This window comes from Fringilla coelebs, assembly GCF_963513975.1.
Source record: "Fringilla coelebs genome assembly, chromosome: 21".
NCBI classification, from domain to species: Eukaryota; Metazoa; Chordata; class Aves; order Passeriformes; family Fringillidae; genus Fringilla; species Fringilla coelebs.
In genome coordinates, this window is record NC_140047.1 from 6,312,715 (window position 1) to 6,532,157 (window position 219,443).

Genomic DNA, 219,443 nt, shown 5'->3' on the forward strand with positions numbered 1-219,443 from the left:
CCACATTTCTTCTGCACAAATCTTCTTTTCTTCCCAAACTGAAGGAGCTGCCTGGGCAGTGCTGCTCTGGGGCTCCCTGGCTGTGGGCAGGAGCTGGGTGATGTTTTGGGCAGGGGAGGGCTGGGAGTGGAGCTGGGTTTGCTGGGAGCTGTGTCCACCCTGTGGAACCTGGGAAGGACCTTGCCATGTTACACAGCAGCTTTGTGGCTGAGCAAAAATAAATGAGGGACTTATCCCACTGCCAAGGCCCGTCAGTGGGAGGTCAGTGTTTGATATTTCCACACCCAAAAAAGCAGCCCCGAGCTAGAATTACAGTACAAAATCCCCATTCAGACCTCTCCAGCCTCCTGTTTTCATTGACTTCCAACCCTGCTTGTACACACAGAGCCCCTTCCTTTCCAAAAGAAAACAGGATTGCTGATAAGGGACACTTATCTCAGCAAGTCATTACAAAACAAGTGAGCTTTTGTGTTTGCATCTGATTCCTGTCTCAATGTTAACAAACTGCTGCTACAGAAGCTTTATTTCCACTCTGAAGATGGCCCTTAGGGTACTATGTGAGGTGCATTATATGTCTCATAAATACTTCCCACAGCTGTTTGTTCCTTAAAAATAGGGGGAAAAAAGAAAACAAACAGCCTCAAACTTCTTCAAGCTCCAGCCTTTCATTTGTTCTGTAAAGGATTTCTAAACAATAATCCTTGGCTATGCTGCACATGGATATTTACCCTTCCCATACTCTCTGCTGAGATTTTGCTGGCCTTTGTTCCTTTCAAAGAACCAGCCAGTGCTGCAGTTTTCTCTCCCCTCACAGGGGGCTCCTATTAAAACTGAACTCTTGCCCACAGCTGCAGTAGTTCCAATTTAATGTTTCATTTCCAGCTGGAAAGGTTGGGCTACAGCACAGGCAGGTGTGGTGGTCCTGTGATACAGGGGCTCCTCCTGATGGAGTCTCTGCCCCAGGAAGGATTTGAATTCCATGAGGTGCTCAGCTACTTCCAAGGCAGTCCCTAAGACACAGAATTTCATGAAAGAAAAGGTTTTCAGGGCAATTTGCAAATTATTTCCCAGTAATCCTGAGGTTTTCCTATCTGAGAGGGTGCAACTGCCTTCGAGGTGCCAAGAAAACACCTTCTCACCCCACCTGTGAAAAAAGTGTCCCTGAGAGGCAGGAGGAGTGAGGGATGGAGGTGGCTTTGGCAGGATCTCTGGTGAGGTGCAGCTGTGCCCAGAGCTGCAGCATCTGCCTTCCCTGGGCACAGAGGTGTCCTGAGCCCAGCCAGGCTGTGCCCAGCTGGAGCCCTGGGATGGGACAGGGTGGGAGAGAGCTCTCCCAGCCTGGAGTGGAAGCAGCCACCCCATCCCTCCCTCCTGCAGCCAAAATCTGATGCAATTCTGATTTGGATTATTTGTCCCAAACAAACTGGAGTGGGCTGTAACTATCCCTGACAAATCATTAAAAAAGAGCTGCCTGGAAAATATTCTCCTTCCAATAGGAATTCTTTTTTAATGGAAAACTCCAATCCAGAGTATTTCAATTCTTCTGTGACACTTTGTGCTCTCACTGTTCCCCAGCAGAGCTCCTTGTCTGCTCCCAAAGCACTTCCCTGTGTTTGTGCCATGGGAGCCCCCAGCAGTGGTGCTGGGGGGATGCTTGGGGCTGGGATTGCTGCCTCAGGAGGAGCAGAGGGATTTTGAATAACTGATTCAACTTCCTGTGAGATATTTCGTGTTTTGCTCAGAATTTTCTTGTGTTCCTTTGGAAGGGAAGGTCACACAACCTTTAATCAGAAATCTAATTTCCAACTGAAGAAGTTCAAATGGATTTTCTTTCCTATTTTGTTTTCCTTTGCTTGCTGCATTTTAATTTTAAAAGCCCAGTTTAAAACAAGCTGCTTGTTTTAACAAGGACAGCAAGTCCTACTGATACACCCAAAGCATCTCCCCCTTAGTCCTGTTTGAGGGTCAGGTCTGTGCTCCTTTTGCTGATACCTGGCCAGTAGAGCCCTGCTCAAGGATTCCAACATCTGGGCACTTTGTGCCAAAGGAGAGTTTCTAAAGCCACCAGCCAAAGCCTGGCCAGAGGAAATGACACCACCAAGTCCCCTGGAGGTGGAGGAGGTTTGGTGCCCAGTTTGGTGCCCAGTTTGGTCCCCTCCTTGGATTCTGCTGTCCCCAATGCTGTCCACAAGGAGGATTGCTGAGTGTCCCAGGTGTGAGCACCCTTGGCTCCAGCCCCACAGACCGCCTCACACCCAGGGAATGGGGAGCTCTGAAACATTTCCCAGTCCCTCTCCTACCACTGCCTGCCTGAGATCTGTTTGCAAGCATGAATAATTTTAAACATTTAAGTAGTCTTCAGAGGGATTACTTGCATGTCATGGCATGTAGGCTGTAGCTTTTCAAGAAGAGTTACGTGTCTTTTGGCCTTGACTGGGGAAATGGAAATTGAAGATGTGGTGGGGGAGAGAAGTGGGGCTGTCCCAGGTGCCTGTCCTGCTCCTGCCCATCTCTGCCCAGCCTCTTGCCCTTTGTCTGCAGCTAATCCTGCTGCTGCCCAGACTTTGATAGTGCCCCTGGAAGAAGCTGGCTTTTAAAACCAGGAACACCACGAGCTGCTGGATTCCTGTTGCCCTCTGGCTTTGTTTCACTCCAACCTCTGCATCCCAGTTGCTGCCAGCCCTGTTTCAGCCAGGGGTCCTGCACTGACTAAAGTGAGAGCAGGGTTTGTTTAGGGGCACAGTTCCTTGAGGGGATGCTTGGATCTTGATGGATGAAGCAGAATAGTTTGGGGGACTTGGGGGTATTTGTGGTTTGGGTTGTTGTTTTATTTTTAAAGCCACAACCAACCAAAAAAAAAGCCACAAAATAAAATAAAGCCTTTGCTACTTTTGAAACAACTCCTTTACTAATTTTGACTAGTTTGGCAAAAGCAGCTTTAACACCCTTGTACACACTGTACTGCATGAGCTGGAATGACTCTTTACTGACTCTTTAACAGCAAAAATGGGCCAAATTCTGCCCCAGGCAAGGAGCCAGGGCACAGGAGCCCAGAGCCCCAATCTCCCCAGCTTTATGTCCTCCCCTCTCACATCTACTTTTTTCATCTCCAATGAATAGAAGGCTTCATCTTTTTAAACTCCAGCAGGACAAGGCACATGTGGCCTGACTGTGCCACAAACTCCTCAGTAACACTCTCACTGTTTGGGGGAAGTAAATATGCGAATTTCAAAAGTCTTTCTGTGTGGAGAATCTGTTTGGATTTGTGCAGGAAGTGGGGAGCAGGCATATAGGTAGCAATATTAATGAAGTTTTTTATAAAGGCTTCATTCAAGGCTTTCAAAGAAAATATAACTCTTATGGGACCCATAGTTTATCTGCCAAGTCCCAGAATCTGGTTGGAATTTAAAATATATATTTAAAGGTTTCTGAGAAGTAGAGGATTAGAAAGAACAGGCCAGGAAGGGCACTTGGGAAATTACAGCTTGAAGAGGAGATTGGTCCTTGGGGTCTGAGCTCTGCAGTGGGGTGCAGAGACACCAGAGGACAAATCCTCCTCGTGGCTGGGACAAACCCCAACCCTGCCCTGAACTCTTGTGCCATGGAAAAGTGTGAAACTCATCCAGAAGTCCTCCACCTCTTGATGGGCTCAGCCTTCTTGCAAGATCTGGAATTCAAACCCTTTCTCTTTTTGTCCCTCGTGGGAGATGGCTCTGCTGGCTCATTTGCTGCCTTAAAAATGCTGTTTACTAGTTTGGGTTCAAATCCTTCAGTTCCTTGAGCGTCCCAAGATTGCTTGTTGGAAGAAAAGAGCTTGCACCAGGCAGGTGAAGTGCTTGGAAAGAGCACACTTGGGAGGCAGGGGTGTCAAGACAGCCAGGGACAGCAGCTTGGCCTTTTTCACCCCTAAAATCCCTGCTGTGTCTAAAGCCTTGCTCTGGGGAGAGGAGAATCAATCTGAGAAGCTTTTTGCTTCTTTTCAGCAGGAAATGGGTCCCCAGGTGGAAGCACAGAGATGCTCAATCTCCTTGCCCAGGACTTGGTGACATGTTTTGTGATCCAGCAGGATCACAGCTCCAGGGGTTTGTTCCTTCCCAGTCCTGTTTTTCCCTGAGGAAAGGGATCTGCTTCCTAATCTGCTGCAGCAGAGCTGAGGTTCCCCAGGTGCCAAACAGGTGTAACACTCCTGTCTCCCTTGCATCCTGCACCTCTGCCTTTCCTGGACCCTCCACAAGCCTCTTCAAGGCTTTGGGGCTTGTCTGTGTGCTCACCTTACATAACAAGAGATTTATTCTTTCATTCTTTGGGGACAGATCTTCTTATCTTGGACAAGAAGAAGACAAGTGCAGGCCTGTGGGGAAAAAAAAACAAAAAACCAAAACTTTTAGACTTGTCTGCTCATAATCAAAGCACACCCAGCAGGATGCTCCCTGCCCAGAAAGCTCTCACAGATGATGTGCAAATCCCCTGTTGATGAGGATTCTGCTCCTACCTGGCCCTGCTCCCTCCCTGTTCCCCCTGTGCTTTGCACTCCCCATGCAGGCACAGTCCTGCTTTCAAAGGCAAGAGCAGGAGCACAAAGCTGTGCCTTGGCCAGGATCCTCTCTCAGGGTGAAAATCTGGCCCTGTCCCCAGTGAGAGGCTAAAAACCAGCACAGAATTTCCCTACATATTTGGGTTTTTTTCCAGTGACATCAGTCTAGGTTTGTGTTTTGTGTTTTTTTTTTTTTTTTTGTGATGGTCCCTTTCTCATTTAACACCCATGGCCAGATTTTTCCCATTGCTTTCCAAACTCTCAATGGGTTGCACAGTTTAACTGGGGCTGCTCCCTGCTCCCCCTGGCTGCATTTTGCCTGGGATACATCTGATTTTCACCCCTGTGTTGATGCTATCAGGCTCTGGTCAGTCTGTGCTCTGGATCTGGCACTTCAGTTGCATCAATAGCAGTTTAATGTGGTGGAAAGGATCCTGTGAATGTTACCTGCAGTGAGCTCACAGCATTTCTTTCACATATTCACTCCATTCTACCTATTCTGCCACCTTTTCACCTTTGCTGGGTCCTGGCCAGGTGTCACAGTTTAATGCAGTGGCTTTGTTGACATGTTACTGATAATCCTCTTTTCTTCCACCAGCTCAAGCCTCACTGTTAGCAGAACAAATCTGTATTTCTGCTACTGAGGGATTTGCAGGAAAATTCTGGCTCTGACAACAAAACTCTTGGGGAGGGTTGAGTGAGACCTCTGTGCCATATTTCCATGAAATCACAACACTCAGTGGCAGCAGGAGTAAGAGCCAGGAGAACAGGATCAGGTTTACACAAAGAGTTTGACAGGCTTTAAATAAAACAACAAAATGAGGCTCCTGCTCTGCTGGGTTGGGTGAGGAGGTCTTAGCACAAGCTGAAGTCTATCTCAAGTTCCCACCTTTCCTTTTCACTGAAGAGCATCCTTACTCTTTAGGTCACTGCAAGAGCAAATATTGGTGTTTACAGAATAAAAATAACCCAAGGATTTTTGCTTCAGCATCAAATGAACAGAAAAGACTTCCAAAGGAGCAGAACTTGGAAATGAATAATAAAATTAGTGTGAGGAGGCTGCTCTCAGGAGCAAGCTGACAGGGAGAAGTCAGGATTATTTTCTTTCAGGGCTAAAATAAACTTTGAAAACACCCACCCTGTTGAAGGAGAAGGTTTTTTTGGTGGCTCTGGTGGCTGACATGCCCAGAAAAGGGTGGATATTTTGGCATGTGGGACAAACAGTGGCTAACAGGAGCAGCAACTTGTGACTCTCTCCATGTATAAACTGGAGGTGATTCATCCTGGTTTTTATTTTAACAGCAAGGCCACCAAGCCAGCTGAAATCCATCTGAGGGAGTGCCATGGAATGAAAGGATCAGCTCAGGACAGCAGAGCTGCAGGAGGGTGACAGGAGCCTGTGGTGGCACCAGGAGCAGGGGAAGAACAGGCAACACAAACCAGCACAAACCCTGCAGCCCTTTGCACTTCCATCACTTGGGTCTGTGCGTTCTCTTAAGTTTCCACAGACCTAAAATCTGGAAAAAAATCCTTTTCTCCTCCAGATCCCCAAACTGCTTTCATTGTCTGGCTGGGCAGAAGAGGTTTTTCAGTAGGAAATGGTTGTTTGGCTACAATCTGGAGAAGGTGATGGCTTTTAGCCAAATTAATAACAAAATGCAGCTGAAGTGGTGCTGCTCCTGTCCTGCCTGCAGTGGTTTGGGGGCTCTGCTCTGAGTGGAACTTGCTCCCTGCTCTGCTCCATCCCTCCTGCTCCTGGAGCAGAGTTTTTGTTTCTCCATTGCCTTTAATTCCAGCAAACACAAGTGGATTTGTGTTTGAAGGGGTAACTCGAGGCTTTGGAGCTGCTGAAAAACAGCAGCTCCCCCCCTGGAAAACTGAGTGTGACCGAGAGTCCCAGGCAGAGAAAATAATTCCTGATTTCTTAAAAAGAATAGTTTAAAAATGGTTTTTATTTTAGTGGACACATCTGTGCTGCCAACTGCTGCTAGCAATGCCCAGGCCATGTGGCATATGGGGGAAAGAGTGATACCAGGGGCTCAGGCTGGCAGACAAATGAGCTCTGACAGCTGTGCTGATCCAAACTCCAACCAGTTTTTGAGGGATCTCTTTTTCCTACTTTTTTTTTTTTTTATGAAACCAAAACATGCAAGAATTTTAGATAAAATTAATATTAAAGAGTAGATCTTGAAGCCAGGATCTGCCCAACTGTTCTGCCTGGGCTCTGGCTGATTTTTTGCATGTAGCTAAATAAGATTTAAACTGCACTTCACTGGCATTTTTGTTTGCTTTTTTTTAAAATATACATAAATGAAGGTGTTTATGGCTGAAGGAAATGCAGTGAGAAGAGCAGAGTTTTGTTTGGCTTTCTGTCTGGTCTCCACAACAGAGCAACACTGTGAAGAGCACAAACAAATCTTTATTTCTGGACTAACTACTCAAAGCCAGGAGCTTACAAGAAGCAGAGAATAATTTCATGCAAAATGCAGTTCTTTTCACACTCCTCATTGCCCCATACACCTCCATTCCCTCTTTCCTATTACTTCTTCCTGTCCAGGCTATTGAAACCTGGAGGCTCATCCAAAAATCCAAGGAAAGACACAAAGCTTTCCTTTGACTTAATGAGCTTCAGGTACTTAGGGCCTAAACTAACACAGTTCTGCTCCCAGCCCATCTGTGGAAACAAACTGACAGAAATTCAAATGCTGATTTGGCAGCACTTTTGGCCATTTAAAGAATGCTGTGAAATCCTCAGGATTTTGGTTTCATCCTTACTGCTACAGAAAGGTCCTCAGTAATAGAAGAAGATGGTGTGTAACTTGATTTATTTTGGAAATCAACATTTTGCCTGGGTTTTCACAGGCTGGAATTGCAGATGGAGCCTTCAGGTGGGTGCCACCACCACCCCCAAGCTCCTGCTGCTGGTGACACTGGAATGGGGTGAAAAAAAAGTGATTTTCCTCCCTGCCAGAACATTGCCTGCTGTATTTGACCTCTCTTGCTCCAGGCTTCTCCTTCAGCTGAGCACAGCTTTTGCAAATGCTCCCCCAGCCTGACCTATTCCATGAAAGAGACAGGGAATGTCCCTGCTTAACCCAGGGGAAGTGGTGGGATTAATAACCAGTTTGCTGTTAAATGCATCTGGTTTGAGTCATTTGTACATTAAGGCTTTCATCACGAGTTTAACAACAGAGGTGGAGACCCACATAAAATTTCAGATACAGATCAAGGGTGAGGACAGATGGGAATTTTCCAAACAACCCCTATAAATTTTCTTCTTGGATTCGTGGCACAGAAGCAACCTTAAGGAAGGAGGAAAATCCTAATATTGGGTGTTATTTTGGGACACATTCAGGCATCACAGGAGATAACAGAAATCCCCCACTGTGATTCTGTTCCCTGGCCTCTCCCTCCAGCCTCCTCCCAGTCCATCCAGGAGCACTGGAAGCACCAAATGGGAGTTTGGGTTTGAAAATGAGATCTGTGCCTTTTTGTTTTCCCTCTCCCTAAAGTCTGATTCTCTGCCAGACAATATTGATCTCTCTGAGTGCAAAGACTCGAGGCTGGAAATTGCTTTGGTTTAGAACCATTTTTCTAAATGATGCTTGAAGACACTTTTTTTTTTTGGTGGTGGTTTTTCTTTTTTTTTTTTTTTTTCTGCTCTATTAGTTTAATAGATTAATTTGCCACTGAGGAGGTGGAGCCCATAATACCCTGTTCCTGAGGAAGGAGGGCTGGGTAACACTGAGCCACTGTTCCAAGCACAGGCTTATTTACTTTAATTAGAAAGTGCACTTGTTAAGTACTCAATTAATTACGTAGAGCAGCACCTATTGAGAGCAGATGAAAGAGCCACTGTGTGAGGAGGGAGGGGGAGGATGAAGAGGGAAAGATAAAACCAGTGCTGGAACCTAAATGCTGTGAGAGAAGCCAGAGAGAGATCACAGGTACAGCTCTGTTGGGCCCTAAATTATGGTCACTGTTCATGAATTGGCCTCAGGTGTGGTGGCTGGGGCAGATTTTGTGGGATTATTTGGAGTCAGTCTGCAGCTTTAAAGCAGATCATTGACCAGGACTTCATGATTTACTCCAAGGTCCTGCTCAACTTATCACATTCTAGGTCAGTCAGGAATATCTCAACCCAGGGCAAAATAAGTGCAGCAGTTGGTTTTAGAGAGGAAATAGTTCATTCTGCTTTTAAAAATATTTGAATGTTTGCCGCTGTTTCATTTCCCTTTCTCTCCTTTTGCATTTTCCTTTGCATTTAATATATCCAGAATTTCAAAGCAAACAAGTTAAAGTCGGGGTTTTGAAAGAAAATTTTCATGTAATGATTCCAGAAACACCACTATTAATACCAGATGTTTAAATAAAGTCATCAATACGTTTCCCAAAACCGAGGACACTTAAATGATACGTCATGCATCATTCTTTCCTCTGACTTCTGGAGGATAATTCTGGAATTTTCTAGGTCTGCAGGACACTTACATACCAGGAGAGGTTTTGGGGGTTTTAAGCAGAAGTCAGATTTCTTGCACAAGATGCCAAGAGCTGGGGTTTTAAGCAATATGCCAGCATCATGAGACTTTTGATAAAATCAGGCAGGGTTGCCAATTCTAAGCTGAAACCCATCTCCCCATCTAGAGGTTCCTTTGGACTTCAGCCCAAAGCCAGGGGAGGAATTTGGTGAGGTTGGGCTGAGCCTTGGGACTGACCCTTTGCCTGGCAGCCCAGGCTTTGCTCTGAAGGTTTGTGCTTGCTTTGAACAACTCAATTTTTTAATCAAAAATCCATTGAGTGGGTGGCCACAAGGAAGAAGTTGTGTGTTGCCAGCTGCACACTCGGGTGCTGTAGATGGACAAGAGGTTTGTTATGATTCTCTGGCCATATGAGGCTTTTTTAAAGCTTCCCCTGGAATCCATATGCAGGAATGTTTCAGAGGCTTCTGATGAAATTTTATGCTCTAGCGATGACTACACAGCAATTTCCAGGGAATTGTAATAACATAATAAACCAGTCTTTTCAGAGTTTGAAGGAATTTTTCCTCAGCATTTCTGAGGTTCGCTGTAATTCCCTGTTTTTTCCATGTAGGAGTGCAAATGTGGTTCCACCATGGATACAGGCAGTGTTCGTGGTGGGCACAGGAACACTGCAAATGTTGTAAGCCTTTTCCCAAAACCTTGGAATATTCCTAGCAAATACATTTGTGTAATGGTACAAGATTAGGTAATGGCAATCTTTGGAGCCTGACTCTGCTCAGGATTCATTTCACTCTGCTGGGAGCAGGGGCCTGGTGAGAAGCAGAAGCTTTTGGCAACAGAGGCAGAGAAATGATTGCTGTGAAAATATGATCACATGAGGTGGGGGGAGATGGGGCTTGTGTGTGTGTAAAATATGAGGTTAATAGAAATCCTTGGGGATGCTCTGTCTGTGCCTGAGTGGGAGAGAGGCTGGCTGCACCACTCCTGCTGCTGTTTCTTTTCCTTTTTGGCTCTGTGAACTTTAAAACAAAACCTGAGCCCTGGGCTCTGAGGAGTCCCTGCTGCCTCTGCTGTGCTCAGCCCAGCTGGTTTTGTGCTCTTTGCTTTCCTGTTGGTGTCCCAGCCTCTAAAACACTGCACTCCCCTTTAGTGACTCTGTCCATCTGTCTGTCCTGAAGCCTTTCCTTCCTCTTTCCCCCCCTCCCCAATATGTAATTTGACCTTAGATAATAATTGTGACTTGAAATACAACTAACTCTTGTACAACTTTGTAAATCATCCTGAGAGGTTTTCTTTGACAGAGGCAACTTCTGAGCCATAATGAGTGAGGTTTCTGAGGGAGCACTGGCATTTGAATACAAACCTTTCATTAATTTTAATGAGGACCAGAGATCCATGTGTACCTCTCTGAAATTGTTTCAAAGTACTCAGCTGTTAATGGGTGAGCAATCCTCTCACCCCTTTGATGCCCCTGAGCTGATGTTGCTCTTCTGGGGAGCAAGAGCAAATATCAGAAAATGCTTTGCTCCTTTGGGAATTTATTGAGTGGCTTTAATGTCCTCACCAAATGGGAGAGATGCAAATAAATGGGAATTCTGGGTGCTTCAGGTATCAGCTTTGCCTTGGGAGTTGGTTCTAACCTGAGGCCAAAGCACCAGGGACATGATCCTGCTCTGCATGATGCTGGTCCAGTAAATAACCCCCCAGAGGTGCTGCTTGTCCACCTGCACAGTGAGGTTCACCCTGGAGATGTGTCATTTCAGAGCTGGGCATGGAGTCCTGGATGAATTATGGACATGCTAAAAGTTTTTCACTTTAGGTCAACCAAAGGTATTTGTGAGTTGTGCCCAACTCTGAGAGCTTTTCAGCTGGAGAAGGAAAAGCTGAAGCAAACCCAGGACGTTTTCCACACCCTTTGAATACTGAAGCATTACCTTTTCCCATTTCATATTTTTTTTTTGACAGAAACTTTGAAAAATGATCAGAAAGTTTTGGTTCAACATTAAATACTTGGGCCTTTCTGGTAGCCAAAATATTGTCTGTCCTCAGCACTGGTGTTGGCCACAAGAACAGCCTGCCTGTGCCACAAACCACTGGGAAATCTTTGCCATTGGCATCCCCATGTTTCTGAAGGATGGTGGTACTGACTGATAGGATCTTGAAACAGAATCCCAAAACTCCTCATTTCACCTCCTGCACCGAAGCAATGAAGCCTGGTCAGGTTCTGCCAAGTCCTAAAGCACCCAAAGCCAGGTAAACATGCAGTAACTTTGGCAATGAGAGAGAAATAACTGCATTTTAATATCTGTATTCAACAGAGTTAACCTTTGTAGGGGACTCTTCAAAAAATGCTAATTTTTTTAGCAATGGCTTAAAAGAAGCCAGTTTGGTTGATATTGAATAAATTATAAAAACAACCTAAAATTCCCTGACATCTGCACTTCAAACACCAGGAGAATAGTTTTGTGGGGTTTAGAGTGTTTCTATCTTTTTATTTTATTTATTTCTATATTATAGAAATAATTTCTATATTGTTTCTATAATTGATATATTTTTGTATTCATTGAAGTCCCAAAGCCAGACCCTTTGACTTGTGTAATTGCTGACAACTAAATTCAGCTTGGACTTCAAATGTGGAATCTGCACACTAAGGGGGGGGTTCCAGAGACAAAATATCCATTCATCTCCTTAAAGATGAAGAAACTGCCTTGCCTTCCCAAGAAGATAATAATCAAATAGAGAGGCTGGGAGTCATTTCACATCCAGCTTTGCTCAATTCTCGTGTACCAGCCTGGGTTAAGGAGAAGCTAAAATGAGGTTGTGTAGATTCAGCTATAGATTGTAGGCAGAGAAGCCTCACAAAGGTTATCTTGTTCTTCCTGCTTATTTGGGAATGCCAGAGGCAGCATCTGAAGATGTGCTGCTCTAAAGGCATTTTGATCAAAAGCTGGGAAATTAGGCCCATTACAGTATTGATTGAGGCTCAGCAGTGAAGGGGCTGTTGTTGGATCCAGAGTGACCCTGCCCCTCTCTGAGACCCAGAGCAGTGACAGGACTGGCCCTCTGCAGCAGGAACAGCAGGGCAGGGACAAACAGCCCCCAGACACGAGCTGCCAGGCAGTGGGGGTGGAAAAATCCATCTTCAGCTGTGCCAAAACGCCAGAGAGCTGAAGGATGCTGCTGAGAGAGAGGTAGAAAGGCACAGCCCTCGTGTGTTCCTGCCACTGCCTGAGGGTGGGCACGGCTCATCCAGCAGCCAGGGAGCAGCTGGAGCACACAGCTGGGGAGTGGTTTGGGCTGGGAGGACCTCAAAAATCCCCCATGGATGAGGATGCTCATCCTGCTGCCAGGGGCAGGGACACCTTCCACCAGACCAGGGGGCTCCAAGCCCCACCCAACCTGGCCTTGGCACGAAGTCCAACCCCCTGGAAATTCAGTTTTCCTTCTGAAGGGGTTCTTTTCCTTCTTTAGGGTCATTTCTAACCCAAACCACTGCGGGGTTCTGTTTGAGTGCCTCGGCTGTGCTGAATTACTCACAAGGCACAAGGGGGCACCCATGGCTAAAGCTTTCATTGTCCTGGAGGACCCGGGAGCCTTTGTGTCCCTCTGATGTCCCCTTGTCCCCCAGGCTGTCTCTGTCGTGGTGGGGACTGGATGCAGGTGGGAGAAAAGGCAGAAAATCAGATCTTGGCAAAGCGAGAGCATTTCCAGTTTGCTTTCACAGGGAAGAGAGGATTAATCTTAAAACACTTCCCTGTGTCTGAACTCAAGTTTGCTGAAGTAATGAAATATTAAGATAAGACCATCAAATAATCCTTTGGGGCATTATGCCCTTTTTTTCTTTTCTTTTTTTTTTTTTTTCTCCAGACAATGTTTTAATCCTTTCTAGTTCATGGCAAGTTTAGGACCAACTGCTAACCAGAGACAGTCCTTTGTAATTAAAGACAGGTTCATGTTTTTGCAGTTTAAGGATGGAATTTGATTTCTGGCATAAGAGTGAAGCTTTCTAGTGATTTTCTTAAGAAGCTTGCAGGGGAGCCTAGAGCTCCACAGAGTTTTTACAGCTCCCACCTTTGCTAGCAATGGAAGATGGATGCCTGGAAGTTCCCCTCCTTCTCCAACTCTACCTCTCTTCTTTCTGCTCTTGTTCTCACCTGGCTCACAAGAAGCAAAAGCAGAGGTTAATAATTGCCTTCTTTTTTTTTTTTTTTTTAAAGAAACCAGTTCTAATTTCTGCTGAGTGAGCAGAAACTGCCTAATTTGGAGCAGGGAGGGAGGAATGTGCAAAGGGCCAGGAACCATGGATGAGCTCTGTGCTTCTCTCCACAATCAGTGAACCTGTGGTGAAGCCACGAGCTGCATCACAAGGTCCAGGGGGTGCCTGTGGCTTTCTGGCTTTGTGGCATCCCTGCTGTCCCCAGCACCAGAACTTCTGTGATGCTGGGATGAATTCTGTCTTTATATTTTGTTTTCTTCTTTGTTGGTGCTCTTCAAATATTCTGAGGTTTTCCCCAGGAGAGTGGGACACCGATAGAAGCTGATAGTCCTGTCAGGCCCTTTCCAAAAATAAAAAGGCAGATTTGTGGGAGCTTTTCCCCTTCAGCACATGGCTGATGTGTGCAAAGCCTGCCATGCTGATGTGAAAACAGGGGGTGATCCCTGTGATGTGATGGCCTGAAGAGGCTGCAGTGAGTGTTCCTTTTAGTGCACTGAAAACCTGCTGTGCAGGGCTTGCTCAGCTTGTCCAAGGCTTTGGCTCCTAGGTTGCTTCATCCATAAGTGTCTTGGTTTGGAAAGACAGGTGCCTGCTAAAGGAGGCAGGAGCCTCCCCTGAAATGGAGAATGCAAACCCTCCCCACCCCTCCGAATTGCTATGAATTTTAAATTAAGGGGCTCTCAGGCAAAAAATATGGGAGCAGGAAATAACAGTTCTTTAATAGGGAAGGGGGAAAAAAAGGATAAAATCGAGCTGGATTTGCTGTTTGGTGTGAAAGTCTCTCTAATTCCAGAGCCTGGGTTTGTCCCCTGGCTAAAAGGAGGGAGGAAAGGCAGGAGCAGGGATCTTCCAAACCCAGCCAGGGCATTTTCAAGAGAGCTGCTGTTGTCGTGCCCCCTCCCCCTGACTCCAGTCAAACCAGGAGAGCATCCAGTTGTGCTGGGGGTGATTTGTAAGGAGGGAAGAGAGCATCACCTTGGCAACAATCTTAGAAGTGACAGTGACCTCAGCTTGTGCTGAAGCACTGTGCTTTCGTGCCTGGTTCATGGAAGAGAAAAAGGAGGGATCTCGAATTGTAAGATTGATTGAGCATCATTTCATCAATGTTGTAAGTGAGGGATAAATAGAGAAGATGGGCAACATCTTAGTGTATCTAATTATTATTTTTTTGTGTGAATAGGATAATTTCTGGATGCAGATGAGGAGTGCTTTTGGAAACAGGGGGTTTTTCTCTGGGATCACAAGTAGAGTTACAAAAGTGGAAGCACCTTGACCCCATCATTTTTTTAAGTCTTTGACATTTGTGTGTCCCCCTCTGTCTGTGTTTACAAACTGAGATTAAGAGTTTAATTTCCACTCTGTTACTGAAAGCTGGGGTTTAAGAGCCTTACAACTAACCAAGGTCCCCAAATCCCTTTGCCAAATGCAGGTCTGAGTTCAACATGACTTCAGAGTGGGCTGCTGCTCCCCTGTCCCCTCCTGGCTTCCATCCCAAAGCCAAATGGGGGTCTGGTTATCCAATGCCTTGCACCTAATTTTTCTTTCTCATTTTCCTCAATATTTAAAATCAAGTTGGGCAGGGTTTAATGTGTTCCACCCCCTTTGGTTTATTTAAAGCCCATCTTGCTCACGTTTCAGTCAAGCTTAGCAGGAACTCCCCCCTTGGAAATGGGATCCTGACGTGCCAGCCTTGGGGGTTTCAGCTGAGCTTTGCTTGTTTGACTTTTCCCTGGATTTGGTGACCCAGTTCCTCTGTGCTCCCTCCCTGAAGTGAGGAGAGTGAAGGCCACTTGAAAGAGAAAGCTTTGAACCCTGCCTGATTTCCAGAGGGTCCCTCCCAAGCTGTTTGCATTGGCTGCTCCTTGTTTCTCACCTTCCTGTGCTCCTTGTGAGCCCACTCTGAAAATAGCCTGTGCAAACACAAAAATAATCATAACAATTAGTTAATTTTTTTAAAAAGCATCTTTTTATAGTTGAGCTGGAAGGATTAATGGCAAACTCCTGTAGAGTCAGCCCTGTAACAGCTCTGGTTACTGAGCAACAAGCCCTGAGCAGGTCAGGCTCCTTTTCCTTGTCTGCCCTGGACACTGCAAAAGGTTCATCCAAATTCACCCTTCATTTCATGTCACAGGGCAGCCTGTGGTACTCTAGAAGCATAAAAGCCTCTAGGAGCCTAACTTTTACAAATTATTCCCAGGATCCCAATGTAACCTGAAGCATTAAATCATTTTGAAGAAGGTGTTCAAGGCAGTGAGCACAGCAAGGTTCTCAAACTTGACTTTTTTCATTTTTCTTTCTAGAAATAGAAATTATTGCCAACACCTTTTTTCCTCTGAATGAGAAGATGTTACACACCTTCCCAAGTTCTAGGAAACCTCTATCCTTGCACACAGCTAAGAATTGCTAATAGAGAACAGATCCTGCTCCCTGGTTGACAAAATGTAAGGACTAAACCAAGCTATCGATGCTCTGCATCACCAGAGGCTGTTCCCAAACCCTGCATCCTGCTGGCTTTGGCACTTTGGGACAGGTGACACTGGTAGGAATCTCCTTTTTCTTTTGTGCAGCTCCTTGGAGGCTCTCAGGTCCCACCTGCAGCCTTTAGAGACCCGTGGGGACACCAGGACTGTTTCTCAGCAGGATAATTTAACACCTGGGGATCTTTGGCTGGAGCCTCTCTTGGAGCCTCACAGGTACAGGAGACCTCAGTTCTGGGCACATCTGTGTTCAGACAGCTGCAGCAACCACAGCAGGCTGGATGTGCCTTCCCACACTCCTCTTCCTTGCTTTTCTCCTCTGCCTGATGCCTGGAAATCCTGCTGTGCCTCCCTCAGCCTGAGCTGGGAAATCTGAGAGGCAGGGAAGGCGAGCAGAGCTGGCAGAACTGGTTGGTTGTGGTTCCTGCAGCCCCTGCTCTGGGGGGTGTTGCCAGCAGCATGCTCTCCTTGCCATATTATTTACATTTGTGCTCAGCATGTTCTTCCCTGGCTCCAAGAACAAAAGCCTTGCTGGTATGGATGGGTGACAATGCATAGCTTTGTTATTAAAATTGGGACTTGTCCTGCTAGGATTCTTGCATTGGAAATAGCATCCAGTGATTAATCTCCTGCTGGCTTTGTTCTTTTTATGACCAAGGGATTGGCTCGTGGAGGACTTCCTGCTTTTTTGGAGGGGCTTTGCAAGGTTGATTAATCTGTAGTAATGGTGGCTGGAGTGACCAGAGTTTCTATAGTGACCAGCTGGAGATAAGAAAGTAGTGTCAAGTGGTGGTTGCTGAAGATGCTGGATGCCAAAATTGCAAACTGTGTTTTGAAACAGACCAGCCAAGCAAAAGAGATCTGTGGCTCCACAGTCAGCTTGGACCTGAACGTCCTCTTTGTTTGGCTGAACAAAACCCAGATAAACAAAACACTGAAGGCAATTAGCTTTGTTTGCTTGCCTTTGTCTCCTCTTCTTCCAAATCATTGTAAAATTAGGAATAATGCCAGTGAATTCTGTAGCTATTCAATGGACAAAAGCTGGTGCACAGGAGAGGAGAAACAAATAAGTATAATACTGCTGTTTTCAATAACCAGCCTGCTCAATTTTAGCTTTTACCCCATTTACTTTCTCTCTTCTAGACTCAGGGAGATTTATTTGATCACTCTCGTGATCAAATAACGCATTTGCTGTAACCATGGGATCTGTGTTGGTACCACACTTCTCCTGGGAAGGTCTCTGCTTCCCAGTCTCCTTTCCTCAGAAGTTTTCCATCAGCCTCCAGGTTGTCCCTGGGGCTGCAGGTGCCTCCTGTGCCTCAGAGGGGCAGGGAGGGCAGGGGATGGGCACAGGATGGGCACAGGATGGGCACAGGGCCGTGCTGCTGAGTGACAGATCTCACAGATCTCCTGGGTGCACATGCCCTGCCGTTCAGAAAAGGGTTAACTCCGACCTTCCCCTTGTCACAAAAGCTTTTTGTCTACCCTGTGGGGGGCTGGGGAGCTGCTCCCATCCCAGCTGGTGACAGGAGCAGGGATGGAATCCCACCGGCTGCTGGCTGAGGGCAGTGCCCTGAGCTGCAGGTACAGCCCTGCTGCACAGTGCCAGGGCAAAGGCAGCATCTCTTGGTGGAAAAAACACAAGTGGAGGGAATTTAGGCTTTCCTGAGCTGGCTTTCCTCATAGCCATGCCCCACACAGCCCATAGAGTGTACCCAGCCTGGGTCTCTCCATCTTCCCTGGCACTTTCTGATCCCTGCAGCCCCGTGGAGAGGGGCAGGGTCTGAGTGTGGAACAGCTCCCTGCAGTCAGCACTTTGTTCCTACAGCTCCTAAAGCTTCCCTGAGGGCTCTGCAGGGACCCCCTTGCTCTGCTCTGAACGGGGATTGTGGTGGAGCCCTTGGCTGGGAGCAGCAGAGGGGATGGAGAGCAGGGCCCTGGGGCAAAGGCAGCCAGGGGAAACACCTTCCCCACCCTGAGCAAACAGGGCAAACAGCCCTGTGCTTTGGGGGCCAGCAGAGGGACTGCCCTGCTGGGCAGAGGAGAGGGGCTGGGCTGGGCTGGGGGCTCTCTGCTCACAGGGACCCCCAGGTGGGTCACAAAGTCTCTTTTCCCAGCCCAGCAGTCAAAGAAGGAGTCAGAGCTCTTCAGTTCTCGGTCTCAAGGTTGTTTATTTTATCTTAGCTATAACATTCTTCCGCCTGTCCAGCTGAGGTCCATTCAGCAGGACAGACAGACACACTCTGCCTGCCCCAGGGCATTGTTATCTTCTTATACTAAAAGCTACGTGTACATTATTTACCATAACTTCCCAATACCCATCACCTGTGTTAGACAGTGAGCTCCTACTCTAAACCAATCCAAAAGTGCCACCATCACCCAGAAGATGGAGGCCAAGAAGGAGAAAGGCTGGACACACCCAGATCCCTCCATCTTGCCCCCTGAGCCCCCATTCTAAAAACCCCAAAAATCTATTTTTCACCCGGTGATGAATTCACTATCATTCTACTTTAACTTTTGTGGCTTGTAATTCTTCATATAAAGGTTGGTAATTGTTTTTTCCAAGGGCTAAATCAAAGGCACAGGGGTCTTGGGCTCTGTGCCAAGGTCTCTGAGCCCCTGGGCAGGGTCTGGAGTCCTCCAGGGCAGCCAGAGGAATTTCCTGGGTTCTTGCAGGGGCTCTGCTTTGTCTCCCAAGCTCTGCCTCACTCTCTGCCTGTGACAATGCCCCAGGTCCTTGCTGCTGCCTCCCCCGGGCTCCTGCTGCCTTGGCCAGGCTGTCACAAGGTCGTGCTGTGGGTTTGAGGGGCTCTGTGTGAGCAGTGCCCTGGGACAGCCCCAAATCACCTGGGCCCTGCTCTCCGTGGGCTCAGCCTCAGCCAGGGGGGCACACCCAGGAGCCCTGGGAGGGGATGGTGCCCAGGAGGCTCCCTGGGATCACCCAGACGTGCTCCACCTTTTCTGACCCTTTCAGCATCTCTCTGGGGCTCAGCCTTTGATGTGGCTGCAGCTGCTGGGGTGTGGAGTCTGCTGCACCCTTCCTTGGGGAGCTGCCAGCACAGCCTGGGACAGAAGGGATGGGGGACAGCACTCGAGGCATTTGCTAATTCCAAGGAGTTTCTCATTCCACACCTCTCTCTGAACAGCCTTCCCTCCACCCAGCACCTTTGCCACAGCTCCCCAGGAGGATGGGCTGCACCCACGTGCTCTGGGAGCAGCACAAATGCATTAAAAATGCAGAACACGGGGATTGGATCCCTCAGCAGAGACAGGAGCTCCTCCAGGTCCTTCCTTGGAGAAAGGGGCACCTTGTGCAGCCCTGCTTTATGGGGGATAAATCCCCCCAAGGAAACCAGCCCCACCAATGTCCCCTGCAGGAGGGGACCAGGACCTCTCTCTGTGCCCCAGGGCTGTTCAGGTGCTTTGATGTTGCTTTTCTACCTTCACTCTGTGTGGTTATTTCTGGCCAAGGGAAGATTAGGCCTTCAGTGGGTGTTTGGAATGTCAATAACTGTAATTAAGCCTTTGTGGTTCTCTTGCAAACTCTGGAATCTATAATTTTCAGCAGAGTCCCCTCCTAGCATCGCTGAGGGGAAAGGGGGTCTTTGTTGGGGTGGAAAATAGAAATAATTTTTAAAATCAAAGCTGTAAAATAAAATGCTAATCAGTGGTATTTACAAATATTTAAATTTAATGTTATTTCCCCTTTAAAGAAGGAGGGAAATAGAAATCTTGGCATTTCTTGCTGTCTTTCAACCACTTTGGGGGAAGGTTAACCCAGAAGCTAGTTTGTTCCTGTTGTTTAATAATTGCATGTCAGGGAAAAAAAAGCAAAAGCCAGCTGAGGATGAAGGGTGAAGGATACAGAGAAACTTTATTTTCTGCACAAGGTCCCTTTGCTGGGTGTGTGCACAGGACAGGAGAGTTTTGCAGCAGCTCCCAGAGCAGCGGTCGAGGGCAGGGATTCCTGCTTTGCTTCTCACTGGGATGGGAATGGGACCATCACAAACGGTCTGGTTTCCCTTTCTGGAGTTTTGGTGGTGAATGCAGCTCCCAGAGAACGCCCTCGTTCAGAATTAACCCTTTCTGTACCTGCAGCTCGCTGTGCATGGCTGGGAACTGGGGAAAGCTGTTTGGGGGTGGTGATGAATCAAGGGTCATCAACAGCAATGTGAAAAGTGCTTTTAGGATGTGATGAAAGGCACTTTAGGGACATCAGAGTGAGGGGTTTGTTGTGATGGCTGTTTGGGATGTTGTCCTGAGGAAGGCAGAGGGGAGAGCCTCCTTACCCACATCAGTCAATGGCTGTTGGCCTTTTAATAACCAGGGGTCAGGTGCAAATACTGAACCTGCTCCCTGCCTGGGGCACAGCCTTTGGCAAGAAAATCAACAGAACATTGTTGCTTATTCAAGGCTTTTGGAGATGGGAAATATAAATAGTCTCATTTATCCCCTTCTGCTGATTAATGCAAGTTTTGCAGCGAGTTTGTGTGCTAAATGTGGGGTTTGATGGGAAAAGAGTCAGAGCTGTTCAAGGAGCATCTCAAGATGCACTGAGCAGTAGAATGAGATTGAAAGTTGCCCTTTTGAAGCAATAGCTTCATCTTAGCTCAAAATGAAGGAAAGTCAGAGGAAAGCAGTGTGACAGCAGCAGGGCAGGTGTCCAGGCTGGCTCTGAAGGGAGATCACAATGATAAAACACAAACTGTGTTTACCTGTGCTGAGTCTGCCAGTGGAAAGGTTTGCTGATGGCACATAAATGAGGAGTTCCATGTGAAGAGGGATTTGACTGTTTTTTAAGAAACTGGAGAGTAAACAGCATTTTTCCCTTGGTTTTTGGAGTGCAGAGCTTGACCCTGAGTTAACTCTGGTTGGTGACAAGGCCCTTCAATCCCATAGATTCTGGGAGAATGGGAATAAAAACATCCTGGTCTGCTCTATCCAAAGGCTCTTCTACAGTGATGCCACTGGATGCTGCAAATGAGGACTTGGCTCCATTTCTGAAATATCACAGTCATAGAATGGTCTGGGTTGCACCTTTAAGGATCACCTCTCTGCACCCCCTTTTGTTTTTTTTGTTCCTCAGTGACAGGTCCCACTGTGAAGCTGCTCTGATAGGCTCTGTACAGTACAATTGCATTCAAATCACAATTTTTTTTTTTAATCCCAAACTCTGAAAACAAATAAGCAAACAAACTCCCCTTCCATGAAACCCTGATTCAATCACTTCATTTTATTTCCCTCTTCTTGGGGAGGGCAGGATTTATTTCACCAGTGGGTGTATAAATATTGACTTATTGACTTGATTTTTTTAATATTTTTTTTTTTTTTTTAGGGACAGAGACAACCAGGTCTCTTATTAGTTCTTAGCCAAACATCAGTAAATACTGCCTTTCTGCAGTGGGTCCTGTTTGGAGAGCTTTCCCAAATACTATTGCTGTTGAAGTAGAGAGAGTGAGAGTGTGCAGATGTGGAGAAGTGTGTTTGCAGGAAGGAAAAAAAACCCTGTGAGCTTTGAAGCAGATTTGTATACTCTGGGTTAACACACTGAGTGTGTCAGGAGAGACCTTCTCTGTGGGAATGGGCTGTGCTTCTGCTTGATGTGTTAACGATTTGAGTGAAGTATGAAGAAATCCAGCATTGTTCTGCTCTAAGTGGCACAGATTGCATTTCAGTCAGTGCAGATAAAGCACCAGGAACTGTCTGCTCTGCTCCAGGAGATGGATTTGAATTGCATGTTTAATCAGCAGAGCTTTACTTTATTATTATTTTTTTTTACACAGGCCTTTACAGCCAGATGAACCCAAGCATTCTCTAACGAGCTGTGCATCTGGAGGGTGGCAGGTTGTGCTGAATGCAGAACTGCTTGGGAAATGGATTTACCCTTGCTCCTGCATGAGGGGCTGCAGAGCAGCAAGAACAGCAGAGCTGTCTGAAGGTCTGGAACCTCTTCACACATGAGATGATCTGTAGCACAAGATTCACTTTAGAGACAGGAAAATAACGGCACAAAGGCAGTGGTTTGAGTTGCTCCAGGTCACCCTGCAGGTCCCTGGAGCAGTGAGAGCCAAACCTGAGCCCTGCTGGGATCTGGGTTAGTGTGTGAGCCTCAGCAAGCTGCCTGGCCCAGCCCCAGCACCCAGCAGCAAACAGCCTGCAAGGAAGGGACAGACAGACAGACAGACAGACAGACCCCTCTCTGCAGCCTCAGCACCTCTCCTCACAGCAGTGGTGAGCAGCTGCTCACAGAAATAGCTCAGCAGCACTGCAAAGGGAGGTGGTGGTGCAGAGTGCTGTGGCTCAGATTGGGTTCAGCAATTCCTTGATTTGGCTGGGTCATCTCTGAAAACTTGATTGCACAAACCAAACTGCAGTTGCTTTTTGGTGTTGGTACCTCAGGATGTAGCAGAGTACAGACTTTAGCTTAATATAGATGTATGTGCTTGTGCAAGGGCTGCCTCATCCTTGTCACTCTGGAGCTCCTCTGTTGTCATTAGTGAGCCCAGTGCAGGGTGGAGCCCAAGAAATTCTCATCTCAAATCTGTCTGGTCTCACCCTTCCTTCACTTTGCCTGGACTCATCATTTCCATTTCAACTTCTTCCTGCAGGTATGATTTGCCTTTGCACAGTGAACTGCTCCCACAGGACACAGGGTTATCTTCCCACAGCAGTGGGAAACAAAGAATATATCTTGCTTAGACAGTAGAAAAACTACCTTTTGGATTTAAATAGTATTACCCTAACCTTTTGTTATGACCAACATTTGCTTTGATGTTTTCTAAGCTCTTTTCCCTCTCCCTTTCCCACTGAAACTACTCAGAATCTGACTCAGGCTTAGTTTCTGTCTTGCACAAAACCTTTGTCCCAGGCACTTGTGCTGCAGCACACGAGGCCAAGATCTTGTACTGATTTCCATCTCCCTTTGAACTCTGCCTGGAGGCTGCCTGGGTGTGCACATGAGCTCCAGCTGCCACCAGCACTGTGTTCTCACCCTCAGGCTTGTTCCTCATCCTCAGAGCAAACAGCATCCCTGCTCCAGAAGGACCTGGAGTGACTCCACAGCCTGTACCTCCCCACCTTTGCTGCCAAGTTCTTGTCCAGAGTGTTCAGAGCTGGTCAGGTTCATCTCTCCTGCACCAGTTGTGTGTTGTGGGTGCAGGGCTGTGGCACAGACTGAGCCACCCCTGCCCCAGTGTCACTGGGATATCCACAACTCTGTCAGAGCACACTGGGACTGGGCACTGCTGCCTGAAATCAGAAGGGCTGTGTGACCTGCAGAATTCAGGCTGAAACATGACACACTGCTGTGTGCTCCCTGCCATGGTAAATTGCTGTCATAGCAGCAGCAGCCACAGTGGCAGTTGTCCTTTTGTCCTTAATGTGCAGGGAATGATCGAGATCAGCAGGCACTTTAATGTGCTGGTGTGATTCCCCTGCACTCTCAGGGTGGTTCTGTTTCATGAAGAACAGAGAGGCTGTCTCCTTGGAGAGCTCCTGTTACCTGCACTCATCCAGGACAGCTCTCAACATCTCCATGAGCCTGTGACATGAACAAGCTCCTCTGCACACTGGTGGGAAAAGTGCTTTGTGCTTGCTGATGCATTTCTGCACTTAACCAGGCAGGGAGAGCTGCTCCTCCTGTGCAGCAGCCCACAGGGCATTTCATGCTGAATTATTTTTTTTCCCCTCCATGGTAAAAGGGGAAAACAGGTGTTGGTATTCTTCTGCTCAAATGTAGGATCACCACACTGTGCCACGGGCAGCAGAACAGCCTGGGCTGGTGTTTGGACTGGAGAACACAGCTCCAGACTGGCTGGTGTTGATTCTCTTGTGTTTGCCACCAGCACCAGTGACTGAATAGGTCCTAAACCAGAGAGAGAGCACGTGGACAAACAGGGAAATAAAGGGATGTTCACAAAACCAGGCAGTCTTTGCCTGACACCTTACAGGCAGTCAGGGTTTAGGAGCTGTGATATCTTCCTGTCAGAGCCTGGTGATGCATTACCCTGCCGGGGCTGACCTGTCAGCCCAACGCTGCTGCTGCCATCGGCTGAACAATCACCTCAGAGCCATCCTGCGAGACTGCAGCTCCCCAAATACCTCCATGGGAGGGTAGGACAGAGCTGCAATCAGCAGGCAGCCTTTCCGTGGGCAGGGTGGGTTTGGCTGCATTGTGTTCCCTTTCATTCCGGTGGAAAAGTGCTGCATTTAATGATTAACAGCCATTCCCACCTCTCGGCTGGCTGGGCAGCCCCGTGTGATATGGTGCACTTGGAAAGCACAGAAAGATCAGTCTCTGCCACACGTGGCATCCCCACAGCACCGGCCAGGACACAAAAGCCTTTAGTGTTCCCAAAAAGAATTTAAAACATTTTACATCAAAAGGCTGCAGGAGTTCAAACGTGTCACCGGCAGCCGGTGGCACAGGACAGGAATGGCTTTGTCAGGAAGGCTGAGGAGAGGGGGGAATAGCACTGAGCAGCAATTCTGTTACATCCATGATTCTCGAGCTTTCTGTACATCTCCTCTATAATTAATACCTTCCCCAGTGCACTGGGAACAAGAAACACAACCCACAGCAGCTTTTGGATCATGAATAGCTGTCAAACAGCAAACCCTGAAACCAGGAGTGCTGCATGTTCTGCTCCTCTGCAGAAACCTCCTGACTTGCAGGGATGGCTGAGGCCAGAGACCAAATTAGGAGCATCCATTGACCAGATCCCAGCTGGGCCACCTTCTGCCTTCCTTGAGATCTTGACTCTGCCATGGATGGTGAGACTTCTCAGCAGGCAAATGAAGCTCTTCAGCAGGTTTCTGCTCATGGTCAGGTCCCTACAGGGTGGGGAAGACTTTAATCCGGGTCTTGAACTAGTGCCAGTCATTTGAGTAGAGCTCATGGATGTGAAAACTGCCATGTTATCAGAATAAAGTGCCATGTAATCTGAATAGAAAACTCATGTCGGGATTAGGAAATCCTACACAGGGAATTACACACCTGAGAGAGCCAAGTATGGGGGGTAAAAACGGGATAGAAACGGCCTCTTTGTCAGAAACAGCTCCGTGCCAGCCCCGCAGCGGGGATCAGCCCCAGCCCGGGGCTCTGCCTGCCGAGGCTGCTGATGCTCGGGGCGCGGGTGCTGAGTCAGCAGGGCTCGGTCCCGGGCACAGCCCGGCCCTGCTGAGCCCCTGCCAGGGGTGCTGTGCCCGTGTCTGGGCTGGGATCAGCCCTGCTGAGCCTTCCTGGGGTGCTGTGCCCGTGTCTGGGCTGGGATCAGCCCTGCTGTGCCTTCCCAGGGATGCCGTGCCTTCCCAGGGATGCTGTGCCCGGGATGCTGTGCCTTCCCGGGGATGCTGTGCCTTCCCGGGGATGCCGTGCCCGTGTCTGGGCTGGGATCAGCCCTGCTGTGCCTTCCCGGGGATGCTGTGCCCTGCCGGGGTGCTGTGCCCGGGATGCTGTGTCTTCCCGGGGATGCTGTGCCTTCCCGAGGATGCTGTGCCTTCCCAGGGATGCCGTGCCTGTGTGCGGGCTGGGATCAGCCCTGCTGTGCCCCTACCCGGGATGCTGTGCCTTCCCAGGGATGCTGTGCCTTCCCGGGGATGCTGTGCCTTCCCGGGGATGCCGTGCCCGTGTGCGGGCTGGGATCAGCCCCACTCCCGTGCCTGGTGAATGCCCTGTCCCCGTCGGGCTCCCAGGTGTGCCTGCAGCCCCGCTCTCCCTGCAGAGCTCTCCCACCCTGGCTGGCACCGTCACCCCGCTCCCCACAGCCCGGCTGCCTTCTGCCGGGGCTCAGGATCCGAGTTTAGACGCTCCCGCTCCAGGCTGGGTGTGGATCCCCAGCCCAGCAGGGAGTGAAAGGCTCTTTATCCCACCTTTCCTTCGCCTGCTTGTTTGATCCCTCCCACAAGTTTTTCCGGTGCCGTGGTTTTCACTTCTGCCTGGTTATGCCACGGTTGTGAAACCTGAATGGAGTATTTATCTAAATATATCCAAATACATCCCTGTAATTCCTTGTGAGTTCTGGGGGCAGCCAGTGGTCCAGGATACTTTTTGGACTTGGGCAAAGGTGCAAAGGAGCGCAGTGTAATTCAGTTTGTGCTCCAGGCCAAGCCAGAGCGGGCTGGTGGGTCCAGGTGAGGCTGGGATTCCTCTGCCCTGGAGCTCCGTGTGTCACACGGGGCTGGGTGACACCACCCGCCCTGGCCCCACACTGGCTTTTCTGAGAGGAGCAAAGGGACAAAATTGTATTCATGAGAGCCTTGATGCTTAACCAAGCTGCAGCTCCTGAGGAGAGGTGGGTACTGGTTCTTCTGGCAAGTGGCTAAATTGGGGTGAATATTTAAGCTGCTGTATTTATTCAGGCTGTAATGACATGCTGCTTTTTTTGAGACAGTGTGTTTCATCAAAAGTAAGTGTTCTGTTCCCTGTTCCCCATGTTGTGTGGTGGCATTTTTTATTTTTTGGCTAATTAAACTATTCAATTCCAATTCCTTTTTTTTCTTCTTCTTTTTTTTTTTTTTTTCCTTTTTCCCATTTCACTGCTGTGCTGTTTTACTTCAGTTTATTCAGTGTTTTAAAATGGCTTCTATTTAAATTTGGAAGGGAAGAAAAATAAATCTGCTAAATATATTTCTATTCAGATCATATGTTGTGGCTTTTCTCTTTTTGAAGAATGAGGTCTAATTTTTGAACCTGAATTCACTTGGCACAAGTCTTGGCTTCGGCAATGTTGGGTTTCCTTTTGTTTTAAAGTAATTCCCTTTTTCCTACTGCTGGGATACATTTATGTCTTCGTGCTAGCAAAGCTCTCAGGCATGTGTTTGGTTTGAAAATGTTCATGAGAGCAAATGTGGGCAGAGGATTTAAGGATGAGGCTGCCAGTGAGTTTTATGGTGGTCCTTGGTGAGATGTTGTGGGCCTGAAGCATCATCAGTCTTTTCCCACTATCCATGCACATCCACTTTGCATAAATCTTTGCAAAAAGATGCAGCACATCATTTTCCTTTCCTTTTTGTCCCCCTCTTTGAAAAGCCAGGCCTTGTTCCTTTCAAGTAGGGCGGGGTTTGGTTTTGTTTGAGAGAAAGGGAGTTTACTAAATATTTGCTGCATTCAGAAGAGAGAAAAGGTAGAAATAAGCAGGAGAGGGATTAACCAACAATTATGTGAAGTTGGAGGTTTTTTAATTGATTAAAGCTTTATCTTAAACACTTCAGCATGGCCAGAATATGTTTCTCAGCGAGGAATGTGTGACTGAGAAACATGGAAAGAACAGCTGGGGGAAAAAATAGCTAAGAAAAATAGAGATTTTATGGTGTTTCTGACAAGCTGTGTCACTGCCTGTTGTCCCTAAAGTCACAATCCTCAAAGCTGGACTGTTTGGGTCATCTGGGCTTTCAGAGGGGTTTGACACACGTTTTTTGTGAGTAGGAATTTCTGACAAGGATGTGTAACTTAGCTTCACCCTTCTGAGAAGGTGAAGGAGGACAGAGGAACTCTGAGGCTGTTAGTTCACCCCAGTCCCAACACTGCTTGTTTCAAATTGTTTTGTTGTCTCTACTTAAAACTTCATCTGCTACAGCAAGAATGTAGATGCTTCAGAGCAAAGGTATGACTAAAATCTTCTGCCTATAGAAACTGGGAGATGGAAAACCACAGCTCCAGCAAGCAAGCACAACTAACCCAAATATATGCAGTAAGGGAGAGAAGCCCTCAGCATGCATGGTGGCACGTCATATAGGAGATCTGATTTATGGTGGAAACCTCAACTTTTGGCCACGCTCTGAGGTCAGGTTTTTGAGTAAAACCTGCATTGCTGAGTCAGGCCAGTGGCTCCTTGAATTTTCTGCTCTGAACATGATGTAACATCACTCCCCTCTAGCCTCAAGTTCAGATATTTGGTGGGTGGATGTGGGGTCCTGTTTGTGGCCGTGTTTTTTCTATTTTTTGTGTATTTTTCATGGGGAATGGATAAGTTTAGTGCCCATGCCCAGCTGTGAGATGCTTCAGCCCTTCCCCACCTCAGGGGATAGATGATGCAGTAAGACAGAAAACCTTTGTGGAGAGAGCCCCTGGGGGGCTCAGCCTTGATGGCAGAGCCACGCTGGGGTCTGGGGTCTGTGCTGGGTGCTCAGCACCTTGCAGGAGTGCCCTGCAGCCCTGTCCCCTTGCCCTGGGTGTCCTGCAGCCCCTGCAGCCCTGTCCCTTGCCCTGCAGCCCTGTCCCCTTGCCCCTTACCCTGTCCCTTGCCCCTTACCCTGTCCCTAACCCTGCAGCCCTGTCCCCTTGCCCTGGGGGTCCTGCAGCCCCTGCAGCCCTGTCCCCTTGCCCTGGGGGTCCTGCAGCCCCTGCAGCCCTGTCCCTTGCCCCTTACCCTGTCCCTTGCCCCTTACCCTGTCCCCTTGCCCCTGACCCTGTCCCCTGCCCTGCAGCCCTGTCCCTTGCCCCTTACCCTGTCCCCTGCCCTGCAGCCCTGTCCCCTTGCCCTGGGGGTCCTGCAGCCCTGTCCCCTTGCCCTGGGGGTCCTGCAGCCCTGTCCCTTGCCCCTTACCCTGTCCCTTGCCCCTTACCCTGTCCCCTTGCCCCTTACCCTGTCCCTTGTCCCTTACCCTGTCCCTTGCCCCTTACCCTGTCCCCTGCCCTCTCAGCCCTGACCCGCAGCGCTCCCCTCCCCTGCTGCTGGGGTGCCCGGGGTGCCCCCCTGCCCGCCGGCAGCGCTGATCCTGCCCCTCGGAGGCTGGATCTCTGCTCATTAGCTGCTGTTTGCTGAAACCGGATACCTGGGGCACCCCCGCCAGCCCGGAGTCCCCGGGCTGCAGCTATTTAAAAGGACAAGGGCAGCCTCCGAGCTTCCACCTCTCTCACATCCATGTCCCTGCCAGCGCCCGCTCCCCACCGCCCTTCTCTCCCGGATCCCTGCAGCATCCATGAGCCACGAGTGCAGCCACGGCCCGAGGGGGACGCGCCAGCCCCGGGGAAGGATTATCTGCTGAATTTGGGGGGATCCCGGAGAGCCCCGGCTGGCCCCGGGCCCCTCACCCCGGCCGCCTCTCCCGGGCTGGCAGCGCAGGAGACGCCTTGAAGGGGAAGGAGGGAGGAAGGGGCTTTGTTTGAGTTTTCTCTTTTTTTCCTCCTTTTTTAAATTTTTTTTTTAATTAGCTGTTATTATTATTACTATTATTATTAAAGAAGTAGCAATTGCCGTGAGCTGCTGGGATAATGAATGCCCAGGGCCATGGGGTTGCACGGAGATGCTGCTCAGCCTCTCAGCTCGCTGCAGAGTAAGTGCCCGAGGCAGAGGGGCTGGCAGGGGAGGGACAGGGCAGGGGCACCCAGGGGTGCTGGCAGGAGGTGGCACCGCTGCCCTCACCTGCCTCGGGGACCTGCCGGTGGCCCCGGGGCTCCGCGGCTGGCTGGGTGGGACTTGGGATGAGGAGGGGAAGCAGGGATGAAGGTTTTATCCACACGTGGAATCCCCTCTCCTGCCAGAGGTAGCCAGGAGGATTTGGGATCCAGCTTGTTCTGATGGAGCTCACATAGGGAAACTCAGTGCCCGTTCCTGCCCTCCGGGATGCAAATTCCCTCCCTCGTGCTGGGACGAGAGGGGCTCTGGAGATGCCCCGGGGGAGCAGAGCAGCTCAAGGAGGGGAACAGGGGCGTGGGGGACTTTCCTCCTCCACACCTGAATCCCATCCACAGGCTCCCAGCTGCCTGCCCCAAGCGCTGATCCAAGGGAACAGCCGTGTCAGGTACTTTATCAGGTGGGTCCAGGCCAGTTTGGGGCTCCTGGCCTTGGACAGGTGAGTGCAGGGGGCTGCAATTTCCATCAGCAGCCTCCCCAAAGAAGGGCCTGTGCTTCCCTCCCTGGAGCCTGGACAGGGTCTTCAGTTCTTTCCCTGCAGTTCTGGCCAAAAGAGTTTCTTTTTTTCTTTCTTTCTTTCTTTCTTCTTTTTTTTTTTTTCATTTTTTTTCCCAATTATTTATTTATTTTGTATAATTTCTCGTAAATGCTTCGGTATTACAGAGGAGGGCAGCAGAGAGAGGCAGTAAGGACATCCTTAAATAATTTTCATTTCTCAAAATCTGCCTTTTCCTCTTCTCTCTAAGTCCAGAGGAGAGATCCTTGGGGGGTGGGAGGCACATCTGCATTGCAAATAAAAATAATAATTACTACCACCAACCAACCAACAACAAAAAATGTAACAGCTAAGAGAAAACACTTGAAATCACGGACTTTGGGAATCAGAGATCACAGAAATTGCACTATTTATAAGGAGAGGAAAAAAAAAGGCAAGAAATCCAGCGACCATGGGCCAGCCCGGCTTCCTAGAGTGTACTTTGTGTTCTCTCTCCTTTTTCCAAGGTAATTGCAGTCTGCCGAGAGGGAGTTAAATGGGATTAAAAGATCTGTGTAAGCAAAAGGACCCAGAAGAGAAGGAGGAAGGAGTGAGCCGTCCGGGCCAGGGGTGTCTGTGACACAGCCGAACCCCTTAGCGAGGCAGAGAGCCGAGCTCCTGGGAAGGATGTACCCACAAACCGCCTTATCCCCCGATTTCTGATGGATTGCCGCAAAAATTGCCCGAAAGAGACAATGCACTAAACGTGATGGAGCCGGAATCAGAGCCGGTCTCCAGACTCAGAGCTACAGCGGCAGGCAGGGGGTGAGTACAAACTCCGCTATCCCGGCGCTGGGGAAGGGAATCCCGGGCGGGCTGGGGGTGCCGGGGAGCCGCAGGGATTTGGGAAGAACGGGCCGGGGGAAGACATTCCTCTGCCAGGGGATGATGTGAAAACTCCCGCTCTGGAGAGGAGAGCGGGCTGCGAGCGGGGAGGCCACGCTGCGGAGCGGGAGACGGGGAAATGGGGCTGCGCTGAGCGGGGGACGGGCGGGAGGAGCCCCCCAGCCCCCCCAAACCCCGGCACCGGGACAGCGGCTCCCGGCCCCGGGGGCTGCTCCGGGAGGCCGCTGCAGCCCCCCGGCAGATGCGGGAGCGGATCCGCTGCCGCTCGCAGCCTCACCCTGCCCTGCACGGGGGAGGGGGGGTCCCAGGGATGCTGCTGCTGCTCAGCCTGTCCCTCGGGGACACGGGGACCTGGGTGGTGCTGCGGGAGCTGGGAGAGCCCGGGGGGCTGAGGCACGGTGCGCGGTGGCGGCTCTTCATGTGCTCGGCACACACAAAACGCTGCTCCCTCTCCATCCGTGTATGGAAAGATCCCGGCGCACACCCTGCCCGTCCCCCTTCTCCCACAGCCGGGGCCAAATTTTACTGTTTTCATTGTTAAACGCGTTGTCGGTGGCGGTTTTGTTGTTGTTGTTGTTATTTTCCTGGGATCCCGCAAAGGGTTAATCCCGCTGGCTGCGTTGTCGGATGTACTGATGATTTACCGACACTCCCTTGGAAAGGCTGGGATTCTTCTGCCTGGCAGTTTGAAAAAGTTGTGTACAGGATCCCTCTGCCCGGCTGGGCTGGGAGATGGGGGAAAGAGGGGCACCGGGGCCAGGGGGTTTGGGGGCAGCCCCCCTCCACCGCCGGGGTCATCATCCTGCTGCCGCCCCATTCCCGGAGCCGGAGGTGGATGAACGTGCAGCTCCCTTTGGAGGCACAGTCTGTGCGTGGAGAGCCCAGACCCCTTCCCAGGGGCTGCAGCTGCTCTCCTTGACAAGTTTTCCGTGTGTTTATATACTCACAAGGCTGAATCTCAGCGCTTTAGGGTGCTTGCGGTGTGGGGGTTTTTGTTTAGTTGGTTGGTTTTTTTGTTAGTTTTTTTTGTTGTTGTTTTTTTGCGTAGATGTGGCTGTGGCGTGTCTGGAGCCGCCGGTACAGCAGTACCTCGCATTTACACCTTTTAGTGCTGGGCACGGTCTGGGAGAACCGCCTGGGACCGTGCAAGGGTGGCTGGCGTCGGAAAGGGAGCAGCCCCAGGGGGAGCAGACAGAGAAAGGTTCCTTTGAACGAGCAGGAGCAGCGGTCACAGCGAGGGGACGGGCTCCGCTCTGCAGCGGCTCTTGGCACCAGGCACAGCCGCTGACAGGGCACCGGGCATCACGCTACCCATGGGGACAGCGAGATGCTGCCCAGGTGCCAGCCCCTGCCGGGGACACAGCGGCTCGGAGGGACGGAGCCCGGGGCGGGCAGCGCGGCTCCCGGCCGGCCGCGGGGTGTCCCGGCTGGCACAGCCCTGCCCTGGGCTGGGAGCCGTGCAGCGCCCCGGGCAATCTGCCTGTCCCGTGTCCCGGTGCCTCGGAAGGAGCGCCTTTTGTCCGGGGTGCTGCTGGCCTGTCCCCTGCCCTGTGCTGCTCCGGTCCCTCCTCAGCAGAGGTCGCTTGCTGCCCTTCGCATCCTCTCCCGGAGGGAATTTCGGTGCTGGATTTGATTCCCTTGGCAGAGCGCCGTGCATCCCACGGCTCCAGGGTCCCCTTGAGGTCACTGCTCTTGGGGACGGTGTCCTGGGCCCGCGGCTGGCATGTCCCTGGGCTCACCTTGGGCTGTGCTGCTGGGGACAGCTGGTGATGGCACTGATCTGGTGCATCCCCCTGCGGCACCGGGGGTCCCTCTTGTTCCAGCCCTCCTGCAGCTGCTTCTGGAGCAGGGCTGGTGGCCGGGGAGCTGGTGGCCCCACAGGACACCTGCGGGTGACAGTGGCAGGGCTGGCTCCCCCGGGGAGGAGCGGCTCTCGCAAAGTGAGCTGGAAGACTTGAGCTGCCAAAGTTTGTGAGACCAGAACACCAAGTTTTACAGGCCCTTCAAGCTTAGAGTGCCCCTCTTGGTAATTTTTGGTGAGCACACGCCCCCCAAAACACAGGGGAGGGTTTGCATCCCGCTGCACACGGAGCACATGTCCAGGTGCCGCTCCACTGCCTTGTGTGACTTTGGCCCGTTCAGCCCCAGGGCCACTCGCTGGCCATGGAGGAGGCTCAGTGCTCCTGGAGACCTCTGAGAGGTGACAGCCTGCTGTCACAGCCCTGGGCTGGTGGCACAGTGCTGCCCTGGGGCTGCCTGGCCCAGCTGTGTGCTGGATGAGGAGGCTGCACACATGCACACATGGTGCTACAGCATCCACCCAGCACCACCAGGGTGGGTCAGCCCCTGGGAAGGCCTAAAAGGGCTGGAGGGAGGCATGGATCCTTTTTAAGAGGGGAAAAAATATTGCTTACAAGCTGGGCAGGTGGTCTGGGGACAGATCACGGCACTGCTGGGCAAATTCAGCAACAGGGTGGCAAATGATGTGTGTGCTGGGTGCTTGGGGGTAGAGAGGAGGCAATTGCATCTGGAGATGTCTCGTGAGGGACAGACAGCATCACAGTCCAGGACCACCCTCCTGCTATTTCCATGTGTCTCTGTGAGTGTGTGCTCTATTAAAATAAAGCTCCAGTTTCATCCCCTTTCTGCAATGGGTTGAGGGGTTATATCTCAGTTCATGGAGATTCTGTTACTGACTGAAGGCTGCCCAGGTTTGTGGTGAGGTTATTGCTGGAAATCTCTGCCCAGGGACAAACACAGGGTTTGTGGGGCTTTCCCCCCCCCTTCCCTTTCTTTGCCAATTTGTTGGGGACATAAGTAGAAATGATGGACGCTTTTACTGAAGCAAATGGAAACAATGGGGAATTCTATATGGCTCTGCCAAACCCCATTCACAAAATGAAGGAATGCAAAGGCGTTTGTTGGAAGGACAAAAAAGGAGTTAGATGACAGATCAGGCTTAGCACTTCTGTTTGTCAAGGGCTCCAGTTACTGGAGAACACAAAGGCCAGGGCCAGCACTGAGTGTTGTCACTTCACACAGCAGCAAAGCCAATACCCCAGACAGACAGACAGACAGACAGGGATGGGAGCGAAGGGCAGGCAAGTGATGGGCTCCCAGGAAGGATCCCCCACTGTGGAGAGCTGCTGGGAGCTGCATGGAGGGTGTTTGAGTCTTATCAGTCTGGCATCTCTCCTGTGGGGAGGCAGGCTGGCACCAGGAGCAGCTCAGCTCTGGGACAGCTCTGTGCAGCCAATGCACAGGCTCCAGTTCCACTCAGGAGGACAAGGACCAGCAGTTTGGGACCCTTCAGCCCTCTGTCTGCAGGTGCCAACCTGAGAGGACCAGGGCTGAGCTCACCCTGGCCATGCTGGTGCTTCATCCCCACCCTCAGTGCACTGCAGGTCAGGATGGCCCTCCTGGAGAAGTCCTAAGAGGAGCTGTAGGTGCCAGATGAGCAAAGATCAGACCTTGATGGATCTCCTGCTATGGCAGGGACACCTTCCCATAGCTCAGGCTGGTCTAAGTCTTATCCAACCTGGCCTTGAATATTTCCAGGGATAGGGATTTCATTTTTCCTTCCTTAATATTGACATTTTCTAGATCACTCTGTTAAGAATGGATTTCAAGGGGCCACATCTCTTTGCCTGCTCAATACTTTTCCTTTAAAATGTAGCTGCTGAATGAGGATTGAAAACAAACAGTATTTCAGTTGTTTCAGAAGCTTTGCCCTTATCACACTGGGGTTTGCAGCAGTGCCTGTGTACAAAATCATTGCCTGGAGGTGTAAGTCAATACCTCATTTATACTGCAGGAGAGGTGCAGCAAAGGACTGAGCAGGGTCAATATGGGGACATCCACATAGTTGTGTGTTTCCATTGCTCTTGCCAGAAATTGAGGGGGAGTGGAGAAATACCATCATTTCCAGAAGCCCCAGAAGCTCCACAGAGGAGGTTGCTGGTGCAAAAAAAGATTTCTCCCCCAAAAAGCTGGGATGGAATTGATGCACAGTACAGTTTAGAGCCTCAGTTTATAGGTTGTGATTTGCTTCCTGTTTGTCAAAGCTTGCAGAATATCACCTCCAGTCATGTGCAAAGCCACACGTGCATTTTTCTCCTTTTTAAGATACAGTCTGATCTACAGCTAGAAATGCAGGTTTGCTTTTCTTGAAAAGCAATTTTCAGCCTCCAGCTGGCTTTGTGGTCTTTTGAACAGGAAGAGTATACACCTGAGTGGAGAAAAGTGGTGGGAGAATTGTTTTTCCACCTTGCAGTAATGTTTGCAATTTCAAAGCCATTTCCCCACTGTAAATGAGGGAGAAAACAAAATAAAAAATTAAATGCTGCCATGAGCCCTTGAAATATTTCCTTCAGCTTCAACCCATCTAAACCAACAAGATGTCAAAATCATTTGGACTTCTTATTTTAAGGCAGGGCAAACCTTGTATTTTAAAAAAATCTGTAATTGTTCCAAACCAATTCCAGAAATAGTGGGGAATTAGCTGATCACAATTATTTTACAGGTCGCCTCAGCTTTGTCAAATTGTCACTTCCTCAAGGATAATTTGTCACCAAGTTTACCCTGAAGGTTTTTGTGTTCCTGCTGTCCTTAATTCAGAGCAGGGCTTCATTCCAGCCCTTGTCTGGTCAGAAGGGAATGAGGCTGTTTGTGCTTCTCTGTCCCTCTCAGTTGTGCTTTTCCTTGGACTCCTGGCACTGGGCAGTGTCCGTGGACTGATCCCCAGGAGTTTGCCAGGAGGAGGGAAGTAAAATTAAGCTGTAGTCAGTCAGTAACTTCAGTTTGCTATAAAGGGAGTTGTGTCTGCATTGGAAAGCTTTAAAGGCTCACGAGAGCTTGCATTGTGTGCGCTGTGGGGCACCTCTGCACCCAGGGGCTGCAGCAGGGCTTTGGGTTGGGAGGGACCATCAAAATTCATCTCATTCCACCCCCTGCCATGGCAGGGACACCTCCCACTGTCCCAGGCTGCTCCCAGCCCTGTCCTTGGGCACTGCCAGGGATCCAGGGGCAGCCCCAGCTGCTCTGGCCAACCTGGGTCTCACCACCCTCACAGGAAACAATTTCTTCCAAATATTGATGCTAAATCTGCCCATCTTCAGTTGAAAGCCTTCCTCTTTGCCCTGTCCCTCCATGCCCATGTCCAAAGTCACTCTCCATCTCTCTTGGAGCCCCTTTAGGCAGTGGAAGGTGCTCTAAGTTCTCTCTTGAGCATTCTCTTCTCCAGGCAAACAGCCCAGGATCCTCACTGTGGTACTCACAGAGCCTGTGAATAAAAGAAATAAACACCTTCAGCGGTGTTCCTTGATAGAGTGGAAATCACTGCTCATGGGAAGAAGCTGAGATAAAGGCAAGGTGGGTTTGATAGCTCTATATAAGGAGAAAAATCCTCTTTACTCTTGCTACTCGGGCTGCTTGTGCAGCTCTGTTGCTGCAGAGCTGTAACGGAAAAAGAGCCTGCATTAAAAACCCTGGGATAATTAACAGCCCCATCACTCACACAGCTGCCATTTGGAAGCTGCTTTTGCTTTTTCCATTAAGTTGGTGAATTTTGCCAAAGTGTTTTTCTGCAGCGTTTTGGCGCCCGGCCCCGCTCTCAGCTCTGACGGCGTTGGCCATGTGAGGGGTCCAGGAGCAGGGCTGGGGCCAGCTGGATCCCACACTCTGCACTCGTCTCCTTTGCAGCCCAAGAGTGTCACTGGAATGAAATTACGTGCTGGATTTTCCCCCTAGACTTGTTCTCCTCATTGTGTCAATCAAGAGGGAGTTTGGTTTGTGAAGGCACCCCTCAAAAAAACAACCAAAAAGCGGACTTGAGAGTGTTGTACAAATTGATCCTGACCAGATCACAGGTTCTCAACACCTGGGACTGCTGCTGGTGATGGTTCCCTTCCCTGTCCTCTGTGCTCCATCAGGCAGTCAAGCCCAGCTGGTGATACCCAGTCAGGTCTTTGCTCCATGCACACAGGGAATTGTGTCCGCATCTTAAACTCTGTTGGAGATGAGCACAGAAATTCTGGTTGTCTTGTGAAGTGGATTTTAGCCTCTCTCATGCCAAACAAAAATACTGCCAGAGGTGGCCATGGGGAATCATCCTATTCTGTTCCCTCCCTCCTCTCCCTGGAGGTGCTGGGGCAGCATCTCCATCCCACAGCTGTGTCCCAAGGGATGGAGCTGTCAGAAATGAACCAGGGCTCCCCAGATGGAGATCTCTGGAGTGTGGTGAGGGTCTCCTGGTTAGGGTATGGCTGGATGTAGGACATGGCAAAAGAACACCAGGATTGGGCCATTCCTGGCTGTTCTTCCATAAAATGAAGCACTCCCAGAGCTCCTGAAATGTGCAGCCTGGTGCCAGGGTGATGGAAACAGCAAAGGAGGAGGTGGATTGTTTCACCTCATTTCTTTCCCAGTTGATGTGGGACCACTCCAGTATTTTATCTCTTTAAGCCTTAAAATATTAGTTAGTGGCTGGATTCCTGGATGGATTTTTACATTCAAGGCCAGCTTTCCCCACTGATGTAAATCACCGTGGCTTTGTTGTAGCTCTGGGAAAGGGTCTCCTGCACGGGGTGAGGATTGGCCAGGGTAATTCATTGTCTCAGAGAATGATTTCTTGGGCTAAAGCTGAGCCTTGATGGCAGGAGAAGAGTGGTTTGATTCATGACTTGTGCATCAGATGTGGAGAGAGGAGCAAGCTGCACTTTGGCATGGCTTTGCACAGTCCAGGGCTCACACTGGCTGGGCTGAAGTGACAAACAACCTGTGGATGTCCCACACTGCTGCCTCCTGCCTGAGCTCTTTCTGTAGTTGACATTTCTGTCTCTTCTTCCAGCAGCCTCTGCTGATGAAGCTGTTAAGTATCCTCTCTAGAAGATGAGGGAATTCAATCTTCAGACTTTCCACTGACAGCTTTAAGGGCGCCTCACCAAGGAGTTTCCCATGTTCTTTAGTTGGCTACAAATCAAGGAAGCTGCTGGGGGAGAGGGGGGATTTTAGCTACCTTTATGGTGAAAGGTTTTTTTTCCCTGAGCTGCTGTTTTCAATGGCACTTGAAGGCTTAAACTGAGCTAACAGAGAGGTTTGTCAAATTGCCTCTCAGGCATGGAAGGGTCTGTGAGAGCACAGGGCTGGAACTCTGTGCATCTCCCATTTTCCAAGCTTTCCTGCCATACCAGGCTTGTGAGAGGGTTCTCAGTGGCTCAGCACAGGGGGCTGAGTGGGGAGGAGCTGCCCCCATCTTTGCACCTGGGTGTAAAATGAGGAACAGACCCATGCAGGGTTTTGCATGCTTAGGACAGAGTAAAGCAGGAGCACTCAGGATTTGTTTGCTGAGGTGACAGGCACTGAGTGCCAGCCCATTTCCTACCCATGTCCCCACAGCCCTGCTCTCCTGGCAGGGCTCTGGGGCCTCCCAGCTCGGAATGATTTCTGCATTCCCCTGCATTTCTGGTGGTCTGTCCTGGGTGGGCTGAGTGCCAAAGAGCAGCAAAGGCACTGATGGCCCAGCAGGGATGGCCCTGCATCTCAAAACACAGGGCTGCTCCTTGTTCAAGGCTCCTAATTCCCCTGGGAAACCTTTCCACTAAGTTCAGCGGGCTTTGGATGGCTTTGAAACAGAAAAATAAGCTCTCATCCTGAATCTGCTTCCTGGAGTCATGCTGGCACTGTCCCTGCCTTTGCTAGACCTGGGATCAAGGAGAAGACCTTTAACAATGGAATTGGTTTTGTTACTGTTGTTGTAGAAATGCATTATTTCATTTTTTTTTTCTTCTCTTCCATTTTTAGGGGATTCTGCTTTCTCTGGACAATATTGTGTTTTACTTGGTTCCTGGGATTCACACAGGGAAATTCTGAAGGTAAACTACACTTTTTTTTCCCTCTTCTCTTTCAACAAAACTAAAAGCCAAGTGATTTGGTACCAGTGTAGGGTTTTAACCTAACAATCACTGTCTGAGCCCAGTGCACAGTTAGGTGCATTTATTGCTGATGGTTGCAGTTCAGATGATATAGATGGTGCAGTTAAGAACTGGCAAAAGAACCAGGTTTTGTACAGGTGATTACATGTCCCACAGGATTTTCAGGGTCTGTCTGTCTGTCTGTCTGGTAGAACTGATGGGAGTGAAGCACTTTGTGTCTAAAATGTCATTGGCATCTACCTGCACTTGCCAGGACTTAACTGCTCTTAGAAACTGCCCCTTGAGACTGGGGCTTTATGGAATTAAATGTCTCTGGCAGATTTTTCCATGACTTTGGTGCACCCCAGGCACGCCTCTGCCAGCACAGGGGGTGTCACACACAGAAATAATGGGAGCTCTAAAGGTAAGAGCAAATTTAAGAGAGGAAAATCCTACAGGATTGGTTGACAATCAAATGGCTGTACCTGGTTCAATCTCTGTGCTGTTAGGGAATATTCTATAGGAGTGACACCTTCAGCCTGTCCTCACCTCCCTGGTGCTGCCAGGAACAGGACTAGGCTGAGGTACAATGACCAACAACCCTACCTTGAAAGCCAACAAAAACACCAAAAAATATTTCCTCTTTAACAGCTGATAGTGGGTGCTGATCATCTCTGCAATATCTGTTTGACAAGGAGCCTTCTCCTCTCAAAATAGCAACACCTTTCCCACATGGTGCTTTACATGGATATTTGCTGGAAGTGAACAGCTTCCCCTGCTGTCAGCAGGCAACACTAAGTGGACTAGCAGGCTCCAGGGCTCTCCTCTCAGTCTCTAAAACATGAAGGAAAAATAGAAATTTGGTCAACACTCAGCTGTCAGCCAGCCCATGGACCACTTTTTACAGGAGGGAGGGAATAGATCCCTGCCATCAGCAATTTTGAAAAATGTAATATTTTCCAAATTCTGCCTCCATGCAAAGGAGGTGAACATCTGGCTGAATTACTTAGTCAAGCAGTTTTCAGAGCAAGTTTTATGTCAGCTCGTAAAGAGGCAGAACAAATACTGTGTCTTGGCATCTTGCTTTTCAAGTACATTATAATATGCTGTTTAGATTCAGCTCCATCCATCATTTTACTCCTAAGATAATTATGGGATGGGGCCTTTTCTTTTGTTACCATCAACCTAAAGCAAACTCTTTCGTTTCACTCTCATTGTGTTTACCTTGGTGTAGTTGATAGCTCCCCTCTGAGATACTTTGTCTGTGATAAAAGAATTTTGAAAAACTTGCCTGGTTTCCACACAATGAGAGAGAGAATTTCCTTCTGGGTGCCAGAAAACAAAACCTTCCAGGGAAGTAAAAGCTGTAAGAAAACATTGGAGCTGTGCTATCACCCAGGATTTTCAAACATGAGATTCAGCAGCAGTAAGAACTTGTCACAGGGCAGAGTGAGGATGAAATTAAGCCAATGCTGTGGGATTTTGAAAGCACTCTGGCTGTTACTCTAAGGATTAGGAGTCTTCCTGTATGCTGGAAAATCAGGGAACACAGAAGATGATCTTTCCATAAGTGTTACAAATCCAAAAGATTGTGAGGTGAGTTCATTTGTTGTGTGCTGACTAAGGGTCTGGGCAGTAACTTTTGGAACTGCTGCACTTATTCAACCCAGTTTTAGCTGTGGGCATCACATCTTGGCTGTTGGAATCTGGGAAGCTGCAAGTTATTCCTCTCCTTTTGGCTTCTTTGTCATTTGTGTGGTGAAAGGGGGAGGGAAAGAAAGAGAGGGAAGGAGAACAATAAAATATTTTTTCCCCTTTTTCAGAGATGATCATGGGGTTGTTCAGGGATCTCTGTGTATCTCACTTCATGCACAGAGTCTGATAGAAGAGTTTTTCCCAGTTGCTCAAATGCTGCTACAGGAATGTTGCTACTAGCTTTGAAGCACCTGGGCTCAGGCAGCTCTGAGTGAATGTTCTTTTTGAATAATGTGTTTTGATGGAAAAATCCACAGAGGAAAAAGTTTGAAGGGGAAAAAAATCCTCTGCTAAACTTGGAGCTGCTTCAGGAAGTCAGAATTACCTTGCATTTCACATGAGTTGATGACATCCCATACCCCAGGAGATGTGATCCAAGAGCCCAGGACAGTTGGATGGAGAGGAGAGGAGAGGAGAGGAGATGGGCTGGGTGCACAGGAGCCCTGAGCTCTGTGCCTGGACCTGGTGCTGGAAAGTTCCCATGTGTGTCCTGCAGGAGGATGCTTTAATGGGAATTTGCGTGGGCACCCGGACTGTGGCTCCACCTTAGCGGCTTTTGAGGGAGAGCAGTGTTTGGGTTGTGCTTTTTTCCCTTAAGCACTCCTGGATGCTGTTGCTAACGAGGCATTGGGATTGCAAATAGCAGCAGCATCCTCTGAGCATGGAAACATCCTCAGGTCTTTGCAGAGCAGCTACCAAATAAATAACTCCTAGAGCATGCAGCATCTCGAGCAGAGACAGCCCCTGTCTGCCTCTGAGGGAGAACCTAAAAATACACTTAGAAATTGGAAGCTGGAGACTAGCTGCTTGCTTAAGTGGTAAATTTATTTTCTTAGGGATAAATCCTGATGCCTTTGAAGTCTGTGGCAAAGGTCCCACTTCGCTTCACTAAAGCCAGGCTTTGGCCTTTGCTGTTTCATGGGCTCTGGAGATTATCCAGAATGAAGACACTGCCATGATTCCTCTGCTCAGTGCAGAGAGGGAAAGGCTACTGAGAGACAGATCTACAGAGAGACATATTGCTGGACAATATGGAATAGAACCAGTGGGGGACCAGGGATTTCAGAGAATGGGAGAGATGCTGTCATTAACACTTGAAGATGCTGTGCAGTAAATTATCCCTCTGCACAGAGTGGGAACGTTTCCATCCTTTTCTACATCTGACACACCTTCTCCAGGGTAGTGTCTGCTACAAAATGAGTCAAGCTGCTTTAAAAAAGGAAGGTGGGAATAAAGCTAAACCCAGGCAAAGTAAATACTGATTGACTCATTCTTAATATACAAAAATGGCCGAGGTTTTTGCCAAAGTCAAGGAACAGAGGTTTTCTCATCATTCTCCTCCCTTCTTGGCCAGCAGCATTACAGGTCTCAGACTGTTTGAGTCTACAACCCTTCTGGCCAACACCAAGGGGCTCTTTGTGTGCCAGTTCTCCAAATATTGTGTTCTGTGCAGAACATTTAAGGGTGAAAGCAGCTAAATACCAAGGCCCCTTTAGGAAATGAGCTAGGTGGTTTTTTTTCTTTGGAGGACTCTCGATTTACTTTTAATCTAGGAAAGTTGCAATCCCATGGTGTTAGCCATGACTGGCACCACCACCTTTCTGAGTCTTAAATTCTTGCCTTGCAACATTAGCATTTGGGTTGTACAGCCCTGACTGGCTTCCCCAAAGAGCACTGAGATGGGAGAGCTGGCTGGTCCAGGAGTGATGGGGATGGCATTTGGGCAGGAAGAGAGGAGGAGGTGCAGTTATCCTAGCTCACTGTCACAGTGCTGTGTCACAGGAATCATGTACACCTTAACAGGGTCATTTGGTTGGAAAACCCTTACAATCATCCAACCCAACTGTTAACCCAGGGCTGCCAAGCCCACCACTAAACCATTAGCTGTCCCCACGTGCCACATCTGATGTCTTTTGAGCACTTCCATGGATGGTGACCCCACCACTTCACTGGGCAGCTCATTCCAATGCTTTACAAACCTTTTGGTAAAGAAGCCTTTCCTGCTCTTCATTCTAACACCCTCCACCCCCAGCACAACTTGAGGGCTTTCCTTCTCATCCTATTGCTCATCACCTGGGAGCAGACCCTGACTACAGCCTCCTGTCAGGGAGTTGCAGAGAGTGAGAAGCTCTCCCCTGAGCCTCCTTTTCCTCTAGGCTGAGCTCCTTTAGCTGCTCAGCACAGGACCTTTTTCAGGTCTGGGCACATTTGCTTTTGCAGCTTTTCTCACGTAGACCTCGGCATCTTCTCCTAAATAATTCAGCTGAGGCTGCTGCCAGCTGGCCCCAGTTTGTGTTGCTGTTGCTTGCTAATCTGAGCTGTGAATGACTCCTGAAAGACCTCAGGGGCAGAAGGCAGGGGGTTCTGCTTGTCTGTCCATTGCAAATTCTTCCTGGAGTTGGGGAAGAAAGGTCCTCTGGGCATCAGTCCCTCTCCTCCTGGCTTGAGCAAGGCAGCTGGCTCCTAGGTGACATTATACAGGAGGCAAATCTCACCTCCACTACTCAGTGGCAGCCATAACCAATTTCTGAGCTCTTCACAAACCAGTCTGGTTCCAACCTATTAAAATAATTTATTGCTGTAAGATGAACTGCTGGGGGGAAAAAAAAGTACTGTTGAGAACCTTGAGCAGTTCACTGAAATCGAGGTGTAATGTTTCTCATGCTGGGAGGCACCTGCGCTTCCCTAAACTCTCCAGAGATCAAAAGCTGCTGCTTGCTAGCTTGGAGAGACAGATACAAGGCTTTTGCTTCCTCTGGAAGTTTTTTACTTACCCTCTGGGGACACAAAATTTTGCAATCCCAGCTCAATCTGTTGCTCGAATTCCTTTCCAGCCATGTGGTCAGTACTCAGAATTAAATCCCAGGAAGAGGACTAGGGGTGCTCAGTGGGACATTTCCTTGTAGTGAGGTCAGCTCCCTCCAGAACATCTGAGCTGGTCCCTGGTGGGACAGGAGAACTCACCAGATGCTCCATGGAGCTGACACATTTTGGCAGTTGCTGGTAATCACATTGAGCATTCACTTGCTCCTCACACTATGTGAGAAGAGCTGTGAGTTCTCCATGCTGGTTATGGGATTATATGTGTGAGAGGGTGGGATTGGATATGAAAGTTGGGATTAGATATGAAAGTCCTGTTGCCTTTGTGCACAGATTGGTTTCACCTCCCTCTACACCCATCCAGCCCTTGGGCCTCCCAGCACCTCACATAACCTTTGTGCTTCCCTTTCAGATGTGGATGTTCTTCAGAGACTGGGCCTGTCAGGGAAAAGGCCATCGAGTGGATGGTCCTCCTCACGTGCAGCTCCTCCGGGAGTCATTCCTTTCAAATCAGGGGTCATCTTCACTCAGCGAGCCCGCGTGGAAGCCCCGCTCAGCGCCCTGCTCCCCGCAGGCTCCAGCTCTGACCTGCTCCTGGTGCTGAGCCTCTGCTCCCACCGCATCAACAACGCCTTTCTCTTTGCTGTCAGGAGCAAAAAGAAAAAACTGCAGCTGGGTGTCCAGTTTGTGCCCGGCAAGATCATCGTGTATGTGGGCCACAAGCGCTCTGTATATTTCGATTACAATGTCCACGACGGCCGGTGGCACAACATGGCCATCAGCATTGGTGGCAGGACAGTCACTTTATTTACTTCTTGTGGGAAGCGCAGAGTACATGCGGATTTGCATTTTAAAAAGGACGAGGCGTTGGATCCGCACGGATCTTTCCTCTTTGGGAAGATAAGCCAGCACTCCGTGCAGTTCGAAGGAGCCATCTGCCAGTTTGATATTTATCCTTCCGCCAAGGCAGCTCATCATTACTGTAAATACCTGAAAAAACAGTGCAGGCAAGCAGATACCTACCGGCCAAACCTGCCCCCTCTCATCCCCCTCCTGCCCAGGGATCCCAGTGCCTCCCCCAGTACTCCACAGCTTACAGAGTCCTCACTGCAGGGTCTGAAAAACCTGACCACTGCTGCCCCAGACCTGGAGTTTGGCAGGGTCACTGCACCCCTCAAGTCGAGGGGTTCAGGTACGACAACCCCCACATTGCTGTCAACCCCGCCGTCACGGCCAAGACTGACCACCAAAGCCACCAAGGTGACAGTGGCCCCCCCTGTTGTGTCAAGTACCAAATCCCTGGTACCCACCCCGTCCCCTCGGGGCGTGGGGACGACCCTCAGGGTGTCTCAGCCCACCCCCAGCACACGCAGGGAGAAAACTCCCCTTCCCACCGCTAAAAGGGCCCCACCAACGATCCAGAGCCCGGTCACGGCCAGCAGGAAGGAGTCTGAGCGAGAGACCAAAAAGAAGACCCACAAAAAGCCAACCCCAGAGCCCCCTGAAGCGCTCAGTACCGTAAAGCCACTGAGGAGGGTGGCTGATAACACCACGAGCAGCGTCCACCCGGTCACCCTGAAGCCGACCCCGCAGAGCCCGCGCCGCGGGCTCGTCCCAAAGAAGCCGTCCCCCACCAGGAGAGTGGATCCCAGCATCATCCCTCTGCTGTACACCAAGCCACCCCTGGGCTCTGCCCGGCCCAGCTCCAGAGCCAGGGCCTTCAACCTCACAACCCCGGCTGCCACAGATGGCTATCAGATCTTGGACCCCCTGGCACCCACGCCGTTTCCGTTTTTACTGGGATTTCCAGGAGCCAAAGGAGAGAGAGGACCTCAGGTACGTTCAGGCTCTTCGTGGGGGCTGCTCCCAGTCCCAGTTTGGCTCAAGGGCTGGCAGACCACGAGCTCCAAGGGTTTCTGTGGAGCTCGTCCGAGTGTGGCAGTGCTGCATTCCTGATCATCACAATTTTAGCACAAATCTCAGTTTGAACCTGAGCATTCAGTGATGGTGAAACATTTGTGGTTAAAGTTGCTGCTTAATGTTAGATTTTTAAAAAGAAAGGAAAGAAAGAGAGAAATCACACCTTCTTTTCCTTTAAATTGCTGGCTAAAATTTTAATGACCAGGTTGGTGCTATCTTCCACACCATTGGTTTATCTCTGGTCATCTTCCATAGAAAACCCAGATGCCTTAAAAACATGCCTCAAGTTAACTATTTCTTGGCACTTGTTATTAATTTGTTTTGTATCTGATATTCACAAATCTAGAAAAGATTTGTGCCCTCTTCCAGCAAATGCAAGTGCAGAGATGGCTCCAGGATTTATTTTTTTAAACACAGTCTCATTTGTTTTTATGGTATACGTTTTTCTTGGGTGTTTTGTTCTGGTTTTTATTTCTCATGGCCTGCACTTAAAACATGCAAAAAGTTTCCTTTATAAATTTAACTACTGCATTCCACATAAAAAAATAATCCCTTTCAGGTTGTATATATTGGCCATTGTAAAAGCATACACACGTTTTGTAATGCTAAAAGCACTCAGGCCCCACTAATTATCTGCTGGCTGTTCTTCTTTTTTTATTTCCAAATTTGAGAATGCAAACATGATCTTACAACTGGCCAACTTTTAGGGGGATTTGGTGTTCCAACCCAAATTGTCAATAGGAGAGGGGGATTGTACATGTAAAATAAGTTTCTCCCAGACAGAGGCTTTGGTTGCCAAGATCCAGCCTAGAGGGAATTTTTATAGCTGACTTCTTAAAATAGTGAAGGAAGAGTTTACAATGGAAATATTGAGGCTGGTGTAAGGAATGACCAGCACTTGTCTCTGCAGAGCTGCTCCTTGGTGCAAGTCACACCTACAGTGGAATGGTTGGGTCTTCCCGAGTCCTCAGTGGGAGATTAGCAGTTTGTGTTTCCTCCTGTCCCATCTCCAAGCTGGGTTATGATTTTTCTCCCTGTTCTTTGGGTATGGAGTCACCCAGGGTGGTGGGAGAGGTGAAGGTGATCCTGGGCAGGGGTTGAGCGTGGGCTACAGGCACCCATACCTGGTGGAGTCTTGCTGCTTGGAGAAGTTTTGCTAAATCCCTGAGTAGACAGAACAAGCTCCAGCAATTTGATCTTTGGGCTGGCTTCTATGTTTTGTTGAGAGTCATTTCAGGCATATTTCCAAGAGAAGAAATCCAGCAGTTGTGCATTTCCCTTAAAACATCACTTAGCTTTAAGGGGTGAATCTGCATGCCTGCTCCAAGCCCACCACAATCCTGCCCTCTGCCACCTTCTTGCTCTTCAAGTGTCATGAGGGTGACCAAGCTCTAAGCCCCTGCAATGTAAAGAGCTTATTATTGAACTGGAGTGGAAAATCTCTCTCAGGCTTGTGAATCATAGCAAAGAAATGGATTCAGGCTGTGGAGGGCTGAGGGAAGAGATGGCAGGATTTTTCCATCCTGTCTGAGAAAAACTGGAGTCCCGAACCGAGGGAAAGGAGAACTTTCTGAGGCTCTGTCTGGCCTTATTCTCTTTGACTGCTGGAAACAAAATCAGGGCTTGGGGAAGGAAAGGTTATGGCTTGGCTGGAGCTGGCTGCCACACGGTGCTCAGCAGCTCCTGTGAGTCACTCGGAGATCTCTGTACCACGCTTCCTTGGATGTCTCTGACGTGGGAAGGGAAAGAGGAAAAAAAGATCAGAATGGGGATGACATGTTGAGAAATTAATGCAGCATGTCCGTGGCCAGATGAGCATGTTTGAGAGCAAAGTGCTGATAAATGTTCTGTGCCTGAGTAATTACCTGGCGCCATCCTCGTGCTGCCGGGCCGGCGCTGCTGATGAGGTCAGTGATATCCCAGCCTGGCCAGGGCAGGGAATGGGCTGGGAATGTCATCTGCTGTCTGGCACACCGAGGGAAGGAGAAGGTGATTAATTAGTTTTCCCAGTTGCTGCCTGATACAAGGTCTCTTCAAGAAGATTGTCACCCTGAGAAGGGAGGTGTGGTGGGGGGGAACTGCCTCCTGCCTGTTCAGCAAGGATTGGGGCCGCCTTGGCTGTGATTTCTGGGCAGACTGGCAGGCACAGAGCCCTTCCACCTGGAGAGAAAGGACTATTGTTCATCCTGATCATCCCAATGGCAGCCATGGTGTGAGGCAGGGGTGACTCACGCTGTGGGGTGACTGCACTTTGTGAATTCTACTAAAATAACCAAAGAAATATTCTTAGCTGTGCAGAAAAGCCCCATCTAACAATAGAGGAAGGGTTTGATGGTTAGAGGAGAGTGAGCAAAGGAATGAAAGGATTTATTTAGGAATAAAATTCAGCACCCTCCAGGTATTAATCTGTCCTGAAGGACCACGTGGATGCCGTGCAAAAGGAAATGGAGACACTGCAACTCAGGCAGAGCTTTAATTCTTCAGGAGCATTGGGTTTGCTGAGCAGCCAGAGAAGGGAGGGCAATATGTTCTTAAAAAAGAAAAACTTCTTGGGAACCATTAATAACCACAAGCATTTGGGATCTCAGCTCTCTGGGTTTTTTGGAGGGGAGAAATAACAAAAGGAACACCCAGATATCGTGCGAAGTCAGTAACGCAGCACTGACTCAGCAGCTGGCAAAAGTCCCTCTGGATCATCCCCACTGCCCAAAGCATCTCAGCCAGCCTTGCTCCAGAGCTCCAGGCCCTGCAGCATGACCCCAGCACGTGGCTGGAAGTGGCCTAAAACCCCCCTCAAAAGAAAGATGCATACTGAAAAATAGTGTCTGTTGTGAGCATGTCAAACTCCTGAACTGAGGCTGTGATGTGGTGGGTATTTGAATCCTCCAGTGGATGGGGGGTCATTGCCTGTCTAGACCAGCAGCAGGTTTGGCAGGGAGATTTTGGGGCTACTGTAGCCTCTCCCCTGCCAGGTGAAGCTGTGCTAAACCCCTTCCCTGGCATGGCTGGGGTCTAGCACTGCACACCCTAAGTCAGACCTTTCTCCTCCTATACAAAGCTGCAATTCCATCCCTACAGCCAGGCCTCTTGACCAGGCTAGGGGTTATTTTTAGAGCAAGAAAACCACCCCTTCTGCTGAATGTGCAGGCTGGGATCCCTGAGAGGCTGTGGAAGAGCTGAGTACCAGAAGAGGAGCGGGGAGTGCCTTTCAAGGACACCCCAATATCCCAGCCTGAGGACAGGGGGGCTCACACCCCCAGTCCCAGATGCATGGCCAGGAGCCCCAGGCTGGTGGTGCCTGGCAGGCTGCTCCCTCTCCCTCCCTCTCTGTCTCCCTCTCTGCAAGGCACATGTGTTTCCAAGGTCCCCAGTCTAGACTGCTCCAGCTGCCATCCTCTGCACGAGCAGTTTGTCTTGGAGCACAGCTCCTTCCCTAAAGAAACAATCCCAGCCAATTCAATCAGGAGAGAGGTGACTGGAAACACAGATAAAATATATGGAGTGCCTATTTCCAGTCCTCCTCACACCAGAAAATGCTGTTTGAGCTGCCAGCCCATGATAAATTAAGGAACACACAACGTGTTCGAATATCTCTTAATGAATGAGTCATATTAATAATAAAAAAGGAGAGACTGCATGCTTTGTATAATGCATGGGGAAAGTTTTATCCTTGCTCACATAATTGGATCAAATTTTTTTGGTGATTTAACCAGAAATATCCCTGAAGGGAAATCTTGCAGGCAAATGACCAAGCATCAGAGAGGTCTGTTTGTGTAAAATAAAGTTAATTTTGAAGAGAGATAGTTGATAGTGTGTTTGAGATAAATGTGCTGCAAAGTATTTAGGATTGTACAAGTATATACAAGTATTTTTATAAATTTTTAAAAATAGAAAGTGAGTAGTAGAGTAGGTGATCCCTCTGTTCCTTCCCAGCCTTTCAGGCTGCCTTCCAAGGTCTGGGATCGCTCCAGTGCCCTGCAGAGCCTGTTCCTGAAATGTCTCCCTAGAAAAGTGCAGCTTGCATCAAGCTGGAGCACTCATATTTTGTTGTGCATTGTGCTGCTACTCTGTGAGGAGCCCAGTTGTGGACAAGGACCTTTGTGTGATAGGTGCTGCACAGACCCAGAGCAAACATCTGTGCCTGGTGAGGAAATCGTGTTACAAGGCTGGCTCTGCACCAGCAGCTCAGCTCCTGCCAGAATTATGAGGGCTTTTTGTTTTTACACTGGTTGAAACCCAGACATGTCCAAATTTTAACATGATAAGCCTGCCTTGGAGAAGAAAGCAACCAAAGTGTTGGGAGTTTCCCCCCCCCCTAAAATTCTCGCTTTGTTTTGGCAGTTTCTGAAGCCTGGCAATGATGGGGAGGTGAGGAGAAGTTGCCAGGGTGTTGAAGATGAGGGTTTTTTCTCCTCCTTTTCTATTCTCCTAAGCAGGGAATTTTGAATTCCAGTGCTGTCCCTGTAGCTGTTCAGTCCTTCCTTGCTGGTGCTTCCCAGATGTACAAGGCTAAAGGGCAGGTTTGTGGCAGTGGCCATCTTTCCTGTGGGAATATTTCTTTTCTTCTTGGAAGAAAACAGTTCATTCCCCCTTTATCTGCAGGGGAAATGTCACTCCCTGCTCAGAACATGGTGCCAATGTGGGGAGAAGCTTTTGGTGTGTTTTCTGAACTCCTTTTTAAGTTGACTTTTACTACAGGCATTAACACCTGAGGAAGAGGAATGTCCTCTTTCTCTCCTCAGTCCTAGCAGCGTTCTGAACTTCTGAAACTGAATTTTCTGGGACACAGGAGAACTGTGCCACTAGTGGCTGGACAGAAATACATTGGGAATACCCTAAAGTAAATATGTCCATCTGTCAGTGTGCACTGGAATATGAGCTTAATAGTTTCCTGGGAAATCTCAGCTGCCAGGCTGAGTACTCACCCCTGGGGAAACCATTACAGGAATCCTTTGCTATCTGACCAAGTTGATTCAGCAGTCATTTCCCAATTTCCAGCACCAATTCTTGTGCTCAGTGTGGCTTTAATTCAAGCCTTCCACAGCAGGTTTGGCCTTGCTGAGTTTGGAGCTCAGAAGGCACCTTGCTGTGGGCAGAGGAAGCAGTGAGGGGGGGTCACAGTGTGGGAGAGGCAGAGGTATAAATTAGCAGCAAGAGGAAATGGCAAGATTTCCCTTATCCTCAGGGTCCGATGGATTTTCCTTTCAGACAAGTATGTTTAATTTTCCATTTGCAATTTGAAGCTCAGAGAGCTAAGATTAAAAAAAAGCCCCTTTTGCACCAGCAAGTTTCCCAGCAGCAGCTTAGAATAAATCCTGTAATCATTTGGTGGGGTCGGCCATCACTGCTAATGCTACCGTGGGAAACTGAGAAGGGTTAAACTTTATTGTGGCTGCCCTGAGCTGCTCCAGGAGCTGTTCAGGCTGGTTAACAGCTCAGCTGTTTGGCTTGAGAAGAGAGAGAGTATCTGCTGCTGCTGCTGCTGAGTTTCTCCTTGATCTCTGATCTCACTTTGTGTGATAACAGGGTGGGTGTTCTCTGCCATCAGCTTGCAGAAGGAGCAGGCAAGGAGCCAGAGAGACAAGAGCTGCAGTGCCAGGGGCAGGAGCTCACCACAGGAGGCTCCATCCCTGTGATGGGAGGGCAGGGCAGAGCACTGATATCCTCATCCCACTGCCAGCAGCAGGAAATCCATCCCTGTGATGGATCCATCCCTGTGATGGGAGGGCAGGGCAGGGCACTGATATCCTCATCCACTGCCAGCAGCAGGAAATCCTCCTGCCCTTGGAGCTCTGCCCTCTGCTCCCGATGAAACTCCCCAGGGATGCCCTAAAGGGACAGTGCAGAGGTCCCCACAGGCTCTGTGTGACCTGAGCTGGGGGTGAGGCTGGGGGCTGTGTGTGCAGGCTCACTGATAGACATCTCCTGCCCCCCCTGTGGAGCCCTGCACCTGAAGGGGACTGCATCCATCATCTGGGCCTTGATCCAGCCCCTTCTCCTCTGGCTGCCTCTCTGGGTGCACACTTTCCTTGAGTGAATTTCAGCATTGCTCTCCCCAGTTGTGGCATGTGGAGCCCTTGTCCCAGAGCTTGAGCCTCTTGTCTGAGAGCATGGGCTGGGTGCTGGAGAGGGGAAAGGGGTCACCAGGAAGGCACAGCCCATGTCCCATCCAACCCAGCCACCAAGGAACTCAGAAATGTCACAAGTACAAAGTGGCCTCCCAGGGTGTCACTTCTCATCACTGCCTGTGCCCATCCTGCCCCAGTCCTCTTCCACCTTCACTGGCTTCAATTTAAAACTGGTCCCATCCTTTCCTTCTGCAGTTACTGCAGTGCCAGGCACCTTTGAGCCACTCATCCCCCCCTGCCCCTTATCCCTCTGAGTCTGAGGGGATGGCAGATCACAGCACCATGGCAGGGACTCCTGAGTCATGTACTTTTCCAGCTAGAAGCCTTTCTCTCAACTCTGCATTCCCACTCCAGTGCAGGTATTAACTCTCTCCTTGTTTTTGTGCTAGCTTCAGTCTGTTCTGAGCAGCTCACATTTTTGGAGAAGGTTTTTGCTCAAGCAGCCAAGTGCAATTGCAGCTGCTGTTAGCAGGAAGGTGGAAAAGGTCACTCAGCTCTGGTACACGGGGAATGCCGTGCTCAGACAGTTGCATCTCCTCTTTTACCTCCTCTAAGGGTGTAAATGGGGATGGGTTTTGGTGGAAGAGAGATTAAGGACTGATGAACTCTTATTAAACCTGTTGCTGCCTCAGTTGCACTGGATTCATGGTTTGATAGTTATCATCCCAACTAAAAGGGCAGGGGGATATTTTTAATAAAATCTGGGATTCTGGAGCACAATTATACATGAAGCTTTAAAAAAGCCCTACAATTACGTGTCCATTTGCACAGCTGTATAATTGCATTATGCACGGGGCCCTGAGCTGGCACAATGGCAGGTTAAAACACTGGGATATTGCTAAAATGAGGGTCAGCTGGATCAATGAGGGTTGTTAATACAAAGAGCAGTAATACTGTGTCAGCCAGCAGTCAGCAGCTGGCAGAGGGGACATCTCCAGGGCAGGCAGGGCTGGGCAGCAGCAGTGGCTCGTGTGGTGACAGTGAGGGACATTACCTGTGGCTCATGTGGTGACAGAAGTCCATCCTGGGTGTCACAGTGAGGGGCATTACCTGTTCTGTGCTGTGAAGGCTCCTTTAAAACAAACCTTTTCCCATTATCTTCACCACAGGGATAAAAAGTTGCTATTTGTTTGTTGTGCTGATAAATTAATAGCACAGAGGACACTGGGCTTTGCTTATGCCTTCCTTGACTTTTTTTTTTTACTGTGCCAAGTTTGGTTCTTAAAATAGATAGATAAGACTTTAGATAATAGACTTTTATACAAATTAATGTGCTATTTACATGAGGGAGGGTTGGTCATATCAGGGGAATATTTATCCTATATGGTTCAGGCAAGTTTTCTCTTTCCAAAATCTTTTCCTGGGCATGAGATTTAGGGTAGGGATCTCCTGGGTCGATTTTTTTCTTACTGAATCATGCCCTTGATGTCTCCTGGGAGCTGAGAGACCATGAGCTTTTTTGCTCCTGCAGGTGGGCAGAACCAGCCTGAGCAGCTCTGAGCAGCAGGGCCAGCCTGGCAGGGAGGAGATCCCACAGGGATGGCCCAGTGGGAAGGGAGCAAGGCCAGAATGTGGCCACGGGGCTCATCCTGCACCTGCTCCATGCCCTGCACCTTCATCCCTGTGGAATGCTGTTCCTGGGACCTGCCATGCAGGCAGAGAGCTCAGGCTGCCTTCCAAACACCCTTCCCTGGCTGCTCTGGATGTGTCTGCACTTTTTGCAATGGAAACTTGTCTTTTGTAGCAAGCTACCAGAATATAAATCCTCTGGGAGACGCTTTAATTAACAGTTATTCTTGTCAGACATGTTTGGCTTGGAGGAAAAAGAAGTTTGGAGGAGTTACTAGGAGTTGAAGATGGCTCTCCAGAAATCTGAATTCTCCAGCCCATTGAAAAAAAAAAAAAAAAAGAATAAATAGATGAACAAATTCAAAGGCGTTCAAACCTCGTTGGTTAAGTATTTTTCCCTAACCTGTTTCAGATCAGTGCACAGCTGGGCTCCTGATATCTCCACTTTGTTCCTCCCCTCTTACAAGAGCCCCCACTACTCTGACATGTATGACCCAACCTTTCCTTTGCTGCAGAGCCATATTTAAGAATTTCCAACATTGACACCAATTTTATTACATTTTATAACCTGCTGCTCTGAAATATGAAGTGCTGGGGTTACACATAATCACAGATTTCGTTGTAACTCATGCAGGAACCTACAACACCAAGAGCTGCACGTGTCCAGCTGATGGAGATTAGAACACAGAATGTGCTTCCCTTGCCAAGGTGCTAACACAGAGCAGGAAAATCCAAAGCTGGGACACAGTTGTGTTACCCCTGTGACACAGCACAGGTCCAGGAGAGGGGAAGCACGAGGCACAGCTGTGATCCTGGGAATGCAGGCAGGAAGATGGGGATGCTCTATCTCTGCTCTGTGGAAATACGTGCTCCTGCAGATGTTTTTGAGCATGGTTTTTTATCCCTTTATATAAGTTGAAGGGAGGTTTTGGCTGTGATGCTGTAATTGGCCCCTCTCCCCAGGTCTTCTCCACATGACTGTGTCATGGGTCTCTGTGCAGCACTGTCAGGAGCACCATTCTGTTACAGAACCATCACTAATACCTGTTTGTGTTTTCCCAGGGCCCACCAGGTCTGCCAGGCTTACCAGGACCCCCTGGCAAGAGAGGCTCCCGAGTAAGTGCTTTAAAAACTTCCTTCCATTTGCATTTGAATTTGCTGTCCTATTGTTCCAAGGGCTGCTGTAGCTCCTGTGGCTGAGTAATGATTTCTTCAGGACCCTCTCTGTTGAGCTCTGGCCTCCTTCTCTCTCATTCCCTGCTGGAGGTTTTCACACTGGTGATTTGCAGCCTCCCTGAGCTGAGGTTTGGCATCAGCAAAGGCTGGGGATGGATGTTTCCAAATGGCTGTCAGAAGAATGAGATCTGTCTGTCTCATTTTGTTTCCAGTATCTGTTCCTTCTTGCAAACTGAATATTAGCTGGATATTGGCTTTGGCTGCTTTTTGTACTCCCCTTCCCTCTCCCCAGCTTCACAAATCGTTCAGTTCAATGTCCTCCATTGGTGGGACCAAGGTCCAGGACCAAGGACTCAATATCCACAGAGATGAGGGTTTTTTGTTCCCCAGACCTGCTCTGTGACTCCTTTTCAAGCTCTAAAGCAGAATGCCTTATCAGTTCAGGAATTCACCGTGGCTCTCGCAGAATTTCTTCCTCCCCAAATGAAATTCTGCTGCAGATCTTTGAACACTGAGTGCTGTGCTGAGGAAACATCTGGAGCTGAGTGCTGCAGATAGCTGTGAGAAAAGCCTCCTGCTCTGGCCCAGCTCTCCCAGGGCTGGGCAGTGTGCCTGACCTGGATGCAGTGCAGTGCTGGCACTGCTCTCCTGGCAGCTTGGGGCTGTTTTCCTGGGAGCACAGGGCTGTCCACAGGGTACAGCCATGGAGCCCCTTCCCTCAGCACTGCTCTGGGCTGGGAATCCAGAGCTGGGAGTGTCAGGGGCTGGAGGAAGGGAATGTTTGGATCTGTGATCCAGGCAGCATCCCTGGCCTGGCAGCAGAGGGAGATTTCCTCACACATACTTGGCCGAACCTCAAGCCCCGTGTAATGTCTTTAAAGAGAAAGCAAGAGGCTGAGAGCTGGGAGGCTCTCAGGCATTCCCCCAGGACACTTGTTACACTCCTGTGAGATCTCACAGTGACCAGCAAAAACAAACTCATCTCCTTTGTCCAACAGTAAAATGCAGGTCTGCAGGACCCCTGCAGCTTGGGAATCAAAAGCTGATTTGGGCTGTAAGTGGGCAGGGTTAGGCAGCACCAGGCTCATAATCTGTTTTTTAGTGAAGCATCAGCCCTGACAGCTTCTTCACAAGTGCCCAAGCTGCTCCCACCTCAGTAGATGCCCAGAGTTTGCATTTCTTGCCATCCCCATTAAAGCTGGAAGTTGGTTCCCACCCCAGCTCATTGTTTATGAGGGGGGTTTGCTGTTACTTCTGGCAATCCTGTGGTTTGCAAACTAAACTCCAGGCCTGGAGCCCCCAGCTGCATCCCCTGCCTGCTGTATGAGTGACCAAATTTCAGCTCCACATCCCAATTCCACCTGAGTTTCTTCTGAAGGAAATAGCATTGTGGAAGCTGGGTCATAATTGTCTGTTATTCCCCAGCTGTGGCGTGCTCCATCCTATATTTAAGATGATCCTCTGAAAGACAATAAGCAACAGAGGGTGCTGAGAATTGGTCCAGGAAAGAGTTCCCAGTTAGGAAGTGCTCAGCACAGCTGAGCCTGGCTTGGCTCAGACCTCTACAGAGAGGCTGTGCTAATTTTGGGAGGGGGCAGAAGGGTCACTCTATGAATGTCTGGCCTGGAGCACTGGAGACAGGACTGCTCTGTGCCTGAATTGTTTTGACTTTGGGAAGTGTTTCTCCTGGTAATTTTTGCTTCTCTCCCTTTGGGATTTAGGGATTTCATTGGAAAGGGAAGCTGCCAGGAACTAAGATAGGCTTAGGGGAATTCTTGGCATCTTTTGCTTTTGTTGTGCTTGAAAAACTTAAAAATAAACGTGCAACATTGCAGGGGTTATGTTCTACCTCTCCTAACCTGATCCCCCAAAAAAGCAGCTGCAGAGTTCTTGCACCAGCCCATGGATAAGCCATGAGGTGTCCCATCAGGCTGCAGCCCAAGTTTGGAGCTCCAGAGGAGAGGTGAACATTGCAGGCAGCTTTGCAGGGCTGGATGCAGAGGAGAGGAAGGAACTTTTTGTCACCAATGCAATTTTTGGCCTAATGCCTGAGATCAATTGCCCTTGTTGTAACTTGTGTAATTTCTGTGTTATTAATGCTTACACAGCTGCCTGGCAAATTGAAAATCCAGTAGCAGCATTTGGCCTGTGATTTTCTGTAGCTGTGAAGTTGCCTCGTGCTGATGTGTAGTGCACAATTTCCACCCCATATTGTCTCCTGCCTTTGTTCCCCCCATATAGGTCAGGGTAAAATGAAATCTCTGGTCATTCTTTGCCTTGAGAGTGAGACTGTGGTGGGTGAGAGTCTGTAGGAAAATCTGGCTGCTCCCATGGTTCTGTCTCCTGGTTTTCAGCAGATGAGTATCTCCAGACCTGCCTGTGTAGTCTGAGGGTGGCTCTTCCATGTAGGTAATGCCACCTGCTTTACAAAAACACATCCCAGCCTCTGTAACAGCATGGAAGAGATTCTGACTGGGACATATCTCAGCATTCAAGAGCAATCCAAGGCAGGGTAGCAGAGTGTGGCAGTCTTGTTGAATATTACAGTTTCTCCATTTTTAAAAGCCAATCCCCATTTCAGGAGCATGGAATTAATTGTCCACCCTATCACTCCAGCAGCAGGGGCCCACTGAGACAGATTCAGGCTATTCCTGTGCTCTCCTCTCTGCAGCTATGAAAGGAAATTTTCATTTCCATAACAAGTGAAAACTGGGTGTTTCTTCTTCTCATTATTCCCTGAGGGACACCAAGAGAAATGAGTTAAAAATTGCAATGGGAATGGTCAATAACACTATCTCAGGAGCTCTCCAGTCTGTAGAGATATTGCTGTTCTGCATGTGTGCTCTCCAGGAAGGGTTTCTCTGTCTCTATCAGTTGGTTTTCACGATGGTTTTCAGCTTTCTTGTCTGTGTTAAGGAATTTGAGACACAAGGTCTGTCCACACTGTTTATTCTTGGATGAATGCACTGTGTGCCTGATCAGGTGTCTGTGTAAGATCTAAGGGAATAGCAGTGTTAGCAGTGAAGGATTTCCCCAGCTTTCTATGATGGGAAATGCCAGGCAGGTCACAGGACAGCTTTTCCATGGTGGTAAGTGTGAGTGGTGGCACTGGGTGACACCCCAGTTCTGTGCAAGCCATGGGTGTTGAACTTTTTGCATTTCTCCAAAAATCAGGGTCTCCCAGGGAGGCAGAGGCTGGGATTTGCTCTCAGGGATGTGCCAACAAACTCCACAAGGAGCTGTCAACAAAGGGCTCCCACTGGAGCAATCATTCCTTCAGCACTGCAGCTTGTTCCTGCCTCACTGCAGGCTCTGTGAGCTTCACCCAGGGCTGTCTGCACGAGGGGCTTTGCACAGCACATCTGCTTTGCACAGCACATCTGCATCCACCACAAGCTGGGCACCCACAGTTTGAGTGGGTCTGCAGAGAAGAGCTGTGAGAGGGACACTTGGTCTGAAACCCTGCCCTCCAGATGAGGCTGTGGAAATCCCACTGACCTGCTTTGCCTCTGCATGAAGGAAACAGCAAGTCCCAGGCACATGCCAGACTGGAGCCCAGCTCATGGGATGGTTTGGGTTGAAAGGGACCTTAAAGATCATCTTGTTCCAACCTGACACCATGGACAGGGAACATTCCTCTAGACCAGGTTGCTCCAAGCCCTGTCCAACCTGGCCTTGGTTGTTTGCTCAGCCCCCAGGACAGCAAGAAAAGAGCAACAGTCAGACTTTCCAAAACCCTTAAATAATTCAGGAAGCCAGATCCCACTGGTGGTCACTCCCTCTCCAACAGGTGAGCAAACACAGGTACAAGAAGTGTTTCATCCCTGTCCCCACCACAGGTCAGAGACAGAATCAGCACTAAAACACCTGATGTGCTGTAATTGCTCTTGGTTTATAAACTCTGAGACACCACTGGAGAAATCCAAATGGCTTTGGGTGAAGGGAACACACAGGCACTCCCTGATGCTTCAGGATGCATTTGCCATCCTCCTGTGAACCACTTCAAAGATTGGGAGGTCCCAGGGTAACATGTCCCTGTTACATTTGGTCTGTGCTTGGAAAAAATCTCCCTTTCCTTCAAAATGTAGGGCTTCCCTCCTGAAACAAGCAGCTCAGTCAGCTGGGGAGATTCCCCAGTATCCTCATCCCATTAGCAAGATCTTCCAATTTCTGAAAAGTGTTTAAAGAAACAGTTTGCTTGGCTTCACTTCAAATATTTAGCTCTTTTTCAGCAAGCCAGAGGTCACAGTGGGATCTGTAGGTCAGAAGCAGAAAAACTTGCTGTACACAGTGAAACCCCAAGACTTAATGAGCTTCAAATGAGTGGTCATTCCTCTGACTGGAGCTCTCTAGCATTTAGCAGGAGTTGGGAGGAATTTTTTCCCCTTCCTTGTGAATGCTGGAGGGTTTGGGGGGAGCTATGCACAGTTACACTTTTGTTAATTTTTGTGGGCTGGGAACCATGAGGAATAAAAGGGCTTCTGTGAGCAGGGTCCCATCTCCAGGCACCCCCGAGCCCTGCTGGGTGGCTCAGTGTCCTTCTCAAGCAGCATCATTCACACAGAAGGCATTCCAGGGAGATGGGAAACCCCTTCTGGCCTGGGGAACACATTCAGGGATTGTTCTGCTCTCCGTGCCACGGAGCAGCCTGGGGCTGCTGCTGTCCCATGGTCAAATTTTCCATGGAGTTTCTGGTACAAGGCTTGGAAGCTTCCAGATGCAAGTCTGCCTGCTGCTAGGTTGGATTGTTTCAGCAGATATAGGAAGCCAAGTGGGTGGGGAAATGAGCACCCGAGCAAATGTGACACATGCAGTGGGATTTTTTCATTGAGTGGTCTCAGCACTGTCCTACCCTGTGTGCAGATAAGAGGAGCAAAACTGATTTATTGATGATAAATATATTTAGGAGAATCCAAATTTCTAGGTGGGAGTGGTAACTTGAATTAATTAATCCAACAGAGCAATTAACTGTTGCTGACAGCTCCTGAGGCAGCTGCTCTCCTGCACCTTTTGTTACTCAGCCCATCTAACTGTGCCACACAGCATCTTCCTCCTCTGCCAAGAATGTGGGTGGAATCCCAAATTCAGGACTCACCATGTTGGAACACATCACGATCAATTATTTTTTTACACTTTTTAGGACTGCTGGCAGGCTACACCCTTTTCTCTCCACAGTTGCCAGAGCAGTTTCAGATGTCTAACACAAGCCCCAGGACTGGTCACAGCAGTTTCCTTCATGCCAGACTGGATTTCCCACTATCATTTCATCACCAGGACGTGGCCACTTCCACTAGGCTAAAACCACATCAGTCTTTAGGGACAGGATGAGTCTCTGACCTTCCTTTGCCTGGATTACACTGGATGCACTCTGTCAGACTCATTGAACTCGGTGGTGAAGGCTCTGTTTTATCTCAGGAGTCTCTGTTTTCATAATCACACTTTTAATCACTAGAAACTGTGACTGGATTCTTCCTCCCCTCTCCCCTCCTTCTGCTTGAGGCTTTTTAGGATTTTGTATTTGCAGAGTTCCCAGATGAAGTCAGGAATGATGAATCTGACTCCATGTTCATAGAAGGCTAATTTATTATTTTATGATACCATATTATAATGAAGAATACTATACTAAACTATACTAAAGGATACAGAAAGGATACTACAGAAGGCTAAAAAGATACTAAGGAAAACTCATTCCTATTTCCAGAGCCCTGACACAGCTTGGCCCTGGTTGGCCAAAGAGTGAAAACAACTCACAGCAGAATGCAATGGAACAATCTCCAAACACATTCCACATGAGCACAACACAGGAGAAGCAATGAGATAATTCTTGTTTTCCTTTTCTCTGAGGCTTCTCAGCTTCCCAGGAGAAGAATCCTGTGCGAAGGGATTTTTCCAGAAAATATGATGGTGACATTAGGATTTTGTTGCTGTGCTTTAGTTCACTCTGAAAGAACTTGCACCAGAATTTGCTGGGGGTGTGATTAGTCTCTTATCCAGGAGCTCTGGATTGGCAGCTGAGCTTCCCACAATCCAGGTTTCCTCCTGGAATCCATCACTTTCATCTGGGATTCACAGCACACCGAGCTGCTCCCTGCAGCCTGACACTGCTGTCAGCCTGCCCTGGGCTATGCTGGAGCACAAACTTCAAATGATTGCACTGCTGTGGGCTTTGGGCCAAGCTGCCTCACTCCAAAGCTGAATTACAGCTGAATTCCCTCCTCAAATCCAGCAGCAGCCTGGATTTATGAACCCTATTCAGAGCGACCTCGATTATTGCTTGTGTGTAAAAGCTTTTTAGGAACTCATCTTTTATAGAGACTTTGCTGGCCTGATTTCTGTCACTTATTATTCATTATCCTACATATTTGAGACTGGAAAGACTTGGGCTGAAGCATATTTGCCACCACCACAGACTTGTTGAATTACCTTAAGCAGCACATTCAGTCTCTGTTTCAGTGTTCCACCCAATAAAGTGGGCAGGTGATTCCACAGTTTGCTGGGAAGATGAATTTATTTAAGACTCCTCAGTGTCCAGGTACTCTGGCTCCAGAAACTGTGTGAATTTTTTTTAAAGTGAGAAGGTGATACTCAAGCAGCTTAATTTTAATTAAAGCTCTTTCAGTTTCACTGGAAATTCACTGACAGGCTAAACAAGAATTTCAGGTGAAAATTTGGAAGGAAATTAAGAATGGGGCGACCAATATATTTGGGTTCAGGCTGAAAATTTTCAAGGAATTTAAGCATGGGATGTTAATTTGGGTAAAAACTGACATTTGAAAAGTTCAGTCTCAGTCTTTTAATGAAACAGCCTCTTCCAGCAGAGCAGCATGTTGTGAAATAGCACTGAGCATTCAGCAACTGTCTGTTCCACAAGATAAAATTTAAAAAGGCATTATTTTCTATTAAAATGCAGTAAAACTGAAGAGAGATCAGTGCACTGATGTGCTCTCAGAGGACAGCAAGGGCACTGAACTTGGCTGCCAGTGAAATGTTTAACTGCAGTGATTTTCCTTGGAAATCAGACCCTGAAGATTTTGGCCCCAAAATGCCCAATGGAAATCCTACAGCTTGCTGAGAAAGTGCCTGAGTGGTTTTTTATCCCCTTCCTGTGCTTCCCTAACTTGAGGGTACATAAAGACCTCCCCATGGCAGGGTAGAGCTCTCACACGTTCTTGGCAGAATTCTTGGAGCGAATTTTCAGGTTGTTTCATCTCCCAGGAACGTGTTCAGGAGGACTTAGAATTGTTATTACTCCTGCCTGAAAGGTTAGCAGATCTTCTGTGCTGTGTATAGGCATAAACTATTCTTAGCTGCTTATTCCAGATAACTCCTTAAATAGGCCTTGGAAAATATGCAGGGTGATTTTAAAATCTGATGGAAAAGGAGATACTGGTATGTGATTTGAGGTAGATGCTCTGGCAGTGTCACTGGCTTCTGAGAACTAAGGAATAATATAGATTTAACTGTGTGAAATATGGATTTAAAGAGTTTACATGGATGTACTGCTATTCCCACTCTCTTGCTGTCTGATTATCCATTTTCTTTCCAATCTCTAAAGGCAAAAATCTGGTTGGCTTGTACGGAAAATGAGTTCACCCCAAAGAGCTGAACAATTTTCCTTTAGTAATTACTTCTGTTCTCTTCAATCCTGAGCAAAAAAAACCAAGTTGTTAACACCCCCACACACTTCCTCTCCCCTCTGCCTGCTTCCATCCCCCTCTGCTGAGCTCCTCCCAGAGCCTGGACTCCCCTGACCCGTGGAATGTTTGGTTTACCCAAATTATCTCAGTGTCATGACATGTCCTGTGGTGACAGACACACAATCCCTTCCACAGAGCCTGGTGGGAGCCCACAGCTGAGTTTCCCTCTGTGGGTGCCAGGGAGGGTCCCAGTGCCACCATCCCCCTGCCAGGGCACCCCAGGGCTCTCCAAGTCTGGCACAGCACTAGTGCAGATTCCCACCATCTCCTTTTGACTGTTTTGTGTTTGTTGTGTGTTTTAGGGTCCCCCAGGCCCCCATGGAAACCCTGGCTCACCTGGCCCCCCAGGACTGAAAGTAAGTATGAACTGCTGAGAGGAACTTTCACCTTCCCACCCCACAGGACATCCTGGGGCAAGGACAGCTTGCTTCTTTTTCTCCTGCTCTGGACAAAAAGTAGCTGAAGCCATTCCTCCCTCCCTCCTGCTCTCCCAGGGGCTCTCCAGCAGCACAGCTGAGGCTTTTCCTGTGCCCAGGGAGACCCTGCCCTATGCCTCCATCCCTGCTTCTCCTCAGTTTCAAAGACTGCCAAATTAGGATCCTGCTTAAGCTATGCCTGTGCCAGGGCACAAACTGCTGTGTCAGACAAGGGCAGTGGAATCCTTGCTCCAGAGCTCCAGCAGCTCTGAATTCCTTTGCTTTCTCATTTCTCTCCCCTGGATTTTGCAGTTCCTCTGAGTCTGGACAGTGGCAGGAGTGACTGGCAGCACCCAGCATCTTCCTCTCCCTTCCTCCTCCTGAAACTCCTCCCTCTGTCCTTCCCTCTCCAGATTTTCTGGGAACTCCAAACTCCCCCAGCCCTCCCAAACTGATCTCATGGCTTCCTTCTCCATGCCCCCACCTCTCCCAGGAGGGCTCACAGCCTCCTGCAGAGCCCTGTGCTTTGTGCTTTTCTCCTGCACACACGCATTCCCTCCGGGTGGGAGTCACCCCCTGCAGCTGGACCCTCTCCCTTTGCCTGGGATTGAGCACAGATGTGGCTCTGGAGGGGTCAAAACCCTTCCAAAAAGGTGTTTTAAATCCCAGCTCATTCTGTGTATAAGGCTTTGTGTTACCTAAAGACTGAAGTTCCTGGAAAACTGGTTTGGATTGCTTTGGTATGATTGTTTACAAAGAAATAGGTTTATATTTTATAACATCTGTGTTGAACTGAAGAACAATGGAGCTTGGAGAGGCAATACTTAGCAGAGATTTTCAGTACCAGGGAGCTGTAGGACATCTCAGCCAAACAGAGAAAGGTGTGAGCAATAGTTCTGTCTTTTCATGATCTCATCAGTAGGCAGAGATGTTATGAGCGCTATTGATGCTCTGGGAAAAAGATTCTGGAAACTTGGCATGCTGCCTCTATGTGATTAAAAATTAGGCACTGGAGACATGCTGGTGAGCAGCAGCTGGTTTAAATTCCACATACAGCCTGAAAAGTGAGCCTGTAAAAGTTCTACATCTTAGTGTTCTGCATTTATTCTCCATCAATGACTTCCAGATCACACTTGTTGAGTTTTATAAGTCAAATCAAACTTCTTTTATCTAACTTCCAGCCCTGCAAATCCAGCCTGGTCCAAGCTGTGGAGTCAAGCTAAGTTTCTATTCTACAGGATTTTTTTTTGAAACACTTTTAGCCTAATGACTCGTCAGAAATCATCATTTGGCTGTAAAGCTCTCTTCAGTTGGTCACCTAATAGAAATTAAGTCTTACTGTAAGCATTTTTCCTCCATCTCAATGCACAGTCTGGCAGCAGGAAGTCCCAGTGGATGGAGAGCTCTAAGTCTGCAGCACAGATCTGGTCTCATCAGGCTCTGTGATGTATTTTATTTTTGTCCAGCCACCATTTGCAGGATTGTTCTGTTCGTGGTGCTTTGTCAAAAGAAGTATTAGGTTTGCAGGGGGATGTGAGAGCTGGAGCTCAGCCCAGGTGAAGGTTCACCTCTAGCAGGGAGAGCCTGGTGAGCCGTGGTTACATCATCTCTGCCTCAGAAATGCTCTTTGGAAGGTGTGGATCAGATGCCAGAGTTTTGACTCCCCTCTCCTCTGGTATTACAGCAGTCCCAGAAAATGGACTTTGCCCCCAAAAGTGGTTTTTTACCCTGTTATGTTTTAATTGCCTTCACCTGGGACCTGATTTCTTCATCACAAGATCATCGAAGATGGTTTGGATTGGAACCTGAGAACTCATCTCATTATGGGCAGGGACATCCTCCCCTAGACCAGGTCACTCAGAGCTCCATCCAACCTGGCCTTGGACACTTTCAGAGATGGGAATCTTCCTGACAGACCCAGCACATGGCAGAAATTCTGGATTTGTGAAAGCTCAGCCTGCACTGCAGGGCAAAGCAGCTCCAAGTGGAACTTCTCTTGCTGAGAGGCTGCTGGGCTTGGTCTGCCTTAGATAGCAGCTAAACCCACACAAAAAAAACCACCAAGCAATCTAAGAAAGGAAATTGGAGTTTCCCAGATAGATACAGCTAGGAAACCATGACTAACACCAAGTCATTGTCACTTAAGAAGGGACCCAGGAGCAGAATATTTATCAGCTGAATGAGCAGGGTCCTTGCAAGGCCAGGCAGCTCTGTGCAAGGCTGTGCTGTGGCACTGCAGCCTCTGGGTGCTTTTCTGTGTCTCCTGCCTGGCTGTAGGGCTTTGGTTGTGTTTCTGCATTTCACAGTCAACCCTGTGCAGAGCCCAGTTTATCCTCACCCCTGGAGCTGAGCACTTGTAATTCCCTGGGCTTAGGGAGCTGATCTTTTGCACAGAGCTGTTTGTAGCTGTTGAGCCAAAATCCTGCTGATCTGCTTGGGCATGGTTCCACTGACTCCAGTGGCATTACACCTGCTTGTGCCACCTGGGAGTTCAGCCTGTGGTGCTCAGCTCAGCAATTCATGGTGTGAAGCTGCTTAAAGGGGGATTCTTGCCACATCCTGCTTTCTGCTCGTTGTGCTTGGCAGTTGTAAAATTGCTCTTGCATCTTTTTGGCAGAGACTGATTATTGCAGATAACCTCTGCAACAGCTGCAGCCACAGGCTGGGCTGGGGCTGTCACCTGAAAGCTGCTGGGGGACAGGAGGGGTGTTTTTGCTTTGGTTTGTAGCTCTCAGGATGTCCTAAAAGCATGTGGGATTGGGCAGATGGTCAGACAAGGTGTGTTTTCAAAAGCCATTGCAAGAGTTGGGTTTGCATCTCTCACCTGGAGGCTTTTGGCAGCAGGTATTAGGATGATTTGCTGACCTGGATAAATCTCTTCCTAAAGCACTTGAAAAATATTGTATTTTCAGTTTAGTGAATGTTTTTTCTCTCCAAGGTAGCTCATCAGTTTTGCTCACTGATGTTTAAAATAGTATTAGTGGGACTGCAAAACTGAGATGTTTAAATTGCACAACTCTAGACTTCTCCCAGGTAGGAAAAAAATCCCAGAACAATTTCTTCCTTTACAAGAGGAAGATGTGTTCTCAGTAAGTGTAGGATGGGAAAGAGAAACTTGTGGGAAAGATATTGTGGCTTGGCTTGGACAAGATTTAGGTTAATTCCCCCGTTGTTATTGCTGTGTGAGAAGACTCAAGCAATTAATCCACAATTTCAGCCCTCACATCCAGCTGGTGCCATTGCTGATTGATCTTGGGGACATGTGATCCTGCTGCTGGCTGAGCTCTGCACCTGTGTGATGGGGGCTGAACACAGAACCAGTGCAAATCAGAGACCTGGCTGATGTGATCTGGAGCTTCCCAGGGGAAATCACAAGTTCTTTTCCATGTCTCAGAGTCATTGCATGGAGCATATGGGAAGATTTAGGGAACGTGGTGGGTGTCTACCTGCTGCAGTAAATGAATTTTGAAGAGTAGAAAAGAACACCCAGCAATCCCAAGGGCTGCTCTAATCTGTTCCCAGCAGTGGCAGCACCCACTGACTGCTCTGAAGCTCAAGGAGTGGGAGAATTGCCCTGATAACAGCTGCATGCAAAGCAAGATTATCTGCATGACTTCATTCACTGTTTGGAAAGCCAGCAGCCTTCATTGAGAATTTGTGCAGATACATCTGCCTTGAATCAGCAGTGCTCCCTACAGTCCAGAGCCAAGCAGTCTCACTCCTGAGTCTCACTCCTGAGTCTCACAGCCTGTGGTGGATGCTGGAAGAGGAGGAGGATGGGGGGTTCACACTCTGTGCAAGGTGGGAAGTACACCTGGAATGTACTCCCAGTGAGGCTGTGTGGGAAAGCAGCTCAGCTGGCTGTGAGCAGAGCCCTGTGCTGCTCATGAGAAATGCCAGTTATAACCACAATTGCTCCTGTCTGTGTCTCCCCTCCAAGCACTTCCCTTGACAGCCATTAGTTAACCCTCCCAGCTGTCCTGGGCTGATGGGCACACAGAGGTTGTGGCTTGTTTATGATTTGTGGCTGTTAAATAGTGACTGATCCTGGGATACCCATCCTGGCTGTGCCAGAAGAGATGTTCTTTACCTCTCCCCCACCCAAAGAACCTGGCACTCTTCAATCTCTTCTAGATTTTCCTACTTGCATCTCTCCCTGTTAGGTGCTCACATTACCTTTCTACCTCTTGAAAAGTGGGATTTCCAAAGGAATCTGCTGGAATTGGATGATCAAATGCTGCTGAGATTCCAGCCTGTGTTTGTCAGAAGATCACAGCCTCAAACTGTAATTTCCCTCGTCACGGTTGTTAAGGAGGAAAATAAGGAATACTGCCACTTAAGGTCAAGTGCTGCTTTCTGCCAGCCTGGGAGCCTCACAATTGCTCTGCCTGTTGGGGGTGTCTAATTAGTACAACTTTCTCTGCAGTCTCATCTGTCCCTCACAGTTAAAAAAGCAACAGCATCTAGTGTGTTGTCGAGGAGGATGGTTCAGCCCCAGTAATAGGCTTGGTAATTATTTTTGTGATGGTAGTTGTAGACAAGGAAGGAATTGCAGCTGTCTGGTCTAATAAGTATCAAAAGTCCTGACATTGCTTTCTTCCAGTTATCCTTTCTTTAGCCAATTGAATACTGTCAACTACTATTTAAAACTCAACTCTTTAGCAGCAGCAATCACTCACCAAATCCACCCCCAGCACAACAGCTCTTCCAGACCACTTTAATACATTTGGGATGTCAGGGAAGACTGGGATCAAACAAAATATTGTTCTCATTTGGAGGCTTGGTGGAAGCAGAACCACATCTGTGGGCCGGGCCCTTGGATTATGTCACTAATGTAAGTTTTTCATTTCAGGGTCAGAAAGGTGATCCTGGGCTGTCACCTGGAAAAGCTCGCAATGGGCAGAAGGTGAGATGTCACCCCGAGGCCATGGGGGGCTCCCAGAACTGTGCACACTCACAGGGGGGCTGTACTGCAGCCACAGCATCCCAGCTCCTTAGGACTGGGAAATAAGGCTTGGCTCTGGGATTCAGGACTAAAGAGAGTTGGCTCTCAGTGACCACAGTGCACTGAGGTGCCTCCTGGCACAGTGCTGTTGTCTGAGTGTTTATCCAGTTTATCCACAATCTGCAGCCCAGCTGAAGCCCCTGCTTCAGCCACAGGCACGTGGCTGCTCCAGCCTAGTGTTTCAAGCAGCACATCTGAGCTACAGCCACGCTCTGGGCATGCAGCTGCAGCAAGAGGCAGTTCCAGGCTAAGGAATAAAAACCTTGGAGGCCAAGGAAAGGATGTTCTTGCCCTGGAGCTGAGGAACAGGGGTTTGCTTCATGCTGCAGCCCCATCAGGGTAGAGGTTTCTTGGTGGAGGCTTCTAAGGCATGGACCTCCCTGAGGGGTTGCTCAAACCAGCACAAAGCACTCAGCTTTGTGGGAAGGAAAGCTCTTTCTGGGCTTAGCAGTTTCTGAGGATCAGAGTTCTGCTAATGCCTTTCAATAAGTTACAACTCCCATTTTTGCTGTTTCACAGCTGAGTGATTTTTACTGAGGCAACAAGCCCTCACAGAATTCTAGAAATGAACAGTAGGGCAATCAGGGCTCCACATCACCTACCTCAATTACCTCTTTCAGTGATGCCTGCACAATCCTTGGTAATTCATGTCCTGGGCAGAAGCCTGGTTCTCTTCCTCTCACCATAAGTCTTGCTATAAGTGCACAGCTCATAGAAAGAACCAGCCATAAGGAGCTTGAGCTCTTCATTTGATACCAGATTCCCCCATAAAGCACAGTGAGGCCACACAACTGCAGGATGGAAAGCAATGCTAGAAAACATTCAGAAGGCTAAGACTGAAATTATGCCTTTAAATTAACACCATGAGATGTCTTCTGAAATTTCTGGTACACAATATTGGAGTGGCATCACGTGGAAATCATCCATCTGCAGGGTCTGGAACTGTTTTCTTAAAGACAATGCTTGGTGTAAAAAAGGGAGAGATCCAGATGACCTTTAGCTTGTGTTAACGAGGCTTTATCCCTGATAGCAGCAAGAGGAATAAGGAGTTTCCAGCAGGAGTTTGGAGTGCTGCCTAATTTTCAATCTAGATCCTGGAAATCTGTTGAATTTCAGTAAGAAGGCACTCCAGGGCTTTTTGATGCTGATCAGAGGAGGCCAAGTGGGCTCACCCAGCCGGGCTGGGTGTTGGAGAGGTCTCACAGCAAGGCGCTCACCCGTTCTGTGATGCTCAGGGTTTGCCAGCTGGGATGTGATGCAATCCCTTTTCAGAAGCACAGGCCACTGAGCAAAGCCTCCCACCAGCAGCCTGCAAAGGTTCAACCCGTGTCAGACAGACAGGTTAAATAATTACACCAGCAGCACCATCCCAACGGGAGCCATGGGCTGAGCCAGTGCAGTAGCAGAGTGTGAGAGCAAATCACAGGATTTGGCAGGAGGTACCTGTTGTTCTTATTGCATTTAAAATCTAAAATTTCCTTGCCTTGGCGATTTCAATGCCTATTGAAAGGCGAATGAAGCATGTGACTGAATGAGATCATTGAGGGGAAAAAAAGCACATTCATTCTGCTTGCAAAGAGCTGGACTCCAGCAGCAGCTGCCATTAATTAACTAGGGTTATTATTTATATGAGCCAGTTAATAGAGATGTTGTTTAAATCTACTCTTCTTATCCAGTCAGGTTTTGAAGAGTTGTGATTAGAACCAGAAATATCAATAGCTGGGGGCTGGTGTCAGCAAAAGAATTGTGGTAACTGCAGTAGGCATAGGGAAAATGTTGCTGCAAACTAATTGAACTTGCTTGCTTCCTACAGGGAGATGTGGGCTTACCTGGTTTAACTGGGTTCCCTGGACCACCTGGTAGAAAGGTAAGAGTGTTCTTTTCTAGTGAATCAGAACAATAATTTTATTTTAAAATTTTCTTCTATAACTCTGCCTGAAAGATTTAATTAAAACTCCCAGTATCCACCCAAAGAGCCTTATGCCTGTTCAGCAGGTGTATAACCTAGGGAGATAGCCTGAATATTGTGTTAGAGTATGAAATGAAATTCTGGGCACAGAACTGTGTTCCTTCTCTGTATTCCTCATCCCTCTGCATCCTGACACTGGGTGTTCCTCAGCAAGCTCAGTTTAGGCCTGGTGCAGCCAGTGCATCATCTAAAGGGATCTCCAACCAGCAGCAATATTCAAAGGATGGATGCAGAACAGTGCTGGCATTCCAAGGAAACCATGGACTGGTAAAGCACATTTCAAGAGCATATCTGTGTGCCTTCCCTCTTTATTTTGCTTGGAGACTGTCAGCACTGGTCAGGTTTTGCTTTATTTGCTTCCATATTGATGCTTCAATACCATTAACACCACAAACAACACATTTATGCCTAGAAAAGGGTGTGTAGGGATAAAAGACAAGATCCATCCCTGTTTTCTTGAGGCAGCAGGGTGTGTTTCTATCCATGCCTTCAAGCCTGCACAGCAATACCTCAGCCATCCAGACCTGGAGCTCAGATCTTTCATATATCAAGGACTTTTCAGCTGAATTTCCAGCTCCAGGCTGTGTTGGTAGGTTGGTTTCTTTTTTTGGAAGCTAAACCTGTTGCAGGGAGCTGTCTGGGGCTCAGTGGCCATGGCTCCCCCTCCCAGCAAGCCAATATTGCCACAGCTAACCTGAACAGTTAAAATCAGCATCTTGTTTCCATCACTTCATCAGTCAATGGGCCATTGACCATACTCTGTTGCTCAGGTCAATTAGCTGCACACAAACACCTCCTCTGGTACGTTTTAAGACTCCAAGGAGAGAAAGAAGGTGTGGAGGAGGCTGAAAGGAGCCCTCCCTCTCCAGGATTATTTGTTGTATGCTTTATACTAGAACCAAATTGCCAAGAGGAGGGGCTGAGTTTATTTTTCTACTCCAAGGCTGGTCATGCTTGGGGTGCTGTGTGGAGTAGGAGCAATTGAGTGATTAATTACAGATCTTTTGCTGTCACAAACAAGTTCTAACTAATAGGGTGCAAAGAATACCATTTTCCTGGTATAACAGCTCATAAAACAAAACCTTGTGGTTACGATCAGCAAAATGCAATGTCAGGAGTGCAAGCACTCATAGTGGAAAAAGCAGAGAAGGAATAGGAGATTGAACAAACATTCCCAAGTCCAGCACATGGCCTTCACATCTGATCTGAACTCCCACAGGACAGGCTAAAGGCAGGGATATGCTTCTGTTTCTTCAAGTAATGAGCAAGTTGGATGGTGAAATTTTTCCTTTGGTGCAGCTTAAAAACACCTCCCAGTAGCACTAGTCTGGCAGTGGGTTTGGTGTAACCTGGCTTTTATTAGCATCTTGCATGAAGAAAAAAATTACAGCTGTTGGGGAAATGTTTGGAAAAAATCTTTTTTTTTTTTTTTAAATCTGGGTTGCCTGCTGGCATTCTCCCAGTGAAAATACACTGCTGCTTGGCTGAGGGTGGGCAACATATCTTGGCTACTGGAAAACAGCAATGCTTTGGAAATGGACATCCCTCCTCTCACTCCATGGAGGTGCTGCAAAAAGAGCTCTCAGGGCTTTGATCAGAGAACACCACATAGAAACCTTCAAATGGGTAAAATATTTCACCAGGAGAAACAAAACGCATTTCCCACTAAATGAAACCGCTGTCTCAGCAGCAGGAGCTGGAGCCACAACCAGCAGCGTGTGGTTTTGGACAGTGTAGCTCAATCCTCAGTGCCTGCCTTGGGAATGCTGACAGACTTGGATTGGGTTTGTAGGATTGGACAGGCTGATCTCAGAGCACCCCTGAAGTGGTTTTAGCTCCACACATCAACGAGTACATGAAACTGCCTTAGGAGCAGCAGGTGTATTTCCCCTCCTCTCCACACAGAGCAAACGGTGCTTTTGCAGACCAGGATGGGGGGCAGGACTTGGATGTCCCTCTGCCTGTCCCTGTGGTGCCTGTGAGGCATCTGTGGGCTTTGGCTTTTGGTTTGGGGCTGCACACCACAGCTGCCTTGGAGGTAGATCTCAGCAGAGCAGCATCATTGCTCCAGAGGAGAAAACAGCAGCAGTGAGAGAGACAAAGTTTCGTTGGAGTCAGAGAGCAAAGGCAGAGCTGGGAAGTGGTCAGTGCTTCAAAACATCCAGTATGCAGGTCTCATTCCCTGGCCCCTTCATTCTTCACATTTCCTACCAAAGTGCAGGATGATCCCTTTAGCTAGGAGAGAGTGGATTATAAATATCATCACAGATGAGTAAATCCTTCACTGGAGTGCAATTTCCTTTCTAAATCACAGCCCTTTGTGTGGAGTGCCCTGTAATCATCACGAAGTGTTCAGATAAAAGAGCAAATGCAGTTGTTTTCATACCCTCTGCCCTGTCATTTTAGTGCTATTTGAAGAGGATTTTAGCAGGTAAATACTTTCACACAAAGCTTTAACATACACAAGCTTTTCTGCTTTTCCTTCATTGTAATTCACCTGAGGCAGAAATAACTGGGGTATACTGTGAAGAAATGTGTTTGAAACTCTCCAGAGCCCAGAATGTGTAGTGAGGAGGATATTTAATAGAACATAAGAGTGCCTACATATTTAAGAATTTAACATATTTAACCTGATTGTCATTCACTTACCACTGCAGAATTGGTGCAGAATTTAGTTCAGGACATGCTTTGAGCATCTCAAGGGACCATCATGCAGCCAGCTACTTTGGGTGGACATTGCAGGCTCAAAACACCCATCCTGCAGAAATCCAGCTGGAGCAGAATGGTTCAGAGCAGCCAAGCCAGGCACATATTTCTTATCAGTGGAAAAGTAAGATATTGTTAAGTTTGGTGCTCCAGTTGCAGACTGGAAGAACTGGGCAGAGGTCCTGGGAGAAAACCCCATGGAAATCTAAATTTCAGGGAATGACTGGGGATGCTGAACTCAGGGATGTTTCTGTTGGAAGCTCTCACCTTCAGGCCAGACACCCAACCAGGGTGGAGCATCCTCCCTCCTCTCTGTGAGCCTCTGTCAAGGAGCCAGGGAGAGGATGAGCAGGAGAGGATTTCATGGGGCAGATTCCTGGAGAGGGACAGGGAATCCTGTGTGCTGGTCCTACTCCAAGAACTCCCAGTGAGGAATCTCTGACTGAAATGTTCTCCCAGCATTTGGAGGAAGGACCCTCGAGGTGGTTCAACCAAGGGGCTTTCAGGGCAGCCTAGTCAGAAGGTGCAGCTCTGTCCAGAGCCATGGTATTTCAGCAAAGCCAAGCAGGAGAGACCTGGTGAGAAGGGAATCAGCATCACTGCAGGCCAGACTGTCTGAAATAACACAGCAGGAGGAATGCAGAGGGGAGAGGGCAGTGGCCAGCATGGCTGGGAGCGTTGCACACTCTGCCAGCAAAGGCTCAGGCTGCAGGTCTGGAATGGCCTGTGGGAAGGATAAAAAAGCTGTTAGGCAGAGGTGTGGACCTGGGAGCAGAAACAGTCCCGGGTTCGTGTGGAGAGTGGAGCCAAAGGCCAAGTGCTTGGTCACCCCTGTGACTGGTGATGGCTTCCAGAGCAGGGACACTCCCTGTGGGCTTCACAGACAGATGAGGTGTGCTGAGCCCTGGCCAGGACAGGGTGAGTGGCAGGGACTGAGGTACAAGTAGTTGTAACCCACCCTTGAAAGCAATTTGTTATTTCTTTAGTATTTGTGCAAGGATTGTTCCGTGTTTATTTTTTTCTCTCCCATTTGTTTCAAGTTAAATTTTCTGCTCTTTTTTTTTTTTTTTTTTTTTAAATCTTGCTGCTGGCCCAGCTAAGCAGTCATCTCTGTAGCTGAGTTCAATCTCCTGATCTGCTTCTCTTGATGGAAGCTTGTTTTAAACAGCTGAAGCAAGATAATAAAGAAGAGGAAAAAAATCTGAACTGTCCATCACATAAAAAATTCACTCTGTTTGGAGGGAGCTCTAGGTAAATCCAGGATAAAGCAAACTCCCTTAAAGACACACAGTGCTCAGTCTGCAGTCAAACAGGCTGCCCTTGTCCTGCTCCAGTGTCTGCTTCCCCCCCAAAAATGAAATATTGACAAACTGCAGCAGGATTGTGAAAGACCTGTGAGAATGATTTGAAGCCTGGAACACTTGCCAGTAAGCAAGGTGGATTAAGAAACTCATTCTAATTAATTCAGCGAGAGAGCAGGTTGAGAGGCAGCTTGCTCACCAATATTAGTAGTTTCATAATCAAGCACTCTGGATCTTGTAATAATTAGATTAGAAAAACTGGAAGCTGGACAAGTTCAAGGTAGAAAAAATGGAGTTTCCTGTGACAGTAAATGGTTGTTTTGGTGTTTCCTGTGGCATTTCAATCTCTAAAGCAAAAGAGCTCTGAAACACAAGTGGCTCATGTTGCTATAGTCCCCAATGTGCCCAAAGCCAACATTTCATTCTGTGGTTTCCTGAGGATTAAGAGCAGCCTTGCTCAAGGTGTAGATTACAAATAGATCTGAGCATGGAGACCACTCCAAATGTGTTCATGGAGCAATTCCTTCTGGACTATTTACCATCCCAGACCACAGCAGGGCACACCAGCAGGTTTGGGGGGTGCAAGCACAAAGCAGCCTGATAAAAGCTTTCAGGATTGTGTAATGCTCTTTAAAATCCTGCTTCTCCTCAGAACTTTAGTCCCACCTGCAAAGAGAAATAGAAACCAAACCCAGATTATTTTGTGCACTATTTTGTACTATATTTTTGTTTCTTAGTATTCATCTCTTCCATGCTCTTTTGACAGGGATATAAAGGCTACCCTGGACCACCAGGTCACCCTGGAGACCAGGTGAGTTTTCCCACTTGCCAACAGGGGAGCTTTGAGGAGGGATGGATTTGCTGGCTGTGATGCTGGTTTGGCTCTGGTGCAGCCTGCTCAGTGTGGACAGGCAGCTCCTCCCAGGGCAGCTGGGCACACACACCAGGATCTGGGCACACACACCAGGATCTGGGCACACACACAGGCCCAGAATCCATGGCACGGTAGGAGGAGGCTGCATTGGAGTTTCTACATCTAATTTCTAATTTTTACTGCTCAGCCACACTAAATTTACTTGGGGGAAGAAAAGCCAGCTCACCATCCTACCCCTTTATTTGTCTTTTTGCATTAATTTCACCTGGACTTTACTAAGCACACTGTGTTGAGTATATGTGATTCCCTTCCCAAAGCCCATTTCCCCCCTCCCCTTTTCTTCTCCCCCCATCCCCTTTTCTCCCCCCTCTCTATTTGGGTAAGTTTGATGTTTGCAATGCAGTTAAAAAAAAAAAAAAAAGGCAATGAATAGCAGGCCCTGTTAGCAATGATGTTAAAGGATATTATACATGAATCCATTTAGTTTTGAAGAATTTTGGCAGTGCTTTCCCACCAGCAAAACGGTTCCATATGCCAGATATAGATGCAGCCTTACACCTTCTCTTAGTGTCCTTGTTCCAGATTCTGTGCTGCTTTCCCCCAAATGGAGGGAGAAGGAGAAACAGCAGCACTTGCTCAGAGCATGGATCCTGTTGAGTTGGCCTGTGTGTCCCCCCTCGTTAATTAACTTCATGATCTACCCTTCATATTATTTTCCTCTCAATAAATGTGCATCAGGTTAATCCACTCCACAATGATTCAGCTAAAACCACTTCCCAAGTGGGACATTCACCTGATTTTTTGTGCCTTTTCTTTTTTTCTCTCCAAAGGGTGAACGGGGACCAGCTGGAAGTCCAGGTGCCAAAGGTTATCCTGGCAGGCAGGTGCAGTAAATCTCATCGTGCTGTGCACAGAGTAGGGATTTGGGTGTGCAGGTAGCTAAAGACATGCCCCACTAAGGACAGTGCAGTCCTCTAGGAAATGTTGGTATATTTGAATATTTGATCTCTGAATATTTTCCTTCTTCCCTCCTTAAGATGTTGTACCAATAACACAGTCTTTAAACTCTGAAATGTTGTTAGGAAATATTTTGTGCCTATGATAGATAAAACCTGAAGTTCTACAGCAAATTATGGCAGATTTTTCTTCAGTAAAACAACAGGGGAAAAAACAGAAGAGCAGAGCACAGAAAGACACGTGCAAGCTGTTAACCCTTCTTTTCTAGGCATATTTTGCATCTAATGTTGGACAAGTTAGAAACCTAGGATGGAAAAAGGTGTATTTATTATTGGAGGAGGAGATTTTAATGAAGTCCCATAAGTAAAATGCACTGGCATAAACCTATGTATACACACACAATGTTCTACATGAACTGTAAATATATATATAAAAATCAAATTTGCAGCTGCAAAAAAAAAGATAATGAAAGAAAATTAAGTCATTGTTCTCATGCTGAAAAAAATTACACAAGGACAACTTTAGGAATGGAGGAGTGTACATGGGGTAATGGATCAAGATTGGACACTTTGTTGTCCTTCTGATGTAAGATGCTGAGTAGTGTAAAGGAAACAGGAGAATTTGCAAGATCCTAAAAAGTGGAACCTCTTGGAGGACAGAACATCCAGCCCTACAACATTTTGTGGTGAAGTGAGTTTGTCAGGGTTTTCTAAAATGGATACATTTAATATTGGATTCAGTCAGGTTTATCTGTAAGCCAAGAGACCAGGCAGATGTCAAAGATCCCAAATGCTCTGTCCTAAGTCTTTCAGACTTATCATGAGTTTGGATGTGAATTTTTTATGCAGATGTGTAGGTTCTTGGATTAAATGTGAACTAGACCTGCAGAAAAAGTCTGCATCTCTCTGCCTCAGACTGTCAATAAAGCATGACCCATTTTAAATTGAAAATTAAGCTGATACCTTGCTTAGCACACTGGAGAGTGCAGATGGCAGAACTGGATGGGAGCTTTATGCACCTGACTAAATGCTCCATTCATGCTCTGAAAGGCTCTTAGAGCTGAGCATGCCAGAGAGTCTCCTAGGTGTGAATGTGTGTTAGATGGCTAGTAAGAAGAGGTCCAAGAGATTTTGGACATACAAGGTTAATGAATGCTGTCCAGCAATTCAGCCCATCAGATAAGCAGGATGAAATCTGTGCCTTGACATTCAAAGAACAAATCTGCCTTCTTAAAAACGTGGTTTGGGTCAGGAAAGTGACTTTTTCATTTTTTTAAGGCAGCTTTTTTCAGCCTATCTGAATGCTGTGTGTATCCTGCATCAGGGCTGTTTACTTTACAGAGATTTTACTACTTGTTAGTCCTGTCAGCTGTGCTGGCTCTGCAGCCATGGGAGAGAGTGCTTGGCTCAGGTTTGGTTTGTGCATCACAGGCAGGATTGTAACTTCACCCTGATGCTTGAAATCTTTGGCAACGCTGCAGGAGCCAGGAAAGAGCACAACCCAACTTTCACATCCCAGGCTGAGCCTGCAGTGCTGCCAGCTGAACAAAATATGGACTTAGAATTTTTTTTTTTTCTTTCCCCAGAAAAATCCTATCAAAATTTGGAACTTGAAAAAAAAAATTGATCTGTAAACTTGCTAGAAGGCAATAAACATGAAAATTTATTTTGCATTTTTGAACTTTTCTTCTTTGCAGTATTTTGAGTCAGCAGCATTGGGCATAGAATTAGAATGGGGAATTAATTTTTAATTCTTTCTATAGCTGATGCTGCAAAGGGTGAGAGATATCACAGTACCTGCATTGCTAAGTGACTTTCTGGGCTGTAGGGATTTCTCATTGCACCAGTGTTCCCCAAGCAGGTATTAGAATACATTTGCTATGCTTGTGTTTGCTCAGGCAGGAAGATGAGTGGAGAGCTGTTGGGCACAGAGCATCACTGTGCCTCACATCCCAAGTGTAACACAACCTCTGGGCACCCCACTGCATCAGCCCTTGTGGTCTTTATCAGCAGAAATCTCAAATTCAGCCCCAGGGAAAGCTCACTGTGTGCAGCAGTCTCAGGTTCTGCTGAATCCCAGCTCCCCAACAATGGCAGATCTGTTATTTGTATTATTTGGTCTTTTTTTCTCCTTTGTTGATACTCCTTGGATGCTTAAAGCAAAACCTTAGAGCAGAACCATGCAGGGAGGGTGCTTGGGGGGTTGGCACTGCTCGTTATTTTAAGTTAAAGCTTGTCCACATTTGTCTTTGTTTTTTCCCTTCTGTTCTAGGGTTTGCCTGGCCCCATAGGGGAATCTGGCCCAAAAGGCACTCGGGTAAGCAACCTTTCATTTGCCTTTTCTCTGCTCGTTTTTATCACAGACTTCTCAAGAAAATTTAGGCTTGATTTTGCTGTTCTGAAGCTGGTTGCTTTAATTTGTTGTGTTTGGGGGATTTGAACTGTGCACCAATTGTTTATGGAAGCATTGTTAAGTTTTTTTTAATTAAACATGGAATGCACCTTGATCAAAGTCCCCCAATAGCGCTGATGATAAAGTCAGCCCCTTCAGAGCTCACATTGCAGGAGAGGAAAGAATGGCTTACAAATTCCTATCAAAGCCTGCAAGCTCCATGTCCCAGAGGCCTCTTTAGTTTCAATCAGTGTGGTTCAGCAGACTTTAACCACGCTGAGTATGGGCTCATTTGGGTACAGGCCTGGTTTGGGAGTGGTTTATAACATTATGAACAACAGCAAGCCAGCATCTTGAAGCCATGTGCAAATACAAATATCTCCATCCTGTCTGGTTTTGCTCACCAAAAATAATGGCTGGGGTTTTCTTCTCACTGCAAAGGATTCTTTTTTTATTACTACTTAAGGCTCTTGTTAATCACATTTTGTTCTTTTCCTGCAATTATAAATTCACAATGTGATCCTAAGCCAATAAATCCCCATTTCTCTAACACGTGATACTTTCTCTATGTGCAGTAAATTCAAGCAGCTGGCTTTCATCACTAGGAAAACTGCAAGGAATAAACAAATGCTGACCCTGTAGCTAGCAGTATTCCTCAGCTGGGAAGGGAGAGGGCACGTTCAGTTCCTGCAGGAGAGAGGAAAATCTGAGAGCACAGCCTGCCCACCCCACTGCTGCAAGGGCTAAATTTTCCCTGGGGCATCCCTTCACTGCTCTAACCAGGACCTTGCGTAATTATCAGGTGGTAGATGTGCAAAATGTAAAATTTGGAAGTTATTCTCCATTTTGCACCCCTGAGTGATGAGGACTGAAATGTTTATAAGTACTCAAAGAAAGCCCTTTCTTAGTTCAACCACAGCAAATCAGAATTGGGTGCTAAGGTAAGACGTGCATTTCGTGGTTAAGGGTGCCAGCTCTGGACTCTCCTTTGCCCTTCACCTCTACTTTTCCCTTGTCCAGGAAAAGTTTGGGAGTTATGTGGTTTCTTTTAGGATTCAAGAGGCAAAGGCAGGCAGGATCATTTTAATGTAGCATTATTTCCCAGCTAGGTGTTGTCCCTAAAGGAAACACAACCCACAGGGAGCAATGGACCGGTGGCAAGGTTTGGTGGGGCTGGCAGATAGAGATTTAGCAATGATGGAGAAAGAAAGATGAGAGAAAAGCAGTGTTAGCACTTGGCTCCTGTAACAGTGAGGTGCCACGGAGGGGGCTCCCTGCTGAAATTCACTTCCTTTGGATTTGGCATGCTTGGCACCAGTGGGGCCCTTGCAGAGGCCCAGCACATAAGGTGACTTTGTCCAGGCTGCTGAGCAAAGGGATTAAACACAAGGCTGCCATTGTGGCAAGGCAAGGGAAACACTGTGTTTTATGCAGCGTGTCTTGTCTCAGCAGGGCCCCAAGGCCACAGAGAAACCTGGAAACACAAGGTTTCTGACGAGTGGGGAAGCAGCAGGTTTTATGGGAAATGTGCTGGTGCAGAGGTGGTTTCCCAATAGTGTGGGTGTGCAAGGTGAGCCTCACATCCATCCCCCAAGCCTGGAATGTCAGGTTCAGCCTCTCCCAGCCCATGCAGGACCCTCAGTGTTTGGGATGATGCACATGGTCTTGGTGGTGCAGGGACAGGTTTTGGGCAGAGCCAGGACTCACTGCAGCCCTGGTGCCAGGAAAAGGGGGGTTTGCCTCAGGAGGGGCTGCAGTGTGTGACCACCAGCTGACAGAGGAGAGACAGAAAGGGCTCAGTACAACAGGACAGGTGGAAACCAGTGTCAAAAGCAAAGGAAGAGACAAAAGGAGGTGTAGCTCTGTGGATTACTTTTGCTAACCTCGAACCAAGCTCCATTTCCCTCAGGTACACTTAGAGCCAGCCCAGGTAAGGTTCCTTCTGGCTGTCCTCTTGCTGCCTGGAGTCCTCCTGATCCCTGGTGTGAGGGTATGTGCCCTTGGACTACATCGTGGAAGCCAGCACCATGCAGTCCATGGGCATATACACTTGCCTCAAGGTTTATTTCATCACGGCTGCCACTGACCAGCGCTGGAGGTTGCTCTGCTCTTCAGGAAGCACAGACTGACTGTGTGCTGATGGAGAAATGTCTTTGACTGCTTGTTTCCTCTTTTCTTTAGGGGTACATTGGTCTCCCAGGATTGTTCGGGCTACCAGGAGCCGATGGAGAACGAGTGAGTATTTTGTGAAGCAAACCTTGGTTGAATGCAGTTCTTCAGAGCCTGATGTAACCTTCTCTATCCCTGCTCCCTGAGGAAGGAGGCAAGCATGCCTAATGCTTAACTATCCCTTCTTTAGTCTCTTCCTACCCTTGAATGAGGGCCTGTGTCCCTGTATAATGCTGATGTTCAGCTGAGGAGAGCCCAGGCTTCAGGCAGGGCCGTCAGACCTTGCTGTTGACTACAGAGGAGTTTTTCTATATTCTCCTTCACTTAAAAACCTGCCTTCCCTCTCCCCCTTGCCAGCTCATCTCAGTGAGGAGGGGCAGGGTGAGGAGAATGTCCGTGGAGATTCGCTGCTCCCACAGGAATCCCCTCCCAGCCCCGCTGCCTCAGCACTTTGTGTGCCTGACTGGAGATGTTTGGAAAGAGCCTGGCTCTTGGAAGGGACAGTGCTGAGCTGCCTGAAAATGGCTTTATTTCCAGTGCCATTGAGTTGGGCAGTCAAGCTGGGGCTGTGAGTGGGCAGCTGTGGCTGTGCCCTCCCTTCCTCCCATCCTTTCCATCGTGCCTTCCCCCAGCCCAAATTTTCAGCGCCTTACAGCTCATCTCTTGCTTTTCCACTCTCCATCCCCACATCCTCCCACCTGCCCGATCTCTTCCCATCCAAGCCCCCCCTTCTCCCCACTACCAGAGCTCCTTCAAAGATCACTGGAAGATGAACCCAGCTTGGTTCCAGCCTTTCCCCCCTCAAACACAAGCTCCAGAAGCCAGAGAGGCCCGGGGCCCGTGTGGGAGTGTGCCTGCCTGGGCGGGGCCTGCCCCGCGCTCCGGCCACGCTGATTTCATGCTTGTACAACTAAATAAGAAACATAAACACGAGTTCTGCAGCGAGTGCCTCAGCAGTGGCCCTCGTTTGGTTCCAGACCAGTAGCTTAATGACTGCTCCTGCTAAGCCCAGCCCCAGCCGGGGGATGCTGCCCGCGCGTGGCCTCGGGAGGCCGCAGTTAATGGGGGAAGGTTAATTGTCTTCTGCTCTTGCAGCCCACTGCAAGTAGCTGACATTTTGATTCCCAAACAATGCCACAGTCATTAGCCTGTTTTGCATTCTCCTTTCTCTTCTCATTTTGCTTTGTATTGTTGGTTGGCTGTTTGATTTCTCAACCAGAACTTTTTTTTTTTTTTTCTCTCTCTCTCTCTGTGTTTTTTCCTTGCAGGGGATCCCTGGAGTTCCTGGGAAGAGGGGCAAGATGGGTAGGCCGGTAAAGTTTTTCCTCGTCTATTATGCAGACCTTGTTGAATGAAACTGGAAACAAGACATTTGGCTCTTGGCTGGGTCCCTTCATATCTTCAAACAAACCTTTCCATGTCTGTCTTCTCAAGCAGGAAGAAAACCAAAGATAGAGATATTGCTCTCTTCCTTTCTTCCATGCTCTGCTCAATCCACAGGCATTATTGCTCTTTTCCTATGCTCCCTAGGATCTTACACTTCTCAGATTTTCTTCTACAACATCTTCCCTCCTGTCCTGCCTCTGGCCAATTGCTTCCCTAGATGCACTTTTTAATTCCCAGCCATGGTTGCAGTGTCCCAGGTGTCTGTACTGGCTCTGTTCCATCTCCTGCCTTGCCCTCCCACCACTTCTATCACATCTTCTATCATTTCTATCACATCTATCTTCTCTTCTTGCTGTGTTTCTCTCCAACCCCTCTCCCATCCAGGTTTGTGTAATGCAAGTGTGGTTTTGTGTAGAAACCTTTTTGTTCTTGGTGGTGCAACAGATCAGGGAAGATGTGTTTGAGGAGCAAGGAGACGCCAGGTGGATGTGAGAGCTTGGCCAGGAGGAAGAGGTGTTTGCAAGCAGGGCTGAAACCAACTGTGAGAGCTGTGTAGAACAAGGGGGGCTGTGCTGACTCTAGCAAAGAACAAGAGCAAGTGGGAAAACTACTGAAATGAGCAGAGGAAACAGGGAAAGGACAGAAAGAAAAGACTTTACCCCATCATCCTTCTTCCAAACAGTTCTGTATGCCTCCTTTAGGAGGTTGGATAAAGCTTTTTGCTCTGGGAATCAGCAGAGAGCTCAGGCATGTTGGAGCTCTGTTGTGTCTCATTGCCTTTGCACCTTGTCCTTCATCTTAGCTTGAGTTTCCTCTGACCTCTGGACATCATTGCACTCACAGGCTTCTTGCAAAATGTCCACTCACCCACACATGGAAAAATCCAGTGCTTTCCCCTTGTCCCCCTTGCCTGGAGCACATCCTTCCCAGGAGCCCCACGCCCACCACTCGCTGATGCTCTCACTGCAAAAGCCATGCAGACACCTTGGCAATTTTGGGATTTCTGCTGGTCAGAGTGACTTTGAGATATGTACAAGGCTCTTTTTTTCAGCTTGGCAGTCGAAGAAGGAGTCAGGATTCTTCGGCTTGTAGTTTTCAAGGTTGTTTATTATTTTTTATTTATAACATTCTTTCTCTGGCCTGCTGAGGTCTGTTCAGCAGGTCAGACAGAGGAACACAGACTGCCCTCAGAGGCGATGTTGTCTTTTATACTAAAAACTACATGTACATTATTTACAATAACTTCCCAATACCTATCACCTATGTTAGACAGTGAGTTTCTACTTGAAACTAATCTAAAAGTGCTAACATGACTCAGAAGATGGAGGCTAGGAAGAAGAAAGAAGAAGGACAGGGCATGCCCGAATTCCTCCATCTTGGGACCCCAAGCCTCCATTCTAAAACCCCAAAAATTACTTTTCACCCCGTGACAAACTAACTATTATTCTACTCAAACTCTCTTGACTTGTAATTCTTCATATAAAGGTGGTGATTTGCTCCATGGGTCAAAATCAAAGTCACAGGGGTCTTGGGCTCTATGCCAAGGTCTCTGAGCCCCCTGGCAGGGGCTCGAGCCACCCAGGACAGACAGAGGGATGTCCTGGGTTCTGACAGGGCAGTGCAGACACCCCAGCAGTGCCACATCCATCCTGCCTCTCCTTTGCCTGAGATGGGGAGCAGTCAAGCAGATTCTTTTGGAGGGGTACTGTAAATCTATACCAGATCTTTTGCAAGCTGCTGGTTGCACCAGAAACCTCTGTGATGAATAAGTGCAGGGTCCGTGGTGTAACCATGACTCACTGGCCAGGGCAAAACAAACACAGCAACTGTTGTTAGGTGCAGGGGTTCTGCTCTCTGCTCTCTCTGCACAGAGCAAGCTGCAGGCTCAAAGCCTTCCAGCTGTTGGCTGGCCAGGATTTGTAATCTTCCAGGCAAGGGTTTCGGTCTGGCGGTCACTGCTACGAGCAAGGGGCTCCCCTGAGATCAGCAGGGAATCTCTCAGCCGTGGAGGCATTTAGGCTGGGATCTAGGGAAGGGATTAAATGGCTACACGTGAGCACCTTTGTTCTGCTTGGCTCCTTCAGAGAGCTCTGGCTCCATCCCTGGTTTATGATATCAGGTTTAATAGGAAATCTTGAATGGGCCGATGCTGACGATTTGAACTTCCCAGCGTGAACAGAAAGATTAAGTGACATCCACAGTTATTCAGGAAGTCTCTGGGAGAAATGGAAAGCATGAACCAGCTGACCTGATTCTCTTTCCAACACTTATCTCCTGGCCACTGCTGCCTCCCAGCTGCCTTGGGGTTTTTGTGAGCCTTCTGGGATTTCTCTGTTCTCTCCCATCCCTGCTCCCTTAGATTTGCTGGTGTGGCTGCTGTTCCTCTGCTGTCTCCATGTTGTCATTGCAGCAGGGAGCTCTTGGAAGCCCTTCTTAGCTGCCTTCAGAGCTGGTGAATGCTCTGGGAGGAGGAAGGGAGTTGGTATCACACATATTTCAGTACCTGGCTTTGTTTGGGATGAGAGCTGGCACTGGATCCGTGCTCAGCTGAGGAGGGGCTGGGGGAGGTTGCATGTGACACCGTGGGCCTCTGAGAATGATGTAAGAGGGAATGATTAAAATAGAGGAACTGGACATGAGTCAGAGCTTGAAATCTTTCCAGGGAAGTTGAGTTTTGCAGAGCTGTGAGGGACATGGTGAGTCTGTCGTGGAAACAGCTGACTCCACCTCTCCCTGCCCGACATCAGCGATGCAGGAGGCCAGTGCATCCCAAAATATGGGCCCTGGACAGGGAGAGAGATGGGGGTGGTCTGGGGGCAGAGTTATGCTTGGAACCCAGTGCACGAAGGAGGCTGAAATAACAGGATTCTGTACATCTCTGGATCTGCCTCTTTTAGAGGTGGGCTGGAGCTGATGCAGCTGCTTGATTAAACCTTCAGTCTTGCCAGTGCAGTGGCTGAAAAAGATGTCTTTTTATGGTGATTTTTGTGGATTTTTATGGTGTTCAGTTGAGCAGCTGGGAAAAAAAAAAAATCTATAAAAACAAGACCCCATCAGGGGTGCTGGGGGAAGGAGTGAGAGAAGCTGTTGATGGAGTGTCTTGCCATGCAGAGACAATGTGTCAGTCCTGGTTCAGCTCTGGGAAGGAGCTGTGCTGCCACTGTAGGAAATGACTCATAGGAAGAGTAGGAGATGGAACTAGCTCAAGGAACACCAAGCTGTTCTTGTGCTGTGGGAGATGGGTGGCCACAATCAGAAGTGTCTGCACTGCAGATTGTATTAAACTTCAAATGGAGTGGAATATTTTCAGAAGTTCTTAAGCTCTGCTAGAGGAAAAGACTTAAAGGCAAAACTTCAGGAAATATATCCAAAGAGCTTTGAGCTCTTTTTTTGGTTCATCTTTGGTTTTGATGTGTGCTTATATCTCTCTTTTTCACATAGAGTGTTAGGACTGCACCAGCTGTGCTATTTTTTATCTAAGATTTTTTGCTTACAATCTGTTTTGTTAGTAGTATTCTTTTAAAAGAGATAGAAAAGAAGGAGGACAAATTTAATTCAAAGACATACTTAGCAATTTTCAGGTTCATCTGAGGTCTATTCACAAGTCAGTTAAACACAACTTAGGTTTCCTTACATTTTCTTAAGAACCTGGTGGGTCTGCTGGTCCTGTGCTCAGAGCCTCACCAGCAAACACCTTGTGAAAGAAAAGCCCTGGCCCAAAGGGTCCACAGACCAGCACAGGATCAGACCCTCCCCAGGGCTGGAAGGGTTTGGTAACAGCAGCACGAGCAAGCCATTAACACCACGAGCAGATATTTCTGTCTCTGTGCTCATGGTTCTGGTTTCTCCCCATGACACACAGTGTCACACAAGCTGCTTGGCTCTTCCAGCTCTGTGCAAACCAGGGACAGCACTGTCTTTGGAGAGCTCTGCTGTGAGCTCAGCAGCTGAAGCTTAGCATGGAAATGCCAAGGATGACAGCTCATGTCTCAAAGAAGAGGTGCCATAAAAAGGCACATGGATTTGAAGTCACAGGGATCAGCATGGGAGTGAGTCCAGCAGGGTCCCTCCCCTCTGTCACCCCCGGTGTGAGAGGCAGCAGTGAGCTGGCAGCCACTGGAACCAGCCTCAGAGTTTGCTGGGAGCACCAGGGCAGTGCCAGGCTGCTGGAGCTGGCACCCACTTCCCAGGAGCTGGCCTCAGGCAGGATCCCCCTCTCCAGCTCTCACAGAGAGTGGCACCTTCTCACCAAGCTCCTTTCCATGTGCACTCTCTTCTTCTGTGGTGACCTCTCATGCATTAACTCCTGCCTCCAGTGAGCACCAAGGTGCAATATATTGGTTTTCCCTTCATCTGATAAGCTGTCAGAAGGTCATGGGGTACCCCTGCCCTCCCCACCAGCATGAGCAGGCTCTTGCATCATTTGAAAAGGCATCAGTTGTGTCTGGATAGCCAAAAGCAGGGCTGCCTCTGGGTCAGGAAGGTTTCATTTTGTAGCCTCCCCAACCTTTTCACAGAGGGCTGAGCTAGATCCATCCTGAGTGTCAGAGCCTGGGGTTTGCCAAGGCTCACAGTCCCAGCTGCTGTCCATGCAAACACTGGGGAGCCAGGCTCTGCCATGATTCTGCAGGGGCTGGCATGGCCACAGACCACTGACAAAACAAATGTTGCTTCTCTCTTTTGGGACTAAGGTGATAAACATCTCCTCTCTTGCTCCAGTCTTTGCTTTGGATGCAGCTGAGACCCTTCCTTGAGTGAGTGAGCCAAGAGTCTCCTGCACCACATGAGCACTTGGGAGACTGGTAACAGCCTTTCATGGTACTGTCAGGTGTGGCCAGCCAAAGCCAGTAGAGGAATGAGTGGGCTGAAGAGCTGTGTGTTCAGGTAAATCCACAAGATGAGCTGCAGGAGGGAGCACAAATGGTCTGTAGGAGCTGATGGACAGGACTGGGTAGTGCCATCCTGTACCAGTACCCAGCATTGCACCAAAAAGTTTGGTGCTTTGTTCAGGAACTGATTAATTTAAAAACAGAATATGCTTTTAATCATTCTGTTTGCATGAAAAGTCTAGTGGAGGTCCTGAAAACTAGCCATGAACAAGGCTCCTCTTTTAATGAGAGAGTTTTAGTCCATGGATCAGATGTTTCCTGTTAGCCATTTAAGTAAATTCTTTGCTATTTTTTTGCTTTGTTAACCTGAATTTTTAAAATAGATGTGGTTTGAGCAATCAGTGACTTTTTTTAATGCTGAAGTTGGACACTGAAGCTGGGCAGCTGGTCTGGTCTCTCCACCCCTCTTGGCCTGGTTCACCACTCTGAAATGCAGGCGTGAGCCCAGAGCAAATGTCACCATCTCCTTTTGGCCTGAGCTGTGTTCCACATGTCTGGAGTTTCCCAAATCTCTGTGGTGAGGTGCTTGCATGGTTACTTCTCACATGTTCCTATGTCCATGATTACACCATCCAAATAACCTGGAGAGGTGGACAATATCAACAGTATGTATTTCATATTTGTAAGAATGGGCAGAACAAGGTACTGAAAACACAGGGAAAAGGTGCCAAGAGCTATAACTTCCACTGAAAGAAAAGAAACAATCCCAAAGATATTTTTTTTCCAAGAATGCTCCTAAGTGACTTGTCCATCATCATTCAGAAATCTCATGAGGAACTGAACCAAGGTCTTCCAGGCATCTTTAATCCTTCAGGGAAAAGCTCATTCATGAATCAAAGCTCAAAAACTATTCTCCTTAGAAATTATAAGGAAAAATAATGCAGTTGTCACCTATGAGTCTGAAAGCATTTTGACCCCTAAAGCTGCTTGCCTTTCTTGGGTAGGAGGCAGCTTGATTTGGCAATGTTTGCCATAGATAAGGAGGGGCAGTGGCAGGCTCAGTGCTCTCTGGTGTTAGGCCAACGTGTCTGTGCAGTGGTAACTCAGTTAGAGCTCTGCAGAGCAGGAAAAGATCCTGTACCAGGGGAAAAGGAATGGAGCAGGAGTGTGGAGGGGCTGCCATTTCACTTGAGAGAGGTTTGGCTCAAGGGGCTTCAGGAAATTTTTCTTGTGCTGCTCCTGCTGTACTCCCACAGCTGGAGGGATTGTTATATTTAAAAATGCCCTGAAATCTTTGTCCCAAGAGGTGACACGGAGCTGTGAAGTCTCCTGGGGGTGAGAGCAAAGCTTCCTTTCAGGTGGCAGAGGGGCAGAGCTGCAGCAGGACCCCCACTCCATGGCATCTCCCTCTCTGCAGGGATGAGAGCTGCCTGGACCCAGGGGAGGGCAGAGGTCCCCGTGTGGCTGTTGGGGCACAGCAGGAGCACAGGGTCTGCCAGGCTCCCTTTGGGGTGGCTCCTGCTGGGGCTGAGCCACCCTCTGCCCACCTGTGGAGGGGCTCAGTCTGCTCTCCACACCAGGAATTCTCTCAGGGCTCTGGGCTGCCAACATAAGCTACACTTGTTTGTTTTATTCTCCTTCTTTTTTCCAGTGAAGGCTTTCTCTCACCCTCAGCCCCGCTTCTCCACCACCTTTTTTTTTTTCTTTTTCCTTACTTAAATTATTTGACTTGCAAGTTCTGTCCCTGGGGAGGCTCCTGGGCAGTGATTCACCTGGCCAGAGCCAACTGGCAAATAGAGACTTTTGCAGACAAGACAGGAGGGCTGGTTGGTTTGAGCAGCTTCACCTTCAGCCAACAGGAAAATAAAATCCTATTTTTGGAGAACGATTCTGTTGGCATGAAGACCTGCCAGGATTCTTTATAGCAGCAGCTGCCAGACTGCCTCCCTTACTCCTTCAGGGAAAGTGCTTTAAACTGAATCAGATGTGGTACACACACAGCACACCCAACCACACGTGAGCACCTGAGAGGGCTTTGGGGGAGCAAAGGACACCGTGTGTGTCACCAGTCCCTGCTCCTTGGGGACAGCTGCTTCCAGGGACAAGGGAAAGGAGTCTGCTCTGACAGGAGCAGTGCTTTGGCTGACAGCAGAAAGGGCAGGCTGCTCTGTTTGCTTTGAGCAGTGGAAGAAAGGAAGGGGAGGTGGAGGGGGATGTAATCCCCTGATGCAAGAGGAGCTGGTTCCAGTGTCTGTCTAGGTCTGGTTGTTCTCAGCAGGAGTCTCCTGGTGTATGAAAGGATGCCCTTTGCAGGGAGCAGGGATGAAAAGGAATTAAGGCACTATTGGAACATCTCAAAGATAGAGACTCTGTCACTGCTTCAGCTGCAGACTCCTCAGTGTAACCTGGGATAAATCAGTTTGGATCTCTCTGTGTCTCAGCTCACAGAGTGCAGTGAGGACAGATTGTGCAAGCCCTGTCAAACTCTGCTTGGGCTGGGGACAGGGGAGCACAGGAGCACCCAGAGCTTGTTGGTGCAAAGCATCTGCCTGTGTGCTCTCTCCAACTCCTCTTCTTGCTTCTCTCATTGAACTTCTCCTTCAGACAATGTGAAATCCATTCAGCTGGACATTTTCCCCCACCTCCTCTCTGAATTTCCCAGCTGTGAGGTAGAGCCAAAAGTTTTGTCATACCTGACTGGAGTACTGTGGAGGAGCACCCCGCTGGCTCCTGGCCAGCACAACTTGTTAGTCAAGCATTTTCTTCCTACTTCTGCTGCCATTTGCCATTCTGGACCCTGTCCAGAATTTGCCATTCTGGACCCTGTCCTGGTCCTTCTCTGTACATCCTGTCCATCCCACAGAGCAGGCTCTGTATTTTTCACTGGGTTGTTTACCTTTGCTGTCCCAAATCTTAAGCATAATTTCCAGGGACTAGTTTTCCTGAAAAAAAACACCCTGAAAAACGACGGATTTTCTGCACCAAAACCCCTTCTGCACTCACAGGAGACTCTGAATCTGCTGTATTCTTTAATCTCTTTCAAAAGTCTCCTGTAATGGGCTGCCAGTTGTGACCCTCCTGTCTGCCAGCACCATAAAATGAGCTTCCTGCCCCATGTGTTCTCCCTCAGTCTGAGCTCCTCAGGCTGTTGGAGCAGAGCATGGGAGAGCAGAGGTGTCACTGCTTGGGGGAGTGAAATAACAGTGGGATAACAGAGTCTGCTTGTAACTTCTGGGCTGCTTCTTTTAGTTGAATAGTGCTAGTTCTGTTCCTGGGGAACATCTCTCTCCTTTAGGCTCAGGCAGGAGAGGCACCAAAAAAATAGCTTTTACAGACGTGTGAGATCCAATAAATTAAGACACTGTGGTCACTGGAACTGTTATTGTGGTTTAAACTGCTACTGCTTACCCCATGGAAACAAAGTGCTTTCTTTTTCATTAGGGGCTTAAAAGATTGATTGTTTCCTGCTGTGCAAGAGCTGTGCTAGGACAGCTTTCACAGCCTGGTTTGGGTCTTTGCAGACTGTATGAAGGCTGAAAATATCCTTCTCCATGGCACAGCCACCAGCCTTAGCCTCATTTAATGTGCAAAACCTGTGCTAAGCTCGACTTCTGGCCTAGGATGCCTGGGGGTGGTTGAATTGAAGCTGCTCTTTCCATTTGTCTCCTCCTCTGGGTTTGTTTTACAGTTTGGGCCAAAAAGTACCAGGGGAGCACCCAGCACCCCAGCAATGGGTGGGCTGGGCTGGGGGTTGCTTGTTCCAGCAGTGCAGATGGCGTGTTAAGGACAAAAAAGGTGTTGGCAAGGATGGGGCTTTGGTGCTGTGTGCTGTCCTGGGCCTGTTGTGCTGTTCTTCTCAGGTTCCTCCCACTCTGACCCTTTTCCAGGCCATCCTGAGGGCTGGCAGAGCCCTGAGCTCTGTGGGCAGTCACAGCCTGCTGTGAGCAGGTTTCATTGCTGCATCTCTTGGTTGCTGAGTGGTATTGGCCAAGTGACCTCAGGTGTTGAGCTCCACCTTCCAAACACAGGAATAATCTGGTTTTCTAGATACTTGGAGTGCTGGAAAACCTGTGTAAATGTAGACTTCTATTAACTCTATCACCAAGTGCCTCAAATTTCCTGTCTTTAAGCAGCAAGGTTAATGCTGAGAACTGAGGCATAAAAAAAGAGTGAAACACATGTGCAAAACATATGCATTTAAATAGTTCCTTATCTGGGTTCTTTTATTCTGGCACAGGAGCACATTGTTTATGTCACACTGCAACAGCTTCAAACCAAATTCAGACAGTGCTGTTTTAGTCTGGAGCAAGCATTCCTCTAGCTGATATTATGCTGCTGTAGCAATATTGTTTTCATTGTACCATTCAAAGTAGTAAAATCTCCCCATGTTGGCAAGAGCTCAGCTCCATAGCAGACACCTCAGCACTCACAGGGCCAGGCTGCAGCTCAGTGGCACCCATGGGCCATTCCATGGGCCACTCCATGGGCCACTCCATGGGCCACTCCATGGGCCACTCCATGGGCCACTCCATGGGCCATTCCATGCCCAACTCTGCTCCCTGAGGAAGGAAGGAGAGACAGGGAAATGCTGAACCCTGCAGCAGTGTAAGTACCGTATCAGTCTATGCACACTCATATTTTCCTTGGCAAGCCACATGACTGTAAACAGCAAAATATTCTGGTAATCTTCTTTTTTTTTTTCTGTCTTGCCTGAGCAATGAGTTTTCCCTGCACATCTCTCTTCTGATCTGATTGATTCAGCATGTAGCAGAGTTACTTTTCTCCTTTTTTCATTAAAGAAAATTGTAGGCCCCCCTGCCTTCTTGTTATATTTGACATCTTTGTCTCTAGATGGCAGAAGGCTGTTTCCAGTGGTTGCTTACCACAGCTTCTTGGCATGTGCACAGGCCTCAGGGATGTAGTGCCTAGCTGGAGAAAGGCAGACAACTTTCCTATTTGCAGTGATTCCCACAAAATAGAAGTGTTGAATCCAAGCAAGCAATAGCTCATGTCAGTTCAGTCCTTCATGCTGTAGGGGATTGGTACAGAAGAGCTGAAATGCTGGCTCTGAGGTCAGCAGCAGAATTTCTGTTGACTTAAACAGGTCTCCCATCTCTCCCCTTAGATTCTGCCAAGCAACTTTTTACCTTTTCTGTTCACCAGGAGTTGTGAACCCCCAAAGGTCAAGGGAGGTCTTGGATGACAGTTTCCCAGTGTAGTTTTCCTGCTCTGTCTGCTGTGATCATTTCAGTTTTCATTGTTGCTGATGGGTTTCCAGATAAGCATTGTCACCACCGGCTGCTGCATTCAGATTTGCTTTTCCCAGATACCCACTGTTTGTAGCATGCAGGCAAGCAGGCAGGAGAGGACAGCATCCTCTCCCTTTCCTCTTCTTTTCTGCCTCTTAAGCTCTCAGGTGTTCCAGAAGATGCCCATGTTGTCCTTTGTATTCTGGTGAGCCAGAGAAGAGAATAAAGCACTTTTTACTTTGACTCCCAGTTCGAGCTCTTCCTGTGGGAGACCGAGCATGGCAGGACAGGGAAGAGAAAGCTGCTTTGGGATCTGCTTGTAGCAGGGAATTGGGGGGCTTAGAGGAGCACAGGGTCTGTCCAAGAGTGAGAGAGGACGTGTCACAGCACCGTGTTCTGGCTCTGGCTCAGTACCTCCCCTCCCTTCTCTACAATTGTCTGAAGTCTTCCAAACTCGTCTCGGATATAATGAGATGAAGTCGAGTTTTGTGGTGACTTTTTCCTGTAGTAAACATGGCCTTTCACAGGCCTGGGGTGTGGGCTGGAATGAGTTTGGAAGCATTTGCTCCTCTGGCAAGCTGAAAGGGAGTGAATTCACCAGGCATCTCCCATCAGCTCCATTAAGCATCTGCATGGGCTCCAACAGGCTTTGTGCTGTCCAGCTATCCTGAGAGGAGGGGGTGCTGTTCAAAGGGTCCTGTTAGCAGACAGCACTAAATAATCCAAATGGATTGGCAGTCCATTTTTAATACAGTCACTGCAGTGAGTTTGTGAATCAGGGGTTTTGGCCTTGCTGAGCTGTGCTGGTGTGGCAGGAGTGGTTTGGATGAGGACAGGCAGGCTGCTTGTCCCACATGTCCCCGTGTTCTGCTGCTTTCCAAAGTGCTGCACGGGGTGCAAGGGGAGTGGTTTGTAACTGACTGTCCCCACCAGGGAGCCTCAATTACTAACATTCATGTTTGCCTCCTCTTCTCAGGGTTTTCCTGGTAATTTTGGAGAACGAGGACCTCCAGGCATCGATGGGAACCCTGTAAGTTCATAACCTTTTCCTTTCCTTTTTTTCTTTTGCAGTAGGCAGCACACTGTACTGCATCATGCTAGTATTTTTTTAGGCTTGGTGGCAGCTGCTGGCTGGTTTTGTCCCTCCTGAAAAAAAAAAATTACATCCCTGCCCTGCTGAAAATTCCTGTGTTTGGCTCCTGTTACTATCAGCACATTTGCCATCAGCTTTCTGTCTCCATCTCTTGCCTTCCCTGCACCTTAGTCATGACAGATACTTTCTTATCCAGAAGGTGTGGCTAGGAGAAAATAAAGAGAAAAAGGGCAAGGATGTTGCTCTGGCAGTGTTGGACCATGTTGTCCACACCACTGGGCACAGATTCCCTGCTCCAGTGTCTGGGAGCACTGAGGGTCAGACTCCACAGCCCAAGCTGCTGCCTGCCCCATCCCTCAGCCAGCCCTGGGGCTGCATGGGGAATAAGTCTCCAGTCTCCTGAGTTCTTGCCCTTCAGTCTTCATCTGACCCCTGCTGGCTTCCTAGGAGTGGGATGTGTCTCCTGGGAATTGGGTCAGGATGGTCACCGAGGTCATTTCAGCAGCTGGGTGCTGATAAAGTTTAATTTGCTCTGCTCCTGTAGCACTAAACTGTGGGGATGTGCTGTGTTTGCCACTTCTCACAGAACATGTCCTCGTGGTTTGCAACACTTCTCAGATGTATTAATTATCCTAAATTATTTTCTGAATGACTTTGTTGGTTCTCCCCGAATTAGCATGTGAGCAGCACTGATTCATCTTTGAAATTCCTGCTGCCTTGCTTATTCACACATAATCACCGTGCTGCTCTGGGCTTTGAGGGGATGATTTGTGTGAAGTAACCCACTCCACATGTGCCTGCAAGCTCCCATTCGTCATATATGCAGCACAAAAGTTATTTTCACAACAGACTCCAATCACCAAGCCAAGCTCAGCTCCAGCTCCAGCCTTTGTGGGAATTCAGCTCAAGAATCATAAAGCAGTGAACTGAAAGCATGATGTTCCCAAGGAATACTTCTGCAGGACTTTTCCCATCCTTCAGTCAACTTAAGCTATGGGTCAGAGTGGAATCAGTAGTCCCAAAGTACAAAACTTTCTGATTGTACTGCTATTTCCAGCCAGCCCACCAGGAAGAGCAGAAATCCTGGAGGACAGGAAGAATTTTTTTTTTTCCTTTCCCTAAATAACTTATTTTGTTTTCTTTTGAATATGCAAGTTGTCTAAGCCCCATTCAGAAGATGTTCTCAATGCCAGTCAGCTGAATGGCTGTTCCCAGAGCCTGGGAGAGCAGCAAATGTCCCGTTAATTCATCCAGAAGGATTGCTCCTCTTTCATCTTATCAACGGCTCTTAAATATTAATGTGCCTTGGCCATCGCAGAATGAAAACAGACTGTTTGGGCTGACTTAAAGGGAGGTTCACAGGGTCACAAGTGGAGTCACAGACGCAGAAAAATGCCAGAAAGTCTGTTTGTGGAGCGCACAAATATGCTAGGTTTGGTAGGTGGGGTGTGCAGCTGAGCTGTCAGGGGCGGGATGGCCGCAGGCTCGGCTGCCACATCCTCTGTCTGATCCCCTGCTCGCTGGGAAGGCTGAGCCCACAGCCTCTGATCTCCTCTGCATCCCCTCCGGGCACAGCTCCTCCACCCCAGGGGCATTCTTCCCTCCTGCCAGCTGATGAGAACTGTCAGCCATGGCATTCCGGAGCCCACGTTCCCCCGGAGTGCTTCAGCCACTCCAATTAGGCTCTTAATCACAGGAATTAGACGTGGGAAAGGGCTGTTGATTCATCTCCTTCTCTCTTGTCCCAGTGCCCGGTCCATGCGCTGAGAAAAGGAGAATAGAGCCTGATTTCCCTCGCAGGTCAGGGACTGATAGCCAGGAAAGGCCACTTGTAAATCCTCCACTTCCTAGACCAGGGAATGGCTCAAATTAACAACTAGTCCTGTCCACATCTCTCAGGGGAGTCCACCCCCTCCTCTTCCAAGAGGAAATCCTCTTCTGTTAGCTGTGAGGTCATGCATTTCCACAGACAGCCGTTCTCCTGAGGAATAGCAAGGCAGAAATCTGGGAAGCGCCTCTTGGAGCTGGTGGGACCAAGAGATGAGCATCCAGCCAGCCTGCAGCCCAACCACCCTGGGAGCCTGCAGAGCTTCCTGGGGAACCCAGGCCACCGTGTGCTCAGCATTCCTGGGATACTCCCTCTCCTTCCTGAGCCAGTAATGCCAGGCCTTGGCTGAAAGCTTGCAGCCGACCTTATAACAGTAGTTGTGAGGACACAGAAATCCCACCCATGAGGAACAATTGCTCCACAGATGTCCCAAGTATGCAGGAAAGGAACTGGCCATAAAAAAAAAAAAAAAAAAAAAAGGCAATTTTAGGCTGGTTGAGATTATGAAACGCTTTTTTGTGTGTGTGCTTGCCCAATAGTCCTTTACTCCACTTCCCATAAAATAAACACACGTAACCCTTTAGCCAAGGAGTCCTGAGCACATTCAGTCACGTTGTGTCCCCTTCTCTTTCCTAGGCAAATCTTTCCATAAAAGGGGAGCTATATTGCACTGGAGGGGGCTCCACCAGATGTGCACCATAAACTGAGCAGGGCTGTCAGAGGAAGTAGCCAGCATGATCCAGAGCAGGGGCAGGACTGTCTGAGTTAAAGGGAAGTTCAGCATTTCCAGTGCACTTGTTTTGAGAGGCCCTGCTGGAGATGGAGGTGTGTAAGAGCAGGTCCTTGCCCTGGCAAGCAGCTCACTGTCAGCATGGCCAGGGAGGCCACTGAGGGGGACACGGGACAGGCTGAACCCTCCATGGCTGCTGAACTGCTCAGAGATTTGGATAGATGAGTTCTGGGGGTCTGGCAGAGCTGCTCTGCTGTGCTTCACTTGGAGATGCCATCAGGCACCCACCAGTGCTTCTGCATGTCTTCGGAGAGCTCACACAGAGAAAGTTTGTGGTGAAGCTGAAGAGCCAAACCAGCTCCACAAGCCCCATCAGCACTCTGACCCTTAGCATGATGAGCTCCAAGGTGCCACATACACTGCCAGGACCCATTTCCCAGCACCAGAACCTGCCATAAGCTCTCCCCAAACCACCCAGTCTCATTTTCACGCAAGTCTTCCTTTTCCTGTGAGTTTTATTATTACATAACCACTCCCAAAACTCGCCTTTCCCAGTGCTAAAGCAGCAGCTTTCCTCTCCTTCCCACCTTAGCCTTGCTCTCCCCGTGTCTCCTGCTCCCTCTCCCTGCCAGGGGCTGGGTCTCACCTGGGGCAGGCTCCCACCTCTGCTCTGCACAGTGAAATGTTCCTTTCATCCAGCCTGCTCCTGGGAGGGAGGTCAGCCCTTGGAATAACTGCCCAACAACAAGCAGCCTGTGTCTTCCCAGGATGTGCTCTCCTGAAAATGGAAGTTCTGGATTGCTTTGGAGGGGAAAGGGGCTGGGGATGGAAGGGGGAGGGATGGAAGGGGGAGGGATGGAAGGGGGAGGGATGGTCTTTTCCCTTCTTTTCCCTTCCCTCAAACCCCTGAAACACTAAGCTGCCTTTCAGCCTCTGCTTGTCTATAAAGTGTTCTGTAACCGTGTGGGTTTGTCTTTCCTTTTAGGGAGAATTGGGAGCCCCAGGTCCTCCTGGAGTCCTTGGACTCATTGTAAGTACAAAAACAAATGGAGATCTGGCTTGTCGGGCTTTAACCCTTCCAACCTGCCTAACTACACACAGATTTTCTTCTTCCTGTGGGCAGGATGACTGCTTGCATGGGGGAGGTGTGGCATCTGGGGAGAGAGGGGGTTTCCTGGTGGATTGGGAGGTGGAGGAGGGCAAACCCTTTCCAAGCAAAAGGAAACAGTCTGTTGTTAGTGTCTTTTTTTTTCATGATAACTTGCCCTTTTGATAGCATCTGCCAGGGTATTTCTTCAAAGATGCAGCATTCATTCTACACCAGGATCTCTTAACCCTGTAAGCAGTGACCTCAGGGACACACAGTTCTTGTTCACTGGAGAACATGAGGGCAGGAACAGTCTGTCCTCTGGGTAGACAGGAATTTTAAAAGCACTTTCACCCCCATCACTAATCCAGGTAATTTTACTCAGCCAAATTCCAGCCTTCATTACAATTTTCCCTCAGGAGGAGATAAATGGCTGTAAGGATGGGTACCAGCTCCTCCTCTGGAAGTTGTGCTGGGGGTTAATGAATGCCCAGCTGAACATAGTATGATTTATTTTTAGGTCTCAGCACTTGTTTTAGGTTATTTCCTTCCATGCACAAAAATTGGTAGGCTCTGTTACTACTACAGCATTCTTTCATAATGATTCCTCCTCAGCTGTGACAAAGCACGGAAACTTGACTTGTAAGGAAGGATTAAACCCCTTTTGCCTTTCCATAGCTTAAATTACAGGAGTGTGTGTCAGCTTAGATCAAGGCCTCCATTGCACTAGGCATTGCACAAAGCCAGAAATCTCACATTCCTTGAAGGGATGGCAGGGAATCTGGTGGAGCACCCTCTTGGAGATGGGGAATTGGGGCAGAGGTGGATTCACAGGAAGGTTGTCCATGGAACCAGGAATTAGGTCTGCTTCCCCTCATTAGTGGAGACAAATAGCTACTTTAGCCATAGCAGCAGAAAGGATGTGCTCCTGCCAAAAAGCTGAAAGATAAATATTGCTGTTTAAAACAATACCATTGAAGGCATAGTCCAGATTAATTTATATTCCTCCTTGCTTTTGGCAAGATTTTTCTTTTCCTTGTTGCCATTATCACACAGATATGTTGTTTGTTAGAAAGTCTAAGGTCAGAGATGGCAAATGTGATCATGATCCTTCTAGAGATGATGGAGTCAGCAGCTGCCCATCCTCCCCTCCACAGTGGCCCAGCCAAACTTCAAACTGAGATTCAGGTCAAGCTGAGGCAGATCTTGTGTCCCAGGGTAACTCAGGCTGCTGAAGCACCTCTGGTGGGGTAGTGACCTCCTCAGTCCTCCTGAGGAGAAGGGAGCACATCCATCCTGCCTTGTCCTCCCTATGGAGGACAGCTCCAGCTCCTTCCCCAGGGTGTGCACACACTGCAGGGCACGGAGAAGGTGACACATGGCCCCTGCTCAGTCCCTTCCTTGCCACCTGCAGCATCTGGGGACCATCCAGGCTCCGGTGCCTCTCGCGCCCTGCGGAGTTTGGCTCACGGCGTAAGAGAGGCTGAAGAGCAGAATTAGGTGTAACTAAAGCCTCTTGCTCTCCTAATTAACCATGTGGGCAGAGCTCTAAGTAAATGCATTTCCACAAGCAGCCTTTATGCTAGGAGGTATGAAAAGGGCTCTGTTGGGGTGGCTGCAGCCCAGCTCTCTCTGCGTGACCGCGGGCCCGGGGCTCAGCTGGAGAATTGCTCCTTCAGGGAGCCTGCCCTGTTTATTTACACACTGAGGCCAGGCTGCTGCACCCTGTCACTGCCTCTCTTCATGGCAGGGAGCAGCCAGAGCCCATTTCAACACCAGCACTGAAGGGTTTCTGTTGTACATCACACATGGGTGCCCACAGCAGCCAGGGCTCTGCTGTCCTCCTGTGTTACACTAAGTCCCAGCACACAGTGCTGCACTGACTTCTCACTGCAGCAGGATGAGACCCCTCTGTCCCCACCTCCTGCCTCTCCTCTCTTTTCTTTTGAGTGCTGCATTTAGTTAGGGGCTGTCTGCACATTCAAAGAGCCTTGACTCATGCCAGGATGCTGCTTCTGCTGATATCAGTAGTGCATTTCTTCAGGGATACTGAGACTGGATATCAGAGGAATTTCACAGCACATGCAGGGATCTGTTGGGTTTGCACCTAATGATGTGGTCATTTTCTTTCTCTCACTAGGGTGACATGGGCCCTGTTGGACCAATTGGCTATCCAGGACCAAAAGGATTAAAGGTGAGGGAATCTCTGAGCTCTCTGAGCTCTCATCCCTCCATAGCTGGGCTGAAGGGTGTTCTGTTCCTCCTTGGGGCAGAGGTGACTGTCCTGAGAGAAAGGATGGGCAGCAGTGGTGTTGAACACCACATCCCACTGGTGCTCTGCAGTGGGTGTAAGTCAGTGGAGAATTCCAGAAGCATTTTCCCACATGAAGAATGTGTGATGGAGCACACTTTGGGAGCAGTCTGGCATTGGACCTTGAGACTGTGCCAGGCCAGTGCTGTGGGTCTGAGCCACCAGCCCCATCAGCAAACAGCAATGTCACAGACCTGAGCAAGTCTCCACCATGGCTCAACCTCACTCTGAACTTTCTTTTGTTTCAGGGGCTGATGGGAAACCCTGGAGAACATGGACTGAAAGGTGATAAGGTGATCTGAATACTCCCTTATTGCACTGTGTTTTAATTTTGCATGTGAAACCCCCTTTCTAGTTTCTCTTTCTCATTCAGCATCATAGTGCTGGTTCCACCCTGGCCATCTATACCCCATCCTCTCACTCTCCCTCCATTCATGACACTCTAGTTTTGATTTTTCTTTCTTTGATATCTGCCCCATCCCCTTTTCCATGGAGTATAGATTAGTTATGCTCAGATCCTCTTTGGAGCTCCCATCTCCCACTGATGATGACAGTAGCTGTACAATTACCTGGAGCTCCACTGTTTTTATGTTATTTATGTGAAGGGGTGGGGAAGAGATGATCCAGCACTGACAGTGAGATTGCATTAATGCATTTGGGGGAAAGATGTGGTGTGAAAAAGCAGCCCTGTATCAAACAAACCAGGTGGATCCCCTGGAAAAACTGTTGTGTGTTGGATACCTCTGCTCCTGCTCAAGGAGCCTCACCTCAGTTCAGCTTCCTACTGGGAGGAAATTGCCTTGTCCCAAAGTGATATCAATCACTTTAGAAAAAGCAAAATGGAGAGGGGCCTTGATTGCAGTGATTTAGTGGTGCTGGCACAAAACCACAGAGCTTCAGCTAAATCAGCATGAAGCTGTGTGTGTAAATGTCTCACTGTCACGAGAACCCTCCTCCTACAGATATTCAGCTGCAGGATTTATTTAGTCTGAAGGAGTGGGAGGTGCAGTTATTTATTGCTGGCTCTGATTGCTCAGGAGGGCAGTGGAAAATGACCATTAAGTGTATTCTCCTCCTCCTGTCGGATGTTTTATTCTCTTCTTAGATGTTTGCTTTTAGAGAATGATTTAGCAGCCCAAAACTGCACAGGGGGGAAGTAGTGTCAAACCAGTGATTCAACTCTTCTTATACTATAGCAGCTCTTTGCCAGGACTCCTGTGTCTGCAATTTCCATTTCTCCCTTGTGCTGCTTTCCCACTTCTGCTGAGGGCAATGACAAGGCAAGAGAAGGGCTTTTTCTTTAGGACAAGCTTAAGGCATTGTAGCTGGTTTCTGGACTGAACCCCAGATCCTGGAGTCCACAGACTCATTCATCCACTCCTTGGGAGAAATGGTTAAATATCTTAAGAACCACCAAGATCTAAGTCATTGTTTAGCAAAATTAACCTTCCTGGACAGTTCAGTCTCCATCACTTTATAGACACTGCTCTGTTTATGCCCAGTATTTCCCCAGCCACTGCTGTCACAGTAGCCAAATGGTTTGTGGCTCTCTCTGGAGTTATCCTTACAATACTCCCAAGTGTGAATTATCCATATTCCCAACAATCCCACACTCCTGAGGTACAGGAAACCTTTTCCTTCCCCCACAGCTGCCTCCCCCTGCAAGCTCCAGGCTGCAGGTCATCCTGCCTTCCTGGGTTGATGAAGATTTAATTGGATGTCTGCAAGCTCCTATTAATCCCATCTGTCTTGGTCACATCCAAAACACGTGGCCTTGTACAGGTTGGTTTTTTTGTAGCTGAGGAAAACTCCCTTCAGTCAGCAGCAGTCAGATGGATGCTGGTAAAACCTGACAACAGTGACAGGGTGGCTGGATGGTTGTGTAGGCAGCAGGAGTGTCACTGGATCTGCCACCTCAATCCACCTGGGATAATGCCCTCCCATCACATGGCCAGGGGTGAACCAGAATAAGGGACAGCATCTCACTCCTCCAGCAAAAATCCCATCTTCTTATCTAGAAGCTGGGCAGGCAGAGCCAGGTCATCCTTCTGTTCCCATTCCTGTGTTTTCATGGAGGCAAGGAGAGGGGGAAGAGAGGGAGAAGTGGGATTACTGTGTAACTCTGAAATAAAGAGTGGCCTTGAGAAGACCACGTGGGGTGATGAGTGCAGGGGAAAGGTGGAGGAAGCAGAGGAAATCCCAGCTACTTGTTCTCACAAAGGAGTTTTATGAATCAGGACATCTGTAACTTGTGGAGGACATGGCTCAGGCAAATACCTCTGGAGCTGTGTGGCGTTAGCTCCCTTTGCATTGCTAAGCAGGAAGTCTTGGGAACAGAGACTTCAGCTGAGGAAAATTGAGGGGATTTTGCACAACCACCTCCTCTGCATCCCCCAGACAGCAAACACATCCCACAGCTGTGCATTTGGTCCCTTCCCTCGTAGCCCCTCTCTGCTTGTGTTGGGTTACACAAGCCCTGGGGGTGTCTGAAGCTGCATTTCTTTTTATAGGTGAAACATGAAGCACAGGCAACATCCCATGGGCAGAGGCTGTTTGTAATTTCAGATCCTACATTCCTTTTCCTGCCCCATGAACCACGTCCTTGCCAGGCCCATTTCGTCATCTCAGCATCTCAGTTTTTAATAACAAACATGCCTGACCTCTTCCCTCTGTAATTTTCCCCTCATATTAAGGACACAGATCCCAAGTCCCAGTTCCAGGGCAGGTAAAAGGTGATGCCCCAGTGCTCAGTTCTGGTTTAAGAGATTGACAGCCATAGATGGGCTGTTCATGCCATGACACTTTGCTGTGCTGTCACAATAATGTGTGAACATCTGGCGTGAAGTCCAGCTCAGGTTGAGAGATAAATTTTTTTCCCCTGCTTCCTTCTTACCCTCTCTAATGCCCATTTCTCAGAGTTGTTTGAAAACTGGCTTCACTGTCATGCCCCACTTTTCCTAAAGGTTTGTTCCTGCATTTTGCTATGCTCAGGAAACTCTTTTATTTTAGTAGTTCTTACTTAGTGTCCAAGTATTTCTTCTAAAACGGTATTTCAATGGCCACTTGTACTCTCTGGGTAGAAAATTGCTTAATAAAAAATACAATCTTTCTTCTTTGACCCTCAGAATTGATGATAAAGCCAAACCTCAGAGCCAGCCTGTCACTTCCAGAAAAGCTGTTTTCATGCTGCCTTCAGTCAGGAGCCAGAATTAAGTAGCTTTCAGTGTTTTAAGTCTTGGACTACATAAAATAAGTTAAAAATTCAGAGAAGATGAGAGAAATCTGTGAAGGAGCTGGGTCACACAGTAGCTTTTTTTGCCATTTCTGTTCTATCAAATACTTGGGTTTCTTCCGAACTGAAGCTGTGTAAAGAGCTGATTGTTTCCATTTTGCATTGCCAAAGGAAAAAATATGGAAAATAGTTCAGATGAAATAAAATGTTGGTTATTTGACTCAAATTAAAATATTTTAGGTTGAAAACCAAATGAGTAAAATCAATTTAACATTTTTAAGAGCAACATTTTAATTTTGCTACGTAAAAGACTTGTTTTGAAGATGGTTCAGTGAAATGTTCTGGGAACATTTGCCAAAACATTTAAGCAAATTTAGCATGAATCCATGAAGTGTTTCCATCATTGAATCTGCATAGTTCTTAATTTTTTTTCTTCTGAAAAATTGTCTTTGAAAAGTTTTTACTAACTCAAACCTGAACCATCCACAATTTGATTTTCCCCTGCATGTTACTGAAGCAGTTACAATTATTTCAGCTCTCTGATGGGTGAGAGTGGGTGGTTTTTCTGGAGTGAAGTGGACTTTCTCTGACATCTCTCTGTGGACTTTGGCTCTGTTGCAGGACTCCATATGTCTTCCATGTGGGCTGTGTTTAAACATATAGCCCTGGAGTGGCTCATTCCCTTGCTGGGAAGCCAAGTTCATGGGACAGAGTTCCTCCAGCAGTTATTTTTGTTGGGTCTTGTCATTGTACCAAGTTATTGTAGTCATTCCTCCCTTGACTTCCCAAGTAGAATTTTCCTTTCTCTGCCCCTTCCTTGACTCATCCTTTGTTTAAGTAAATCACTAAACACATGAGGCTGGAAGGGGCATCAGGAGGTGATCTGGTCCAGAGCTGCTCACAGCAGGGCTGAGAGCCAATGCAAGGTAGCCCACTGCTCCTTGGAAAACCTTCAGGGATATTTGGCTTCCTCCCAGGGAGTCAGAATCTGTTGTGTTGGTCCAATGAGGGACAGACAGACAGGCAGACAGCTTGATGAGGAAATACTGTCAGGGATGGGCTCCCCATCCCAGTGAACACCAGCCAACCCCTCCCAGGGAATCTCAGCTCAGAGACTGGCAGTGAGGTACTACTAAAGCATTACCAGAAGTTGCTCTTGTTTTCTTATGAAAGAGGATTGATGTTTGATGTCAGGACTAGGATGTGCTCACAGAAACCCTGAGGATTGTTTTCTTTTCTATAGAGCTTTGTGAGAGAAAAGGTCCATTCATTGAAAACTGAACTCTTCTGTTCAGCTGAATTTAACACTTCACCACCATCATGGTCCCTGTTAGCCAGAGGAATGTGCTCTCTCTTCTTGCAGCTTCCATAGACACACAATGCTGGGGAATTCCTGGTTTTTGCTCTCCTGCAGTTTCCTTCCTCACCTTAGAATCAAGCTGGGAAATACACACTTTGTTCAGGGTTGTTGCTGCACTCAGTGTGATCTGCAGCTTGCCAGCAGTTCAGCTCTGAGTGGAGCTGCTGTTGAGCCTTTTGCTGTACAAAGCATCTTTGGAGCATCAACCTGGGCATTTTGGCTGTTGCTGTTGCCTGTTTTAACTCTCTGGTGATGTGTACCCAGGGTGATCAGGGAAGAGCAGGTGTTCCAGGAGATATTGGCTTCCAAGGAGACAAGGTAATTGCTTTTCTTTTCTCTTTTGTTCTTTCCCCCTTACATAGCAGTGGCCACCAGTTATCTCAGTTCCTCCACCAGGAGCTGGAATTAGCTGCATCCTGCTGTCAGGTTCCCCTGCTTGGATAGTTCCCACTTGGGGTGTGCTGTGCCTTTCTAAAATCCACGTCAGAATATGGATTTTTTAGTTACTCACAGTAAAACCAGTTCTGCAGGGTTTTTTGTAGGGACTATGTCTTCTAGCAGGGGTTGGAAGTGATGGGATTGATGGGGATGTGTGTGAATGTGTGTGGTCCAGAGGCTGCAGACTCAGGAGATTTTGTCTGCTCGGTGCAGCAACTTAAACCCTGACCCAGGGAACCACTTAATGCTCTGTATAACTTCTGATCAAATGACTTCTCCCCTGTGATTTAATGTGATACTGGCTGTGGCTGACAATTGCTGCACATAGCCCTGTGCTGGAGCCTGTGTGGCTCTGAGCCACAGCCAACTGCAGCAGCTCGTGTTCTCTGGGGCTAAATTCAGGGCTGTGCTCAGGAACATCTCCCTGACGTTAGTGCAGCTGTCCCAGCTCCATGCAGGGCTGAGCTCAGCCTTTAGGAGATGCTCCTCATTCTCCAGCAAAGCTGGAGCCTGGGGAATTGGAATTTTTTTTTTGATGCCTCATTGTGTTCTGAAAAAATGTGTCTTTCTCAGGGCAGCCAGGGTTTGCCTGGGGTCCCTGGGGCACGAGGGAAGGCAGGCCCCCTGGTAAGTAACCAAGCACCCTCTGCTTCCTCACCTCCCTGGCTAAGCTTCTGTGCCCAGCTGGAAAGACAGCTTGGCAGGGCTGTGCTCTTCTAAACAGGAAACCTGACAGCCAGCAGCCAGCTCACTTCTCCCCATGTTTTTCCAATTTCTGCAGGGAAAAGTCGGTGACAAAGGACCAGTCGGGTTTCCAGGACCACCTGGCCCTGAGGTATGTGCCACCACCTCCTTCTCACATCCTCCCAGCCTCAGGCTTCACTTCTCTGCTGGGATATGAAGGGCATGTGAGTGGTGATGGGGTAGGAAGAATCAAGATGGGTTCATGACCCATTCTACATCTCATGTAGATGAGATCCTGTTTTTTCCTTACCTTTTTTTGTCATAGATAAAATGAAGGCTTTTTTTTCAGTTTCTCCCCCTCAAAACACCATTTAAAGTAGAAAATCCTCTTACTTCCCTTACCAAAAAAAGGTCACAGTGACACCTTAGATGCAGGATGAGCTTCCCCCTGCACATCATCATTTTTCTCCTTCCTAAGTGACCAGACCAGGTCTGTAAGATGCTGGAGAGCCACTTCCAGCACAACTGATGGTCTGTTTTCCCCTCATCAGCGTTCTGGAATTTCACAGGGTCTGGAAGGGCTCTCAGCTGAGTGCTGCCACTTAGCAATCGTTCCTCTTTGTTGCTATTGGAAATAAGCAGGGATTCCTTTGTTTCCTCCTCGATGGGTGGGTGGCTGGCTGGGAAGGAGCCCTGCCAGGCTGACGGCAGCTAACGAGGGTGTCAGCACCTTTCCTAATTCCTCGCCTGCTTCCCTTTGTCGCCGAGGCTGCAGCTCCTTTCTGGGAGCACAGAGGTTATGAGCTGGCTCAGAAAGATTAATTAAAACCCAAATCGCTGCTTTTAGCTGTGTGGTGACAGGGAGGGCCTCGCTGCAATAAATCTTGTCAGAAGATGGACCTAAAGGGAGTTAGGGAAAGGCTGCTCTTCCATCAAACTGATGGTGCTGCTCCTTTGTGACCCCCACATGGACACTGCCATCATGTAACACATCTTGTCCCTTAGCTAAACCTCTGACAGAGGCTGACACTGCCTGCAGAATTCCACCTTTGCACCCTGACTGTTCCTCATTTCCTCCAGGGCTTCCCAGGTGACATTGGCCCACCGGGAGAAAACGGTCCCGAAGGTCTGAAGGTGAGTAGAGCAGAGTCTGCAGCTCTGTGTGGGGTTGGAAGCAGCCAGGGAAAACAAAGTAGTGGGAAGGGGGGAAGAGAGAAAGCCCAGGAGATTCCTAAAGATTGTCCTGGCCAGCATCTCCACTTGGTCTGTTTGGCTTGAGGTGCCTCCAAGAGCAGCGTTTTCTTTTCTTCAGATTTTTTTTCTGTAACAAAATTGACATTGGATAATGTCCCATGGCTGTGAAAGAGACTTTCTCATTTTAATTGCCCTTCTGAGCTTATGTTTCTATTTTCTGAGTATCTTTTGCTTTGGCTCTTTCTCAGGGAAAGCCAGGAGCACGAGGTTTACCTGGGCCAAGAGGACTGCCTGGACAAGAGGTGAGTGTCCTCAGCTCAAAAGGGGTTTGATTTAAAGAGCAATGCTGAATTTTCTAAAGTAATGCATGGTGAAACAGTGTTTGTGGTTTAAAAATGCTCTGGTCCCTGTGAATTTGGAAGCAGATGCTCATACTGAGTGATCAGAGACCTGCAGAAGAGGAGCTTCCTCTGAGCTGTGTGATCTCCAGGGCCTGTGATCTCTGCTTCCAGTCACTGCTGGCATCTGCTGACCCTAAATTCTGCCTTGGCTTTGCTTTTAAAGCCTGTTCCCCCACCCCCAGGTGGGTGTTAGAGCCCTTTTCCCTGCACATCCCCTTGCACAGACATGCCCTGGCCTGGCATCTGCTTTCTGCTCCTTTTAAGTGTGTTCCTTTTCAACCATGAGACCTGCAGATTCTGCTCTCTCACACAGAGAAACATCCCTCTGTAAAAGGAGAAGGAAATGGGAATTGCTGCTCTGCAGAAATTCATTTGCCCAGCACCTGAGAGCTTTCACTCTTCATTTCACCTCGAGACCTGAAGCATCATTCCACTTGCAGTCATTAGGAAGGGAACAACTGTCACTGATTTAATTGTACATTATGGGAGCAGCAGAGAATGTCTGGGTTCCCTGTTTATCCTGTTGTAACTCCAGTGACATTGGTGTAATTTCCTCTCACTCAGGCCAGTGTAAGCTGTTTGCCCAGAGTCACGAGACACTGTGTAAATAATACTGAGCACATGCATGGGCAGGAGCTCGTTTTAATAGCACTAATAATTCTTAACTTTTTCTGGGAACTCTTCTGCTTGTTCTCTAAATGGGATTAATGCAAATTAGCTCATTTATTTGCAGTGAAATAGGGGGGAAAAAAAAAATATTCCAGCCAAAATACAAAGGGAATCGAAGCCCTGCATTCCAGGTTCAGGCAGGCGTGACCAAGCTGCCTTCAATTTGCTCTAGTTAGTGAGTGTAAGAGTGAGCCCAAAGACATGGACATGGAGTTTGGTGTGTGAGCAGGGCTCAGAGTGTGCAGCAGAGCACAGCGCTGTGCTCTCACCACCGCGCTCACCCAGGGCACTGGGTCAGGGCTCTGAATTAAATTACATCCCTCTGGAAATGGGGCATATTGTGGGTGGCTTGTCTGAGCCCTTGGAGCCGGGTTCCTGACCCCCAGTGCCACCCTCAGCCTGCCAGTGCCCCTTCATTACCAGGGCTGACCACCGAAACGAGAGCAGCCAGGCTGGGGCTGCCAAGGGCGCTTTTAATTTCTCTCTTGGCAGTTGGGTTTAGACACTTGAGATAATTTTTGTGAAGCTTAATTGAAGGTCTCTTAGAAACTGTAGATCTGATCCTATCACATTAGGAATTGGTGTGGAGCCAAGGGAGAGGAGCGAGTCCAATTGCTGTGTGAGATTTTGTGATAGCTCCATTCTGCAGCATGTGTAGCCCCAGCTGAAAGCAGAAGGGAAATGTTCATACAGTTGCCAAGTGGTTCTGTGGGAAATTTTGGAACATGATTTTTTGGGGGGAAGAGAGAAAAAGGGAACTCTATAGCATTCACATCCCTGCCAAATCAAATGAAGCGGAGTTATGGCAGCGTGTCCAGGGTACCCTAGTGGCCAAATCCAGCTCATCAGAGACCAAATCAACTGGTGTTCCCTTGGTCAGATTTTGGATGGCTTTTACTGGCAGGACTTGACTTGAGATCTTTTTTCCCTGAGAAACCTCAGAGGCTGTTCTGAGATAGAGAAGGGCTCAGCTGTTAAAAAGTGACAGCTGAACACACAGCCTGTGTTTAACTGCTGCTCATACTGCAGGCATTTCATTCTTGCTGCCTGGTGAGTCCAAATTTTGTCACTACTTTGCCTTTTATTTTAATTTCTTTCCACCTCAGGGAGATGAAGGCCCCTTAGGACCACCAGGAGTCCCTGGTCCAGAGGTAGGTTTCATTCATTTATTCACTCAGTTATTACCAGCTCTGATGACCTTGCAATGGAATTGTAGTTAAATTCTCATAAAGCTTCCACCCTCCTGGTTTGGGAAGTTAATCTGCCTTGCTATGAATTATTGTCTTGTCCAGGGCTTGATTGATTACTTGATCCAGGATGGCTGAAAGTCCAGGAAGTGACTTGCACAGGGTGTTGAGTTTATGACTTTCCTGAAAGTCTCAAACCTTGAAAAACCCTCTAAGGTTTAAACAGTTCATCCTCAAGATAAATGACATTGATTGGAAACCGTCTCCATAACCAGCCCTTGTGTTTCTTTCTTGATTTATAGTATTTTTCAATGAGTAGAGGAAAAAGAGAAAAAAAAAAAAGACTGGACAGTCAGAGAGAGTCCTTTTGACCTCTGTGATGTATCACAGAAACACAGTTAGAAGAAGCAAAAAGAATATTATCATATCTGTGGGCTTGCCAGCTCAGGATTTTGTAATGGATCTGTACATAATTGTCACTTCAGGATAGTAAAATATCCCAAAAATTGGTAATAGGGGGATCAGAAAATGAATGTTTTATCTTTATCTTTTATTTTACAAGCATGTAAGCAGCACCTGTGACCAAAGCAGCTGCAAGCTTTTGATGTTTATGGTTTTTCCATGTATTTCAGGGTCGATCTGGTCGGAAGGGATTTCCAGGAACACCTGGTCCCAATGGTCCAAAGGTAAGAAAAGAGTTTGATCCTGATCAGGAAAGCAGTGGGTAGAAGGGAGGAAAGGGAGAGAGAAATTTCTTTCCTCACCTTTACCACTCTCCCAAGTATTCATTCCAGAGAAAACAAGAGAACTGAGGGTTCCTCAGAATTTTTCTCAGAATTTTGGGGTCTCAGCTTCTGCTTCTTTCTTCAAAAAGAATGATGGTGCATTTTTAAGCTATTATAAACAAATGTGCTCCTCTTTTGATATTAACCAACTTCTCCCTCCATCACCACTTCATTTTCCATTGCTTCTCCATGGTTTTGTTCTAAAACAATGCACATCATTCCTATCTTTGCTGCCTAATTATCAGCAGGAGCCATCCCAGGGCAATGCACTCCACAAACCCACACTCGAAAGGAAAGAGAAAACCCAACAAAAACAACCTCTTCAAACAGTAAATAGCAAAAATGTGGTCTGGCAGCACATCTGGAGTATCTGCCTACTGAGAAAATACAGCTGCTGTCCTGGGGACACTGCTGGTTACTGGTGAGCCTGGATGGCCCATGCAGGGCACTCTGACTGCCTCCACTGCTGCCCTGAGCCCTGCTGGGTGTGCAATCCTTCTCCTTCTGCTTCCTCCTTCACCCCTCATCATTTTCATGCTCTGGACTCCTTCTTCCTGCACTGGGATTCATCTCACATAGGTTCCTGCTGCAGTTTTCCTGTGGATGCTCCATGTGACACTAACGTGTGCCTGCCTGAGGTTTTCTAACAACAGAATCAGGGTGCAGCATTGCCTGGGAATATTTGTGTTGTCTTTTCTTCTTATGCTTTGTTAAACTTTGGGATAAAGTAACCAGGACTAGGCTGGGCCTGTACCTAGATATCTTATGTTTCAGTGTGGTTCTCTGGAGGTTATTTAACTACAGCAGGACCAGCTTTTCACTCCAGAACTGCAAACGTTTGCTCCGTGTTTGTGTCAATAGTGTTTCTTACTTTGGATAAGTAAGAAAGTTCTTTCTTCTTCCAAGTGACAGTTGGTTTTGTAAGATGCTGTTTCTCAGAGATTTTCCCTGATTCACCCTTAGCAGCCCAAATGATGGGTGTACAGAGAGCCAAGCTGTGCCCAGGGTGTGGCTGGCAGTGCCCAGTAACCTGTGTGCTCTTGTCTCCTTGTCCTGCAGGGTGAGCCAGGACACCGTGGCCGACCAGGGAAAGTTGGTGAGCAGGTAAATTCCTCATTTCCCTTGTCTCCTTGATGATCTCCTCTGCACAGCATGTCCTGGGTGCCCAGAGTGCAGGCAGAGAGCAGTGGCCAGGGACTTGTGGCCACCTCAAAGCTGCCCCACAGCCCTGGTGCTCCAGGTTCCAGGCTTTAAGGGTAGGATTCTGTGCTTTTGGTGCTATGTTGCTTTCACTTCCCCTAGATTTTCTGGGGAGTAGAGGAGATAGCAGCTGAAGAAACCAGACCGTGGGGAAGAGAGACACTGAGCTGCATTTTGTTGTAATTCCATGGAGAACATTCTGTTGGCATAACCCAGGACATGCACAATCCCTGTAGGCTTTGGGGGAACCACAGGCATCAAGGAAAAAGCAACAATAGTTCCCACATCTCTGTGATTGAAACCAACGGATTTGTCCACCAACAACCCTGAAAGTGAAGCCACAGAGCCTCCAACAAATTCTGTGTGTTCCTGCACAACCACACCAAAGGGGCTGTGGCAGCTGGCCCTGGAGCTGTGGGTGCTGCTTCTCACCACTGCTGTCCTTCCCAACACTTTCCCTGCTGGATGGTCAGCACGCTTGGCTTGGTTTGGTTTAGATTGTCAGCCTCTCTGGCTCTTCTTTGGGTCACTTCTTTCAAGGGTTTCTGACCAAGCAAGTCTACAAAAGTCAAGGTGGATCCTTTTCAGCACCAGCAGTCTGATACCAGCCTCTGTACATATCAAAGCTGGTTACTTCTGTTTAGAAATTAGAGCCATTTCTGTCTTATGGTTGTTAACTTGCTCCTTGAAGAGCATCTACTGAAGGAGCAAAGTCGTTCCCCACACCTGAGTTCTACTTGCAGCTTTATCAGATTCTGCACAATCTCAGGCAACACTTCCCAGTGCTTTGTGCCTCAGTTTCCCCTTCTGTGGAAGGTGTGAGACAGCCCTGAGCAGAGCTTAGCCCAGTGCCTCCAGTAGCACCTGTGGACACTGTTAAAAATGAATATTTGGAAGTGCTTTGGGATCCTTAACCAGACATTGTCCTTGAAGGGCAAAGCATCATTAGGATTATTATTCTTTAACTTCCCTCAGGACTGACCTTGGATGAGAACTGTAGGCACTGTTCATCGAAAAGAAAACACAGCTGGCCTCTGCTGACACTGAAACCAGCACAGTGGTAGGAAAGCTGCCTGTGTTATTCTTAGTCAATTAGTCTCTGTCTAGAAATATCACCCAGAAACTTTCCGTTTCTGAACCAGTCAAGTAATTAGAGCAAAAATGTCTCACCAGAGTAATGAGAAATAACCTCCTCTCCCCTCACATCTCCACTGAACGATGCTGGAGCTTTGGGGTTTCCTTCCTCCCTCCACTTAAACATCAGCAGTTGGTGTTGGGGCTGGGATGGTTTTTTGCAGAGCCCTGAGAGGATGGGCCCATGCCCTTGGCACTGAAGACACCATCACCTCACCCTGTTTTCTCTTGTGGAGACCCCGATGTTTTCTATTCCACAGTAAGGGTGGTCACACTTCTCAGTCCAGCTGAGACTCTGCCTGACAAATGGTTTCTCTCAGAGTAGAAAATCTCAGCATAACAGCATGAGAAGAGATCAGCCATCCATCTCATTGGAGATTTCTTCCCTTTCTTAGGGACATCTGTTTAGGAAAACACGGGAGTCTCTGTGAGGTTTCCGGTGACACTTGAGCTCTCCTTGAAAAATGAGGTTTTAAGACACAGGGCAGTCCCTGATGTGTTGTTTTTCCATTGCAAGGACACAGACTGGGGAAGATCATTCATGAGATGCTTGTTGTCTCCATGTGCTGGAAGGATTCCAGCTGCCAGGCGCCCCAGTACCCTGGAAATGTGTGGGTTAACCCTTCCTTGCCTGCAGATGGAGTCAGGAGGATATGAAGAGGAACACAAGGTCCCTGGCCAGGGAAGCCACCAGCCTTCCTGTCACCAAAATGTCCACATTGAAGGTCAGAGAGCCCTGTGGGAGAAGCAGCAGCCTGGAGCAGGCAGGAAGGTGCTGCCACCCCAGGGACACCCTGCTTGGCACTAGGAAATCCCAGTGAAGAGTTGTGCCAGCTGAAAGAGGCTTCAATTGCCTTGTGTCCTCAATGGGATTGGGAGGTGCTGTCACAACAGGAGCAGCTGTTTGAGTCCCTTCCCCTGGACAAAAGTGACAGCCCTGCTCACTCATGGGGCTGTGTCGGGGTCAGCCATGTACCCATCACTCTGTGCTGGGAAGGGCAGCCAAGGCCCTTCTCTTGTCCTTTAAGCTATGTTGTCTCAATATCAGTCTTCTAAGATAATTTGTCAAAGGACAATGGATTCTGATCACTGAATCAGTCTCCCCGTCTCTCCCCACCGCCGACACAGTGGCACCATCTCCTTCATGCCTTTCCCCTCCCAAAGGAGAGGGGCTGTGATGTCAGGTTTGCAGATGGGGATGTCCTGATTGTCTTGGCCAAAGTCAAGAGGATCACCAAGAACAGAGCAAGGAACTGCACTGGTGTTTCCCACATGTTAGCACCGCTCCTTTCCAGCCCTTCACCTTCTCCTCCAGAGCGTCTCTGACCTCCAGACATCTCAGTCAGGATTTTCAGGCACTGTGGTGCTTCGACAGCTCATCTCCACCTTCCCTTCCCTCTCTCCCAGGATGATGGAAACCCAACCCAGCACCAGGGCCGGGCTGAGCCCGGTGCACAGAGGGTTAAACCACATGGCTGTTCTTTGCGGGTCAGAGCGTCCTCCTGTCTATAAACCACGATATTTACTGTTTTACTTTCCCTTTCTTTCATCTGAATGGGAGGATTGTACATTTCCTCCCTCCCGTTCCTTCCCTTTGTGCCTGGTTTGTTTTGTTTTGAGTTCTAGCGAACCAGTCAAACAGAGAGGCCGCCATCGGTTCCCGCTGGGAGCGACCAGCGGGCCCGTCCCTGGGAGACCCTGCTCACGCTGGGCTGCTTCTTCCTCTCAAATGGGCTCTGATTTATGCAAGCCTTCAGTGCTGACTTGCTCTCTGTTGGTGGAGCCAAGAGGGGGGGCTTAATTATGACAGGGCTGGACAATAAATGGGGAAAGCGAGACCGGAGTTAGGAATTACAACCCACCAGTCCCCCCTCCTTCCCTTGCCCACCCCCCCTCCACAAGCCCCCAGCAACTTTTTAACAATCTCCATCCCTTTTCAGCCGTGCCCTTGGCTGGGGAGTACAGCAGACTGAATCATGAGCGACATGCTGAACTCCTGTCTAATATAAATGTTTTACATTCTTTCCTGTATAGTGTGGGCCTTTATCCGGGCAGCCACTGCTGCTGGGACTTCACGTGCATCATTACACACACTGCCCAGAGCCCTGTTTGATGCAGGCCCTCTTTTCAACCCTGGGAACCTGAGAAGAATATGTTGTGCCATGGCCATTTTAGTTTAATGACCACAATTCGTGTCTGCTTTGATTAAATATTTGCCATTGGCAGCTCTTCTAGTTCTTAAAACCTAAATCTTTCTGTCTTAAAACCTAAATCTCCTTGCCTTTAGTGTCTATCCTATTTTGGCCAGTGAATAACATCATTACCCAATCTTCCCCTGTTTTTTCTTATACTCCTGATAAATTACTGAGATTTATTTGGCATAGACATATCTATCTCCATTTGTGTCTGCTTGCAGACACAGCAATGTTGGTTAATTTAGCCCAGAGCAGACAGTGCTGGCTGCAAACACTGCAGAGCTACTGTGCTGGAAGCTACAAGGTCCCAGCTCTGCATCTCACGTTCACACCATGGGATGCTCCTCTCTCGTGGGGAGCAGTGACATCTCCCCCTGTGCAGTACCAAGTGCACCAGCACAAGCAGAATTTTCCCTGGGTTTGGGCTGAAATGTTGGCTGTGCTCCCCTTCCATCCCATCTGTGCAGCAGGACCAGTGTTGGCCATGCCAGCAGGTTTCTGCACAAGCTGCCAGAGCAAGCAGCACATCTGTGACAGCAAGGCGAGGTCTCAGGAGGGTGTTGGGGGCTCTTGGTGTGCTCAGATCCCTGCAAGCCCCTCTGCAAAGCACCAGCAGGCCAGCCTGAGAAGCACCACCAGTACACAGAAGCACCACCAGTACACCTGGCTTCAGGACCCAGATTCCTGGGAGGCTTTTTAGGGTGGATGCTGCCATGGACAGTGGGTCTGAAGAGTGGCCTTCAAGCCTGAGCTTGCACATGCAGCACCCCTTGGAAGGGAGCTTGAAGCAGTCTTGTTCTGAATGGGACCAACGCTTTCTGCAGGGCAGGGTTCCCTCTTCTGCAGGGACTGGCCTAAGGAACCAGAAATGTCTTAAAGACCATATTCCCAGGAGAGAGAGAAAGAGTTCTGTGGTTTTCCAAGAAATTGGAAATGAACAAGAGATGAATTCTTTCTTCCTTTATTGTCTATTTTTGCCTAGCAATGCATTTCTCTGTTGCATTTCATTGCTTTGCCATTCTCAGCCATAACATTTGCCTTCTTTGTAGCTTTGGGCTATCGGAAGATTCAGAAACTGGATGCAGTTGTGTACCTGCCCTTGTGTCTTATTGAAAGGACAATTATCCAGCAGCCTTCAGCAATGCCACCCAGTGGCAACCTTGCATAGGCAGATGTTGCAGAGTTTTCTGCTCTCCAGTTGATTCCTGCCCTGGGCAATCTGTGCTGAGTCCAGCTCTGCTTGCCATGGGTGTCTGGTCAGTGCAGCCTGGCCACGATGACAATCTTGTGCTCCAGGACTGCCTCAGCTTCTGACACAAATGCCATTTCAAAGAAAAGACCACTTCAGAAAGGCTGGTGGCACCCCTACAGGATAGTTTCTGTTTGTAGCTGTCATCCCATGGCTAATTGGTATTTCCATCATGGCACAGAGGAGACGTCTGCCTGCAGTGGCAGAGGGGACTGTCCCTTGCATCTCCAGAGCCAGAAACCACTGGAGCTGGTAGGGAGGTTGTTTTATCTTGATTCTCAGGAATCTTCTCTTGAGATTGCATCTGTTTCCATCTTCCTAATTAAAAGCAGTTCTGTTTGCCTCTTCGTTATCCCGAACATTGTTAAACCCTGAGCTTAGACTGGAGGTTTGTTCCAAGATGGTTTCTGAGTAGTGTGCGAGATCCACTGCCCTGCTGGCCTCTCTGGCTGCAGGAACCTTTATTTCCTACTGGCATCCCACCAGCACGACACTATCCAGGGCAAAATTAGTCTGCACAAAGGGCTGAGGCAGCTTGGATTAACCCAGAAGAAATGTACCCAGTCCAGCTGCTAAAATGCTGGTAAGTCTGTCTCTGTGCAACCCAGGTGCTCCTGGGGAAGCTGCTGTGGGGAAAGCTCACAGAACAAAGCCCCACTATGGACTCAGCCTTCCTTCCTTCACTCATCCACTGCTCTTTGTGTTGTGGTTCTTGCAGATCCTCGTGCTGCTGTTCCAGCTGGCCCCTAAAGCAGAACCAGCTGTGGAGTTAGACATTCCCATGGCCGGGAGCAACTCCATCCGCTCTGGTAGCCAGTGGGAATTACTGAGCATTATCTGAGGGATGCTGTGCTATTGCAGCCAGCAAGGTGGACCAAAGGAACTGTTTACTTTCTCAGCAAATAAGAACTGAAAATTAGCTGTGCTCTTCTCTTTCCTCAGGGTCTCATGGGTTTCATTGGTCCGGTGGGGGAGCCTGGAATAGCAGGAGAAAAGGTAAGATTGCTTGCAATGAAATTGTTGAAATTTTTGCAAGATAGGGAGGCTGGGGTGGGAAAAGGGTTGTGGAGATTTAAGTTGTGATGTGAGTGCAACACCCAGCTGGGAATGAAGCATGTCCAGGGTGTCTGAGCTAGGCTAGGACCAGGCCAAAATCATCCACTTCTCATTCAGGAATTAACATGTGCTGCCCTCCAGGGAGATGCTGTCAAATATTCTTTGAAAAATTAACTTTCCTCATTCATAATGTGCCAGGCAGTTTGTATTTAACAGTCAGCTCTGGTTTTTATGGGAATGAGGGATCCATCAGCCCTGTGTTGCTGGTCGTGGGAGGAGTCCATGGGATTGAGGTTACAGATTTCTGCAGAGGTGTCCTCTGGGTTGCTGGAGGGGGGGATTCACACAGAACCAGGGCTGAGCCTGCATGGAACAGGATGTCTCAGCAATTTCTCAGGTGTACAAGAGTGCAGCAACCCATCTGAGCTGGTCCAAATATTTCCCTTTTTGCCTGGTGAGGACCATCCCATCTGGCTGCCCCTGCTTGCTCTGGGCACACTCAGGGCTGGTGCCCTCTTGTGTACACTACAGACACAAACCTCTTCCAGGCGAATAAAAAGGGCTTTATTTCACATAAAAAACGTAAAAGGACGTTAATTTGTTTTCTATTAGAGTGTAAACTTTTATTCAGAGGCAGCTCCCAAAGACAAATCATCTGTGTCACTCATTGTATCTCACTCGCACGCTGCTGGTTTTCACTGCTGCTTTAATTATTCACAGTGCGGCCGTAAAGATAGCGAGGAGCATAAAACGATGCATTCCACACATCAGTGCTCTCTTTCTCACTTTTATTGCTTCAAGCCCTGTCCTCTGGGTAATGATGTAAAGACTCTGTGACAGTTATACTGTGTTTGCTGCAGATCCATTTTATTGTCTGTCCGCAGCAGTCTTTGGAAAGGCCTCTCTGTCCTGTGGGCAGTAGCAGAGTCAGTCTCAGTCCAAGCTGTCAAGGCTCACAAGAACTAAAAAGGGTGACATGATGTGGGCAGTGTTTTAGAGAATGAAAACAGAGGAATAAAGAGTGATGTGTCCAGGGTGGTTACACAGAAAATTGGTGCCTGAGTGAGCTGTCTCATTGGCAGCTGCAGCCCTGAATTGAATGAAGAATAAGGTGTTTGCCATGCAGGAGACGTGGGAAGATCTTTTCCTCCATTCCATTAAGTTCACATTTGTCCCTGTGCCTTCCATGCCAAAGCCTTGACCACATGAAGTCTCCTCAACTTCCAGATCAGCTCTGTAATGTGATGATGTTACATCAGTGTCAAGGCAAACCCAGGCTGTCCTTTGAAAATCTGCCCTTGGAGATCCTCAGCACAGCTGGGATTTCCATCAGGCTTCTCTACCAGGACAAATTTAGGGATGACAGAAATAGCTATCATCAAATCAAAACCTCAACCAGGCCTCCAGTTGGCATAGCATCCTACAGCTTACTATGCTCTTGTGAGCTAAATGAAGTGGGAAATATGCTTTCATTAGACATAGCTGAGTCAGCAATCTCCATCCTGAGAGCTGCAAAAGTTAAGACTGAAGCCAGTAGAATCCAAAGATTATCAAAGAGAACAATACAGTTAATACACACTTAATAAAATCCATCCATTCAGGGAGAAAAAAATCCGTACATTGGTTTACAAGGGCCAACTGGTGACAACACAAACTCTGGGGTTTGTTTTTAATAAGCTCCTTAGAGCCCAGAAAATATTTCCCCTTACACTTTTTGCTGTTGGAAGGTAGGTCAGATTTTGGGCGTAAACTAATTGGCAGCATTTGCTAAATCCTCCTTCCTCATCCCCCTGAGCAGACAAACCTAACACACCTAATTCCCAGTGCACCCCTGGGGCTGCAGGGAGACTGCAGACAGTTGTGTGGGAATTGTGTGGGAATTGCCACCATCTCCCAAAGGAGCTGCTGATGTCCCCCTGCTAAAGCCACACCTTTGTGTTGTACCTCACATCAGCAGGTTCTGGTGGTGCTTGACCCTCTTGTCTCCCACCTTTGGGTCAAGGAAGTGTTCATGGAAAGTGAGATGGTCTGCCTGGGGGGATAAGGAAGACTTTAGCAATGAATAAGTGATGTTTTGGTACATTAAGTTTTTTAACTGGTTTTTTTAAAAGGGATCCTATCTTTTGGGTAGGCTGGGGAGTCATCCAGCCCTGAGCCCCTCATAAATCAGACCTCCAGGTCATTGTTGCTGGCACTGTGGTCTCAGTATGAGCCACAGGACAGGGAGTTCCCCCAAAACACACACAGTCTCCTCTGAAAGCACCAGGCGGTATCTCTGGTTTTTTCCAGCTGGATTCCCTGCTCTCAGCAGGGCCTTGTGACAACAGACTTCAAATCCCACAGTAGGTGTAGGGATTGTGGCACTGCAGAACAGGCACGTCATGCCTTGGATGGGCAGGGCTGGAGATTTCCTTGGGTTCAGCCCTAGCACTGTTTGGAATTGAAGGTGGTGGGCCTGTTTCCTTCATAGCTTGGTGCCTTTGATGGCAAGAGTAAAGTCCCCTCTCTTGGGATGTGCAGGATTAGTTAATTCCTGCAATTCTCCCATTGCTGAGATGGATGGAGAGTTAAGCTGGAAGCGTCTCTGGTAGAAAGCTGATGGCACAGACATGAATTTGTGGATTTTTTGAGTTGTTTCATTGCCCTAGATCATTCTTCCCTACGTGTCTCTCCCAGGGTGACCGTGGCCCAGTGGGACCCCCAGGCCCTCCAGGAGTCAAGGGGTCGATGGTAAGGAGTAAGTCTGCATTCTCTCACTCTTGCTGCCACCTCTCTGTCTGTCCTAGCCAAGGGCCCAGCTTCTCCTGTCTTTTAGTTTCACGGCAACAGCTGCAATTTATTCCCCTGTCTGTGGGAGTGGGAATGGGCGTTTGAGTGAATATTGAGGTGTCTCCCCAGCAGCTGAGTCCAGCAGTTTTCCCTTCCCTGGGGTTTGAGGTGTGTTCTGTGGCTCCATCAGCTAAGGACCTGCTGAGTCGAGTGCAGACAAGCAGGAGCTGAAGGACTGCCTGTTCCCACCCATCCTGGCTCCTGAACAGACAGTGCCCACCAACAAGGATCTGTCCAAACTGACCAGGGCAACTGGAAATGCTTGGGCAGCACACTGTGCTTGCTGTGCTCTGCCTTTCAGGGAGCTACGTTTAGGAATTTAACAGTGGAGACCTCAGCTGGATCTTGTCTTCTCTGACACTTGTTTCCTGTCTACTGTAGTACAAGACCCAAAGATATATTTTTGTATTCATTCAGCCCATTCTCTTCTGGGCTGTTCAGAAAATCTTGCTGCTGATATCGCTGGCTGGGTTGGAGCTGGGCTAGTGACAGCCTGGCCATTTCCTTCTGCCCCTGAGCAATTTTACCCTGACAAATATCAGATCTGCCTGACCTTGCCAGCAGCCAACAATGCCATTTTTCCTGTCTTCCCACTGGGAGGAAGAAGGTCTGTGCAGACTGTGGGCATTCACAGCAGGCATGTTCTTCTGCCTTCCCTTTTAGGGCCACCCTGGCATGCCAGGAGGAGTGGGTTTTCCTGGGATCCCTGGGCCAACAGTAAGTAAAAGCTATCATCAACTTTTAACAACACATCCTGGGCATGCATGGACTAAGTCCAGCAACTGTATTCTAATTTATTTGAGTTTGATACAAACAAGAGATATGGGGAGAGGGAGGGGACGTGGGTGGGAGCAACATGGAAAGAGACACAAAAAACCCACGGTGCTTAATTCAAAATTTTGTACTCCTAAGGAGGGATGCAAAAGTCACAATCCAGCCTCAATCTTTTGGCAGGACACAAGCTCCCTAGTTCAAGGTGTTCTGGGCTGGGAGTGCTTGGCAGTGTGGTGATGTGTGGTATAGTGATGTATCCCAGTGATTTATCACGGTGATTTATCGCAGTGACCATGGCATGCAGCGTGACCGTCCTGCGTGGTCAAAGCCCCTGCTGGCACGAGAGGAGCAGCAGAGCAGCTCCCCCAGACAGACCCTCCATCTGCACAGGCTCATCTGGCACACTGCAGCTGTGGCTGGAGCGTGCAATGGCCATGGAGGCAGATTTTAGCCTGGCTCCAGTTTCCCACAGCTGTTCTTTAGATGTAGTTCGGGCTCTCCCGGCAGCACAAGGGCTGCTGGAGTCAACAAAAAGGCAGCCCTGGGTGGGTGCAGGGAATGGATTTTGCTCAGTGTGTGAATTCCCACAGTGCTGGTAACTGGGAGGAAGATCACAGCAGTGGAATGGCCAGGAAGTGCCAGAGGTGTGGCCTCCAAATCAGGGTCAGCTGTGCCACTGCCAGGAGCTCGAGGATGCTCTGGGTGCACTGACTGCAGGCAGCTGCTGCCTGGGCACTGACTGTGCAGTAACAAGTGAGTGGAGGTGAGGAAAAGAGAAAATCTGAGCTCAAGCAGCTCCAGGGTGACCCATCTCTGCCTGGAGAGCAGCAGTGTGGCACCAGCCAGGTGCTGACAATAAAAGCAGCACGATGCCACCCGCAGCCCCCAGCACTGAGCTGCTCTGTGGCCCCTCGTGGCAGCACCTGCTGTTGACAGGAGCATAGAGGCAGCTGCATATCTGTGGATGTCTCATTTTTAACAATTCCCATCGTGTCAGCTGCTACATTATTTGGGGACAGCTGGAGCACTGGGCTCCCTCCTTCTGCAGGCCTGTGAGCACCCCTGGCCGAGGCAGTTTCTGTGCTGTGGCAGAGAGCTCCAGCCCATGCACCACCAAATGTACCTTCAAGTGAAGCCAAATTTTGTCTGTCTTCACTGGGGCATAACAAGAGAAAGAGCTGAGGCATCAGATGCAGGTGGAGATACCAAAACCTCTCAGCAAAGCTCTGGGAGCTGAGACTGTCCCCAGGTCCTTCTGCTTCCTTCAGTTCCCTCTTCTCCTGCAGGCAAATAACAATTTCGTCCAAGCAAAATGTTTGCTCCACAATTGCATTTTAAAAAGTCATAATTCAATAAGCCAAACTTCCCCACAGAGCCAGTAAATCAAATAATCTCCTAATATCAAATCCCCACTCATTAACTCCAGCTGTTTTTCCACCAAACATTCCTTTATTTGCCTTTCAAGCCAGACCTGAGGCATGCAGTTGTTGTCTGCCCTAAACTGTTAAAATCTTTGAGTTGAATTAATCAGCAGTGATGGCTGATTAATTCAACAGAAGATGACTGGAAATGGGGAGCAAAGTCAATGGAAGGAAACTTTGCCCTTGGTTTCAGCTTCCTGAGGCTTGTGAATTCCTTTTTCCTCTTCTTCCTCACCATTATGGTGCATCTTTTCTGTTTATATACAGTTTTGGAAATAATGTGTATATATAGGAATATGTAAGGTCACTTGTTTTCTCCTGAACAGTTCATTGGAATTCCAGCAGGGTATCTAGCTATTCCCTCAACATTTGCCATTACAATGAATGTTTCTGTCCTTGTACTTTCATAAGCTGTTTGGGATAGGCTGAGACTTCCAGAGGAGATTCCAAATAACCAGCTAAGGATTTCATTTCAGCACATGGTTATCATAAAAATCTCTATAAAACAGGCCTCTGACACATCCACTGCCTGTGCCAGTCACCACTGTCCTCACTACCAGAACTGAGATGTACTGTGATCACAAACACAGTTACAGTCAACTGACTTTTCCATCCTGAGTGAGAACAGCTCAGCATTTGTGTCCTGAACTTACATGCCATGCACAAAAGCAAAATCCTCATAAATGGCAGTTGTAGGAGCAGTAGGAAGATCACAGTCCAGTTCTGTTCTGATCTGGGGTGGAATTTGCAGGGCTGACAGTTGGTAAAAGCTATTAACATGTAAACAGCCAAATTTGATGTGGAATGTTTGAGAGAGCAAGGAGTGAATGTGTCATTTTGAGGTTTTCTTTTCTGACAGCAGAAAGGCACTAACTTTAAATATCAGGTTTAAAAGCTGTGATACAGAACTAAGTACTGTTAAATAAGTATATCCTTTATTTTTTTACTCTGATAAATATTCTAGCAGGGGAAAAAAAATGGCTTTCTGCATTTTCTGTATGCACATTAATGAATCATATGTGTACAAATCCAGATTAAAAGAAAACCTGAAATCCTTCTGTAATTGTAAGAACAGGATCATCCACAACACCAACAGTCCACATTAAATTAGTATCTATCTGCCAGTATCAATATTTATGCAGCATTAACAGGGCAACAGTTACTTAAAGAAAGTCAGTATTTGGCTGAAAAGATCAAACTTGGATACCCAAGATGAGGTGTCTGATTTTGTATTTGGACATCTAAAAACCAGATCCTGGTTATTATTATTTTTGAACAGATGCTGAGAAACAGCTGCTTTTAATAGATTCAGAGAGGATTCTGGATGTTCAACTTCTCTTCTCATCACACCACTGACACAGATAACAGCCTGCAGGTCATTAAGCATACAAACCTCAGCCAGGATCTTTGGCCTAAATGTTCACAAAATCCAAAAACAATCTGTGACTTTAAAAAAAAAAAAAAAAGGCCATTTATAGGCAAGTAAAAATGGCGACGTTTTTAGCAGGTGTTTAATGAACCAATTTCCTGGTCAAGGGTCTGCAGCTGAGGCAGAGGAACACAGAGGAATGAAGAGTCCTACCAAAGCTGCTGCCTTCCTGATTTTGTGTCCTTTTCCCCTTGCAGGGTCCAGCAGGAGCCCAGGGTGCGCCAGGGGTCCGAGGGATGAAAGGTCGCAGGGTAAGCACTGAGCTTCCATCCCTCTCCTCTTCCAAACACTGGAAAAACAATCTGCTGGTTTGGTCTGGGGTGGGAAGATGAGCAGAAGTCGGGCAGCAGCTCCACAGACACGTTTCTGCTGCACATAAAGGTCCTTGGAACAAATCTTGCCAGGGAAGTGGGTGCACAGGATGTGTAAGGGCAGAGGGGTGTCCAGAGTAGAGGTTATCATGGAAGTGCTCCAGACTGTCTTTTCCAGCTGCCTGCCATGTCAAAAAAGTTTATGGATGCTTCTGGTGAGGATGAGGAAGATTTAATTGTCTGAAATTGTGGGGAAAGCTGCAGGTGGAAAACCAGAAAATGTGCCTTTGTTGCTGTGGGCGAAAAAGTAGCTGAGATATGAAGTGTTGTGATATAAGCAGAGGCAGATGAAGGAGGAAATGTTATGTCATGACATAGAATTAAGAGGCAAGTCTGACAGAAATAGAGATGGGCTGTTGTACCCATGTGCTCCCCTCCAGTCCCACAGGACTGACACCTCCCAGCAGGGCTCCACAGGCATGTGAGGAAAGTGTGCCTTGCATTGCCAATGGATCAAATTATAAGCAGCTCCTGTGCCTTTCTAAGGACTTTTCTAACCCTGATTTGATGTGTGCACTCCCCAGCAGTACCATCCTGTGAGCACAGGTGACTCCTCACCCTGCCTGGCAAGAGCCCCCCACGCTGGGTGCCACTGCCTGGCAGTGCTGGGAGTTCACATTTCCCTCCACAAAGAGCTCACAGACACTCAGAGTCACCTCTCCCTGCTCTGCCTGGGTGACAGCTGACAGGACAGTGACCTCCAGACCTGCCAAAGCTGCTTGTTTTCCTGCCTGTGACATCCAGCCCCTATCCCACTGAGCTCTTCCATCTTTCTTCTCCAACGGGATATTTATTGCAGCAGCATCCCTGCTTTGGGTTGTTTTTCCTTGTCCAGCTGCTTTACAAAGTATTAATAGCAAGCACACATGAGTTCTGCTGAAGGCCCCAACAACAACATATTTTGCATTTCTCCCTCCAAGGATCTGTTTCCGTGTTTCATTTCCAAAGGCACACACTGGAGTAAACTATACATTTTACCTACTCCCACTCTCTGCTTCTCCTGCAACTTCTGCTTGAGGGATTCAGGACAGCCAACAATTTTGTGTTTCCCTATGCCAGAGTGAATGTTTTCTTCAAATAGCTGGGACCAGCAAAAGAAAATGGAATAACCAACTAGGAAGCTTTGGAACCGTGGAGTTACGTACCCTGGGACTGCTCTAAACTTTCAGATCACATCTAGAAGGATGCCAGTAAGATCCAAGCTTGGCAGATGTTTATCAGGGTTCATCTTTTAAGAAAAAGCTCCCATTCCTCTGTGCTCCTTGGTGGGAAGGCCCATGGAGTTCCCTCCCCAGGTCCAAAGGGGTCTCTGGGCAGTGTGGTTCCCCTGTGCTGCCCAGCAGGGATCAGCTGGGCTGTCTGGGACATCCCTGGTCATGCTGGATGAGAAACTGGAGGTGTTCCTTCATGGCAGGCTCTGAATGGATGGTGGAAAATACCCCAGGGTAAAACTGCAGCACAGGGCTGAACAGGAAACACTTTCTGATGGATCCAGGCTGTGATTGTGAGGGCTCTGGCACAGGTGGGTCCTCCCAGGGGATCAGGTGCTTTTGCCAGTGCCTTTAATGTTTGCAGTGACAGAGAAGGAGTCCAGGGACTGCCTCCTCCCAGCTGCCAGCCAGGGATCCATCCCCATCCCTGTCCCTGAGCTTCTCCTGTCAGCAGGCAGGCACAGGCAGCTGCAGTGACTGGCTCTTGGGTTGTCCAAGGTTCCCTCACTAAAACCTTCTTCAGCTTCTTACATCCATGCTGGCCTCAAGTCCTCAGCCCACAAGGACAGCTGGATTCAGCTCCCAAGACAGGAGGTTGCCTGGGACATCAGGGATTTGCCTTTGGCTGTAGCTGGATCCAGACAGAGGGTGTCAAACCCTCCAGAGAGATCCTGTGGAACATCAGCTGCCACCAGCACTGTCCCTCCTCAGAATGACACATCAAATAGCAGGGACCTTCAGCTGCATGGCCTGGCCTTACCTGTCCTCTCCAGGTGTCCAGTCCAGCAGGTCCTGTGCCACTCCCTCCCTCTGGACATGCCTCCACAGAGGGAGCCAGACCTCAAAGTGCATCCCAGCCCTGCAAGCAGGAATGCAGCAGGGGCTGTACCCTGACAGGCTGCAGTGCCTGCAAAAAGTCACCTCAGGACGTGCAGAGCATTGAGGCAGAAAGGAGGCAGTGCCTGGGGAAAAGGGAGCATTAAGGAATTGGTCTTGCCCTAAGGACCAGTTTTGGAGAGGAGTAAAAGTCTGCCCAAAGCTCTGCCAGCAAGGACTGAGCCTCTGGATCTGCTGCTGGTGCTCCTGCTCTCAGGTCCCATTGCTGGGCTGTGCTGTGCTGGAGATCTGGTGGTGTTTGAGCACTGCAGTGATTTCATCCATGCAGAGATGCACTTCTAAGATCCCCAGCAGGAAGGACAAACCTTGGCTTTGCTGTGGAATTCTACAGATTTCAGTGGATCTGATGTAGGGAAGTCAGTATTGTAAGAACCAGCAGATCTCCTGCCTGGAGGATTTCTGGTTCAAATCTCTCTCATTCACATTTTCCTTCTCTTCATCCTCTCAGAAGACATTCCAGGCACACAGCATGCTATGTCTGCTTACTTGCTCCTGTGATTCCAGCTCTTGCTTTACTCAGGATGGGGAAATGATCCCCCAGCTGTGATTTCAGCCATTACCCTCTGTCTATCCCAGCTTACAGAAGGGATGTAATTCAATTCAGAGTGGAAACATGAATGCAGCCCCTGCCAGATGTTTGTGGATTCCATGAGCTCCGTTTGTGGATGCTTCATTAAAGTTAATCTGCTTTTGAAAGAAACATAAATAGCAAATATTGTTTTGATTGTAAAGAACAATGGAGACTTTTTGGGGTCTGCATTTATGTTGTGATAGCTTTTATAGTGTCAAGATATGTATATTGTAGAAAGAAAAGCTTTTTAGGAATTGTAACCTTCTTTTTAATCCTGACAGAGCTATTGTTCCTTTAGTCTTTGTTTATTCCCCCAAACTGATACTGAGCATTCATCCTCAAATGTTATTTCCTTTCTAGTCTTCCCTAAGGAGAAGAAACTTGGACATGTGAGCCCAGGCTCATTTCCCTTCATCTGCACTCAGTGTAGCACTTGGACATGTGCTTAACATCCAGCTAGTGACAGCTATGTACATGCTTAAACCTAGTAATTTAACCAAATCAAGGTTTCAATTTGGAGGCAGTTGGTCCAGCAAGCCCCTCGCCTTGTGTCACTTCAATCCTAAAGCAGATTTCTCTGAATCTGCTCCTCACAGCAGGAAAATGTGTGGGGTCCTAAGGATAATGTCATCAGACATACTGGGAGTCTCTATGAAAGGCTGAATATCAACCAGAGCCATGATTTTGTAGCCACATTATAAAGCTGCACCTGAAATCCTGCTGTAAAGTGCCTTTCCTTGCCCTGTTCTCCTGGCCAAGGTGCCTGCCAATATTTCTAGAATTTTATCCTCTCACTGCTGGGCTCTGGCTCAGGTGATACAGGGGAGCTTTCCAAATCCCAAAGCACATTTCTCTTTTCCACTGTGCCCTTCCTTCACCCACTCCTGTAAATCCAAGATAAGGGGAGCACACCTGCACTCCAGTCCCTTTGCTGCTCCTTGCCAGAGGGAAGGAATTGCTGCCTCTGCCACACAGACCCAATGACTTCCAGCATCACCAACTGCAGGAATTTATAAATGCCAGGCATTTGTAAAGTGGTGTTATCTAAGCAAACCTGAAAATATTTGCCTTTCCAAGCCCAGCTGAGTTGTTGTTCATGGAGAAGTAGAGGGTATTGTTCTGCTTCCAGGGATCTTTCTGGTTGACTGAGAAGTGTTTGAGGAAAAGCTCTTTCCAGATCCATGGCCAGGGATGTCTCCCTTTGATTTCACTCAAGGCATCTGCTTGCTTTTTTGTTTGGCCAGGCTGTGATAGCAAAATATCAATATTTGGATAACTGGGTAAGGAAGGAGCTTTGGGTTTCTGGAAAGGAGCTACTGCCTGCTGCTTCATGCTGCTGCTGAGAGGCTGGTCACTGTCAGTCTGAGCTCTGAGTAGGTGTTTAACAGCAGGAAATGCAGCCCTGCTCTGCAGAAACACCTTGCTGAGCACACAGTTCTGCTTCAGCAGCAGGATATATCCCTGTTGCCTCACCTGGACTGGCAAAGCCTGGAGCTGGGTTCCCCTGCCTGCCTTTGTGAGCTGTCACCTCCAGCCACTGTGGGATCCCCTTGTTTAGCCTGGGGTTTCTGAGAGTGCTGCTTGGTGTGGCTCAGCACAGGGAAATGCTGGAATGCTGTCCTGGCCTGCACTGAGGGTCCCAGGGGAGCCCAGGGGCTGTGCTCAGCCCTGCCTGCAGGGCCAGGATGCAGGGGGAAGCACCTTGAGGTCCTTTCAGGAGCCTTGAGGCTCTTGGCTTTGGGATGCTCCCTGGAGAGCTGCCAGGACCTCACTCACTCATCTCTAACCAGTGGTGTCAGTAAAAGAGAGTTTTAAAAATTTAACTAATTGACTAAATGTAGCTTTTCCTGTCAGGGTGGATTAGGGGAAGCCTTCATCCCAGGTTTCAGCCCAGGAGGCTGAAGGAGATGGAGCTTGCCACATGCATTTGAGAATAGAGTGTCAGGTCAGATGTCAGTGGGATGTGCCATGATGGCATTAGGCAGGTGACAGCTGTGGAGTGAGATTGCCCTGGCAGATCCTGCCATGCTGGTGACAGGGCTCTGCTGAAAGAGATGGGGATACTGTGAACACCTCCCCAGCCAGCCAGCCCTGGTGAGAGCCACAGCCATCCCTGAGGGCACCCAACAGCCTCCACCAGGCTCAGAGCAGCCCCTGCACTGGCAAAGGGGCTGGGCAGGGCAGGACAGGCTCCAGAAGATGGGTCTGGAGGGCCCAGGCTCATTCCAGTTTCCTTCCCAACTCTAACCTGGGTCATCGCTGCAATTTCCATGTCCCACTTGCTTCTGATCCCTGTTCCCTCTTCCAGGCCTGAGCTAAGGAATCCCTGCCCTCTGCACATCCTCCCCCTGCTCCACAAGCAGCTCACCACATCCTCTGAGACAGTTAAGATGTAATTGCACAAAATACCCGAGTGGCTGCTCAAAGGAAAGGGGAACAGTGTGCTTCCCAGGGAGGATGAGCATTTGGCTGTTGAGGGTGCTTTGCCAGAGTGCCAACACCATACCCGTGCTGCCACCTCCCTTCCCAGGGCAGGTCTGGGTGTTTGCTGGGTGTCCCAGCCACCCCAGGCAGCCCCCAAGATGCCTCCAGGCCCTGCTCTTCCACCACCCCAGAGTAACTGGGCTGTCTGGCTCCAGCTGTCAGGAGCCCAGCTTTTAAGTGACCTTCTGGTCTTTGTCATTGTGCTTTGAGGTTTACAGGGACGTGGATTAATGAAACTTCTGGTCTTCGCTGCTCTCTGATCTAGGGGCCAGCATGAGCCACAGCACTTGGGGTGTTGGGCTGGTGAGAGGTGCTGTGGCATTTGTGCAGCACAGCCCCAGCTGTGAAACACCCCTTTGGTTGTGGGGATCCCATCTGGGGCACAGCCCTCTGTCTGTCTGTCTCTGTCTGTCTGTCCTGGAGGCCAGGCTGAGCATTCTTCAGAGCTGTGCCATACTGGCAGTGCAGTACAGGCTCTTGGTTTTTCAGTCCCTGCTCCTCTGAGCAGCACAGGGCTTTGCCAAGCTCAGTAGGAGTTTTTGCATTATTTTATATTGACAATGTTTGTCTGCTGTAATAATTTGGCTGGGGTTCCTATACATTTCTGCTGTACACTGCTTTCCTTTGTGAGTCTCTCTCTTTGCCTGTCATCCTGGAGTTGCTTTTCTAACACACTGGCTCCCTAGCCCTGTTATTACTTTTGGCACTGGGTTTGCATCCCGATTAAGCACATTGGCTCCTGTTTTCCCTTTCTGCATTGGCCAGCTCTCAGAATTCCTCTTACCACTACGTTCTAGCACTGCTCTGTGCTTTTATTTATTATTTATACTGCAGTAGTGCCTTAGAGTCCTAGCTGAGCTGGTGAACTGATTATGAACATGATGTCTGTTAATAGAGTCTCTTCATATGCCCTTTTTAAACTCTTTTATTTTCTTTCACTGTGGCTTTTTATTCTCTGTCCATGTGGCACACTGGTCTCTGGGGGTCAAATGGAGCAGAGGGTTGTGTGCTCAGCTTCCCTTGAAAGATAGATGGTCTTTAGAGTCCCTTTCAACCCAAACCATTTTTTCTGTGATTCTCTGATCATAGCCTTACCCTCTTTCCAGGGCTCTCCTCACTTGGAATCCTCTAAAAGAGCAAGGATGCCCCTTCCACAGTGGTGCCCAAACTGTACCATGAACTGTTTGTTTAATTTTAGCTCCTCACACCTGCTCATTTGCAGCAGGGTGTGTGTCCCACACACCTCCTGAGGCCCCTGTGCCCACCTCACACTCACACACCAGGAGCAGAGGCATGGCATGGCACCAGACCCTCCCTAATTCCATATCCACAAGCACCTGGCTGCTCCTTAACAGCAGCCAGATCTTTAAATATCACTCAGCTGTAGCTGAGGGCTTGGAGTTCAGCTGCCAGCAAATACACCTTTTTCTTTGGGAGGAGTTTGGGAGGAATTTTCACACCCAATGTGAAGGTACTGCACAGTGGGGCTGTGCACCTCTATACCACCACTGTGACCATGTGACAGTGTGGTGTGGCAAGGGTTAAGGGCAAAGGTGTTGGAAAAGCAAGGTTTCCAGGAAGGAAAAGGTTTGCTATCAATGAGGCTGGAGCAGCAAGTTTGTCTGTGCACTGCAAAACTGTTGTCATGTAACCATTGTCTGAAAATAAGGCTGTTCCTGGCCTGCTTTTCTCCTCTGGCTTGGGTTAGTGGTTGGTAGTTGGTTTAACAGGAATAAAAAGTGCTGTGTGCTGGTAACAGTGAGAAATGAGGCAACACAACACAGAAAGAATCCTTTTAGTCCTGGGCTCTGAGCTGCTGTGCTCGACCCAAGCAGGTATGAGTTGGCTAAGCCAAGATTGATCTCATGGGCTGTCCTGGTGGCCAAGGCTAAAGTGACAGCTGGATTTTCCAGTGAGCCATATCCTCTGTGTCCTTATTTTTGCCTCTCTTTTGCCTCCTTCTAGGGTGCCAGAGGGCCTGATGGCCCCGTGGGCGAGCCAGGGGCGCGAGGTGTCAAGGTGAGTGCCAAGGCTGCTCTCAGCTCTGCTGTGAAATGCTCTGGGCAGGACCAAGGTCACATCCTCCTCCAGGAACAGGGATGTTCAATTGCTCCATGAGGATCAACCAGCAGGGATGAGTCTGTCTTGCAACCAGAGTAAAATCTATCCAGCATTGGTATCACATTCCCAGCTGGTTGGGTGTTCCTTGGGGCATTGTCCCAGGTATTTGGCCTCTCAAAAGCTGCAGGGAACTGGAGGGGAAATTTGATGCATAAAAATGCAAGAGCAGATGGGCTGGGGCAGAAGAGCATCACCAACAGGCTTGTGCTCCTGCTGGATTTGTCTTTGTCTTTTTGTTCTGCAGGGCCGAGCAGGGGAGCCAGGCAGGGCGGGCCCAGATGGGCTGCAGGTATGTCCTCTGTCAGAGCCACAGCTGCCAGCCCTGGGGACAGCCACGTGTCCTCAGAGCACCACAGGTGTGTCAGCACATCCCCAGCTGATAAATGCTGTAACTGTGTGTTCACAGGGCAAGATGGGGGAGACTGGAGAGACTGGAGCACGTGGCTTCCCAGTAAGTGTCCATCCCTTCTGCTTCCTTTCAAAACCTCAAGTCCTTAAGTTTTGAGTTCTGGTCCAGGTGGAAGAATCTGGACCCCATCTCCCACATGCAGGGCCACCTCTTCCCTCCTGTCACTGGAGCACTTTGGAGGTGCAATTTCTGCTGAGGAATGTGAAGGATTGCTGCTGGGTTGGAGCTGACCCTGGTGTTTTTAATTTTTCTAGGGCATCCAAGGACCTTCTGGACCTCCAGGAGCAAAAGGGGCTCCAGGAGACCCGGCAAGTGCCTTATCACTCTCTCTCCATCTGTCTTTCCTTGCACACAGACACTTCATTTCTTTCTCTGTCTGTCTCTTCCTACCACTTATCCCATTCCCAGCTTCTCTGTCCTTGCCAACTCCAGCGTGGTCAGAGATGGGAGAGACTTGGCTAGAGTCCTAGGAGCCAGAAGGAAAGACAAGGTCAGACCCCTGGAAAGCCAAAGGGAGGCATGGATCTACCAGGGAGAGTGTAGGATACAGCCTGGGGTGGATTTTGGAAGGGAAGGTAGGAAAGAAGAGCAAGGTTGGGTCTGGGACAGGGTCAGATGTAAGGAGGAGATGGATGTAGGTGGAGTGGAAGCAGGAGCAGGAGGGAGGCTAATGGTGTCAGAACTGAGCCCACAGCTTTGGGGGAGTCACTGGGGAGAGACAGACCTCGAGGAGGGCCAGCAGTGCTGGACTGTGGAGGGACAGAGTGAACCAGACACTTGCAGATTGGCCACTGCAGCTGTTTCAGATGGAGCCAGGAAGAGGAAGGTGTTCTGAGCTCTTTGCCTGTTAAGGTGCCTCAGCACACCCACTGCTGGCCTCTCCATCCCACTGGCCAAATCTTGCACAGTGAGAACCCCTCTGAGATGTGGGAAGGAACTGGAGTTTATCTTACAGACCATGGAAGTGATGGCCCTTCAGAAATGAAAACAGTTGTGTGAAAAGAGCCTTGTGTCTCTATTTTGCAGGGTCCCCAAGGACCACAGGGGCCACCCGGGCCTTTGGGAGAAATGGGGCATAAGGTAGGTCTGAGCTTTGCTGCTGTTTGCTTTCCCCTTCCATCAGGAGTGCAGGACTGAGGGAGGAGTGACCCTCCACACCTTGCAGCGTGGAAGGAGCAGGAAGGATTTCCCTGCAATCTGACACTCAGCTTCCAAAACAAACAGTGAAAATCAGGAATTGGAGCACCCTCTCCACCACAGGCCACAGACACCCAGCTGCTGGAAGTGCAGACCCATCTTCTCAAGGGAAGATACATTTCAAAGGTGACCACGGCAGGGACCAACTTATTGCACCCAGTCAGGGAGCCAATACAAGCACAATTCAGGCTGAGTACCAGCCTTTCCCTCTCCCTGGTGCTGCTGCTGACACACAGAGGTTTGCCCAGATGGCCAAGGCAGCCCCAGCAGGAAGCTCAGAGACGCCTTTGCTGCTGACGGTGCTGCTGGGCTCTGGTTGCCATGAAGCAGTGACACAAACACACCAAAACCAACCAGCAGCTGCCAAACACTGCCCCAAAGGAGTGCAGGGGATGCCTCCATGGTTTCCCCCAACTCCTCTGCATTTTTGGTTTTATTTCAGTCCTCTTAAAATAATACAGTCTTGGCTCTTTCTGTCCTGTGTGCCAGTGCCCCTTGCACAGCTCCTTCCTGTAGGTCCTGAGCTGTAGCACAGACGTGGAGGTGGCTTTGAATGCAGTCTATGCAAAGTGTGTGAGTCATGAAAGTTTCCATTCTCATGGCTGCTGGACTGGATGGAGTGAGCTCTCAGCATGGTAAACCACACTGGGCAGCTGGAAAGCTGCTGCTGAGCCACTTTGCATGCTGCCAACCAAGAAAGTACAGACCTTCATTCAAATCTGTAACTCTTCCAGGAGCCTTTCTCTGCACTGGCACCTCTGGAGAAACCAAAGCAGGATTTTTGCTTTCATTGGAGCTTGAGTTTTCTCATTGCGTGACACGAGCGTTTGTTCACAAACCCAGCGCACACCCTGCTCCCTCCTCTGCCTGAATCCACTTCAGCAAGCCAGGAATTGGCTTTATTCCCTGGGTAGCTCCCTTGACTGTGTGCTCTTTTTTCCTTTATTCCCAACTGTAAAGAGAAGGGAGATTGTTGTCTGGAATGCAAATATCATAAGTAAATAAACCACTCAAATCCTTTAAAGAGAAGCTTTACTGTCCCATCTTTGGGCTGGTTTTACAGACTCTCATTCCCCACGCTTCTCAGAGGTAGGAGCAAATGTACAAAGATGAAAGCTCCCAATAAATCTTGGGACTAAAGATAGTGAATGACTGTGACCCCACTGTCAGGGGCTGCACACGGAGCTGGACTGAGTGAGAACAGTTTGCAAGGTCATTCTCACATTTTCCATCTTTCTATCTTAATTCCTATCTTTTTCCATGTCAAGCACTTGTTTTTGGCTCCTTGTGGGATGCCAAACCCCTCTACCAGAGTCTGTGCTCACACAGGAGGGACAAACTTTGTCTCAGCCAGTCCAGCCTGGGCTGTGGATTTCTGGTCTGAGCCTGGGTGTTGGCCTTTGAATATTTGCTGGCCCTCTACAGGCAGAGACAGCTGGCTGATGGATGTCAAGGCTAATCTGGCCAAAATTTGTGCTGGAGGGCTCAGTGTCACCTTGCTGCCCTCGGCTCCCTTTAGCTGGCAGCACCATGGCTCAGCTGGAAGGTATGGGGCAGCAGAGGATGTGCTCACACAGGTGGAAATGGAGAGCAAGGCTGCAGGGAGCGAGAGCAAGAGCACAGCCAAACATTCTGCTACCCCCTGGACCAGCCCAGCCTGCTGGACCCTTGCAAAGAGCTTCCCAGTCCAATTCTGGACCTTTTCCCTTCCATCCCAGCTGGCTCCAGCGCTGCTCCCTGCTGGGGTTGCCAGCCTCAGAGAGCAGAGGGATTGCAGGGAGCAGAGAAAGGTGCTTGGCAGAGAGGCTGGGGAAGGGGAGGTGTGAGAGCTGAGCAGAGCCCTCCCAGGCACCAGGGGCCTCTTTGATGCTGTGGACCCAGGGCCAGCTCCAGGGAGGTAATTGCATTGCAACCAGGGCTTGGCTGTCCCAGGAGAGCTCTGCTAAAGGAGTTATGTCTTTGATCTCGCTTTCTGCTTTGTTACAATAGGTTTTTTCATCGTCTTGTTGGGGTTTTTTTGTTCCCAGGGACCGCCAGGCTCAATGGGACAACCTGGTCTCGCAGGTGAACCTGGCATGAAGGTAAGAAAAGCCCTGAGTGCAGTTTGTCTGTCAGGCTGGGGAGATAAATGGCAATTTGTGTTCCTGAAGAACTGAGTGACCTTGCAGGTTTGCCCTCCAGCAGCCAAAGCAGATAGTGCATTCAATAAAAGATAAAGTTTAAAAAAACCTAAAGCTGGGTTAAATTTTAGCCATTTTTACAAATTCCTGAGCCCCCATCCTGAGGGAGAGGCTGTCAGTGCTGGGGAGAAGCCCCATCCCAGGGATCTTGTGCCTCAAGAGCTGTGATGGGCCTTGGAAATGAAATCAGCTCTTTGCAGATCCAAAATCTCAATAGAGAGAGGAGTCCTTGAGACCCAGAGACCCAGGCAGCTTCTAATTCAAAACCAGAAGGGTCTTAGGAAGGTTTCAGACTTAAAAATACCCTCAGACAAGGTCCTGCCACATTTTCCAAGGCTCAGCTCTCTGGGGACTGAACTCCTCTGATGGTTAAGGGGGAAGGGTGCCCTGCTGCAGACCATGAATGCACCTTCTTGTCCACATGAAAGCCATCTCTTTGTTTGAGTAAAATCCCAATGCTGGGCAGCTCAGAGGGGGTTTTATTTCATCCTAACCCACTTGGTCTGAACATTTGCTCTTGTGAGCAGAGCTTTTGAACAAACTCTATGTGGGGATTAAATGCAATTTCCTCTGTGCTGCTCTTCCCTCTCACCCCCCACCCCATCCTTTGCCATGTTTTCCTTGGCAAATCTTCTGACACTTCACTGGAGCTACCGTGCCTTTGGCACCCTGACACTGCAGGAGTGTTTCAGCTCCAGTGCTCCTGGCTGGCCCTCCTTGGAGCAGGACATGATGATTTGCACAGACACCCCCTGACCTGCTGGCCTGGCTGGGCAGCTGTGCAGTGAGAGTCCTGTCCTGCTCCCTCTCCAAGCTGGAAGGAGCTGGACCAAGACTGGTCTGTGCAGAGCAGTTTGCTGGGGGTTTGTGGAGATCTCAAACCTTTTTCCCTTGAATTTATGGATATTTTGGTTATGGAATTTATGGTTTGTGGATATCTCAAACACTCCCCTGAATGCTCTGCATTTCCTGAGCTCTCTCCCATGCAGACAGGTTGCTTGGATGGGCACACACGGGAGAGAGCTGCCCTATGGCCATCCCACCCCCAGTGCCACGTTGGCAAGATCCATCTGTTTGCCAGCTCCTTCTGTTCACTCATTTAACTGCTATCAAAGATTCAGGGTCTTCTGGAACTGGGTCTAAAAGAGCTGTTGGGGTTTTTTCTCGCTCACTCTGCCACCACAGCACATTGCACCCACCCTGCTGTTTGTCTGTGAGGGGCCATGCCAAGAATGCCCTCTGGATCTGCAGCTTCAGGCAGCTCAGACACTCTGGGACCCCTGTCCTGTCCATCTTTGCATCACTGCAACAGAGCCTGTGAGATGTGTCCTTCTTTGAACCCCCTTTGCAAACTCAGCTGAAGGTGTTTGTGTGGGAGAAGAAAAGAAAGAGGCAAAATCAGGAGTGCAGTGGGAAGCACTCCCCGCTCCCTCAGTGTCAGTAAACAGCTTGTGTCCCTGTCTGTGCTTCCTCCCTTTTAGGGTGATCCTGGCCAGCTAGGAATCCCTGGAGAGCAAGGTCTCGTTGGCCAAAGGGTGAGTATGGCCACCTTCTGTGCCTCACCATTCCCTGGAGGTTCTGTCCTTGCTGTCCCGCAGCCTGGACAGGCTGACCCTGCTCCTTCTGCGGGTGGGGGAAGCCCCTTCCCCACAGAGCCCATCAGCCCGAGCCCCCCAGTGCCTCTGAGCCCCCCAGTGAGTGTGAAAGGGGCAGTGTGGGAGCACGGGGGAACAGACCCCTCCTGTGTGCCGGGGCTGTGCCGTGCGCGCCGGGGCAGAGGCGGCTGGGCGGGGAACACTGCGCACACTGTGCGGGCACGGCAGGGGGATGAATGCAGGGATTGAGGCTGGCAGGGGCTCTGTCCCTTCCCAGGACTGAGCTCAGTTGTTGGAGCAGGACGAGGAAGGCCCAGGTTCCATGGATTCAGCCTGAGCTCCTTTTCCCACAGGGAAGGAGGGCTTCCCACAGCGGGTCCGTGGAGGAGAAAGCGTGGCTCAGGATGGAGCAGGAGGCTGAACTCCTGCTCCTGCTGCTTGTTCAGCACTAGGGTGGGAGAGAGGACGTGTGTTAGTGTTTCCCATCACTGCAGGCTGGCTGGGAAAAGCACATTTAGGCACAGCCTTCTGGTGTTCTGTCCGCAGGGAGAGCCCGGGCTGGAAGGGGACAGCGGGCAGCTGGGGCCCGATGGGATCAAGGTAAGCCTCACTCCACAGAGTTCAGCTCTCAAACACCTCTGTGCACTCAGCTCCCTGTGATTCCCAGAGCCAGGGTGAGGCTGAGGGGTTTTTTGGGTCCTCTGTGGAACAAACCTTTGCCCTGCAATCTCTAAGGACTTTTTTCTGCAAGCACGCATAACAAACCCCTCCTGTTTCACTCCTCTGCCCACGTTTTTTGGCATCTGGTCAGATCTCCAAAAAGGTCAAGTTCTTCAAAATCTGGTTTCCAACAATTTGTCTGTTTTATTTGAGTCTTTACAGATCAAATTTCCAACTAATCAGGAATTCCTGGGCCTGGCAAGGGAAATCAAGGATTGTCCATCACTCTCTCCCCTGCACCACTGACCAGAACAATGTTAGAGAGTAAAGAAACCAGATCCCCTTCCCTTGGCAGAGCCCCAGGATCTCACTCAGGGTTTGCTCTGCCTCTCACTGCTGTGTGTTTGCTACCTTGCCTTTGGAACAGGGCTCTGACTCCTGTCCCTGCACAGCCAGCCCTTCCAAACAGGCCAACAGTTTTGTTCCATGGAAAGAAAGAGCAGCCCATCCCACAACAATGCACTTTATTGCTTCTTTCTAGTTAAACTATTTGCCATGTGTCTCCACTTCTGCTTATCTCTGAATGTTGGACCAAAAATCTCTTCCTTGAGGACAATCAAGGCTTCTGTATTCTCTTGCACTGCTGGCTGTGCCCAGGAGCTCTTGAACCAAACCAGCTCTTTCCACCCCAAATGTGTCTCTGGACACTTCACCAGATGTGTCTGTGCTCTTTAACCAGATGGGATCTTGTTGAGCTCTCCCAACACAGGTGCAAGAGGAAAATGGTTCAGTTCAAGGCTACTTGGCTGCACATGTTGCTCTCAGTATAAAACTGGCCTTTATCATTGTCTCCATATAATGTTGAGTGGTAGGACTGCAAAATACAAAATATTTACAGTATTTTATTTATTTTGATAAAGGAGAAGCAGATATAAATTTACTTCTTACACTTCTATTATTATATTTCTGGTCTGTGTTCCAGTTGGTTGATCTTGCCAAATACTGAAATTTTATTATCTGCCAGATTTTCTCATACATTGCAATGACTGGTTTCACTAGGGGAGCTTTAAATGGATATTGGGAAAATTTCTTCCCTGGAAGGGTGGCCAGGCATTATAACAGGATGTGGTGGAGTCACTATCCCTGCAAGTGGCACTTGGGGACACGGTTCAGTGGTGGGCTTATCAGTGCTGGGTTGAAGTTTGGATTAATTCATCCTTAACATCTTTTCCAACCCGAATGACTCTTTGATTCTGTGATCCTGCAATTGTCAGAGCAGTGATTTGACAGCATAGCCACTGCTCAGGCCGTGGATCCTTTACAGGGCACAGTGACACAGTTTCACAGAGTGTTTATTGGAGCCCTGGGCTGATTTCTGTTTGGCAGCAGGAGCTGAGCAGCTGTTCCAGACAAACCCATCCTATTAAAAGTCTTTCAGTATCCCAAGCTCAGGGCTTCTGGATGAGGCAAGGGAGACTTTCACATCTTGTCTGCCTGCCTCATTCACGTGGGAGGTTCAGGAGAAGCAAAGGGGTTCAGGTTACTCTGTGTAATGGGGGAGTTCTTTCTCCTTCAGCCAAGAGATTTTAAAGAAGAGAAACCTGGGTTTGCTCCTTTTTTTTAAATGTCAAGTGTATTATGACTCATCCTCATTCATCCCTTTTCTTGCAGGCTCTTTTCCTCTCAGACTCCTGAAATATGAATTATGTGGGGGGATTTTCACAAGAGCTTTGCACGGTGACCCACGTGTCTTGTGGGTATGAAAACCTCCCACCCTCCTCTCTTCCACAGGGAGACAAAGGAGAGCAAGGCCCAGAAGGAGAGAAAGGAGAGAAAGGCAGTGAAGGGCTGAAGGGGAAGGAAGGAGCTCCTGGATATCCCGGCATCCCAGGTGTCCGAGTGAGTCTGTGAGCCAGCCCTGGGCACCCCTGGGTCCTGCTGGGATGAGTTTGTGACCCAGGCCCCTGCTCAGGGCAGGAGCTCACCTGAGATGTAACTTGTCCTAAACATTATGGTAAAGTGTGCTGTTTCCATGAAAAACTATGTCCAGGAGATGGTTTGGTCTTTCAGCTAGGACTCACACTCGAGAATGGGAATCTGAGAAATGAGGGATGTGCCTCCCTCCCACACCTCTGTAAGGTGGATCCCATACAGTCAGAGGGGAGGTCCAGAGGCTGATTTTTCCCTGGTTGTCACAGCTGGCTTGGGCCTGGAGCTTGGAATTGGCCACCTTGTGCCTTCTCTGATGGTTACTTGCTTGCTTCTGGTCTTCCCTTCTGGGATTTCCCCATTATGTATAGGAAACAACTGGAAGAAATCAGCAAGATGTGACTCCTGAATGCTCAGTGAATATCCTGGGCATGTCTGGTTCACTTGGAGGTCTGACCTTGGTGCTGTAGAAAGAAAATGTTTGATTCTGGCTCTGAGATGAGAAGGAGCAGGGCAGTGCCAGGTGGAAGCAAGCTCTGCCCAGTGCCCCCGTGGGCTGCTCTGCAAGTCAGGCCTTTCTTCTTGCAATGTGGAGTTTGTCAGGCTGCTGACATGGTTTATTCATTGTGATTGTTGTCTTGGAGCAGAGTTAGCAGCAGTGATGGCTTTGCAAGGCTCATTCAGCAGAGGGGCAGCCCAGCTCAGTGGGATGCCTGCTCCCCTCTGGCACGTGCCTTACCCCTCCTGCAGCTGGGGAACACACCAGCCCCAACCCCACACATCTGGGGAGAAGGAGCAAGGAGCCCAGGTGTAAAGGCAGCTCTGCAATCCCAGCCTGGGCTGGGTGTGAAGCAGCAGGGCCAGCAGGTACTGCCGAGCCCTGGGTGGATGCTCCATGGTGAAACGTTGATTTTCCTTTTGGTGCTGTTGTGGCTGACTAAAAGGAGGGCAGGGAGAAGGGTGTGAGAGGATGGAAGCAGCAAAGGAGATGGATTTATGTTATTTTTGGGCTGAGGTTGGGATCTGAGCACTGACTCAACTAGAAAGTGGAAACATTGGCTTAATGCTGTAGTGCAGCACCATAAATGTGCAGAAGAAGCCTGTGGTCCTGCCCCAAATAAGGCCACCCTTGGCCACAGGCCCCTGTCCCCAACAGGGAGCCCTTTCAGGATCATACCACAGGCAAGGGTGGTCCCCAACAGCCCAGCTCCTTCCCAGCTGCAGGCTGGCACAGCTGGACAGTGGCCCTCCATGTGCTGCACTTCTGGCTGCTTCACGTGTTTATATGGTGTATGTTTTAAGAACCAATAAAAATACTAAAATCATGCAAAAGCCATATTAAGTTATAAAGTATAAAATACAGATTCTGTCAGACTCTGTCCCTGCTGTTTGCCAGCATGTCCCTGGGAACATGATGGTGTTTTCTGTCTTATTTTAAAAAAAAAAAAAGCAGTCAATAGAGCCAAGATTCCTGCTCATAATCACTCCCTTTTGGGTTGGTTTTCTTTTTTTTTTACTGCAAAGTGCTATATTTCCATCTACTATTTTAATATACTTCTTTGTATTTCCTTGTGCCTAAACTCAGGCAGACTTTCAGACCTGCACAGTCTCCAGATAGTGCTGCCTGCCCTGCCAGACACTGTTACCTAATCCACAGGCTGGTGTTCCTGCACTCACTGAGGTTATTTAAATATGGAAATCCTCTGACAGAAGCACAAATTATTTTCCTCTTCCCATTACTGAGAATTTCATTCTACATTCCCATGGGGAGTAGAAATATCAGAGGGAATCTTCCTTAGATTTCTGTCAAGGTAAGGTTTACAGCTCAGATGGAGATAACTGCAAGCCCCTCCTTTCCAGCTGAGGGTTAAAAGCTGGAATTTCCAGCCAAGCCATCCCCTGGAGGACATGCTGCAAAAGCCACCACAAACTGCACAATGCACAGAAGACTTTGAGGCTGCTGGACTAAGATAACAAAAAAAAAAAAAAATCTTGTCATGAAGGTTGTTCACCCAAGAGCCGATATCAAGGTGACAAACTCCTGTCCAGGGTTTGTGTGGTGGCACAGAAATTGTTTGGGGAAGGTGTTGGAGGTGTTTGGATTGCAGGGAGAGGGAGCATGTTGGGTTTGGATGTGCAGGTACTGAGTGATTGCACACCAGCCTGTTGTGAATGGTTCCAACACTTCTGATGTGACAGTGTCCTGCTGTCCAATAATCAGTTTAGATGGTGTTAAGAACTTCATCTTTGGCTGCTGCATCTCCATTTGGCCTCTCCTGGCATGACACCCCCAAGTCCTCACATCTGTGCTTCACCACATTCCTGCCTGGCTCCACTGATGCTTTCCTGGGCTTTTCCTCAGCTCCAGTATTTGTTGGGACATCCTGCTCAGCTACAGAGGGGAGATGTTGATGCTTCTGTGCCCTTAGCAGGAGAGATGCACACACAAGGATCAGTGCAGCTCCCTGTGCCAACAAACTCTGGCTCCATTTGGGGTGTGAAGCTTCTGGAAGAGGCTGGTGTTAGTTAGAGGAAGCTGATGCCCATCTGCAGTTGTGGGCACATAAAAGGTTCTCCTAAACCTTGGCTTGTCCCTCTGTTAATCCATGCCCACCATGGCCAGCAACAACCTCAGGAAAAACCCTTTTCATCACTGGGTTCTGCAGCCACACCAGGTCTTGAAGGTTTATCCTTAATGCCAAGGAAATGTTTAGTCTTAATCTTCATTTTGCTTATGTCTACAGGAATGTGACACTTCACTATCAAGTGTCCTTGTGACAGATGTAGGAAATGAGGTGCCAGATTGCTCTGAAAGGATCTGACCTCACTGCTGGTACATTTTCAGCCTGTTTGGTGTATCCTGGCTGCAGCAGAGGCTGGTGCTGGCAGAGCAGGTAGAGGAGCTGGGGAATTTGGCACCAGCAGCTCACACCTAACGTGGCAACAGCCCAGCATGAAGGATGGTGGGGGATTAGAGGTTCTGCAGTCCTGGAGCTCCCTGGAGATGGCAGATGAAGGGATGTACCCCAGAGCAACTTTGAAAGCTGGAGGAAGCACAGAAGGTCTGTGCTGCCCTTTTGGGTCCTGCAGAAGAGAGGCACTCACCTGGTGATCAGTGGGCTCAGCACAGGCACATCTGGCTTTCCTGAGCAAGGCTTCATTTTCCAGAGGCTCATCCTGATGCTGATAGCACATGACTGCCTGAGCACAACCAAACTTCCCTCTGTGCTCAGGAAAGGCTTTTCAGAGATCTTTTGCTTTCACTTGGCTCAGCCATTTCCAGCATTAACATATCTGAAAACCGGTTTCCACTGTGGTTTTGAGTCTCAAACAAAAAGCAGCAGGGAGGCCCCAGTCAAGTCTCCAGGGGTGGTTTGTTCATGTTTCAAGGCCAGTGGATTTCAGCAAACAAACCTGGCAGCTGAGATGGTCCATGAGCTTCACAGCTGTGGCTGGCAGGGCTCGAGGCAGCTGGAGCTGAGATAAATGAGTATCCTCTATCTTTTGGTCACTTTGTCCAAGTTCACACTGCTCCTTTCAGCCCCAGTTCCTGCTCAGTGGAGGAATGGGCCAGTTGTCCTCCTGGCCATGAGAGAGAAACCAGAGCACCAGTGCAAGATGCAGTTGGAATTTCCAGAGATGTGTACCTTTCCTGAGCTGCTTGCCCACGTATTACCTCCTCCCAGTGGTTTCTGTCTTCTAACACAAACTCATTGCCTTCACTTGACCTTGACTCTCTTCTGAATGTGGCCATTTGCCCTCTGGTTTGAACAGCAGAAGGCTGAAAATCCTTTCCCCTTGCAGAGCCCCAGGGACTGTTTGGGCACCTGCATTCAGAGAGACTGGCTGGAAATCCAGACTTTTTGCATGGGCAAGGCAAAACAAGGATATTCTCCTCACTGGAAAGTACAAGATCCTGGTGAACTCTGGCAAGGCATCCCTCAGCAGTGCAAGTGTCATGGTGTGGTTTGCCAAGATGAAAAGATAATTTCTCTGCTCATCTGTAAGGCTGTGAGGGAATAGTGCCACAGAGCCTGAAACACCCAGAGAACATCCCTGGAGAGTAACCTGCACTCACAAAGGATCTGACTGCCCATCAGAGCTGCTCATGGCATCAGAGGATGGTAAAAGCCAGGGGATGAAGTCACTGGAGTGCCACCAACAACCTGGTCACAGATGAGTGGGCCCTGAGAACAACCTCTTCCCCCAAAAAGTGCTTCCCTCTGCTGCTTCTCCTCTGCAGTGACAGCAAATGTGGCATTCCAGCCCTTCCCTGGGAGGATGACAGATGCAGCAGTGGCTGAGGAAGGCCCAGGAGGAGGGAGGTGATGGGTTTCCAGCTGCTCTCTGTGGCTCTGCACTGTGGTTTGTGTAATGTGCTGGTTGCCATACACGGCAGACATCTGATAGCAAGGGGTTTACAGTTCCAGGAAAGCAATTGGAGAGCCTGGAAGTACTGAAATACAACATGCTCTGAAACAAGAAATTCCCTCATTGTTCAGCAAAACTGGGAGTCGAGTTCTTTCCACTTCAATTTGAACCTGAAATCCTATCTGCAGTGTCATTCGAGCCGTGTCAGGACTCAGAAAGCTTTGAGCCAGACACTCCAGTGCTCTGAATTGCCATAAACAATTACATCAGAGAAGATCTTGCTGCATTTGCCAGCCCTGTTGTGGCATGCAGATGTGCACCATCAGCCCAGAAGAGCTTGAAGGGCTGTAAATCCTTTTGCTCTGGTGCAACAAGATCCAAAGTCCTTTCATTTGCTCTTCAGGAGGGTAGACTGACAGAGCTGGGCTGGGCTGGAGAGCTGAGAAGGTTTTTTGAGGGAACTCACAAGATCAAGCCACTCTCCAGCCCAGTGCAGAGCGTGGAGTGAACTCGTGGCTCTTGGCTCTGCACTGTGGTCGCTCCCCAGAGCAGCAGCAACGCCACACACAGCCCTGGATGGTGTCCTGAGGATCCTTCCCACCACATTTTTGTCCCTCTCTCATCTACAGGCTACAGTGCTGAAGTGGAGGGATGCCTTGCTGGCCAGGATGGACCTTCTGCTCCGAGCTGGCAGAGCTGCTCCTGCCACGCCAGGGCTGCTCTCCGGGCTCTGCAGCGCCAGGGCAGAGCAGGAGCACCTTCTCATCCGACACATTGCTCTTGTACAATGTTGTCCAAACATCACTTACAGCCGAATTTGTCCCAGAGTGCTTTTTGCTCTTTGTTCTTTTCTGTTTCCTGCCGCTGAAAACGCGATTCAAAGGTTTCCTGCGACAAAGCCCCTCGTTCTGCTGCTGCTGAATCCAGCCATTCTCTGCATGCACATGAGCTCAGCCACAGCTGGCAGCACCACAGCCATGGCATCCAGCTCCCTGAAAACACTGAGGTTGCTGAAGGACAATCCTGGAGTCACCCCTGGTTTCAATCTCTGCTCTCCATGCAGAAATTTTATGGGGTTTTTTGATAATGGTCTGAGCTGTTGTTTCCTGGAAAAGCTGGGGTTTGTGCGCTGGACCACGGGCTGCCTGTGGAGTAATTACTTGAATGAAATTTCTTAATTTCAGCTAGAGAGTGTGGGGTCACCCTCTGACTGAGCAGAGGAAGGAATGGAGAGCACCAGGAGAAGGCAGTGTGTCAGTGGTACCAGCAAGGTCCTCACACCTTAGGAAATGACTGGTGTTACTCCAAATCTGCCTTGAATCATGTGTTAGGAGCAGATTCACAGGACAGTAAAGGGGTCCAGGGTGATGCAGGAGGTCAGTCAGTGGCAGAGGGGGCCCAGGAGGTCACAACAGGCCATCCCCCTGCCCTACAGCCTGTCCTTTCCAGTAGCTGCTACATCAGGGGACCAGTTCCTATACTGGAGCCCATCTTCCAGGGCTGAAGGTGTTTGCACTTGCCTTGGTGTGTCCTTGAGTTACAGCCCTGGAGTACCAATGCTCATGCAGACCAACACCCAGGAAAGCCATAAGCAGGTCTTTGTCCTGCATCAAAACCCAAAGGTGAATAAAGTTGCTCAGAAATGCAGTCAGATATGCTGAAAAGCTCTGCTTTGAAGAGTTTGAGACCAAGAGTCAGGGCAGTGCCTCTCAGTGGAGCTGCAGGCCTGGGTCTCTCTGCTTCCCCTCCCAAGGTGAGCATCCCTGGGCACCCCTGCCCACAGCTGCGATCAGCTTCTCCCCTTGCTTTGACAATCAGCTGAATCAATCAGGGCCAGCCTTTCCTGAACATCCCACTTAATGCAGAGGTACAAGCTGGATTTTGGTTTTTGGGTGATATTATTGTGTGGGGCTTTTTCCCCCTTTTTTGCCATTCTGCTCTCTGTGACTCAGCCCACCAAATCCACTGACACCTTTGGAGCAGAGCAGGGTTGCCTGTGAGCCCTGAGCATCCTAGAGGGAATCACAGAGCTTTCCCAATCCCCAGGGAACTGCTGCTTGCAGCAACTGAGGCTGCTCTCCAGCAGCTGAGGGGCCATTTGGCCCTTGCAGGCTCTGCTGCTGGGGAAGGCAGCCTGATCCCAGCTGGTCTTAGTTTAGAGTTAATAGGAGTCAAAATGAGCCAGAATTTGAAATAAATCCCATTGACTTGGCAGGGTTTCTTTCCTGACTCAGACGAAGGAGACACACTTTTTGGACAGTTGCTCCAAGATTCCCCTCCTTATTGCAAGAGAGGATTTCATTCCCCTCCTCTTCCACAACCCCAGGGCATCTGTGTCCTTCAAAAGGAAGATGTTAACCCTTAGTGTTTGGGGGAGTGTCAGTCAGAGCTGTGCTGCCCAGGTGCTCTCTCTATTATTTTCTTTCCCGTTGTCAGATTCCAACACTAATTTTTTTGGAGCATTTTGGTTTCATTGTGTATGAAAGCTTCACAGCTCAGTGGGGATGGGGCCTTGCGCTTTTCCTACGCTTCCCACTTCATCCATCAAGAATTTAGTGGCACCTTGTCTCCCATGCTTTCTTAGAGATGAGGAAGGAGAGGCAAAGAGAGTGGGGGAAAAAAAAGGATTATCCCAGAAACAACGAATTAGTGGCAGTTCAGGGCTATCAGACTGAACCAGAGCAGCTCAGAGCACGCAGCACTGCTCTTTGCTGCCTTAACACTGTGGCTGCTCAGAAAAATCAAGTTAAATAGACCTCCTCCTCCACAAAACCGAAAGCAGCAAGTTTCAGAGCAACAGCTGCGTGCAGATAAGAGTTTGCTCTTAAGCAGAGAGTTCAGGATACACAATTTTGGGTTGGATTCCCATTTTAAGCTGAGGACCTCAGCTGAAAGCAAAGTCGCAGCGACTCTGGCTGTAGCCTTGCCATCCAAGACCTTTTTATAGGATTCCCCCAATTTGCTGTTTCTCTGAGCACAGCCAGCTCTACCTGCAGTCCCCACTCGGGTTTTCCACAAGAGCCCATTGCTTCCCAGTGCTCCCAGTGAAACCCTCTGAACCTCACAGCACAATCAGGTCTTTCTTCTCGAGAACAGTTGAGTCTTTCTTCTTTCCCCATACTCATTCAGGAGCTGCTGCCCTGTCTCCTCCCCTTCCAGACTACTGCTAGGCAGAGTGATTATGAAATGTGTTTCTTATAAATCCAAAACATTTATGTCTTCAAATGCCCGGCCTAAATAATCCCACTAATTTCCTGAGTGCTTGTGAACTGTCCTCCATGGGGGGAGGCTTCTCTCGATCAAAGTTTATTAAGTAGAGGTTCTCATATGGAGACATTGCTGAGCAGTAGGAAATTATATGGGGCTTTTTCATTTCCCTTTAAGTGAGCTCACTGGCTGGGCCTGGACAATATGGGCATGGTCATCCTATGGTTCATGCTTCCTACCTTTATTGGTGCTTTTTGTTTTCCTGCCCTTTTTACATCCAATGCCTCAAACTATCACTTTTTTTTTTTCCCTGTCACCATGTCACTTTTTTCCTTTGCTCAGTAGCTGTAATCTGGTGGTTTTGTTTCTTCCTGCCTTATTTTTGGGAGGGAGGAGTGACCTCAGACCTTCCCTCAATGACAGACCAAAAAAAAGAAATAGTTTGAAAATATGCTCCTGCTCCACAGCAGTCCTGAGCAATCCTGAAGCAACCTGAGGCAAGCTTTGGGAAGCTCTCCCAGCAGTTCTGTGCCCTAAGAGCTTCCTTCCTGTGCTATGCTGTTCTGCAAGGAAGGCAGGAAGACATCTGCCCTCTGGAATGCCAAGAGCCAGAGCAGGATGGTGAGTCACATCTCTGTTACCACTTCCCCAACCCATTGCCTGCAGCAGGAGCATCACTGGGTGTGGGGAAGTTTGGGTCAGGATTTGAGGCCTGTTTGTTGTTTGGCTCTGTTCAGGGCATATCTCTCTGCAGTTCATTTAACTTCCTTGTTTTGTTTTTCTGGATGCTGTTGTCGGAACATAGATTTCAACTGTTGATGTCTGGAGAATTTAAAGCTGAGCTGCTCATCTATTTGCTTCCACTAAACATTGCTGTTGTGCTGGGCAATAGATCTGACTTTTCTGTCAAGGCCATCAGCAGCTGGAAGTCTCTTTTTCTTTTTCTTTAAAAATTAACCAATTTGCATTGGAAAATAAGCCATTCTCGTTTCCCTTAGGGGAATATCTAAGGCTATACTAAAAAAATCCTTGTAAATCTGTGTCCTTACTGAAGATGACAATGAAATTTTAAACATGCTAGACCTAAGACTATAATTTTTTTTGCTTTCCTTGGATATTTTGGCATAGCTGAACGCACGTGACTTAATAAAACTGCTGCTCTCCACTGTCCCTGGTCACAAATACCATCATCATCTGGAGGTACTGATATGCTTCTCTAGTGAAGACTGCAGCATATAAAGAGAAACACCATTTTAAAATAGTCCCACTGATGGAAGAAGCTTGGAAAGAAGAAGATACATTTTCTCAGCAAACCAATGACCCAAGGCATACAACAAAATGTGTACAAACCCCAGGAACAAAAGCACCAAGCCTTGGCACAGTGACCCAACTGTGTGAGTCCAGCTAAGGGAATTTGGATTTAATTATTTTGATGTGCAGGCTTTTGTACACCTTCTGCCCTCACTCCTACCTCTGCTAAAGAGAGAAGAAATCTTAGGAACCTGAGGAACTTCACACTGCAGTAAAAGAGCTACCAAAAGGTGCTACATTCCCAATGTACTTTGAGGAGAGCCTGGATGAAGATACCATCTCACTGAATTTTATTTTTATCCTTTTTTGTTTTCTTCCTTTTCTGGCCCTGTTTATTTTTTTCATCCCTGGACAGATGAGTCAGAAGAATGGAGAGAAAAAGGATGGGACTATTTTTGCAGGCTACCAAAGTTGTTGCTGGCCTTTTCCTTCCCTGTGCAATGCGTGGAGTGGGGCAGTGCAGTGATTTCTGGGAACTGTGCAAACCCCTGCACATGTGCCCTGGGAACATCTGGGATTGCAACAGCAACCACATCTGGATCATCACAAGCAGAGATATCACATATCTGGGAACCCCAGACAAGTGCTGAACTGCCTCTAAATTCATCTGGGCAGGATTCCTGCGCAGTTGGAGAAAGCATATCCAGGAAAATCAGACACATGGTAGGCTTCCCACTCACCAGCAGAGCTTGCTGGCCAAAGTCCTAGAAAGCGTGCTGGGAGAGCAGGGAAATATCCCTGACTGATAGAGCTGGTTCCTCTCGAGGAGGTGACTCAGGAACTCCAAATCTGAGCCACGTCCCTGCCCGTGGTGTCGCCAGCGTGCTTTGACCCATTTTTTCACACCAGCCAAGATTTAACCAGTGGATGAGAGTCAAGAACAGCAAGGGAGGCTTGGAACAAGGTCTCCATGGCTTCCTGTGAGTGACAGCTCTTCTCCCTGGCACTGACAGGAGCTGGTGATGCTGCCAATGTTTTTTTTTTTTTTCCTTCAGTAATGGAGAGAGAGCTGCATCCCAGCTGGAGGACCCAGGAGAACCTTCTGGAGCAGATGAGCATCCCTGCTCCCTGAGGCCCATGTGTCATAAGGGGAAGATGGTACAAGGAGTTTGTTGGAGCCCATATCTCTGTTCACACCCACCACCAAGGGAAAAGACAAGCTGAGGGAGGCCTGAGAAAGTCTGAGAAGCTGTTTGTACACAGCACAGTCTCACTGTGGATTGAGCTCAATTCTGTGAGCAGGACTTGGGCTGTCAAAGTTTGGTTTGGTTTTTGTTGTTTACCCCCTCCCAGGTGACTCTATCTGTGCTCCATGATGGTGAGTGCAAGCAGGAATTGGAATGCTGACAGATTTTAGGAGCAGGGTGGAAATTTTGTTTCTCAGATGGGAAAATTTAAAGCCTAAACTTGTCTTCTCAAAAAACAAAGACGTTTTCCAATGCGGGGTAGAATTCAAGTTTCAGTCATGAAACTTCCATGGGAGATGTATCCTGGTGGAGGGAGCCAGGCTGTACTTCAGACTCTTCTGAGGTAGCTGTGAGATCCTCCTGACCTCCCCATGAACAGGGTCCACCTGCTGTGCCCAATGATAAAGAGTGTGTCTCACCAGTGTGCTGCTGTCTGCATTTTTTACAGACAATATAACACTTTCTCAGCCTGGGAGTGGAACATTTGCATGGAAATCTCAGTTCCACGAGCTGCCACAGCACTGCAGTTCCAGGAGCACATCTGAGTGTGCAAAACTGCACTGCTGGAGAAAACCTTGGCCATCACTGGGTTAGAAACAGCTTAAAATGGCCTTTCTCCCATCTGCAGGAAACTTCCACAAGCTCTCAAAGCACAGTCCAGGGAGACTGATGGAAAAACACCATGCAACTGATTAAAAGCCCCAGTTGTCTCGTTGCTCAGTCACATCTTGTTTTGGCAGTAAAGCTTTGTGAGTGATTCCACTATTCCCTCTCCCAATTTTTAAGCCATAATGTGCCAGGGCACTGCTGCAGGGCAGGGGCTGTGCGAGTTACTGTGCTGCAGGTGCTGAGCACCGGTCCCACAGTGAGCTGCTGTGGAGCTGGAAGGGTCTGGCCATTTCTGATGCTTTCATTGGTGAGGATTCCTCTGTACTGCTGTCAGGAGTGTAAATCTTGTGGGTGATGCTGGAGGCTTGGCACCCACCACCTACCGCGGCTGCTCGGCATCTGTGGGAAAGCAGCTCCAAAAGCGATCTCTTGGAAAGTGGCAGCAAAAAATAGCACACAAAAAAAAAAAAAAATGCCCTAAGTAGCATGGAAGAGGCACAGAACAAGGCTCATGTGCTCCTCTGCAGGGACCTGTGCTTTGTGAAGCCTAATGGTGTTGGCAAGGTGGACTCCTGAAATGTTTGACTTGGGTAAAATGGAGCTGTTCCCTCTGGGGAAGTGAACTGGCACGATCCTTTAGGGTTGGAATAGGTCTGAATTGCTCCTTTGTGTTCAGAGCAGGCACTTCTGAGGCCCATGTTTGAGATCAGAGTGAAAACCCCCCGACATGTCTCACTTTATAAGTTGCTTTTATTCAGCTGAGACTGCAACACCAACCATGGTGAAAATTATACCTTCTTAGCTGGGAGGAGCGGGAGCAGAAGGAGAGATGTGATGCTGGTGTGGAGATGCTGTTGAAAAGTTTGTCACAGCTGCCAGAAAGCATGAGTTATTTTCTTCAGTTATACTTTTTGCTTCTTTCTGTCAAATTCAAAATATTCTGTCTCCCTTGCAGCCAACAGGGTCAAACACTGGAAAAAATGAGCTCCCTGAGGTCCCTAAGGAGAGGCTGCTGTATTTAGCTGCTCATGGTAGCACATGTCTGTGGTGTGGGTGCAAGGAGGGGCAGCAGGTTCTGCACCCACACTGGGTTCTGAAAGCAGTTCAGCATTCCTGTCCCAGCTTGCCATGGCTCCCACCTCAAGTTTTGCATCCCACTGCATTTCTAGAAGCCTGAGCAGTAGATTGTGGTTTCTGTGTGTGGCAGTAATAACACAAATAGAGGGAGGGGGTTTCACTGGGAGCAGGAGGCTGTGTGTGGTAGGTGCATAGAGAATGAAACCATTGCCTTTTTTCACAAGGTGAAAAATAAGGAGAAGTGCTGTGCAATCAATGGTTCTGTTGGTAGGGTCCTAAAACTATATAAAAAGTATTGATACCTAATTTAGTGCCTATCAAAAGTATTGATACCTACTGGTTTGCTACTGGTTCAGGGGTGAACCAGAGGAAAACTTTTGTGGGAATCAGAGTAAATGTGTTTTTCACATTTCTGCCCATTCTGTAGCAGAGGATGGGTAGGTGCACTTCTGGAGATCCTTCTTTTGCATCCTTTGAGAAAGAGGGACACAGTTTTCCATGACCCACCTATCTTCAAGATGTGATTTCAAAGTCATCATCATCATCATCAAAATTGTCAGTGTCACCTTTCAGCTGTGCTGCCCAATAGCCACCTGAGCACAAAGACCTTTCCACCTTAAAGCAGTGAGTTTTCCTCCATGGGTTGGAGCAGCTAAAGACCAAACTCAGGCATAGCCCAGCTGTAGCACCTGTGGATTGTGATCTGACCTGCACAACTTCCTGGCCTCTTTGTTGGCCCCTGTGTGTGGGTGAGGATGCTCTCAGGTTTGTGTGTGCTAGGGAAATGGCTTGGGAGTGGTTGGTTGGGATGCAACTCCTTTGCTTTCCCATTCCAACAGCCTTTATTTTTTTTCCCTTCCAGGGACCAGAAGGAAAACCAGGAAAACAGGGGGAAAAGGGCAAGCTTGGCCAGAAGGTAGGAACATCCCTCCTTGATAACATCACAGCCCGTGGTTCTCCCTTCCGTTCCTCGTCTCTGATGTTCTCCTGCAGAAGGAGTTTTGTCCCACACTGATGTCAGTGCCTTTGCTCTGCAGGGCAGCAAAGGCTACCAGGGGCAGCTTGGAGAGATGGGATCCCCAGGGAAGCAGGGGCCGAAGGGGAACCAAGGCCCCAAAGGATCCCGAGGTACCCTGGGACCGATGGTGAGAACGGCTGAACACAACCCAGAGAAACCTGGCTGGCACGGGTGGGCACGGGCCTGACTGGGGCAGAGAGCCCAGCAGAGCCTGCAAAATGCACTCAAAAACGCTGTTAGATGGGTTTAATTGGTCAAAAACATCCTAACCCTTGTCCCAAGCAGCACAGGAAAGAGTCCATGGGGGTGGTTGGGTTGGTGCCCCGTGAGCCCAGCTCACGTTGCATCGAGGCAGATCTTCACAACTCCCCAGATAGGCTGAAATTGCTGAAATATTGGGGATTTTTCCTCAGCTGAGTGAGCTGATAAGCTATTTTTTGCAAAGATCTTCCCCTTTGAGACTGCACACTCATGGCAAGAGCTGCTTCCAAGTCAAGCTGTGTTGTTATAAGGAACTCTGCCTTGGATTTCTGCCCTGTTTCTACACCCACTCTTGATCTACTTATCTAAAACACTTGGAGCAAGAAGAAATATAGCATGGGAAAGGGTTTGAACTGGGTACTGAAGGTGAGGCTTCCAGAGAGAACAGCCATAGTATGGCAGAGAGGGGAGATATTTAATTTGCTTTAGGCAGAAGAGATAAATGCATCAGGACAGCAGTGGTACATAAAAGTGCCTCTCATGCATTGCAGGCTGGTTAGGAAATTTCTTGCACTCTATTTGATAGAACTTAGTGCAAAACCAGGAATTATTTATGAATTAGGAATAGTGATGATACTTCAGAACAGTAGCAAATGAGTGATGGAGTGATGGTTTTGCTGATAGTGCTTTCCTGCACTAAAAATTGTGGCCTCACCACATATCCTCCCTTAATAGTCTTTGGCAAAGCCTGCATGGATTATTTTACAAGGAAGCAAAGCAATATCTGAGCAACAGTCTATTGGAGTGGACATGTCTTTGTCTTGTGGAAAGGGCTTTATTCCATGCTAAATGGGATTATATGGAAATTGTGTGACTCACTTTAATCTGATGATCTGATTTAAACCCCTTTGTTCACTGTGCTAAGGGTGTGATTCTGGTCTCTGGAAGTCTGGTGGACTTCCTAGCACGACACTAATTTGCATACAGAGGTGTGCAGGAGGGCAGGTGAAGAGCTCACAGATGCAGCCATTTCTGACATGAGGTGGGGAATCTGTTGCTGCAGGCAGGCAAAGGCATGGAGAGGCCTCCTGGCACACCCCTCTCCAGGTGTGAGAGGTTAAAGCCAAGGAGAAGCCATCAGGTGGCTGCAGCAGGAGAAGGACTGGCCACACTCTCACACCTGCAGAGCTTTGCTTGCACAGCCCAGGGCCTCCTCCCCTGTGCCAACACCATGGGCTGCTCTCTCAGTCCCTCTGTCTTTGCCTCTCCAGGGAGCTCCAGGAAGGATGGGTGCTCAAGGGGACCCAGGCTTAAAGGGTTACCAGGTAAGGGTTTAATTTTCACCTCCCAGCTTTTATCTGTTCTTAAACACAACAAAACTGCCACTCCAGGATGAAAATTGTCCTTAAACCATGACCTCGAGTTTAGTTTTCTCTCGAGTCCCCATTGCACCACCTGCATTTGGTTCATCTCTGCCCGTGTGACCCACGTGTCCCTCCAAGGCTGGAGATCCGGCAGGGAACCAGGGAGCACTTTCTGTCCCACAGCTCTTTCCTGCCTCCTCACGTGCTGTCTGCTCTCCACAGGGACATGCAGGACCACCAGGGCCAATAGGACCACCAGGGCCAAAGGGGGAAAAGGTAAGTTTGGGAAGTTTGACCATCTCATTTCCCCTTGAATGAGACAATTGTCCCGCTGCTGTGCCTGCCATGCATCTGCACTCTGCTGTGGCTGAGGCAGAGGTGCCTCCTCGGCCACACAGCCTCTCCCATCACCCCTCAAAGCTGCAGCCTTGCCTGTGCCAGGACCCCCATGTCACCAGCACCCCACGTGCCCTGTGCCAGGGGCTGAGCCAGCCACCAGGACTCTGGGAGTGTGCTTTGCCTGCATCTGCAGGAATTCAGCTCAATCCCCAAGCCAAAAGGAATCAGACTCGTGGCTTCCTGTGATCAGGTCACAATAACTCCCTGCACAAAGGAGCAGATCTCCAGCTGCTGGTGTTTTCCCCTCTCCATGGCCCTTGTTCCCCGTTCCTTGTGCCCCACCTCTCCACATCCCCCTGGCTGCAGCTGCCCTGACTCAGAGCCCTCTTTCCACGGTGGCTTTTCCCGGGAGTTTTCCCCTTTTGCTGAGTCAGCAGAGCCATAACCAGTTCAGGCTGGAGCAGTGACTCACTCCTCAGTGGTTTCCTGTCGGCTCCAGGGCTGCTTGGCTCTCCCAGGGCTGATGGTGTCCTTCACATGCCTTCTGCAGCAGTGCTCCCTCCCTCCCGAGACCTCTCTGCAGAAGGCTCTGGGGAGAGCTCCTTGTGACCTTCCAGTACTTAAAGGGGGCTATCTAAAAGAGGGGAGCAGCTTCCTACAAAAAACAAAAGGGGATTTTGGTTAGATGTCAGGAGGTTCTCTACTCAGAGGGTGGGAAAGCCCTGGCACAGGTCTGGGCTGCCCTGTCCCTGGAAGTGTCCAAGGCCAGGTTGGATTGGAGCACCCTGCTCTGGTGGAAGGTGTCCCTGCCCATGGCAAGGAGTGGAATGAGATGAGTTTTAAGGTCCCTTTCAACCCAAACCATTCTGTGATTCTCCCTTGGTGTGGGAAGGGAAGTGATGGTGATGGAGACTGGTCAGTTGAGAGGTCTCCATGAAAAGGAGAGATGCATGAACCCTTTCTGCTCTTTTTCTGCTCCCCATCACCAAGAGAGCATTCAGCTTTGCCTCTGCACACAGGTGGGAGGGCAGCTGTAGTGCAGACACTTCATTGCCTATAAAATGAGTTTGTAAGGACTTGCCCTTGCTGGGGCTTTGAATGGATCCCTTCAGGCTCCTGGTGTCAGGATACCCAGCTCACACCATGCTCTGCCTGCAGCCAGGTATCACTGGGGCAGGGCAAGCTGTTGTGCTCCACTAAGACATCCACATGTCTGAGAAATCCTTCTCTGGGGGTGAACAATGGCCATTGTGCTTTTTCTCCCATTTCCTGCTGCTGAACCACATCCATGGAGGAACAGCTGCTGATGCTCCTGCTGCTCCCTGTCTCCATTGCTGCCTTGCTGAACTGCCTGGCAAGTTTGAGACAGGCACAGGATGATGTGAGAGCTCATGACCAGGCACACTGTCAGCTCAGAACCTGCCCCAGAGGTTCCTTACAATTCCACTCTCGAATCTTGAGCATCCTGGCAAAAAGCTGTGAGCCATGACTAGCAAAAGCAAGGTCAGCCATTGACCCTGCAACCATTCAGGGGTGCAGATGTGTATTTCTAGTGCTTAAATTGCAGCTGTAGTTTTATTTGAAAACATTTAAACTTGCTATCTTGAAAACTCCCATAATTTCAGTAGCAAATGATCCCCAGATTATTCATCTGAAGTGCTCAGTGGAGCAATTTGCCCTTCATCAACAAGGTGTTGCTCTGAAAAAAGACACTGGAAAAGCACTCCCTGAGTGGATGTGGTGTCAGAAGAGCACAGCAGCGTCATGATAAATTAATTCTACGTGCAAGTATCCAAGCTGAGGCCTGATGGAGCCACCAAAGCGTTCAATGCACCCTGCTAAGAGCAGTCAGCTCTGTTAATGACCACTGGCAGCTGCATCTCCTCACTCATGTTCTCCTGGAAGGCCAATGGGTCTGCTGACACCTTGCTGGGGAGCAGAAGGAGAAGATGCTGAACCAGGAGAGCACAAAATCATGTACTGAGCCTCCAGCAGCCCTCCCTGCAGCGTCCAGGTGCTCCACAAAATCTTGCATCTAAATTTTCCTATCCACCCTCCCTCATCTCCCAAGAGCTGCCTGGATCCCAGCCTAAAGACAGACAGATTCCTTCCCTCCAGACATCTGTAACCTCTCACAAGAGTGTGAACACAAAAATGGAAGCCTGGAAGTGAGAAATAAAGAGAAAATGGCAATGGGACCGTGAGCACTCTGTAAGTGACATGGTGGATGGAGCTGTGCTGTCATGGTGGGGAAGATCTTCCCTTTCTCAGAGAAGAAAGTTTGGTGAGAGGCACTGCTGTGGAATCCTGCTCCCTTGTGCCATCCCAGCCAGCCACTCCACCACATTTCATACATTTGCAGCTCCTCAAAGAGGCCTTGCTCAGAGCAGACGCCTGCTCTTGGCAGCTGCTTAAAGCAGTCCAGATGGGATCCTTTTAAAAATTACAAACTGGTGTATCTCACTTTGGGACAGGAGCCAACAACAACAAGCCTTCCCTTCTTCTCCATGCATTTTCCATTTGTATCCTAACATGTTTACTTTGCTGCCCTTTACTCTAACTTTTTTTCACTGCAACTTTCTGAAGAATTAGCACAGAGCTTTCATCTCTCTCTCAAGCAGTTGAGGCACCAGGAAGCTCTGGAGGAGCTCGGTTTCACAGTCCTAGAGCTGACCAGGATTTTCTCAGGCAGGAGACAGAGAACAACAAGGTGGGGATCAGACTCAAGGGGAAACAAAGCCACAATGGGGAGAAAAACTCTGAGTCTTGATGCTTTTCAAGGGTCCCCAGAATTAGGAGCTTCCTCTGAGTTCATCACACTCATCTCAGGTCCCAAATGGCAAAGGTGTGCACATCCTGCTTGGGAAGAAGCAATCAGAGCCAAGATTTCTGCACAGCAACAGACACACTGGGATGATTTTTTTTTTTTTCCCCCTGAGAGTTGAGAAATGGTGGCTTTGTTTCCCTCCTAGGCAACATTCCTTAGATAGTGGCTGGAAGGCAAACCAGTTGCCAGGTATTTTGCTGCTGGCTTCCAGCAGCAAGCTCAGTAGCACTGGAAATGTTGGCAGAGCCTGTGAGGGTTTGCTTCTCCTCCTCTCCTCTCTGCCACCCAAGTTTCTCTCAGAGGCAGGCAGGCTCACCAAGAAATCTCCTTACTATCAGCTGCTGCAGCTCCAACAGGAGAGCAGCCCAGAGAGAAGGTGAAAGAGAGCTGTAAATACACCAGAAAGGGCTGGTGCAACCACTGAGAATTACACAAGTCTGTGAAAAACTTGGCTCTGTGATGTGCTGAGATTTGGATGTTCAAGGATTCTTGGAGCACCAAGCACCTCCAATACAGCACCTCCACTGTGCCAGAACCTCCCAAACTGCAGCAGAGGAGCTCTGAGACATGTTCATCCTAAGGAGCCAAAGTGCCAGAGACTGCTGTGGAGTAGTCAAAAACTGGAGGAGCTGGAATGTTGCATTCTTCCATGGGGAGCTGAGAAACAGCCATCTCTGAGCTGGGCTCCAGAGAAAACAGGACACTGTGACCCTGAGTGACTTTCACAACAGAATTTAAAAGGATAGTGTCTCTGTTAAGTCTTAAGGGATCTCTCTGTGGATGTTTTGGAGAGACCTCAGTCATTAATAAGCTGGGTGATGTTATCTACCAGCCAAACCATGAGCTCTGAGCTCGTGCTGTGGAGCATCCCAGCAAGGAGAGGGGTGTGTGAGAGCATCCCAGCAAGGAGAGGGGTGTGTGGGAGCATCCCAGCAAGGAGAGGGGTGTGTGGGAGCATCCCAGCAAGGAGAGGGGTGTGTGGGAGCATCCCAGCAAGGAGAGGGGTGTGTGAGAGCATCCCAGTCTCACCTGGCTGATGGTAAAACAAGCCCACAATGGTGGCACACAACCCAGACCACCCAGGACAGCCCAGGCAGCACTCAGCAAGGGCAGGGAAATGCTTGATTAAAGAGTTTGGTTGAACTGTCAGCAATAAAACTCAGAGGCACAGAGCTATTTCCCGTGTTGGCCTAATTACATCCTGCTTGCTTAGTTTTAGGAGTTGTTGAAAATAACTGTTTGCACCTGGTTACTTAAGGAGGGGAGTTAGACCAGGGAAAAACAACCACCAGAAATCAGGAAAGCAATGTGAAGAGCCAGTGAAACAAACAACACAGAAATTTGTTTAGTCTTTCTTTGGATGAAAAGGGAGTAAATTCAACAGTGGCTTTGGCTTCCCAAGATATGGAAGGACTGGGTTGGGTCTGTACTGACACATCTGCTCTAAAATCTGCTGTTTATATTAATACTAACATTTTACTCACAGGGACAACAAGGTGATGACGGGAAGGTAGAAGGCCCACAGGGACCACCTGGAGACAGAGTAAGATGTTAAATCCCTTCTCTAATCAATCCTGGGGGGATTTTGGGGGGTGGATCAGTTGGGTTGCTGCCTTACTTGTAGAGCATGCACCAGGCACTGAGGCAGTGCAGATGACAGCTTGTTTACATCCACCTCAAGTCTCTGTTGTGCTCTTGTAGGGCCCCGTTGGTGACAGAGGTGACCGAGGGGAGCCTGGAGACACTGGTTATCCTGTGAGTTATTCCAAGTGCATGATTCACAAATGTTTGCTTTGGGGAAGTGCTCCCAGTCCACATCAGCCCACAGAACTGCAGTCCCAGCTCATAACCTGCTGCTGTCCCTGGTCAGCTGCTGTGATTCAGACATGGAGCAATTCTTTACCTAAAGCAGGAAAAACATTGCTGAAGGTGAGAATGTCAGCACCTCACCCTGCCCTGCACCTGCTGAGTGAGGCTAAAAAATGAGCAGGACCATTTGGGCACAGGTCTCTGATTATCAAGGAGACACCCTAGGCAAGATATGTGCATGACAGACAAATTTCAAGACTGATGTGCCCATGGCTGTGGATTCTTCCATGGGAAGATCTGTGAACTTTAAGATTTGGAGGGTTCCAAAAACCTTTGCAAGATTTCCCTCAAAAGCAAAACCAGGGCTATGAAATATCCTGCTGTGCTCCTTATTCCCTCTTTGCAGGACATGTTCAGCTGACTGGGGCTGATCTGCAAAGGCTCCATGAATTAAGTGTTACCTCCATTCAAAAGCACCTGGTCAGAGTGACTCTTTATAGTCATTAGATGATTCTGAATTCATCAGAGTAGCAGTGCTGCTGCCTTATTTTCCAGGACTGCTGTCTCCAACTGTTCACTTCCATTAGTGCAGTATTTTGGGATGCATTAGAACACCTTTGCTGCTTAGCTGGTGCTGAGCAGTTCCTCTTTCCAAAGCATATCCACAGGATTTGGGCACTCCCCACAACTTCCCTATTTCTGCATCAGCAGAATGCAGACACATGTGTCTTCTTCTGCCCCTTAAATCACGTTACATTCTTTTTTTTTTTCCTCATTACTACAAAAGAACAAAGGCATGTTCCCTCTCTGTTTTTTATTTAAGGGTCAGGAAGGGCTTGATGGAGAAAGAGGAAAACCTGGGCAGCAAGGCTCCCCGGTAAGAGGTGCTGCTTTCTTGTGAGGTACCCAATGCCCCAGGCACAGGAAAAACAGGGAGGTGGAAGGGCTGCAGTGGGAGTGTGTGGGGAGCTCTGAAATGTGACCATTTCCATCAGCCAGGCCTATGGAATGGGGGCTTTGAGCCACTTTTGAGACTAATAAATGGGTGCAAAACAGGGAGCACTCCCAGTGCCTGTTTCATCCTGAATGGTCCCTGAGGGACTGGAACTCTTAGGAGATGGGTGGTGGGAGATGACAGTGGCAGTGGATCTGCTTGGAAATGATCCATTTGATGTGCTGCTGGTCCAGTGTGAGATGAAACCATATTATTCTACTTGCAAGATGTTTCCTCTCAAACTACTGAAGAACTTTGTGAAAGACTAAATTAAATCCAAACTCCAGGGAAGGACTTTTTATTCCCTTGTTACATACAGTAGCATCTGATCTTTATATGTGGCAGTTGCAACTGTGAGTGCAGCAGCACATTAAATGTAGTTTGTATTGGGAAATAAAGTTGAATCAATTCCCACTCTTTGTAAGGATGTTGGGAAGAACAACAGATTCTATTTTGGGTTTAAAATGGTAGTGCTCTGTTATATGGCCCAGAAAGGAGTAGAGCTGCTGCATTCCCAGTGGATGCAGTTTATTTGGGGGTTGGTGGCCCCTCAGATGGTTCAGATGGGAGCAGGAACTTTGGATTGTCTTTAGTAAAGGTCCATTAGAAACGTGGCTCAAAAACAAGCTGGAAAAGGAGAGCTCTGCAGTCCTTCCTTACCATTTATTTGATGTTAGTCCAGAAATTGCCACTGACACAAATACCAGAAAACCCAGCCTGGCTGGCCAGGAGAAAAGACTGAGATGGGTGTGATGGGGAAGGGAGCAGTGAAATACCCTCTCTGCTTTACTCCACAGGCAGTTTTCTAACACCTGACCCCCAGGTGAAACCAAGGCAAGGGCTGCAGTGCTCAGAAGGGAGGTCACTGTGTAAATTGCTTGTTCTGCACACAGGCTCCTCCCTGCCCACCTCTCAGCACTGCTCTCCAGGCACCATCTGGAATGTGGTGAATGATTTCCACAAATGCAGGCGCCACCCAAGCGAGGAGCAGAGTTGCTTCTCCTCCAGTTGACACCCTGTGAAATGCTCTCTGGAGACAGCTCCTTGCTCCTTTTTCCCCTGGGGCCTGTCTGAGTGCAGGCACTTTCCCTGAATTGGTTCCATACAGTCAGTGTTATTAGGGCACAAAAAATGCTGTTCTTTGTACTTCGTGCAAGATACTGCCAGAAGAGAATTTTAAGCAGATTTTTCTTGTTTATGATTTGTAGGGGGATCCTGGATCACCAGGCAAGCCAGGAGCAAAGGGATCCAAAGGTGATGTGGTAGGTTTCAGCAGGGTGGATTTACAACGTCCCAATTTAAAGATTCAAAGAAAATCTCTGATTAGGAGGACTCTCATGGTTTTTCCCAGCATGGGGGATTTTTGCCTGTGCTCCATGCCTTGAAAGGCTGTGGAGATCCTTGTGGGAGGGCTGTAAACATTTGGGTGTCCAAGCCCAGTGGTTTGTTGGCTTTGTGGAGCTGGAGAAGATCAAGATCAGTGGCAGCCCCAGCATGATGGGTGACTCTTGGGCAGGTCTTCAGTCCCTGCCATGGGCTGTGTCTCTTTCCTGTGCCCTGTCTGTCTCCAGCCACAGCTGGCTCATCCATCCCCAAGGAGGAGGCAAGATCCTGTCCCTTTCACCTCAACCATAAACTTTGCTGGCTTGAAACCTTCAGGGTTTGGAGTCCATTTATCCATGGAGTTGTTTCTTGGAGCAATGCCCCTAACTTCTTGTCCTTATTGAGCAAGAAAACCCAGGACACATGGGTTCTTCAGGGTTCACTGGGGCACTCCACACCTCCTCCTACCTCCACATCTGGCTGTTATGACAGCTTGCTAATTATTCTCACAGACCTGGGACTTTATTTGCTAAAACATCAGTATGTGATCTCAATACTCAGCAAATTCCTGCTCTCTCTTGGCAGATGTCAGAGGTTTTAATCTGACCCTGCTGGGGGTAATGCCAGAAGATAGTTTTAGGTCTTCTTGGCAAGAAGTGTACCAGGTGATAAGACAAATAAATTCTGCCCATCGATGGACAATCTGGAACTGCCTTTGGGTCTAATGAATAGCAGGGGTAGCACCCCCAGGAATATTTCTTTGATGTAGCTGGCCAGCCTGGTACTCTGCAGATGGAGAAACAATGCACAGAAAATGAGTTCTTCAATTTAAAAGTGCTTTAGTACATGACCTCACTAAGAGAGCCCTAGCAAAGGTGATGAGGCTGAGTTTTCCATTCATTCTGCACAAATTAATCCTTTTTACAGCTAATAAACCTCAGGAGTATTTATTTTCTGCCTTTATTCACAAAGCAGCAATGCAAATTTCAGACAGAAGACACCCTTTTGAATTTCCATTAGCTCTCCAACACAGAGCTACTTCTCAGAGAGAACCCCCTCAGAGGACTCTCTGGGTCCTGGGTTTGCTGTCAATGAACTGATGGAGGACTCAGGGTTTTAGCATCTTGTTCTAATGTTTGCCAGTGTACCAAATCCTCCCTTGAGTTCATCCTGCTTTTTTTTCTGTCCTCATCTGCTCTGTATTAGGAAAAATGCAGGTCCTTGCCTTCTAGCTATTCATTCCTGCCCTAGAACTCTCAAGACATACGAAGAATCACTTGTAATAAAAGCAAATAGCGGTTCATTCCCCAGCACTGGAGCAACTGACTTTATAAATGTCCCTTTTATAAAACTCTTTCCAATCATTATCCAAAAGCACACCCTGAAGTCACAGTCCCAAGTGGAGCTGTGCTAGAACTGCTGCAACTTTAGATGTCTCTCTTTTCTTTCCTTGCAGGGTCAAAAAGGAAAGCAAGGAGCACAGGGCAGTGCAGGGAGCAGGGGCTCACCGGTAGGTGAAAATTCACTTTTCTGCCTCAGGAAATGCTGTCTGGGAGCTCCTTCTTTAATACCTTTGTGATTTTAGGGCATCCTTGGGCTACCAGGCCCTCGAGGAGTGGTGGGAAGGCAGGGTCAAGAGGGTGCCCCTGGAGTGGACGGAGTGCCCGGGAAGGACGGCGTGCCTGGGATGCTGGTAAGCTTCAACTGCAGCCTTGGACAGCAAACACAGCCCTGGAGCTGGAAAACTGCAAGGCAGCACAGGACAAATTATGTGATCCAGCTATGGATACTCCAGTTTACATGTGCCCAGAGCAGATCTTCACATATCCCTTGCACACAGAGGCAGCAGCTGCCTTGGCATGACCAGGTCTGTGGATAAAGTGGGGTTTGACAGACACTCACATGGACACAGCTCTGTCCACACTGCAAACCCACCCCCCTCTAGCTGAGGGCAGAATCCCACCGCTCCCCTGTCCCCCCAGAAGCTGTGCAGAAGGGGAAAGAGTTTTGTTTCATAACCTCTTGTGTGTTTCTTTCCTAGGGAGAGCAGGGAGATGATGGGGAAGAAGGCGTGACCGGGATGCCAGGCAAGAGAGGGAACCCCGGCGTGCCAGGACTCCCAGGGGCCCAGGGACCACCAGGATTCAAGGTGAGTTTCTGGCTGCCTCAGGTGCTGCTGTGAGTGATCCAGTCTGTGAGCCTGATGCCTCTGAACTTGAGCTCTCCAAGGTCTAATATCATCTGAGCTCCTGCTGCCATCTCTCACTTAGCTAGAGGCTCTGTAGATCTTTCTTCTCATCCATCCATCCATCCATCCATCCATCCATCCATCCATCCATCCATCCATCCATCCATCCATCCATCCATCCATCCATCCCTCCATCCCTCCATCCATCCATCCCTCCATCCCTCCATCCATCCCTCCATCCCTCCATCCATCCCTCCATCCCTCCATCCATTTTCCTGATGTACACAGCAGCTGAATGTCCCAGAGACCTTTCCTCCCTTACCAAAGGAGCTGAGAGCCTGCAGACACACATATTAACACTACAAACACTTGAGTGTTTCATCATGAGAAACCTGGCTAGAAAAAACATGGAGAAGTTGCAGAGGAACTGCTACAGCCAGCTGTAGGATGTCCAGAATGGACAAATCCATGGCAGATTCAGGTGTTCTACTGCTCTGCAGGACCTGAACAGCTGGGGGGAAATTTTGCTGCTTAGTTTTTAACATATTTACTGGTTAGAATGACTGGAGGCAGTATGGGCTTGGACATCACTGGGTGGAAGCAGGGACAAGCTGCTTTTGTGACCTTGGGGTTTCTTCCTGGTCCTTGCCCTGATCCAGGCTCACCACAGGATCTAAACTGGACCCACAGCAATTCAGTCGTTTGTAGAAAGACTCTGTAAATAGGAAGATTCTGTAAATAAGAAGACTCCAGCTGGGTCTGGAGAGGCTCTGGGATCTGATTTAAATTAGGGCTCCATAGCCCTTGATCTGTCACTTGCTGCCCTCCAGCTGCCTTGGGCAGTACAACAGGAGGTGACTGAGGCTCCGTGTCCTTGTCACACACTCACACCCTGCCTCCAGGGGAATCTGTGGCCCCTTTTCCGGCTGTTTCACCATCCCAGGCTCTCCCTGCCTTTGCTCCTCTCTCCCAGTCTGCCCCAGATTGAGCTGCTGGAGCTTGTGCTGCTCCTGGCACCTGGAGAGGGGAAGAAGTGGGGAGCAAAGTGTGATGCTGGGGGGCAGAAGGCCCTCTCTGGACTGAGGTTGTAGGGTTAACACAGGGGAAAATGTTGGCTTTGCAGCCTCTGGATGGAAGTCCTGCTCTTGGCATGCCTTCAGCATTTTCCATGAATTAATCATCAATTGCCAGCCTGCTGGGGGAAGAGATTTTGGGAAACTGCAGGGCAGACAGAGAACATAGGAAGTGCAAAGAGAAGACTTTTGCTCCCCTTTCTCTCCCTACCCCCAGGCAGGTGGGACAGCTCTGCTGAGGCTCCTGCTCTGGGGGCAGCCAGGAGGGAGCACAGCCATGCCCACCCTGGGCTCACCCCGTGAACATCCTGCCCTGGCAGACCTGGGGCATCCCCTGATGGAGCCACATTCCTTATCCCATCTTTGCCAGCCTTCCATCCATGGCTTTTTCAGCTCCCCTCCTTTGGAATTACCTGAATTCTGTTCTGTTTAGGGTGAAAGAGGATTGCCTGGACAGAGTGGCCAAGCAGGGAAGCGAGGATCAGCGGGAGGAATGGGCCCTCCAGGGAGCCCAGGTGACCCAGGAGCCAAAGGACAGCAGGTCAGTGGTGGTGGAGCTGAGCAGAGCTGAGCCCTGCAGGAGAGGGTGTGGGTCCAGCAGGGTGATCCTGGGGAGGGGCTGGGCAGGGGAGCCCATATCCAGCTGGAGCATGGTTCTGGGAGAGGGATGAGGACTGACATTGTTGGGAAAATTAATCCACAAACAGCAGAGGTTTCTGTCCAAACAGGAGACAGAGGAGTGCTTTTTCCTTATTGGAATAAAGGGAGAGGCCATGGGGCATTCCCCTGGGGTCTCTCAGATTTTTTGGAGGATGCAGCCTCCTTTTTATCCCAATTTCCCAGCCACATTTCCCTTCTCTCTTTCCCCACTGGCTGAGGTACTTGAGAGGTTCAGACTTCCCAGAACACCTGATACCAGAGATTTCCCTCTAATGTATAACCCTCCCTTTATTTTTTCATTCTTATGGTATTTAGGGGTTTTTCTTCCCCATCGTTTCTTTCATCTTTCAATGTCTAATTTCATTTATTTGCAAACCTAAAGTTTATTTGTAAAAGCAAATATATTTTTCCATTCATCAATCCTTCCCATTGTTCCTTTTCTCTCCCAGTGCTGGTTTTACCTACCAGCAGCCCCACAGCTTGTTTGGAAAGACAAATCCACTGTTCCTCTCAATATGAAACAAGGCACAGAATGAACCCAAACCACCTCAATAAAATGCACTTGTTTGGCTGTTTTTTATAGAAGCTCATGCAGACAGTTTTCAAGCTGAAAGGCAGCGACCAACACCACCCTGGATCATTTTGTCACTGAGCATAGATCAATCTCACAGATTATTTTGTCTCTGTGACACAAGTGACACATTCCTTTGCCCCATATTGTCACTGCCTGATTTGCTGCAGGACCAGTGACTGTGTCCCCTTGGCTGACTCCATGACATTTAAACCCTTCTGACTTTCCATGTGCTTTTGCCCAAAATTCCTCTAGAAAGAAGGTTTGATTGATCCCCCTCATGCAGGAAAGACCTTAGCCCCCTGTTAGTAGCAATTTTCCTTTCCAGGACCCAGAAATGGGCAATTAAATCAATTTGTATCCTTGGAAAGTTTCTTGCACTCCACCAAATCCAACCAAGCCCTTTCCTGCCAAGCAGTTTCTCACTTTCATGGCCTTTTTCAAGGGAAAACTTCCTAAGAGTGAGTGAGGTTTCTAGGCTGATGCTGGAGCAGCTGTGCATAAAGGGGGTGGAAGCTCCATCACTTGGGTCATTCACAAACCTCTGTAACACCCCAAAAAGCACAGTCAGGATGGGTGAGACAGTCCTGCCAGAAGGCCACACAAGGTGAAGGTTTCTGACCCCTTTCTTTCATTTAAAACATTGAATCATCTTGAATTTGGACATCTGAGAAGCCCAAAAATATCAAAGGGTGACCATCTCCAGCATGGTGAAAGGAGGATGTTTACATAAGGACATGCTACCCAGGGTGGGTTTTTTATTCTCAGAGTGCATGCTATGTGCTGATTCAAGCTTGATGGTCTTTCAACTATTTTATTATTATTTTTCTTACAAAATTGAGGGAAAATCCCTGCAGAGTTGAATAGGAAAAGAATTAGGGGTATGCATGGTTTTCCTGGGCTTGAGTGGGAGGTTATGTTGCAGGAACATGCATTTTTTTAACAGCTTGAATGAGCATACTTTAAAATTACAGTTTGAATTAGTAGGTCAGTCCAGTCTGTAATATAAATAAAAGAGGAGATTTTTAAAAAAAAACTTTGAGGCTGTTATTTTGCAGCATGAAATTCCAAGATCAATCTCAGAGTAGATGCTCTGCATCCTGCTTCTGCTGGGCCAAACCAGAGAAGCATCTGCCAGGAATAGTGAAGGTTTGCCTCCCATTTTGGGGGCAGAAAGGTGGCATTGGTGAGATCCAAGGGACCAGGTGAGCTGCTTCAAGCCTGATGTTTGTGTGGCTCCTCCTCCAGGTGTTTTTCATTTTCATTCTCATCAGTCCTGCTTAGACTGTGGGACACTCACAGATTTCTCTGTCCCTGCTGAACTCTTGGTGCATTTCTGAGTGACATCTGCAGCCACCAGTGTGAATTTACTGTTTCCCTTTGTTCTTGTGTTTGTCTTGGCTGTCCCATGCAGGGAGACTTTGGTGAGGCAGGATTCCCAGGGATTGCAGGACTCTTTGGGCCAAAGGTAAGAGGCTGCTGGTGACCAGCTGGTTTTCTACTCTCACTCTGCTGGGGACAGGTCTGCATTGCTAGCAGCTCTGCAGAAACTGTGGAAATTGAATTTTGATCCCAACTTTCTTTAGTTTATGGATCTTCATTTGTTGAGTGAGTGTGTGCTTACACATGCTTTGTTGGAGGAAAAGGGCTGTCCTAGAGATCCTGTGGCTGTTTTCCCCCTTTCTGGCATTTGTAATTCCAGCACCTGAGACACCAGTGTGCATCCCTAACTCTGAGAGCCTTGCCTTGAAATTCTGACTCATTTCATCACCATATCATTTCCCCAGTGAAGAGGAAATTGTTTGTTTTCTGTCAAAAGTAAAAGCCTTGCAAAACAGGAGTGGGGAAAGGATTTACAACAAATTGGATCTTCCCTGTCCCACAGACAAGAGGCAGCACCCCTGTCCTTAGAGCAGAGCTCTAGGCAAGGGCACAAACACAGGGTTTGGTTAATTAGGGACAGTATTTAGTAGTATTTACCTCACATCTCATTTTTTGCTCACAGGGCCCCCCAGGAGACCTTGGGTTCAAAGGCATTCAGGGACCACGTGGGCCACCAGGTCTCATGGTGAGTGCTCTTCCAGTTTGTGGCTTTGGGAGGATTTTCTGCCATTTCTGTGAGGCTCCAGGGGCTGTGAGGAGCCCAGGGCTCAAGGCCATGGCACCTCTGAGCCCCACAGCTGGAGGTGACCCCATCTGCACAGGGCTTGGGGACAGCCACACTGAAATCCTTCTATTTGTGGAATTCCTGAGCTTTAACAAGGCTCATGACAACCACACTGTGAGGATTTGCCTCTTTAGAAATGGTTTTTTATTCCAGATACAGCAAATAGCACCACCAAGAAAAGAAAAGCAGCAAAGATTCAGAGGCTTCACTGAGCCTGCCCCTGTGGAAATGACTGTCAGGTCCCACGTGGTGGCTCACAAGTCTTTTCTTTCCTAGGGAAAAGAAGGAATTATTGGTCCTCTGGGCATTCAGGGTCCCACGGGAAGCCCTGTAAGTATCCACACTTCTTTCCTGCCTGTATTTTTTAGAAGAGTTTAAATGTTTGAGGCCAGCACAAGTAACCCCCAAATCCAGGAAAATAAAATGGGTTTTAAGATCAGCAGCTTCAGAAAAGTGCAGGCTTAGTCTCTGGCTGCATAGACAATTTCTGGGAGATTATTAGCTGAGAAGTGAGGAGCAGCAATGCAGAATGCAAGGTTTTCAATGGACTGGAAGACAAGAATGTTACTGCAGAATTTTGAAAGCCAGATTTTTCCAAAGAACCTGGCCTGGGGTGGGGGGAAACACATTGAAATAATTTTTTCTAGAAAATGTATTAAACTGGGAACCACTTGATTTTGAGAAGTGTTGAAAATCCCTGCCTGCCCTAAAATGCCCTGAGCACAGATGAAAGATCAGGTCAGTGCTTTGTGGAAACACAAGCCTGGCCCCACTCAGAGCTTACTCCAGTGGCTGCAAAGATAAAAACCAGTAAAATGAGCTCAGACATTGCCAAAACAGCCACTAATGGCATTTCTGGCTTTGGCATGGGGAGGGCAATGTGACAGCCTGAGCTGGTGAGTCAGGGATGAGTCCTTGCAAGGGCAGCTTGTGCCTGGCCAGTGACAGCCACCTCCTGTGCTTGCAGGGCCCCAAGGGAGACAAAGGCAGCCGTGGGGACGTGGTAAGTGCTGCTCCCACCCCAGTGCCCCTGAGAGTGGCTCTGAGCAACCAAGAGCCACTCTGGGCTCTGCTGTGACCACAGGGTGCATCAGGTCCCACGAGGGCAAGACCCTGCTCACAGATGTGTACACACACCCACAGCCCTCTGCTGGTAAAATTTCCATTTCCTTGACCCAGCAACACTGCACCACGCTGTCCACAGCTGTGGTACCTCCAGCCCTTGCCTTGGGAACAGCACATGGGTGTACAGGGAGATTTTGGGTCAGTAATGAGCATTTTCTGACAGTTTTTGCACTTTTTTTTCCTGCAGGGTCTTCAAGGTCCAAGGGTAAGTATTTGACATCCCTTTTTCTGACTGATGTCTTGTATTTAAATGAAACAAGTTTTAGCAAAGCTGCAGGGTGGGTAATTGCACACCTGGAATGGGATGAGTGCCTGGGGACATGGCATTGGTGACAACTGAGGAGCTGAAAGGGCTGGGAACAAGGGATGCAGCAGGAATCTGGGTACATCTCTCTGTGCCAAAAATCCATCTGGGAACAGATTCCTGCTGGTAAAAACCATGAGAAATGGAAATAAAGACTGGAGATGTTTCACTAACTGATGCCACTCTGTCTTTAGGGTCCTCCAGGCCCACGAGGACACCCTGGCCCTCCGGTAGGTATCAGTGGGAAGAGTTCATGGTTGAACCAAGCTGAGATGATTGCCATGATCTCTCCAGAGGGACTGCTCCCTCACTGGAAATTATGGCTTAGCCCCATTCCTCACATGCAGAGCCGTGTGTGTGAATGCACCAGTGTTTCTTGTGCTTTGGTCCAAACCATCCCCAAGAGTTTTATAGAGACAGCATTGCTGCCTCTCTCACTTCTCTGCACTGAGGGGGATTTCAAAGGCTGTGGCTGAAAATCTGTGCAGCAGGGACTGACCAGCTTCCTGGCTGATGCCCCTTTTTCTCCTCTGATTTCCAGGGACCACCAGGAGTTCCAGCCTCATTTGTAAGTTGCCATTCTCTGTATGTTTGTTTGTAAAGATGAGCACAAGTCCTGCAGAGCCGAGGTGCTGCTGGGGCCCTGCAGACACACTCAGGTCCAGCAGGAGATGCTCTGTTAGCAGAGCAGGGCTTGAGCTGCAGCAGCCTAATCTTCTCTTAGATTGAGAAGTGTTTTCTTGCATCAGGGCATGCTAAAGTTCCAACAGTCTCAGTTTCCATCTTTTTCACACCACTCCAGCAGCAAGATGGCTTTGGGGCAGCATTCCAGACCCTGATGGACTCCAACACCGCGCTCAAGAGAGAGGTACCAGGGCATTTTTGTCTTTGCTTGGGCTGGAGACTGGGAATGGTCCCATCAGTGCTTTCTGTGTGCAGAACACAGAAACAGAAACAGTTTATACAAAGCCCTGATTTTTCACTGTGGAATATCTGGGATTTATGCAGGCAAAGGTCCCGTTCTGTTGTGTCACTGATTTGTGAAGCTGCAGACCTCCTGACTTTGCCATTGTGACTTTGCCAGCATTTCAGCAATGTCCTGTTTGGGACAATCCAAGGCCTGTGGCTCAGTGGCCCCAACCCACCACAGCCTGTCTTTGACCACTGATTTTTCTCAAAATGATGTAAAAACCCCTGTGGTTACAGCCCTCAGTGCCCCCAGGCACTGACCTGCCTTTTTTTCTCTCCAGGGCTACCAACACCCAGACCTTCTCATGCTGGACCACGGAGGGGAGATCTTTAAGACTCTACACTACCTCAGCAACCTCATTCAGAGCATCAAAAGACCCCTGGGAACCAAGGAGAACCCTGCCCGCATCTGCCGGGACCTCATGAACTGTGAACAGAAGATGACTGATGGTAGGAGCGCCCAGATGTGCACAGGCTGCCCCCTCCTCCTCCACAGGGCTGTTTCACACAGCCTCCTTCCCTGGGACCAGTCACCAAGAAACCAAAACTGTCCTTTTGTCATTCTCAGAAAAGGTGAAGTGTCCTTGTTAATCCCCCAACCCTGCATTTCCTCAGGTACCTACTGGATTGACCCAAACCTTGGCTGCTCCTCAGACACCATCCAGGTCATCTGTAACTTCACCAACGGTGGCCAGACGTGTCTCAGCCCTGTCACTGTCTCCAAGGTAGGCACAGCCCAGCCCCAGAGCAGCATTTCCCACTGACAAATATTTACACAGCTTGTGTTGTCCCAGGACACTGGACAGTGACCACAAGGACACAGCACACAGGTTGGGGGAGCATTAGGGTGACAGAACTGCTCTTAGGGAGTTAAAAAATACACCCAAGGCTCAAGACAAAGCCCTGTGTTCCAGTGGTGTTTAATGAACCCATAGTCTTTAACATGACCAGCAATTTCACAAACATGCTGCTCCCAAATCCTTTATTGACTTGACTTAAGTTTGGGTCACTCTTGCATTTTGTTCTCTGCCACCTGGAGAAGCGAGGTCAGCCTAAACACACAAGTTTCCAGTGAAGTTATTGCTGTGGGATTTTTGTTGAGGAAGTACCTGTGCTAAAAATACAAATAGCAATATCTGGCCTCGTTTGCAGATGAACAGGAACCTGATTTGCAAGCATGTTGAGTTTGAAGTTTACATTCTTTTCCTCCTCCTTAACGACCTTCTAGTTTGTTCTGCAAAGCGAAGGACCTGCTTTGCAGAACAAGCTAGAGAGTTTTGTGTCACAAAAACTTTCCAACAGGCCTTGGCACCTGGTCCTCATGCCCATATTGACACCAGACCCAGCTCTGGGCAGGGGTGCAGAATGAAGCAGAGGACAGGGACCCCCTTTGCTGCCCCACCCTGCGCTGACCCTGCTCCCCTCAGCCCCTCTGCAGGCTGGGCCCATGATCTCTCTGTCCCCTTCCAGCTGGATTTTGACATCGGGCGGGTCCAGATGAACTTCCTGCGGCTGCTGAGCTCGGAGGTGGTGCAGCACATCACCATCCACTGCCTGAACACCTCGGTGTGGAGGGAGGGCTCCTCCGAGAGCCCCTCGGAGCGCGCCCTGCGCTTCAGGGCCTGGAACGGGCAGGTGTTCACGGCCACGGGGCAGCTCAGGCCTGAAGTGGCAGCTGATGATTGCAAGGTATGGTGCTGTGAAAGGAGGAAGAGTAAACTCAGAGAAATGCCAGAGCCTGCCACTGCCATCTTTTCTGAAAAATCCCTTCGCCGGGATTTCTTTTCCTGGGAAGATGAGAAGCCTCCGAGAAAAAAACAATATTATCTCATTTGCTTCTCCCTGTTTGGCTGCTTTGGAATGAGGCTGGAGATTGTTTACCAAAAGGTGCATGTTTGATTGGTTTAATGTGAATTGTTTTTACCTAATGACCAAACACCATCAGCTGTGTTGGACTCTGAGGAGTCAGTCATGAGTTCTTCATTACCATTCTTGTTAAGCCTTCTGTCTGTATTCTTTCTCTATTCACTAGTATAGTTTTGGTAGAATAAGAATAAAGAATAAGAACAAGAATAAGAACAAGAATAAAGAATAAGAATAAAGAATAAGAATGAGAATAGAAGTAGGAATGAGAATAGAAGTAGGAATGAGAGAATAGAATAGAATAGAATAGAATAGAATAGAATAGAATAGAATAGAATAGAATAGAATAGAATAGAATAGAATAGAATAGAATAGAATAGAATTAGGAATGACAACAGAAGTCGGAATGAGAAAGAATAGAATAGAATAGAATAGAATAGAATAGAATAGAATAGAATAGAATAGAATAGAATAGAATAGAATAGAATAGAATAGAATAGAAGTAGGAATTACAATAGAAGTCGGAATGAGAAAGAATAGAATAGAATAGAATAGAATAGAATAGAATAGAATAGAATAGAATAAGGAATGAGAATAGAAGAGAAATGAGAGAATAGAATAGAATAGAATAGAATAGAATAGAATAGAATAGAATAGAATAGAATAGAATAGAATAGAATAGAATAGAATAGAATAGAATAGGAATGACAACAGAAGTCGGAATGAGAAAGAATAGAATAGAATAGAATAGAATAGAATAGAATAGAATAGAATAGAATAGAATAGAATAGAATAGAATAGAATAGAATAGAATAGAATAGAAGTAGGAATGACAACAGAAGTCGGAATGAGAAAGAATAGAATAGAATAGAATAGAATAGAATAGAATAGAATAGAATAGAATAGAATAGAATAGAATAGAATAGAATAGAATAGAATAGAATAGGAATGACAACAGAAGTTGGAATGAGAAAGAATAGAATAGAATAGAATAGAATAGAATAGAATAGAATAGAATAGAATAGAATAGAATAGAATAGAATAGAATAGAATAGAATAGAATAGAATAAGGAATGAGAATAGAAGTAGGAATGAGAAAGATAGAATAGAATAGAATAGAATAGAATAGAATAGAATAGAATAGAATAGAATAGAATAGAATAGAATAGAATAGAATAGAATAGAATAGAATAGAATAGAATAGAAGTAGGAATGACAACAGAAGTCGGAATGAGAAAGATAGAATAGAATAGAATAGAATAGAATAAGGAATGAGAATAGAAGTAGGAATGAGAAAGATAGAATAGAATAGAATAGAATAGAATAGAATAGAATAGAATAGAATAGAATAGAATAGAATAGAATAGAATAGAATAGAATAGAATCGAATCCTTCTAAGAACATAGAGTCAGATTCACTCATCTCTCACCTCGTCCTGGGGATCCCTGCAAGTACCACAAGAGCCCACTCTGGGGCTCCAGTAGCACCTGTGCTGCTCATCCTACAAGGGAGAAGGGTCAGGTTTACCCCTAATTTTCCAGGTCAGGATGCTATACAGCTCCTGTGAAGTAGATGGCCTTCAAACAGAAAGCAAAAGATGAATTTCTGAAGCTACTTGTCATGGATAGCAGCAGTTAAATGGCAGAAGGGGGAATGGCTCCCCATGGGTGGTGACCCTGGCTCTGGTCTGGTGCCACAGAGTCAGGAGACACAGGGCTGCATTCAGGCTCACAGCAGCAGGAGTTTGCCTTGGTGGTACCACTCCAGCTCAGTTTTCACCAGCCTGGTAGAGTTCCCCAAAATGCTCTCTAAACCCACGGCAGCCCTGCTCAGCCCAAGGGCCAGTCCTGTGTCTCACAGAGGGATTCTCAGGATCACACCTCATGGAACACACTCCTTTCCAGCAGGACTCACCCCTGGCTCACCAGCTTTCTCTCTGTCCCCCTGATTTATTAAAAATCTGGATATTGATCTAGTACCGATATCCAGCTATGACAGACAAAAACTCTCTGACAGTTTAAAGTTGGAAAGTGTTTATTTATTGTGGAATAGCTCCCAAATACACATTCAATTTACAGGTGATTACAGAGCCCTTTTATCTATACAGGTATTGAATACCCAAAATACAAATGCATATTCATAACTTTGGTACATCCCAGTCACCACTTCCCATGGTAATTAGTTCAAAAGCCATTAAGCATGGTAATTAGTTCCAAAGCCATTAAGCACATGTAGTTTGTTCCTTGAAATGGGTCGGGTGTCCCGTTCATGGGGAGGAGTCCCAAAATGAGGAAGTAAATGAAGTCTTCCTCGTTCTGACCTTTCTGCCTTTTCAATGCAAATATGACAAATGAACCTTGGTAGAACTCCCATTCCCTGGCTTCAATTGGTCTCAGAACAGAGGAGGCCAACAATTGTCTGATGTTCCTAAGAGCTATTTATCAGTTTCTATATTCTTCATTTTCTATATTCTCCATTATAAACCCAGCTCACCAAACATTGTGTTGACAAGCAATCAATTATTATTTAACTGCTAACTCTTAGCTTCATGAAGGCCTAACCCATTTATTTCAATTAACTCCAGTAAAGCTTATCTCTAACTAAAACCTTAGCTCCTGTAAAATCCCTAAATTCCCTAAGGTTTCTGTCTCCCCCTCCCCACGCAGATCAAGGACGGACGCTGGCACAGGACCCTCTTTTCCTTCCGGACCCAGGACCCCCAGCAGCTGCCGATTGTCAGCATCCAGAACCTGCCCCCCTCCCAGCCAGGACAGCAGTATCACCTCGAGGTTGGCCCCGTCTGCTTCCTCTGAACCAAGCTCTGGGACCAGGCTCTGAGGCTCCCACCCAGCAGGGACCTGTCCTGACAGGGCTCTCCCCCTCTCTGAGCAAGGACAGCTGGGCTCTGTCGTTTGGGCCAACTCCTGCTCCAGCCTCTGGCTCAAGGTCTCCGAGAGCCCGTGATCTACTGAACTCAGCCAGTTGTGGAAAAAGGAGGAGGAACAAGGGCCTGGGGGGAGCGAGCATCAGTCAGGAGTGAGCAGTGAACAGGGACCAGGGTGTTGTGGTTCCACACACAAAGCTTTTTCCATGACCAAAGAAAACATTGAGAGAAACCTCAAGCGGCTTGCGGCGTGTGGGTTTTTTCGTTCTTTTTCCCTCCCCATCCACCCACCCACCCATTTTTGTCTGGTTCCTGAGTTACCAAATGTTCTTTCCATTGGAAAAAAAAAAAATTATTAAAAAAAAAAAAGAGCTTCCCTCTCAGAGCTCGTTGCCTTCTGGACAGCCACGTGCTGCATCAGGTCTCCCAGGCGGAGCTGCAAGTTGAATCCGGCTGCTCTGTGTACAGGAAGCATTTTGATGTGCAATATTAGAAGAAACAAAATATATATATTATATTATTTAAAGCAAAAAGAAAAAGGAAAAAAAAAAAAAGAAAGAAAAAGAAAGCCAAGTTCCTCCTTCCGTGAGTTTAATCAACACTCCCTCTCAAGGTGTGTGTTGGAGTAGGGGAGAGTCACAAAGCAAAGAAGGAGGAGAGGGGAAGAGATTGGTGCTAAAATAGAGAGAGGGAATGGGCTCATCTGATTTGTTTCTACCTCTCACTGTGAAATCTCTGGTGCTCTTAAAAAAGTGTGTTATTTTATATATATGACTTTATTTAAGGTTGTGAAGGTGCTACAATGTCTTGCCACAGACCCAAAAAAAAAAAAACCACAAAGCCCCATAGAATCATCTCTCTGAGAAGAGAGGAGAATATGTTCTACAGTTAAATCAGAGAATATGTTCTACAGTTAAATCAGAGAAACAGCCACCTTAAAAGGGATCCTTCAGTGGGTCAATAACACAACTCACACCACAGCCAACATCACTTAACAGGATCATTTACAAGCAAATTTGCTTTTTTTTTTGGTTTTTTTGTTCATCAGCACTTCACTGCTTTGGGAGGGGAGTGAGGGACACAGCTCATCTGGAAGTGTTGAGCCTCAGAGGGCTCCTTTGGTTGAGTTGGGCTGTGCTGAGTTGCCCACAAGACTCCCTGGACTAAGCTCACGTTTAAACCCAGCTCTGCAACTCTTCCCTCGGCCCCTCTGTCAAGACTGACATGATGGTACCTTGTTTCAGAACCCAGCCAAGCTTGCAAGGGTTTTGTTCTGTTAAGTTTTGTAGAAATTTAGTCTCTATATGTAAATTTGGAGGATTTTTTTTTTAAAGAGGATAATTATGGTAATCTTTAATTCTATATAAGGAATAATATTGATGTAATCAGAGCTGTACTGTATCAGAAATTCTTCAGTGCCTGTTTGGAGTTTTCATGTCTCATATGGACTATGGATTTTATTTTTTTGAGGGGAAAAAAATTATCTGTGAGTCTCTCTTTGTGTATTTTTTTTGTTTGTTTTTTGTCACTACTGCCTGCTGGTTGGTTCCCAATCACCATCAGAAAAGGTTAACAGGATCTGTCCCTAATACCTCGCCCTCCACGCAGCCCCTGCCAGAAATACCTCATCCCCAGGCCCAAATCACCAGCACCCATCACTCACTGCCTCCCTGCAACCCCACACACTCCAGATCCCTCCATTTCTCATCCCATGCCATTGGTTTTGTGTTTTCTCAAGGCTGCAGTTACCATTTGTTCTCCTTAAAGCTTTTTTTTTTCTCCTTTTCTTTTTCCTTTTTTTTTTTTTAACTTTAAATAAATATTTAAAACTGAGGCAATGGAACAGGACTGGAATGGTTTGGTTTTTTTGTTTTCTTCATAAGAAACTCGGTGGGCAAGAGGTGCAGAAACACTCAATTGCCCAGGGGGATCTGAGGAGCCAAACCCACACCCCAAACATCCCTGTGATGCCAAATGCACAAGATTGGGATCCCCTTGGCTCCAACTGCTGTGACACAGCCCTGTCCCCATCCTGCCACAGTGCTGGGGAGCAAGAGGGGCAGGAAAAGAAGAAAAGGGAGGGGAAAAGGGGGAAAAAAAGGAGGGAGAGGAGAGGAGAGGAGTTGGGGTGGGGGGAAAGGAGTTGGGGTGGGGGGAAAGGAGTTGGGGTGGTTATAGTTTTTAAAAGGTCAGAGCCCACTGCACTGATGGTTCCCTGCCTCTTGGCCAAGGCCCCCACCCCATGGAAGCCCCCATGGCACCTGCCCTCCCAAGAGCACACCCGAACCCTTGTGCACCCCCTGTGCCAAGGGGAAACCAGGTGAGTGTGGAGCAAAGCTCTTGGAGCTGCCAGCAGCCACCTCCAGGAGGGTCTCTTTGCCCTGTGGAGGAATGCCATGTCCTGCTGCCCTCAGTGTCCCCAAGGTCTCCAAACACACCTGAGGCTGCCGAGCACTTTGCCAGGCACCCACAAAATTAATTGCAGTTTCTGAGAACAAAAGCCTGCACTGGGAAAGCATTAGGCTGGGGCAAGGGGGGGTGTTTCCTCCTTTTGTGCTGGAGAAATCCAGGATTTTGCAAGTTGAATTTCCTCCACCTGCTGTTGCTTCATGCCTGAGCAAACAGCCCAGCAGCGGAACTGGGACATTGGTGCTGGGGATGTCCAGCCTTGCTGGCAGCCCTATATAAGGGACAGGGCTGAGCAACAGCCTGGCAGAGCAGGAGCATCCTCCTGGACAGCCAGGAGATGTTGGCCACCCTCACCCTCCTCCTGGGGCTGCCCCTGGCCCTGGCCACCGAGCCCCAGAGCTGCGCCCCGCTCGTCCCAGTCACCTTCAACAGCACCACCATCCCTCAGGTAAGCCCTGCCCTCACCACGGCAGCAGCCTCTCCCCTCCTGTCAGCCCCCAGGGACACAGGGGGAGGTCATGGGAGAACCATCAGCAGCTCAGTGTTTATCCCATTGCCTGTCCATGCTTGTTTTCCTAAAAAAAATCCAAGCTGCTGCATAGGGAAGGGGTGAAGCCTTGAGCTCTGCTCCCATAATCTCATGACCAGGCACTTTTGGGGGTTCCTGCTTCCATCTCCCAGCAAACCAGGCTGGGCAGCACCATCCCAATGCCTCACCACTCTATTTTAAGTCCTTCAAGTGGTGGTGGCTCAGGTCACGAGTCTCCATCCACAAACCCTTCACTGCATAAACAGAATTTAATCCCTCGGGAGCTTTTCATGGGAGGAAAGCAATGACAGCCTGGCCTGGAGCAGGAGAAATCCCATTGCAGAAAGAACTGGGCAGCCTGGGAGCTGGAGCAGCACCTTAACAGAAAGGGGACAAAACCCAGGGACCCTCACCCAGCCTGGATCCAGCCAGGGCAGCCACCTACACCTGGCCTGGGGCAGCAGACACAGCCTTGGCTTCCACTGTGCCTGGGGGTGAACCTGGCACAGCCCCTCCAACCTTCCCCCCTCTGCTCCCCTCTGCAGCTCCTGGGACAGTGGTTCTACATCGCTGGTGCCTCCAGGCACCCCCCTCACCTGGCAGAGCTGAGAGCAGTGACATTTGAGGCTTTCTCCTTCTCTCCTGGCAGCCACGAGGATGAGCTCAACATCACTGAAATCATAAGAATGTAAGGACAGGGATCCATGCCCTGATCTGGCTCCCCCATCCCCATTTCCACCCTCTGGTGTCATCCTCTGGGCTGAGACACCCCACAAATTCGGGGTAGAGAGCAGCTGTGCCACATTTATTTAAAGCTCTGCAGTCCATGTTCCAAATCCCTCAGGTTTGGTTGGGGCAAGCTGGGGGGTATTTGCTCCCTCTGACCTCTCTGCCCCACAGGAATGAGACATGTGTGGTGAGGAACTTCAGCAAGATCCAGGTCTTCCAGCAGAACTCCACCCTGGTGCATGGTAAAGCTCCACTGGGATGGGGATGGGATAATGGGATGGGGACGGGATAATGGGATGGGGACGGGATAATGGGATGGGGACGGGATAATGGGATGGGGACGGGATAATGGGATGGGAGACAGCCAGCCCTTGAACCCTCCTGCCTCTGCCCCCCAGTATGTGGCACCCTGAGCCTTTTACACCTAAAATCGTGTCTGGAGGCGGGAGAGAAAAATTTCTTCCACCACACAGCACATCTAGGGCAGCATGTGGGACCAGAGTGGTCCCCACTGGGATGAGTGGCAAGGATAGAAGGTGATGAGGCTCAGCATGGGGTGGATCCTCACCACAGGGAAATCTCACTCTCTCCATACCTTCCAGTTGATGATAACCAGGTGACTTCCACGGCCAGACTGATCCAAAGTGACAAAGACCTGCTGATCCTGAACCACATCAACATTGACTCCCCAAATCTGAGTCTCTCAGGTGAGCAGACGCTTCCCCAGGGACAGAGCAGGGGGCATGGACAGCTCCAGTCCTCACACCCAGGAGCAAAGCAACCCTAAAACTCCATTTCCTTCCCTCCCTTTCCGTTTCTCTGACAGCAAGGACACCCAACGTGAGCAAGGAGCACCTGGAGGAGTTCAAAGCCCACCTGCAGTGCCTGGGCTTCGCTGAGCAGGAAGTGTTCTACGCTTCCCCAGAGGTACAAACCCCTCCCTGGGGTGGGGGAGCCCCAGGCCAGGTTCTGTTCCCAGCTGGGATGGGGCTCTAGGGGCAATGTGAGTTTAGTCCCCCAGCACAGTTTCCCTGCTGTGCATCCCCACTGCCCCTCGAGCCCCCTACCCCAGCCTTTCCTGGTGGTTCTGGGGTGAAGGAGCCCCAAGAGCTGATCTCCTCTCTCCCCCAGCATGCCTGTCCCCTGCCCAGGGGTGAAGACAAGGCAGATCCTCAGCTGGGGTAACCTGGGTCAGCTGCTCCATCCTCATCCTCCTCCAGCCCCAGCCAGGCTCAGCACAGCCTCTGAACCTCTTATCCTACCCACGTTTTGGTTTTTCCTCCTGGATTAAACACCCAATTTCACTGTTCTCAACTGAGCCCAAAATAAACTCCTGTGTTTCACCCACTGGCTGTTCCTGCTCCATCTTCTCTGGGACGCCCTCCTGCCTGCCCTGCCCATGGTGCTGCATCTCCAAACCCACCCAGAGATGTGAAATGCTCCAGACAAAGCCCAGCCAGGGCCAAGCGTGGCAGTGGGCACAGAGGGACATCCCTCATGCCAGCTATGTGGTGGCAGGGGACCCTCCCAGCCTCAGGACATTGGGACATGAGCACCCACCCCTCAGGGTGACACACAAACCTGCCAAGCCCCTCGAGTCTCCCCCAGCACAGCACTCTCAGCAGCTGAACATCCCCACGCTCCATTTTCAAGCCAAACCCCACAAGGTTCCATCTGCACCAGGCTTGTGCAGGGTGGGGGGACAAGAGGTGACACTGCACCTTCCCCAGGTGTCTCTGAGGAGGGGAAAGGGGAGAGGATGGGGAAAACCATCTCCCAGAGCCAGACCAAAGTGTTCAGGGAGGCTCTGCTGCCAGAGAGGGACAGGCACAGCAAATGCCAGAGAAACAAGACCTGCCTGTGTGACCACACAGGGACAGCAGCAGGACAGGGAGGGTCCAGGAGCTCCACTGGGGATGTGCCCGACAGGACAGGGGTGACCTCTGGGGCCCATAAACACCATTTTAATGCCAGTTTTGGCAAGGAGAGCAAAAACACCTTCTCTTCAAACCCCCTTGGGCTTTCCCTGAGATTGGGGAGGGGGTCTGCAGCCAAAGCAGCACTGGGGGGCTGCACTTCTCAACAGCAGAGCAAGAGGTGACTACAGCAGCTGCTCACGAGGAAAAATGGGCAGATTCGGGGCAGGTTGAAGTTTTAAAGGCAGTAACTGCATGGCCAGCAGCCCATTCCTCCCGGCACCTGCCCACAGCAGCCACAGTCGGGCGAGCGCCAAGCGCGGCGCTCATCCCGGGCATCGCCCCCAGGGCAGCGCTTGCGACACAGGGGCAGATCCGGCTGGGCACATCCTGTCCCCTCCCAGCAGAGCTGCGGGAGCCAGCAGCGCCTGTCCGTCCGTCCGTCTGTCCGTGCGGGGCTCGGCGCGCTCGGACCCCATGGGCCCGGCACTCGCGGCCGTGCTGGCGCTGGCAGCGCTGCTGCCCGCGGACGCGCTGCCCTGCGGAGCGCAGCGCCCGGACGGCTCCACGGCAGCCAAGGTAGGAGAGGGACAGCGGGGCCGGGGCTGCCTGCCCGCCTCGGGGGGCCCTGCTGAGCCTCGCCGTCCCTCGGCAAAGGGCAAAGCCCCGCCGCGTCCCCTCTGCTCCCCCAGCGCATCTGCCGGGGTGCTGCCGGTGAAACACCTGCAGCAAACGGGAAGCGTTTGGTGTCCAAAACACCTGGATTTTTCCCGTTTTCTCGGATTCCCAGCAGTGATCCCGAAACAAGGCGGGTGGGCTGGGTATTTTTGGGTGCAAATCCCCCACGACAAAGCCGGGCTGTCCTGTCCCTGCCGCACCACAGCCGGTGCCAGCACCCTTCCCAACTCCCCCCCCAGTTCATTTGCAAATATTTCACCTTGTGGCTGGCAACGCAAGAACCCTAGCAGAATATCAGAGAACTAGCAGCGCTATCCATTTTGCCACGGGGAGGGTGGAAATCTCAGGGTTTCTCCTGCAAACCCAGCAGGGGTCACCACCTGTCCCTCCTGTCACCACCTGTCCCTCCCCACAGCTCTCGGGGACCTGGCTGTACGTGGCAGGGGCTGCCCAGTTGCTCCCGCACCGCGTGGAGATGCTGCTCGTCGATCACGCCTTGCTGCGCTTGGAGCCCGGATCCAGCGGGCAGGAGCTGCTCATCAGCCACTACGTGGCCGTGTAAGACGCGGTCCCCGTGCCCTCAACCCAGCCCCTCCCTGCTACAGCCCTAAAAACTGCCAGCACAAGATGCGAGCGCGGTTCCAGATTGGTTTCTCCAAAAGGAGTCGCTCCTGCCTGCTCTGTGCACCCTCTCCCTCATCGCCTTTATTTACTCATTTATTTCACCAGGCAGGTTTTGCAGGGCACAGGGGTCTCACAGGCAAGGAGAAGACCTCTGCAGGGGAGGAGAACTTTCCAGAAGTCCCTGTGCCATGGCTGCTGACTCTGCCAGGCACCAAAAGCTGTTTCCCCCGCAGGGTCAGAATTTCAGGGGGTGAATTTTTCTGTGCCAACACGGGCAGCACTTTGAAGTTTCAGTGATTTCAGGGTGGAAAAGGTCTGACCACCAAGGGGTGGGGGAGCAATGGCAGGGCTGACACCATGAGCTGCCACCGGAGGGAAGAAACGCCTCGATCTTAACAGCCAGAGAAATTAACCCTGAGGAGGAGGTGGCAGGTGCCCGGGGCAGGGCTGGGGCTTTGCTGGTCCTTCCAGACAACGGCATCACCCCCTTTCCCTCTCTCTCCAGGGGGGACCAATGTGTAACCAACAACCTCACCTACCTGGAGGTCACTGCCGGTAACGCCACGCTGGTGAAGCACGGTGAGCGGCACGGATGGGGTTAACACCCAGCCCACGGTTTCACACGGATTGAGACACACAAAGGGCCCATTTCCCTGGTTTACATTATCTGATGTGTCTTATTCCAGTGTCTCTACCTGTTTGAAGCCTCGGTGGGCTCCAAACCCAGGGGCACCCCAGGTTATTCCTGCCCCTGGAGCACCCCAGGTTATTCCTGCCCCTGGAGCATCCCAGGTTATTCCTGCCCTGCTCTCCAGCCACATGAAACCCACAGAGTAATGCTGTGCCAGGGGCCAGCCTGCTCCCATCCCTGCAGGAGATCACCATCCTGTTTGTGAAGTTATTTCACAATCTCTTGGGAAAGGGAGGGAACACTCAGGGCAGGTTCCAGGAATTAATGGAGCCTCTCCTCTTATTTCTTCCTCCTTGCTGAGCCAGTCTGAGGTGGGAATTGCAGCCCCCTGGGACACAGATTGCACTGACCCCTCACACCACATCATTCAGCACATTCCAACAGCAGGACGGGAGCTGGGCTCTTTCACACCCCTGCCCTATTTTAAAGAAATACAATTTATATAAACCAAAAAACCACACCCTATTTCAGGATATTTTTCATCACCTGCTACTGAAGGTTGAATCCCAGGGACTACTGACATTGCCACACCTGGGCTGGAGTTTATTGCTGCTGCAGCACTGCAAATCTGAGTTATTGTGTCTGTTCTCTAAATCTGAGTTATTGTGTCTGTTCTCTTCAAGCCAAGACCCACCAAACTGAGGGGATGCTGATGAACATGAGCTCTGAAAACCTTTTACTCATCCAGTACCAAATGGAGAGGGACAGGACATATTTGGGGCAGTATCTCTACGGTATGAAACTCCATCCTAAAGTAATTTAAAGCTATCATGGCACACCCAGCCACACACACAAAGTTATCAACTAAAACCATACAGCAGCTTGGCCTCACCCATAGCCAGTGACTTTCCTGAGACCAACACCCCAGGGGTCATGGGATCTGCAAACCCCATTAAACCCCACATCTCTTGGCAAAGGAAAAGCAAGTTAAAAACCAAAGGAAAAGCAAGTTAAAGACCAAACCCACTTACACCATAAACATTCAAAGAACAGGAAGCAAATACAGTTCAGCATTGATGTCATTGTAAAATCTCTAAATTTTCAAGCCAGCCATGATGTTTCAGTACTTGCCTCCCAGGGCAGAGCACGTGGCTTTGCAGTGCTAAGGCTGATCAGATTGAACCACAAACCCATAAAGCAGCAATTTTGACCCTGATAAGACTCCCCATCATCTCGCCAGGCTGCAAAGCAGTTGCTTAAGAGATTTTGAAGACACTTATAGAAAACTGCCTCCATATTCCACCTTGGTCTCTCCTGACACCCCAGGAGTATCAAACCATCCTGCAACCCTTTTAGGCATTCAGGAGCAGAGTTTTTTGGGAGAGGGTTAAACAAGTGATGCCCAGGGTTGGTTTTGTTCAGCTGTGTTCACTATGGGGGTGAGAGACCCCCACGCAGCCCACATCCACTGCAGGCACTGGTGGGGAAGGGGGGACAGCAAGGACAGGGACACAAAGGGCTGTGCTGAGGCCACCAGTCCATGTCTAACACCTGACAAATCCTTCTCCAGCCAGGAACCTGAGCATAAGCACAGCAGACCGGGAGGAATTTGAGCAGCACGCCGAGTGCCTGGGGCTGAGGGCAGAGCAGATCGTGTACGCGCCGTGGAAAACGGTACTGAGCGCCCTGGGCCACCACAGCCCCCTCCAGGCAGGGCTGCAAGAGCCCAGCTGCCACACTGGCCTCTTGGGGACACGTTTTCAAGGTGTTGGGAATTGTTTAGAGGATTAAATAGTCACAGGCTTGCTTCAGCTGAGGTTTGAAATTGCAGCCCTAAAGCAAATGCCTGCAGCCGAGCATCTCACTGGGAGCCCTGGTAACACTGCTCATCCCTGCCAGGGGGGACAGGAAAGGGATTTTTGTCCTGAAGTTACTGAGTTTGCCTTGAAACCCCTGGGTTTGCCCCCAGCAAGGATCAGCTGTCCCCAGAAGCTGCAGAAAGAGCAGGAGGCCTCAGGGATTTTTTCCTTGAGGTTTTCCACCACAACATTAAGCAAGTCCAGTGCTCACCTCTGCCACCTGATTTAAGACATTTTATCCTATAAATAACCCAGATCCTGAGTCAGTTTGACAGGGCTCCTGTTTGCAAAGTGAAGGTGAAGAACATCTTACCTTTGCTGCTCTGTCCTGGTCCCCTGCTCATCCACATCAGCAGGCTCTGAGTTTTCAGAGGTGCCCAAAACCCCACTGCAAACCAGGCTGAATCCAACATTGTCCCCAACACTTCTCCAGCTCAGGAGGCTGCTTTTAAAACTGCCCCACAGGCTCAGGGGAATGGAGGAGAGAGGGGGTGAAGCCCTGAGAATGGGGCTGCACCTGGGGAGGCAATTTAGCAAATGAGCAGCACCTGGGAGGCAGAGCCCAGCTCCTCTACATTAACTGCACACAGCTGTGGACTAGGGGGGGTTGCAGTCTCTGGATCATATTTTAATTTGGGAAAAATGAGGGGAATTAGGACTGCCTGTGCTTACAAGCTCTGGTGCAGTTGGGGTTGGCAGTGACTGGCCAAAGTAAGCCACTGCAGCTGAGGACTAAAAAACCAACTGAACTAACACTGCAAACATTTTGTGATCAGGCTGAAGGAGGTGGATGTGAGCAGAACACAGGAGCAGACTCACAAAGCCCCACGTCAGCTGCAGGCATGAACAGAACTTTACCTATGCTGAGTGCCTGAGCAGCACAAGCTTTTTACTTATTTCACCCAAAGCCTGAGTTCCCCCTTTTCCTCAGAGCACACATAGCCCAGCTTTGTCCCAGAAACTTGGCTTCCTCTTTCCAGCACAGGCATGGAAAATGGCACCAGCAGGAGCTGAGCACCTGGGCAAGCACAGGGAAGCCCTCTTAGACATAATCAGCTAAAAGAGGAGAGGAAAATACTTCTTTCTTGAGCAAATCCTCTGTTGCTGGCACCTTGGCAGATTCACTGACCCTGTTTTTGTTGCTTTGACAGGAGGTGTGTCGAGTGAAAGCAGCTGAAGACAGTGACAGCCCACAGCCAGAGCCCGTGGCTGCAGCCACAGCATCCCCTGCTCCAGGCACCCCCTGGCCCGGGAGTGCAGGGAACTGACCCCACCCAGGGCAATAAATGTTTCCTTCAAACTAGATCCAATTTGGTGCCAATTGTTTGAGAGCAGAGAGTTCTGAAGAGTTGAGAAGTGGGGTTTGCAAAAAGAGAACGAGCACCCAATTCACCTTGTGTGTCATCCAGCTAGGAGCTGGGAGAGACAGCCTGGAGCTTCCCACTGAGCTTGGGAAAGTGCTCAGCCAAAAAAGCAGCGCTGCCATGCAGCAGTAAGAGAGACCAGCCAGGAGAGGGCAATCATTAACTATTTTAAATAAGCAAACCAAGCATTTCAGGAGTAACTGGAATATAGAGAAAGCTGGAACTGTACAGCCTGAGGAAAAGGGTTTAGCTAAAAGGGAGCACCCAGTTCTCCCGGCAGCAGCTTGGCTGCCTGGTAGCCCAGGTGGGACAGATGTTCCTGCCCACGGCCTCTGGACCAGGCAAGTGCTCCCTGATCATGTCCATCCACAGCCTGGTTTGCACACCATGTCTGACACGGAGAAATTCCCCTCCTGCCAGAGGAAAGGGGTGCTAACCCAACCCAGCCTGGAGTTTGTTTTCAGAGAAAGCGTCACAATTCCTCATTTCTCAGCAAGCTCAACACCCTGGAGACGTGCCAAGGATGGCACTGCTCCCCATGCCTCCAGTACACCCCTGCACTCATCAGGCACCTCATACACCCCTCATCCCAGCCCCAAAGGGGGGACAGCACCACCACTGCCACTGTGAAATGGGCAAGTGTAACAAGAGACTGCTGCTGCCTGTCTGGAGAGTAACTCAATCTCAGCTCGTATTAAGCAGTGAAAATATCTCTCTCCCTTAAAAAGGAAGAAAATGAGGGAAGGCTGCAGTGAGCTCTGGCTCCAGGGTGCTCTGTCTCTGTCCAGCTGCCTTTACCAAGCAGAATTTCAGTGTTAAGCCTTTGGAGTGACTGCTCTAGCAAAAATGAATTTTACCAGATCACAGAATCATTAAGGTTGGAGAGGACCTCCAAGGTCAAGTCCAACCTGTGACCAATCCCCACCTTGTCAACCAGAGCAGAGCACTGAGCACCAATCCAGTCATTCCTTGGACACTTCCCAGGTGGGGACTTCACCACCTCCCTGGGCAGCCCCTTCCAGTGCTTGACAAATCTTCCAGTGAAGAAATTCCTCCTGATGTCCAATCTGAACCTCCCCTGGCACAGCTTGAGGCCATTCCCTCTCCTGCTGTCCCTTGTTCCCTGGGAGCAGAGCCTGACTGCACCCTCCTGTGTCAGGGGATTGTAGAGAAGGCCCCCCCAGGATTGCTCTTCTGCAGGATAAAAAATAAGATAAAAAATAAGTTCAGCCCATTCCCTCCAGGTCTTGAGGCACAGGTAGCCAGCCAGCCCTTGCTTCACCCACCTCTTTATCAGCTTGATGTGAAACACAACTCCCCAGCCTCTCCAGAGGGCAGGGGGGCTGAGGGATGCTGGCAGCAGCCTCCAGGGCTGCAGTTCAAGGATCCATCTCAGCTGACACCACTGAGAGCTGTGGCTCAGATTACAAAAACCCAGACTTTCTGAATAGATTTATAGCTGAATAAAAGCCTTGAATTACAGTAGGAGACATAAGGAACAGACAAAACCAGTCTGGCCCCCACAGCAAGTTTTGTTAACCAAATCAGAGGCCACTTGCACTACCAGCTGTGGCTCCTGAATGACCTTCAAGGGCAGCTCCTGGTTGTGTTGTTTTTCATGAAAAAACTTGTACAAAAAGCCTTTATTTTGGAAATGGTATAAGCCAGGTTCTTTCAAGGGGATAATTGGACTGCAGAGCTTTCTGTTTTTTCTGGGAAATTCACTTCTCTGAACAGAGTGTTGTGGATACTGCAGAGGTGAGCAAAGTCCAGCAACACCCAGACAGGTAAACAGAGTCTGAACATCCCTGACTCATCACCACTATCATCAGCCTTGATCTTGCTGGCTTTGTTTTTAAGAATTCTGTTCTCCCAGGTCCTCACTGTGAGAATCCTTCCCACTGTCAGTGTCCTTGGTGAGAACTAGCCCAGAAGAGTCTGGCCCCAAAAAGCAGCAATAAACCAGAGAAAGACATGGAGACATGGTATCTCTTTATCAGACCTTTATTAGCAGACTGTTCCCTACATGAAGAATCCGAGTTAGATTTGCGTTATAACAATTTGTGGTTACAGCTACAAAGATGGTTGTCATTTTGCATTGATTTTTGCATTCTGATATTCATATTCTCATTAGGCCACACTGGTAGGAAGGAGCCACTGCAGAATTTATGACAGGTCTCAGGAAGAGGGGGGGTGGGAAAAAAAAAATCATATCACTAATCCATTGTTGGTTAGATTTCCACGTGGCTACTACTGACAGCACTGAAAGTGAAGGCAGAGTCTCACCTGGGAGACTCTCCATGAACCACCAAAATTTGTCAGAAAAAAAAAGCAGCTGTTTGAGTGCTGGCAAATCCTTTTCCAATTTCTCACACACATCTCCTCAGTGTCCTCCTGCATGTGATGAGCACTGGCTCAGCAGCAGGCGCTGCTGATTCAGCCTTGAAGCACAACTGTAGCAGCTCGTGTCCAAGTGCAAGTTTCCTTCCATCTCTCTGGAAATGTGTATTGTCTTTAGTCCCTGAGGTTTCTCTCTTCCCCCCTTACCTAAAAACTCCCCCAAGCTCTCTTAAATTAACTGCTGTGACATCCAACATCCACAGACCTTCCACTTCCCAACTTCAGCCATCCCCCCAAACCCTTCTGCCGTGCACAGAGGCCGTTCCAAGCTAAGGCAAGCCTCACAGTGCACCCTCTCCCCAAGGTTCTGCTTCCACATCTGCTCCCTTCTCTCCTATGGCTTCTTGCTACACAATTTCTCTGGGCTGAGGTCCTCCAGCAACAAACCCAGACGTGGGAAAGGCAGTTCAAGGCCCAGAGGGAAGGTACACGAGTGACTTTAGCATCCCTCCCCACGACTCAGCTGTGTGATGTAAAAGAACTAATAGAGAACTTTTTAAAACAGGAGAAATACAAGCACAGTAACAATATTTAAACAAACCTATAAAAATAGTCTGAAATAACTCTGTTCAAATAAATACAAAATAAATATGCTTTAAGCAGTAAAACAGTGGAATGCAACGCTGGTCCATTTTACCCAAAATGAAAAGTTGGGTGAGGATCTCCCAGGCCTCAGAAGCTGGATCCTATTAACTAAAGCAGCCCATAATGCTATCAGAGAAATTTTAAAGCCATCTCTTTCCCTTAGCCTTATGAAAAGCACCCTTTGAAAGGCAAACAAGCATGTCTTCAGGACTGAAATCTCACCTCTCCCAGTGACAGCCCCTCTCCCTAACACCCCTTCCCACAGCAGACATTCCTGACTTGGGGCCTCCACGGCACCAATGGAAACCTGAACATGGATCTACCAAGAGGTCTAAAGAGATAAGATAGCAGCATAGGCACGGGGTTTGGAAAAGGTTCACGAGCTCTCCTTGGCACCAGGCAGGATGGGATTCAGAGGTCCATGCAACACTGTGCAGGGGCTCTCCTGTCGTGCTGGGAGCACAGCTGCACAGGAGCTGTGGTTGTGTTGTCTTTGTTCACTAAAGCCATGCATCACAGTGCCGGGCAGCCCAGGGCTCTCCTGCCTTCCCCTTTCCAAGCCCCTGCAGAGAATAAGACAAGCCAATCCCGGCATGCAAAGGATACAGGCATGCAGGCTCTAGTCTGCTGCTTCTGTTAGTAAGTGCATCTTGTTAGTGGGTTTATGAGACACACTTAAACCTATAAAAAATAAATAATCCTAATTCTTCATCAGGCTGGCTTAAGTAATCTTCAGCCTGGCTGGATAAACCACTGCCCACCAGCCCTCCAAACCTGTATAGATCAAAGTTACATTTCATGTCAATTCTTGGAAGCAGAACATGAATGTCTCCCACCCAAAGGAATATTTGTAAACATTACAAGCCTGGTGTGGCAGCAGCTCCTACACAAGGTTTGTACAAATTTAAACAATGGGCAGGAAGTTAAACAACTAAATGGAAAAAGCAGCTCTCTGAATGGAAAAAGAAGCTCTTTCAGCAAGTCAGAAGGTGCTCATCTGTAGGCAAACAGCTCTGTACAGGCAACACGCTGAGAGCAGACCTGTAACCCAAATCTTTGCTACTCTGTCATACTGCTGGGAACTGACCTCAGCAACTCCCACCTTAAGATCTCCCAGGAGTTCAGCTCCTGGTCTCCCAAAAGGCCCAACAAAAAGGACCCCGTGATGGTTTATGTGGAGCTCTGAGTAGCAAGATGGCAAAGGACACCAGATCCTCCCCCTTCCTTACTGACTCACAATCTGAGATTTCACAGCTTTGCTTAGTCAGCTTAGTGTCGACACATTCACAGAATGAGAGATGGCTTATATGTCTTGGGATTGCATCCCAAGATTTCAGAGTTCCAAGTCCTCAGCATCTCCTGGTCACCGTGAGTCCACGCCCAGAGTCATCTTCAAGTTCTCATACACCACATAGCTGATGCTCACAGCTGGGATCACCTTCATGAAGTTGGGCGCCAGACCCCGGTAAAGCCCGAACGCTCCCTCTGTCTTCAGAATGTGTTTGAACAGTCCCCTCATGGTCACTTCAGGAGCACCCTCCACTGAAGCTGCAACAGGGAAAGCCACAATAAATAATGCAGCCTATGTGGTGAAATTGTTTTCAAGAGCAGTACTGATCCACGTGCTTTCAGATGTTCCCAGAGCTAAGGTGCTTGGTGGGGGACAGCATTAACTTCTCAGCTACCCATTCAGCTCCACACTGCAAGTATTTTCTCAAACTGCTCTGCAGATGCCCTCAGCCCAGAACTGCTGATCTGAGCAAAACAGAACCTCTGTCCAGGAGGTCCTTGGCCCCAGAGGTTAGAAGGGCAGCACAAAGTCCACTGTCCCCTTGCAACATCACAAACAGCCCTTGGCTCGGCTGAGGCTGTTGTCGCAATGCTTACACTAAAGAACTTCTAGCCTTGCTCAAAAACAAAGGCAGGAGCTCCCACTGTTCCAAAAGTTCTCACCTTGGGCCTGCATGCGTGTCCTCACAAGGGCCAGTGGGTAACTGGCAAGCTGTCCACAGGTGCTGGAGATGGTGCCACAGGCCAGCAGAACAAAGACCCCAGGGTCAGCGCTGTTGACAGCGTAGCGTTGCAACCAGGTATTTTTTAGTGTCTGGAAGGAACAAGCCCAAGGTCAGCAGGGAAGAGGCAAGCAAAGGAGTATCACATTTCCTGAAAGATCTAGAGTAAAGCCCAGAAAGTTCCAGGCAAGTTCAGCCAAAAGCACAGGGCTTCTCAAATCTTTTTGAGCTGCTGGCACCGTAGTGCCTGGGGAAAATCCCTCCTTTCATTTTCTGCTGCAATTTTCTCATTAAGAAAAGAAACAAGAGACCATGAATGATGTTGACTATGGTTGATGAACTAGAATCATCATATTGGATTATCTTTTAAGCCATTTTTGGGTAAAAAAAATACATTTGATACATTTGTGCCTCATAAGGCTGTTCAAGAAAGCTTTGATAAATTACTTGAGCTCCTGTGGTGACTGATAGGTCTGACAGTGCTAAGGCCACACAAGCAGCACAGCCCTATAATAGGCTAACAATAAGATAAAATATAATATAATAATTGTTAGGCTTAAGCTAACAATAGCTTAAAGGCTTCATACCTCATAGACTGCCAGGTCAATGCCAGCATATGGAATGATTCCCAACATGTTGGGGATATAGCCTTTGTAGAAGGCAGCCATTCCTTCCTTTGCAAGGATGTTTTTGGCACAATCCAACATGCCTGAATATTGTCCTGTCTTCCTTAGAGCCATCCGTGTTTTCAGAACCTAGAAGACAAGAATAAATAGCATGAAGGCCTACAGGAGAATCAGCAGGAGAACAATGTATAGATAAAGTCATTCTTAGGAGCAGAACTGTCAGGACCACAGCAACTGTCCTGCTAGCAGTACTGCTTGGTACCACCTCTGAGAACTCATTAATTAATTATCACAGTGCTGGTGTTCTACCTACATTTTCCCATCCCTGCCCCTACCCATGAGCTCTCCTGGGCTGGACTCAGCCTCCTGCCTCACCTCCATGGGGTAGATGCTGCTCTGTGCAATGGCCCCAGCCAGAGAACCGGCCAAGAGCCGCTCGTGGATCCTCAGCATTTCCTGGTCAGTGCCAATGAACCGCTTGATCTGCAGAAGCCAGGACAGACAGACAGTGAGGCTCTGTGACTTATCTCAACCATCACTTTCTTTTCAGCTTGTCCTTGTGCAGTCACAGCTGTGCCTGCCCTCACCTGCTCATAGGCCATGAACTTGATGGCTGACTCGGGTGCAATCTTGAGCACATTGATGCCATTGCCTCTCCACAGTGACCTGGGGCCACCCTCCCGGATCATCTGCATGAAGCCGCCGATGATGCACATGTTGTTACTGCGCGAGGCATGGACCTGGGGAGAGGGACAAGCCTGGATCAGTGCCAGCCCCCATTACGACAGTGCAACGTTCTTCTGTAATCCAGGGACAAAAGGGCGCTTTTTTATTTACCCAGAGAGTTGCCAAGGTTTTAATCCCCTCCAGATAACTTCTACAATGGGAAAGCAAGCTTCTTTTCTTTTTTACCAAGTCTAGCGTTAACTAATCAATCTAATCAATATCTCCCTCTGGAATGGGAGGAAAGGTTAAATAGACAACTGTCTTGGCTTTTTCCCATACTAGCACAGGATCAACTACCCATCAACTCCTCAGCTGGTTCAAGAGCAGGTGCAGTGACAAAGCAGGCTAAAATCAAAACTTTCCAACTCCTTCCTAATGCTGATAATACTGAATACAAGCTCTGCCAACTGACCACCACACTCATGTCAACTCTCATGGCCTCAGGGTCTCTCAGAGTAAAACAGGATTCTAACCTGTTTCACCAAAACCCAAGTTTTCCATTAAACTATCTAGTACACTACTGACAATTTTGACAGGTCTACCTCCAAAAAGATTCTCTGTACTTTTTCTAGTCAATTAATAATAACTTTTTTTATACTACTTTGATCACTCAAATAATTAAAAATGCTTTAAAAATAGCAATAAGAGAAGGACAAGATTAACATTGGCCAGAGTGCTATACTGTGTTGATGAACCATTATAACCATAACTATTAAAGGAATCTGCTCAGGTATTGAAACAAACTGGAACTGCTCCATCATACCTGCATGAGCACTTTCAAACGGTCCAAGGGAGCTGTGCAGGTTCTGGACACAGCACCCGCACCTCCACCTGCAACCAGATGTCTCCACCACATCCCTGTCTGCCTCTCTTCCACTGTGAACTCATCAGGGACAGTCAAATTCTCTCCTACATCGAAGATCTGCAAAAGGAGAAGGTATAGAGAAATGCTTCATCAGCCAGTGATCTTGCTAAAGTTTTACTGCTCTTTACTAGCACCAGGTGCTGAAGTACAGGATCTGCTTATTCCAAGGCAGCAGCTTATCTCCAGCCACTAACTGCTGTGCCTGGCCACAGGAGCTGCCACTGCTAGAACATGTCACAGGGGAAATTGAGTTCTGACCTCAAGATTTCTCTCTAAGATCCTGGCAACTGCTGAACACTTGTCTACATCAAAATACTGCAGGTATTTAGGAATGAACTGACCCACTGCAGGCAGCTGCATGGCAGAAAAGCAGGACCTCTCCAGAACCTTCCAAGCTCGCAGCCTGTTAAATCTCATTAAGTACTATTCATGTACAGATAACTCCAGGAAAGATGGATGCCTATGGAATCAGGTTCTAGTTTTAACAGGTCCTGAACCAGCTGAGGCTGGCCACTGGCAGGAACTCCTGGAGGTGCACACCAAGAGAACACCCTCAGCTTCCTGCAGTAGTAATCACCTGTGCCAGCAGCTGTGACAGTGATATGTGGCAAGATTACAGCAGAGGACAGGAAGCAATTGAGCTTCAAGGGCTACAGGGAAGCTGTGAACCATGAAGAGAAAGATAAGGACTGCTGATAGCAGCTCCTGGGGGCCAGGACTTGGACCAAGAAGCTGGGCAAAGACTGAGACCTGTTGGACAGGAGTTTTTTCTTACCGTGGAGTGTTTCCAGTACAGGATGATTTCAGGAATGTTCTCCACGGGGTGCAGCAGGTGATAGTCCCTCCACTCATTCCAATCAATTGTCATTGTTCCATTTTTATCCATGCTAAAAAGATTGATCATCAGGTGAGTACAGACTCCCACTGGGTGACAAATTCCTCCTCCCCTTCCATTTGATTATCCAGGCCTACACCAAATACAGCTTTGCAAAGCAACCACTAAAAGACTTCTAAAGAGACACAAGACAAAGCTAGGAAACCTTCTGTTCACCAAACAATGCCAAAGGTAGAAGTGGGCTCTCTCTTTCCTCCCCTCTCTCCCTTCTAACCAGCCCACAACAGTATTTGCAACCCCTCCTACCAAACTCAGGGACATAACTGACACTGAAGGGAAAATAATACTTACTAGGTGACAGGACCCCAGAAGTGTCCCGTCCTTATTCTGACACACAGGCAAACAGACAGAGGGAAGGTAGCAGAGGAAAAAAAGAGGAAAAAAACAGCACAAATAAGTGGTTGTTAACATGTTAGTGCCACATGCATAAAGCACTCAGCATTTCCAAAGAGCAACTGCACAGTCTCTCTCCACAGCAGCAAGCTCAGGGCAGCAGGACACTCAGACAGGGATGCAAATCAGCTTAGGTGCAAGCACTTCTCCTCAACAGGTCAGGGAGAGACTCTGACAGTAAGTCTCAATAAAGCATAATGATTTTATAATTGTATGCCAATTCACGGGGAAAAATCAAAATAGAAAGTAATAGGAAAAAAGGGAGGAACCAAAGTCTCTGGAAAGTGCATACAGGGGAAAAAGAGATGAGTTCCATGTCCCTATATTTCTTTCTAGTTCCCTTGACATAAAACAGAAAAACCAGAGGAATCTTCACCTCTTCAGTATTTTCTCAGCCTGCTGTTCAGAGATCTTGACCCCCAGGTCCCGGAGAGACTGGACAATCTCCTGGGCATCGATGCGGCCTGTGAAGATAAGGCAGTGAGCTCAAGGATACTACAGGCTAACACATGCACCAGTCCACCCCTCAGCATGAGAAAGGTGTTTACCATCATTCTTTTTATCCAAACTCTTGAAAACCAGTCTCAGCTTCTTTTCATGGTCTTGGAGATAGTGAACAAATTCCTCAAAATCCAGCTGTCCATCCAGGTCTTTGTCTCCAGCCTTCACAATTTTCTGTTCAGAAAACAACCAAGAACTGTCAGTTCCTTTGTTCACTCAGATCTATCTTCCCTTCTACCATATTTAAGACATTTACCACACAACTTTGACTTTTCTTCCAAAAAGTAGCTGACAGAATGGTAATTCTTCTAAGAGAGTTGAGCAATGCAGCAGCGTAGAAAAGTCACCTGATTCCAACTGTTTCCCAAAGTCCATTACACAGATGAAATGCTTCATGTTTTTATCAGGGATATTATGCTAGTGTCATGTGCCTAATCTCAGAACTGTACCTTGATTAACACCTTGCAAAGTCCTTGTGGAGGTTCTAGAACTAAGTATGAGTCAACAGATCTGCATAAAAAGTGAATCACAAAACTTGAGCTTAAAAAAAAAAACTGAAGAGGAGAAGGAATTTCATGCCTACTACAATCCTTAGAGAAGCTCCCTCAGGCAGTAACTAACTCCAGGGGGCAAAATCCTGTCAGATCTAGTGAACACAGCCACAGATAAAAACCTTTGTGAACTGGTTTAGGCACCCTGAAGCTACATGCTTTAATTACACAAGTTTCCAGGAGATGCATATAGAGCAAGAATAGGTTCTTAGTAGGACAAAGCTAAAACCAAGATCAAACTGTGCCAGACATCTAGGACAAGGTAAATGACTAATTAACTCACTGCAACTCACTGAGGTAAGAGCCCATGGACTGTCCTCTCTAAGGGCACATGGCTGCATGTTGACAGGTGAGGTGATTTCCAGACTGCAAGAATGTGGCTCGGGAAGTTCCTATCCCCCTTCTGATTCAGTCACTTGCCTTTGACAGCTTTTAAGTCTTTTCCAACATCAGTGAGCAACACTCAATTAGGTGTGATTCAGTCTAGTGTATGACCCAAAGTTTTGTTTTAATTCTTGTAACATTTACGTTAACAGCAGATGGGTTGTTAAAGAAGCTCTCAGCTGAGATGAGATGGGTTAACCCTCTGTTCATCAGTATCTTGTTCAATATTTAGCATTCAAAGTATTAGGCAAGCCTAAATTCACTGTGATACGTCCTCAGTCTATGACCACAGTCCCCTTCATAAGCCATAAGTCTTTGTTTCAATGTCATTTTAAATTACTTCAGTACTAAATAATTCGCTATTGAAACGCTCTCTCTCCTCCAGCATGTCCTGCCTCTTTAGCCCTAATGCTATGAGGATTATTCCTAATCACTTTATGAACCTTAAATAAGAAAGTGCTGTCCCAGCTGCCCTGACCTCCAAGGCATGCCCAGTATTCCTAACCTGCCATTTATCATATGACCGTTGTGAAGTTCAGATACAACCTCACATCCAACTTGTGGGCTAAATATAGACCAACACCCCTCTCCTGTCAGCACATGGGCTTGAACAGCTGAATCAGGGCTTCCCTCTCACTGGCAACCCCCAGCCAGTTGACAGGCATTCATCATTCAGAGGCACTGTAAGAGAGATGTGACTCTGCAACTGCTCCCTCTCTCTCAGCTGCAGAAATGAGTGATCAGAGACTGCAGGCAATAAAAGCTTTGCCCTTCCTCCCCCCAAGCACAGCACAGAAACACTGCCTGCCCGACAGTAACCCACAGCACACGTGTGAGGGGTGAGAAAGCCAAGCTTCCAGCATCTTCTCTGGAGGTGTGGACAAGTATCCGCCTGCACTTCTTCACTTTCAACAGCAAACACGAAATCTGGCCATTAACAGCTATTTTGGCTGCATAAGTTCCTGTGGTCACCTTCAGTCACAGCCCCTGCAGCACACTGTGGGAACCCACACACCCTCCAGTCTGCTGGCCATGTCCTTTCAGAGGTGTAAAAAGCCTCCCCTGCTTGGCTGATCAATAATCAGCTCTGTGGGCTCTTGACAGCCTGATCATGAAAAAAAAAAAGTAGCAGCAAGATGAAAGCAAGAGCTGTGACACATCAGGATGGAGAACTCCATGGATTTAGTGCATGTCCCTTCCAGAGCAAAGCAAAAGGGTCTTGCATAACCTTCCCCAGCTCAGCCCACCCACCCTGGCTGAGTCACCCACACTGAGCTGCTCTCCTCCTCCCAGCACAAACCTGCTCACCTTCACCAGCTTCAGCTGACTCTACATTACAGCCCTGCTGTCAGAAGGAGGCATGGGGAAGGATGTAAGGAGGAGGAAGAGGATGTGAAATGCTGTATCTGAACAGACCCACAGAAGCAGAAGACTCCATAGTCTGGAAAACCCATTTTTTCTATTTAACTCACATCAATTGATTTAAACAGTCTTACAGACTCTGAGATCTCACCCAATTCAAAACAAAAGAATCAAAAATAAAAGGGTTCACTCCACACCGGTTCAGCAATCCCTGCCAAGGGGCACGAGAAGCATTTCCATGCTTCACTCAGTTATTACAACAGAGCCAGCATGACCTTCTCCCCCTCCCAAGCAAGCCACTAAATGTATTAAACACCACCTGCAGCGCTCCCTCCCTCCCTTCCCTTCCTCTCTCAGGGCCGTACCTGCTTCCACTGGCGGTAAGTGGAGAATTCCTGGGAAGGAATGAGGAGGCTGAGTCGGAAGATGGATTTGAGTTCGGCCGGCAGTCCCTTCGACTCAAAGTACTCAAACTCCGTCTGCCTCTCCCCGAACACCGGCACGTACAGACAGAGGCAGAGCATCTTCCTGAGCCCAACACTCAGCTGCCCTGCTCACTCCGACCGGCGAGGAAGGGAAGTCAAAGTGAGAGATTCCCCTGAGCTAATTTCAGCAGCTGGTGGAAAGGAAATGCCAGCAAGTCTCATGACACACGCCTATGAGCGAGCCTGGCTCCGGCGGGATTGGCTGCACAAGCCCAGCCCTTCTACTTAAAAGGGAAGCCGGGGCTGCTCGGTCCCACCCAGCTGATACGAAGGAGACACGTGAGCTGCCTCCCATTGCTCAACACATGGCTCCCATTAAACCCGGCCACCTTACATCACACCCGCTGCCACTTAGCTCTTACTGGGTGGCTCTTAACCCACGACCCTTTGGCCAAAGGCCAGGACACTCTCTTGCTGTGCCTTACATCTGATCAGTGCTTCTCTGATCCCGTTCTCACCCCTCTGGGGATTTGTACAGGTAGCAGTGAGCACCGGTCTTGATCACAACCTCTCCCATCATGCAACACAGGAGGACTAACACTGTCTTCCCAAAATTTTTTTTTTTGAAGTGCAGTAGGAACAGGATGCCAGACACTTATTGCTTTAATACACGTTTAGGATAGCCAGCTTAAGCAAAAGTTTTCCACTTTTACAAGGCTATTTTGTAATACCAGAATTGACTGGCTTTGGTTGAAAGTTCTCCCAAAACCACTTGTGCCAGCTAAGAGCAGACAACCCCTGTACACTAAGATCTCACCCTTCTGTAGCACTCCAGTTACCAACACAACAGCAATAAAGCCTGGGGAGGTTTGTCGTTGAGCCAAATACAGAGAAAATCACCCAAATCAAGGGCAGGCTTCAAAACAACCCCAGCTGCTTCTAAGCCTCCTAGCTAAGCATCCACACAGCAGTTACACCAGCTTAATATTTTTCATCCTCTTCTGACTCCAATTAAACATTGCAGTCATTTGTGTGCTACAAGTGTCCTGGGCAGAAGAATTTTCCAGTTTCTACCCTTGACAGTTTAACTGCTTTGTAAGCGAGTTCCTGAGCTCTCATTAGGAGCAAGCCAGGCTGGAGGGAGTGTGGCACAATCACCATTTAGTGCAGGTATAATTACAGCTTTCTGAGCATTTGGTGGAGTTTGAGGTACAGGGTAACACCTAGCTCTCCACATACAGTACCAATGTGCAGGAAGTAACAATGCTGTTCAGGACAGAATCACTGACTGCTGACATGAATTTTAAATAAAGTTCTAGTCTTAGTATTAATCAGAGAGAAGCTATCATGCAGGGAAGATGCAAAAAGCCATAGCCAATAACCCAAACACTGTAATCCTATCTGCAGCAGAAGTAACAAAATGTGTTTGCTGAACTGGTTCAAGCCAGCCAGGATAACAGCCTTCCCTGCTGCTGCGGACACAGCAACATTTTCTAGTGTTTGCTGTGTTTGAACACAGCTTTGAGAGAGCAAAGTCCAACCAGCACTCCCCTCCTCAGGCCCTCCTGCACAGGGTGCCTGTACGTCTTTACCGTGGTATTTTGTTCTCTACAGCAAAGCCAAGGTCTGTAATGAGCTGTTTATGGAGCTGCATGTCAATCACAGCAACTGGGAATATTTAATCTGTGGCTTAATTTCAAGGATTTTTTTTTTAAAAAAGCTTAATGGATCACAGCCCACAGCAACTCAGTACCCTTGGGATTTGTGACCTACAATGGTGTCCTCTGCCCTTCCTGGGGCACCTCACCTACCATGGCACCATGGCCAGGTTACCTAACTAGGCTTAACCTACTCCCTGCTGACGTCTCTCTGCATGAAAACAGAATCTTCTCAGGGACTCCAGATCCTCTTAAAGATCAGCTGCAGCAGCTCACTGCATGCATGCCCACAGCACACCCCAGCCTTCCCACCAAGTCCAGTCTCACTGCAAGCAGCACCCTGATGATACCTACACCCCACTGTCCAACACCAAACTGAGGGGAGCAGAGTGGGTACCCCCAGCAACAGGCAGTAAGTGAACAAATCTAACTCAGATTTGCTTCACAAAGCCTTAAGATCCTCCGTAGTCCTTCCCACGAGTTGCCAAGCATCACTATTATAGCTGCTTGGCAGCTCAGTTGCTATGCCAACATGATGCAGATTTTGCTAAGAAACTCTGTTTGGACTTGGCAGCTAGAGACAAAAGGCAAAATCGGCACATTTTAGGAAAAAAAGCCCTTCTACCTACGTCAGAGGAAAGGAGAAAGCTAATGAAGTTAAAGCTGATTTTAAGCAGGGTATTAATTACAGAACAGTGAGCTAAGAAGGAGAGACAGATTACAAATGAAGTTTATACCAGCAATTCAGGTTATAATGACAAAGGGAACTTAAGTGTTAAGAAGTTTTTGTACTTCAGCTTTAAAAATTCTGGTAAAGCTGGAAATACTCAAGAGCGAGGCAGCTCTCCAAAGCTGCAGGGATCAGTGCTGCTGGGACACTGGCGTAGGGTCACCGGCCACATCTCAGCACACACAGAGCCAGTCCCACTGCCCCAGCACCTGCAGGCAGCAGCAGACACAGCCCAGGGCTTCAGGCACCAGCTATGGACAGTACATCCCTCATTAGCACTGTCTATTCCTGACCAAACCAAGGACAGGGCACAGAGCTCAAATGAAGTCACTCCTCCCTGATATTTCCATCCACCTATTCTGACACTGAAAGGACACATTTCTGGGCCATGTGGAGCCAGCCTGGCTAATACCTTCTGCAGTTTCCTTGATGACAAGAAAAGTGAGCCATGAAGGAAGGCAAACACAGCTCTTTCTCCCTTTAGCAAACTCATTTTCATTTTATTTATAGGATTTGGTTCTTTTAAATGCTGCATGAGTTACCAGTTTCCATACCCTGCAATCCCTGCTAACCTTTCCAAGTCATTTGTATACTTCTAGGCATCTGCTTCATCACTGGTTTACTACATCACCTCCAGAATGTACCTCCCAAGAGATGGAAAGATGCAGCCATACAAGGAGCAGGAAAGTATGCTGTTTAATTTTGAATTTACTTTGCTAAAAAAAAGGCTCTAAAAATATCAAGTACCAGCAAGCGTCACAGTCACGTAACATCCTCCTTCAGAGGCAAAACAGCTTTCTGGGCTCCAACCCTATTGCTAGAAGGTTTCACTGGGTTCTGCTGACTTGGTCTTTTTTAATTTCTGGAAACTAGCTTATAATTAATTGGACAGTACAGAAAGTCCTCACAAAGCACAGATTGTGTACAGTGTATGAAGGAGGGGAGTTAATGATTTAAGAGACCCCAGCAGAGTAAAGAGCTGCAACCAGCCAAGGCTTTGCCAGGGGAGGGATAAGAGACCAGGCACAGCAGAGAGCACTATGTGATATTTGACATAAAGGTAACCAGGGAAGGTGACCTGTTCCACCGACAACACACGGATCCAAAGTTACAAGTCCAGATGGTGACATCAGGGGCAGATCATGCCTGTTTCCTGTGTACACAGATCCAGGGCCAGCATAACACATTTGCAATCAGTGTTTTCTCCCCATATTTGCAATAACAGCTTCATGTTGGAACAGCTTGGAACAGGCAAACATCTGAGGAGGAACACAGCAATAACAAGATTGAAGAAGGCCAGGAAACCGCTCCAAGTGAAGTTTATGGACACACATCCATTCCTTACAGAAACCCCAGCACCAGGTATGATATTTTGTGTGGTTTTAGAAGAGAAGTAGTAACAGGTGTTTTTACAAAATGAAGTGGCCCACCAATCAAGAGACTGTTCCCAAGGTTACAGCCAGCCAGTGGCAGAGAACAAAAAGCCCCCATTTTCTATTAACACCAAATAATGCTGTTTGCTCACAGTGGTTTATCTATCCCTGAGGCTTTTCCCAACACTTCTCCTTCAGACAGGTAATTGGAACACTGATATCTGATCAAGCACAAACAAGTCACTGGATCTTAACAGGTTACTGTCCATCAGCTGAGCCATGGGCTGGATGAAGCATAAGCCAGCCCGAATTGCAAGGTGAAACATATCTGCATAATCCTCAACAGAAGAGCTTTACACTGCATTTTACTTTACAATCAGGGCAAGCTAAAATTACACAGTCACAACCTCCTGGCAGATGGGCAGTTACTTCCTAAGATGCAATAACTCTATTTTACCACATCCTTATCCTCTAGGTATTTCTCCATCAGCCAATTCTATAGTTCTATGCAGCAGAACTTCCCAGGGTCACACAGGAAAGAGGAGATTGGTATCAGCTTTCAGAGAAAGCTTTATTTCCAGGTGTGAACAGATGGACTCTCCCTGACAGAGAGACCATTGTTCTCTGGAAGATACCAGAGATTTTCAGACCTATAATTCCAAGGTTTTCGTCACCACTTCCTTCAGTTCCGAGCCTCTGTCCTTCTTCAACCTCTGTGCACCACAAAGTCCTCCTGAAAACGCGCATGCTCCTTTTTTGGAAAGGGATGCACAGTGCTAACTGCTAAGGACAGAGATGAAGGCAAAAGTCCCTGCAGATTTTTCAGCCTGATTCAAGCAGGGAGTGGCTTCTGCTCCCCGGAATGTGAAATGCCGCCCTGCTTGTTTCCATTCAAAACAGCAACAGAACAGATATTAATCCTCTCTACAATTTAAACCCGTTCATCCCTCATTTTAAAGAGAAAGCTCACAGCAGCAACCATGCCCAATTCCCTGTGATATAAACTGGATCCTGAAAGTCACACACCCCTATCCTTGCTGCAGCCCTTCAGGATCATCCCCACCCTTCACAGGCCTTATGCCCAACTCCTTCCACACTCATCCCGGCTCACACCCTTGGTTTTAAACCACATGTAGTCAGAGCTGACTGCACCATCCTCAGGGGAGACAGACAGCACTCCCTCCATTAAATAAGCCAGAACTGCAGTCGGCCAGCACTGTGCTGGGAGCTCCAGCACTAAACTAAGCAGCTTTTGTTCACCTCCCCCCAGACAAAGCCTCACCATTTATTCTCTGCCAACTGTGCGCCCCCACCACCTCCCCACTCTCCCATCCCCTGGGAACTTCCCATCCTCACGCAGATTTTAGTCTCTCCCTTAAGCCACCCGCTCCCCAGGGACAGTCTTTACTCTCTTCCGGGCTCTGCCATTCAAATAATACAGCCAGTTACTCATTTGCTCAAAATATGCAAGTTTTTCCAAAGGCTTGCCAAATTACCAGAGACTGACTCCAGAACATTTAAGGATGATTCTTTGCCGGTCTGGGGTGCAGGGGTGGGACTCGCCACTAACCTGCATTATCATTCCCTGTCCTCTCAGTCATGCTGTTTACAAGTTGCCCAGGAACCCTGCAGGCCCCCAGATTCCCCGTTGCCCCTAAACAGCATTTTTCTCCCACACTTTGAACATCATGTTTGGAGGGTTAGATCACCTCCTCTCTTCAGTCACTCCCCTGCCCCCCGCCCCCTTCCTTTCTAGCAAGCACACGCGTTAGACCCTGCTCCCTTTTCCTGTTCCTCTCCCCCCTCCCCAAATTCACACACACAGCTACTCACACACTCCACCTGCAAATACCCCTTCTCCCAGCAGACCACACACTGTCATGTGCACCAACCCCTCCTCAGGCCCCTGGATATCCCATTACCTTTGGAAAATGCTCTGCGGGTCCAACCACCAGTAGGATAGTTGGTCTCCTTTCAGTGGGATCAGTCCCTCTGTCCTGTGTCTTCCCCAACACCTTTGGCCCTTTCTCCCCGGGGCCTGGAAGTGGGGTGGTGTTTCTGGCCTCATCCTCTTTTTCATCTGCAGGACCTTGGCATATGGCCCTGGGAAGGAAGCTAGACAGAAAATGCCACAGGGTCTGCAGCATTGCTGCTCCAGCGAGCATCCCAGGCAGGGAAACCCTGAGCGCTCAGGAGCTGCCCGCTGCCAAGGATGATGTGACTGCACTACCAAGCACCCCCAAGACGGGAATCGGCACGGCAGCCAGCGGGAGGTTCAACCCAGCGACTCCACCGGCTCAGATTCTTTACAGACCGCTCCTGCAGACGCTTCCTGCCTTTTGAAATTGCTGCTACTGCAGTCGTGCCTGGCCTGACAAGCAGCTCATTGTACCAGAGCCTCAGAAATCTGATGGCAACAGACAAAGCGCAAGCCCCCTGGCACGGAGAAGCCGAGACGCTGCGCTTTGGAGACTGCTTGCGCAGAGAAGCCGAGACGCCGCGCTCAGGAGGAAAGCTAAAGATGAACCTCTCCGAGAGGAGCTTCTCAGAGCTGCCAACCGAGCCGCGCGTCCCGGCTCATGGCAGGCGAGCAGGAGGCTGAGCAGCGATGCTGAGCACCCGGGCTGCGTCCCCACTGCAGCAGTGCCCAGCCAATCCTCGCTCCCGACACTGCGCTGCTCCGGAGCGCGGCAGCGCGCGCAGCCGGCCGGGAGCGCGCCCCGGGCGCGGGAGGCCGCCCGCAGAGGAGCGCGCCCGCGGCCCCGGGAGCCGGGCACGGCCCGAGCACGGAAGGGCTGCCCCGGAGCGATGGGCAGCGGCCGGGGGATGCGTGTAGCTCGGCAGCCCCGGCTGCAGCTCTTTGTTAGGGCAGCAGATGGTTCTGCGGGGAGAAGCCGGCTTTGCCCAGCAGTGGCCGCATTAACCTCTAAGTGCACTCTCTCTCCCCAGTCTATTATGGTCTCATCCGTGCCTACAATAGCTCTTTGGTGCTGCATTGTGCTGCTGCCTCTGGCTCCCAGCACAGCGCCTACAGCCATTCATCAGTGTGAGAGCTGTGCTCAAACCATCGCTGGTTGGTCGGCTGGCCGAGCTCTGCTGGAGGAGCCTTGAACCACCCAGTCAAAGGTAGGATATTAATATATATAAGTACAGGGACACGAGATATTGCTTGGATTTCTACAAGAAATGCCACGCTTTCCTCTGCTGCCACAGCAGCAGTTGTTCATTGATTAGTGAGCTGTATCGGCCTCCCACAAGAACCCACCCAGAGGAACCCAGCATTTTCCATTTTACAGTTCATCAATTTACTTCATATTCCCAGATTCTTTGTGTCCACAGAGGGCACCGCATGCCTCACTTCCAAAGTATTGTGACTCTTCCCTAAGTTTGGGGGTTTTAACAGGCAGAAAAAATTAGTACAAACCCACAGCTTCCATCACCTGGGGCTCCCTACCCAACACAGCAGAGCAAGAGCCACAGCAAGCAACGGACCTCAGTTTTCAGCTTTTAACTTCTGAGAGTGACAGACTGCAGGACACTTTTGGTATACAGATATTAGATGTGAAAGTACGATCCAAAATCTAAAAGGTCTGAGAGCCTTAAGCAGCTAAGTTGCACATAAATTTTGAGATGAACATCACTTTTGGGAACTTGCTGTCATTGAATTCCAATAATGAACCTAAGTAATGGAAAAAGTGAGAGGCATAGAAGTACATAGCAGACACCACATTAAAAAAATTCTTCTGCAAATACACCAGAATTACTTAAGAAGAAAAAAATGCTTTTTAATCACAAGGTCTATGTACAGTATGCAACAAAGTTTTTTATCTTAAAACTTGACACATACCAACAAGCAACCACACATAAAAAAATTTTTAAATTATGGGGCAGTAACACTGGGATGAGGGTGTGGGAAAGCCCAGTCCCTCTCTGAGGAATGGCACAGTCTGGTTCTAGTTGGGATGCAGTCAGCAGCTCAGGCACAGGCACAAAAAACTGAGGAATTCTTGTCATGCCTCCATTACCCTGAGCTGCTGTCAGTCATCCCAGCTACAAGCACAAAAGTTAAACTACTTTCTAACACATAGTGAATCAGATCCTTTAAGATGACATTTGGAAGTTTTTAATGCTCTCAAGCCAGAGGAACAAAGCAGATTTTCTCAACTGGGCACAGTTCTTCAAAATCAGCTTCTATTAGCCTAAGGCTGTGGTTTCACAAGCAGCTGTGAACTAATCTGAAGCTTACTGCCACTACAAGTCATCTCACACATCCACTTAAGCCCTGCACTTACCTTGCTCCCATGCTCTTCTGACAACCTCATTAACCCAGCCAAAAAACTGCAGAGCTTTCCTGCTGAGGTAACCAGTAGAGGCTACTCATGGATGGGGTCCAAAAAAGTGTGGAAAGGGCATCTGAGCTGCCTGCAGCAACAGGCAGGCTGCCCTGCCACTCACACAGCTACAAAGTCATCATACAGAAGGCAAAGCACCCAAAGCAGAACTTGAGATTTGTCCTCTGTGGTCACTTAACACTCACAAGGCCCCATTTAACAGCTGATGTTACCTGACACCATTACAATTGTTCCCCTGCATTAGTATTAATATTACTGCTGTGTGCACATCAGGGACCCCCCATCTTCCTCTGTTCATGCAGAGATTTCATAAGAAAATAATCATTTCTGCAAGAAATTACATGCCTGGGGTGTAATTAAAGCAGAAACTTAGCAATGCTTCTTTGGCCTCTGTCCTCACTAAAGGAAACCTCAGAGGAATTCTGCCACCACACTAATTCACACAACTCCTTGAGAACAGACAGAAGTTTCTAATCATATTTAAGAAAAAAAATTAAAAAGCATTTATTTTACCAAGTGGGGAATTTTATTAGGTCAGAATTATAAATGTAGTAACAGCAAGATGATTATAGCTAGAAGCAAGACAACTGCACTCCTACAGGGAATTTGTAGGGAAGTATTACTCTACCAACACCACCATGAAGCAAATCATTCACACAAAAAAAGATGCAATAAATACTGTGAGTCCAGCATGAAAGGTGACACAAAGGAACACAAGGAACAAGAATTCACTTTTTCTAGAAATCATGAATGAACACCTAGGCCACAGTGAAACAGCTTTCCCAACCTTAGCTTCATTAGGAAACAGCTATTCCTGCAATTCCAGCTGTTGACATGATCCAGACCTGGGATTTAAGGCAGAAAAAGCAGGAGGGCTGATCTGAATGCTGGCTCTTGGCCAGCACACCAGCCACTGGGGACAGAAGGCGCCTGTGGCAGCTGGCCTCTGAGCCCTGCACACCAAAATGGGGAATCATTAGATAGCCTGAGAGAAGCTGACAATAAAGAGCTGTAATCTATCCAAATGGAGACAAAAGAGCGAGAAAAAAGCAAGAGACTGACATGTTTTGCTCAATTATTTTCCTCAGTAGTGCGAGCTGGCAGAGGGAGGTTCTGCATGAGCCATAAACTAAGGTATCCTGGTACCCTTTTCAGCCACATCATAATACCTGCTGAGTCTAAAACTCCCCTTTTCAGACAGACACTTGCCTTTTCCAGGCTGGCACACCTGGCAGAAATTAACTTTTTCTTTAAGATGGCTGCTAGAAGACTTTTGAGTAAATGCACAGCATTTTCCTGTGAACTTGTCGGCCTCATCATCAACAACTTGCTAACACGTAAAAAATGTGAGAGGGAGGGCAAAAAGAAAGGGGGGCAGAGGGAAGGGAGCTGTGCTGGGGGCAGTGACCCCTCTCCTCCTCCTCCAGCACAGGAAGAGCTGCTGGCATCTCTGGTTCCTTAAGTGACCCTGCAGGAATGAGCAGTGACTCATCTCCTTTGGGAGCCTCCTGGAAGCACCCCAAGGAGCCCTGCTGCTGCCTACATGTGTGTGCCACCCAGAAACAGCACCCAGCCCCCAGCTGGGATGGGCCACCATGACTCTGCCAATTACCTCTGATCTTTTCAAATTTAATTTCTGAAAGAGGAGAACGTTAAGTATGTCACAACTTCACTCTTTTTACAAAGTTGAAGTTAACCCTGCATGGTGCTTCTCACATAAAATCTCAATGTCTTGGCCACTGCTGCTTAAATAATTAAACTGTGTGGTGACATTCAAGTACATTCATATATTAAGGTGACACAGCATAGCTCAGGGAACACTACAAAGCAACCCAGGTCTTCTTGTTACAGAAACACTGGCAGAAGGAATTAGCTACCCAAGCTGATCTATTCAGGCATCCATAACCAGTGCCAAATACAAAAATACAGAGGGAGCTGGCCAGGGACAGAGCACAGAGCCATTGCCCAGGACTGAGAGTTCCACCAAGGTCATATCAGATTATATGAAGAGCAGGGATTAACCATGAGACAGGGCATCCTTAATACTCAGCAATTAGAAAATCAACTTCTTGCTGCACCAGACAGTTAAGCAAGAAAACAGGTAGTGAGAAAGGATGGCCCTGCAGCAGCCCAGGCCCAGGCCTGCCCCCACACAATTCTCCTTAGGCTAAACTATGTAGGTTCACATACCAAGCAGCTCTGCCTTTCCAGGCAACTCATGATCTAAAAATTTCAAATATTTCTCTTAGAGCAGAGTTCTCTACTGCAAACCATTTTAGCTGCCAGAAGCTTCCCTGCAGCTCATGACTTGGGAGTTGGAAAAACTCAGACATCTCAGCTGCCTTCCCATGAGTTATCACAGCTATGCTTCTTCACCCAAGACAAAGGCTGGGCCATCATTAAACTGTGCTCATGTCCCACATTCACAGGGACAAATATAGCAATAGGACATGAACAAGAACAAAGACTCATTTCCCATTTGCTACAAGAAGGGCTGTAGGAAAAAGCTCCCTCCCCCTTCTCCTCCTCCCAACACTGTATCATGTTATACTGTGTGCAACCAAGGGCCCAGGGCTGCAGCATCACCATTTTGTAGGGCTCTCAAACAAAAGACCAAGTCTTTATTATGGCTTTGATGTCTTTTATTAATGCTCACCAACCATTTAAAGGTTCTGCTCAATATTCAGCTAGATTAAAAATAAAATTTCAAAGAAACAGTAAGTATGCTGAAGTCTGGAGTTTTCTTACCTGCTGTTATCTCAGTAATCTGACACCTCCCTGAAAGGAGGTTTTAGGAAGTTAACCTCTTTTCCAAATCAACCAGCAACTGCACAAGAGGAAATGGCCTCAAGCAACACCAGAGGAGGTTCAGGTTGGACATCAGGAAGCATTTTTTTCACTGACAGGATTGTAAGGCACTGGCACAGGCTGTCCAAAGACATCACCATTCCTGGAAGTGTTCTCAAAACAACTTACTGCTACAGTTTAGTTAATGCAGTGGTACTGAGACAAAGGTTGGACTCTATCTTGGAGGTCTTTTCCAACATCAACTATTCTAATAATCCATGCAGATGAGGACAAGGAGATGTGGCCTCTACTTAATAAGGCATTGAGCACTGGTCACTAAAAAATGTCCCACAGAACACACTGAAAGCACTGCTGCATATTCTACACAGGCACAATCAGCTGCTTTGGATTTTTGTTGTTTCATTCCACTCAGGCTGAGGGGTTCCTACAGGCATTCACTTCCCTACAGAGTTCAGAACAGACCCCATCCTGCAGGAAGCAATACTGTGAGGCCACATCAGTGATATTCAGGATGCCCTTCTCCTTACACAATGCTGACATTTAAAATTTATATGCTCTAGTCAAAGTTGCACCTACATCTCTCAAAGGTCAGCCAGCAGCCCATGGTCATTAGCACTGTGCAAATAGGACAAAGGTCTCTGCTAAATAAACCAGAGAACCATCAGGCTTCTCCAGTTTTCTGCAAGATAGGACAAAAAACAATCCTGGAAGAACAAACATCCCTTAAGAGTTATATACGTGGTCCTATATGTCTAGGACACTTGTCTTATCTGCAGTTGTTTATATATGCAAAGAAAACATGCAGGAGCAAGTTTCTCCTGTGCATATTTGCATCTAAAACCTGTCTCCCAGCCTCCCCTCAGAACACTGAGTGGACACACACTGGCCATTTCATGCATTAACCACACTAAGGCAGGGCTGACCAGAGACCAGGCCTGGGTAAAGACTTTCACCAGGAGAGCCTGAGGTTCCCTGCTCCCCAGCACCCCTCTCCTGCTATCCCTGCAAGACCTGGCAGGGCCACAGCCTGGGGTGGCTGCAGTGCCAGCCCATCTCCCTGACATTCCCTGTCCCAAAGCTCTCACTGTAGGGGCTGCTGGCCAAGGCTATTAATAACCAACACTGTGCCCAGAAGTTTCCTTGTGCCAAAGCCAAGGCCTGTCTTCTCCAAGTCTTTTCTGCAGCTGTCAAGAACTCATGTGATTGATTAGAGTTCATTTGCGTCTTCAGCCTAAATCAGAGAAGGCAACAAACCCCAAATTCATCCCAACTAACCACTCACCATAGATTTGAAAGTTTTATCTGTAATTAAATCACTGACCCACAGTTCTGCTCTTGCTCAAGTGCATGAGAACAGGGTCTCCATCAAACCACACATTTCATAATTACAAAGAGCAAGAACAGGCCTCCACTCCCTGCAGATCCAGCAGATATGATCTATTTTGTTTATTATTTTAATAAACATTACTCATCAATGTGTGAATTTAATTAACATGTTATTGAATATGGTTTCACCTTGTATCAAACTGGTTTGGGGTGTCCACGAAAGGTAATCCTTTGGGATTAGTAGAGAGATGGGTGGATGAGAAGTTGTTGGCAGCAGAGGGAAGGCTATTAACTGGAATATCAAACTGTAACAGTATTTGTCTGATACAACCTTGTGTTGCTCAGCCCTTCAAGAGGAATTACAAAAGCCCAGTTAAAAGCTCCACAAGTGCCCCAGCAGGATTCAGGACACATAAACCATGAAAATGTGATAATGCATAAATGTATAGGTTTGGAGATGTATTGTGAGACCTAAATGAGAGCTGGAGAGATATTCCAGTCCAAATTACAGAACAGTATCAGAATTTTGCTCTTTTTATCATAAACTGACTTCTGTAACACAATAAAAACTCAGGTCCTCCAATTCCAGATGGCTGTGAATGGAAAACAGGTGAAAGCATCACAGTGGAAAATGTCCCTGCTCCTTCTGCCCCTTACAGTTGCTAAGAATTGCAGTACACTGTGCATAGTAGAAAACAGAGTATTCAAAAGTGCTGAAGAACAAAACAGTTACAGAAACAGAGCCTGAGGGGAAGAATTAAATGACGTCATAACAGAAGATAAAGTATTGATCAGAAACAAGATTAAATTTTTTTACGATTGCAACTGCTACAGTAGAAAGAGTTTCTCAATCCATCCATGGAGCCAGTTGCCAAAGAGCTAACTGATTTATTATCCCAGAATGGCATGGGCACAGCTGGAAGAGTCCAGGGACACACTTAAAATGCAAAGCTGTTCAGAAGAAAAGCCTGACGCAAACAGAACACTGCGGAGTCCAGCTGCAGCAGCACAGCTTTGCTTCTTCAGTACATGGGAAAAGTAAAAAACAGACCTTGGGGGGAAGTTTGGACAGCCAGGACCTGAATATCAAAGTGGAGATATGAGGCTAAGGAAGAAGTGATGAAAGCAGACTTCAGCAGCCTGGGAGCTGATATAGTTTTCCATGGGGAAGCTGATACCAAGGGAGCAATCACTGTTGAATGCATGAACTTGGGAGGGGAGAGTATCACAAAACCAAGGAGGACGTCACTGTTAGGGTAGAGGCAAAGAGGACATTTGGGACTGAAAAGAGACAAAGGTTATGTTTTCTCTGTTTCTTAAAGTGAACTAGTCCAGCAGAAGATGCTGAGCACTACAGAAGAGGCAGCTGCAGACAAAGTTCACCACTTCAGTCTGTCTCTAGGCAGCTGGGATTAATTCCACCAGTTCAGACTGTCTGGAACTTCAGCAGCAGAGATGAAGTTTTGGAATGGCACTCCAGCCCTGCAGTTAATCAGGATCAGTAGGAAAACAGTTATATTAGCAAACACACAAATATTACCATCACACATTCTTTCAGCAATAGGACATCTAGAGATACAAAGTAGGAAACAGTTTTGTTTCAGCATATGCATATTTCAAGCTCCATAGATCTATATAAAGTCAGAAAGCAACAGCAAAAGGACATTTACCATCCCAGAGATAGATGAAATTTAGCAGTAAAATACTATCACTTCACACAGTAGAACAAGAAAGGCTTTTAAAAAATTCTTCACATGGTTATCATTTTACTGCCCAAACAGAGTGAAGTATGTGGATTGCTTCATGCTGACCAGTGCAAACAAGCATTTCGTTACAAGGCTCACTGGTCTGGCACACTGTTATTTGTCAAATGGTTTAAAGATAACAGCATGAGTTAAAACAAAAAACAAAAAGAAAAAGAAAAAAAAAAAAAAAAACACCAAAAAAAAAACCCCACCAAAAAAAAAAAAAGAAAAAAAGAAAAAAAATAAAGCATTGTTTATATAAGCAAATTCCACCTCAAAGGACATCTGAGTGCAAGCCCTTCTCTCCCCCACCACAGAAGGCCACCTCTAAAAGAGAAAGCAGCAATTTTCCAAATTTCCAATGCCACAAAGGGTTTTATCTCAGCAAGAACTCTCAAGCATTGAAGGAGCCAAAATATTGCTCATTTTCTTTTCAAGTTCAGCCCAAAAGTTATTGTTACCAAGAGGACTTTTAGCCCACTGACGCAGGGAGATTAGCAGCTCGCAGCTCAGATTGGTGATAACCTCACTTTATGAGCCCAATGTTTTCTCCATCTGCTCCCAAACATTAGAAGGCAACTCCCATATCAAATGTACTGCTGCATGGAAGGAAAAATAAAGTGCACCACAGGCACCAAGTAATTTACTAATCACAAGCAATCCATGTGATTTATGCCTAAATTGGTCTCCAAATACCATGCTCGATAAATCAGAAAGGTTTTCTATCCTGACACTTGAGCACTTTCCCTGAGCGTGACCTCATATTAGTTAGGCATTGAGGTGCCATAATTAGCTAAGGATGGAGCAGAAAAAGGACTGACTTATTAATAGAACTGCCTTGGAAACAGGAAGTTTATCTGATTTCCCTAAAAATTGCTCGACACGGAAGTTTGCTAGCCAGCTGAGAGCTGTTCCCACATTTTTAACTGGAACTTGAGAGTTTTGAACTCTGCATCCTCCCTCTCAATGGTTTTTACCCTGCTAAAGAGGATGCTCTACCATACTAACAATGCTTTGCTTTGCAAACTCTAGAATGTTTTGAGTTGGGAAAGGACCTTAGAGAGCACCCAGTTCCAACTCCTTGCCACTAAATCAAGTTGCTCAGTGCCCCTCCCAGCCTGGCCTTGAACATTTCCAGGGATGGGGCAGCCACAGCTTCTCTGTGCACCCTGTTGCCAGTGTTTCACCCCCCTCACACTACTGATGTGGAAGAGGAGCCAGAGGAAGGAAAGGGCTGAGGAACAATACTGACAGACAAGGGCTTCAGCAGAGAGACAGGATTGTTAAGCAGCGTCCAGCCAGCGCTTCCCTCAGCAGCGAGCTCCGGTCCGCGCAGAACGGTTCCTCTGTGCCGCTCCCGCCAAGCACAGAAACTCTCTGCTGGGAAGTAAAAATGCAGTTTGTTTTAAGGTGTTTCCTCCTGGGCTACAGGATGCTAGGCTGGATTGAATTGCATGCAAAGAAAAAAGAATGCAAACGGAGGCAGGCGTGCAGGTGTAAGCACAGAACATTCTGGGTCATGGGGGACTTTTGCCAGAGGGCAAGGATTGGGCCCCAGATGGGGCAACACTCTGGGCAGCAGGTCAGTGTCACAGGGCATGCACAGGGGACTTGTGGCACAAGCAGATCGACATACCCAAATGCACCCAGCAGAAAACCCCCATGGCACTCATGTTTTTTCTCGAAACAGTACAACTAAACTACTCACAAGATCACACTGCCAAGGAAGTCTCATATTTTACAGCAGCTAGGAAGATGCCAACCAAAAAGAAATGTCAGAAGTTAAGATCCTAGAGATTCAAAGTTAGAAAGGAACTAGGAACTCTGGAAAGGACTGTGTAATTAAAGCACTCAAAGTGGGGCACCACTCCCAGAACAGGGAGAGAATAGGAGCTGTCACTTGAATTAAGTATCCTTTCAGTGACTCAGAAGTTATTCTTAAAACTCTTCTTCCTTCCTGTAGGACTCGGGCACTCTGTAGTGGCACATCCCTGGCTGCACCCATGTGTTTATCTCCTATCTTCACATGATACTCAGCTTTTTTATGGCCCTGCACATAAAACACAAGCGACTAGGCAGGGGAAGTCTGTGCAGCACTGAGGACAAGCCACACAGACATGTAAATTACACTAGTCACAGTGAATAGAGCAGCATCATGTTGAACCTTGGAGCCCTCAGTGTACAGCATCACACAGAGCAACGAGTACAAAAAGCTCCCTGAAAAAGAAAGCCAGAGCTGCATGTTTTATACGTGTAAACTGTACAGTACAGCAGCCTCCCTACGTTCTAAGATATTTCCAAACCCATAAAATAAACAAGTCTGGCACAAGCCATCCTGGGCAAACATGAGTAGCAACATGCTGCCAGACTCATATGAGGAACACGGTGATGGAATGAAACCTGCACAATTACCCTGACTGCAGGAATCGCTCCCAAAGGACCTTCCACTAGTGTAAGCCAGCATGCAAGTTGCCCTGTCCAGGCAACAGGACTCAGAGGAGAAACACGATTTCCTTTATGGTTTTTCCTGCCCAAACACTAAGGTTTTAATCATATTAACTACGGACAGTTAATACCGTACATGCCTAAAGGTAGCAAGCAAGATGATTCCTCCGGGTCTAGTGTGGAAGCCAGCAGGGTGGCTTTGAGGCAAGGACCTTGGGGAGGGGAGCGGAGCGGCCGTGCGGCATCACAGCCCCGCTCTCGCTCGGGGAACAGGACGCTCAAGGACCCAGGTGCTGCCATGGTGCTACCATGGGCAGGTGCCACCGCTGCCCCGGGGAGACACAGCTGGAAAGTCTCCAGAGTCCACGTCCTGCTCCCGAGACAAACACAGAGAGGGCTCCGGAGCGGATACGGGACGAGGGGAGCGGCCAAACCCTCCCTGAACCCCGGAACGCGGGAGCGCTCAGCCCCGCCGGGCCGGACCCCACCGCCCGCCGCCGCTCACCCGCAGATCCAGCTCGGAGCGGTGCAGCCCGAGGCGGCCCAGCCCCACGGCCAGGTCGTGGATGCAGAGCGCGCCGTCGCGATTCACGTCGAGCTTCTGGAACAGGGTGCGGAGACGCCGGTCCTGCTCGGAGGCCTCGCACAGAGACCGCCCGCAGGACCCTGCGTTCCCCCCGCCGCCGCTGCCGCCGCCGCCTCCACCGCCGCCCTCCACCGCAGATCCGTGCGGGGACCCGCATGGGCAGAGAACGCCGCTCACCACCGGAGAGGCGAGAGAGCGCCGCGCCCCCGGCATCGCCGCGCCGGCACCGACCACCCCTCACGCCCGCGGCACCGGCAAATGGCGCCGCTTCCGCCTTCGCGCCACGCGCCGTCGTCGCCACGTGACGCCTCGCGCCGACCAATCACAGCAGGCGACACGCCCTGGGACACGCCCCGCGGCGCCCACCCGGAGTGGCGGGTCGTGACGTCACGGAGGACGCCCCCGCCTGCACCAATCGGGAGGAAGCGCCGCAGTGTTTCGGAGTGTGGCACAGGCAGAGGCGCAGGCGCGCGGGCCAAGCCGCAATTGGCTGAGCCGCCCGGGTAGGCGGGGATAAGGAGAACTCCTCCAATCAGAGCGGGAGCCGGCAGGCAGTTTGAGCTTGACGGACGTCGCGCGCATCCGGTAGGTTGGAAAGCAGTGCGCGCTCTGGAATGATGGACAGGAGAAGCACCCAATGAGATTAGAGCAAGGAAATCCAAGGGCGGGCCCAACCCCTCAGTGGCCCCACGCAGGCCCGGTGCCCTGAGACCAGCGGCGGGGCGGGGCCGCCTCTTGTCTGCCTGATGGACAGGGCTGTTGACCAATAATAATGCGGTAGTGCAGGCGGGAGGCGGGCAACTCGTGTGACGGGCAGGCCGGCGAGCCAATCAGGCCTGGCAGGAAGAGGGGCCGATTCTGGAAGCCATTACGCCAGTGCCGCAGGGCGGGGGCCGTTGTGCGGGGCTGCCGGGCGGGCGCCGTACGCAATTTGCGTATCGTTGGCGGTGCCAAAGGGGGAGCGGGGGGGACCGACCCCTCGGGGCCCTGAGGGGCCTCGGGGCCCCCCTGTTGTCCCCGGCCCCGGGGGTGGGGGGGGCCCTGCCTCCCCTCGGCCCTCCCCAGCGTCCCCAAGGCCCCCCTGGTGTGACCCCGTGCCCCGTCCCCGGTGCCCCCCATGGCCATGGCGTCGCCGCCGGCGCCCCCAGCCAAGAAGCGGAAGATGAACTTCTCGGAGCGGGAGGTGGAGATCATCGTGGAGGAGCTGGAGCGGGGAAAGCACCTCCTCGTCAACCACTTCAACGCGGGCGTGCCGCTGGCCGCCAAGGCCGCCGCCTGGCACGACATCCTGCGCCGCGTCAACGCCGTCGCCACCTGCCACCGCGAGCTGCCCGAGGTCAAGAAGAAGTGGTCCGACCTCAAGACCGAGGTGCGGCGCAAGGTGGCCCAAGTGCGGGCTGCCATGGAAGGGGGAGGCGAGAACCAGAACGGCGGCGGCAACGGGCCCGAGGGCGAGGACCCGGCGGGCGCCGCGGCCGCCCCGGTGATCCTCACCCCCATGCAGCAGCGCATCTGCAACCTGCTGGGAGAGGCCACCATCATCAGCCTGCCGAGCGGCGACTGCGGCGCGGGTGACGGGAGCGAGATCCCCATCACCGCGTCGGCCACCACGGTCACCCTGACCCAGAGTGAGTGCCGCGCCCGCCCGAACGCTCTGGGCTGGACTGGAGGGCCACACAGGCCCTGACACCCCCCTGCGAGGAGGCCCCGAGCCTTGTGTGGGGACAGAACCACAATGGTTTCGGTTGGAAAGGACCTTAAAGAGCACCCAGTTCCAACCCCCTGCCATGGGCAGAGACACCTTCTACTAGACCAGGTTGCTGCATCCAGCCTGGCCTTGAACATTTCCAGGGATAGGGTGCCCACAAGTTCTTTGGGCAGAGAGAAACCCCAACCAAATGAAATCACCACATCTCTGTAATGAAATGCTCCTCCCAGTCTGCCCTTGTGCTGTAGGGGAGTGGCGGCAAGACAGCAAGTTCTGAAAGTCAGCTTTGACAGCTGGACTCAGCCTTAAGGGCAAGGGAATCAAGGATCCTTTGCACCTTGGGAGATTCATCAGTCCCTCTCTGGGGAAAAACATCTTCAGGGTGATTTTCCAAAGAGCAGCTCTTCTACCGACAGGGGCCATTCGGGGTCTTTGCTGTTATGCCAGTCAGTTAATGCTGCTTGGAAAGATTGTTCTAAACTGGAAATTGAGAAATTATATTGTCTAGACAGATAAGGCATTCCCTATTCCTTTGGATTGTACAGCCCAGAAGGAAGCTCGACTGAGGGTGGAGTAGACTTAAATAGGTCATTTTGTGCATTGCTGGCCATTGTATGTTATCTCACTGAACAGGCCGTATTCCTGTGATATTCACTGAATAGTCGTGTAGATAAAAATCCTGTATCCCAGCTACTCCTGACTCCCTTTCTGTCCTTTGTTCTCAGTTCCTGCAGAGACAACCTACCACAGTCTGGAGGACGGCGTTGTGGAGTACTGCACCACGGAAACCCCCACCACCGTCACCGCTGAGGCGCCCTTGGAGATGATGGCCCATCAACACGAGGTGTCTGCCAAGCCCCAGGAGCTGAAAAGCCGCATTGCCCTCAACTCAGCCAAGCTCCTGCAGGAGCAGCGAGTAACCAACCTGCACGTGAAGGAGATTGCCCAGCACCTGGAGCAGCAGAATGACTTGCTGCAGATGATTCGCCGCTCGCAGGAGGTGCAGGCGTGTGCCCAGGAGCGGCAGGCACAGGCCATGGAGGGCACGCAGGCAGCACTGAGTGCCCTCATCCAGGTCCTCCGCCCCATGATTAAGGACTTCCGTCGATTTTTGCAGAGCAATACACCCAGCCCATCGGTCACCACTGACCCTGGCCAGACAGGGCAGCAAGATGGTATGATCCAGTGAAAAAAACAGTGATGGGAGGGGAGCTTTAGATTGATTAAATTAGGAAAAATTTCCTCCCTGAAAGGGTTGCCAAGCCCTGGCACAGGCTGCCCAGGGCAGTGGTGGAGTCACCATTCCTGGAGAGATTTAAAAGATGTGTAGATATGGCACTTGGGGACATGGGTTAGTGGAGGATGTGGCAGTGCTGGGGAAACAGTTGAGCTCAATGATCTTAAAAAGTTTTTTCCAACCTAAACAATTCTGTGATTCTATGGGACATCTGCCATGCTAAAAACCTACCCATGCTGGCAAAGGACACTTGGGAGCAAGGGGTGCTGCCTCTTCAGTGTGAATGGCTCCCTTGGAGTTTGGCTGAGTCTAAACAGGTTTCTCTGCTAATCTTGTGGAAATCTGCTTTTTCAGACTCATACAGAGCCATAGCAGGATGTGTACTAAACCAGCAAGTTCACATGATTTGCTTTAGTTCCTCAAACAATAGATTTATTTTTTAAAAACTTATTTTTTAATTTCTGTTTGGAAAAAATCTGTCCTAAGTATGACACCTCTCTTTTTGTCTCTCTCTCGAGATCTATAGCCTTTAACTGACTTCTAACGTGGAGAGTTCTGTCGGGATATCAGTGCTGCAGCTGCCAAGGTACAGTGATGGTGAACCCACAGTGCACGCAGTGAATGCATTTCTGCCTCTTGCTGAAAGCATTTACTGGAAATGTGGTACCGGATGTGGTAGAACCTTCCCTCTGCACTGAGAGCCCTGGATCGTGCTCCTGCAGCGTCACATCCTGCCCGTTCAGACTAGCACCCAGCCTCTGTGTGTTTTCAGTCCCCTACCTCCCCTGAGGATCCCAGTGGGATTGAAACAGTGCACACCTCATGTTTTATCTGTGTGCCGTCATGAAATTTCTCTGTCAACTTGGCAGATGTGTTCTAAGTTTCACGTCTTGGGTACCAGAAACTCTCCTGGGATGCGTCTTGGCACAATGTCTTTATTTGTCGCAGCGTAAACACCCAAGGGCCTGGATGAATTTCACTGGGGTGGATGGAATGGTGAAACTCCATCTCTGCTTCATCTGCATAGTTTGTCGCCTCCAGAATACCTTGATCCATCAAAGTGGACCTGGACTAAGGTCCTGGACTAAGCTGCAGCCACACAGGAATTCCCAATGTTGAGGAGTTTGTCGGCCACTGATTTGAGTGAATTTTGGGGCATTACTTGGTTCTGCTGCTAGTGGTGTTTGTTTTGTACTGTTTGGGAGCTGGAAGCCAGTCCAGCCATTCCGTGTTTGTCTGCTGGCTGGCCTCATCCTGACAAACAGCTGAGGTTCTCCTCACTATCCGATACCATTATACAGGGTGAAACAACATAACAGCCACTTGAGAAGCATTCAGGATATGAGGCTTGGTCCTTAATGAGAAAGCTTAATTGCACAGGATGGTCAACATGATTCTCACAGACTTGCAGTAACTTCATAAACTTTTAGATTAAAGGTCCACTTGTACATGCATGGAAGAAAACTTAGGGAAAGGAAAAAAAAGGAAGTGTATGTCTTCTCCTTCTACTTTGCAAAGTGGCTTACGTTTTACAGGCTTGTTGCTTGCCAGGTTATTATTTTTGAAATGGAACTTTTCCAGAGCTGGTATTTACTTGCTATTAAGTCTCCTTTAGGGCTGACGAGGGAGTGAATTTGCACAATCAAATGAAACCTTTACACAGCCTTTAATGGGGAGATGCTGATGGGGGACCCCTGGTTAGAGCAGTAGGTGATGAGGTCACTGCTGTAGTCCCTGGCCTTTACTCATCTCCTCCTTTCTACAAATCTGATGGGGGAGAAAAGGACACCACAGTGAGAAGGGTTTGGTCCCTGGAAGACTCCCAACCCCTTGGACTGACACCTCCAAGCTGAGTCAGGGTGGATTCTGCCTTGTCTGGCATCTCACCACATGAGTAGCACTTGCCTGACTCTTCCTCTTAAACTTTGTGGAATCAAATCAATTGCTGAATTGAAATTTATTTTTAGAGTGAGAACTATGTCATATGTGTTGGTTTACCTCATTTGTGTAATGATCTCTCCTTTACAAATATGAATTTTAATAAAAAATACATTTTGGTAAACAGGCTGTTTCAGTTCATTGGTGTGTGCAGAAGTGAAAATGAGTTCATGACAACTTTGCAACACAGAATCCTCACTGTGCAGGGACCAAGGAGAGCTGTGAACAATCACGAGTCACAGTAGCTTTTCCTCTTATTTGTGAACCTTGTGGCCTTGTATTTACATAATTGCAGTCATTTTCAAATAGTAGCTTTTACAGGCTTACCTTGGAGCACGAGTTATTTCACAGTGTCTGATTGAATACTGAAATACAGTAATCTCCCAACTGCTCAGAAGAAGACACGCCTAAAATAAGGGTAGAAATACCAGCCTTTGGCTTTAAATTGCAGTGTGCATTTTTTTCAGTGACTAAGCACTTCAGCTGTGTTGCTTTTCTAGAGGACTAAACATGTTGCCATTGCAACCACACATTTTTCCTGTCTTTTCAGGATAAATGTAGAGCTTAGTCAAGCCAACAGCATCCAAGCATGTGTTCTGTGTACAGATTTTTGTCTCATTAAAAAGATGTGGCAACATTTTAAATACAGGGGGTGAACTGTGCAATGAGGGGCTTGGTTGTTGCTCATGAAGCAGTCACCAAACTTTGGGGGGACAGAGAAAAGTGTCCCTTAATGTTAAAACCAGGATGAATAGGTGAACAGGACACTGATGGCACAAGAATACAGGACATTCAACTGAACAACTAACTGATGCCCAAACAGAGCAAAAGCTAAGGAGGAATATTTATAGATGTCTATTTGTTCTCCTTTACTGTTCTTTTTGTACCTGGAGATTTGTATTCAACATCCAGACTGGGAAGGAGCCATGCAGAGATGTTCTGCCACAGGGTGCCTTGGACATGGGGTGAGCAGCATCTTCGTGCCTGCTGGGAAAAGGAAAGTTTGGCAGGGGACTCTCAGTGCTGAGAAGAAAATATTTGTAGCCACGGAGGCAGCACCAAGCCACCAGGAGCGCCGCTGCTCCCTCCGGAGCAAAGCTCGGCTTGCGACGTGTGCGGCTGCAGCCCGGCCTTCCAGGAGATGGCACTGCGCGCCGGGAGCCCGAGCTGTGGCACTGCACCGTCCCAGGAACCGCCCCTGTGCTCCAGCCCTTGTGGGATCCTGCTTGCACCCTCCACTGGTAAATCTTTTCAGGGCTGGGAGCACGGAGAGGAGGAAATTCAAAGGGCAGAGCACAGCTGTGAGATATCCCTGGAAAAGCCATGATGCCTGGGGACTGAGACCAGGTCCCTTTGCTTCCCAAAGCCATGGTAGAGGACACTGAGATGTCTGCCTTTGGGATGAGTTCACTGCAGAACCGAATGGGCAAGCACAAGATTTAAAAAAACATGTCAAGTCCTTCATTATAAGCAAAGGGACAGGTTTTAAGGTTTTTTAGAACAGGTTTTAAGGTTTAGGACATGTATTAAGGTTTTTTAAACATATGTCAGTTTCACACAAGTACATCCCCTCCAAGGGACAGAATTATATGACCCGCGCACTCACCCTGATAACCTCTACTTCCTCCAGCACGATTTTGAGGTTTGTCAAGCCTGTTTTGGCAAAGCATCCTTCTGGGGATCGTTTGTAGGTTTTTTCCTGTTGTCACGTTAGAGGTTGTTGCCGGCAAGTATTGTCAGCAGAAGGGTGATCGGGTCAGCGTGAAAATTGAAGCATTTAACATTCTTTGTCTTGCTTGAAAGCACATCATAAGAAACTTCATGAGACACGTGAGGAGCACAGCTTCCAGCCCGTGCTTTGAGTGGGGGAATGAAGTCAGTATCACCTGCAAATGGGCCCCAGATGTGCAGGTGATTAACCCGAGGCAGAATCCCAGCGCCAGCAGGGACAGTTTCCTTCACCTCTGTCGCCTGGGATCTCAAATTAGAGGTTGCTGGGCCACAGGGAACCACAGACCTACGGTTGCTTCTGATGTGTTTGGGGTAAGAGCGGCATTTGCAGCCAGTGGGGCAGACCACGGCCGCAACCAGCAAAGTCTCTTGTCCAGCACAGCACTGAAGGGATGGAAGCTGGGATACAGACACGGGATAAGGCTTGATAAATACAACAAGCCTTGGGGCAAAGCAGGTTCCAAGTCTGCAGATTTTGGAAGGGCAAACAAGATCCAGTTCCACCCACAGACCTCACAGAATGAAGCAGAGTTCTGCAGCACATTCCCAGGACACACTGAAGCAGACACGGAAACCAGTAAACAAAAAAAGCCAGGCAGCTGGATTTTCAGGTCTAACCACATTTTTGAGGAATGGAATCCACTGACTCCAGATTCCTGGGCTCCCTTTTTTCAATAACAGGATTCCCAGTGCTGGCAGGCCAGAAACCCACCGTGCAGGTGTGTCCTTTGCACATCCAACAGGAAACCCAGCCTGGCACAGAAAGTGAAAAAGTTCCTGGCCTTTATGATGATGAGTTCAGTTAAATATGAAACAAGTGAAAAACACAAGCCGGTCAAAGTGCAGCTCACAGCCTGTTATTAAGCTGAGGAGATGCAAGCTTGGAATTACTCCACACCATGGGACAATCCTATGCAATGGGGATAGGTACCCAGTCCCCTGACAGGGTTTGCAGCTGCCTGCATGCTACAGCTTGCACTGCTGTGGTGTCTGCACCCCCTGCCCATTTTGGGAGCTCCCCAGCCTGGACCTGCCCCCGGTTCTGGGGAAGGCACCCACCCACTGCAGCTCCCACCCACAGCTCCTTGGAGCAGGGCATTGCATCCCATTCACAGCTCCAAGAATGCATGTACAGTTTAAAGTGACTGTGATAATCTCTTTTTTTTTTTTTTTGATGATGAGGCTGAAAGCTCATTAAGGCCATTACAGCAGAGGCGACAGGTGTAACAGAGAACCATTACTGTGTTTATGCTGTAACAGCAACGTGTGTAATTTAGTTTTAAAACTTTAATCATTTGGCTGCCAGGACAAATGAATTA

At 48.7% G+C, this 219,443-nt stretch overlaps 5 protein-coding genes across 12 annotated transcripts; 4 read left to right on the plus strand and 1 right to left on the minus strand.

Annotated features, from left to right (window-relative positions):
- Positions 1-30,307: 30,307 nt before the first annotated feature.
- On the plus strand, positions 30,308-172,257 carry COL27A1 (collagen type XXVII alpha 1 chain; the record flags this gene model as incomplete). Its single annotated transcript, XM_084219907.1, has 62 exons — positions 30,308-30,363; positions 38,245-38,315; positions 43,342-44,765; positions 53,609-53,662; positions 61,722-61,775; positions 66,688-66,741; positions 68,654-68,707; positions 73,583-73,627; positions 74,521-74,574; positions 76,919-76,963; positions 79,220-79,273; positions 80,476-80,520; positions 91,648-91,701; positions 95,308-95,352; positions 97,550-97,603; positions 97,969-98,013; positions 102,577-102,630; positions 103,324-103,377; positions 103,532-103,585; positions 104,515-104,568; positions 104,877-104,930; positions 106,805-106,849; positions 107,518-107,571; positions 108,730-108,774; positions 114,391-114,444; positions 117,181-117,234; positions 117,997-118,050; positions 121,155-121,208; positions 128,457-128,510; positions 128,857-128,901; positions 129,019-129,063; positions 129,276-129,329; positions 130,048-130,101; positions 132,246-132,299; positions 133,880-133,933; positions 134,540-134,593; positions 136,445-136,552; positions 149,207-149,260; positions 149,382-149,489; positions 150,835-150,888; positions 151,150-151,203; positions 155,580-155,636; positions 155,795-155,848; positions 156,726-156,779; positions 158,105-158,158; positions 159,676-159,729; positions 159,805-159,912; positions 160,261-160,368; positions 161,914-162,021; positions 164,126-164,179; positions 164,717-164,779; positions 165,155-165,208; positions 165,846-165,881; positions 166,191-166,208; positions 166,502-166,537; positions 166,849-166,875; positions 167,110-167,175; positions 167,558-167,726; positions 167,892-168,001; positions 168,747-168,965; positions 171,806-171,928; positions 172,029-172,257. 62 exons carry the CDS (start codon positions 30,308-30,310, stop codon positions 172,101-172,103), a joined length of 5,277 nt encoding a protein of 1,758 aa, XP_084076033.1. The 3' UTR covers positions 172,104-172,257.
- Positions 172,258-174,769: 2,512 nt separating this feature from the next.
- LOC311161939 (alpha-1-acid glycoprotein 1-like) lies at positions 174,770-176,999 on the plus strand (the record flags this gene model as incomplete). The annotated part of the gene is made up of 6 exons (XM_084219968.1): positions 174,770-174,880; positions 175,507-175,649; positions 175,862-175,932; positions 176,293-176,397; positions 176,517-176,617; positions 176,822-176,999. The coding sequence occupies 6 exons, from the start codon at positions 174,770-174,772 to the stop codon at positions 176,873-176,875; spliced, it is 585 nt and encodes a 194-aa protein (XP_084076094.1). The 3' UTR covers positions 176,876-176,999.
- A 1,030-nt stretch (positions 177,000-178,029) lies between these two features.
- Positions 178,030-182,687, plus strand: LOC311161824 (alpha-1-acid glycoprotein-like). Its single transcript, XM_084219726.1, has 6 exons — positions 178,030-178,185; positions 178,700-178,842; positions 179,414-179,487; positions 180,223-180,333; positions 181,110-181,213; positions 182,550-182,687. The coding sequence occupies exons 1-6, from the start codon at positions 178,084-178,086 to the stop codon at positions 182,664-182,666; spliced, it is 651 nt and encodes a 216-aa protein (XP_084075852.1). The 5' UTR covers positions 178,030-178,083; the 3' UTR covers positions 182,667-182,687.
- Positions 182,688-184,752: 2,065 nt separating this feature from the next.
- Positions 184,753-211,757, minus strand: SLC25A25 (solute carrier family 25 member 25). Of its 5 annotated transcripts, none has more exons than XM_084219912.1 (11): positions 211,688-211,757; positions 211,430-211,525; positions 191,813-191,939; positions 191,641-191,728; positions 190,752-190,863; positions 189,875-190,033; positions 188,973-189,125; positions 188,761-188,868; positions 188,347-188,514; positions 187,701-187,851; positions 184,753-187,295 (listed from the first exon to the last, which is right to left on the minus strand). In XM_084219912.1, exons 1-11 carry the CDS (start codon positions 211,721-211,723, stop codon positions 187,111-187,113), a joined length of 1,383 nt encoding a protein of 460 aa, XP_084076038.1. In that variant the 5' UTR covers positions 211,724-211,757; the 3' UTR covers positions 184,753-187,110. The 5 variants fall into 5 exon arrangements, with proteins under 5 accessions (XP_084076038.1, XP_084076035.1, XP_084076034.1 ...); XM_084219909.1 differs by adding an exon at positions 209,732-209,856 and having other exon boundaries at positions 211,430-211,752; XM_084219908.1 differs by adding an exon at positions 209,732-209,859 and having other exon boundaries at positions 211,430-211,752.
- A 730-nt stretch (positions 211,758-212,487) lies between these two features.
- NAIF1 (nuclear apoptosis inducing factor 1) lies at positions 212,488-216,458 on the plus strand. 4 transcript variants are annotated; one of them, XR_014616660.1, is made up of 4 exons: positions 212,488-213,138; positions 213,944-214,393; positions 214,974-215,041; positions 215,325-216,458. XR_014616660.1 is itself a non-coding variant. In XM_084219465.1 (3 exons), the coding sequence occupies exons 1-3, from the start codon at positions 212,628-212,630 to the stop codon at positions 214,979-214,981; spliced, it is 969 nt and encodes a 322-aa protein (XP_084075591.1). In that variant the 5' UTR covers positions 212,488-212,627; the 3' UTR covers positions 214,982-216,458. The 4 variants fall into 4 exon arrangements, 3 of the variants coding, with proteins under 3 accessions (XP_084075591.1, XP_084075590.1, XP_084075589.1); XM_084219465.1 differs by having other exon boundaries at positions 214,974-216,458; XM_084219464.1 differs by having other exon boundaries at positions 214,982-216,458.
- Positions 216,459-219,443: the final 2,985 nt, after the last annotated feature.

Coding starts and splice junctions, on each gene's coding strand:
- NAIF1 (XM_084219463.1), top strand. CDS start 212,628: ATGGCCATGGCGTCGCCGCCGGCGCCCCCAGCCAAGAAGCGGAAGATG. Junction 213,139..213,943: donor CACGGTCACCCTGACCCAGA/GTGAGTGCCGCG, acceptor CTTTGTTCTCAG/TTCCTGCAGAGACAACCTAC.
- LOC311161824 (XM_084219726.1), top strand. CDS start 178,084: ATGGGCCCGGCACTCGCGGCCGTGCTGGCGCTGGCAGCGCTGCTGCCC. Junction 178,843..179,413: donor ATCAGCCACTACGTGGCCGT/GTAAGACGCGGT, acceptor CTCTCTCTCCAG/GGGGGACCAATGTGTAACCA. Junction 180,334..181,109: donor TTTGGGGCAGTATCTCTACG/GTATGAAACTCC, acceptor ATCCTTCTCCAG/CCAGGAACCTGAGCATAAGC.
- SLC25A25 (XM_084219908.1), bottom strand. CDS start 211,667: ATGCGGGTCCCCGCACGGATCTGCGGTGGAGGGCGGCGGTGGAGGCGG. Junction 190,864..191,640: donor GCTGAGAAAATACTGAAGAG/GTGAAGATTCCT, acceptor CAATCTTTTTAG/CATGGATAAAAATGGAACAA. Junction 188,515..188,760: donor GCAGCATCTACCCCATGGAG/GTGAGGCAGGAG, acceptor CTTGTCTTCTAG/GTTCTGAAAACACGGATGGC.